Below are 276,475 nucleotides of genomic sequence, written 5' to 3'. Positions count from 1 at the left end.
ATCGAAATCTAACCTTCCACAATTGAAAGCAAGGGCCTCACCTGCTACCCTTCCATATGTAAGCGCTTTTAGTTTTCGAGAAAAATAGAAGGAGACTTATAAAGCAAATTTGACATGTCCCAAAAATCGCTGTCCTCCTTGCTCGACGACTGTAAAAAAAAACAAATTACCGTCGTCTGTTTAGATGAGCAAAGGTGAGCCGTATATCAACTATCGACTTTATTTTGCGCCGACTTACCGTCACCCTCGATATCATCCGATACATAAATTGAAGATTCGCTATACGCTTTCACCATGAAGCGGTCAACATATAATGATGGATCTTCCAACCGTCCACCTCAATTTAAGTTGACTTTCTAACAACAACAAAATAATCGCTTTTGTTTGTGCATGTATTAGATTGAGATTATTTTGGAAATTACTCTCTTCCTTGTTTCTTTGATTTTCAATCTTAGAATGGAAATCATTCTCATAGGAATGTTTTACTTTCAAAATTTTCTATGGTTAAGAATCTTTCCTTCAAGATTTAACCTCTTTTGTGACGCTTGAGTATTAGGTTTAACTGTAAGCTTAAGCCAAGGAAAAGGTAATCTAAAGCGTATATCCTTCCTTGAATTTCGTAGTAGGATGCAGATTGTTTGTTTGATTGTTTTGTCTCTATAATATACGTCATTATATTTACAGTTGTAATCTAGATTTTAAATCAAACTTTTGATACCATTTCTTGATAGGACCCCATTTGATATTTATAAAATATGTATCAAGAGACAGAGTAGATTCCCTTCATCATTGGAAATACCAGCCGATGAAAAACTAAAAATTAACTGAAGTGTCACGCAGGTCCACACTTAGCCTATCTCAATCCCAACACGCGATTTTTTTATCACTCTGTCTGGAACGGTGTCGAGGAAAAAGCCGTGGTCGTCTGGTACAGGCAAGTCCACACTCCCATTTGCCAAAACTTCTTTCCGTTGAAATCTCATCTCTTAAGATACCTTAACTTATATATTTTGGTCAATGAAAAAAAACCTGAAAAATTTAGGCAAGAAACATAATATGAACGAATGGCAGTGTAAATCAATTCTTTAAATAATCCCAGCGAGGTCAGGAGCCAAAATTTAAGGTTATCTCGCCAAACTTTTACCTATACACGCAAAATAATATTTCACGCAGACCTGGATATAAATACTTCGAGTGCATTACGAGAAATATTTTACGAGTACTGGGATTTTTCCGTAATATTTCGGTAAAATAACGGTAAAATTTTTATTATGCGATAACGTGCAGGTAAAAGTTTCGCTATTTTGCTTTGTCCAGCAACTTATCCAGTCCCCCAAAAGTCAACACGGTCATATTTTGCACGTGTCAAATATTAAATATGGGAAATTGACCAATCAAAACATTAATATTCTTTTTTGGTCTGAAATAAAATCCAAATATTTACGAAAGTTTACCAACAGACACAAAACCAGGTCTTATTCTTGGCAAATTTTCCGCTAGAATAGATCTGATTGAGTTCTTATTCTCCCAAATAAAGTGAACAGCTCAGTGTTCACTTTTAAAATTTCTGACATGGGATGTTTTGTCCAACTTGTGTAATTGCAACCCCGCGGCCTTAGAGAAACTTTTAAAACTTTTCGTGTTCTCGTACCCTTAGAATTTCCGCCCACTGGAAAATTTGACCAAAGCAAAATTTCGTCCCCGATGGGGAAAGATATCACCCCGTTGTTTTCATCCCCATTTGAAATTAAATGGAAAAAATCGATTTCCGAAACCCATCCCCACTGGATTTTTTTACCTGAGAACAATAGATGTTTTACCCCCATCAGGATTTCGATAGAAATTTTTGTTCTAATTTACTAGTATCCACCAAAAATAAAAAGCTTTCTAACTATTACCAGCATTTTGAAATCGAGGCGCCAATTGACACGACCAAAGCATCAAATTAGCACTTTAATTTGCTATAAGTTTAATAAACAACACATTTGAGACACCTGTCTCTCCAATTTTCTCTTTTCCTAATGAAGCGTCATCTAAAAATCTTATTAATTGCTTTATTGGCAATAAAATAGAGCAGTGACGTGAATATAATTTTAAACGAGGTATCAACAAATTGATTAGGTATTGATAGGAAATTGTTGATTATATTTTATGTAGATATTATCTAGTTCCTGCGAGGTTGACCCTATCCTTCCTAAGCTAACCAAAATTTACACCCATTAGACCAATTTAATTTGCTTTTTCTTTGGGTAGGATCTTTTACATGTTGTTTTTAGTAGGCAACTGAGTTACTTTGGGTTCAGCTTTGAAAATTGTTAAAAATCTAAGTACTCATATATTGATGGATTGACGGTATTTACTTAAAAACGTCGGGAGCATCCTTTGTGATTGTATTATTATAAGAAACCGGCCAAAGCAATGACTTTTTCAGGGAAAATCCGTTCATTGGGAGGATGATTGGAATTTCATTTCCATTCAGGGTCACTTTAAAAAAAAAGTCCCACGTAGGGTCCATTTTTTGAACTTCATAGGCACACCCCCGTCGGTCGGCAAGGGTAGTGCCCCCACAGGGTTTTAACCATGGACTTTACAGTTTTTAAAAAAATTTTAAATGTTCCTCTACAACATATCTTTCAACAAATTTGAATATTATTTTATAGGAGCCCAATAACTACTTACTGGTTTCAATTCTCTAGACGTGGTTTAAGTGTTTTGGAGCTCCTGGGTATTTCGTCGTTTTTCAGAATAAAAATATCATCTAAGTAATAAAAATTTCTGGCGAGAATAATGATTTTGACATTTTCACTTTTCTCCATTTCATTGGGTATTTCGATTTGGGTAGGGTTTCCTGGTTTCCCAAACTAAGTTACAGAAATCTCATGGATTTATTTGCGGAGCTTAGGGTTGTTAGGTATACTGTATTCTAGCGAAAACTCAAAGGGAGGCGAAGGGATTAGTGTCGTTGGATAAGCAACAAATGTTGCCTACATAGTTTGTATTACACAAATTGTAATTTTGAGCAATTTTTAAGTATTTATTTCATATACTATTTGACCATAAATTTCATGAAAATATCCTATGTACCAAATAATTTACAAAAATAGACAAAAACCCAAATTATTCATACCTTTTTATAAAAAATAATTATCTTTAAAAAGATTTGCAATAAATAAAAACATTAAAAATATTAACAAGGACCCTGTAATGAGAGTTGCCATTTTATTTACATGATTTTTATAAGCATTGCAAAAAAAACAAGACGACTTAAAGTCGAAAATTTCGCATAATACTTGAACATCAACGACGAAGACGCGTGAAACGTGACTCCTGCAGCATTATGCATTTTGAATGAAGCGTTACACAAAATATACACAATGTATTGTACACACAGATCATAGACCCTGTTTTTTAATGAAAAATCTCAATCCATTAAAAAAAAGATTCCTTAAAAAATGCGACTAAAGAATTCCATTCTATAAAGCGTAAACAAAATCTTTCAATTCAGAATAATTCAGAGAACTGCAATATACTTGAGAAAAATGGAAAACGAAGAAGAAAAAAGAACTTTTCATTCTTTGATGCCAGAAACCTCATTTTGTGCTTTGGATGAACTTGTGATTAAGGAGGCCCCCCCCCAGCGGCACCCCTAATCACGCCATCACGCAAAAAAATGTTCTCCATCACGCATCACGAAAATCGCTAAAATTTGTCATCACGCAAAAAATAGCGAGGAATAGCCCAAATCAGGCATACTGGAGAAGTGGGACGTGGGACGGTGGGACGTGGGACGGTGGGACGCTCAAGTGGGACGGTAGTGGGACGCTAAAGTGGGACGGTAGTGGAACGCTAAGGTGGGACGGTAGTGTGACGCTAAGGTGGGACGGTAGTGGGATGCTCAAGTGGGACGGTAGTGGGACGCTCTTTTATATGTATTTTGTCTTTTTCTTTTTATAATACAGTGAAGAGGGACAGGTCAAGTACTTATAAACAATACACAGATCGATCGAAATGTTTTTGACTTTTTTCATAGTGAATGGATTATAAAATAATAACATAATCAATTTGATCGAAGCTACAAAGACACAAAAAGCTAGTCAGTCAGATAAATCAATTTCTGGCTCCTCCTCTTGGCTCTTTTTGTGTAATTCAATTGTGTAATTTACAGAGCAATTTCAACAATTCTAACGCTCTTTTTAGCCTAGAGGCTAAATGTCTAAATCTGCGAGAACTGATTTTAAAGAGTATCATATATTCCAATCACAGGGATTTCCCCAGAGACAAGATGTTTACTTTTCGAATTCAAAATTCGAATGAAAGGAAAGCATTCGAATCGACAACAAAGGGTTACACCATCAGCATGAATAATAAAAGTATCCACATTGTTCACGTGAAAGGGAAAACCCGTGAGGTGAAACATACACGTGGCGCCCAAAAACTTCTTTCATCAAATTTTATTTCTGACTCGCACGCATATTGCTTGGTAGCTTTTCGATCAAACATCCAATTTGAATATTATTATTATTCGTTTATCATCCACTATATGATAAAAAAAATCAATATATATATTTTGGCCGAAATCCTGTGTAGGTTGAAAACTGAAGAACAGATCATGTATATGTGTTTTGTGAAAGTATTCATTTACTCATATTGAGTTCTTTTTTACTCGTACATAATTATCAGAGAAGCAAAGATACAAAAGCCTTACGAGAGAGCGTCCCACTACCGTCCCACTACAGTCACACCTGAGCGTCCCACTACCGTCCCACCTGAGCGTCCCACTACCGTCGTCCACCTTAGTCCCCCTACCGTCCCACTACCGTCCCACCGTACCTTACGTCCACTACCGTCCCACCTTAGCGTCCCACTACCGTCCCACTTTAGCGTCCCACTACCGTCCCACCTTAGCGTCCTACCTGAGCGTCCCACTCGAGCGTCCCACCTGAGCGTCCCACCGTCCCACGTCCCACTTCTCCAGTATGCCCCCAAATCACGCATCACGCCTCAAATTTTTGCCCTATCACGCATCACAACAAAATCTTGATCACGCCATCACGCCAAAAAAATCTCTAATCATGCCATCACGCAAGAAAAAAGTCCCAATCACGCCATCACGCAAACCGCTGGGGAGGGGCTCATTAAGACTTCTTTCACTTGCGCAAAGTTCATCTTTCTATAAACAGTAGAATTTATGTAAAATTGAGAAAAATGGCTAGTCAGAAAAATATTTTGTATACTTTTTTGGAAACTCCCCCCCCCCTGGACATTGTGACTTTTGATCCCCCGGACAGCAGGTCTAAACCCCCCCCCCCCACCCTGACAAGCATCAGTTGATCCCATCGAGGCAAGTTTACCCCCCCCCCCCAGCTGAAGCTCACTATGCTTAAGTAAAGCTCAATTTTGAGACTCGAATTATGCTTAACCCTATGCTTGGTAAAAAATTATGTAAGTTTAGATAGTGTACATTCTTAAGAGACCAAGTTGTGTTATTTATAAGAGATTAAACAAAATAAAATCACCAATTTTTCGGATTTTGTTTGTAATTCTCTTCTTCATTCTTCTGTTATTTTCTGAAGTTTGGGAAATTATGATTCCAAAAATTTCTTTGGCTGAGCTTCAAGGTATGCTTAGCATATATATGCTTAATTTTTCTGGAAATTTGAGCTTCAGTATGCTTGTAAACGTTATGCTTATAAAAAAATTAGTGTAGTTGAGCTCCAGCTTCTGGACTAGAAAATTGCAGGGTAAAAACTAGCCAACTTTAAGCTTTAAAGAAATAATACTCCTTGAGATTAAACTTTGACTCCTTTATAAGCATCCCATTAAACAAACCCTACCCAATCTCTTGCCGATTATCCCGCCTGTGAAAAATATATAGGGGAAAGATTCCAGAAAAGTAACAAGAATCTTAGTGCGGAAATGGGAATCTTATACAAATAATGGTACCATGATTCAAAATGAAAATCTTAATTAGCAAAAAGGTGGATCAAGATCGGTGAGTTGATTGAAGCTTGATTAGTTTGATTTATTACCTTGTTACCCATCATATTTACATTCCAACGGCTTATTAGCAGACGCCCACGCTAAAGCTTAAAGAGAGAGCCAATATCTATCATCCCATCGGGGAGGAAAAGCTGGAACTTTTACTAACCAAACTCATCAAATACCAACTGACCAATCAAACTTCATCGGATAAAAAACTGTCATCATTAACGAGGGACCGCTGTACATTGTGCGGTGGTGTACAGTGGGGCTGGATCTAAATGTCCTTTGTATGGCGGTAAAAATAGGTTAATTTGAAACCTGCTGTATTATCTGTAAACCCCACTTTACCCACCGTAAATCACCGTACAATGACAATGTACGGTAGTGTCTAGGCAGGGTCGTTTCGACTATACAAAAATGATTGCTGAATTTCAATTGACATGATTTCTAAGAAATACCATTAGATCGGGTAACTTGCATCAGTGGATGCATAGCCCTCAAATAAATGACCCGTTTGGTCATTAAAATACAAAGTTAAATCAAAACAAAAATGGTAGGCTAGAGCTGCAAGCGGAGCTGTGTAGTTCATTTGTTTTGAAATTTTGCTGCTTTGATTGGTCAGTCATTTGATGGCTCTGTGCAAGTTACCCTCCACTGATGTAAGTTACCCAACTTCACGGTACTTGCTAAAACTGACTGTTTGTCACAACTGGTTTCACTATTAACACATAACTATCTGGTGAAAAAAGGAAAAAAAGATCATACCTGTGCTGTTTGTAGTTTTGGTGAAGAAGAGAAGAGAGAGTAATGTTGTTGTTTGTTGTGGAAAATTAACTCTTTTTGTACTACTTTTACTGAGCATGATCAATTTATTGGTGCATTCACTAACTACACAAACATAAAATACTTAGGAGTAAACAAATATTAAACCTCTTTAAACACTCTACAAAAAACCAGAAAATATGATAAAAATTTATACAGCTGCAGCAAGTTTCAAAAGCATTCAAATACATGTGCAATCAAGCAGCCATTAAAAAGTTCTCACGATGAGTGTTTACAAAAACTTGGTTACACTTCTTGTACTAGCCTAGCGTATTTTATTTATTAAGAAAAGCCCTGTTTTATATCACTTTTTATCTTTGTGAGTGAGTCCACCTTTTGAATATTGGCCGTAGTACGCCCGCAGCCAAACGCCCACGCCATAATTTGCGCCCGAAAAAATGTCTCGCCAGCCAGACACACGGAAGGCTATCGTAATACTTTCGCTAAGCGAAATTAATAAAATTTAAGAATACGCTAATATAAGCATTACCCGAGTGCCGAGTCTACATTTTCCGATTTTTGCTGGGATTTCACGGATAAAATTTACCTAAAGATACAAGCATCCTTCAAGCATTTGTCAGCCTAGCAAATATCTCGATCTAAGCATCTTCGAGCCAGTTTTCGGTATTTTGTATGCTTATAGAAAAAAATGTAGTTCAGCAATGCAGAGTTTTAACTCAGATTTTAGACTTATGACCTATGAACTTAGGATTGAAAACATGTAATTAGGGTCACAATTGTAATTCTGAATTCAAAGTTCCTCCCTACGCAGGTCGCTTACCTTTAGTGCCCTCGCACATTCCCTCTCCAAGGCCTTTCCAAATATATTCTACTACCCTATGCATCTTACAAAATGATTTAAAAAAAAATATGTCAAATTTGTTAAAATGTAGATTCCATATAGGTCTGATGGCATTCAAATTGGGATTGACCTTTACATCATAGTCAAATTAGAAGTGACTGTACTGGTCACAGTCACAGAGGTGTCCGTTATGATTCGTTTGTTTTTATTTTTCATAGCGATTTCTCGGACATCTTTTTGACGTTGCCATTTGAATGGTTTTCTCATTTCCTGAAAAGATTTGAATAATGAATTTGTTTGAGAAAATATACAGTTTACTAGAATAAAGAAAAACAGGTTTTACAGATAAAGTTTCTTTTGGCTTCTTAGAATTTTTCCTACTGGCAGTTTCATGCTGTCTTGGACGAAATTCAGTGAAATCTATAGCCAATATCTTTAAACTGAATTCCTAATTCCTCACTATAGTTTCGAATGATTGAAATAAAGATCGAATTTCTTTGTTCAAGCAACAGATTTTTTCCCAAGAATAAGAAAGGAAATTGAGCAACTTTAAGTCATAATCAGGCCGTTTTTGTAAACTTAGATTGAATTTCTAATATGCCTGAAAAGGAATTTTCTCAGCAAAGCTGTGCATTGATGAAGCTGGGGGTCTTGAGATGTTCAGAGGGCAAAGCTCTCAAAAACTCTTGAATATGTAGATTATAATTAGTTATTGTTGCTAATAACCAACAAAAAAATTTCGTCAATTTCGCTAGAAAATATCTCATTTATTTTGAATTGAGTTTCAAAAACTCATAGATTGAATATTTTGGATGCTAATCAAAAATAGTGTGACATTGTAAAAAATGCTCAAAATCAACTTTTTGGAATAACTCTTCATATGTTTTGAGTCAGCCATAGAGATTTCACAGGGTAATAGACCTCAACGTGGAGATATGATTAAAAAAAAAAATTTTGTTATTTGAGTCAAAATTGTGGCTGCAGTTCAAAAATTCTAGTTTTTTTTAAAGTGTAAGCCACACGATATTGAAAAGTGATCTCTGAATGGGACCTTCTTGACTTGAAAGAAGAAAGGCTGAATTTTCCAAAAAGTGTTAAATGTACATACAGTACTTTTGCGTTGTTAAATGTACTTTTTTGTGGCTTTTTTGTCAGCCACATATTTTACTCACACTTAATGCTTTAATATATTTAAGTTGAGTAAGCCACAAAATTTGTTCTTTTTGCAACAGGTAGATAAATTATTCAGCTTAACCATGGATGTATTTTGACATGTAAGCCACATGATGGCCTCATTCTATGAGCAAAATAGTGGATGACATGAAAAATGTCACAAAACAGGGGTTAATTTTTGATTAGCATCTTTGGCTGGTATGCGGACATAAAAAAGTGCTTAGAAAAATCCCTAATAATAAATCCATACAATAATGAGGAGTTTCATACATTCTTATCTTTAAAAAATTTTCTTCTGGGCCAGATTATTCTCAACAAAAAAGTAAAGACGAAAAACAAAATTTTGTTCATTCTTGACGTTTCGATACTTCTTGTATCATGATCACAAGCAAATAGTTACAAGCAAAAAACGTGTTGATAAATCAAAATTTCAAAATCACATCTAGCAATTATAGGTCATAAACCTGATCTTTGCTTACCTCGTTATGAAACCACCACTCAAAAAGTATGAAATGGAATCCCTGAAATGGGATAAAAAATGAATTAGAACCCCATGCAGAAAGATTGAAAATAATGATGGGTGGATTACGAGTGGTAGTTTATTTGACATACAAATAATCTCCATTTAAGGCATGTCAGCGATCTTTATTTATGTATTTCAGGGTTTAATACCATAGAGAAAGAAAGAGCTGAACTATGTAGATATATAATAAGGCAAAATATGGCCAGATTTTCCAAATTTTATACCTTTAGAGTGCATTTTTTCTCATCTTTGCTCATTTCGACCCTTACAGTGCACTTTGTGAACCCTGGAAAATGACCTTTTAGGGCCGAACGAACGATAGGTCGTTTACCTTGAGTGCCCTTCCTAGGATTCTGGTATATATTCTTTGCAAGTTTAAAAAACACCCCTGTTTCACAGACCCGCTGGGACCCCAGACCCACTGGAAAATTTGGCAAAAAATTCGTCCCCGTTGGGAAAATACCCGGAGTTTTTACTTTGATTTCATCCCCATTCGAAATTCAATGTTTAAAAATTGCACTCCATACCCATCCCCACTTGATTTTTTAACCTTGGAACAATAGAATTTCTATCCCCATTGGGATTTCAATAGGAGTTTTTATCCCCACTGAGGAAAAAAGGTCCACCGGCCCTGTGAGACAGGGGTGTTAAAAATTATTTCCATACCAAGAAGAGATGAAATATGCCGTCCATCACCACAAATTGGGAGATATCCCTGTCTTTCAAGAAATGTATGTTCATCCCAAGTAATACTGTAAGTATAATGGAAAGACTGTAAATATTCCGAATTTGGTTTGCCAGTACTAGTTGTTTGACCATCTGCTGAAATCTAAAATTCACTTCCTTTAAGCTGTTGATTCGAATAATCAACATAGCAGTTCCTGCGGTAAATCCAGTAAATACGGTTCCACCCATAATAAAAAGAACAACAAATCGGATATAGAAACGATCAAACATTGTACAACTCCATTGTTTATGGTTTGTGTAGTAGCATTCAAGGATAAACAAAACAACCAAAGAAGACGGTATAATTACAACTAAGCTGAATTTTCTGGTAATAGTTCCTTGCGTACGGGCTTTCCAAGGGTTTTTAGTAGCAATGTACGCCCTCAGTAACATTGAAAAATACATAAAATGAAACATTAGTGAAAGATAAACAATTAGTATCTGAAGAGTGGCACAAATGCCAGGATTTTCAGACCTCAAATTGATAAATATCAATATACACGCTAGCAACAAAATTTGCATTGACATTAAATAGATATACAATTTTACATTCGCTTTCTACCTTGGGTGATTCATTGACTGTTTTGAAGAACTCAATTGCTCAAGATTCAAATAAAAAACAGTCAGTGTAAATAATAATGCGAAAATTGATATACCATAACAAGTATTTATAATAACAATAAGGTTTGCATCAAATTTATGATTCCCTATACTGACAATCAACAACTCCATGGCTCAAATTAGGATTCACTGGTACTATTTTCCATTGATCCATAAATGTAATCCTGCTGGTAAAATATTAATTAATCATTTCTTCATAAAAAAAACAGACATCAATGGTTTAGAGTACTAAAACTTTTCTTGACTTTTTTGATTACTGTAGTGAACATTGTATTGGCTTTACAAGGTTCATTCAGCAACTTGATTTTTTAATATTTTCTTTTTCAATACCTACAAGATATGAAAACTAAGTTAAAGATTCCAGGCTAGTTAAAGGTCAGTTCAGCAGGCGAAATGGGGTACAAGCAACAAAGTTTGGTTGATTATAATATATTCTGCCAAACGCGAACCCCCATTCAAAGTGGTTATTTCTGCAAAGAAATTAAATTTCCCCAGTTTTTTTACTGCTCTTTGAAAAATTGAGGAAAATATGTATGACTTTTTCATGTTGAGTGATCTCTAGCAGCCTGGAACTGTTTAAAAATGTAAAAAAACAAAAAACAATTCCCTGAAAATTGCTATGAATGATAAAACAGATAAGTGAGAGCAGCCTATCAAAAGTCAAAACCTTAGAGCTATGTGGGAATACACGTTTTTTTTTTTTTAAGAAACACACTTTTAAGAAACATGAGGCTCAGAATGCCCAAAAACTAAGAAACATCTAAGAAACATGCTGAGGCTGAAAATGAAAAAATGATATTTTTAATTCGTTTTTTTAAGAACCTTCCAATCAAAACATGAAAAATAGGCTGATTATGTCAAAAAGTTTAGAAACATATAAGAAACATTTAAGGCTCAAAAGGCTGATTTCTTAAGAAACATTGAGGCTGCTTGGTAATACTAGTTTCTTAAAAAAAAAAAAAACGTGTACTTTTTAACATTGAAATTTTTAAGCCCCAATTATCTATTGCTTAGATTTGTTTTCTCAACATTAGACAAAAAAGAGAATTTCTGGAAAGACAGTTGTTTAGTTTACCCCTTTTATTTTGCATGTTTAGTAATAAAAATAGATATTCTTTTCCTGATCATGATATATGTTGAATATTTAAAAACTCCAGTCAATTGCAGCATCAAAACAAAAAAATTGAATACCATACACACTTTTACTAAGTATACATCAAGTGTTATTGTTTTAATGGTGGAGTTTCTAATTATTTAACATGGCATCAGATCAAGAGTAGGAAAAGGTCTAAGCAACTCATGGGTGAGCAACATACACAATATAGCAGATTTGTCAAGTTCTTGGTCTTAAGGTTTATCATACTCGGATGTCTTGGGCTAGCGAGTACCTCACTAAAAACCAGGATTTTTCATCTTGTTTCTTAGTGAGTTCCACTTTGACGATTTTCGAAAATTAGAAGCCTTTCAAGTGTTTTGACGCAAATTCGATTTTTTCACTACTGCAGGAGCTTCGAAATTCAAAAGAGACATCAAAAAATCGAATGTTTAGAGCCCGAAAACCCGGGCTCAAAACATTCGAAAAAGTCGCAAAGTGGAATAGATGTTAATTTGCATAAAAAAACGCGGGTGACGTCTATTATAGCCTAATCTTGGGCGTACCCAGATATAAGACTGTACCGTGAGTAGTCTTAAATCCGACAGCCTTGCCTAATTCTGATGGGGTCTTTCAAAGATACAAACTAAAATAAAGACAAAACATTCGCTGTGACGCAACAAAGATACCAAAGTGTCAACTAAACTGAGATATTTGATACATTGAACCCATTAAGATTAAATCAAATAACATTTGATAACGTTTTAAACACAATAACAACAGATTCAGAATAAAAGGTAATTATTTAATTACTAATAATTATTTTTACAACTCACAATTTTTTAATTAAATCTTCACATTAATCTTGTTGGATGTTTTGTTTCAAGAGTTCTTGAAATAGTTTATCATTCAACTTGGAGAGGGAATGTTTGTAAACATAGAATTTCTTTTAATAACAGTTATTTGGGGGGGGGGTCGGAATTTGGCAGGGCTGTCAGATTTAGGAACATTCACGGTAGCCCCTCTGTTGTGATTTCACCTGCGGTTGCATGGTGGAATACTGCTCAAACAAAATTAGGCTATCAAACTGATCAAACCGCAAGCCATTGTATTGATCAAACTTGACTAGTGTTGGATGGCATGGAACACAAAATTATTTTTTTTTACCCAAACTTAAATTAAATAGACCTTTTTTCAAAGAGTCCAGCCATAAAAACAATGATAGAGCCATGCATAATTACTGTATCATGCATATTGTAATAATTATGCATGGTTTTATCATTGTTTTTCTGCTGGACTACATAATTATTCAACAGGGTGGCCTCTTTGAAAAAAGGTCTATCGTTCGATTGGTTCAACAAGTTTGATTGATCAGGTCTGGTATGTAATCTCCAGAAACAAAAAAAGTTAATAGTCGAATCTTAGGTCATAAATACGAGACATGACATAGGAAGATAGAGAAAAGGTGGACGTTTTTTTAAATCTTGGAATATTTGGGAAATTAAATGTTGAACGTCATTATAAAGAGATCCTGCGCTATCGAGAACAAATTCAAATATAAAATAAGACAAGGTTCTCAAGAAGGACTAGCTGATTCCAACTCAACTTCCCAACCAGCTTCATCAGTAACCTGTGAGTCACCAGGTCCTGGTGACCCTGCTGCAGCTGGCAGGTGACTACCCAACCTCGTCCCTGTGTATCCCAGGCTTTATTTACGTTACTGATTGACGCCAGAGAATACCCTGGTGTTGGCTGATGCGAGTTCCCCCTCTCAGAGGGGGAACTTCTCAAAACAATACGTCATAAAAAAATTTGACGTTACAAAGTTACACTGCAATGCAATGGTTAAATAGAAAAAACGACGGTTAAAGATGGCGGAAGGTCACGCAGCGAAGAAAATCAGAATCCGGTAAACAGAAACCTACGAAGGAGGTGTTACTTCTGGACTAACGGAAAGAAGATTTATTCAAAAGTATCGTGCTTCATCCAAGTCAACGCCGTATCAAAAGTAATTTGCTATTCTTCTTTGCATACAAGAAATTTTCCGTCAAGAAGAGTCGTCAAGAAGGTCAAGGTGCTAGACAGGGTCGAAAAATCCCGAAGAAAAGACTACTGCAGTCAAGGTAGCCGGAGTGTGAGGGCGAACAAGTACCTCGAAGAAAAGACGCCTGTAGTCAAGGGTGCAGAAGATCAGTTGAAATAGACTGATTGGCTCGAATATATAGCCAGAAGAAAAATCCTCTGCGCCAGGAGGTAGACGCGCCTCGCCGAACGAGTGAAGAGTCTAGATTACACCTTATTGACCTTTAAAAGCCCCACACTGCCAACGAGACCATGGCAGATGGATGCGCAAAGGATGAGTTGAGAATTTCCAACTCTCCTGAAGAAGAAAAAATTGAACTTTACACACAATCGAGTGCCAAATGTTCACCTTCAACACGATCAAGAAGGGGGAATCATTTCTTCATTTAAAACCATACAAGCAGCAGATAAGGGGAACTCTAACAAACGAGCTGAAGACCGCTATTCCTGATTCGCAATCTCACAAGAAAAGGGTTTTCAATGTCAATATTGCTCAAGAAGCTTTTCTACTAAAACGGGTCGAACAAATCATGAAATGCCCACGCACGAAAAAATCGAGAAGAATCTCCTGCATTGGTGCCAACCGCAGAAGTTACGTCAATTAAGTTGAACGAAACCTGACGTCACATACTCAATCGAACAAGAGAAGTCCCTGTCTGGGGCAAGCTGTCGAAGCAAGATCTCTGTCAAATTGTGATTCGATGTACGAAGAAATCGTGTTTTGTTTTGTACTTTCGTAAAAATCTATTCCTTGTACCATCTGGAAAAGCGGGGAAAGACTACATAGAAGAAATGACGAGACTGATCAACTTCTGGAACAATCAATCTGATGATTTCTCAGCATCATCAATGAAACTCCTGATGTGTATGCCATCAATACTCCTCCAAAAGACTCACGCACGATCCAAAGCTAGAGAACACTCAGAAACGGCTAGCTAGGAGATTGAACATCTGGAAAGAAGGAGACTTTGATAAATTGTTGAGGGAAACAAGAGAAATACAGAAACGTCTTCCCCGAGTTGACGCTTTAAAGACTAAAGACAAAAACAAGCCAATCACACTCTTCACGAAGCACATGTTAAAGGGCAACATCTCCGCGGCAATTAGAACTTTGAAGATACAGCTTCAAGTGTGTCCTGCAACCAACTGGGATGTAATAAAACACTCTTAAATCGCTTCATCCAAATGCAAACGAACACACCGACGATCGTATCATCTCGAAGAAAGAAGTAGTTCCAGTTGACCCAATCATCTTTGAGTCCATTGATGGGACAATGATTCGAGAGGCAGCCATTAAGACGAAGGGTGCTGCTGGACCACAGGGCAAATGCTGACAATGGAGACGTATCCTTGCCTCCAAGAACTATGGCAATACAGCTCTGATTTGAGGGAAGCAATGGCACGCATGCTGAAAATCTTATGCCGACAAGAAGTTGATGTTAAAAGACGATCAATTGAAGCTGTACTTGCTTGTAGATTGATACCTCTAGACAAAACAAAAAACCAGGGGTACGACCAATTGGAATTGGAGAAGTGATGAGACGTATCTTCGGCAAAGTTCTGATCAACACCATCAAGCCAGATATCCTTAAAGCAACTGGTAGTGTTTCAAGTGTGCGCTGGACAGCAGGCTGGCTGTGAAGCGGCAGTTCACGCAATCAACCAACTATTCCAAGAAGATGAGACAGACGGAGTGATACTAGTGGATGCAGCGAATGCTTTCAACAGCATTAACAGAAGATCACTGCTTCACAACATCAAAATATTGTGTCCAGCTATGGCTCAATATATTCACAACTGCTACCACCGCCCATCAAGACTTTTCCTAATGGGAGGAAAGGAGATTGCATCGCAAGAAGGTACCACACAAGGTGACCCTACAGCAATGCCAGCATATGCAATTGGATTAATGCCACTGCTTGAGATCCTCCAAGAAGATTTGCTGACACAAGGAGTTAAAAATGCTGCTATGCTGACGACCTCGCTGGTACTGGGAAGCTTCAAGCCTGAAGAAGTGGTGGGATAACGTCAATGACTTAGGACCTCTCCTAGGTTACAACCCAAAAGCTTCCAAGTCGTATTTGATAGTGAAGGAGGAGAAGCTCGAAGAAGCAAAGGTGCTATTCAAGACACAGGAATCAACATCACGGTTGATGACACAAATATCTTGGTGGTTTCATTGTCAAGAGGTGGCCAACAGGAATATGTAAAGAAATTGATAGAAAATGGCAAGCTGAGCTCCAAACACTGAGTGATATCGCAAGATCGAACCACACCTCGCTACTGTGCATTCGTTGGTGGGTATGTTAGCAGTTCACCTACTACCTACGGTGATGCCCGGAATTGAGGAAATCTGAAGCCCCTCGATGAAGTTATTGACAAACATTTCATTCCTTCAATTACTGAAAACCATCACTGCAGCACCGAAGAAAGGACTACTCTGTCACACCGGTGCGTATGGAGGCTTGCCATACCCTCTACATCTCTGGCGAAGGAAGAATTTCAAAATCCAGAGAACTTACAATGAATTCTCCCACATCATCGAACGAAACCGTGTACGAAGTTGACAACAGGCAGCAAGTCTGAGATCAGGAAACGGAAAGAAGGAACAATCATTCTCGAAATCTCCGCGAGAAATGACACGTCAGAGCTGAAAGCGAACGATCTTGCTCAAGCAAAGGGCATCCATTGTTGACCACTGTACCCCTGAATCTGAAAATTTCAACCTATCAAAAGAGAGTTCTTCGACGCAATTGCCGTCCGATACAGATGGAACATGAAGCACCTACCATCGATGTGCATGTGGCAAGTCGTTCTCTGTTGAGCATCACTTTCCTGCCTAAAGGAGGGTTCATCTACCAACGGCACAACACTTGAGGATAAATTGCTCAATGTTGATCAAGTGACACATGTGTCGCTATCGAAACCATGTTGGAGCCGATCACTGGCGAACGCTTAAACAAGGTGCGATCACGACTGACAACGCGAGAGCTGACATCAGTGTGAGGCTTTGGTTCGTGGACAACGACATTTTTGATGTAAAGTATTCAACGCTATGCTCTGATACACAGCCCAAGTCTCAAAAGCGCTTTGCGTCAAACGAACGGGAAAAAAGAGAAACTACAACGAACGAATTATCAAAGTTGATCATGGATCATTCACTCCGTTGATATTTCCATGAATGGTGAATGGGTGTAGAGCTGAGCACTTCTTTGGAGCGCTAGCTAATCTACTAGCTGATAAGACAGATTCTCACGCGTCTCAAACCAAAATTGGATCTTTTTGTCAAGAACTGCTCTATGTTATGTAATCTTTCAAGATCTTTTGGTTTGAAGTCAATATCTTTTTTCAATTTTTTTTTACAAAGCTTTTTACGAATCCTGAATCCGAATCCGAATCCTTGAATCCCAATCCTACAATCCAGCGAATCTACCTATATTCTTAGTGTTACTTAAACACATTTACTAGTACGGCAATATAATTACAAATTCTTAAAAAACAAATTAATATAATATCTACATTTTCGTAAACATTCGTTTAAACCAAACACCATGTTTTTTAATAATTTACCACTGGTAATTTGGAACATATTTTCAAGCATTATCGGAAATATATTTTGACATTCATACGGTGTATGATCTTGTACCAGCGTTAAGATTTCCGAATGGCTACAATGGAGTCTGAATATGCCATTTCACAGTCGAAATAAGTCATGGGTAATCAGGACCAATAGTAAGTTGTCATTAGCGCGCAGTGGTCATGATTACCCATTACGCTTTGCGACTGTGAAGTGGCCTATAACTCGAACACGCTCGCAGAACACAAATTTGTTCGAATTATGGAAATTTCGAGTTAACGTAGACTGGTTTAAAGAAAATTGTTAACTGAAGGGACTAGAAAACTTGTTCGAGTTAAGGAGACATTCGAGTTATGAAGACTGCAACGTATATGGTTCCACTTTTAAGGAGACATTCGAGTTATAGAGGTTCGAGTTATGAAGACTGCAATGTATATGGTTCCACTTTAGACTCAGGGTTTTATCATTCATCGTTTATATACATTTATCTACAACGGCATTAATTAAAGATGAATAGGACCCAACTAAGATAAAAACAAAACACATCTACTGCGTACACAAAATTGAAACACAAATAAAAAATTCAAAATTTATTTTGAATAATACTATATGAAAAAATAAGGCAAAATCGGTGAAAAGTAAAATTCAATATAAAAATTCTATTCAAAATAAAATAGGTGTTAAAAATGAGGCAAAATTTTAATAAAAGCTTAAAATTAATTGAATGAGTGTACAAAAAATTTCATTCACCTCCTATCAATGAAGGAAACGAACTAAAAAAGACCAAATAAAAGACTAACAATTGGTTTAACAAACATCGATCTCCACAGTTCGTCCAATAACATTTTGATAATATACTTTGACAACTCTATCACAAATTCCCAAGATAGATGAGAAGAAAACGATATTGAGAGCAATCCATAAATTCAGATATTATACGCGCCATATACATTCTCTTTGCCACCAGGAAGATTAGAGAAACGGTTTTCCCAGCACATCAAAAAAAGGTCTATAATTTGTACAACTTCAAATTCGATTCGATTAAACTTCATTCACAATAATAACCAGTCATTTTCATTTGGTAGCGCTACGGTTCCGAAAGTTTAGTCAGTATCTGATGACTCAACATTTCAACCTCATTGTGATGATTGTTTTGTAACCTTGGTGACTGGTGAGAGCGGTGATTTGATTCAGAGCTTTGAGAAGGAGAAGAATTACTGGATTTGTTAATACCAACATCCTTTGGCTTCGTTTGTTTTTGAGATGCTGTTTTTGATGTGTTCTTTTGTGTTAATATGGCATGCACTTTATCAGAATATAATTTCTTAGCATTTTCAACATGGTTTATTAGTTCTTTGTATGTGTCCTGTAAAATTAAAAAAGATGAAATAAAAAAGGTGAGCAGAACTGAAAAAGAAAGTTTATTTTTCATCTTTATTGGGGTATGCAGACTGAAAGAATTTGAAAAAATATTAGTCTGCCCACAAATGTATAGAAAAAACAAAACATTTCGAGTAAAAAATTGAACCAAAGTCTGTCAACAGTTCACATATTTTGGGAAAGTCATTATATCGACCATCGACCCAAGGTTTTTCTGAGTTTGCTTGTGGAACTTTAAAAATGAACCGACTAAATTAGCATATATGAATAACTTTCATTTACAATTTACATCTAAAAGATTTATATCTAGAAGAAAAAAAACAAGCCGATGTAGACAAAAGAACTTACTGGCTGTGGATAAGTGGATAAAGATTCAATTACCTGAGCTCCATCGTAGTTGAAAATACCAATTACACTGACTGGAGCTTTCTTCTTTAACGTTTTGCCAAGACCGTGGCGGCTCATGGCGAAAATTTTCGGGATCTCATCTTGATCACACAACAATAAAATCGAACGCAGGTAATCGTCCAAGCCACCTACAAAAAAATGAAAATAGAAATGAAGAAATTTTTCTGTTTTTTAAATACAGTGGAATCTCTTTAACTCGAACCTCTATAATACGAATTTCTCCTTAAATCGAACAATTTTTCTCGTATCTTTACTCTCGGGTACCTAATAGCCGCGGGGGGGGGGGGGGTCGGATAAGCAGGGGGGTGGAAAAAATCTCAAATTTAATAAGCGGGGGGGGGGGGTTGGAATAAAAATGTCCTGGGTGGAAATGTTTAAAGGAGGCAAACAGCAGAATTAAGACAAAAAAGGGAACTTTCAAAAACATTTTCCAAAATTAATAAGGCGGGGGGGGGGGTTGGAATAAGAATGTCCTGGGCGGGAAATTTTCGAAAAATTAATTAGCGGGGGGGGGGGGCGGCTATTAGGTACCCGAGAGTAATTAACAATACCTTATAAACCTTACTACACAACTCGAAATTTCCATAATTCGAATAAATTTGCGTCCTTTGTGCGGGTTCGAGTTATAGAGACTCAGCTGTAGTTTAATAGCTTATAGGTCCTAATAGCGACCAAACACCTTTCTAAAAAATACAAAATTGCATTCTGCTCTCTCAGAACCACTGACAAGAATTCTAGTTCTCCTTCACAGTTTCTACTTGGACTTGAATTTTATTTCATCAGAAAAATTAGATCTTTGAGATCTGTTAACCCCTCGGAATTCTCCGAAAAATTCTCCATAAAATTATATCACTTGAGTTTGTGGAGAATCTTTGAATCTTATAAAATTCTAAGACAGAACAGTCAATTTTTGAGCCTGCCTGAGATGAAAGAACCTTGAAAACCTTTGTTCTCACTGTTTTGGAGGGAAGCCTGGCTATAAGAAGTGCTGATTATCCCCATAATTCATTTTGAAGTTAATTTCGGCCTCAAGTTGAGTGGAAAATTGAACAAAGCAACAACCAACCAACCAGCAACCATTTATTTGGTATTAGACTGCATTAAACTTTTTAACTTAAAGGTTTAGAAATCCAACGACTGTATTAACCTAAGGCCATTCAAATTTTTAATTCAACTTTAAAGATCTCTCGTATAAAAACTTACTAATCAAGCTAATCAAGTTCCGAAAACACAAAAACACAAAGACAGAGATAATATTTACGGGGGTTTGAAAACACATTTCAAGCTTGTAGATAAAACCTCCCAATCTTACAACGTGGAAAAACTTTCTATACTCGCAAAGTTTTTGTATCTTTTAAAGAAGTACAAACCTTCACTGGAGATTTTCTCAAGGTTTGGAGCCACAATAACAGCCTTAATACGTCGTAACTTCGTGTGTTTCAAAACTTCTCGTAAACCAAGAACGAAACGTCTTTTTTGTCGAAACTAAAAGTAACAAAATTAAAGATAATTTGTTATGATGTAGAAAGGAGACGCGCCTCTATGCTGAAAAAGCAGAATTAACAAAGGAATTTTTCAAGATTTGTGTCCGAAAGTGGAGTAAGTTGTTCATTCTTTTGTTTAAAATGCTGTGTAAGCAAATGGCAGGAGATGTGTTAAATTCCTCGGTTCCAATGCGAATAATAGATTATTTTAATCGTGAAGATGATGATCTATTGAGTCTAGGTAATGTTCTAGTTGGTGAGTTGGGGAGTTGGGGAGTTGCTAGTTTCGAGTTTGGATGTTCGTAAAACTTTACGGCGACCGAAAATTTTCTAATTTAAACTAATGTAGCCCAAAAGTACAAATTTCAAATTAGCCAGTACCAAACATATTATTGACTTTAAGATCATGAAAATGGTAAGGTGCTGGCTAGCAAAGCCAAAATACTTAGTACTGTTATGTCATTGTCATAATGCTGACAACATGACACGTTCTTGTAAAAATATTGACAATATCTTTAAATACAATGATTGTCAAACAGATTCCCCAAAAAATATTGATCATACTGCAAGTGATGCTTATTGTATAAAAGGATAAGTTGACAGTCATCTTAGCCTCAAAAAATTCGTAGAGCTAGAAAAATAATGACACTTTCTTTTGTCATTTTATCATTGGAATTGACACTTTTTAATAAAAATTTGATCACATTATAAAATACAATGGTTCTAAAGTCACTTTAATCAAGAATTATATTTATACTCAATGTGATGCAGGAAATATAAATGGATATGAATTGGCAGTAAATATAGCTTTCCATGCTCTCAGCGCACGTGTTTAAGGCAAATAAGCATATTACAGGTGGTATATGTATTATACGTATTATATGTGTTATATATTACTCTCATATTACATTTACTTTCAAAATCGTACTTTTGATGTATGTTATTCTTTTTCGGTAGCCGGTAATTTTTTAACTCCCCAACTCGAAACTAGCAGCTCCCCAACTCGAAACTAGCAACTCCCTAACTCGCGACTAGAATAGTTTCCAAACTCTGATCTATTTGACAGAGAGAAATCAATTCGTAACAATAAATAAATGGATTACAAAGAAAAGAAAAGAAAACTATATTCCCTTCCACTTCAAGTTTGACACCAGCATAATGAGAGCCTCAACTCCCAAATTTTAAAAAGAACATCCAGAGATGAAGAAAGGTACAAACGCTCCTTATTTGAAGTAGACAAACCTTGGTGGGATTTTCATGGTATACACGATCTTGAAACCTCAAAAGTGTCGTTAACAATTGGTATGTCAGGTCATTGATTTCTTTAGTTGCCATGTGGTCACAATACCTGAATTTGAAGGAAAAAAGACTTGAATATTAGTGATGAGGAATAGAGGAAATGGTGTTTTCAAATAATAGACTTTTATGTGAAAACATCCAAATAGGGATTTATGTTAGGAACAGTAATCATGCTGATTACCCTCTTAAAATGTGCCATAGGTTATAAAAACTTGAAAAAACATCAATTTTTAGGGTAGGAACCATTTTTGGTTTCCCTACCTGGGCTTTTAGGGTCCACCGACGGCTCAAAGGGACGGCCCTAGGAGTGATTTTTTTCTTTGTCAAAAAATAGTCATGTGACCCCTCATTGGAAAGAGAATTTCATGCAGATTCCAAAAAAGGTCACAAGTAGTGGCTAAAAATGAGGTTATAAAAAGTTATGCCTGCTAAAAAATAATGATTTTGTGATTTTCCCTCTAAAAACACATGTTGAGTATATTAAGCTCTTACAATCATTTACCTATCAAAATCATTAATCTTTGATCAATACTTTCAAAACAATCATACAGAGTTGAGTAAATCAGACTTTTTGTCATAGGATAGCAGTATTTTTTCAAGAGCTCAGTAAGTATATGTATGAAGAAAATGGTACTCAATAAAAAGATGACATTCTTGAGCAAGCAAATCCAAATAACTTTAAAAAAATTTAAAACCCTCCAAAGCAGTCCAAAGAAGTCAAGGTAATTAAACTTGAATAGGCTGATAAAGTCAAACAGCAGAAAACTGAAGCCTTTACCGAAAAAGAAATGGCAAGTTTGAGTGAAGAGTCAAAAAAGTACTCTTTATTGGAGACTTTAAATTAAAGGAAAGTATCCCAGGCCCATTTACCTCAGAAGAAGAAATTAAGAAGTATGTAAAACTTGGATGATAAACTTAAGATCAAAAGGATGTATAATATGCTAAAATTACATGCATGTCTTGTCTCTCAAGCGAACATCTGCAGTCTTTAGTTTGAAAAAAGATTATCGCAACCTCTCCACGAAAGAGTATGTTGAAAACTTGAGCTCTTAACTGCACGTTGTTGCCCTTAGATAATTATTGGAGATCTTAGAAATGTTATGCATGGAACTGTGGGTAAGAAGGGGTGATAGTAAATCACTAAAACTGGAACTCAATTCTCCTTTACAAGGTCAAGGGGATGAAACAGTACAAAAAGACAAAACTTGTGATATCACCTTTTAGCACGAGGGTAATGAGACAAAATGGCATTTAGGAGTAGTAGAATTTAAAGTTCAACCATTAACAGTTTCATACATGACACAAACTGATAAAAGCAGAAACAACTGAGCATTCCCCTGAAAAAGCTGAAATAAATAAGACATCTGTCGACCAAGTAATTGCGACTAAAATGAAAGTCCAATATCTTGGAACTACGAGGATAAAATGTTTAGATTTAAAATCTAATAGCAAAGGAAGTACCCTTCAAACTCTGTAAAATATCTTTTGGATGAAATCCTTTTATGCTAAACAACATGTTTTCAGTATTAAGGGTTGAGAGGTTGACGGACTTTCTAACTTCGACTGTTCTTGATTAGAGCAATGAAATTTCTTATTTGTCAAATAGCTCCTTTATCCTTACTTAGTTTTTGAATTTTTATAATGATCCTGTAGATTCAAAATGTATAATATATACATTAAATTACCTTTCGAATGAGGGGTAACTTGATAGGTTTTTGAGAATTCTTTTTTTAGGCCACCTAGCAGTGAGATTCCGAGGTGGGCGTGGCCATAAAGGCCCGGTAGGGAAGTCAAAAAAAGTTTCTACCCAATTTGTTCTACTTTTTATGAAATTATACATGTTTTGGCACATTTTGAAGGGGTAATCAGTTTATGATTCCAAAAATCCATTTTTAACATAGATCCCTAATCCAAAACAGACCAAGTGTCTGGCATTTGTTTTGAATTTAAACAATAAAACTAGTGACAAACTCACGATCTACAATCATGGTCGAAATCTATTGAGAATTAAGCTTATTTCCTCGTTTTTCGAAATTCGGAGTTCGGGTGGGAAAGTCGATTTTGGGCCATCTCTCAAATTTAATGGGATATTTCAATTTGGCTCGGGTTTATAGACCTCCAGGCTATATTGTGAGCGTTACTGGACAATTTTTGAACTTTTGGATCCTCAGATCCTTAAGTCTCATGTTAAAACTCAGAGTTAAAACTCTACCCTTCCAACCTACTTTAGAGCACTTACAAATCGATTGTGGTTTCAAAACTTCACGGTGGATTTCCCTTTTTTTCTCAAATATTACGACCATGATTGTATGTTGGGTGGATCCGTATAAAACATTACATCATGAATATCAAGAATTCATAGGTAATTAACAAGGTTAGTTGGTAACATTTTCCAAAGCGTGCAGACTTTGAAAGCTAATAATTGAAATTAAGCGTAAGCAAAATGTTCAAATTACTCTCGAAATTTTCTGGAATGTAGCTGCTTCCAATATTCTTCAGGAAGTTTGGTAAGAGGAGCGCAACATTTGATCTCTTTCGTTTCCGTTGATTTCACTTCTATAATTGATGTCTCTGTAAGAAAAGAAATAGAAAAAAATCAACATAACATAAACTTTACATAATGTAAATTTACATGTAATACATGCATCAATCCTTTAGTCAAAAGCTGCATAAGATGAATTGGGCTCAAGATTTTTAGGTACGAATGACGTCATTGCATTGACACGTCCATAGTTTCATAGATCAAAAGCAAGATTTGAAAAAAGGACAAAGACTTGGAATATTTGACAGAACTATCAAATTTAAACTATTGTGTGATGAGTTCATACCTTTATTTGTGTTTTCTTTTTCCTCAGAAGGGCTTTTTTCACTATTTACATTGTTATTATTCCTGAAACATGAACAAAAAAGATCATTAGAATCCATCTTTCTTTTTATGGTTACTTGTGCCTTCTTATAAAAGAACGGTCCAGGCTAATTACGAGATATCACAAATTTCAAATACTTTGGGTTTTATAAGAACTGTATTTTCATCTACATTTAAAGGAAGAAATTTTGGCGGGAGCTTAATTTGGCGGATTTGGCCAAAATCTGCCAAATTAAGTTCCAGCCAAATTTAATTTTTTCTGTCATCCGCCAAATTAAATTCCCACCAAATTTTAATTGCTCTATTTATTTCCCCAAATGTGTGCTATTTCAGGCTTTAAAACAGATTTTTCCTTTTTTAATGGCGTTTTTTGGACAAAAATGTCCTTCATCCGCCAAATTAAATTCCCGCTAAATTTAATTTTCAAGTTTACCGCCAAATTAAATTCCTTCTGAAAAAACTTTTTTGACCATTTACCAAATTAAATTCCCACCAAAATTTTTTCCTTTAATATACTTAATCGTTTTGATTGATACAGGTTTTTTTGGATGACAATAGCAAAGATAGACAGACCTCCTTGGAGCCTAATATATATCATTTGTTTTTTGTAGATTTCAGATCTAACTTAGGTCATTATCAAGATATTTGATCCATCTTACACTCTTTCCTTTTCTGTTCCTTTAGATGCCTTTTCTTCTGAATGGTCCTCATCATCATCCACGTTTTTTTGTTCTTCTTCACTAGCTTCGTTTTCCTTTTGTGCTTTCAGAAGGATTTGTCGTTTACGTTCTCGCTCAGCTTGTATGATCTGTACAGAATATACAAAGGAATATGAGAAAAAAGAACTTCCAACCAACAGAATTTCACTTGCTAATATCTTTCTACTGATTGGGTATTGGATAGCTGAATTATTTTTAAGCCTAACCTTAGGGGCTGAGAAAATTTTGAAATAGTGATCTTTGATGTTATCTCAGGGTTTTCTTGTAAATTTAGCAAAATATAAAAAACAAGCTCGAAAATACCTTCTTAAGTAGTGTTGGTTTTTTACGTTTCGGAGTTTCTCGTTCTTTTCCACGCTTGACAATTGCAGTCGCACCATCCATAATAATGCCTGTGCCACCATACTATTATGTTAAAAAATATGTGTTAATCTTTATTGCCTAAAAATCCTCATACTTAGAGGCTTCTCTGTCAAAAAAGCATATGCAATATGTCTAAAAAAAACCAAAAAAAAAACCTAAGCATACAACTTTGAACTTTTTGTGCCAAACTAAATCCAAAAATTTTCAGTGCGCACCTTAAGGAAATAAATTAATGCAAGACAAAATTAAGTGGAATTTATGTTTTGTTAGTAACCCCCCAAAAATTGTTTTGAGGAAATGCGAACAGCTGAAAATTTCAAGTTTTTGGAATTCAAATTTGCATTAATTCTGCATTGATTTATACCGCATTAATTTTTTCTCGAATTAAAGGTTTTTGTCTTAAGGTAAGGTATGAAGAAAGAAATAAAAAGGAACTGATAGAAACCTTATTCCTTGTTGTCCGCTTCCCATCATGTTTATTTTTCTTGGCAAGACCAGAGACCACAGATACCACTCCTGTAGATACTGTAACCTTCTTCGGTTTAGACTTGTTTCTACTGGATTTATTACTCTTCGTTTTCGGCTATTAAAAAAAATTGTAATATTAAATTTGAAACCTGTAGAAAATTAAAAACTCAACATTGTGAGAACAGTGAAGGTAGAGAGTCTATCACCATGCTTTCCTAGCAACTCTGCCTGGAAGATCTTGGGATTCATAAACAGCCCATTGCGGTGCAAGTTTAGTAAAGCTTAGTAAAGCTCAGATTCCAGATAAACTTGGTATACATGGTGAGAACAGCCTGTTGTCACTTGTTTTATTTCTATTATTATTTCTATTACATCTTATAAAATTTTAAAGTTTAAATTAAATTAAAGTTATGCCTTTCCCAATGCCTTCTATCTTCTGAGACACAAAAAGTGCGAACAAACTGTTGATACTTGAAATACTCACTGCTGCAAGGAAAAGCTTGTCCACCATATCACTAATGTCAATTGTCATATTTTGTTTAGATTTATTCTTCGTTTTATCTTGTACTGCTGCACCATCATCATGGTTTCCCTGAACATAACAAAAGAAGTCTAAACTGATACATACACGTTTTTTTTAAGAAACACACTTTTAAGAAACATGAGGCTCAGAATGCCTAAAAACTAAGAAACAAAAAATACTTACATAACAGTTAGAAACACTTGAGAAAGTCAGAAAATCAATATAGATAGGAAAGTACCACAGATTAGTCTATTAGACTATTGTATTATCAACACGCACCCTTTAAGCTTGACAAAGTTTAGAAACATGTAAGAAACGTTTAAGGCTCAAAAGGCAGATTTCTTAAGAAACATTGAGGCTGCTTGGTAAAACTAGTTTTTTTAACCCTTTAACGACTGCTTCTTTTTATTTTTCCGTGCCTAAAATACCACGGCTTTTTGAACTGACTGTTCTTAAAATACCGAGCCTTTCTTTGGAGGCGGTTGGTAAAATACCGCGGCTTTTTTATGACCTGTGCCAAAAGGACTGAATGACGAATTAACTCGGCAAAAAGTACTTTAGGGGTTCACAACTGCGAGACGAGATAACTTGTCAATAAAAAAACATGGAATTTGGGAAAAATTCATCATTATAAGGACTTTCTATTAATATTTTTTCATTTTCTGATTGTTTGTACTTCTTTTTTCCATATATGATATTAATTTTTTGCATCTGACTACAAAAAAGAAGTACACAACTAAAAAGTTATAAGAGAAAATTACATAGAGAAAATTGTCAGGAATTATAAAAAAGACTCATATCAGCATGGTTGAAATAAACAATAACTTTTTTGCAATTTTGTTTTGGAAGCTGGACTTGCTGGAAAATTTTAATTCTTTGGTATACTTGGAACATAATGCGCATACGAGATATCTCGTCATCAGTATTTTTGGCATGGAACGCGATGACGAGTTACCTCGGCATCAGTATTTTTGGCACGGAACGCAATGACGAGTTACCTCGGCATCAGTATTTTTGGCACGGAACACGATGACGACATATCTCGTCATTGGTCGTTAAAGGGTTAAAAAACAAACAAACAAATGTGTAATTCTTTTTTATGATATAGAAAAAGAGGCGTCTCATATGCTGACAATGCTGAATTAACAAAGAGTTTCTCTAAATATATGATTGTGCGGCGCAGAAAGGGGGGGGGGAGTTGCTCTTTCTTTTGTTTAAAAGTGCTCTGTATACAAATGGTAAAAGATACATTAAATTCACATCAAAATCTTGTATGAATGTAAAAGAGAATCTCAAAATTTATCAGTAATCTCACCTTATCTTGTTGATTTTGGCTCTCCGCTATCCGTTTTTGCTTTTTCATTTTTTTCTTCTCCTTTTTCTTTGCTTTTTTCATTAAACGAATTTCTTCGGAAGTTAGCAGTTTCTTCTCTTTTTCTGGTGGCTATGAAATGAAAAGGAGGCTAATGTTTTGCCACTGAAACGATCTGCTGACTGATGTACAGTATAATAATAGCCAGTGTAGATCTAACAAAAAATTACTGGACAACCTCCAAGCAAATGTCATGCATTTCGCAGAATCATTAATGTAGATTCAAAAGTAACTGAATGACTTTCAATCAAATATCATGCATTTTGCTTAAGGGCAGAAATATTAATAATGCTATTTATGATATATCTTTTCAATCATTCTGCAGTTAGTAAACATGCATAAAAAAATTACCTTTGAAGTAACAGGTGGTCCAGCTGAGTTCTTCTTCAACATTGCACTATAAGAAACCACTGCAGGCCTATTGAAATCATTTCCCAAAGGTTTCTTAGATAGCTCTAGAGTATCTTTAGTAGTGTCTTGTTTTGGAAGATTCTTGTATTTGTCATTAGAGAAATAGTCATCAGTTATGTCATGTTTTGTTGAAACAATCTTGTCTGTAAAGTCTGTCACTTTTAAAGATGGTGAAAATACTTTCTTAGTAGTTCTTGTTAACTTTCTTTTCTCAGTTGGTGTTGTACTTGGTTTTGGTGATTCAGGTGGTTTTTCATCATCAGGACTCAACTTTGTTAGTGTACTAAACAGTTCAATCTTAGCTGGTACATCTTGCGTAAACCAATTATCCATTTCAGGGTTTTGCTTCAAACCAGCACTTTTCTTAGCTTTCAACACCAGCGATTTTCTTTTGATTTCAAGACGTGGCCGTGCTTGTCTCAAAGCAATATCATTAGAACCAACACTTCTACTTTCCGTTAAATGAGTATGTGTTAATCTTTTTGGCAAGCTTTTAGCTTTAACTGATGGATTTGTTATCACAGGATCTCCAAGTGCTCCTAATAAACTATTTGTTTTCTTTAGTTTGTTTAACTTGTTCCTCTTATCACGTTCAACATCGTAAGTCTTGGTACGGAAATCTTGACTATGTCCAGTGTTTGGAGTCAAACTTGATCGGCGATCTAGGCTTTGTGTTTTCTTTTGAGGTGCGGTTTTGACAATAGAGCTCCATGATGTTGATGGAATGTTATTCAAATCTAGAGCAAAAAAAAAAATATTATCAGTACTTAATAATAAGGTTTTTGTTTTGGGCACTTTAGAAAAACCAACTACCTTATTACACAAACATTACTAGGCAAGTATTTAATGGCCTTGAAATTTGCACAATCTGAAATTAACACAAATTTTTCTGCTTATTCAAGGAAACAGTGGCTGGTTTTAATAAAGGGGGTTTTTATTAACACAAAATTTTTCAATTCGTGTTAGTAAAATGACTAGTAATACTTGTGTAATAAGGTAGTTTTAATTGCTGGCAACTATTAATTAGAGTAACAAAGATAATAGCCTAAAGACTAAGCCATAATAATGAACTTACAAAAAAAGAGCTACCTAGCAGTAAACCATCACTAACTATTGTTGATTCTCGCAACACATAATCTATAGCAAATCTTTAAGAGTTTATTTCAAAGCCCTTCATTGATTCCTGTAAATTTCATTAATATTTTATTTTAGAGTCCTCATATATGAGCACTGAAGATCTAAGAGCAACACCAATAATGAATAAGTATGATCACCTATGGAAATTTTAAAATTCACTTACCGTCTCCTGTTGCTGATTTCTGAAACAATAGAAAATAATAAAAACAATAAAAAAACAATAGAAATACAAACAAGTTGGCAATATTAAGGTCTGATAATACCAGTACAAAATATAATAGTCTCTTTAACCTTTTAGAAAAAGATTCAAAATATTCCTAACATCATTTGAAAATCATCCTAAAAAGATCAACAACTAACCTTATTTTGAACACGCTTCTTTGATTGTGCTGATACACCAATAGAATAAGTTTGTAACAATTCTTTGTGATGGTTATCCTTATTCTCGCTGGCATAAACATTAACTGAGTCGGATTTTCGTAAACTGTCCTTTTGTTTGGATTTAGCGGGGATATGGTTGAACCAGTTTTTATCATGACGCGCACTAAAAAGGTCACTCATTTCTTTAATATCCTTAGATTGGGCCCAATTGATATCATGTCTTGGGTTGAATGATTGTTTTTCCAAAATGTTCCTTTGGTTTTGTGTTTTCTTTTCATTTCCATCATTTCTGTTAGCAATTCGATTAGAGTCCTTTTTGGAAATTTGTTTCTTGATTATATTTTTGTTTACTTCTTGGTTTCCTTCTTTTGGCTGGATGTTTTTTTCAGTATTAGGGACAAATTCAGGAACATCAACGGATAGTGAACTCTTCAATGGAGCTTTTTCTTTAGGTTTATTTTCAGATTTGGAGTCAGTCTTTGGGAAAAATGTTTGAGCACTTGCAGAAAGAGCCATGACATTATTTTATAATACCATCATAATATTCATATTTTTGTTTTTACTAAAAGTAATGAAGATATTATCAAGATTTGTACAAAACCAACAGGCTCCAACAAATATTGCAGAAGGTAAATAGAGGTAGGAAGAGGTGAGTATCTTTTATAGCATAGAGAATTTCAAGGTCATACAGGATAAAATAATGATCTTCTCGAGATTTCTAAACGAACAAAAATCCAAGCACACGGATCTGTAAAGGGTCTCTGCTGGCGACCTAATCCATTAATGATCAGGGAGATCAGATACAGCGAACGTTTTCTTTGTCAGATATCCAAGCTTATTCCCCTTTCTTATTGAGCACTCTTCTACATACAGTTGTGATAGAAAGTTCTAATGATAGGATAAAAGGAGCTCATTCTGTGGGCAAAATCCATTATTCAGCTTATACCGCCAACTGCTATAACTTGGGACGATTTGTTGAAACATGGGATTGTTGATATCTGACCTGTATTTTCATTTACTGTTAAATTGTTTTGACAACAAATTTGTTTTGATAACTCTACCAAGTTTATCAATCATACTTTCTGTCATAACATGTCACGATAACTTTCACAGAAAGCGCGCCCTTTGTAACTTTTTTGTTTTCATTCAAAATGACCGGATGGCGATTGCAGAATTAGAAAACGCCCGAATTGCCATCCCATGGTTTATCAGATAGTCCCAAGTTAGAGCAGTTGACGGTAATCCTTTTTCAATCACTGATTCAAACTTTTGTATTACAGTCCTGTCTCTAAAGAAGGGTGTCAGAATTAGACAAGGGATGTCGATATTAGACCAGCTTGTAGTACAGGACGGGTTAGAGCAAAAAAATTACCTACAATGGGAAATTAGAATTCAGTGCTGTCCTCACTTGTATGCTAAAATAAAAATAAAATTTCAGAACTTGCGTTTTCTTTAACTCTTTGGCGGTTTTAATAATTTTCCAAATTTGAAAAATATTTTACACACCTTCAGTATAAGGGGGATATCTCTTGAAAGGTTGCTAATACACCCTATAAAGTATATATTTTCTGAAAGCTGGGTAAAAAACCTTTGAGATGAAAGAAAAAAAAAATCCAAATTTTTATTTTGCTGACGTCAGCAGGGATTTCAAGTTTGAAAATAAAAAATAAATTTTTATGTAAAAATATTTTTTTTTCACAAAAATCATCATAAAATCCAAAATAACTGTTAGTTTTCTCTTAAACTTTGTACAAATGTTCTTATATACAATATAATCAAATGCTGAAAATTTTAGACCTAAGGCTTTACAAAAACTGAAAATATTGATATTTCGGTGAACGCGTAAAATGACAGAAAATGGTATAAAATTGTAATAAATCTACTATCAGTTTCATGACATGAAATTCTTCTTATGAGCCTATTTCAAGGGTGCAAAATCATGAAACTAGACATTCTAAGTATATTCAATGATGTCTTGCTAGGAATTGGCCAGTTAATATGTCCATTTTCAAATTTTAACCATGTACGGCAATAACGTGAGCTATGCTACGCCCATTCAGGGTGTCATGCGGTAACTTGAAAATCAGAAATGTCCATGAGATGAAATTGGTCAAATGACCTTTCTGTTGTAAACAAAGGCCATTGTATGTGATTTGAGCAAGTAAATCAGTGATAAATCCAAGTGCTAGTCATTTATATGGTCATGGAGACGGCTTGTGCAGCCTGGTCTTTGTCGTCACGAAATGTTGAATTATATACGAAAACTTTGAACCACACCACAAGAGCTTGGGTAGTCCAATGAGAGCCACTTTGTATGCAAATTGAGTGTTCTTTCAGAATTATACAAAAAAGATTCAGTTAGCCTTGTTGTGGCTTGAAAACTGGATTATAAGACATGTTACTAATGTCATTTCATCTGACAAAAATGTGGGCGACGTCTGACGTATACCAATTCAACCCCCATGGATATTGTGTGATAGAATGAGTTACTCTTTACAAATAATTTGAAGCCAAAACATTACACAAACTATAAAAGTTCATTCTGCATTGATTTCGACCATAGAAACCAGTTGAATCTGCTCAAATCTTCTTTAAAGTCAACCAGTGTGGCTGCTTGAAACTGAATATTTCAATGTTTTGATTTTGCAGCTTGTCAGCCTACATATTACTATTAGCACACGGGTCTATAATCGTTCAACTGAGACTTTTCCGTCACTAATAACATAAGTTCACCTGTACATATAAAAATCACGGGTTTTTATAGCCTAGAAACTCTGTTTTTCTCAATAATTTAATGGGGGGTCGTTAACGACCCCCATATCCGCCAAAGAGTTAAGAAAGTGGGACCATTGTAAGAATAACAAAATTTGGTTGTGTTGTGTTTCAACCTTCATTAGGATCTGGGAAGTTCAAACTCTAAACCCAAACCATGCTTAATATTCATTTCACCATCAATTTTAAAAGAAGAAATCATTGCATGGATCTCCAGGCTACGCTCAAAAACGTCACGCAAAAATGACAAAATACTGCCAATGACATGAGGAAAATGAAGAAAAAATAAAACATTAGATATGTTTTTTGTAATTTTCCCATCAAATCAACACTCAAAGATTTTTTTAGGGGGCTCTGCCCATAGATTTGATGCCATGCTTTGGCTGAAAAGTGTGCCAGGAAATCCTACCTAGGTCACGTGACATTACAATAGAATTTCAGCGCTTAACCCAGGCGATGTCAACCGAACTGATTTTTGTAATCGAACCATCGAATTTGAACCTGGTCGAACAGTAATCGAACTTTCCCGGAAAATCTTCAGTTTGATTAAATTTGATAAGTGATTTTGTTGTCCAAGCAGTTTTAGTTATCACTAGCACGATAGCTCTAGCTTAAACGATGCCTGACACCCATTGAATTAGCAGAAAAGAGCTGTTCATGCGCTCCGAGAATGATATTTGTGAACGAAAACCGTAAATCGAACACATCGAACATCAATCAAACTAATCAAACTTTACCAGGATATCTTGGTTTGATGACTGCTTCTTATTGCAGCCCCTTTTAGCTTTAGTTTTTTTCATTTTATTAAATATTTTTAACTAATTTTATTTTCAATATCATGATAATGTACCGTGAAGTTGGGTAACTTGAATCAGTGGAGGGAAACTTGCATAGCCATCAAATGTCTGACCAACCAAGGCAGCAAAATTTTGAAACAAATAAACTACACAGCTCTGCGCGCAGCTCTACTCTACAATTTTTGTTTTGATTTAACTCGTATTTTAATGGCCAGCAGGTCATTCATTTGAGGGATATGCATGTTAGCCTCCAGCACTGATGCAAGTTACCCAATCTCACGGTACGTTAGCGTATTATGTGATTATCGTAGTTGGTCTAATATCGACATCCCTTGTCTAATTCCGACACCCTTCTTTAGAGAAAGGAATAATATAGAAGGTTGAATCACTGATTGAAAAAGGATTATTCCTCTCTGACCACTAAGCAAAGAAAAACTATCTCAACCTTTCTATAAATTTCAGCTGATAAATAAAAAGGGTGTCGAAATTAGACAGGGTGTCTACGGATTTTTTTTTGGAATTTTCGAGGTTTTCAAGGTTTTTTTGGGGTTGTTGTAAAACATGGATTAGCTCCATGGAGTACCTAATGGAGTACCCCCTAAAATACTTGTCGGAGCGATGAATATCACAAATTTGATAATCCAGGGGGGGTCAACATTTATAATACCAACCCATAGCCCAAAAACCTGACTTTTGACCTTTTGAGCTAAGTTAACACCACCACCCCAAAATTGGTATCGATACCAACTTGAAAATCATAATTTTCAGAAAAAGAGGGGACCCACCCCCTTATTTTGGTATCGATACCAACTTGAAAATCATAATTTTCAGAAAAAAGGGGGACCCACCCCCTTAATTTGGTATCGATACCAACATGACTTTTTGAATTTGACAAAATATCATGGGACCCACCCCCTAATTTAGTACCAATACCAATCTGACAAATTTGAGTTTAAAGCTGTTTAAAGGGAACCCACACCCCCACCCACACAAACAGGGTACTAAGAGAAACTTCAAAAAAACTCATTTTTGAAAATACTCTTTCTTCAACACAACAAAAAAAATGTCATTATGCTAAAATAGAAAATGACTGAAAACTGACAATATAATAAAAACAAACCCAATGAAGCTAACAAATTTTGCTTCAGGCTTGATCAAAAATAAAACTTGAAAATATCGAAAAAGTCCAAAATAAACAAACTTCAAAGTCATTTAAACTTATTACTCATTTACAGTCATTATACTCAAAAGCTAAAACAAATCCAATTGAAACCTGTTTAGACTGATATGTACCCCGGGCTATTTTCTAGCTATAAGGACAAAAATTAGGAAAGTTTTGTTGTCATTTTGATATGGATACCAACTTTCTGAATCATATTATTTAAAAAAAGGGGTACCCACCCCCTATTTTGGTATCAATACCAACTGAGGATAACTCTTTTTTCTAAAAAAAGGGGGACCCACCCCCATCAATACCAACTTGACTTTTCAAACTTTTAAAGGAAAAAAAGACACCACTGTAAATTGGTTGTTACTCACCATTCACAATAGTTGGACATCAACCAACAGGATCACTTCTTTATTTAGTTATTCGACTAGAAGAACAATGTTAACAGATTCCGGCCGGACGAATCTTGTATTGATCGACATATTTGTGATCCAGTGTTGTACATCGTGTTGTAACATAACGTAACGAAACATAAGTGTGTGTGTCTTGAATCTGAGACCAAATCAATCTCAGAAGTGTTTCTGCATCAATAACATAATGTCAACAGAAGTTTAATGTTCAATACCAACAATATTTACACTATGTACATTTGGCGGGTCTTCTTATTGACTTGGAAGGCCAGCTTCACCAGCCAAAACCTTCATCAATAAGGAAGCAGATGCTGTAGACTTTGTTAAGCAATCTGCCAGTTGTTTTGAGGCAGAACCCATTCAATCGTAATGAGTTTTGCCTTGAATCATTTCTCGTAAACAGCAAAGGTCATCATAAGACCTTTATCTTCAACAACTGTAGATGTGTGAGCAGTGTCTCTCAATGATTTACTGTCTGTTATACAAACAGTCGGAAATGTTGATTGTTCTGAATCATAAATCTCACAGAGTAGTGCTTTAATTAATGCTGCGTGTTTCTACTGCTTCCTGTAGCGCAAGAGTCTCGGCAGCAAGTGGACTTTTCACAACACGTTTTACTTTCTTTGAAGTCCAGACAATTGGCGCAGAGTTTCCATTTTCACCTTTAATCAGGATAATGAAACCTCCTTGAGACTTAAATCCTGGAAGATTGGCATGTGATGCGTCACTATAAGCATACAACGTTGACTTTTTAACATCACCAATGTTAGGTAAGTGGATCTGAGCAGTTGAATTTTGAAGCTTGCGAAGATACTTGTTCGCTAACCGTATGTCATCTGTTGTACCATCTTTAACACGATTACTTAAATCACACGACGCAAAAGCTAAATCAGGGCGTGTTTGTTTTGACACCCATTGTATCTGTCCAATTAAAGCTTTCAGTTGTAACTTTTCCTCTGGAGTAAGATTACGTTTTGATGTATCTTTCAATTCAATAGGTTGAAGTGTCTTAATGTAGTCATTTTGATGCATTGCTACAAACTCTCCTGTCTGGTTGATGTCCAATCCTAGGTACTGGAAAGTTGAAAACGATTCTTTACTTAAATCAAATGATTTCTGTACATGTGATACAATTTTCTCATGGAACAGACGTGTTCCAGCATAGAAGAAATCGTCGACATGACAACATAAAACACCTTGAAGCTTTCCTTTGTTTCTCCAAAGGAATAACGCTTGGTCATATTTGCTTCTTGTGGCACCAGCTTTAACTAGTTCCTCAGCAGCTTTAAGATACCACGAGCGAGGGGCATCATTTAAACCGTAAACAGTACGTTTCAATTTCCAAAGTTTTGAGGTATTCGCCTCTCTTGGCGTTGAATGAAATACTTCGCGATTAATTGGACACCCTTGCAGAAAAGCAGCTTTAATGTCCATAGAGTGTATTTTTCCACGAATTGCTCACGGCAATTGTTGATACAAGACGAAGGGTTTCCTTACAGATAGTTGGGGAATCATACGAACTTCAGTATTGTTTCCTCAAAACCACGAGCGACTAACCTTGCTTTCACGGTGTTGGTGTCCTTGTCAGATTTCTCGGTAATAACCCATCTGGTCGATACTGTCTCTTGACTTCATTGTCAACCTCTTCATAGACATTGTACTCGGTCCATTTCTCTAGTTCTTTTTGTTTAGCTGCTAATACTTGAGGGTTGTTACTGGAACTGTAAAGGACTTCTTCTTCAACTGGCTGCCATTGAATATTTTCAAAATCAACGCACTTAATAACACCGACACTAAATTTTTAACATTTAACCAATGTTTATTCTTGCCATAGCTTTTCCCAGCACGATTAACAGCGATAAACTTTTCTTCCTTATTGGTATCTGGTCAATGAACAAAAATTTGTTGTCCAATACGAGGAAGCTGAATTTGTTGAGAGTTACTTTTATTTCTACGATCAGTTTTTCTTATCTCCCACCGGATGCGTCGTTTTCAACTGTTTGGATCTCTGGTATGTTTTTGTCAGGTTTAGTAAGCTTAGGTTCTGCGATCGGGTTTTTCAACTGGAATCATAACTGTTTCATTACTAACAATATCGATATCTAATAGCTCTGGAATGGGTACTTGTGGTTGTTCATCTTCATCTGGTACGATAAGTATCTCCTTTGGTAATGATCCCGACTTTTCCTTATTTGCTTTCGTCAAATGGCATGGACTTACTCGTAAAACACTTCCTCCGTGACGCAAAACAACAACTTTTCCGTCAATTCCGATAATGGTACCTGGACCATGCCAGTCCTTGTCTGAATTTCGTTTGTAATAGACTGTATCTCCATTATTAAACTCTTTGCTCGTTGTTGTTCGTGTTTGACGTGATAACGCTGTTTTGATTCTTTTACTGGATTCAGCTTGGATAAATGCCCTTCTAGCAGAGTGAAGAGCATTCAAATGTTCAGCAACAAGTTCACTTGACGTTTTCGTTCGAAGGGCTGGTAACTGAGATGTTAACGTGGACGGAAGATTTGGGTTACGGCCGAAGACTAGTTGATTAGGACTGTATCCCAAGTTGTTGGACAAAGCATTTTTCGCACTTACAGCCCAAACAAGTGCATTCTGTATGGAGCACTGAGTATCAGCAACAATTTTGTGGATCATGTTTCCTAGAGTGGCATTATGTCTCTCGACTACCCCATTTGACCATGGTGATTCAGCAGCTGTTGAAGCTATCGATACATCTAAAAGTTCTGCTACGTCACGAAGCAGTTCATTGTTAAACTCTCCTCCATTGTCAGCAAAGATTGATTGTGGTGAACCGAAAATAGCAACCCAGTGTTTCAAGATTTCGTCAACTATCACCTCCTTGTGTTTAGATTTGATGACGGACGCCGCGAGTAGCGAGTAAACAAATCGATCATATGAAAAATAATGTACTTTTTATCGTTAATTGTGATAAACTTTAAATCCATTGCAAGGCAAAACCATTAAATTCTTTGGAAAGCGATAACGATACGACAGGTCTGGCTCTGGCTTTTCGGGGTAACCGGGTACAAACATCACATTCCTCTGTAACTTGATCGATAAGTCCCAATAACTCGTCATCTTTGATTTCTGCATCTTTTACGATAGTTTTCAGTTTTGTGGAATCAACAGGATGTCCAAACTGTTTATGCAGCTTAACAGCAATAGACTTTTCTCCTCTTTCGACTTTGTGTTTAAATCATTTATTGTAAGATATCTAACTCAATTGGGTGCTTCAGGTGCGCATATTACGATTGACAAGAATCTGCTTTGGCGAAATAGGAACTACAATAATGTCCGCTTGAAGTGTGTTTGAAGTTTTATCGCTGTACCGAAAAGAGTTATCGTGTCTTTAACAAAATCAAGTTGTCCACCGGCTTCCTTTATACTATGCTTGGAAAGTAAGAGAGGTACCTCACAGTCGACTACATCTGTAAGGATATGCCCTGGTTTTCCACCGATGTTAATAGGAATGTTTACTTTCTTCAATGATTGATAAACTTGACTAGGACCGAATTGATACGACTTCTTACTTTTTGTTTCTGTTACGTCTTCGCGATTTGGTAACGAATCGAGATAGCAATTTAAACCAATTCTTTCCGCATACATTTGAAGGGCACCCTGGATCAATAACTGCACAACTTAATGTTTCTGATACCATCTGCTCAAGAAAACATAACTCGACTCCACTTTCTTGCGTAAATAACTGGATTTTCAAATGTTGTAATGATAAGTCCTTTTTATCTGCATCCGGACAGTCACGGTAGTAATGATAGATTGAACCACAAATTTTACAACGGGTAGGGTTACCATTTTCATCTGGACAGTTTCTATAACGAGTTGATGACTGTGCTTGAGGAGCGCGACTGTCCTCTTGACGGGATCCTCGATAGTTAGCTCCTCCACGTCCACGATATCGATTACCTCGAAAATTTCGTCCTCGATTAGCAGAATAATTGTTACGAGAATAATATGCTTGTTCATTTTCAACTAAAATATCTGATGTATATCTTCAGTCGTTTTATCATCAGTCGTACACGAATCGTAAATAGCTTTAATCTGCCGTTTCATATCATCATACTTCAGTTCTGCAATAGTGGCTCTGGCTACTAAATCACGTTTACTTTTTGGTAAATTAGCATTTTTCAACAATTGATAAGCTAGTACTGGCGATGGTAACTCAATCTTATAAGTTTTCAGTTTTATGATTGAGTTGTTCAAACTGATTGATATATTCTGCGATATTCATACTTGTATCTCTTTGAAACGTTTCGAATTGTTCGTATGCAGTAAACATTGCCTGATCTTTTGACACTGCATAGAGTTCTCTCAATTTGGTTATAAGCACATCTAAACCCTCTTCGACATTTAGCTGTTCTTTCGTTAATGTTGCACATGCTTGGCGAACCTTTGGGGATAAACTGAGATACAACACAGGTCCCTGTTTTGTTTTAGCTAAATCAGTTACTAACTGCCACATTTCAATTTCATGTAACCAATGTTCAAAGTCTCCATCTTCAGAGAACGGGGGCAATCCATACTTCTGCCCTATCGAAACAACACCTGCCATTTTCAACAATTTACCACTTTAGTTTATACTTTTATAACAACCAAAGTTCATAAACTTTATCACACTTTAGTAACCAACCAATAATATCTTTACTGCAAAACCACCGAATGCTGCTACCATGTAAATTGGTTGTTACTCACCATTCACAATAGTTGGACATCAACCAACAGGATCACTTCTTTATTTAGTTATTCGACTAGAAGAACAATGTTAACAACCACCACCCGGCTATGGGTCTGGTATTTGGATGTTGACCCCCCCCTGGATAATCAACCTTTTCCACCAGCTGTAAACTTCCAATTTATAGCAATCAAAAGAATTTCTCAAGTATTTGTTTGTGAAAAAATGGCTACCATCATTTCTGGCAGTAAAGCTCATATAGCGCACGCTCTCTACTTAAAAATCTTTGTTGATTCTACAATTAACAGACCAGATTTAGCTTGCAGAATAGCTCTGATATATCAAACACTTTATAATAATACATATAATAGTAATTGTATATAGTATTATGTGTTATATTATTTATGTAACACCAGTAGGGCACTAGAGCTTTCTTAAGCAATATTTTTCTTTTGTCATTTTGTCAACAGATTGACTTTTTTAAAGAAAATATTGTGACAATCATAGAATACATAGCTTATCAACCCATTTCCAAAAGGAATTTTTATCATACTCAATATGATGCAGGTAGTATGACTGGATATGAAATGGCAGTTGGGGACAGTCTGTGAGAGAGGTTACAGAGGGGTTTTAGAGCATTAAATTATTCATTGTCATTTTATTGACAAAATACTTTAGGCATACAAACTTCGCGAGCAGAAACTTTCGCGATTTTCGCGAATTTTGGCCCTTTTTGCGAAAGTAAATGTCTTTAAAAATTCTAGGAAGGGCCATTCGCGAAAGTTTATGCTCGCGAAAAATTCTTGACAAAATAAAAAATCTGTAAAACTTCAAACTTTGAATAAAATGTAACTTTTATGGCACTTTTTAGCCTGCTAAAAGACTAATTAGTCAAAGGAAAAATGTTTCAAGCCAATTTAAGAAGTATTTGTCTCTATAAGCCATTTTTTCATGTGAAAATTCTCAATCTTACGTCTTGATTCGAGAAAGTTTATGCTCGCGAAAAATATTTTTCCGTTAAATTCGCGAAAGTAAATGTCGTGAATTTCGCGATTTTTCGTCCTCGCGAAAGTTTCTGCTCGCGAAAGTTTGTACGCCTAAAGTACACTTCAATTAACAAAATAACAAGACAATCACAATAAATGGAGTCCGCCAACTTATTTCTTTCATATGAGAATTTCATACTCAATGTGATGCAGATCACATGAAAGGATTTATAAAAAGAGACCAACATGAAAGCCACATTCTTGCTACAGAGTGGTTTTAGAGCAAATACAAAATTATACAGGTCTTTATTTTCCTCTCGCGGCGATCTAAAATCTGGTCTGCAATATTTTTAGAGTACTCCAATAGGTACTCCATTGGAGTACTCCATGGAGCTACTCCATGTTTTACAACGACCCGTTTTTTTGGTAATTTTTAAGTGGTTTTTTCAAGGCTTTTTGGCTAAAATTTTAGCATTTTTCAAGGTTTTGTAAGATACTACTAGCGCAGACATCGTGAAAAACAAATATTCAAATAGGAAATAACTTTTACATCTTTTAGACATATGAGCCATACAGAGGGTGGGCAGAAAGAGTCAGTGGTCAGGCAAAAAATTAATGAATAAGAAATTCCATTCATCTTAGTTGTGCTGGAAATCTTGTAATACATTGGGAGAACCCCTACGTGGTAACCCCCTTAGGGAATACATTTGAAAATTCAGATTCTTTCCTTAGGAAATCCTATAGAAATTTCAATCCAACCTCCTTTTATGCAATGGCTTCGACTCATCATCAAAAGGCAATGTTATACAGGGGGTCGGTACTTAAATCTAGGACATCGTGATGTTTAGTCACGTTTAAAATCCTTTTAGTACCATGGGTACTAAGATACCAAAAAGGTGGTATTCGGACTAAAATTTCAGAGCTTTCTTAGTAAATTGGCACTAAAATTATTGATTTTCATGATATTTTGAATTTTTTTTCAGAAATTTTCGTGATTTTTCAGAATTTCTTACAATTTTTCAAAATAAAATTTCAATTTTCTTATTCAAAGAACATTTCCCAAGTTCAATTATTTTTGTATTCAATCAAATGTTTTTAATGTTTGCTCAATTCATAAAGCAGCATTGTTTAAAAGTAGCGATTTTTGCAAAAAATTAATATTCTGTTGCAAAAATCAGCACTGTTGAGAAAAATGGTCCCTAGAAGACAAAGTTTGTCCTAAAAAGACCAACATTTGGTGGTCTCTGTACATCTAAATGTTCCTAAAAATTTTGGAATTTCAATGGCACTAAAAGCTAAGAAGAATGTTTTTGTCTCACCACTTTTTTTACCCACTCTGTATGGCTCCTAATTTTTATGTAATAAAACGGTAACGATAATGAATGAAAAAAGCCTAGCAGTCAAAGATAATTGAGCATTTAAACTCAAAACTAATCTCAACCTATAAGAGTTAACTGGAATAACCTGGTTTCAATCGATAGAAAAAATGTAAAAGCCTACCTTAAATGAAGAAATTTTCGCGGAATTTAATTTCGCGAATTTGGGTGTAATTCACGAAATTAAATTCCGCAAAACACACCAAAATTGTTAAATCGCGAAATTAAATTCCGCGAAATTGGATTTTTTTTCTTCTTCTTTTATTTTGTTGTTTTTGACCAAGTATTACCAAAAAATATGGACACAATTGATTTTTAAGCATTATAACGTGTATTTCTTATTAAATATAAACAAATATAAATAACTCCGTGATGGTTAAAAGTTAATTTAAGTTGATAACTTCTTCTTAATCGCGAAATTAAATTCCGTGAAACTTTTCAAGAAAGCGGCTCATTCGCGAAATTAAATTCCGCGAAATTTGCCATTTTGAAACTCTGATTCGCGAAATTAAATTCCGCGAAAATTTCTTCTCGCGAAAATTTCTTCCCTTAAGGTAGTTCATTGAAAGGCTAGTAGAGAGGGATGGAGATACCTCAATTTGCAATACTAGAAAAAAACCTAGACTCAGCCACTGCCCTGTTGAAAAGATTGTATAAAAAGGATGAATAGGAACAAGTGATTGTCAAGGTTTTTAACGGTTTTTCAAGGTTTTCAAGGTTTTTCCCAGAAAATTAATTGATAGTTTTCAAGGTTGGGTGGTTCATTTTCAAGGTATTCAAGGTTTTCAAGGTCCCGTAGACACCCTGTAGGAGGGTTGTCAACATTAGACCAAGTTACGGTAATTAATAGAACTAGAACTAGAACTGTTCAATTTGGTCCAGACCCCCGCGCTCGATAGGATCGATCATGGGAACAGCTCGATGACGGATCGATATGTGATCGATGGATTACTTATCAATCCGGATAGGAGATCGATGGAAGATTCAGCCATTAAAAAGTCTTGAGTATCGATCCTTCGTTGATCCATTATCGAGCTAGTATTTCAATCGAGTATATCGATTCGTCATCGATCGTTAATCGATTCGTCATCGATCGTTAATCGATTCGTCATTGATCATTAATCTATTCGTCATCGATTCGTCATCGATCATTAATCGATTCGTCATCGATCGTTAATCGATTATGCATCGATTATAAATCGATTATGCATCGATTATAAATCGATTATGCATCGATTATAAATCGATTATGCATCGATTATAAATCGATTATGCATCTATCATGTATCGATCATGTATCGATCATACATCGAGCCCGTAAATCCTAGAATAAGCTTATTTAATTTTTCAGGCTCTAATGTTGAAAGTTTCCCCGACCTTTTCCCAGAGCTTTCTTAGCGTGTCGAAAGAAAATTTCTACATTGGGTGCCAGATAAGTACCGATAAGTAAATCCGGTTTGACGCCATTAGATCGCTATGGATCGATTAATCAATATAAAAAAACGGTCGATATTTTGATTGGATCGATAGGTGTCGATAGGTAATCGATAGCGAGAAAGATCGATTAATATTAGAGCTCGATTTTAAGAAAGAGTCGATAGGGTCGATAAGATCGATAAAAGATCGATGATAGATCGATGATAGATCGATAACTAATCATAAGCTTAAAAAAATCTTGAGTATCGATCCTCTATCGATCTCCTATCCGGATCGATAAGTAATCCATCGATCACATATCGATCCGTCATCGAGCCGTTCCGATGATCGATCCTATCGAGCGCGGGGGTCTGGTTTGGTTCAATAATCGAACAATGAAAAAAATCCGTAGTGGAAGACACGCAAGTGTCTGTGCACTCTAAAAGGAACGAAGAAGTATGATTGATAAACTTGGTGGAGTTAGTATCAAAACAAATTTGTTGTCAAAGAGATTTAAGAGTAAGTGAGAATATAAGCCAGATATCAACCAGTCCCATGTTTCGACCAATCGTCCCAAGTTAGAGCAGTTGACGGTAGCAACTATATTTCTTGTGCTATTCACTTTTTTTTGCCTGTGATGGTTTAAAGCACGACATCTAGCTATTCGGGCTTTATAAATCTGTGGCTCTGCCCCCTCTAGAACCCCATTGATTGAGCATCATCATTAACATTAATTAGCTAGGCCTAGAGATATTTGGAAATCTCAAAAACAATTTTGCAATCGCATCTACTTTGAAACAAAATAAAACAAAATTTAGAAAATAAAACAGTATATAAAATTCAACATTGACCTTACAAACCTAATGCTTAAAAAAAACAAATTGGAAAGATTTTTTGATCAAATAGTCAAAAATGGTAAAAGAATCTAAAATCTGCAAATCTCGTCCGCCATGTTGACTTCCATCTTCGATCAACAATTTTGTGGAGCAGGCATGTTTACAACTAGATTAAATTTAGCATGATTACTCTGGAATTAAATTTAGAAGAATGCAGCCGATTTTGCGAAAGTATGACGTATCTGTGAATTTTGATTGGCTCTTGAATAAATTACCCAGAATCCTTTTCCAGACCTTTCATTTTTAGCGAGGAACAGCATTTTTCTTTCACACACACGGCAGGTCAAACTGGTGAAGACTGACAAGTCAACTTTTACTAACTCTTCAGAGTCTTCATTATAAACGTCACTTTGTTCACTCACAACCGTTTAAAGTCAAAAACACTGTAAAAATGTATGACTCTTTACCATCATCATTTGGTAAAAGATATGACAGAGATGATAGAAGAGGTGGTGGTGGAAGAGGGTAAGAGTTTTGTTCTTTGCGTTTTCTTGTTTCGCTCTTGTAATTTATGCCATTCTGCTTATGTTCACAGAAATCATAGAACCTAAATTTACTTGAACCTCTAGTATTAAGCTATTTCTTTTGTGGTAGTTTTTGGATTTTACTGTAGAAATAAACAATGTCCTAAGTAGCAAAATAATTATATAAGCGAAATGTGTTGAGACAGAAAATTTATATTTCAAATGGAAATGACATCTTTTCATTGCAACTTTTATATGAAATCATCTAATACAATAGCATCGAGTGGGTTAGTACTTTTGGTTGAATTGGGTCCTAAATTGTCCCATATTGGGCCATTCCAGAATTTGTCTGTAACAGGGGGCGGACGACACAGGATTTCCGAGGGCAAAAGCTTTCATCAAAATTCAAAATTTCCAGGGCGAGAGAAGAAAATGTATAAATTTCCAAGACATTTGAATTTAAAAAGGCAAAAATAAGCAGAATTTCCAATGCATTTTGCAAAAGTACATGGATTTTTATTGGAATTTCTGAACACCACTGGAAAAGAAAAATTATTTCTGAGGCTAGAAAAAATCATTGGTTGAAATAAACTTTTTTTGATAAGACCAGTAAAATTTTGCTGAGGCTGGTCTGTTCTTATTCATTTATTTGATTTATTTATAGGGTGTAAATAAGATATTTTAGGCATTATACCCAATTTTTACTTGGATTTTGACAAAACCCAAAAGATCGAGTTTCAAGGGGGAGGGGTCTCCTGCCTAAGGTAGGGGGTCTTCATAAAATTATTATTTCTGTTTTACTTTCTTAAAGCAATCTTTAACAGTCAAGAACAAGTACAAGTAAGGATACCTTCGGCAATTCTCTCCTAACTAGGAGAGTTGTATCCTAATTTGGGGATTTAGGTATCCTAGATAGGAGAGCAGACAAGCAGACTCTTTGACCTGAATTCTTGAGGTTACTGCTTCAATCCGTGTTTGGAAAACTATGCAAACCTTTTCTTCATCAAGATTTTCGCCACTGACCAAAATTTAAAGTATTTTCTCTGGTGGGTTCCTCGAAAATTAACATCCTTAATAATCTGCTGTTAACCCTTTCCGGACGCATGATTTCACGGCTATATGACGCAAACAAAAATTTGATTTTTGACTGGCTTCACTAAAATTGCAATAGAAAGTGATTGATAAAAGATATCACGATAAGTAATACCTCGTTTTTTTCACATGTAATAGGGGTTTTGAAATACCAAAAAAAAAATTTTAAATATGGCTGACACCTGGTCACGTGACCGAAAAATCGGCAGATTTTTTTTCGGAAAGGCAAAATTTTTGACTTTGAATAAAGAAATAGAGTAAAAGGCATTTGCTTTACGCCTTGAACTTTGAATTGATTTAGGAATGAATTACTGGTCGGGTAAAAAAATTTCAAGTCAAAAGCTTTCCAAGAATCTGAGTGAAGTGATTTTTTGTCCAAATTTTTGAGCAATTTTTCCCTTACAGATTTAGCCTGAGTAAATTTACAACAAACATTGAAAATTTATAATTCTAGTTGTAAACAAGATATCGAAAAGCGGTTTTTTGCAGGTTACGGGAAATTTATCTCAAAATCATTATTCAAAGCCATGTTATTGTATTTTGGCGCGAAAACTGTTAAAATCTTTACAACTATGGGCCACCCGGTGGCCATGCGTCGTAGGAAAGGGTTAAGGCGTCATAAGAGCCTAAAATTTTGCTAACACAAGTTAAAGATTTGTTTTTCTTTTTACGGAACGCCCCTCTACGGTCCGAATTTCAAAATGGTAGCCGTAAAGAAGGAAGGGGCCTGGGTGATTTTCGCGCAAAAAAAGCGTTCGCATATGCCAGTTAGCACATTTGAGTGGTTTTGGGCTATCGTTTAGAATTCCGCCACCCAAACTCAATGCTTATTATGCTTGCTTATTATTTATTATTTATCTTGGAAGTGGTAAGATGGCGCGGATGTCTCTGGTTGGTGAAAAATACAGTTTTTTTGGTTTTTATTATCCAAATTAGGATGTTGATTGCTATATTGGATACTTTTTTGTATCCAATTTAAGATTCTCTCCTAAGTAGGAGAGAGATTGCCAAAGGTATCCTAACTTGCACTTTTTCTTGACTGTTTTAAGGGGGTAGACTGAAATATCTATAGAATTTCCTAAGGGAAGTTCTAAGTTTTCAAATGCATTTCCTAGGGTCGTGACCCCTATAGAAACAAGAATAAGCTACTTCTGACTGACATTACATGTAAAATATCATAACCTGAGTAAAAGGTGCTCCGATATATTTACACTTAAAAAATGAGTTATTGATAATAAACTATGTAGGAGCAAGTCTAGCCAAGTTTGATAAATGACGTGTCATGTGGAATTGAAGGCTAAAAATTATTAATTTGGAAGATGAATCAACATAGGAAAATTATGATATGGTTTTTTATGTCTATTTTACTAATTCAAAGTAAGTTTTTATTGGTACTGTAATAGCAACTGTCAAAATTTCATACAGGCTCTTTTCTGAAATATTTTAAGAATATGGCTAATGTCACGCTAATGTCACTTTTTCTTTATTTCAGTGGATATGGTGGTGGATACGGTGGTGGCAGAGGAGGCGGTAGAGGTGGCGGTGGTGGAGGAAAATTCAAGGATAATCAAGCAGGGGCCAGTTTGAGAAAACCAAGATGGAATATGGACAGTCTCCCCAGATTTGATAAAAACTTCTATAGAGAGCACCCAAATGTCCAAGCCCGCAGTATGGTGAGTCAGGATTTTGGTTGAGTTTTTAGGTTGAGCAGCCTAGTCTTCTCTGGTGCATAAAAACCAGTAAACCCATTACCAGCCATTATAAACATTACTTTTCTCCAATCAGCTCATTGATCTATTTGAAATTGTATTTTCTTAAGCTCCGGGTCCAAATTATACACATGTTATTTTGTTTCGGTCTTTCGTTAATCCCCTGCCATTAATTGTAAAATAGACTCCTTATCCTTTGATGGTTCTACTTTTAGGAAGCTGTAGAAGAATACCGTAAAGCAAGAGATATTACTGTCGCTGGACGTAATTGCCCTAAACCATGTCAATCATTTGAGGAAACCAATCTACCAGGTAAAATAAGCTAGTGATTGGTCATTATTCAGACCATCAACAATCATTCAAACACCCTAAGACTTCATGTTTGATTTGTTCTCTACTCTCAGGTACCTAATAAGCAGAGATTTTTCAAAAATAGGGTAGGGTGTCTTGTTTCTTTGAAAATTATGCTTGCAGGGAAAATCTGGGAAATCAAAAAGGCTTAAAACATTGAGCACCCAAGGATATTGATTATTTATTTTCAGATTATGTTGCAGAAACAATAAAGCGAATGAATTTCAACGAGCCTACACCAATCCAAGCACAAGGGTTTTCTGTTGCTCTGTCAGGTAGAGATAGTGTTGGTATTGCTCAAACTGGTAGTGGAAAAACCATTTCGGTAAGCGTTTATAAATCTTTTTTCTTTGATATTTGATTTTCATTATTGTTATAAATTTAATGTCATCATACAGTGGTAGCAACTCAATTTGTAGTTTATTTTGCCGAAACAGTGGGGAATGCCAAGTTATTTATTGACACCATCCTCTTAAGCTATCATTTTTGACTGAAAGAAATGTGGAAATATGTAAACTTTTCTTTCATTTTAACTTTGTTTTTTGTTAATAGTTCATGTTGCCTGCATGTGTGCATATTCATCACCAAGAACCACTCAGAAGTGGAGATGGCCCAATTTGTCTTGTCCTTTGTCCAACCAGAGAACTTGCTATTCAATGTCAAACAGTTGCCGGTGAATTTGGTAAATCCAGTCGTATCAGAAGTACATGCATTTATGGTGGTGCATCAAAAGGACCACAAATTCGAGATCTAGAGAGAGGATCTGAGATTGTTGTTGCTACACCAGGACGTCTTATCGATTTACTTGAGATGAGAAAGCTTACCTTGGGTCGTGTCACTTACATGGTTTTAGATGAGGCAGACAGGATGTTAGATATGGGTTTTGAACCACAAATTCGTAAAATCTTTGACCAAATTCGTCCAGACAGACAAGTTCTTATGTGGTCTGCTACATGGCCAAAAGAAGTTCGAAAACTTGCAGAGGACTTTTTGAAAGATTATGTTCAAATTAACATTGGTAATATAAACATCCATGCAAATCACAATATCTTGCAGATTGTGGATGTTTGTCAAGAATATGAAAAAGAAAACAAACTTGTCAAACTGCTTGAGGAAATAATGGGAGAAAAAGAAAACAAGACCATTATTTTTTGTGAAACCAAACGTAAAACAGATGATATTACTCGACGCCTTCGCAGAGATGGGTAAGTCACTGTTTGTCACTTAACATTTGCACATTTTGCTCTTCTGTCAGGATTCTTAATTCTCATTTTAATACTTAACATTCCAGCTTAGATTGCAGTGTTTATAGGGAATTTCCCCTTTTTTTTGATTGGGGCTAAAAATTGAATATCAAACAATTTTCTTTTAGTTGGCCTGCTATGTGTATCCATGGAGACAAATCCCAACCTGAAAGAGAATGGGTCCTAAAAGGTAAGTTGCAAAAAATAAGAACTAAGCCTAAGATAACAAATTTAGTTATTTTAAATCAAAAAATTTGAAAAATCCCTAGGAAAATAAAGAAATGTGTCCAAAATAGGGCAAAACTGCCAAAATTTATCCCCGTGAAATAGAATTTTTTGGAATTTTTTTACGACTACAAAAATTAGTTTAAATAATTAAAATCTGAAATTACTTCCCTAGCATGCATGCATGAACTTTTCCTTTAGAATATCAAAGATTTACGAATTATCAAGCTGACCTCAACAGGATGATAATAATGTCTTCTTACATCTTAGAATTCAGAAGTGGAAAGTCACCAATTCTTCTTGCTACTGATGTTGCTTCTCGTGGATTAGGTAATAAGAGGAATTCATGGCATTTGCAACACTGTTTTGACTTAAGTTGCAATTTAGTTTACATTACCAATCTCTATGTTATAATCTCTTTACTTTTAAACTATGTAGTTGTTTGTGTTGTATGGAATTATATTTTTAATAGTGATTTTTTTGGATTTTATTTATTTTTATTTTTAATAGTGATTTTAAATGCAGGTCTTTTCTTTCTTTATTAGGTGCTGTTGGTGCCACTTAACGACGACACATGACATTGAATTACCCACATACTTAAAATAATTGGAACATAAAAGGAGTTCTCAAGAGTTTTCACGCACAATTAAATTTGTAAAACAGCTGGTTCTCTCAGTCAAGATCTAGGCTCTAGCTTAAAAAAACTCAGGTAGGCACATGTATCAAAGGCAGTTTCCAGTCACTAAAAAAACTGCCAATCGAATCTTGCCTAGATTTCTTGGCATATTTCTAAAAATGTACAGAATCAGCTGGTGCGTGACAACAAAGAGCTCCTGTAATGAAAACAATGTTTCCAAACGTCTGGTTATGGTGAAATTTCAATGTTATGTTGCAATTCGTGTGTGTGGCACCGATTGATAAACTCTCTTGGATATTATGGTTTTCTACCTAAAATTTATTCAAGCTAACTTTAACCTTTCAGTACTAAATTTTTTGTTATATCCTGCTGTTTATATATATTCAGTTACACACTTCACAATTCCACACTCTAAACCTATCAGTTTTCATTTTAGCGATATAAAACTATTATATACAGTAGACTGACAAGAATTATCCTGAATTTTTCAGATATTCCAGACATCAATTTTGTTGTCAATGTGGATTACCCTAACAACGGAGAAGACTATATCCATCGTATTGGACGTACAGCTCGTGCTAATCGAACTGGTACTGCTTACACTTTCTTCACCCAAAACAATGGTAAAAATGCTGCAGAGCTTGTATCAGTCATGCAAGAAGCAAACCAAGTAGTCCCACCCAAGCTTCAGGATCTAGCTAAAGGACATTATGGTGGACGAAAGAGAGGTATGTCCATGGAAGGCCTCATTAAGAATTGAAGTCGATACAATTTCAAACTGGGATTTTGAAGATTTCTTGTTCTATTCAAACGCATGTTATAATCTGCTTTGTATTTCCGATTTGAGAAGCCATCGTATAATTCTCATCTGTCAGTTAAAGCTTTTATTGTCTTAGCATTTCGTCAAAACTTAGTCTTGAAACGATAGAAAACTCTTCTTTTCTTTCAGTGAGATACAGTTCTGAAAGTGACGATCATGGTGGCAAACGTTTCGCTGGAGGATCTCGAAGCGGAGGAGGTTCACGAAGTGGCGGCTACAGCGGTGGTGGTGGTGGCTCCCGCAGTGGAGGATACGGAGGTGGTGGCTCCTCCAGAGGATATGGTGGAAGCAGTGGAGGAAGCTCCAGAGGCGGAAGCAGCCGTGGTGGGAGCTACGGTGGCGGAAGTAGTTATCAAAATGGAGGTGGAAGTAGCGGCGGTGGCCAAAATTGGAATAACGGAGGTAAGTTTCTAAACTTAAAATTTAAAACAACGCCAAATAAACTAAGTGAACACACAAAAGCAAGTGATATTTTTACAGAGAAATAGAGCCTTGTGTTATCTAAGATGATAAGCGCAGATGTTTCCCCAACAAGTAATCAAGTGTCCCAAAATATCAAAAATAACTTTGTTCTTAGGTTTTGCCCAATTTTGAATCTTCATTTTAAAAATGGACCCGATTGAAAGAATTATTCTTTGACGTTCATCAGGTTACAATCAACAACAACCTTCTCAACCGCCACAGCAATTACAAGGTGGTAGTGGCTGCGGCGGCGGTGGTGCTGGTAACGCCGACCAATGGGCACAATATCACAAACAAATGGCAGAGTGGCAACAAAAGAACCAACAATGGCAACAGTGGCAGTCAACACAGGGTGGCTCTGGACACTAAAACTTTATACCGATAAGAGACATTTAATTTATTTAGCGTATATGTCGTTAAGGTGGTCATCACGCACTAGCAAAAAATCAAGGTTTTAAATAGAAAAGCCTTGAATATGGTCGAAGTTTACAGACCTCATTCGATTGTCTATTTTACTACTGAATATCAGCCGATTTTCCTATTGCTATTTATTAATTGAGTAAGCTTGTCTCCTCATCTTTATGCACTTCATAAACTTGTAGTATTAATAAAATCTGAATTATCATTAATTTTGACGATCGTAGCTTAGCATGTTATTATTTTTTAAACAAGAGTAAACGGATTTTATTTTACTGTATCTTCTTGTCGTGTTGCTATTTTGTGTCTTTAGTTGCAACAAGGGTTATTTGTCACGTAAATGTATATAAAAACTGATAACGGTAAAAGATACAAGTGTTTTTATTTGTTTTAAAAGATTATGTATTTATTTTTCTGTTTAGTCCATTTTATCCTTGTCCCTCGAGCTAAAAATCTTCATTGTGATGTCGACTAGCTTGACATAAAATGGCATAAAATTACTACTTCAATCCTCGATGTATGTTCATGATACAAAATGCACTCTTTTGAAATGGAAAATTTAACTTATGTTTTTCTTAACTTACAGGGCTCTGCAATGTCCCTATTACTGGAGTCTACACTCCTTTTTAATTAGTAGTAGAGACCACTATGTCGCGAAAAGGGATTTTATGATTGTTTATTGTTCCTTGAATGTAGAATATCAAAATTTGAGAGGTGAGGCCGGGTGTGATCACCCGTTGCTATGGAAACTGACGCCATTTGTTACCATGTCAACCAAAAAAAAAAAGTCAAAATTGAAAAATTTCTATTCCATTCGAAAGAGCATGAAATCTGAAAATGAAAATGCTAAGAGACTTTTTCATAATAATATTTTAATTTCACTAGATAGTTGGTATTCTTTCCAAAAACCCAAAATGTTTCAATTTTTGATACTTTTTTAAAAGAGTTTGGAATAATTGAAAAAAAGGTCAAAACTCGATACGATGTAGTCTAGCAAGCTAGACGACTAATTCAGACATAAATTAGAAATAAAGCAAAAAAGTAAATTTTAGTCGTCTAGGAACCTTTGTGCACTAACTCCAAACAAAATGAAAGTGTCAATATCGCAATTAGAATTTTTTCCCGCTCAAAAAAAATTCTTGAAAATAAAATGTGTGTGGATTTGTGTGTTAAAAATGTTTCATTTGAGTTGATTTTATTTTGAGAGTTTGTTGTTGCTTAATAAATTGTTTTCTCGCTACGCAAGTTTCTGCGTAGCTAGGCCCGGTATCTATAAGGCTGGAACACCGGATTCTTCCAATCGTTTATACAAACTAAATCCCGTATCATTATTTGTGTTTATTATTAGTATTACATGCATTATAAACGACTCCAGTCTAGATACGATGTGAAAACATATTTTTGTAAATTTGATTTCTCGGGTTGAAAAACTAGAATTTTTGGGTCGGAAATAAATTAAAAATCCATGTGGAAGAAATTATATTTTTGTGAAATTGAAAATCTTTCGATTGGAAAACTACTTTTTGGGTTGAAAATTTTTGTTTCTCCAAACAGTTTGGAAAACGTTAAAAATCCATGCGGCCTCGGTCGATCGCAGTGAGTTCGCACAGTGAAGCACATAAGGTACTTGAGTCATAGTTTCAAATGGTGCCCTGCTGAGCTGTGTGAGTGATCTAAGATCAACCACGTATCTGTGCGAACCATAACGTAACGAGAGATTGACCGAGAGCCATCGAGCCTAGGCTAGTGAGTGACTGTTCATAAAAACAAAATCCTTGTTTAAGATCTCTTTTTCCACATCTCTGCCATCCCTTTTTGGATTTTGGCTTTCTTCATCAACCTAAATTTTATTATAAATTCCAACCTGTTTAAGCCTGGATTTTTGAAAATTCCAAGTTTGTTTACTAATAAAAGTTTACTTTGGATTGTGCCTGTGGGCTTTTTTCAACCTGGATTTTTGAAAATTTCAACCTTGTTAAGTTAAATTTTGATTTTGGCTTTTTTTTAACTGAATTTTAAAAAATTCCAACGTTGTTAAATTTGGCTTTTGGCTTTTTTCAAACTGGATTTTTGAAAATTCCAAGCCACATGGAAAATGCAGAATTTCCAACCTTGGAGAATGTCCCACATTTCCAGGTTTAATTTTATCTTTTTTCCAACTAAGAAAACTTGAAATTTCCAAACTTGGAAATCGAAAATTTTTTCCTGTGTAAGTCTTACTCTCAACCAAAGCTATTCATTTAGACATTGAAAGGTCCTCTATCTAATTTGGTAGAAATAAACTTTTTCAGGTGGTTGGCCCTTGAATTTAGTGGTCTGAAAATTACGATGGCCCCTAAGGCTCACCACGGCACTTCCAGTTCTTATAAAACAAGATTCGCACAAATGCGACTAAATATTTCCCCCTTACACTTGCAGATGGACTCATTGAGTTTAAAGCCCGAAGGGCTAGAGTTCAATCTCTAACCTTTCTCAGGCAAGAAAAAGTGAAGCCTTAAAAATGCGCCGTACTTCAGTAACTTTCGAATTATTTATTATTTAAAGGTCTGATTGTAGCAGTTTAAGATTTTGAAAAAAATGAAAACTCGACCCCAGGCCCAAAAATCAAAGTTTTCAAAAAAGAAATATGGTTTGTCTCTTAGCCAATCAGATTGCTTATATTTTTCAAGTTCAGGAAAGGAAAACAAAATTGGAGTTATGGAGCCAAAAAAGGGGAACATTCGATATATGGAGGTTTTTTTATATGAGTTTATTAGGAGATTTTCATGCTGCCAACGAATTTGTTCGAGTTAAGGAGACGTTCGAGTAATAGAGCTGTTCGAGTTATGGAGACTCTACTGTATTTAAAAAAGTAAGCTCATCTCCAGGATAAGATGATAAAAACTTCGGGCATTACGATACGCTTATAAAAAAGTGTAGGCTAAAAAAATAGAAAAAAGGGCTCGGTACTGAAAGGGTTAACAGCATACACTCTTTTTTTATAAGAACAATCATGCTTAGACTGAAACAATATGTCTATTATTCTAGACAATAGAAAAAATAAGAACAAGCTTAGGCTTAACTCAAATTTCATGGTTCTTATAAAGAAAGAGCGTAACGAGGGTCATAACAAGAAAATGTCAAAGTGAGGAACGTTGCATATTATTGTAGTCATGTGTTTTAAAAATTACACTGAATGTAAACCTCAGATTAAGCACAAAATGTATATTAATATATATATGTATATAATGTATATTAAAAAATGTATAACAAAGCACACGTAAAGCTAAGTTTGTTAAAAATCAAGGAAACCAGCACAAATGGGATAGGCCAAATCAGCAGTTTTTATTGGAATCATAAAGGCAAAGGTCAAACAATTGCATTGTGACCGTTTTGTCATTTTTTTGGCAATGACTTCTTTAAGAAGAGATGCTTTATTCTATCGACCTCTTTGTCAAGAATATATGTCAACCTGAAATATCGGACAATAGTTTTTCTATCGACTTCTTTTATTTGTCGAGAATGTAAATCAATCTGCTCAAGCAGACAAGGTTTATATTTTTGCCGTGTACGAAATATCGGACAATAGTTTTTCTATCGACTTCTTTGTCGAGAGTGTAAATAATCAATCTGCTCAACAAGCAGACAAGGTTTGTTTTATCAACCTCTTTGTCGAGAATGTAAATCAATCTGCTCAAGCAGACAAGGTTTATATTTTTGCTGTGTACCACTTTAAAGATCAAGCACTGTTGTTTACTCACACTGTTGGTGATCAATGCTTCCTTTATCACCAGCACACTGTATGGCACTTTTAGGAGAAAAAAAAAAAAAAAAAATATTGCATCCAAAAATTTCAAAAATCCTTAGGAAAAAGATCCCTGAAAGTCACTTTTAAAGCTGTCTGACTGTCTGAAAAATAACCAGAGAGAAAGTTTCCAATTCCGTCGAGTTGACAACCAAAACAGTCCAGAACATGCACCACATGGTGAGTTAAATTTCCTCAATAAAAATCGCACATTGATTAATCCTGACTAAAGGTTTTACACTATAGACAAGAGTTCCGCCTCACTGCACAAATCGATCGGGAGAGGTGTGGGCGTTATTAAAGGGGCAATCCGCCACCACATAACACGGTTTGTTATTGTTTTTCTAAAACTCGATTACTTTTAGGGTGCATAGGGGAATTTCCAGTTCAGGCGGAGTGATTGAGATAAAAATATCACGTGACTTTTGACTGGAAAAAAATCAAAACAAACTTATGTGGTGGAAGGCACAAAAACTTATCTTCCTTTCTCAGAAAAAAGCTATCATTTTGTTTCAGCTGAAGGTAACCTGATAACAGCTGTTCATAATTTTCTTACGTGCACGGTAAACCTCTGAAGGCACTTGAAAATTATACATCTGAGGAAAATAGTCCTCCCGCGGAAAATTTCACAACAAGAATCTTGTTGTGCGCCAGAAAGTCAAAAACTGATACGGCGCCCTATTCATAAACACAATCACGCAACTTTGTTGTCATCCCCAGTCCTTATAGACGAACGCAGTTCTTACGATTTCGAGATTGCATTTTCGTCAGATCGTATGTTTTCACCCAGTGGGTTTGACAGATAATTCCTGCATTAAAAGCAACCAAAACACGTACCAAAACAATCACACAAGTTTCAAAAGTTTAGAAAATCCACAAAACCTCTGACCTCATGAATGTAAGAACCAAGAATTAAAGACTTTGTTTTGGAGTCACTCGGTAAACAAATCTCATATAACTTGTTCCAGAGACATTGTCCATATAAGAGAGTTTGTATTTCAAAGCAAAAATATTTCTCGTACTGCCCATTTTTCTCATCAATTCTTCAACTTGAACCAGTTTCACATCTCAATAGAATGTTAATACCATTTTGCCAATCATTTAATGTCCAAAGTTATGGGGATGTAGCGTTTTCTTCATGTCAAGCAAATGTCTCTTGAAATCTTTTAAGTTGGTTGGTTTGGTATTCGGAAGAGGTAATCCATGGATATCTTTGTAATCAATGATGAAAAACTCTTGAAATTACTGATGATTACAGTTGAAGTGTTAGCCTCACATTTCATGTAATTATTGGTCGCCAATTAGATGAAAATTGTATGTTTTTTGTTCGTCAGAAAAGAGTTATAACTTTTAAAAAGCCAAGAGTAAATTTTCGTCCATCTTGTATTTTGATCTGAATTATTCGTGTCTTGATTACTCAAAAACATGCGCGTAACATCAAGGTAAATCCGTGCGATTTTGTCTGAATAACTAAGACAAATGAAAACAAAAACAAACTTCGCAATGTGGTGGCGGATTGCCGCCCCCTTTAAGGGCGCAAAAAGGGCGTAAGTAGCCAAGGATCGGAGAAATGCCTTTTTAACTAATATTTCCCCTTATAGCGGGGAAATATTCAATTAGTGAACTAGAACTGTCTAGGGTCATGGCCCAGAAGGCTCACAAGACACTGCGCACTTCCGAGTTTTTTTGTGACGACACCGCACACTTCTAAAAATATTTTACAATAGACTTAGAGACGCAAAAGTCCCCCTCTCTCGAAAGATAGCCGTTCTGGTCAGCAAAATAGACCGAGTTGTAATAAATGAGTAGATTATAATAGCGAAGAGGCTCGGAAATCCCTGAGTTGATTTTTCTCGAGTTTAAAAACCGAGTTACGAAAAAACGATGAAAATAATAATCTATAAAATGTTTTCTGGGGTGAATATTTTTCCCCGTGATCCACGTAAACACCTTACGGTTGAACGTAAAAGCGAAAAGCAAATCAATGTTCTCAATTTATTCGTCACGATTGACTGGGGAACTTTTCGCTTGTCGGCCAACAACTCGGATAGTCGTTGATAGAAACGAATGCATTCCACGCCCATTGCACCGTTAGCCGCGAAAACGATTGGTGTGAATGTTCCATTTTCGGATTGTCGAACGCGTTCTCCGTACATACGCTTCTTCTCGTTTTCGTTCGTCTTCAAGCAGTTCTCAACTTTGGAATTGATGTGTCGCTGAGCAAAAAGGTTAAAAACCCTTACGTCAAAAAATGCTCGTTGACCATTCGTCCAAAAGTTAAGTGCGCTAATATCAAGTCTTGCTTCTCTGCTTTTGTTAGCTTGATTCGGGAGATCTTCATTACCGATGGGAAGCAAAATAGGTTCTTTTCGTACGTCGACGCAAACTTCGTTTAGCAGCTTTGCTGTGATGTCACGAATCTCGTTGTGACGCAAAGTTATGAAGCCCCCCTTCTTACACGAAAGGGCATGAGCAACATCGAATTTCGCTCCACACGGACAATGTGTCGGGATTCTATCTAGGGGCCAATCGTATCGAATACGTATAGCGTCCCAGAACTCTTGTTTTGATAGTTCGTAACCTTCGTCTTTGATCGGAAGCACCGTCAGCCAGTTTGAAACCCCCTTTTGGTTGAGAGTTTCCATCTTTCGTTTGGTCGATTCATCGGATTCGTTCAGAAGTTGTTGAAGTTTGCCTTGATCTCGTAGATCTCGTTCTTTGCGAAGCTGACTTCTGGTCTTTTGATTCTCGTCATTCGAACCCAGAATCTGATTTTGAAGAGTTGTTGTGGCGTTCATCGAGTCTTGAAAGTTGCTTTCACCTTCCTCTTCGAAGATCTTTAGTCCCAAGCCACCGAGACGTGGTGGTAAGGACAACATGATGCGTTCTTTATCATTGATGATGTGACCACCAACCAGAGCAGGAATCAGCCGATGTCTGACCACTTCGTCAACTTGCTTGATTTCTTCAGATATACCCGGGATCGTTCTCAGGAAATACGTCAGCTTGTGTTGATAGCTTGTAACGTAAGCAGCATATGCCGATTGAGGATATGTGGCGGCTATGTCAGCAAGGAGGATGATTTCATCCTTCCACTTGCTGATCTTTTCGTTGATGTAGTTTCGTTTGTTTTCGTCTGTCCCAATGACCGCGCCTAGATGACGTTCACCTTCAGTGGAGATCTGGATCTGTGTACCTGCGAATACTTCGGTTGCTTCGGCGAGCTTGGTTTCTTTTACTATCAGCCAAGATTTCGATGGTTGCGGGAAGTATCCGTATGCAGGGCCAATTTCAAGGAGATGGTCCCACCATTGTTTGAGTGACTGGATGTCTCATGCTGCGGTGATATCGTCTGCAAAACCCACCATCTCGTTGTGTTTGTCGGCAATCGCCATCAGCATGATATTCATCATGGGGGTTATTCCCAAAGCGTAGATGGCCATACCAAGAGGATCGCCTTGAGTTGTGCCTTCTCTGGATTTGAGTTCCAACCCTCCGATGACAAACAATCTTGCAGGATTGGTGTAGCAGTTGGTGGTGTATGTAGCGATCTCAGGGCAGATGTACTTGATGTTATGTAATAGCACATCTCTATTAAGATTGTTGAACGCGTTTGCTGCGTCCACCAGAATTACTGCATCTGTATTTTCGTTGGAATACATCTTCCGCATTGCGTGTATTGCAGCTTCACTTCCTGATTGACGCCCGCACATCTGCGCTTTGTTGGTTGCTTTGACGACGTCTTTGGAGAAAGCTGACATGACAACCTTCCCCATAATTCGCCTCAGGACCTCTCCGACTCCAATTGGTCGTAGGCCCGGATTTTTGTCAAGCGGGACTAGTCTTGATGCCATCAATGGTGACAATGATGTGTCGTCGACTTCTTTGATGCAAATCATCTTGATCAGCTCAGCAATCGCTTTTCTAAGATCGGAGCCAGCATCTCCATAGTCGCGAGACATTAGGATCGGTCTCCACCCATCAGCATCCATTCCAGATGGACCCGAACCACCACGTGTGATCTTCGCTGCTTCATACACCATCTTTTCGTCGATGACGTCAAATATTATGTTTTCGACCGTTGGAAGTGGACCTTGCATTAGAACGTCTTCACGCACTTCTCGTCCGATGGGATGTTTTGTCTTTAAAAGATCGATGGTGTTGGCGTTCAAAAGCAGCACACCCCCACTCATATTGTTTGTTAGAAACTTTATCGCCGAGTTCACGTTCCCCTTGCTCATCCGTTCCAAAGTTCACCTTTCTTCTTACCCAAGTCGTTGTGACTGACAGGTTTTCGTCACGCTTTTCAGACAGAAGTTCACTAAGTCTCTTATAAAAACATTTTGTCTCTCTTCCCATGCCGCCCATGGCGGTGAAAACGATTGGCGTGAATGATCCGTGTTCAATTTGTAGGATACGGGAGCCGTACGTGCGTTTCTTTTCCCTTTCGTTGACATCACATGCTTGGGAGATGCTGGAGTTCCTGAACCGTTTGGCGATTGGGTTGAAAACCCTTACGTCAAAAAATGCCTTTTGGCCAGGAATCCAAAATCCCCTAGCAGCAATATCAAGACGGGCATTGTCTTGAGTGTTGGTAGATTTCATTTCAAAGTTCTCTCCTGACAGTGGAGTCAACGCTGGCTCGACTTTCACGTCTTTGCAGACTTGCGCCAGGAGGGACGCAGTAATGTCACGAATTTGGTTGTGGCGAAGAGTGACAAAGCCACCCTTCTTGCACGTCAGCGCGTGCTCCAAGTTGAACGAAGATCCACATACACAAACGTCTGGTGTTACTTTACGTTACTGATTGGTGTTGGCTGATGCGAGTTCCCCCTCTCAGAGGGGGAACTTCTCAAAACAATACGTCATAAAATATTCTGACGTTACAAAGTTAGACTGCAATGCAACGACTTCAAAAAAGAAGAACGAATGAAATCTGACGTTTTGATGTTGAATTACGTAATCTTTCGCGTTCGAAAACCAGCCAATGCCAGGGTATTATCTAGCGCTATCATCAGTAAGAATCAAAAAGCTGATAATACGCAGGGATCGAGGTTGTTTTGTTTGTATTAATTGTAGCTCGTTTTTTTCCGTGACTTCAAAATTTCGAGTTTATCTGATGGTATCTTAACTCAAGTAATTCCTTCCTTTAAATTTTCGAGTCATTTCTCGTTTTTTAACTCGGTTTCGTTTCTTTTAAATAAATGTTCGGTTTATTTTCCTTTCTGTAGAAGAGATTCTCGGATTCTACTACTACTACTACTATACTAGCGGCGTGGAGGCAAAAAAAAACAAAGTTGATATTTACTCACTTTTTGCTTCCCCGATTTTTGCCACTGGGGAGGGGGGGATTTTGCAGACCAGAGATTTTAACATGTAGCTCTTGATATGAACAACTCTGAAATTTTAACTCATTTTGCGTAACTCGACATTCATATTAATAAAGTCTAAAGACCGAAAAAAAATTCATCGCGCGCGGGCCGCTCGCTTGGAAATTTCCCACCCTGACAAAAAGTCAGAAGTTAGCAGTGTCACTTGAGCCTTCTGGGCTCCCTAAGCAGTTCTAGTTCACAAATTTTATAAGAACTGGAAGTGCGGTAGCCTTATAGGGGACACCATACAGGAGCAGCATAGGCTAGGCGATGGTTCTAGAGAAAGGGCGGGCGGCCCAATTACGCCCGAGAAAAATCGAACGAATCGAACAATTAACACTGCAATGTACTCGCACGCTGTCACTATAGAAACCGCCCCCATTTTGATAAACATCAAAAGAGCAATATTTCCAAACCAGTGACGAGCAGTGATTACACCGTCTTCGCCTGGAAAAGAAAAGAAGACTAAAAGAAGTTTTATGGCAGGAAATTTTGTAATGTATTAAATCCATAATGAATTTCAATGATCCTCGTTTTGAGTACATTTCTGAGTATGTGCTCAAAACCTTTAAATTGAAGCCAGATAAATGGTCTAAACTTGTTGGAAATGAAGAGTACAAACAAACAGTCTCAGACTTTTTTGATAAAGCTGACAATCCACAGCTTGTGATCGTACTTAGTAATGCTGGTCAGCTTGTGCCAGAATATTCATTCCCACCTACGGGCAAAAACAAAACTATATACTTTTTAAAGAGAGAGAAAAAAGACCCGATTACCAAAGATGGATACAAAGGATCTCTCTTATTTGGAGACTTGTCAAACACTCCTCTGGACCAGCTGTCAGCTTTAGTCGAAGAGGTATATAATAACATTTTTCTTTAAATTCTGTTTTTTGAATAGAAATAGATACACAAACGCATTTTCTTACCTGACCTGGCTAGTGCTAGATAGAGCAGAGGGGGGGGGGGGGGTTGCCCAGTGCAAGAACGGCAAACTTATTTTTCACTTTTTTCACAAATACTTTTAGTTTTTAGCTACATAAATCCTTTTTGAGCTTGAAGTTGTTCTTTCAGTGTGTTATCTCCTTTTATTTGAAAGCTTCATTTTATCTGTACATTTTTCTAGTATCTAGAGCATATCTTATCACCGCGGGTAAATATATTTATCTATCTATCTATCTTCTACTTGGAATGATATAAGCCGTTGAAGTGGTGTGAGCGCTATAATTCTTTTGGAGAACGCGGCAACAGGAACCAATCTGCAAACAATTTTCTGAAAGAAAAAATTGGAGCTCCTCCAGTTTGCAGAGTGTGCGACGTTTGCTCGAGATCTTGAGTGCACAACTCGGAAAAAGTCAGTGCAGGTGCAAAATTTGAGGTTTTCAGGTGCAAGTGCAGACGTTTTTTTAATCCCAAGTACCGTAAGTTGGTCTAATGTTGACATCCCTCTTCTAATTTCGACACCCTTCTTAGAGATAGAAATAATAGGAAGGTCGGGATTACTGATAGACAGATTTTTCCTTCCCTGATGGCTAAGCAAAAAAGAATATTCCATCAGTGATTCCGACTTTCATATTATTCCTATCTCTAAAGAAGGGTGTCGGAATTAGAAGAGGGATGTTGACATTAGGCCAACTAACGGTACAGAGTTCTGCGATTTTCTATTTGCAGCTAATTTTAGCAAGTTTTTGCCTTTTTGGGCCAATTTCCGAGGTATAAGTGCACCTACGAAACTGAACTATTTTTTCGTTCCTAAAAAGGATCTTTTCTCGACACATTCTGTAATTTGTGCTGAAATTTCTCTGTAATTAAACCACTGACTTAAAAAAAACGTACTAAGACGGGAAGAAAGTACTCGCAACAAAAAAATGAACGACAAATTACAAAAAGAACGACAAATTTCACCGTCCACAACCATGACAGAGAGTGACTGTACCACCCCTACCGATTCATTCCTTTTAGTTTATTGCAGAGAATAACGACTAATACCTTAAGTGGATAAATTTTGGCGTGGATTTAATTTGGCTATTGGCCAAAATACGATTTTTGGCGGGGATTTAATTTGGCAATAGTTCAATTTCGTAAAATTTGGCGAGGATTTAATTTAGCGAATTGGAGATTTTGTCACACTGAAATGGGTGAAAATTACTCAAAAATATACGAAAAAGTTGTGATTTTTCACATAATTCTCTTTTTGTTAAATTTGGCGGGGATTTAATTTCCAAAATTCGCCAAATTTGCCAAATTTAATCCCCGCCAAAATTTATCCACTTAAGGTAGTTAAAGTTTACGCATGCGTTTTAAGAGTAAAACAATAGATGCGAAAACAGTCCTTTCTCCATGTGCTAAGGACAATTAAAACCAAACCATTCAAGATTTTTTAATGGCTCAAAAGAAGAAATTGAATTTTAAGGCACTTTTTTCGTTTTGTTTAAAAGTTTCTTTTTTCCCCTCTAATTCAATTGAAATAACCAGCCCAGCAGCAAACAAAAAATGCAGCAAACCAGGCAAAAGGTTTCAAAGTTATAAAAAAATTTCTGTCCTTTTGGAACTAATTTGACTAACCTTCCAATTTTTGACCAAATTTCTGTCAAAGTTCTCAACTTAATTTTCTGAAGAACAAAATTAGAAATTTAAATAAGGCAAAGTCAGGCAAAGTCGGAAAATGAGGAGAAAATAACTCTAATGGGTCTTGACTCTAGTCAAGTTGAATTTTTAGGCTATTAAGATGCATTTAGGACATTTAAAGGGTAAAGGTTTTCTTTGTCACCATGGTGGGTGGTGTTAACCACTGCATTGAAACTCAATTTTTCAGACCGAAACGGCGATAAGGAAAAGTGCTTGGAAAAAACCCTGACTATAGGGGGGGGGTTTCATGGTTGGCGGAGGACCGGAATCGGCCCTTTTTTCGGACGGAGTGGCGGAATTTGGCGAAAATTTAGACGGAATTACGGAAATTGGGTTCTCTGACGGAGACGGAAAATTAGACAATTTTAGTGCGGAAAAACGGAATTTAGCAAAAAAATTTGCGGAATTTCGGAATTGGTAAAAGATTTTCAAAATTTGCGGAATTTTCGACAAAAATATTGAATTTCAAAGGAATTTTCGGTGACGGAATTTTGGTTCAATTTAAGACGGTGTGACGGAAATTGGAGAAAAAATTAGCGGAATTACGGAATCGGGTACCCCCTGAAACCCCCCCCACTATATGGCTAACAAATAAAATTTTTGCTTAACAATCAAACGATTGAAGGAAAACAAGTCAAAAACATTTCAATTAAGCACCAAGATTTGCTGATCAATAAATTTGTATTATATTCGTGATGATTGGTATGTATTTGTTAACTGCCATACCATACCGAAGAGACAGTGAGAATTATATAATGACATGTGTTATTTTATACTAACATGTGTTATGTTATGTTCATCATTATAAAATTTGCACAATAGAACAAGATTGCAATTTGCTACCAGGGACACTCTAGTTAGACAGCCCACTTTTCACCCAGCCTATTCTAATTATAAATTAGAGTTGGCAAAAATGGGTTGTCTAAAGTCAATGCATTGCCTTCTTTTGAGGTCAATGCAATCAATGATTTCTTTGTTTTTTTTTTTTTAAGAAACGATTCTAACTGCCCACTTTTTGCCTCTCTCAACTATACACCTATCAAGCCTTAACAACACGATCAGGGACTGGTAACAAACATACAAGAAAAGTTCTTTTCAATGACTTTGGCCCACCTTCAGAGATTTTTTCCCCGATTTTATTCTCGGTCAACCAGGTTATAATCATATGTGTGCGTTGGGATGCGCTATAATTTCATTATGATTTCATCATAAAGCGCGTTGGCGTTATTACATCAGCCGTTTTACAACAAACAATTGGTCAAATCTTCTAAATGCTCTAAGAATTAAACGCTTTTCTTATAAGAATAGTAGTGTACTTTGGATGAGGGTCAAGTATTCTTAAGAAAGTGCCAACATTGAGGGTGAAATACTCTTAAGGTAGGTCTTGTCTGACCAAGCAATAAGATCCTTAAAATTTTTAACTATAGCATCAGAAGTCAGCCTAATGGTAGCACATTGTGCTCTTGCACTAAGTATCCCGAGTTCGAGTCAGGTTTGGATCAACTTTAAAGTTTTTTGCCAGGTTTTGATATTTTATGTTTTTTTGGGTGAAGATTCCGAAAAAAGGGGTCCGAAGTCCTGAAAAGTTGAAGAAACGGCGCTACGGGGGTTGTCGGCACCCATACAGGACTTTACCAGACCCTCTCCCCTTAATCTATTTCAGGTGTATAAAATACAGACTCAAAACTTTTTTTCTTTTTTTTGTTTATTGCAGTCTCGTTGTTTTTCTAAATGCCAGAAAAACCAAAGTCCAACCTCACAATTGGTTTGCAGATTTTCAGAATGATAAAAATCAAATCTTTTTTAGAGAATTGTAAGGTGGGCCATAAGGTAGGCCATATGGCCTGGGCCAGAGAGGTGTTTTGTTCAAACCCGTTTTGTATAAGTTTTTCAATTCCCCCACTAAGATTCTTGTCACTTTTCCAGAATTTTTTTGCTATTTTTCCCAGGCTAACCGGCATGAGATTGGAAAGGGTTTGTTTCTAAAGGTATGGAAAATCTTGTGCTTACTCATACAAAACTGCCTAACTTTCTAAAGCTTATTTTTCAACTTCACGAAGTCCTGTTTTTTTTTCGCTATTAAAGTGACAAAGGAATCTTAGTGCGGAAATGGGAAACTTATAAAAACGACGGTAGGGGAACCTATGAAAATCAGAGTAAAGAATTTGCAACAAAAACATTGGGAGCTGTTTATTAATCATTTTGGGGCTGAGCTGATGTAACAGGTTTCTTGGGATCAAATTAAAACTTTCTGAAGAAATTTATTCCTCTTAAACAGTAAGGTAAAATAGTAAACAGTAGGGAGAAGTGAGAAGAACTTCTTAAACAGTAAGGTAAAATAGTAAACAGTAGGGAGAAGTTGGAAGAACTTCCGCCTGTATCACCTAATTTTTATATATCCAGAAAGTAAATTTGCTTAGAATTGTTTTCTTATTGTGATTGTTTTTCATTTAATTCTATTTGGAATATTCCAATTCTGGTTGGAAAAGAACCATTCGATTTTTGGTTCAGACAAGTTCTCAAAAGTTGAGGGTGATATAATTTTTTCTACACACAGTAAAGATATATGGTTAACTGTGGTGCACACGTCTCTGACTAGATCCCTTTTTTGTATATCTGTGGCATCTTTTGTGAGACACAATAATATATGTGTAACTGCAGGAGAGCCGGACGTGATACTTTACGGTTTCGGACGGTAATATATTTTGCTAAAATAGATAAAGGTACAGTTCTTAAGTACAAATCAAACCTGAGAGGTGAATAATATGTCAATATAAGGCTCAATAAATCAAGATACAATATAGAGAGCTACAATATAAAAGAACAACATTAAGATAAAGGAAATACTACTTACTAAACACGTTGGTCCCATAAGCTCTAATGCAGTGAGATATATAGTAATATTCTTTATTATTCTTCTGGGCGTCTCTTCAGACTATAAGTTTTACAATTCTGGTTTTCTGTTTCGGAAAGAAGGAGAGCAAGCCTAAGGGAATACGTGTCACATAATTACGTAATAATTGACAAATAAATAGACAATACACTGACGATCAAATTAACATAAAAATATACAAAACAACTGCTATTCGGCAGTTACAATATGGTTTATCAGTTTATTTAAAAGAAGATAGGGTCTGTTTTTTTGAGAGAGGGCCTAGCTAAAAGGCCGATGTTAGTCAAAATTCTGAACCTCACAATGATTAGGTTTTAATTTTTTCAACATCTAATCCATCATGATTAATACCATTAGCAAGAGTATTTAATTTTAACACATAATAATGTTTTCGAGAAATGAAATTCAGAGAAACATGGTTTGAAGTTAGAAATTCTTTTCGGATCTATTAAGGTTAAAAGAGAATATTAAATTTGAAGTTGATTGACCTACCTGACTATTCTATCATATAAAATTGGAGAAAAACTTTACTACATTAGTGTGTTGTTTGATGGGTATTCTACATGATTGAAGTTCACCCTCCTAATCAGGCAATGATTTGTAGAATAAAATTTTCAACAACCAACCAAACACCCACCAATCGAAAAAATAAGTCTTGTGAATTTATCTAGATAAAACTAAAAAGAATTTTAGTTTAGTAACAGTTAGTAGAGTTTAAGAAGTTTAGAAACGTGAATCAATTTATAAAATAACATGAATTCCCTTCAAACGGATTTTTTGCTGTCCATTTATAACATTTATTAGAAGATTTAAAAGTAGCAATTTCCTTAATTCCACTTATTAGAAGAATTATATAAAAAAATTTTTTCCTTCAGGTACTGGTTCCACTTCTATCAAACAAGAAAAACCATCAAGCATGGCCAGCTGTTGTTTCACAGGATGTCATGAAACATGTCTATTCACTGAAAAACAATGTTTTTGTCATTTCTGGTCAAGTTAAAGGCAAAACAGTTCTACCATTACCAGTTGGCGCCGAAAATCTCAGTGAGGAGGACCGGCAAGTTCTTCATAATGTTGAATCTATCATTATTGATTGGACACACCAGATAACAAAAGTTTTAAAACAATGTTCTTCACAATTATTACAAGAAGGAAAGTCACCTGGCCCAATAGTTGAAATAGATTTTTGGAGTCAACGTGTCGAAAATTTGGAAAATATTTTTGATCAGGTAATACTTTTTTTGTTGTTGTTGTAATGTTTTTGAATATTTGAATTAATTTTTTGTAACTGAACGATTTTTAGAAGAAAGCTATTACTAAAGTTACCTAACTAATCTTTGTTTTTAAATTTTTAGTTACGTACCATCAAAGTGAGGAAGATGGCTGAACTTTTGAAAAGACACAACAGCAGTTATTATCCTGCTTTCAAAAAGATTTACAGAGAAGCAATTCATGGTACCATTTGCTTTATATCGTCGCATCAAAATAAAAAAGCTTTAAGTCCATTTTTGTTGTTTTGAGAAAATCGACTTTAAATTACTTTTCCTTTACCATAATCCTGAAAAACCATTAACATTTGAATTATTTTTGTGTTAAAAAAGCGACGATTTCTTTACCCTTTCCAATTCCATCAAAAAAACTTTTGCTGTGCATTGACATTTAGCTTTTTTATTTTTAAGACTGATCAGTCGTTCCACAACTAGTTCATGGATTTTCTTGCTTCTTTTAATAGCTCTTGATGAAGCTAGAGATATCAATGTCTACCTAAAACCAATCAGACGTCATATTGATGAAATTGAACAAGCTGATGTTCCAGAGCTCAATGGACTTTTAGCACCTTTGATGCATGCTATTGGTTTGCTTTGGGGAAATTCAAAACATTATTGTAAACCGGCTAGAATCATTGTTCTTTTACAAGAAATGGGAAATCTATTAATTGAATTAGTAAGTTTATGATATTATACTGACGTTGAATACACGTTTTCATTACAAGGACAAAAAATCTTTTGATTGAGACGCTGTAGTTCTTGTTTTTCCGTGATTTTCACTGTCAAATCTTTTACAACATATTAATTTAATGGATTAAAAGGAGCATTTCCTTAGTCATTTCTGAAATTTTGATAATTTCTTATTTTAAATACTTCAATTGAAACCCTTTTCACTTAAGCTTCGTTTCAAAAATAAATAATTATATATTATATCCTATCCTATAGTTAGCAAGAGTGTTCTCTTACTTTGTTCAGTGATCTATGTAATTCTTTTCCAAGGCTGCTTGACAAAGTTCTATGAATTCAGATTAAAAATGTAGAATCTGCGTTATAATGTAACAATTCATGATAACAGTGCTGTAGGAAGCATTTTCTTATTGGAGGGGGCTGAAGTTTAGTGACACCGCGAGGGCCAACCATGGTTTGGCCCGAGGGGGGAAATTTTGAAAATTTAAGCTCTAGATTGCTTGAAAATGCACTCAAAACAAAATGCTTTCAAGAAAAAACAAGAAAAACTTTGCATTTTGCAAAATAACCATTTTTGAAAAAATTATTGGGGGGGCATAGCCCCCCTTTGCCCCCCCAGTTGCTACGGCACTGTGATAATATGTACCACCGGAGAGTCTCCTGAGAACTTTTAAAATTTTCTACCCAATACGTCACTTAAACAATACAAAAACAGAAAAGTTGCATAATTTTGTTAAGTCATTGCAGTGGTGCATATCATGAATATCTTTTTTCCTTGATTTCTAGGCTAGAAATTATTTGGACCCTGCTGAAATTTTCAAAGGAGAATCAGAAGAATGTGTACAAAAAGTTGATGTTACTTTTAAAGCACTAATGGAGTTCAAGACACAATTCCATGAGACACGAAAACACATTGCAAATTATTTTAAAGATAAATCCAAAGTGAAGGAATGGGCATTCTCCACTGATTTAGTTTTCACTGTTTTTGATTTTTTCATGGAACGACTTGGATTAGTGAAGGTATGTTAGCTCTAGTTTAGACGGTTCACCTTTTGCCCTGCCTATTCTGATAGTAAGAGTAGGCATAAAGCGGGCAGAAAGAGGGCAGTTAAATTCTTTGCTTCAAAAAGGTTGAAAGAAGACATTGATTTGACGTCAAAAGAGGGCAATGCATTGACTTTAAACAGCCCACTTTATGCTCACCTTAATTCACAATTAGAATAGGCAGGGCCAAAAGTGGGCCGTCTAAGCTAGAGCTTAATGTTATTTTACTATAGCGAACATCTGTATAAGTCTTGATTTTTCTGTCTTGCTATGAGTGAGTTTTTCTTGCAATAAGCTTAGGGCTCTTCCAGAAACTAATCATTTATCGGAGGGAGGGGGTGGGGTGAAGGATATCATTTTGGAGCCCAGAATCATCAAATGATTTTATAATTTTCGTCCCAGGACTTATATTCACCTTTGAGCAGGATAGCACCACCAACCCCAAGGGAGGGATATCCATAAATTTTAATAAACTTTCTATCAAAAAGGGACCCTTTAGAAAAATATCCTGTAATGCTTATTATACACAAACTTTTCAACCCAAATTACTATAGGAAGTGTTCGAAACTGCTATCGAATTCAATAAGCTTGAAAAAGTGGAAATTGGTGGCATGAAAGGCAGGATTCTCAGTCATGATGTTGTCCAGATATTCACAGAATTTCAAGAATGTTTTGCTGTCTTTGCAAACAGCACTTATGACAGTCTGCATTATAAGGATACAGTAAGTCTAAATTATGTTGGAAAGTTTTTTTAAATGTTACCCTTAATGCGCTCATGGAGACCTAACTCAACTTTTGCCTGTGCTTGTTCAGGCTTGTTGAGAGTGGAAAGTACTAAGCTATGAGACCCCCAAGCGGTTTTCGTGATGACGTGATAGGGACTTTTTTGCAGCGTGATTACGTGATTTGGAAATTTTTTCTTCGTGATTGCGTGACGAGAGGTCAAAACGTGATCGTGATTTGAAAGATTTTTGAGCTGTGATACGTGGTGATTTGGAGGGATGTCCGAAAGTCCACTTTATTTTGCTGATTTGCGTGATCGTGATTGAAAACAAAAAACTGCGTGATATCGTGATTAGAGTTACCGCAGGGGGGGGGGGGGGGGGGTGCTCATGTATGCTCTTCACTGAAAAAATCTTTGTTGTAAAGTTTCTTATATCATACCTCAGTTTCAAATATTCAAATTTGCTGAAATGTTGGTAAATTCCAACTAAACTATTCACGTTTCTTTTATACTTTTTACTCGGTTTTGTGTATTGATCTAATTAAAACCCATATCTTAATTTTTTAAAGGGCTTTCTCAACGATTTCTATGCTTTCAAGAGACAAATCAGTGATCTTGACAGTCGCCTTGCAGCTATTATCAATCAATCTTTTGAAGACTGTTCAGGTGTAGAAGCTACATTCAAGGTGTGATATTGATTCTTTTAACAAACTTATTACACAACGAATCTTGAATATTGTTTTAATTTTTAACGAATCTTCATTTTCCAAGTCAAACGTCTGGAATTGGCATTTCTAGAGAAGAACATTTAAGCACAAGGCTAGAAGGGAACGCACTAACTTTTGCTCAGAGAATTATGTATTATAGCCCTGCCATTTCGTCGAGTAAACCTAAAAAGAAACTTTGTAGGAATTCGGAGGAGATTTTTTAGACTGATTTCAGTTCGTTCACCTTCACTTTAAGGTATGAAAAGAATCTTTCCAAGAATACTCTTGCAAATTTCGCCATTTTCCAGGGGGTATCGACATATTCTCAATATTTTTTTTTTACTTAAAAAGCTTCGTCCAACCCCCAATGAAACTTTCAATGAGAACATAACCATTTCAAATATCGAAAATGTTTCTCATTAATACTCTTGCAGCTTATTGATATATTTGGTAACCTTCTGGATCGACCGATGATCAATAACGATTTTGAAGGAAAATACATTGTCCTCTTAAAAATGGTCGAAGTTGAATTGGACAAAGCTAAAATTGTATTTGACCAACAAATAGCACTGGAAGCTGAACAAAAACAGCAGATGTCTTCTGGTAAAAATATGCCAGTTGTTGCTGGTAGCTTACGCTGGGCCCAACAATTGAGATTGCGTTACCAAAACCCAATAGCTTCACTCAAAATGTCTGTCAGTCAAAAGTGAGTATCATTTGAAACTATTAATTTCTCAATTAGGGCATATATCTTAAGCTGACCTTTACGTCTCGGCTTAGTTGAAATAGATATAATTTTTCAAAATTGAATGAAATATCAAGAATTTTGTTCTGTGAAGTCTATATATCTCTGAAACGAGACGATAAGCTTTTATTTGACTACTGTAAAAGAAAATGATAGATATCTTTGAAAAATGTAGTCAAGAGCAGGCAATTCTTTTGTAATTCTTTTGGTGAATCCATTTTATCCATCATTCTTGTAAATATGAATTTTAAACTCACCAAATGTAGAGAAACGGTTGCTTACTTTTAAGATTACCAAAGTCACTATCAGGTCATGTTATCTTCCCTTCATCACTCAGAAATGGTAACTGAGTGTTTTTATAGATTCGTATTGTTCATATAGTTCCACGTTCCTCTGTTAATTTTTCAGGGTACTGAATACAGCTAATGGAAAAGTTATTTTCAAGAAATACGATGAGATGAACAAACTTTTGGATAAGTAAGTACTCCCTTTTTTACAAGCAAGATATTTTTCAATAAATTAATTTAGCAATTACAGTACCCTGGGGTTACATCTTTGCTTTTTCAACGAGGGTGGGCTTAGCCTGGATATCCAAGCTCAAAATTTTAGAAAAAACAAAAATTACCTCAACATACAAAGTTCTAAAATTATAGAGCTTGGTCTCCCTAGAGAATGAAAGTGCAAACCCATGTTTCCTAGCCAACCCAGGGCAGCAAAACAGAAATTAACAAAAAGCAGTCTTACAAGATCTAAAACTATTAAAAACATCCAAAGATTACACCAAAGTCCATAAAAAAGTTTGCATGCATAATCATGACCAACCATGTTTTCTTGGAAAATGAACTTGCCTCTGCTTTCTTCTTTTTCATGTTTTCATGTAACAGAAAGCCCTATCTTCACTAGCAGCTGGAGGACTATCCTATTTTTGCTTTAGAATTGCTCAACGCCGTGTAGGTTGGCCCTTACGGTTTTAGCGAAGTGAGCGCAAGCAAGCGGACTGCATTCTCATACGAGAATGCAAATCGCTCTAGGGAGACCAGGCTGTAAACCAGAACATAAAATATCAAAAACTAGACTGTGAAATAGTTTACAGCCTGGATATCCAGGCTAGGGTGGGCTGTTAAAATTTCTTGTCACATTTCTGCGAAAACGGTAACCCTGAAATTGGAATTTGAATGTAAATTTTTTTATTATGTTTTCCACGATGTTTTAATTTTGTGTTTTTGTGACTCTACATGGGACTGGAGGAGGGGAAAAATTTACCATGTTCAGCAGCGCTTATCCACTGAGTTGAAGATTTTAGTTTCAAATAATATGTTCCTTCTTAATGCCTGTTTCATACCAGACACCTATCTTATAACAGTCCGGTGTCTCTTATTGTAATGTTGTGTTTGATTACGTGCTGAACAAACAAAAAAATGTTTTTCCACTTTCTGACCAATCTTGCTCCACATCCGTGTCAATTCAATTTGAAAAAGCTTGTAAATTAAAATTGACGAGTAAACAAACGATATCACTCTCATTTAAAAACAAAATCTTTAATTCTCAATACAATAATGTCAATTTCATGAATAGATACGAAGGCAAGATCTACAGTTCATGGACACAAGATATCTCAGATGTTTCTAGAGAGAATCTCAGCAAACCATTGATTGTTCGTGACCCTGCCAAACAGCTCATCACGGTCAACTTCGATCCTGAGGTGAATGAAATTTACTTTCTTAATGTAGTACAGAAGAGTCTCTATAACTCGAACAAAATTTTGTTCTCCGTGCGTGCTCAAGTTATGTAATGCTTGATTTTTAAAATTAGTTTTGTAGGTGTTTTGTAGGGGTCCTAAAAACTCTAGTTTAGACGGCCTTCGCCCTACCTATTCTAATTGTGGATTAAGTGCATTGCCCTCTTTTGGCGTTTAAGCTATAAACGGTCAAACTGTTCTGGCGAGTAACTGGAATACCGGAAATTCGGCCCTTTATATGGGAATGCTGATTGTTTCTCCGTTAAATACCAGAATACTGATCGATACAGGATTCTCACAAGCCCTTCATTAAGTAACGTATTTTTATTGGACTTTTCATTTTTAGCTTGTTGCCATCCTGAGAGAAGTCAAATACCTTGAAAACGCTGAAAACGAAACACTGGAGAACATCCCTGATGGCGCCACAACTGTTTTCGCCAGAAATGAAGAATTCCATAAATATTGTGCCAATCTCGATTTGGTAGTTGCTTGGTATAATAAAATTCGACAAACGTTACTCGATGTCGAGTTTCCATTAGTAGAGTCTAGGCTTCAAAATATTGATCAACATTTGGAGAGAGCTGAGAAAGAGTTGAATTGGAACAGTGAAGGTAGAGAGCGAATTCTATACTTTTTGACAAATTTATATATTTGATGTCATTTTTACTTTGTTTGTTGTGGTATCCTTTCTAATGATTAGGATAACGCTGGCTGTTATAAAACCTAGACTAAGCTATATTCTACCATCTTTGATCGGAGTTTTTTTTGGTACCCACAATAAAGTTATTGTAATGTTAAAACTTCGCCTAACGACAAACGGCGCTACATCACAAGTGTTCAAGGAAAAAGTAGATTTAGCCCTCTTCTTTTTGCAATCACATCAACATCCAGCAGTGGTACCATTCGGAGTACCACTTTCAAAAAACTCCGATCAAAGATTTTGCCTTGCCAGGGACAACAATATGAAAACTTTTTCGGATTTGGTAATTCAAAAACCCGATAGTTTAAAATGAAAAAAGAAATTGCAAACACTGACTTTTCTGTCCTCTGTCATTGTTTCAAAAGATCATCTAGCATTCACAACGTTGAAAAAGGAATGGTAGAATCTCTGAATAAGTCGATGAGTTTGATCATTTTGATAGTTTTTTGGAACGATGTTTTTATTCTCGTTTTGTTCAAAGGTATCTGGGATTACATCGAATCAACCAGAGATATGGTACACATCTTGGAAAAAGATGTTCAATCCACAAAAACGAACGTCGAATCTGTCAATGATTTTATGAGCAAATGGAGCTTGGCTGCATTGTATGATCGCAAAGACGGAAAGAAAGAGACACTACTAAACATTGAGGTGAAGTGATATTCAAACTTTTGGTTGTTTTTGAAACTGAAAATCCCTAGCCTCTACAAAACAGGTAGTATATAAGGAGCACGAATCCGTTAGAGAATGTCAACAATCTAGAAAGTCCTTGTGTTAAATACAAAGTTACAAATCTCTTGATTCAGTAGATTCAAGATACAGATTTTCTTCTAACCACGATAAAAGATTCCTTAAAAAAAGTTCGACCGACTTTAATTAATTTACCAATCACTTCAAATTGTAATTATTCCTGGCAGTGTCCTACAACTTTTGCGGAAATTGAAACCAAAAGTCGAGGATAAGCTTCAATTGCGGTAATACCGGTTGAGGTATATTATATTCTAAACGATCATCTTTCTTTCAATTTTGTCCCAGGAAAAACAAAGTACCATGAAAAAACGTTACGACATCATCACCGAAGCTGGACAAAAAATCAAATCACTTGTCGAAGAGAATCTTAAATCATTTGGAGCTGATATGTCTTCCAGTACCTGGCAAAACTACATTGAATACGTGGATGAAATGGTGGTTGAAGGTTTCTTCCAATGTATATTATGTTCCCTAAACTTCATGTTAACTAATACAGACTCTAAACTAGTTTCCAGTCCCTTATTCGAAGCTCGATTGGAACTTCAAACACCTGAGATGGTATTTGTACCGTCATTGAGTTTCAATGTCCCCGGTGGGTTGTATGATATGATGGAAGATATTTTGTCTGATTTTTACCAACAAGCAACTCTGGTCAATCGGCTGGCTGGACATTACGATTCAAATGATTACATGGTAAGCCGAACCCAATCCTGTACCTGTCAAATATTGTCAATTTCTAAAGAAGTATCGCGCACTTCTGTTGGCTACTGACGAATAATATACTTAGTTTTGCCTGTAATTGCACGAAACTGTAGCCTCGTTTAAGTTGGTTCGATTTTAATTGTTGCGTTAAATTTTTAGAAGAAAAGTAATGTAAACATTACGTTCAGTTTTTTGAGATCGCTTGAACTTTCTTGTCTCTTTATTAAGGGTCTATTGATGTTCTCTTAGACTTTCAATATCTAAAATCAATTTTCAATTTTCTTCTCCTCTAGCCTGACATGGAGGAAGTTGAAGAACTAACTGAAATGCGACAAGAAATTCTCGACCGAGTCTCCAGCGTAATGAACAAAGCTGCCGAATACAAAAATTCCTTCAATGTATACGAATACTTATGGGTAGATGATAGACAAGAATTTATGCAACAATTTTTATTATATGGTCACGTGTTAACGCCTGAAGAAATTGAACAACATGCTGAAGAGGGCGTACCTGAAAACCCGCCCACTTTAGATCAATTCAAAGAACAGGTCAGTATTTTCACCGTATTGTATTGGTTCTTTTTATCCAACTTTAATACAGTGAGCTCTGGCCAATTTTAATTGATGAAAATTCCATTTCAAAAGTTAAACGGTTAAATTAGATCCTGGGGAACTCCAGGGAAACGAAAAAAAGATTATCTTGTAACTCAATCTCCCAAGATTTTACTATTATAAGAGACTTGCTAAATGCCGTAAATTAAGCTCCCTAGAGGATCTAATCCAACCATTCAACTTTTGAAATTATTTCTCGTTTATCAATTACAGTATTAAATAAATCACCGACTAAACTTTTTCGATTTACGAGTCACGATTCTTACCACCCCAGCTTCGTTTTACTTGTGTTTTCATCTGTTGAAATAAATAAGAATCAAAGGATGTCAGCAGTGTCTGATTATTGATACCTATTTTCCGTCATTAAATATTATCGAATTTCGATAATTATAGCTTTATGTGTAAACGAGATATATCTAGATTCATATGAATAATAACTTTAGTGTAAATCAGGAAACTGTGAACAAACTCTTTTTGCTAATTTGTCGTGTTAGTATATAGGAAGAGTCTATATTTTACGTGGAGAGCTCAGTAATCTAGGACTTTTAGACAGTCTTTCGATTGTCCTTACGGGGCTCGGCTATTTATGAATTCGAACGTTGGAAGGAGCTAGGGCTCGAACTTCAAATCCCTAGTTTTAAGGCGCTGGCCCTTCGGCCACTCGGTCGTCGCTCCTTAAAATTGGAGATTTTACAATAAATGTTTTTCATTTTCTTGTAGATTGACACATACGAGAATATTTACACACAAGTTGAAGAAATTGATGCTGTTTGTGTGTTTGATGGATGGTTCCGCGTTGATGCCAAACCTTTCAAACAAGCTGTGTTGAATATCATTAAACGATGGAGTTTCATGTTCAAACAACATCTTATTGATCACGTCACTAATAGGTTAGTTTACGAAGTAATTGCAATAATCTTTATATGAACAAATGCGAATCAACGTTTTTAAGAGTCCATTTTTCTTGGGTCCACAAAACATTTTTTTTTGGAATGGACCAAAAAGAATCCCCTATTAACCTCAATCTTTTCCTTGTAAATTCATTACAAGTCCCCCAAAAAGCTGACCGCGCCACTGGTGTTGTTGGTTGTATTCTTAAAAATCAGATCTCAGACTCTTTCTAACCCTTGCTATGCAGGGGCAACGAATTGTGTCTTATGATCATACCCAGTGCTTGATATTCGTTTTCTGTTCGATACTCAATTATTTTGAAATAAAAGATAGCGTTGTTTAACTCCAGCGTCGACAGAGTAATTTTCATTTCTTCTCTTTCGCAGCTTAAACGATTTGGCGTCGTTTATCAAGACCGCTGACAGTGGCCTCACCAAGCCAGTCGAAGAAGGAGATTATGATGGCCTTGTTGACTGTATGGGTCACCTGATGGCTGTCAAAGACCGTTCTACTACCACTGATGCTATGTTTGAACCACTCAAACAATCTATTGAACTTTTGAAATCGTACAATCAAGAATTAAGTGAAGAAACACATACTCTGCTACAGGTTGGTGACCAATCAAATTTATTTGTTTCTCTTGTTATTTACTATAAGGAAAGACGGTAGTGAGCATAACTATAAGATGTAACTTAAGCCAGAGAGATTTATTTGGTTGATCATCTCAGAGTGAATTTATTCTTTGCCTTAAGAACTTTTAGCGGAACGAGCGTCTGAACGCGAACGCGACTGGAGCACCCTTTGTCTAGATCCGCATTATGTGGGACGTTAAAAATTGTATTGTATATACTTTAGTCTACACGATAAAAAATTAACCATAGTTGTCATATCACTTTTGCTAACGATAGCCGAAAGTCATGAACCGAAACAATGTAACCATATTCCTGCTTTCAATTTTATCGGGTCCAGGCCTCGGTGCGTTATCCATACTGATGAGTTCTTTTGTACCTAGTAGTTTTGTATTTGTGTTTTTTTTTGCTGAATATTGTTTGAAACTTTTTGAACCAACAAAAAATTTCACTCTTTCTCCACGTTTTTCTATAGGAATTACCAGAGAAATGGAACAACACGAAAAAGATCAGTGTGACAGTCAAGCAACATGTTGCTCCATTACAAGCTAATGAAGTTTCCATCATTCGAAGAAAATGCACCAATTTCGATGTAAGTGATTTGCTTCAGGGTACTAATTTTTTTTGAGATTCAAAATTAGCCACCACCATCCGACTACGATTGTATCCCCCACTGGCCTTTATATATCCCTGGACCAAGTTACTCAATGCCGGCCAAGAAAAATCTTTGATCGGAGTTTTTTTGAAATTGGTACCCGCGGAGAAAGCGCTATATCTTATTTCGCTTGTATACTAGTGATGTAGCACCGTTTGTCGGCAGGTAAAGTTTCAAACACTACAATGGCTTCTTTGCGGGTACCAACTTTCATAAAACTTCGATCAAATATAGTGGATATAGCTTGGTCCAGGGATAAATAAAGGTCAGTGGTATCCCCCTGTTTGCTTTAAATTTTGCTTATAATTCTTTGTAGGGAGAATGTTTCTTTTTTGCATATTCTATCCTCTGCCTGAAGATTTCTTGTAGATAAGTAAGAACTAATCTGCTACAATTCTAGACCTTAAACCGACGTAGTAGTTTCAAGCTCTGACTGAAGGACAGTGGTCTTATTTTGGCTCGGTTAACGGCGAATTTCACCGGTCCAAGATACGAAATAAATTATAATTCGCCGGTCTATATCAATACACTGACCTTACTAAGAATTCGTCGGAGTTAATTTTTATTCGTCAACCGATAAAAAACTTACTTGAAAAGAGATGAATTCTCATTAGGTTAAAAATTTTAATAATGTGGTGCCCGCCCATGATCCTAGGGGGCGAACACCACACTATTAACGAGTGGAGGACTAGGTCGGGAAGGAGATAGAGAAGGGGAGACTGAACGTATTACTATACAAGACTATTCTTACATTATAATCAAATGTAATTACTATAGTCCAGAAACACCACCAACCGATCTCAAGCTCCAAACTAGATTCCCAGATCAGGCGATCTGGGCGAGACAAAAACTCTGCAAGTTCATTCAACCGGAACGAGGGCGTTCTGGTTAAGGATAGCGTTTCTGGGCGTAGTACATAGGCTGTATAATCGCCTCTGTACAAAATCTTTTGGACACTTTTTATTTATCTTTCAATAGCTTAGGTAGGTTAAGTTAACAATGGTTTATAACGGGTAATAAACCCTCAATTCTCTTATTTTCTTTAATACTAATTTTCCGCTACCACTATTTTATTAATCACAGGTACGACAACACGAGTTCCGGGAAGAATTCCGCAAGACAGCGCCACTTCAATTCGATTCTCAAGACGTTTATTCATTGATCGATGCTGTAAGTATTTCAATTCCTTTTTTTAGTTCATAGATGCTGTCGTGTTTGTAGAATATTGAAGAATAAATCTTTGTAGATTTTTAAATCCTTTCACGTCAACGAAAATACTTTTTTCAGTTGAAGTCTGCACTCACACAAAAAGATCTAGTCATTTTTCAAAAGTCCTCTAAAATTTTACAGAAAATATGTGTAATTCAGCGGTACTTCAGTCACTGTTATTGACATAACTGGCTTAAAGAAATTTAATAAGCGTTTTTTTACAATTATAGTGGCACATCAGAATCGCTGATCTAGAACACGAAATGAAACAATTACAAGAATCCGCTGGTCTCTTCGAGGTCAACATGCCAGATTTCAAACAGTTGAAAGCATGTCGAAGAGAAGTGAAAATGTTGAAGAATCTTTGGGACATGATTCATCTCGTTTTGAGTAGCATTACTGATTGGAAAACTACTTTATGGTAAGATTGATAGAACAACAACTTTCGCATCGGGGCCATTTGGGCCATATCATAGCTCGAAGAGGGTCTTTTAAGGGTAAACACATTGTGGCATTTGAAGTTAAGTGACATCTGAAGCCAATAACTTTTAATTTTTCAAGATATATTTCGAAACTCTAAGGGTCCATCATCAGTTTTATTAATCTAAAATTGAAGTAAAAACAAGTTAAAACAGGTTACAATACTGTAAACAAGCATTAGCAAAAATTTGGAAATCTCGAAAAGGGGCTGACTCTCTTTTTAGGCATCCCCAGTTTTGAAAAATGCGGACCACACAAGGTTTCCAATACTGAGTAGTTTTTTAACTACCTATCAAATACAATATTAAAGTTGCCTTTAAAGCTTTGAAATAAATTTTGATTTAGGCAAATCTTTACTCCAGAATTTGAAAGATCCAGAAATTACACTTAAAATTCTTTTTTAAATCATTTCCCTTTTTTCATGAATAATATTTCGTTGATCTGTTTTGGACGGGTAGGTTTATTTAGAGGAGCTTTAAAATGATCTCTTTTCCCCATCATAAAGGACACAAATCGATGTCGAGGGTATGGAAATGGATTGCAAGAAATTCGTCAAAGACATTCGAGGTTTGGATAAAGAGATGCGTGCATGGGATGCTTTTGCCGGGTTGGACGGTACCGTCAAGAATATGATGACGTCACTAAGAGCTGTCGGTGAATTACAGAATCCAGCCATCCGTGAACGCCATTGGGATCAACTTATGCAGGCTACTAAGGTAAACAACTTTTTATGTATCAACCTTGCCCGATAGATTCACTTTAAGTTCTGCTAATTTTGTTTACTTTCCAATCAAAAGGTGTTGAAAACTAGGCTTTCGTATGAGATATTTTGGGTAACATCTCTTACACCCTAATACTTTGACCAGACGTCAACCAGGCATAGGTTGGCATGTACAAAGGAATCAAATCTCTGGGATTAAGGGGTGAGCTATCAGCTTGACTGGTGTATTCAGCTGTCACATTTGAGCACTAAAACTAGAAGTATCAAGAAATGAGCTTAACTGGATCCTAAAAAAAGCATATCCAGCATTTCAACGAAAGCAAGTCCAAGTTATCTTCTAGTATAGAAAATTCGATTTTTTATCTGATATAAAAAACCATTTTACCATCATCGATGTCATATTATCTCACAGGTCACATTTATCATGGACGAAGATACTAAACTGGCTGATCTTCTAGCACTCAATTTACACAACTTCGAAGACGAAGTTCGTGGTATTGTTGACAAAGCTACCAAGGAGTTGAGTATGGAGAAAGTATTGGCAGAATTGAATGGCACGTGGTCAGTAATGGAGGTCGAGTATGAACCACATTACAGAACTGGTATCTCTCTTTTGAAGACCAGTGAAGAATTGATTGAAACATTGGAAGATAATCAAGTAAGAGACCAAGTTTTATCGTCAACTCCCGACTCCACGATTTAAAAGAATTAAAATTGAAACACTGAGTAAAATTCTGCGCCCCCTTATGGTCAGCTATGAAATATCTTGTATTTCTTTAGTTGGATTAATTGGTTTCATTCCAGGATTTCTGAAAGGTTGTGTCTCCTTGGAGGGAAAAACCGACCTTGTCGACATTGGAGAGTAAAAATTTTCTGGAAAAGCCCATTAGTCAAGTAAAAGATTTAATTTTGTTGAAGCATGCATTGGGGTGAAAATATACAATAGATAGCATCCCTATATAAAGGCTTGATGACTTGCTCTGCGAGTCTCATTTTTCGGTTAAATCATCTCATTTTAGGTGCAATTGCAAAACTTGATGACTTCCAAATACATCGCTCATTTCTTGACGGAAGTTTCATCTTGGCAAAAGAAACTTTCAACTTGTGATTCTGTCATTTCTATCTGGATGGAAGTCCAAAGAGCTTGGTCACATTTAGAAAGTATTTTCATTGGTTCGGATGATATTCGAGCACAATTGCCAGAAGATTCCCAGAGATTCGATGGTGTAGATGCCGACTTCAAGGTAAATTGAACTCCTTGGAACTTATCCCAAGGCTCTAAACGTAGTTGTCTGTTTAGGACTAGCGGGCGGGCTAGCGCCGCTCTCCTGTTTATTGTGTCACTTTCAATAGAAAGCTCGAAAAAATCTATTTCCATCCACCATAAAATTATAATCAAGTTTACAAATTTATAATTTTATCAAATTTTTTACAAATTAATCTTTCAACTTTTCTAAAGGAATTGTCAAAAGACGCTGCTACAACCCCAAACGTTATCACGTGTTGTAGTAAACCAAATCTACACGAGAAGCTGGAAGACATCCAAACTAGGTAAGAATAGTTCTAACAAATAATAAGACTTTATTTATTTTATTGATTGATATGATTACAAAAAACGAACTTACCATAACGAAAATTTTTGAAAAAAAAAATTAGTTTGAAAATTTGATTACCTTAAGAGCCGAAGCTAAACTCTATCGAAATAATTATTATGGATTATTAACCGAAAAGCCGGTCGATATTTTGCAAGAGAGACCGGCTTCTGAGGTTAATAATCCATTTATAGCCCTGCAAAAATAAAGTAATAAAAGTAATTGACATTTCAATGATGTCAATTTCATAACTGGTCACTATGGAGAAATATTGACCGGCCACGTGACATTAATCATCCAATCAGTTTTCTTAAAAATGATTGACAGTTGTATTGCAGGGCTATAAATTAAATTATTAGAAACTCAGATCTATATACAGTGTGTCCTGAAAAAAAGCGGAGGAGGTTAAAGAAAATTCCCAAAAGTTTTTTTTTCACTGCAGTTTGAAATAATTGCAATATGATGTAATTTCTTTGTTCAATCAATGGAGTATTTAAATTAATGGGGTTTTGAAAAAAGAAATTTAATTATACGAATTTACTTCTGTTTTGTTTTTTACGGTAACGCTGTACTGTACAATCAATTTCTTTTTCCAGGTTAACAATGTGTGAGAAAGCATTAGCAGAATATTTGGAAACTAAACGTTTGGCATTCCCAAGATTCTATTTTGTTTCACCAGCAGATTTACTGGATATTTTATCCAAAGGAAACCAACCATTGGAGGTGAAATATTTCAATCAAGTCAATTTCAAAATTTAGATCTAGATATGAGCTAAACCATCAACGAGAGAATAGTTTGGACTAGGTAAACACGATAACTTTGATCAAGGTAAATTTGAACCCCTTCCTTTGCAGGCAGCTCGAAGCGCATAACGGCTAATAGAGTCAATAAATAATAAATTGGGGATTTTTTCTTTCATGTCTATATTTTTTTCCAGTAATGTATTTATCAGGTATTATGACATAGTTATATAACGCCATGCATGATATCTTACAGGCACTTAAATATCTTGTTTATTATAATCATTCAAAATGGTTTGTCCGTTCTTTAGTCCTCAATCTTGCCAAAAATTGCGAGATAACAATTTGACGATTTATATCCAAAATATTTTTTGAATATGCATTTTGACCAACTGATTTCTTTCGAAGTCATCTTTTTGTTATCGATCTCTATACAGTTCATAACATCACTTGGATGCATCCCAAGAAATTTTATTTTGCTCCATTGATCTCCGTTCGTGTTTCTTACGTCGAAAAGGTTTATTCTTTGGTATTCAACGTTATATACCTTTACCACGAATTCGTTAATTTTGCTGTCTCCTTCACTTTGTACATTTTTCACCAGCCAATACTCCCAAAAATCAGGCGTGTGTGTAGTTTGGACACAGAGGAAAAAGTACCTTTCTTTAACATAATAGACTTGAGCTACATTCATTAATCTTAAAATATCCGTATACCATTTCTCATAAGATTCATAAAGTCTTAAATCAGGTTCTATTCCTTCAAAAAAAGTTTCGGCACCCCATGCAAGACGTTCAAGAAGGGAAATAAAACGAGGGTACTTTGGTACCTCACTTTTTTCTTGGCAGATGGTTGTTTCTGATTCCTTTTTAACTTTATTTAGTTCGGTTTTATGCTTCAGATCCAAATTCTCCTTTTCTAATTTTGAAATCTTCTTTTGGCTCTGAGCTTCTCTATCGTCGCTCTCTTTCTCGAATTCTAGTTTCATCACCACAAATTTGTTTTTCAATGCAAGGTTTTCTTTTTCCAATTCGAAAACTTTCATTTTCCAATCGCTTTCCCCTTCCAAATTCTGTTTTTCGATTTCCAAAATTCGTTTTTCCTTTCCCAGTAATTTCTTCTCATTTTCGCTGACCCGTTTTTTCAGTGTTTGTATCTCACTTTTCAACTCTAAAATTTCAATATGGTATTCCAGCTTCAATGTTTCGATTTTTAGTTCGTAATAATCTTTCATTTTATCGACATATCGATTTGTCAAGCATTTAAATTAAATTTAGATTAAACACTGTAGGAATACTGTAGGAATACCTCGAAACAAGACAAAATATCTTTAAAATTCTAACTGCAGTCCAAAAGAAGCTTCTCTTTACAATTGCTTAAAGTAGCCAAGAAAGGTCATGTTACTGCTGACGTTCCTTTCATCATGTCTGCAAATAATAACAACGAAAACAAATACGAAAAACTTCAGCCGGGGGGCTGTGATTTGTACCTCTAAAAAGCCTAAAGAAAGTTAATCATAGACTGAAACCAGGGCTATTTAGAGTAATTCAGTTAATAATAAACAGGTGTGGGGGTGTCAGAAATTTTTTCGAAAAGTAATTACTGGGGAGAGACGTTTATTATATGAGTAGCCATTTACTCAGGGCTATTTTGCTACCTTTTGAGTCTACCCCTCGCAAAAGATAAAGAAACTGCTGTAACTGATGTAAACTTACTAAAAATCAAGAATGAAACGAGAATCCATCTTTAAATTTTAGGATTTATCGTTGATCCAAAACATTTAAGGATTGAAACTAAAGAATCGAAAAATTTTGCGTTACTATTTAAGGCTTGATGCACACCTGCAAACATTAACCAAATTATTTTAGTAAACGAATTTCATATCACAACGTATGATTGTAACTCGAGTATTTGTTATTTTTGACTATAACTAAAGTATCATCCTGGAATAAGGAAACTGATGGACTTGTAAAATTTATTCAAACATGCTTAAAAATCAATAAAATGACCGCAAACCCTGGTTTCAAAGATCCCTTACTCAAACCATATTCAACTGGCAATGATAGCTCACTCTTTTAAAACTTTCTTCAGGTTTGCAAGCATTTGGCGAAACTTTTCGACAACATGTCAACACTTGAGTTCACCAAAGATGCAGAAGGCGTTGAAACCAAGCAAGCCATTGGAATGTACAGTAAAGAGAAAGAATACGTTGCTTTCAAAGAACCATTCATGTGTACTGGTCAGGTAAGATTGACAGCACACGTTTTTCATAAGTTATGTTAAGAACAAGTTAAGAACATTTTAAGGCTTTGTAGACTCAAAAAATACCTTACTCACAAAATTGTCAAAATAAGAACACGTTATAAACATTTTTAGGCTTAAAACTCAAAAAGTTAAGAACATGTACTGTTCTTTTGATCCATCCAATAGCTTCAATTTAGTAGTAATTTTTCATTCCGGAGAACAAAAGGTGTGATGTCTAGTGTAAGCTATCTCTTTACTTGTGAATAAAAAAATTAAGGCTTTCACGGCAGTAGATATGAAAAGTGTTACGATTCGATTCTGCTTCAAAGTTTTAAAATCTCAAATTTTAGACTTTGAAAAATCTATACAAAATTACCCCTCACTTTTATTCAGGTTGAAGTGTGGTTGATGACATTATTGAGATGTATGCAAGCCACTATACGTCATGAATTGTGTGAAGCTACGGTTGCTTACGAAGAAAAGCCAAGAGATCAATGGTTGTTCGATTATCCTGCACAGGTACGAATTTTTAAAAACAATCTGAAAATAAGATTTCAAGAAAAGAATGAACAATAATTTGGAGATTCAAGCTTTTGGTCGGAAATATGATTTTGGATATTTTTTAAGAGAATTTAATACGAAACTGTGGCGACATTCCATATCGATATTAAAGAATATGGGTCTTATATACGTCCTTCTTTCACAGCAACACAGAAATTTTGATTCCATAAATAAATGCTAAGTGCTTTAAATGTTTCCTAAGGCCGGTTTCCACTTGCGCGCGCTGTAATCACACTTTTTAGCTTCAATCCTTTTTGCTTGGAAAAAAGATTACGTCATAAAAATGTAGCACGCGTTTGAAAAAAAAGTTGAACACATTTCAACTTTTTTCAACTGCTACGTCAGATCGCGCCAATAGAGTTGCTTCATTTTTCTTTTGACCAATAGCGTGGAAGCTCTGCTCGAAAAAGTGCGATTGAAGCGCGCGCAAGTGGGGAACGGCCTTTATAATGGGCTCTGATCGACATTCATATAACCTTTCAATCTCTTCTTTCCCAGGTTGCATTGTGCGGTACTCAGATGTGGTGGACAACGGAAGTCGGTATCTCATTCAATCGATTGGAAGAAGGCTATGAAAATGCTATGAAAGAATATAACAAAAAACAGGTACAATATGCCTTCTTTTTACTATACATTCTATTTGTAGTAGCCTAAGAAAAATAACACTTCCCTGGGTTTAAATTGATATATGTATCAACTAAAGTAAATGGGTAATAAAATAATAAGACGACCCTTCAGTCATGCTGGGCAATTCAAGGTTTTACCCCCATGTTGCTGGATTGTTAAGACTCAAAAGGATATTTTGGATCTTTAACAAAATCCTATTGACCCTCTGAATTTTCCAGGTTTTTGATGTACTCAACATACGAGTAAAATTTGTTTTTGTAATCTCATGGTTGATTGAAATTCGATTGACGTTTTTGCTTACGTTAATTTGTAACTCGTTGCACTCGGGAAATTTCAAAAAATTTCAAAATTGACCTCGGGAAATTTATCCCGAATTTCCCTTATAACCATGAGATTACTAGTACTAATAAGTCCGTAGTACTTAAAAGAGTATTATTTTAATTATGTGACTTATGTGACAAATTTCGTTCGTTCTTCTTTCCACAGATTCACCAACTAACGACATTGATTACTCACCTTTGTGGGGACTTAACACCTGGTGATCGCCAGAAGATTATGACCATCTGTACCATCGATGTACACGCAAGAGATGTGGTAGCCAAACTCATTTCACAGAAAGTGGATAATTCACAAGCTTTCTTATGGTTGAGTCAACTCCGTCATCGCTGGGATGATAACAAGGTATACAGTGAATTCTTCTCGACCGGAAATATATACAGTTGACTTTCGCTAAAGGGGGGTATTATTTCTTCGAATTACACAGAGATACGAATCATAAAAAGTATATTAAGAAGGATTCTCCTTGACCCGGGACTGGAAACATGATCGAATTATAGAAAATTTCGAATAATAGAAGTTCGAATAGGCAAGAAGTCATTAAAAGAAGTCATTGCGGTTGACATCAAAATAGGGCAATGCATTGACTTTAGACAGCCAACATTTTGCCCACTTTAATCCACAATTAGAATAGGCACGGCGAAAAGTTGGCCGTCTAACAGTTAATTGGTGAACTCTTCTTTTGCTCTCTTCAAGCAAGATCATTTAGTCTATTATTTCATCAAGCTGTCAACTACCTAGCCAAGATGTCACCATAATAGAATGTTTCGATGCGAAATGTGAAACAGTTTTTCAAGTGTTACCTACACTTTTTGGACCTACCCCGGTGGAGGTCCTATAAATTAACCTTTGTCCGTCTGTCCGTCCGTTAGTTACCAGCTTTTCTCATGATTGGCTCATTAGTTTTTTCTGATTTTTTGCACAATGATGCAAAATGGCAATGCCCAAAATGTGACGGAGCCCGATTTTCGAAAAAAAAATTTTGGGGGCAAATTTGGGCCAAAAAACGGCTAAAAAACGGGTTTTTTGGACTTTGTAAAAAATTGGATCATTAATTTTTTCTGATTTTTTGCACGAAAGTAGGGTACCATCATAGGTATAAGATGGCTCAAGCAGATTTTTGCAAAAAATTTGTGGCAAAAAAACGCATGTTTATCTATAAGAATCACTATTAATAAGCATACATCAATGTTCTTAGTCAAATTACTCAATTTTTTTATGAGATAGATTTTTTTCTGCTCATGAGGGCTTACTTTTGAAGAATATGTGTGTTTAGACAGGAATCTGGGTTGCTTGGGCGGGTTTTCATAGAAAAACTGCAAAATTCGATATTTTTTTATAAGACATTATCATTACTTAGGTCTTGGCTTTTCTCGAGATTTGCTCTTCATTCTTAGATTTTTAAACAAAGATGCATAACTATAAACCCTTGAATGTGACAGAACCCGATTTTCGAAAAAAAATGTTTTTGGGCAAATTTGGGCCAAAAAACGGCTAAAAAACGGTTTTTTTGGACTTTGTGAAAACTTGGGTCATTAATTTTTTCTAATTTTTTGCATAAAAGTAGGGTACCATCATAGGTAAAAGATGGCTTAAGCAGATTTTTGCAAAAAAAATTTGTTGGCTCAAAAAACGCATGTTTATCTATAAGAATCACTATTAATAAGCATACATCAATGTTCTCAGTCAAATTACTCAATTTTTTTATGAGATAGATGTTTTTTTTTCTCACGAGTGTTTAGACAGGAAATTTTGGTTGTTTGGTGTGTTTTTATAGAAAAACTGGACCTTTGTTTTTTCTGATTTTTTGTATGAAAGTAGATAAAAGATGGCTCAAGCAGACTTTTGTAAAAAATGAATTTTTCAGCTCAAAAAAAGCATCTTGATCAATAAGAATCACTATTAATAAACATACATCAATGTTCTTAGCCAAATTACTCAATTTTTTGGAGATGTTTTTTTGCTCACGAAGTCTTGAATATGAAAGAACAAGAGCATGAAATTTTGGTTTCTAAACGTTTTTTTTATAAGAAACAAACGACTAATTTTAATAGATCGTCCTTTGTGTTCTGATTGATTGTTTAATGGTCACGTCACGTAGATATCAATTATAAACGTGTTAAATGCATAATCCAGGTAGGTCCATCAAAGTATCACTTGTTTATGTATAATTTAATTTTTTTTTTGGACCTACCCCGGTGGAGGTCCTATAAATTAACCTTTGTCCGTTCGTTCGTTCGTCTGTTCGTTCGTTATTAGCTTTCCTCATGATTGGCTCGTTAGTTTTTTCTGATTTTTTGCACAAAGATGCATAACTATAAACCCTCGAATGTGACGGAGCCCGATTTGCAAAAAAAAAAATTTTTGGTCAAATTTGGGCCAAAAAACGGCGAAAAAACGGGTTTTTTGGACTTTGTGAAAAATTAGGTCGTTAATTTTTTCTGATTTTTTGCATGAAAGTAGGGTACCATCGTAGGTAAAAGATGACTTAAGCGAATTTTTGCAAAAAAATTTTGTTGGCTCAAAAAACGCATGTTTATTTATAAGAATCACTATTAATAAGCATACATCAATGTTCTTAGTCAAATTACTCAATTTTTTTATGAGATAGATGTTTTTTTTGCTCATGACGGCTTACTTTTAAAGAATATATGTGTTTAGACATGAAATTTTGGTTGCTTGGCTTGTTTTTATAGAAAAACTGGCCAAATTCGATATTTTTTTATAAGCACACTTCAATTACTTAGGTATAGCTTTTCTCGAGTGGTCTTTATTCTTTATGATTTTTTGCACAAATATGCATAACTATAAACCCTCGAATGTGACGGAGCTCGATTTTTGGGAAAACAATTTTGGGGTAAATTTCAGCTAAAAAACGGCTAAAAAAAGGGTTTTTTGGACTTGTTATTTTCTGACTTTTTGCATGAAAGTAGGTAAAAGATGGCTCAAGCAGATTTTTGTAAAAAAAGAATTTTTCAGCTCAAAAAACGCATATTTATCTATAAGAATCACTATTAATAAGCATACATCAATGTTCTTAAAATTACTGAATTTTTTGATGAGATGTTTTTTTGCTCTCGAAGTCTTGAATATGAAAGAATATTTCAAGAGCATGAAATTTTGGTTTCTAAACGTGTTTTTTTATAAGAAACAAACGACTAATTTTAATAGACCGTCACTATTTGTGTTCTGAATGATTGTTTAATGGTCACGCTTATGTAGATATCAATTATATATGTGTTAAATGCATAACCAGGTAGGTCCATAAAAGTATCACTTGTTTGGACCTACCCCGGTGGGGTAGAGGTCCTATAAATTAACCGATGTCCGTTCGTCCGTTCGTCTGTTCGTTCGTCTGTTCGTCCGTCCGTCTGCTACCAGTTTTTCTCAGGATTGGCTCATTAGTTTTTTCTGATTTTTGGCACAATGATGCAAAATGGCAATGCCTAAAATGTGACGGAGCCCGATTTTGGAGAAAAAAAATTTTTCCGGCCGAAAATGCCGGAAATATGCCGGAAAAACTGGTTTTTTGGCATTTTCTCGAGATTTTATCATTAGTTTATTCTGATTTTTTTCCCAAAGATGCGTATTAACAATGCCCAAAACATGGCCGAGTCCGATTTTTGAGAAAATTTTTTTTCCGGCCGAAAATACCGGAAATATGCCGGAAAAACTGTTTATTTGGCATTTTCTTGAGATTTTATCATTAGTTTTTTCTGATTTTTTGCTCAAAGATGCCTAATAACAATGCCCAAAACATGGTCAAGCCCGATCTTTGAGAAAAAAATTTTTCCGGCCGGAAACCGCCGTTTTTGCAGATTTTCATTGGACTTTTTCCTGATATTTCTTCGTTTTTTTTCACGCAAAATCATTATTGATATCAATGCCAACCATCAAGTATGGTTCAATTGTCAATAAAACTGATTTTTGATGCCGGGAATTTCTAAAAATCGCCGGAACAGCCGAATATCGCCGGAAAAACGGTTTTTCTTGAATTTCTCGAGCTGTACTTTATATTTTTTCATGAAATTTTGCACACTGAAGCAAAATAGCTTTTCCTCGATTTTTGCACAAAGATGTGTATCAGCAATGCCCTAAGTGTGGCCGATTCGGATTTTTGAGAATCATGTTTTTCCGGCCGAAAATGCCGGAAGTATGCCGGAAATCGCCGTTTTTGCAGATTTGAATCGGGCTTTTTCCATAAATTTCTTTGTTTTTCCACTTAAAAAAATTATTGATAACAATGCCACCATCAAGCATGATTCAATTGTCAATAAAACTTTTGCAATTTTGCAACCGGAACTTTCTATTTCTTTTTTCCCTAACCCCCCCCCCCCATCAACAATCAATGATGAAATTTAATGCATTTTTGCTAAGCGCTATATTTTCTTAATGATTGTTTTTCTCCTTATTGCTATCTAAGTTTCATCATCAGGTAGGTCCATTCAGCATGTTGCTTGTTACCCTTCAATTTTCTCAACAATCATTTTTCTATCATTTGCAGGGACACTGTTACGTCAATATTTGTGATGCTCAATTCACATACTCTTATGAATATCTCGGTAACACACCACGTCTGGTCATCACACCTCTTACTGATCGTTGCTACATCACATTGACACAATCTCTTCATTTGAACATGTCCGGGGCACCTGCTGGTCCGGCAGGAACCGGTAAAACGGAAACCACAAAGGATTTAGGTCGTGCCCTTGGTATTATGGTTTACGTCTTCAATTGTTCAGAACAGATGGATTACAAGGTAGGAAAAATTGAATCTGGTACACGTTTTTTTATAAGAACAAACTACATAAGAACATACGGCTTTGATGGCCAAAATATTAAGAATAAGTTAAGAACATTTTAAGGCTTTGCGTGCTCTAAAACAACAAATTTCTTATGAAATCACATTAGAATATGATGATGAAAATAAGCACATTTCAAGAACATTTTTAGGCTAAAAGCTCCAAAAATTAAGAACACTCGAAGGTTTCAAACCAATTGGAGTTTATTTCATCTGGTTTGCATAATGATAAATGCTTGAATTTTTTCATTGTCTTTTTTTCCTTTAGAGTTGTGGTAACATTTACAAAGGTCTTGCACAGACTGGTGCATGGGGTTGTTTTGATGAGTTCAATCGAATCTCAATCGAAGTATTATCTGTCATCGCTGTACAAGTCAAATCCATTCAAGATGCTATTCGAGATAAAAAGAAACGGTTTATTTTCCAAGGAGAAGAAATTTCGATGATTCCGACTGTCGGTATTTGGATCACCATGAATCCAGGTTATGCCGGTCGAACAGAATTACCAGAGAACTTGAAATCTCTTTTCAGGTTAAGAGATATTTTTTTACTGATATTCTTCTTCTCTAGAACATAAGCTACCCAGTCTGGTTTTCTGTAAGCCCACAAAATTACGTTTCAGAGGTTTTACTTTATTATTGATAGTCTGTCGAATGAAATATTATAACTGGCGAATTCTAAATTCTAGGCCAGCGAATTTTTAGCAATCCCAGTGAATTGATAAGCCTGAAAATGTCCTTAAGGTGGCGAGTAATAATACCGAAGTAGACCTGTTATCCTATAACGGCGTGGTCGACTCATGAGGGGTCTGACGTCAAAAAATAACATTAGAATTCATCGTCGATGAAATCTCAATACAACGACATTTTGACGCTATTCCTTGCAACACGAACCCAGACTCCTCACGCTTCATAGGTTGATAGGTTTTTTATTATTTTTATTCTTTTCCCCGCAGACCTTGTGCTATGGTTGTTCCCGAATTTGAATTGATTTGTGAAATTATGTTGGTAGCTGAAGGTTTCGTTGAAGCCAGACTTTTAGCAAGAAAGTTTATCACTCTTTACACACTATGTAAAGAATTGCTGTCGAAACAGGTAAGTTTAAAGGCCGGTCTCCACTTGCGCGCTCAATCGCACCTTTTCGAGCAAAGCTTCCACGCTATCGGTCAAAAGCAAAAATAAAGTAACTCCATCCATTGGCGTGATCTGAAGTAACGGTTGAAAAAAGTTGAAATGTGTTCAACTTTTTTTTCGAGCGCGCGCTACATTTATATGACGTAATCTTTTTTCCAAGCAAAAAGGATTGAAGCCAAAAGGTGCGATCGCAGCGCGCGCAAGTGGAGACCGGCCTTAATTGGTAACCTTATTCGATTTTATTATTACCCCTGCGATCAAAGTCAATTTCATACAATCAGATTTGTAAAGCGACTTAAAGCAACACTACATAGCTAACAATACAATGTTATAATAGACATTAGACATAAAAAACTTTTTTCAATACAGTGGAACGAACCTCTATAACTGGAATGTCTCCTTAACTTGAACAAGTTTGTTTGTCCCTTCCCTGTTAACAATGCATTACAAACCTTACTCCATAACTCGAAATTTCCATAACTCAAACAAATTTGCGTTCCCCAATTTCATACAATCAGATTTGTAAAGCGACTTAAAGCAACACTACATAGCTAACAATACAATGTTATAATAGACATTAGACATAAAAAACTTTTTTCAATACAGTGAAACTAACCTTTATAACTGGAATGTCTCCTTAACTTGAGCAAGTTTTATGGTCCCTTCAGTTAACAATGCTTTATAAACCTTACTCCATAACTCGAAATTTCCTTAACTCAAACAAATCTGTGTTCCCTGTGAGTGTTCGAGTTATGGAGACTCCACTGTAATAGCATCAAATAGTAAGTCTTGCTGATATCATCATATAACTATACCAGTCTCCTTTCCCCATTTGAAGAGAACATACACAGACCAAATTTTGTTTGAAGTGAAACTTGTTGTATTTTTACTGGTTTTATAACCCCATTTGATTCTATCTAGGACCATTACGATTGGGGTTTACGTGCTATCAAATCTGTCCTCGTCGTCGCTGGTGCTTTAAAACGTAGCGACAAAGGACGAGCTGAAGATCAAGTCCTAATGAGAGCTCTTCGTGATTTCAACATTCCCAAAATTGTGACAGATGATTTACCTGTTTTTATGGGTTTGATTGGTGACTTGTTCCCAGCTATGGATGTACCCAGGAAACGTGATTTGGACTTTGAAGGCGATATCAGGAAAGCTGTTTTGGTAAGTTTGACGATTTGATATTTTTAGTATGTATTTTTGAAACTGAAAGGTAGCATATATCTTTAACCTTAATTTTACCAGGGTCGGATAGTGTCTGATATGTATGTATCTGTGCCAGTAAAGAGTTCGTGACTTCAAAAATTTTCATGGATTTATAAAGCCCGAAGGTCAAGATGTCGTGCTTTGGCTGAAAAGTATGCCGAGGGTTAGGTAGGAAATCCTACGTAGGTCACGTGACATTACAATAGAATTTCAGTGCTTGACCAATAAGAAGCTTTGCAGGTTTTCGAAAACAATAACAGCAATATTTTTTGCAATGTTCACTTTTTTTTGTTTGGAAGAACTTAAAGCACGACATCTAGAAATCTGTGATTATTAAATCTATTTCTTAATTATATCTTTCTCAAGGCGTGATGACATTCAGTAAAATATAATGTGCAAACTAAGGGCAGTTTAAAGATCACTCATTGAAATTATTTTCAATTTACCAGGACTTGAAACTACAACCGGAGGACAGTTTTATTTTGAAAGTGGTTCAACTACAAGAACTTTTGGATGTCCGTCATTCTGTCTTTGTTATTGGTGCTGCCGGTACTGGCAAATCTCAGGTACTTTATTTTTTATTCAAGACTTGGAAGAAGTTAAGCTTACTTTCAAGAAGGAAACTGGTCGAGATCAGTTTCACATGGTTTATATATTTATATTTTCTGTAAAAGAAAAATTAAAAAAAACAACAGTCAAAAAACATGACCATGAGTGTTTAATTTCTAGTCATTACCATAAGATTCTTGCATTTAAAAAACAATTTTATTTCTCGTGAATTAGGTTATCAAAGCCTTGAACAAAACGTATGCAAACACCAAGAAGAAACCTTACTTAATGGACATGAACCCTAAAGCTGTCACCGCTGACGAACTGTTTGGTTACATTAACCCTGCAACTCGTGAATGGAAAGACGGTTTGTAATAATTCAATTTACCTTCTACTTGTTACTGGATTTGTATGGGATTCAATTCATTGGGGTCTGGGGAAGAGTTTATCGATAAGTTTGACAGTTGATTGTATCGTATGTATCGTATATCGAGCGAACGAAAGGTATACGTAATTTACTTAATGTTATAGACAGTCGATACGAGTGAGTCTGATGCAATGATTAAGATTTGAAAGTTCTTTTCGACAAGCATTCGTTTTCTTTCTATTTAGGTTTGTTTTCGGTTGCGATGAGAGATTTGGCAAACATTCAAAACAACTCACCGAAATGGATTGTTCTTGATGGTGATATTGATCCCATGTGGATTGAATCTTTGAATACTGTTATGGATGATAACAAGGTAACGTGGTCATGTTATTTTTTCGAAGGGGGGGGGGCTTATGCAACCTTTTATCAATACACCCTATTCCTTTGATTAATAAACGAAACTATACTCTCTGGCCGAGTAGAATATGCACCACTGCAATGTCTTCTAACATTACATCACGGACCCAATAGCTGATTGGTTGTAAGTGATGTAAAATCAGTCAAAACGTCACTTTAACCAATCACGGCCAGCTGTCTCGGCTATCTATGAACTGAACAGAACATTGGAAGGAGCGGGGATTCGAACCGCGAACCTCTGGTTTGAGACGCTGACGCCCTAGACCACTTGGCCATCGCTCCTTTGATTTGATAATATAATTCTGCAGTAGAACAAAATCACATAAGTTTTGATATTTGAATGATAGTTTCTAAAGGGTTTTTCAATCTCTTCTTTCCCAGGTTGCATTGTGCGGTACTCAGATGTGGTGGACAACGGAAGTCGGTATCTCATTCAATCGATTGGAAGAAGGCTATGAAAATGCTATGAAAGAATACAACAAAAAACAGGTACAATATATGCCTTCTTTTTACTATACATTCTATTTGTAGTAGCCTAAGAAAAATAACACTTCCCTTGGTTTCAATTAATATATGTATCAACTAAATGCATAATAAAATAATTAGAGGACTCTTTAGTCACTAGGCAATTCAACGTTTTGCCGCCATGTTGTCGAATCGTTAGATACCTAAGACTCCAAAAGACCTTCAGGATCTTTAACAAAATCTCATTGACCCTCTGGATATTCCAGGTTTTTGACGTACTAAACATGCGGGTGAAATTCGTTTTTGTAATAGTCCGTTGTAGTTTTGACGAAAAATGGATTATGGCATTTGATTTATAAGAATATTATAATAATTTTTATAGACTCTTATGTGACAAATTCTCTCATTCTTTCCACAGATTCATCAACTAACGACATTGATTACTCACCTTTGTGGTGACTTAACACCTGGTGATCGCCAGAAGATTATGACCATTTGTACCATCGATGTACACGCAAGAGATGTGGTAGCCAAACTCATCTCACAGAAAGTGGATAATTCACAAGCTTTCTTATGGTTGAGTCAGCTCCGTCATCGCTGGGATGATAACAAGGTACAGTGGATTCTTCTCGACCTGAAATATTTACAGTTGACTTTCGCTAACGGGGAATATTATTTGTTCGAATTACATAGAGATAGAGATTCGAAATCAAAGAAAGTATAGAAGGGTCTCGAGTGGGATGGAAAAGATCGAGTTTAGAAATTCGAATTCGAATAGTTTTTTTATTAATTTTATAGTTCACTTTTTCAAGATCGTTCTGCGCCGGTTTTCAGAAAAAGATTTTTTCGGGAGGCCTGTATCTAAAGTCGGCTTTTCGGAATTGGATTTGTTTCAAATTGGCAGTTTTTCCCCATTGCTTATAAGAAGTCAAACGTGTTTCCTTTTGGAATTAATTTTAAGGGAAGTTTAAATCGAGAACAGCTCTTTAAAGTATTTCTAGATTTTCCAGTTTCATTAATTTTTTTATGTCTTGTTTAGATCCTAAAATATTATTAGCTCTCCCTTTCAAAACCATTTTTACCCTGAAAATGCAAATTGCGTTTTAAAACAGTTTTTTACATTATCTAATGTTTTTCAATTGAAAAATATTGGCAAAAGAGATATTCGAATTTTGGTTACTTTTTGGGAACTTTTTGGCTAAAATCTTTTAATCGCCGTTTTGCAGATTTTCATTTGGCTTTTTCTTCTAACAAAAACATTTTGATCAATCCCACCATCCAGTTAACAATTTAATGCATCGCAGGGTTGTTTTTCTCCTTATTGCTATCTAAGTTTCATCATCAGGTAGGTCCTTCACATGTTGCTTGTTACCCTTCAATTTTCTCAACAATCATTTTTCTATCATTGCAGGGACACTGTTACGTAATATTTGTGATGCTCAATTCACATACTCTTATGAATATCTCGGTAACACACCACGTCTGGTCATCACACCTCTTACTGATCGTTGTTACATCACATTGACACAATCTCTTCATTTGAACATGTCCGGCGCACCGGCTGGTCCGGCAGGAACCGGTAAAACGGAAACCACAAAGGATTTAGGTCGTGCTCTTGGTATTATGGTTTACGTCTTCAATTGCTCAGAACAGATGGATTACAAGGTAGGAAAAACTGAATCACGTTTTTTTTGTAAGAACAAACTATATAAGAACATACGGCTTTGATGGCCAAAATAAATAAGTTAAGAACATTTAAGGCTTGCGTACTCTAAAACAACCAATTTCTTATGAAATCACATTAGAATATGATGATGAAAATAAGAACATTTCAAGAACATTTTTAGGCTAAAAGCTCCAAAAGTTAAGAACACCCGAAGGCAACTGTAAACCAACTAAAGTTTATTCCATCTGGTTTAAATAATGATAAATGCTTGAATTTTTCAATGTCTTTTTTTTCCTTTAGAGTTGTGGTAACATTTACAAAGGTCTTGCACAAACTGGTGCATGGGGTTGTTTTGATGAGTTCAATCGAATCTCAATCGAAGTATTATCTGTCATTGCTGTACAAGTCAAATCCATTCAAGATGCTATTCGAGATAAAAAGAAACGTTTCATTTTCCAAGGAGAAGAAATTTCGATGATTCCGACTGTCGGTATTTGGATCACCATGAATCCAGGTTATGCTGGTCGAACAGAATTGCCAGAGAACTTGAAATCTCTTTTCAGGTTAAGAGATATTTTACTGATATTCTCTTCTTTAGAACATAAGCTACCCATTTTTTCTGTAAGCCCACAAAATTACGTTTCAGAGGTTTTACTTATTATTGATAGGCTGGTGAATGAAAAATTATAACCGGTGATTCTAGATTCTAGGCCAGCGAATTTTTAGAATCCCAGTGTATTGATAAGCCTGAAAATGTCCTTAAGGTGGCTTGAGTAATAATACCGAAGTAGACCTGTGTCTCCTATTAAGGCGTGGTCGACTCATGAGGGTCTGACCTCAAAAGATAAGATTAGAATTCATCGTCGATGAAATAGCTCAGATAGCAACGACATTTTACGCTATTCCTTAAACCGAAACCAGATTTCACGCTTCATAGGTTGATAATTTTTTAATTATTTTTTTCCTTTTTCACAGACCTTGTGCTATGGTTGTTCCCGAATTTGAATTGATTTGTGAAATTATGTTGGTAGGCTGAAGGTTTCGTTGAAGCCAGACTTTTAGCAAGAAAGTTTATCACTCTTACACACACTATGTAAAGAATTGCTGTTGAAACAGTATGAGTTAATGGTAACTTTTCTACTCGAATTTTATTGCCAGGTACCCCGATCAAAGTCAATTCATACAATCAGATTTGTAAAGTGACTTAAAGCAACACCACATAGCTAACAATACAATGTTATAATAGACATTAGACATAAAAAACTTTTTTCAATACAGTGAAACGAACCTATAACTGGAATGTCTCCTTAACTTGAACAAGTTTTATGGTCCCTTCAGTTAACAATGCTTTATAAACCTTACTCCATTACTCGAAATTTCTTTAACTCGAACAAATTTGCGTTCCCCGTGAGTGTTCGAGTTATGGAGACTCCACTGTAATAACATCAAATAGTAAGTCTTGCTGATATCATCATATAACTATACCAGTCTCCTTTCCCCATTTGAAGAGAACATACACAGACCAAATTTTGTTTGAAGTTAAACTTGTTGTATTTTCTGGTTTTATAATCCCATTTGATTCTATCTAGGACCATTACGATTGGGGCTTACGTGCTATCAAATCTGTCCTCGTTGTCGCTGGTGCTTTAAAACGTAGCGACAAAGGACGAGCTGAAGATCAAGTCCTAATGAGAGCTCTTCGTGATTTCAACATTCCCAAAATTGTGACAGACGATTTGCCTGTTTTTATGGGTTTGATTGGTGACTTGTTCCCAGCTATGGATGTACCCAGGAAACGTGATTTGGACTTTGAAGGCGATATCAGGAAAGCTGTATTGGTAAGTTTGTCGATTTGATATTTTTAGTATGTATTATTGCAACTAAAAGGTAGCATATCTCTTTAACCTTCATTTTACCAGGGTCAGATAGTGTCTGATGTATGTATCTGTGCCTGTAGAGAGTTCGTGAAAATTTTTATAGATTTATAAAGCCCAAAGGTCTAGATGTCGTGCTTTGGCTGAAAAGTGTGCCGAGGTTAGGTAGGAAATCTTAGGTAGGTCACGTGGCGTTACAATAGAATTTCAGTGCTTAAACAATAAGAAGCTTTGCAGGTTTTCGAAAACAATAACAGCAATATTTTTTGCAATGTTCACTTTTTTTTGTTTGGAAGAGCATAAAGCACGACATCTAGAAATCTGTGATATTGTTTACGTCATATCACTCCTTTTAATTAGCTTGAGCTCGATCCCGGTTTATTTGGCTTTAGTATAACGGTTGATAGGTGTATTCAATATTATGAAAGTCTTATAAGATCTATTTCTTAATTATGTCTTTCTCAAGGCATTCAGTAAATTTAATGCACAAACTAAGGGCAGTTTAAATTTCTCATTAAAATAATTTTTAAATTACCAGGATTTGAAACTGCAACCAGAGGACAGTTTTATTTTGAAAGTGGTTCAACTACAAGAACTTCTGGACGTCCGTCATTCCGTTTTTGTTATTGGTGCAGCCGGTACTGGCAAATCTCAGGTACTTTGTTTTTTATTCGAGACTCGGGGAAAAGTTAAGTTTACTTTTAAGAACGAAATGGTCGAGATAAGTTTCACATGGTATATCTATTTATATTTTCTGTTAAAGTGAAATTATTAAAGACAATTATTGTACAGTCAAAAAAACATGTGAATTTTGCTACCGAGGAGTGTTTAAATTCTAGTCATTACCATAAGATTCTAGCGTTTAAAAAATAATATTTTTCATGAATTAGGTTATCAAAGCCTTGAACAAAACGTATGCAAACACCAAGAAGAAACCTTACTTAATGGACATGAACCCTAAAGCTGTCACCGCTGACGAACTGTTTGGTTACATTAACCCTGCCACTCGTGAATGGAAAGATGGTTTGTAATAATTCAATTTACCTTTGTCTATTTGATGTTTAACTTTGACTGGGGAGGGGTCTGGGGAAGATCTACCAAAAAAAGTTTGACAGTTCCATGTAACGTATTGACTTATCAGTCTCGAATTTTGAAAGTTGATTTGGTATACCGGGATATTTCGAAGGGCGAACTTAATTATTAATTTATTGGAAACAAGCGCGTCAAGCGAGTCGACACTGATCAATGATTTGCCTGCAATGGAAAAAAAACGCCATGTTAGAACGGAAAATTTCTTTTGAGGACAAGTTCATTCCGTTTTTTCTTCTACTTTAGGACTGTTTTCGGTTGCGATGAGAGATTTGGCGAACATCCAAAACAACTCACCGAAATGGATTGTTCTTGATGGTGATATTGATCCCATGTGGATTGAATCTTTGAATACTGTCATGGATGATAATAAGGTAACGTGGTCATGTTATTTTTTTCGAAGGGGGGCTTATGCATACCTTTTATCAAACACCCTGATTTCCTTTGATTACAAACAAAAAACTATACTCTCTGCCGAGTAAGAATATGCACCACTGCATGTCTTTCTACATTACAATCACGGATCCAATAGCTGATTGGTTGTAAGTGACGTAAAATCAGTCAAACGTTACTTTCAACCAATCACTGTTGGGTCCATGGAAGACATTGCAATGGTGCATATCATGAATATACTTTTGATTAACATCATCAAGTTTCCATTGATTCAATGCCATCCTCTGGTGGTATCTATCCTGCTCATTTCAGATTTGACCTATAAATGAGCTTTGATTTGATAATGTAATTTTGCATATTTTAAAAGAAAAATCACAGGAAGTTTGATGTTGACTGAAGGTTTTGCCATCACAATTAAAAATTCACTTTCTCTTTTAGGTGTTGACGTTAGCCAGTAACGAACGTATTCCACTATCACCTTCTATGAGATTGATCTTCGAGATTGGTGACTTGAAGACAGCCACACCTGCCACTGTTTCCAGGGCTGGTATCCTCTTCTTGAATTATGCTGATGTTGGATGGAGTCCGTAAGTCCTTTGCTCTCGTAGTTTTTCAGTTGTTTTAGGTTGTAGAACCCTCTTGAATCTGTAGATCTCGCCGATTTCGTCAAAGTTTTTTTTTGATAATACGCTCTTCTCTGCAAATGCATATTATTCTATTGAATGTGTCATTTTACTGTCCAAACTCTTTCTGGCAAAGGGTTATTTCCCCGTTATCTTCGTCAAAATATTTCTATGTCAGCTCTAGCTTGGACGGCCTACTTTCTGACCCTACCTATTCTAATTGTTAGAGCAAGCCAACAATTGGTACTAAGTTGGCAATTGAAATCCTTGCTCGGAAAAGATTGAAATACAAAGGTGGATCATCTAAAACAGAGCTTATTCATTTTACTTCTTCTCGAAATCTTACATTTCATAAAATGTTCTGCCCTCTTACAGATATGTCCAAAGTTGGATCGATCGCCGTGAAATCCAATCAGAAAAAGCTAATCTACAAATCCTCTTCGATAAATATATACCTATCTGCTTGGACACACTCCGCGTTCGATTTAAGAAGATAACGCCCATTGTTGATATCAGCATGATTCAAATGTTGTGTTATTTACTAGAAGTTTTATTAACACCTGAAAACACGCCCGCCGACTCTAATAAAGAGTTATATGAACTCTATTTTGTGTTCGCCGCCATTTGGGCGTTTGGTGGAAGCATGTTCCAGGATCAGGTATACCGTCTTTTATTTTATTTTCATTTTGATAAGAGATTAGTGACAATGAGCCAGATTGTTCAATTTTTACAGTCATTCGACACTAAAACTTTGCATTTTGTGTTTACAGTCACCTTATCCTTTTGTTTTGCTCGTATACAACTTTGGCATGTATAGAATATCCCGGCTCTTCTGTGATTTGTACTGGCTTATTATGGTGGGAGGGAGGTTAAGCCATATCAGAGATGATCTACCTTACCTGACAACCACTTTGTACTTCAAACTACTGAAAACATTTCCGCCGGAATTGAAAATTTCCAAATAAATCAAGAAACGAGCTAAGTTGGCCCCTTAAATGAGATTTTGGATTTAGTCTTTCGCGGATAAAGCTCCAGCTTGGTTTTGTCATTTTATGTAAGCTGTTGCATCGCAGCACCACTATCCAAATATTTGCGATTTTGGCGCATTTGATTTTTGAGCAAATTGTTAACGATGCTTCCGGACTCACTTAATTCAGAACAAGTTCAGAATAAATAAAAGAAAAAGCTATTGAAATCCGCTTTGACAATTACAATTTTGAAATTTAACTTTTTTCTGAAGTATTTCGCTAATAATTTCTTTTTTTACTTACCCAGTTGACAGATTATCGTGTTGAATTTTCAAAATGGTGGACAACCGAATTTAAGACCATCAAATTCCCATCTGCTGGAACTGTTTTTGATTATTGTATCGATGAATCTTCCAAGAAATTTGTATCGTGGTCAGAAAAAGTTCCCAAATTTCAATTTGATCCTGATATGCCATTACAGGTAATTATTGTTGATTTCACCTCCCCCTACTACTGACAAAAACTAGGGTGCTTCCGTTGAAAACATTACGTCATGATAAAAATGAATCAACGCAGACCTCTCACTAGATTGGTGATTGATTGTTGATTGGACTCTAGTTTACCAGCATTGAATGCTGCTTCATATCTGCAAATTGAGACGCGTCACCGCATTGTGTTTAGACACTTTATGTCGCCCTTGTTGACTCAGACCCATTCCCTTATTCCAGGCAGATTTTATGGGGCAAGGTTTTATCGTTTTTTGCTTACATTTTCTACTAATTCTTTTATAGAACAGGATATTCTAAAAATCTTGATTTGTGTCAATGTTTGTGCCAATTTTGACGATAACTTTTTTCCCACCCAACATAAAACGTCCTTATAATTTTAGATTTAGAAAAACTCTTGCTCTTAATCTGTGATAATTTTCTTTTTTCATCTACAGGCTGTTCTGGTGCACACTGCCGAAACCATTCGCATTCGATATTTCATGGATCTTCTCATGGAAACACGGCGTCCTATTATGCTTGTCGGAAACGCTGGATGTGGTAAAACTGTATTAGCCGGCGAGAAATTCTCATCTCTTGACCCCGACCAGAAAATTGTGACAAATGTTCCTTTCAATTATTACACGACGTCCGCTATGTTGCAACAAGTTTTAGAGAAGCCGCTCGAAAAGAAAGCGGGTCGTAACTACGGGCCTCCTGGAGCCAAGAAAATGGTTTATTTCATTGATGATATGAATATGCCAGAGGTAAGCCTGATTCTGTATTCTTTATTAAATTCTTTTACGATTCTCGTTTCTCTCTATTAGTGAGTTTATGTATCGGAGGTTATCGGAGGCGACCGTCAGTCAAGGGATTCCCTCAATTGCGGTATAATTTTCTACCGCAATTGCGGTAGGAACATCGCTTTTACACAATCCATATTGTAAGTATTGTTAATTGCAAGTACAAGAAACATTTCAAGATTCAAGCTTCGAGTAAATTCTACTTTCTAATTGAACTTTGCTATTTGATTATTTTTGAAGTCGTTTAATCCATTGAATTAAACGGTTATCCAGTTTTCAGTTTAGAAAAAAAAATTCCCTTTGAGCTTGTTTCCATTTCATATCATCATTTCTTCTCTGTCTTCCTTATCCACAGGTCGATACATACGGTACAGTACAACCTCACACTTTGATTCGTCAACACATGGATTACAGTCATTGGTACGATCGTGCAAAGATCACCTTAAAAGACATTCATAATTGTCAATATGTTGCTTGTATGAACCCCACAGCTGGTTCCTTCACCATCAATCCACGATTGCAGGTTTGCTTTCAACACAACGTTGTTTCAACGTTTATTCAATGTTCACAACGTCTATATAACGTTAGATGAACTTGAAACAACGTTTTGTTACAGCTGGCATTTAAATCCGGCTGGCATAAATTCGCCAAAACAACATCAGCCTAATCCCCCGAGATGGGGATTGATTGATGCTGCTGATACGTTTGAAAAATTTACTATCCTTAAATGGTTTTAATTCAATTGTCACATTCATAAACTTAACATTAGGTTTTTCTAGAACTTTAATACAGTAGTGTCCATAAATTGAACGGCCTTGGAAAAAAGGAAATCGTTTGACTTATAAGAGATTCAAGTTGAAGAGGAGGTTTTCAAATTATAGCGAAACTCCTCTTTTCGCCTTGATTTACGTAAAATTTAAAATTTACGAAGGTATTGTCAATATTCTTTAGGTAGTGACATATTAGTGACACATTTTTAGAAGTTGTTTTCTGTTAGAAATTAATGTTGAGTTCTTTTTATTCATGCAAGGATCTGATGATCAAGGCAGAACAAACAACAATTCATTTCTTATCACTCTTTTATTTCTCTTCCAGCGTCATTTCTGTGTGTTCGCCATCAGTTTCCCAGGAGCAGATGCATTGAAAACCATCTATTTGAACATTTTGAACGCACATATTACTTACATGGATATGGGTACCGCACTGTTGAAGATTTCTGAGCGTGTTGTCGAAGCTGCAGTCGCTTTTAACTCCAAGGTAAATAAAAGCAAGAAGTCTGTCACTCGATGTCTAAAGTACAACAATATTTCTTAACTAGCAATTGAAATAAGATTTACTCTTTATCCAGCTTCTCTTTTGTTAAGGCCAGGCAAACCGATCCAACATTTCAACCAACATGCCTTTTTTCTGATGTTGGATAAAATGTTGGATTGGTTCGCGTCAATTCAAATTTTTGGAAAAAAACGAAAATTAAAAAAAAAGAAAAAATCACCATCAAACATTTCATCCAACATTTGCGGCGAGATCAAAGAAGCTCTCTCATTGAATTGTGTAATTTTTCGTGCTGGATTGGTTTGGTGGTACTTTTTTCTCTATTTTTTTTAATTTTCATTTTTTTCCAAGTCATGTCGGGTGAAATGCTGGATCGGTTTGCCCCGGCCTTGATTTTCGCTTCATTCAACGCAAGTTTTTCCATCAAACATTTCATCCACCATTGGAAAATCGTGTTGGATGAAATGTTGGACTGGTTTGCCCTGGCCCTTACTGACATGTTTATAAATTAGTACTGACGTGACCAAAGAAGACTTATTTTTAGGTTCTTTCAAAAATATACTCTTACAATAATAGTGGCCAATCTTGTAGGACTCTTGACCTTTTAATAAGGTATGAGTTTTTTCCGGTCAAAATATTTAGGTCTTAGCCAAAGAGAATGATCCTTCTTATTGATGTCAATAAAATGGCTTTGCAAATGACAATAATGGGTTTTGTCAAGGTGCTTTTAACCGACTGGTTTTTTGATTCGTTTCTTTCTTGCTTTTTCTTTTAGATCACAAGTTCATTCTTGCCAACAGCCATCAAATTCCATTACATCTTCAACTTGAGAGATTTGTCCAACATTTTCCAGGTAAATGCTGCCTGAGAGAACCCCTTAATTTCGACTTTTGGTAGGGTGATTTCTCTAATTAAATTATTAATTATAATTGGAACCTATATTATTCAAATGCCTCCTTAACTCATTAGCCCGTCAGGTAACAAACCTCTTAAAATTTTATTAACTCAAATTTTCATAACTGGAACAAAGTTCTCGTGCATGTTTCAGTTACAGAAACTCCACTGCATTGTTTTTGTTGATAACAATCAAACTTAACTTGAAGGATGGGGCCTCCGAGAATACGGTATTAGACGAAAAAAATGCCCGGTATTGAAGGCCGAATTTCTGGTATTCCGGTATTTTGTACCATCGGAAGACCCCTCTCCCCCCCCACTTGAAGGTATTGATTAAATCGTATCCTTTTCTACAGGGTATTCTTTTCTCGAGTAAAGAATGTTCGAAAGCTCCAGTTGATTTGGTGCGTCTTTGGAATCACGAGTGCAACCGTGTTTACCGTGACAAGTTGGTTGATTCTAATGATATGGAACTGTACGATAAACTACAAACAGACTTCAACAAGAAACTTTTTGACGTGAGTATTCAGAATTTTCACACCTTTTAAAAGATTCAGAAACCAAGCCACTGCCTATCAAATTAATTCTTTAATACCTTCGACAAAATATGCTACAAAAAGTAAAAAGCTTTTTTACATCATTCAGTCTTAAACCTATCCCAAAACTACTTTTTAAAGGTGTTTGAGGAAATTTTATGACACAAGGTAAATCTTTTCCTTAATCAGTTTCTCAGAATTTTTTGCGGGATCTATTTTCCCGAACATACCTAAAGTTTGCGTCAGTTTTTTAGAATTTTTCGCGGAATTAACTTACCGAATATACCTAAATTTTTATTCCGAAAGTTTTATTTCGTGAATTTTTTCTCTTTCTCATATTTCTATTTGTCCAAAGCTCATTGGATTTGCTCACTTTCATATTTTCATATTTCACAGGATTTAGATGAAGACGCCTTAAGTCAGAAACCACTCATCTTTTCACATTTTGCTGCTGGAATTGGTGAACCTAAATACAATCCAGTACCTGGCTGGGATGAATTGTCTAAATTATTGACCGAAGCATTGGATAATTACAACGAAGTCAATGCTGTTATGAATCTGGTCCTTTTCGAAGATGCCATGTCACACATGTATGTATATTTGTATCTCTGATAGACAAATCTGTATTTTTTAGTACAGATTCGATGTAAAATCCTTATGGCTTAGAAAATAATGACTTTACTTTAATCATATAGAAGTTATTCGGTGATTTTGGCAAAAAAGCTCCGAATGATGTAACTTTAAAATTATTTCCCATTTTTGAGTGTTTTAGGATTTAGAATTTAGAAAATGGCTTCTTTATTGTCAGTGGGCTACTTTGGACTACTGCTTTTTCACAAATTGGGCTTGACTATTATTACCAAATTCAACCAGTTTAAGGTTGAAACAATCTTACCTTTCAAAAAAATTTAATAAAGTTCTTGTTCCTTTTATTGAATTTTTTTACAAATTCTTTGATAGTTGTCGAATCAATCGTATCTTGGAAGCACCTCGTGGCAACGCCCTCTTGGTTGGTGTGGGAGGCTCTGGTAAACAATCATTAGCAAGACTGGCTGCTTTCATCAGTGCTCTTGAAGTCTTCCAAATCACGCTGAGAAAAGGATACAGTATTGCTGATCTCAAGGTAAGATAAAAGAAAACAGTTATCACAGGAGAAACTGAGCCGATCAACCGGGTGTGAGAAATGTATTTCACACCTTGAAACGTGCAAGAAACTCCGCTGGTTGGGAAAATCATTCATGTTCCAAAGTGTGAAATGTACTTTTCCCATCCAGGTGATTTACGCAAATTTTCCTGTGTATTGCGTGTGATCTTACCTCGCCATCCCTCCCTGTACCCTTCTCCTCGCTTTAGTTCCAATATCAAACGTGTGTCAAAAGGCACAAAATCTTCAGAGACACTGATATTGGGCTGACGAGGATTCCCAAAGAAATAACCACAACTGCTGTCATTGATTATAGATTGCAATAGATTATTCATTGTATTCTAGACTGTAAGTCTTCCTTACTTCGTCAATAGGTCGATCTGGGAACGTTGTGTCAGAAAGCGGGTGTCAAAAACATCGGAACTGTATTCCTGTTGACAGACGCTCAAGTTCCAGAAGAACATTTCTTAGTTTTGATTAATGATTTGTTGGCTTCTGGTGAAGTGCCCGGACTTTTCCCTGATGATGAAATTGAAAATATTATTGGAGCCGTACGGAACGAATGCAAAGGTGATAGATTTACTTAACTATTTTACGGGTTGAACCCTTTGTTTGGTTATTTGTAAAACTTCGAAAGAACCTTATTTAAAGATTCCTAGATGTGATTTTTAGAATTACGTTTCCCTTGTTCCCGTTTCTCCCTTTCGTGCTGAAACAATTTTGTAAGTTTCACTTTGCCTAAAAATTAAAAGGGTTACGCGCACACGCCTTATCAAACACTCTACAACTGTATTTTGGTTAAATTTTTGTCGAACTTTACTATTTCTTTTCATTCAAAATGTTCTTCTATCTTGCCTTCAGCATCTGGTATACAAGATACACGAGAAAACTGTTGGAAGTTTTTCATCGATCGAGTACGTCGCCAACTGAAAGTCGTCCTTTGTTTCTCACCCGTTGGTAACACTCTCCGTATTAGGAGTAGGAAGTTCCCAGCCATCACAAATTGTACAGCTATCGATTGGTTTCATGAATGGCCTGAAGAAGCCTTGTTTTCTGTCTCTCGGCGTTTCTTGGAGGAGACTGAACAAGTCCTTGTAAGTGATCTTTATTTTTGTAACCAAACGTCACAGAAATGGGGCCTGAGGTTGCCTTTATTAGAAAGAAAATTTATTTCTAATGATTGCTATAGTGTAAGTCCATTCACTTTAGGTTTGTACTCTTCTTTGCCATCATGTGAAAACCATGTAAGCATATTAAAATTAACTCCTTGGAGAGTGGTTTTTACATGGCATCAAAAACAAGTGAAAATGAAAAATAGCTGGTGACACTTGAACAAAACAACCTCTTTCGTGATCATTTGGAAATTGAAATTAAAATATTTTGTCATTACTTGAGTGATTTGCATTTGTCTCTAGAAGTTTCACCATCTTAATACATTTAAATCAAGTACATTGGAGACCTTCCTTTCTCTTTTTTCAGCCGGAGCAGAAAGATTCAGTTGCCGAATTCTTAGCCCATTGTCACACTTGTGTCAATGAAATGAGTGAAAAATACTTAATGAACGAAAGAAGGTACAATTGCACCACGCCCAAGTCTTTCTTGGAACAAATCAAACTCTACCAGAATTTAGTCAAAAAGAAGAGCAAAGAGCTACATCAAAATATGGAGCGTCTTGAAAATGGTTTAACTAAATTACAAAGTACGGCTTCGCAAGTCGACGATCTGAAATCAAAATTGGCATCCCAGGAAGTTGAGTTAGCACAGAAGAACGAGGATGCTGATGCATTGATTGAGAGGGTAGGTGTCGAAACGGAAAAGGTCAGTAAAGAGAAGGAGATAGCTGACAATGAGGAACAGAAAGTCGCTGTTATTGCTAAAGAAGTCGGTAAAAAGCAAGTTGAATGTGAAACTGACTTAGCCAAAGCTGAACCAGCTTTAAAAGCTGCTGAAGAAGCTTTGAATACGTTGAACAAGAACAATTTAACAGAATTGAAATCCTTTGGTCAACCACCGGCTGCTTGTGTGAATGTCGCCGCTGCTGTCATGTGTCTGTTGGCGCCTGGTGGTAAAGTACCGAAAGACCGTAGCTGGAAAGCTGCTAAAGTGATGATGGCTAAAGTCGATCAGTTCTTAGATCAGCTTATCCATTATGATAAAGAAAACATTCCTGAACCTTGTTTGAAAGCTGTAAACCCATATCTCGCAGATCCTGATTTTAATCCTGAAATGATCCGTTCGAAATCAGGTGCCGCTGCCGGGTTATGTGCATGGGTCATCAATATTGTGACTTTCTATAACGTGTTTTGTGATGTTGAGCCTAAACGTAAAGCCCTCGCTCAAGCCAATGCCGAGTTGGCTGCCGCTGAGGAGAAATTATCAAAGATCAAAGCTAAGATTAAGGTATTTAACGTTTTTGTTTTACTTTTTTTAGCGTGTCCTGTAACCTTACTGACTTTGCTCGAATTTAGTCCGTAGCTTTCACTGAAGCAAGAACTTGGAAGATTGATTAATTGGAAAGTGACATATATATCTGCATACTAGTTTGTTTAATGCACTTATTCCTTAAAATCTTTTTAAGAACTTGAATTTAAGAGATCCTTGCTCCCGCTCTTCTTAGTACGAACTCGATACAACAATTTGAATAATTTAAATATGTATTCCGTGTCAGTGATTTAGTTAATATGCTATTGTCTGTTATATGCTAGTCCCGTAACCGTTTTCGGTCAAAAAAAGAGCACGACATCAATTTATCAATTCACAATTTTGCTTTATAGGAACTTGATGATAACTTGGCTGAACTCACTGCCTCATTCGAAGAAGCTACAAACGCCAAGCTTAGGTGCCAACAAGAAGCTGATCGAACTGCGAAAACAATCGAGTTGGCTAACCGTCTAGTTGGTGGTTTAGCGTCCGAAAATGTCCGTTGGGCTGAATCTGTAGCCTTGTTTAAAGAACAAGCTAAAACACTCCCTGGTGATGTCCTTTTGATTGCATCCTTTATTTCATACGTTGGAAGTTTCTCCAAAGCTTATCGTGAAGAATTGATGATTGAAAAATGGTTAGGATTCTTGAAACAGCAAAAGGTTGGCATTCTTAAAATTTCTGTTTGATTATTGTGCAAAACAATAGTTAATCAATAAGGGTGGGTTTTCCATGTTTTGTTTTAAGTACACGCTTCTTTTTTTATAAGAATGTTGTAAATCCATTTAATCATGAATATTCTTTTGAACTTTTTTGGGAAAATCATCCTAAAATATTCTTACAGCATTCTTAGGTTAGGATCCTAATTCAGACTAGATTTAACATTTAGTACATACGTCTCAAGCATAAAATGGCATTTTTGTGAAAGGAGTGAGCCTTACTTGGGGGTAATTGGCGATTTATAATTGAAAATGCTCTAAAAATGGCATTCTTAGCATGAGTAACAAAATTCCATGATGGTGGTATTCTTAGCATTATTCTTAATTTTTTGGCCATTTTCATCATGGACATTCATATATATTCATAGTGTATTCTTATAAAAAAGCGTGTGATTTCCGTTCGAATCCCCAGGTCTCTACGGATCTATTACACAAATATATTGTTTGCTTCCATTACGGCGGAAGTTTTCATAACTTAACATAGAATGAAAAATATCATAGATATATGATTTCTGAATCTTTCTCTAGTTTATTCCGATTTTTTTCTCTCTTTACCTTGCCTTGCGTCCTGTACGAGTAGCATCTTTTTTAATAGACTGCTCTATCAAATTATTATGAATTTCTCTTTAATTCTGAAAAAGTACTACCGATAAGTAAAAGTTATCACACGGTACCGAGTACAATATGGGATATATTTTTCGAGTTCAGAATTTTCGTCATATTTTCCGAGCCTTTACGAGAGGAAAATATAGAAAACTCTGAACGATATTGTACGAGTGAAAGTGTGATGACTGGTTTATCATCAACTTGGAAAAATATCTTCATAGTGAGTCTAAACACCTCAAATCATTGTTTACTTTGCCAGGTTCCCATCCCAATCACTGAAGGACTAGATCCCTTAACCTTACTTACCGACAATGCAATGATTGCTCAATGGAATAACGAAGATCTACCTAGTGATCGTATGTCAACAGAAAATGCTACCATTTTGTTGAATGCTGAACGATGGCCATTGATGATCGATCCGCAATTGCAGGGTATCAAATGGATCAAGACCAGAGAAGGAGCTGAACTCAAAGTTGTCAGACTCGGACAGAAAGGGTAAGAAGGGACGTTTTACAATCAGGGTTGCAACCCCACCCTACCCTACCTAGTTAAAATTGTACGCTAGTTCTATCATAACAAGACTTGAAAGAATGAATTTTTTGAAGTTTAAGTGCAATTTTAAACATTCTATCCTGACTTATCAATTCCGGTCGCACTCCTGATACTTTATATTCACCACAGTGACCTAAGCTAGTAGATGCCATATTCGTAAAACATCGTAATCATTGACGTGTCCCAACTGATTCTTATTGAGACGGCATATGTCGACGAATTTCTATCAAATGTCAGTTAAAATTTCTCAAACTGGATTTCTTAACACATGTTTTAAATTCTCTTTCAGGTATTTGGATCTGATCGAATCTGCTGTTAGTAATGGTGAATGCGTTTTAATCGAGAGTATTGGTGAAAATTTGGATCCTGTATTAGATCCTATCTTGGGAAGAAATACAATCAAAAAAGGAAGGTTGGTTCAAAATCTTATAATAGCCAAGGCATTACAAATTCTTTACCTTTAAATCCAAGAGCGAAAAGTGAGAAAGTTGTTTTGGGATTTTTTTAAAGATTCAATAAAAAATGTAAAAAGTTCTCCACTAGTTTTTAGTTTTTTTTTCACGTTAAAACTGTATTTTGCACCTAGTATCATTTTTAATTTTATTTCATGGGGGGCTTTTGCAGCTCAGTCCCATTCTCTCAATCTTTATTTTCATTTCACTTGATTGGCTAATTTCTCATTCACACATTTTCCAATTTTTATCCATAGATACATCAAACTTGGTGACAAAGAGATCGAGTACCATCCTAACTTCCGTCTTATTCTGCAAACCAAGCTTGCCAACCCTCATTACAAACCAGAGATGCAGGCTCAAACAACATTGATCAATTTCACTGTAACCAGAGAAGGTCTTGAAGATCAATTGTTGGCGAATGTTGTTGCCAAGGAACGTCCAGATTTGGAAGAAACCAAGGTAAGGGCATATTCATGATATGTGCTACTGCAATGTCTTCTGACATTACATAACGTACCCAACAGCTGATTGGTTGTAAGTGACATAATGACTGATCGTATGCCAGTTACAACCAATCAGCCGTTGCATCCGTGATGTAATGTCAAAAGACATTGCAATGGTGCATATCGTGAATTGTTTGTTGTTGGTCCACTCAAGGAATTGTATATCTATAAAATAATGTATTTGTAAAATGTAGAGTTTTATGTGCTAACAACAATTTTTCCCTTCCCTTCACGCTACAAGTTAGATTCTCGCGTGGGTTTATTCTCTCAAGAGTGCTCATTTATGTCGATATCAAAGACTGCAGACTGGCGAAATCAGGCCACTACATCAAATTATAACATTTGTACGGATTATTAATGATCCACTAAATTTACTTTTTTTATTATCTGCTTTATTTCAGGCCGCATTAACACAACAACAAAATCAATTCACCATCACTCTTAAACAATTGGAAGATTCTTTATTGGCACGTCTTTCAGCCGCTGGTGGAAATTTCCTCGGTGACTATGAACTGGTTGAGAATCTAGAAACGACCAAAAGAACTGCAGCTGAAATTGAAGTGAAATCTAAAGAAGCTAAAGTAACTGAAGTTGCGATTAACGAAGCTCGTGAGATGTATCGACCAGCTGCCGCCAGAGCCTCTCTGCTTTATTTCATTTTGAATGATTTGAATAAGATCAACTTGATCTATCAATTCTCTTTAAAGGTATGTACGTTGCTTTGCTAAATTTGTTTCAAGTCAACTTTTCGTATCCAAAAGTGACTAGTAAAGTCTCGATAATTTCTTTATTTCTTTTGATTATATATTTTTATTCCGACCAAAGTGTCTGATTGCTTGTAAGATATATTATCTTTCTATTCGTGAAAAGGAAAAGCCAATAGCTAGCCAAATGTTTTTTAAACAATAATATATTCACCGTTGGTAATCATTGTTCAAACAAATGTGGCAGGGTAGATCAGTCGGTAAAGAGCATTCGTCCTGTAATCCAAAGGTTTTTGGTTCGATCCCCGGTCAGCGCCATGCCAACGCAACAATAAGTAGCTTAGATCGGGCTATCTGATCTAGGTCGTAAGTAACTGGAAGCTGAGAGTAGGTGTGGCGCTCCACTTAAGCATTCCTTTACCCAGGTCTAGCAGGATCAGAAAAGGGGATGGACTCCCACCCTCTCTAATTCCCGGCTCCACTGACAGCCACCAGATGAATATTCTTGACATGCGTAAGTCAAGGTGACGTCATTTTTTACTGGAAGCACCCGAAAAAAGCTAGATTTAAAGATTTTGACCACCGTGCTTCTTTTTTTAGTATCAGAGAAGGGTGTCAAATCCAAGCTTTTTTCGGGTGTTTCCGTTAGGAAAGTAACATACGAATATCAAGAACACATATCTTCTTAACAAATCCCTTCACTTCTTTACACAGGCGTTCAGTGTTGTCTTCGAGAAAGCTATCGAGAAAGCAGACGCATCTGATGAAGTAAAGCAACGTGTCTTGAACTTGATTGATTGCATCACTTTCAGTGTTTTCATCTATACAACACGTGGTCTCTTTGAGAAAGACAAAATCATCTTCATGGCTCAAACCACATTCCAAATCCTTTTAATGAAGAAAGAAATTGATCCTAAAGAATTAGATTTCTTGCTTCGTTTCCCGGCTGTCATGAATGTTTCAAGTCCCGTTGATTTCTTGTCAAACCTCTCTTGGGGTGGTGTCAAGGTAAGTCGAAAAGGGACTTTTAAGTAAAGTTTCACAAAGTAACTTTTGAACTTGTACAAGCCTTTATTATTCCCCTGATTACACCTACTAACCGTTGCACCAAAATATTGTAATAAAGGACTGGGTTCAAATTAACCAGGCTTGTATAACGTCAAATTTATCCATAATGGTATTTGGTGAAAAAATGAGTTGTTTTACTTCGTATATATTTCTTACCATGTTCTTACAAAGCCATCGCATTAGCGGGAATCCAGAACAGTGTCTTTTCCTTATTTTCTTTATTTTTATAAACTTTTACAGCGTAGTGGTTAAACCTTTGTGACCCAATATCCATTTTTAAATATCAACTATCCCCATCTTTAGGCACTGAGTAACATGGAGGAGTTCCGTAACTTAGATCGTGACATTGAAGGATCTGCCAAACGATGGAAGAAATTTATCGAAAGCGAATGTCCAGAGAAAGAAAAATTCCCTCAAGAATGGAAGAATAAAACATCGCTTCAAAAGTTATGCATGTTGCGTGCTTTCAGACCAGATCGTATGATCTACGCTATCAAGTGAGTATATTTTTCTTTTGAACGGTTCAAGCTACAATAGAAAGGGGGTCAAGATAAGACTGTTAAAAGGTAGGTGGTTTATCTTTTTCTTGGTTCTCAGTCTGGGACGTCATTCTTGTAAGTTGCCAACAAAGTACATCATATTATAGAATAAGTAGACCCTAGCAAAGGCTTCTCAGGACACAGTCATAATTTCGCAAGTAACTTTTTGTACATACCTTCCTTACATCTTTGATGGACGTTCCTAAAAAGTTCTAAAGAATCTTTTATCTAATCGGTGAAGAAAGCATTTTCTGGTTTCAATACCCTACTTTTCAATGATATTATTAGTTGTCTGATATTTCCATAGCCTTAACTATCCACCCAACAACGCCATTTCTCTATAGCGATGCCGAAAAAAAACCTGAGTGAGTTTATTTATTTGCATGTTTGTGGACAGCGGAATTGGCTGAAGAGATTTGGGGAAAAAACCCACAGTTCTGACCCGCAAAATCGATGACGCTAAAAGTGCTTGTTTACCTTAAAAAATCATATGCAAATTGTCTCCATTGCAGAAAACACACAAAAACATACATAAACTCGCTATTCTAATATTTCTGCCGCTACCTTAGGGTTGATTTATCCGTCCCATTTTCTCTCATAGGAATTACGTCGAAGAACAACTTGGCACAAAATACGTTGAAGGTCGATCCATTGAGTTTGCTGTATCATTCGAAGAAAGTGGCCCTGCAACGCCCATCTTCTTTATCCTATCCCCTGGTGTTGACCCCTTGAAAGACGTTGAAGCTCTCGGCAAGAAATTAGGTTTCGCCACAGATAACAAGAACTTGCACAGTGTTTCTCTTGGTCAAGGTCAAGAAATCGTTGCTGAACGCGCATTAGATTTGGCCTCTAAAGAAGGACATTGGGTTGTGTTACAGGTATATAAGCTTGGGGCCTCAAATTAGCCGATTTTTTTCACCATCTCGTAAAGATAAAGCTTCTTAGATAATCTAAACATGGTAAACAATAGCCCTTGACTGCATAAGCATAATTATGGTATACTATCAGGGGTGGTCAAAGTAAGTTTTTGCCAGAATTCTAAGCGCCCCAGGCCTGGCCCGGAAATTGGAGTTGTTTATACAAAATGTGTAAGTATCCGGCTGATGAAAGTGGTGTTGTACATTGTACCTCTTTGGTTCTTAGAAATTAGAAATCAAAGGAAAGTCCATATTGTCCTTGACAAATCAAAAGGACTGATCACTAAATTAGTGTTTGAGAAAGCTAAGAGTTTTTCTGTTCAGCTTACCTTTAATTTGAGAATGGTCCTTTTTACATAGTGAAAAGGGTGCTATCTACATGAACCACGGTCAATCTCCAAATTTATGCTCAGATAAACATAAAAATTCTTAGCTTTCTCAGGCATTAATCTTGAGATTGACCCTTTTGATTTGTCAATAGTGATATGATTTCAAACAATGTTGAAAATTTTCAAACCGAACTTACATAGCCAACCCGTGGGCGAAATTTAACGTTTATCTAGTGTCAATAAAACCAGCACCGAACGACCAGGATAGTCCTTTTCATAAACTATTTAGAGTGCAACTCCTGCCTCGTTCGAAACCATTACCAAAGTGATCAAACCCCTTGAGTCTTCAAGTGTTACTTTTATAAATAGAGTAAACTTTTTATAAAATCCTCTGGTAACCAATTACCATAGCAATATTTTGAAAACGAGGTAAGCGTTGTTCGTACTGTAATTTATGAAAAGGTCTATTGCCGATATCTTTGTATAGATTCCTAAAATTTTAGTAAATGCAGCTCATTTCTCACTCACTTTCTAGAACATTCATTTGGTAAAGAAATGGTTACCAACACTTGAGAAGAAGATGGAAGCTTACAGTACTGGTAGTCATGAAGATTACCGATTATTCATGTCTGCTGAACCTTCACCTACTCGTGAAGGTCACATCATTCCTCAAGGTAAGAGTGTCTCCGTAAATGATTCTCCATTAACTTTGTTCGTATTTTAATTGTAAATTCGCTATGGTTATTCGAATCGCAGTTTTTAACTTTAGGTGTTCCATGACTTTCAGAGATCGGTACATCCTTAGAATGACAGCTTTTGTTAAGAATTAAGTATGCTTTTTTGGTAGTTTTATTAGATAAGTTATCTACCGAGAAAAGAATTTGAGGAAACATAGATCAGACTATTTCACAGATCGTCACTTCCAAAGAGGCCTGATCATAACAAACTTAAGGTAGTTGACACTAACTTGTGGTTCTTGATTCTAGGTATTTTGGAGGTGTCCATCAAAATCACCAATGAACCTCCCACTGGAATGATGGCAAATGTTCATAAAGCTTTGGATAACTTCAATCAAGTGAGTATCTTCTTTAGGTTTTTTCATCATAAGGTAATCGCAGTATTGATTTTTTTTACCGTGAGTGGATTAATTTTTACGTGGCGTTTTTTTCACGTTTTTTTAAATTCGCTTAAAATTCAGCCTCTTTTTCATTATTTTCTTTCATCATTTCTCCCCTATATCGACATAAGGAATAGCGCTATCCTCTTATTACCTGGGCTGCTAATCAATATCTACACGTTTTTTTTTTTTATAAGAACAAACTATATAAGAACATAAGGCTTCGAGGCCCAAAAATTTAAGAACATTCTAAGAACATTCTAAGGCTTTGGAGACTTAAAAACATGCATTTTCTTAAGAAATTACATCAAAATGCTCAAAAATGCTGAAAATAAGAACATTTTAAGAACATTTTTAGGCTTCAAATCCAAAAAAACTAAGAACATCCGAAGGCTTCGAAAATTTTTGACGTTCTTATAAAAAAAAAAACGTGTAGTTATTTTCAGAGCTTCGTGCAACTATTAAATTAAATTGAATTGGAACTCAGCCAAAATTTACTGGTTCTTATACAAAAGCTCAGTAGCTTGGTTGCTGCACATGCGACTATGGTTCGATTCCCACTCGCAGTAGTTCACTTGACAAGTGAAGGCTCCTTCAACCTGACTCAGCTCATAATAAGAGGGGAATTAGATCAGCCAAAATTTACTGGTTCTTATACAAAGCTTCTCTATTTCTAGGAAACACTTGAGATGTGTGCCAGAGAGAATGAGTTCAAGAGCATCTTGTTTTCGTTGTGTTATTTCCATGCTGTGGTTGCTGAACGAAGAAAGTTCGGACCTCAAGGTTGGAATCGATCATATCCATTCAACACTGGTGATTTAACCATCAGTGTTTATGTTTTGTACAATTATTTGGAAGCCAACTCAAAGGTATGATATTTTCCGATTTTAAACTGAAATCCAGTCAAAACTTATTCTTTTTCGACCGCCAATTGTCCGTTTTACAACCCTAAAACTGTCCAATATCTTTTTTTCGCACCTAAAGACAATAGAAAAAAGTGTAAAAGGATTGGATCGAGTTTAGGGTGGTAAATTAAATAATAAAGTGGCACGCGCCTGACCGTGCGACTACGGTCGAAAAGGTGTATAAAAAATCACAATCATATTTTCCTCTAGGTACCATGGGAAGATTTGCGTTACTTGTTCGGTGAAATTATGTACGGAGGTCATATTACAGATGATTGGGATAGAAGACTCTGCCGAACGTATCTTCAAGAATACATGAAGCCAGAGATGGTAAGATAAGATAACTTTAATGCAGATTATACCCCATGTGGTGCCAACACGGCTAATGCAGTCAAATCTTAGCTAATAACTTCTAAATTGAATACTGAAAGTAGATCTTTTAATGCCCCCTAGTGTTTAACGGCGGTATATAATAATTTACATTTAATGAGTCATTAACACAAATTATTTTATCTAGGGTGAATTCTTTGTACTCATTTTGTTGACAAGTCGATTTCTTTCTCAGAGTTATATTATCAAGCTCAATTACCTTTATTGTTGGTCTGAGTCCTAACGTTGCAGCTATGAGAACAACAACAAATATTTAGTAAAATTAACTATGGAAATTTCTAAGTGTTTTAGTTACGAGGCTCCATTATTTACCTACTATTGTATGTACTATTTCCCTTGTAAAATCTTAGTTTTTTCATAATTTTCCTTTATAGCTTGATGGTGAGCTCTATCTAGCCCCTGGATTCTTATTACCTCCAAACAATGATTACGCAGGCTATCATATGTACCTGGACGAAAATTTACCACCCGAAAGTCCGAATCTTTACGGCTTGCATCCGAATGCTGAAATCGGTTTCCTAACTGCAACATCTGACAACTTGTTCAGAACATTGTTGGAATTGCAACCACGCGACTCGGGCGGCAGTGGAGGCGGTGGCCAAACACGTGAAGAAAAAGTGAAACAGGTACTTAAACTATATGCTCACAATAGTAGGCAGGGTGGTGAAATGTCTTAGTCGGTTAAGATGTTAAAGAGATGCCGTCATTTTTGCATAAGATTCCACTGCCACTTTTCTAGCAGAAGAAGACCTGGACTCTGGAGTTAAAAATGTCCAATTTCATGCCGTTTATCCCGGGGAAAATAGCGGAAAATCAGGGAAAAGTCAGTAGAGTTTTAATGCGAAACGACGGTATATCAGCTGAAATACTCACTTTATTTTTTCCTTGAAATCTTTTATTTACCCTTCATTTTGCTTCTCGTATCCTGGTCCTTTTAAAGTTAGTAGCTTTGGGCCTAACCAAGCCTAACCAACATAATATCAATTTTTATAAATCAAGTTGCTTTAGCAAGTATCGATGTCATTTTCGGTACCCATTATCCATAAAACAACAGGAGAACTTTAGGTTAAAAAATCATGTGGAAAATGTTCGTGTCTTTGAACCCTGCATATGATCCTGGCGCAAGTATTTCTTTATCTAAAGTGTATATCCTGTGTTTATGCAACTTTATCATAAATTTTAAAGGTTCTGGATGAAATCTTAGAGAAGTTACCAGAAGAATTTAACATGGTGGAATTGATGACTAAAGCTGAAGATCGAACACCGTACACCGTGGTTGCACTACAAGAAGCAGATCGTATGAATGGCCTCACTAACGAAATGAAAGTCTCACTGAAAGAACTAGATCTCGGTCTAAAGGTAGGTTTTAAAAAGATTCTTCTCCAGGGTTTTGATATCATATTACAGATGAATCTCTTTGACTGGAACCTCTATATGTCTCCTTAAATCGAACAAGTTTGTTGGTCCCTTCCCTGTTAACAATGCATTACAAACCTTACTCCATAACTCGAAATTTCCTCTGCTTCAACAAGTTTGTTCCCCGTGTGACTTCGAGTTATGGAGACTCAACTGTATATCCTTAGTGCACAACCAAGAAAAACAGTGCTTAATACTTTGTATTTCTCCAGGGTTTTGTGCATATGCATTTTTGAGTTGTTTAATACAAATTCAAACCATGATGGCTCTCAAAATTTAAGTTAGTCTTTTTTGTTTAGTGACGAGTTTTGATTTAGTTTTCCAATCATCAGTTCAAACCTGTCATATTGTTTTTGAAACACTCTTTGCATACACGTTTTTTATATAAGAACAAACTATAAGAATGCTTTGATGGCCAAAATATTAAGAACAAGTTTAGAACATTTTAAGGGGTCTGCGAACTTGCGGACTTTTTAAGAAATGCACAAAAATACTTTTAAAATGGTGAAACTAAAAAAAAAGGCTTTGAGCTCAAAAAGCTGTTAAGAACATCAAAAAATTTCAAAAATTATGGATGCTCTCATTAAAAAACATTTCTGTAATCAACATTTATTTTATTTTAGGGTGAGCTGACCATTACCAACGCTATGGAAGAATTATCCAATGCATTGTTCATGGATGAGGTCCCTGAATCTTGGAATAAGAAAGCGTACCCATCACTACAAGGTCTTGCTGCATGGTTTGTTGATCTCCTGTTACGTATCAAGGAGTTGGAGCAATGGACAACAGATTTCCATCTTCCGAACGTTGTTTGGTTAGCCGGCTTATTTAATCCGCAATCATTCATCACCGCCGTTATGCAGTCGATGGCACGTAAAAACGAATGGCCGCTTGATCGTATGACGTTAAACGTTGACGTTACGAAAAAGAACAAAGATGATTTCAACGCACCGCCCCGTGAAGGTGCTTACGTGCACGGTTGTTTCATGGAAGGTGCACGTTGGGATACGCAAACTGGTATGATCGCGGAATCACGTCTTAAAGAATTGACGCCGTCTATGCCTGTTATATTCATTCGTGCCATTCCCGTTGATAAACAAGATTTACGTAACTCGTACGAGTGTCCCGTATACAAGACAAGGCAACGTGGACCAACATACGTTTGGAATTTCAACCTCAAAACTAAGGAGAACCCGGCGCGTTGGGTTTTAGCCGGTGTAGCTTTGCTGCTCAGCTCTTAAAAGAGAACTTTTTAAAACACTGCTCCCTTGCTATTTTTCCTTACAGAATGACATCACTAATTTTTGTTTTGTTGTAAAATGATTATCGCTATAAGACGTAACATGTTTGGACAGATTTTTTGTCATCTTAGTAAATACTCAGCCACTCTTATCTTTGAAAGCGTATAACATTACGTATTTTGAACTTATGAGGAGTCTCTTAGTATGTCTAGAAAATAGGGACACATTTTGAAAAAAAACTTTAAAAACTATTTTTTTCAGAATTAGGTTGTCAAGCTTCTTGACAGATCTTTAGAAAAATCTTCCGTTTTTTAAACTTAGTAGATAAATTATATTTGTAAATAAAATATTCCAATATAAATAGATTTCATTTTTTGAGAAGAACTTTTCCTAATCACTAAAATTTTCAAAAATTTACTAATTTAAATTGAACAAATTATTGATGTAAATATTTCTTGTTTATATACAGCGTTTGGTAATGACATTCTAATAATATATTCAATTTTCATAAAAAAAACTCTTGTATACACGTGTCACTGCGCTCCATATCCCTATTTCACTTACGATATATATTTCAATTTGTTTAAAAGTACTGCCAGTTTCACGTTTCACGCCTAATCGTTTACTCTTACTCTTTTTCACTTACTGTATTTTTATGCCCCCCCCCCCAGCGGTTTGCATGAATGGGTGAATGGGCATTTTCGGTTGCGTGAATGCATGAAAATTGAAAAACCCTTTTTTCCACTGATTGTGTGCAGTGTTCCCGATTTTCCAATGTTTCCCCGATTTTCCCCGAAAATTTTCCGATTTTCTGAAAAATTGGGTTATTGCGTGAGACTCGAGGAAAATTTGCGTCAATGTGTGAATTTCGAAAAAAAATTGAGGGTCCGCTGGGGGCCTCTTTTATTTATCTTGTCATTTTGAGGGACAGAAATCATGGTTTGTTATTGCATAGTTTGCACCCCCTCCCCTTGAAAAAAAGGGGGGGGGGTTAAGAATTTTAGTGGATTTAAAAGAAGGGGACTTGTGAAAATCTTAAATAAAAGGAGTGACGCAAAAGTCCCCCCATTCTAAAATTTCTCAAATATATGAAGATTTTGAATGAAAATGAATTAAAACGATTTTTTAATGTCTGTTTTTTGTTGTCTTTATTGTCAGCACTATCAATGATCAAAGCGAAATAAGGGAATGCGAACGAGTTTGCAATTGTGTCTGAAATTATATTATAATTTATTTGTTGCAATCTATTGACATCAATCATGATTTCAAAGCGTATGTTTCACTAAGTTCAATGCTGTTCGGGGCATTCAAACCGTCAGCTAAATGCTCGTCTTAATTAGAGAAAAAGAATACCACCACACCATGGTGTTATCTGAAGCTGGATATATCTCGCAACATTACCAGAAAGGAGAGGTGACGCCTTAGTTCAGCCCACTTTACTTGCTTTTTAGTCCAATAAGGTACACCTTTCATGGCTTTCATGCTCCAATGTCTACTGTAAGTGCACCCCTTCATATCCCTTTCATCCAGGAAAGGACTCAAAATTTGGTAGGTCGGCAAAAGCAAATAAGCGAGGGGTAAATCACTTGAAAAAAGGTGTACGATACTTTTTGACTTTTCATTTGACTTTTCATTTGACTTTATTTTGACGTTTTTTGACTTTTTGCAAAGGTGTACGATAATTTTTCGAGTGATTTACCCCTCGCAAAAAAGCGACATCACCTTGGTTCCTTTAATGACGTCACATCAGATCCGACTTTACTCTAGTTTTCCCGGTATTTCCACTCTTAACATCACGCCCACTATCCCGCCATAATGCGCCCTATTTGACAATGGAGCATCTGAGTCTTGCTGTCTCAGTTGAAATTTATCCTTATATTTTTGATATGCCGTTTGATAGGCGAGTCAATGCTGTCTATTTTACAGACGTCTTTTTTTCTGGAACGTTGACTGTTCATTTGAATTTCGTATTGGTCTGTGTTTTACAACGCTCTTTTGTGAGGCGGAGTCTTCCTTCATTCCGCTTCCACCAATTTCGCTTGCCAAGCGCTGGGGATGGTTGGGTTGTCTGCCTCTAGAAAATGTCTTTAGCAACCTCCTCAAAAATGTTATGTATTTTATGTATCTTTCTTCCCTGGTACGTAATGGGTATGTAGTTCTCCTATTTTTCTTTTATCTACACATGTAGTTTTGTCAAAAAATCTGTTTACAGATTCTTTGTAGAAGTTCTGCCTGATAGCTGTCAAATTAATTGATCACATTTTTAATTGTATTGAAGTGAGAGTTGACTTTTCCAAGAGGAATATATTTTTCAACACCTTTCCTTCTCAAGTTTGAGTTTTTTCCACAATTTTCACTTTCAATTTTCACGCCGTTCATTAACTCAAATCAAATGACTTTGGAGGCAGGCTCGGTTGAAATGGTGGCCGAATTGCCGTCCCATGTTTTTTGCCAGATAGTCCCAAGTTAGAGCAGTTGACGATATGTGGAATTTCCAAGGGTTCAAATAAAAAATTGAGCGGAATTTCCAAAGCACTTTGAAAAATAAACTGGATTTCGAAGTGCTTTTTTTATCTGAAAATTCCTGTCGTCCACCCCCGGCCCTATATCAATTTTTTTCTGGAAGAGCCCATTCTTCAAAACTATGAAATGCACTCACAGACATAGATTTTTCGGATGAACAATAGACCTTTTCGCCTTTCCATCATCCGCCATCTTGAATTGTATGCAAAAATACATGAACGAAAAAGCTGTGGTTGGACTTTTGGAAAATATGCAAAACATATGCAAGTTTACACCAGCCAGGGCCTCCTTGGTCTTTTATAACATTAGTTCTGATAGAATAATAACATACCTGATCAACACAACCAAACCTTCTGTCTTGCGTTTACTCCTTCCTTCCCAACAACTTTCGTTTTTGGTAGGGTGGACAGGCCAAAATTTTCCCCTCAATTTTTAGAAACCAAACTAATTTTATTTGAAAGTCCTTACCTTTGTGAGAAAAATGAGGGGTCATTTATTAGAATTGGTTAAGTATTCCCGAAGTTATTCCATTTTCAAAACACAAAAAAATCACCTTTTCAAAGAATCGCCTCCTTACACCACGCCAGCAAGAAATAATTTTCAGAAGCACCAAAATCGCGCAAAAATGGCGGATGAAATCTAGTCTTCCGTGTGGCGGGGTGTGGGGAGTTTTGCTGGTGCGGTCTGAAAATCAGCCAGATGACTGTTAAACTTTAGCTAATCGCTAATGAGCTGGAAAGGATAACTAAAAACAAATTTCACCACTAGAATGCTGAAATCCTCAGCTTTCAGATGGTGTATGCTGCTTAAATGAAAAAATCCGCAATCTTGTTAAAAAATTGCAATTTCTTCTTATTTTTCGAAATTCCAGACGGCCTGTAGATTTTCAAGTAAAGCACTTTGTGATAGATTGTAGCCTAATCTTACCCTGGGTTTACTAAAAAAACTACGATTGAAAAGATAAACCAGCTCAATAGCAACAGCCATTTGTTTCAATGTGGGTCGAGAATTTTCCGGTGCCGTGGTCAGCGCTAAATCGCGTTTTCACCTTGACGTCGAAAAACGTGAATATCTTTGGAAAGAAAATAGATACCTGGATACCAGTTTTTATTACTTGTTTCCCTGATAATTCCTGATTGATTTAAAAAAAGAATCAACAGATTTGGATGATTTAAAGGTAAGTACTAATGGTAATGCATTGAAGTTCATTTTTGTAAATTCTTCCTCGTTCCGCGCAAAAAATCCCGACGAGTGCGCACCCTATTTTTGGTTATGTAGGTTAAGATCCACAAGTAATGAACCTCTTATAGCTTTATTTGAATAAATCTGTTTAAAAACCTTCTGTCAGGTTTCATTCCGTAAGTTTTTTATCCACGTGGTGAACCGATAATTAAAAATTGGAACCTTCCGGTGGGCGCGTATCGCCATCGCGAAATATTTTTCGTGAAAATTTACCGGATTCTAACGCTAATATAATCTAGAAAGAAATCAAAAATTAAATTTGAGTCTTTTTTGCTCGTATTTCTAAATTTTACGATAAAAAGATTTATATCCAAATTATTTTCTTTAACGGGCGTTGAATCGATATTTTGTCAACATCCATTTCATTGGATAAATACCACTAAAATATACAAGATAATTGAACATAAATTTATCGCCCGCGAGCACGACTTAGCTAAGTGCACCTCTCGTATTCATTATCTAGGAATTGAAGCGGGCAAAGATTACCGCACGGACTGATGGCGGACAAAGGTTATTTGAAGATATTTTCAGTTATAATCCAAGGTAGAACTAACTAAACATAGAAAGGGGGTATTTTTTAGTGTTTTATACGATGGTCGGTACTTTTTTTGAATTCTATGTTTAGATTTTTTTACCCAGCCCCGTTGCTATGTAAGCGTCCTGTTGCTAAGACCTTTGCTTGAAATAGAAAGTGAAACCAAAGTAATTTAGCACACACTGCCGTTCACGTTATATTGATAAAGTGAAAGGAGGTCCTGACTGGTTAACACAAAGATTAAAAAGACAACTAAGCATCTTATAAAGAAATATTATCATAGTTTGCAGAGGGGTATGAACCCCCCTAGGTTTATTTTCAACACCCCCCCCCTAATACCCACCCCCCCTTTGTAATGAAATTTATCCCCCCCTTTTTTTTTACAGAAATCCGTTCGAAGGAACTCGCTTTCACTACCAGCAAATATCAACAAGAAGAGTAGAATTGTATAGTCCGCCATTTAAAAACAACTGGGACAATTTGTATTTGATAGAAAATGACCAAATTTCCAAACCCCCTTTTTTTTTGTCCCCCCCATACTTCCCATCCCCCCGATTGGTTTTGGCAATCTCGGGTCCCCCCTACAAAGGCCCGCCAAAAAGTTGGCATCCCCCCCTATTAAAAAGGGGGGTGCAAACTATGATTATACAAGTCTATTTTCTTCTTATCTGCCGAGAGTGCTTGATAAATATTATAATCATTAGAACAATAAAAGATGGTATTTCTTAATCCAAAAAGAAATATTTACAGAACAAAAGTGTATTCGTAACAAAGAAGGGGATATTGTATATGATGATGCTTCAAAGTTAGAGGCCTGGAAACAACATTATGATGGTCTCCTGAACTCTGAATTTGCCTGGGATGAATCTGCTCTTCCAAACGCAGATCCCATCATGGGTCGCTCAATTGAGATAACTGAGGCAATGGTACTCAAAGCCATTAATCGGATGAAATCTGGCAAATCCGCTGGGCCAAGTGGCATAGTTTCTGAGATGCTTAAGGTCTCGCGCGATAGTGTTGTCCCGAAACTCACAACCCTTATAAATTTGATTATTCGCGAAGGTAAGGTACCTGATGAATGGAACGAATCGTACATCATTAGTTTGTATAAGGGAAAAGGTGACTCCCTTGATTGTGGTAATTATCGCGGTCTCAAGTTGTTAGAAGTACTGCAGAAGGTACTGGAGCGCATCTTGGAAAGTCAGGTCAGAGAGCAAATCTTAATTGACTCCATGCAGTTTGGTTTTATGCCTGGTCGTGGAACAACAGATGCCATATTCATCTTACGACAACTTCAAGAAAAATATCTTGGAAAAAAGAAGGACATATTTTTTGCCTTTGTTGACCTTGAAAAAGCCTTCGACCGTATAACACGGAAAGTGCTGTGGTGGGCCATGCGAACTCTTGGTGTTTCTGAATGGATTGTAAAAACGGTTCAGGCTATGTACAATTCTCCAAGATCTCGTGTTCGCATCAATGGTAAATACAGCGACGAGTTTGACGTAAACGTTGGTGTGCATCAAGGCTCAGTCCTGAGTCCTTTGCTTTTTATAATTGTCATGGAAGCTCTCTCTCGGTCATTTCGTACCGGTTGTCCTTGGGAATTACTATACGCAGATGATTTGGTTATTATTGCAGAATCTAAAGAGGAGCTTTTGTTCAAGCTAACCCAGTGGAAACAGGCCATTGAGTCAAAGGGTTTACGTGTGAACACTCGGAAGACCAAAGTAATGCATTGCAAACATGGTCTGAGGGTAAGGCAAAAGACAAGTAAAATGGCCTTGTGGTGTCTGCTACAAAGAAGTAGGGAGCAACTCTATTTTATGCCGCCAATGTAAAAACTACATTCATAAACGATGCTCGGGCATAAAAATTTTAACTATGTTTGTCCTGCTTGTCTAAATCCTTCTGTTGTACCTCCCTCCCCTGTGTTTTCTATAGACGGTTCAGATCTTGAGGTAGTACCCACATTCTGTTACCTAGGTGATATGATTGGGGACAATGGAGGCTGTTTTGATGCAATTACCTCAAGGGTGAAGTCTGCGTGGAATAAATTTAGACAGTTGTTGCCAATTTTGACTAATAAGAGCATCCCATTGCAATGTCGTGGTCGTGTCTTTACTTCGGCTGTAAGGGGTGTTTTGCTTCATGGAAGCCCGACCTGGGCAGTCACGGTTGATGACTGTAGCAGGCTTGTTCGAAATGACAACGCGATGGTTCGTTGGATCTGTTCAACTCGTCTGGCTGATAGGATTTCGATGACCCAGCTTAGAGAAAGACTTGGTATTCCATGTATTGAAGACTTAGTTTCCCAAGGTAGACTTCGTTGGTTCGGTCATGTGCAGCGTATGCACGACGACTGTTGGCAAAAAAAGATGCTCACTCATGTAGTGCAAGGGAAATATGTTGGCAGACCAAAAAAGAGATGGTCGGACAATATCAATGCGGACATGAAGTCCCTCAATGTCAACATCGACCTGACAAACGATCGCATTGCATGGCGTACGGCCATCAAGAGACGAAGGCGTCCAACCCCAGCTGCTGGGAACAACGGACGTTAAACAGTGCAGTAAGTAAGTAAGTAAATATATTATTTACAGACTTTTAGAAATTTGTTCTTAAAGACATAGCATGTTCTGTTTTCATGCCATTAGAAAATAAATTCCACGAAGACGGAGTACACACATCAAACTTTCAAAACACTCAAACTGAAAACAGTAATTATGGCATCACACATTCTTTCCTGTGCAAGAAAATATTTAAACCCCCGTTTTGATACAAGGTCAAGCCCAACACGTCAGTAAAAGCTGCTGTAAATCAGGGTGTTCAGCTCAATGTCCTAATTTGAACATTTGGCGGGTCTATTCCCAGGAGAATAATTTACTATCAGCCAAATAAGAATTATTTTTGTACCTTCGCTGGTGATTTTTCAGCTTGTGTTTATGTCTAATGTTATGGTTTTTTGAAGTGCTTGTTCTAAGAGATGAGCTAATATAATTATTTTTAGTTTTCAAGAGAAACAAATTTAGTCCTTTAGTACACTTGTTGTTCTGTAAATATTTCTTTTTGGATTAAGAATTTCCATCTTTTATTGCTCTTATGATTATAATATTTATTTATAAGATGCTTTGTTTCTTTTTTATCTTTGTGTAAACTTGCATATGTTTTGCATACTTTCATTCGTTTCATGTTTTTTATCCACATGGTGAATCGGTTTCCCCGATTTCCCCGATAATTGAAAATTGGAACTTTCCTGTGGGCGCAATTGGGTGTACCGCCATCTCAAAATGTTTTTCGTGAAAATTACTGTATTATAACGCTAATATAATCTAGATAGGAAACAAATATTAAATTTGACTCTCTTATGCTCATATTTTTAAATTTCACAACAAAAAGAACTATTTGCAAATCATTTTCTTTAACACGCATTGAATCAATATTGACATATTCAATGGTGTTATAATCAATGCCGTGCATATTTTGTCAACATCCTTTTCATTGCATAAATACCACTAAAATATACAAGATAAGTAATCATAAATTTATTGCCCGCAAGCACGACCGAGATAAGCACACCTTTCTTATTCATTATCTATGAATTGAAGTGGACAAAGATTATCGCACGGACTGACAGTGAATGAAGGTTTTATTTTTACCCTATAATTTTTGCCTGAGACCGTCATATTTGTACAAAAAACACACCAAAGTGTCTGAAGAACAATTCTCATCCATGTTATTTTGATTCCCCTACCCCTTAACTTTACAAAAATGTATAAACCAGCCGAGGCTGGAAGGTCAGCCAATAGAGCTTACTGTAGCTAGATAGCTTTAATAAGTGGGTTAACAGATGTAAGAGATGCACTGAAACAGAGTAGAATAAATATGTTGAATAATGCACAAAAAGTGAAACATTTGATAACTTGATTTAAAATTATGTAAAACAAACCTGAGAGCTCCTCCAACCTCCCCCCCACGAGAAGCTCAAAGTATACTTCTCTTTAGCATTGTCCATATAGTAGGTACGCAAAGATTTTCCAAATATTTGACACCCCCTCCCCCCTTGTACGCAGAGAACAATAGAAATGACTTTGTTTAAACAATAGATGTACGCTTTTGCTGAACCCCCTCTCCCCCCTTCACTGTGTACATACTATATGGATGGCCCCTCCAGTCTGGGTAAATAAATTTTGTAGTTTAGTAACCGTCAAGTTACACAACATGCACACAACCATCTTGAAGACTTTGCTGATCGCAAATGATAATCGAAAGCAAAACTTAAAATTCATACTAGCGAGGAGCCCATTTTCCCCCGTTTTGTTTGAACTCGCTTTTGATTGGTCTATGAATTTGGGCGATTGATTTACCGCCTTGGCGGAATAAACACACAACCATAATAAATAAATTCAACAGGGAAGCGGTGTAGCAATTAATTACAACTGGGAGTCCGCTCTTCTGTGCCAAGCACTGGCAGTGTTTTTTAAACTTTAAAACAATGTTAAATGAAGACCAGATTGATCTGTTTGTAATGGCTGTGCAAGTTGTGACGAGAGTGTGCATGTTGTGTAACTTGACGGCAGCCCGCTTTCCGCAAGTCTGATAAGAGATATCTATAACTGTTATCGCCATTCATTCCATTCCATCATTCAGTCGAAATGTGCGCCAAGGTTAGAAAAGGTTAGAAAAACACAATCTACGTCCGGAACTGTGTGAAAAATAGTTTTGATCAATTTCAACAAGAACTGTATATATTAATATTAATATAAATGATCCAATTCCAAGACCATTTGTCAGATTTTGCAAGTCCAATAATAGGAGATGTGATGTCATCATTTGGTTCCCGTCATCTGATTACGGTCAGCAGGTAGAGCTGGAGAGTCGAAAGCTTTTCCGCTGCTTTGGCTGGATTTCCACCGTCGACCTCTGCACGCTCTGTGTTTGAAAGTTTTCAAATCGAAGTAGAGAGCCGCATTCTAATGGAGTAAAACCGAAAACAACAGTTTATCCACGTTTCTCAATTTTAAAGTAGAAATACGGGAACCAACGTTTTTTTGCGATCGCCTTATCACAAAACACGTCCTTGAAGTCCAAAAAGCACAATTGCATCCAGTCTTATATCAAATTTATACAGTAGCTGACTTTTGTAGACTTTATCAAATCCCAATAACATTATAACACAATCAATTCCCCTAGAGGCAAACAAGAAAAATATGTTTTTATTGCAAAAACTATTAAAAAGCAGCAATAAAAAGTATATATCAGAAAATTCAACATAAACAAAAACTTGAGCAAACGGCTTTTAACCTTCAAAGGATGTAGAAAAAGAATCCCTTAGATGAAAATCATGTGTTTGATTTGCCGAGTTAAAAAAATAAATAACAGAAATTGAAGCTTGCAACAGATTTACACTGGAAATACTTTGGTACAACACTGACTTATCACATCTGGCTATCGCTTGAGCCGCCATCTTGAAACTACATTATGATCTGTAAAAACAACGCACGCTAAAAGTACCCAAAAAGTTAACCCGATCGGAAGAAAGTTTAGAAATCAAAGTGAGATCGGAAAATCGGATTTTTTTTTTGCCGTCTTATGATGGAAGAACCGAATTTTACCTATTTGAATGCTCAGCTTAGGCTGACCAATAACAAGTGCTTTGACTAAAAAAGTCGTATGATTTTATAAATTCCCCCCTACTATCAGTTCTTGTTTGGTATTCATGAGACTACTATGGAATTTAATTGTTGATAAATTTTGCTTTACACGCCTCCTTTCCATATCATAAAGAAAAGTAAAGATATTTTTAGGTTCTTTAGAGTCTAAATCTGAAGGTGTAAGAATATTTGATATTTGTTGTAGATTCTTGGGAGTTGTGTCTATCAATAGGTTTCTTTTATCTAAATTTTCCATCCAATTTTCAAACAAGAAACAAAAATATATACACAAAAATGGCTGAACAGGATCCTGTCCCTATTGCTAACGAAGAGCCAGAAGAAACTCCCGGATACAAAGCACCAGCACAGAAATCACTCAATGAAATCCAAAACTTAGATGCTGATGATGAATCACTTGTCAAATATAAACAAACTCTTTTGGCTGGTGTAGACCCTAATGCAGGTAATGAATGAATTTTCAGGGTTGTAAATACATTTTATGCTAATGTTTTTTCAAAAATTCTCTATGCATATTGAAGCCTCTCTCTATACTCTCTTATAATTATATACTGATTAGGTATATAGATGATATGACAAAGTAAAATGATGATTTTTGGAATGGTCGAATCTTCCAATATAGAAAAACTGTATAATTATGAAAATATTAGTCTTTTTTTAAATTTCGTTTTTTTATTTTGTTTGGTACTTTTAACACTTCCTAAGTTCCTCGAGGTCAGTATTCTGATCATCACCATTTATATATTATTGCATATGATGTAATATGATTGACAGAAAACAGAGTGTCGTGAAAAATGGAAGAAGATAGCAATATTTTTGTGTGTTATTGGGTACATGTCATCAAAAGGAAGGGAGAAACACAAAAATTCTACTTTTGTATTTGTTTTGATTTTTTTTCTTTCTTTTCCTGGACGTCTTGTACGGATAACAGAACATTCTTTATCAAGGAATTTTACCTTACCTTAGCACCTAAGGATGACCCTCGACGTGTTGTTGTGCAAAGTATGAGTTTCATCTCAGGAGATGTCAAAAAGACTTTGGATTTGACCGGTATGTTACTATCTATTAGAATCTTGATTGTATCATATTGATATGCTCAATTATCTTATCGATAATTTCATTCCAACTCATCTTACAAAACAACAGCTTTTTCATGGTTTCTGCCTACTTTTTCAGTCTCCACCTTAACGAAAACTCCCTCCTTAAATCGAACAAAAATTACCAGTACAGGGGTAGAGGTTAGAGTGCCCCTCCGCCTTAAAGAAAAAAACAGTCTCCTTTGATTTTTTTTAATCCCCTTCAGCAAACAATTTTTTACAATAGAGAGAGAGGATGCAGATTGTGAGCACGAAAGCAGGAAAAAAGATAATATTAGATAAAGAAAATTATTATCAATAAGATCAGAGCCAGAACATTTGCAATTCAATCAATAATTTTCAAATTTTCCCCCTTTTTTCTTGTTTTGATAGATTCTTGCAGCCCTTGATAACCCCCCTTATTTTGAAAAAATACAGTATTGTCAAATATTGTTCGTCAATATATTGTGTAGTCTAAGTAACCCTTTAATCAAATGATCAAATGTAACGGGTTAATAATATGGATTATTAACCGAAAACCAGCCTTGTTCGCTTGTATTGGACCCCTTTTGCTCGTTCCAATACGTCGCGAACTTGGTCGATATTTTGCAAGAGAGACAGGCTTCCGAGGTTAATAATCCATTTATAGCCCTGCAAAAATAAAGTAATAAAAGTAATTAACAAGTGTATTCTATTGTTTTACATCGTAAAAATTGACATTTTAATGATGTCAATTTCATAACTGGTCACTATGGGGAAATATTGACCGGCCACGTGACATTAATCATCCAATCAGATCCAATCAGTTTTCTTAAAAATGATTGACAGTTGTATTGCAGGGCTATAAAAGAAATTTACGATTTTGAATTTACCACCGTTGAGCTAAAATTATGTATATTTGCGAATAAAGTTTTTATTTTAGTGTTCCTGTTTCATATCAGGCACATATTTCATATTAGGACAGTGTCTGCCTATTGTTATATTGTGCTGGTATAAGCAAAAAAATGTTTACACTCTACCTGGCAGTGCTTGGGATTAGAACACAGTCTATTGCGGTGCACCAGGCAGGGTGTTAGGAAAATATGGTGATAGACTCTCTACCTTCACTCGTATATCACTCTCTCAATCCGGCTGATAATTGAAGTATCAATTGACGTCAAATGAGCTTAGTAAAGTTCAAATTGCAGATGTAGAACAATAAACTTGGTACACAAAAAAATGTTTTTCTTTTCCTTTTTCTGACCAATCTTGCACTGCATACGTGTCAATCCAATGTGAAATAGCTTGTAAATTAAAATTGATGAGTACAGTAAGCAAACGATATCACTCTTATTTGAAACTAAACCTTCAAAGAAAAGGTTTGGATTTGTAGAGACAATAGACCTTGTCGGAGTTGTGGATTTTTCTAAAAAAACGATGCATTGTGGGATTGTTTCGAGTGTATTACAATAGAATTCCCTCGAGGAATTCCTAAGAGATTTCTATTGTAATACACTTGAAACAATCCCACAATGCATCACTTTTTTAGAAAAATCAAAAACTCTGATAAGGTCTATTGCTTACAAAAATAGAACGTCTTTTTCCATGATGCGGGAAGCTATGTAACTTTAGTCAACTGGAAAATCTCCATAAAGATTCCTCTATTGTGTTTAAAAATTGTTGCTGTCTATGCTTTTTTAATCAATTATAGGTGATATTAGCAAACTAGCAGAATCAAGCATGGTTGTTAAAGAAGGAGTAGAATTCAAAATTGAAATCATTTTCAAGGTACAGCATATAAAATTTTGTAGATGTTTCTATGCCTTATTACTAAAATTCGTAATATATGTTGTAGCTGGTTATAGTAATAATATGGTTATTTGGGTGAATTGATAGCCCCAAGGTTAAAAAGATGAGAGCGATAATTTTTAACATACAGTGGAACCTCCAATTAGCAGACACCATCGGGGGATCGGATTAGGTGTCCGCCTTTTGGAGGGTTTTGATTTTCAGTACTAGGGGGACGCAAACATGAAATTATGGTTTTAGGCATTTCCCTAAAGACATATGAACATGAAAAGACTGGAGAAAGGTTATTTAAAAACACAACAAACTACTTTATTTCAATCGTTCAAGAAAAGTCTAAAAATACTAAAAATAAGAAAGTCAACTTCAGGGTTGGGAAAGAGCTTGCACAGGAAAGCAAGTCAACTGTGTAAAGGAAAAACTTGTATTTGTAAACAAGATTTGGAGAAAAAAAACAAAAATGTCTATGTTTTCCTTGGTGTCCGCTAATTGGAGGGAAAAAAACAGGTTTTTGAGCATTCCGTGCAAAAATGTTTGTCCGCTAAATGAAGGTGTCCGCTAATTGAGTGTCTGCCTTTTGGAGACTTTTTTTTTAAGGATTTGACTAGGAAACGGCCAGGGAAAATATTTTGTCCGCTAATCAGAGGTGTCCGCCTTTTAGAGTGTCCGCTAATTGGAGGTTCTACTGTATATGTATAAATTAGAGATTTTATTTACTTGTGTGTGTAGTGTACATTTTTCATATCTCAGGAGTTTATTTAACCTATATCAAAGAATGGTACCACTAAGGCGAATGCATTTCCCATTTCAACGTCTCTGATTGAAACCTAAATTCTGTAATTTTTAGGTTCAACACGAGATTATCTCTGGACTGAGATATCATCATGCTGTCCAACGTAAGGGAATATCTGTCGACAAACAATCCTTCATGGTGGGAAGTTACGGACCAAAAGCCGAATCCTATCAATATTTAACGCCCAGTGACGAAGCACCTAAGGGGATGTTAGCACGTGGTAAATACAAGGTCAAAAGTAAATTTATTGATGATGATAAAAATGTACATTTATCTTGGGAATGGGGAATGGACATTAAAAAGGATTGGGAATAGACATTGAAATGAAAGAGTATTTTTTAGAACTTTAAAGAAAAAATTGAAAACCAAATTCACCACTATGTAATGTTTTGGAGAAGGTTTTCACATAGACATAGACATTGAAATTGAAATCCTTCAACCACCGTTATTGGTCAAAATGTCATTATTGTTTAAGATTCAAATCACACACGAAAACTTGGTAGCTTATTAATTTATTACAATACATTTTTATAGTATAATTGAAATTTTCATTTCTTAAACCTCATCATTTTGTAGCTTATTTTGCATTGTGGATTTTTTGTATACCACACAGCTTTATTCTGTTTTGTTTTTTATAGATTTTATCATCTCCATTTTAAAATGCTATCTGAATTTTGCTGCGATTTTTTTTCAAACTTTTGTTTTGTTATTAATTTTCATTAATTTCTAAAACTTGTAGAAACCAAACCTTTTTCTCCATTTTAAAATAGAAATTTAAAACACTTTCTTAAATCAATTTGTTGTTTTTATCGTGTTTGATGACAATTTAAAGAGACTCTTCAGTGATAAGAATACTTTATGCGCACAAAATTTGGAAATCTATAAAACCTCGACAGCGTAATAAATATCAAATTTTCGGTATATAACGCCTTTTTAAAGTCGAAGAGCAACCGTCTTTAGCGGATTTGAGGAATATTTTTCACTTTTAGGGCAACTTTTATTCGACAATTCTCATTTTTACCCAACGATTCGCGAAAGTTTATGCTCTATTCTAATATGTTTTGAAAATATTGGAAATCTTCTCGGTACAGAAAAAATGTTTTGTAATAATAAAAATCGCTATGAAATCGAAAATTAAAGGAAATTGATGATTGATTTAAGGAAAGAAAGTACATATTGAAGACGATGAAATGAAAATAAATTTAAGCAATCAATTTTTCATTAGCTCGTTTTAACCTCTCAGTTTGGAAGCAAATTCTCGAGAAAAGAAATTCAATATTGATAGATAAACTTGTTTATAAACATTTTCAAAAATGCTGTCTTAAAGCGTTACTTTTCGTCGATAACGGATTAATAAAAATTATCACTCAACACCTACTGTGCCATGGATTAGAGAGCTTTTAGCAAAAATAAAACCAAATGAAATACTGTAAACACACTGCGTAAAGCTTGTTTTGAAATCTCTATTCTTGCTTTTTCACTATTTTTTTTGTATCATTCGATCGAATTTAGTAGTACCTAATGTCTGGAAAAATAGAACAGGCTTTCTTCAAAAAAAATTTAAATCATTTTATCTTAGTGGGTTGAAGAGAAGAATCAACTTATGGAATTCATTCAGGGCATATGGAATTCATTCAGGGCATTTAAGTAGGTATATAGAAAGTGAAGTAAGAGAATTTTTCTTTGGGTGTCTTCGACTCGAGGGGGGGGTTTCATGGTTGGCGGAGGAGCGGAATCGGCCCTTTTTTCGGACGGAGTGGCGGAATTTGGTGAAAATTAAGACGGAATTACGGAAATTGGGTTCTCTGACGGAGACGGAAAATTAGACAATTTTAGTGCGGAAAAACGGAATTTAGCAAAAAAAATTGCGGAAAAACGGAATTTAGCAAAAAAATTTGCGGAATTTCGGAATTTTCGACAAAAATATTGAATTTCAAAGGAAATGACGGTGACGGAAATTTGGTTCAATTTAAGACGGTTTGACGGAAATTGGGGAAATAATTGACGGAATTGCGGAATCGGGTACCCCCTGAAACCCCCCCCACTCGACTTCGAAGAAACTGAGAAACGGACAACTCCAGGTGTCAGGGAGGGATAAAATGCTCTCGGAAAGGCGGAGAGGGGGGAGGCGGTTTTTCCCAGTTTTTTCTTTACGTGAAAGGGGCGCCGTAATGATTATTTCGTCTATGGCACCTCGTCTAATAATCACTGTGGGTGCCATTTCATGTTTTCGAATTTTCAATGTGGGTCAAGATCATCTCTTCAAAATGGAGGGCATGGAGTCAGAAATTTCTAGATAAATTCTTCTTTTACATAAATTTGCTGTGGATCAAAAATGTGATTTGGCTCAATATGTAAGATATATCAATTACAAATTTTGTTAGTTTTTTTCAGCTTTACTCTTGCTTCTTTTTTCTATACCTGGTGGCTGTATTTTTTTTAAAATCATGACATACTGCCAGTTAGTCACACTAGGAAATCTAGCTTTCAGAAAAAACAACATCAGTCATCTACAGGATGTATTTGCACAACAAGGATGAGAGTTAACTTAATCAAGTAAGTTCGCAAGACAATTAATTAAAACTTGAAAGTTTGAAACAAAATAAAACGTGCATCAGCCAAAATCAACCAACCATCAAAATTTGTCATTCAATTCCCGAGACAGCGCTTCGATTTTTAAGGCCTGGTTTATACGCTAAAGTAAAAATAATTCCGCATATGTAAATGGGTCATTATTTGAGGTCCGGCAAAATTTCCGGGAAACCGCCTATCCGGTGGTGCGCGGATCTAGGTGGGTTCCGCCTCCCCCGTAGATCTTTTTCTTGGTTGGGAAGTTGATCTTCAAATTAGTTTTCAAGGTTGGCTTGGCTCAAATTTTTTCATGTATGGCTCAAATTTTAGGCAATTTCTCAAAGTTTTTGAAAATGTTAATTTCATTAAAAAGCGCCGGGTTATTTTTTCATGAATCCCTTTAGAAGTTTTGCGTCGCATTTTTTTGCTTGAGAGTCAAGTAAACAATATAGCGCTTTCGCAGCATTAATCTTTGATACGCATTTTGGCGGGACGCTAGTGTGACTAACTGACTGCTGGCACTGAACTTTCTTTTTTCCTGTTTGTATCCATCATACTTTTTGATTTTGATGTGGTCTGGGGTCCAAAGAACTCAATGAATCTTCACTTCAGACTTCAAGAGTACTTAAAGTTCTATTATCAGTGAGGCTGGAACTTCGATTTTGAGGATTACGATTTTACCAGCTTTTTAGCAATTTTTGCCTCGCTAACCCAAATCTTGCAAAGTTTTTCAGCGTTCCGAAAAAAAACGCATAGCAGAATTTTTTTCATCTTCACAGGATTGATTCTCAACAACAAAATACATCTTTTGGTCTTTGGGTTTGTTTCTGACGTTTTTTCTTCAAAGAATATCGATCACTTTCCTTTTCCCCTTGAGCGCGCGAGAAAAAAAAACAAAGATGAATAAATTTTATTAATAGTCTTACTAAGTGAGTTTATGTAGAGCAATTTTAGGTTCATGATAAGGCGGCAATCACAAATATCTTCATTTCGCGTCCTCATTGGGTCTAAAAAGTGAGTCTGTCGGTCGGACGACCCTGGACACCGCCGTACATTGTACGGTGTTGTACGGTGGGTGTACGGTGGGTACGGTGGGGTGTACGGTGGATTTCGAGTTAACCTATTTCACCACCGTACCAAAAACATTTTAACTTGATTTCGGTTTCAGAAAGCATGCAAATTTTTAGATATTCAACCGTGGTCGGACTTACTGAAAAACTTCTAAGTCGGAAAAACTTTCTTTGGTACATTAAGTTTGACCACGAAACTTGTTTTTCGCGATCGCATTCCCACCGTACTATTGTACGGTGGGAAATTTAATGTACGGTGGGGAAATGTACGGTGTTTTCAAAGTTAACCTTTAATTCCCACCGGACATTTAAATCAAACCCCACCGTACAACACCGTACAATGTACGGCGGTGTCCAGGGTCGTTCAGTCGGTCGGACGTAAAATTTTTTCGGGTTTTCTTTTTCTCGTCTGACCTCCATCATCTATTCTTGAAGGAAACTGTCATCAGCCAGCCAGCAGCCAAAACAACCGCGTGTTATGGGTGGTTTCAAATTATGACCTTTGAACACTGTGACATCTGACCCAAAATGGCGCATGTAATGATAACGCAAATGCTCTAGAAATCGCTCGCAAAAAATCGGCATTAATAAAATCTTTGAACGAAGGAAACGTCATTGACAGAAAAAGTCCGACAAATTTACCGACTCACTGACTCAAGTCTACTCAATTTTCAAGGGTCGGTCGGGCGACGCGAAACGAAGATATTTGTGATTGCCGCCTAAGTGGCTGTTTTTCTATTTTCGTTATCTTTATTTATATACTAGGAATTGTAAAATGTTATATTTTCTTATTGTTTTACCAAAATAATGGGTTTGAAATGTCATTTGCTTAGCTTTAATTAAAAAAATATTTACATTCCCCAAATTGTACAAAGTCCACAATATGTGCTAGTGATTAAGTGTTTGTAAAGGTTTGGGTGTAACTGTCTAGACTAACCAATGTGAACTTTTTAGTTACTGTAGAAAATCATGTAAAGAAATTAAACAAAGAAATTAATAAAGAAATTTGGAATGAAGCTCAAAAGAAAAACGAATGAGTAGCTTAGAAGAAATCAAACAATCAACTTTTATTGATGAAATTGAATTACGATTCTTGAATAATAATGATATTGCAGACCTGAAAAGGTTATGCAAGGAATGGTTCCCACTCAGGTAAAAATTATTCCTTAAAAATTTCTGAAATAACTATATTTCTTATTTTCTTTCTGCTAAATGCCATCCTGGGTATAAAGAATGAAGTAGATCAATAAAAAAGCTTGGGTATCCAGCCATCTGTATTTCAGTACTAAATGGTCCTATATAAAGTAAGTAAGTCTCCGACCGCAGTCGGAGGTGACCCGAAGGCTCATCTTTCGTCCTATATAATAGGTAAATCTATCTAGACATATCTACATTTCACAGCAATGTAAAAGTTGTAAATGTGCATCTTTACATCATCAGTTTATATTGGGTTGTCATTTATTTGTTGTATTAGAATAACATTTTTATTGTTATTGATAAAGGTACCCTGATGTTTGGTATCAACAAGTGACAAATAACCCACGTTTTTTCTCACTGGCGGCAACTTATAATGGGGAAACTGTTGGTGTGCTCATTGCTGAAATCAGAGACCGAAACCAATGCAACAAGGAGGTTCACTTTGTCACAATATATTTGTCTTAGCAATTCTTTCAAATAGATTTCTATGTTATCTTTTTGTCTTTTAAAAGGACAATAATACGGACTGACAGGTCTGAAAATAATGGTCTTATACTAATTATTCCTTTGTTGAAAAAAAAACAAAAGCTAAATGTCCATTGACTTTTAGTCAATTTATAAACCTATTGGAATTGATCTATTAAGTTTAGCAAACAGTTTGTTTGAAGACTAAAATGATTGCATTTTAATTAACCCTTCTACATTACCATTTGATGCTATAGGTTAGTGATGTGCTTGTCTTTTTGTACCCCTGGTATCCTTCAGATACAACAAGAAAAAGTATAAAATGATCGCATTTTTATTTAAACCTTCTACATTACTATTTCATGCTTTAGGATAGCGATATGCTTAGCTATTGGTACCCCTGGTATCCTTCAGATACAAAAGTAGCGTACATCCTGATTGTTGGTGCTGCAAAAGAATACAGGAGAAAGGGTGTTGGTATGAATACATTCTTATTGCAATTCGCAGCTCCTGAAAAACTAAGGAATTTTTTAAAAAGATACACCCATTGAAGATACTCTTTATTTTGTGCTTTTCGCTTTGTCCTCCCTTTTCTTTGTTTTTCTAACGAAATAATGGACGTATTTGGTTTTGGTTTCATTGTATATGTTGATATTAGTAATATGGTCTTTCTGGTTTAAGGCGGGTACAATGACATCCAACATTATTGTCAAATATTTGGCTGAAGAAAGGCTTGAAAAAAAGTGTGCAAAATTCATACAGTTGTGTCATTTTTGAAAAAAGTCAAATATTTTAATGTAAAATGATAAACGCAATTTCACCCAAAAAACATGAAAGTGACATCAATATCATTAAGATTTTGGATGAAAGCTTTAACCACCTACTCTCAGCTCCCACTAACTTATCGCCTAGATCAGATTACCCAATCTTTAGCTAATTATTCACTGAGTTGGTTGTGGCCAGGATCGAACCCACAACCCTTGGATTGTAAGATGAATGCCCTACCAACTGAGCTACCAGGCCACTTGATTTCATCCCCATTGACTTAAGAAAAAAACCCAAAATTACAAATTTTTGAATTCATCCATCTATGAAAATTTCTATTAAATTCTATTGAAAAATTGCTATATAACGTGTTGATTGAATCCTATTCATCCTCAATATTCTGTTTTAGCATCGCATCTGCTGGAGGCTTTCTTACTGAAGGTTCAATCACCAGAAAACTACAATTGTAAATGTGTTTATCTCCACGTGCTTGCATCTAACCTGGATGCCTTACTCTTTTACGAGAGACAGCATTTTAAGAGACATAAACACTTACCACTATACTATACCATCAATAATGTAAAGATGGATGGATACTGTTACGTGTTGTATGTGAATGATGGTCAGCCACCTTTCTCTTTAGTGTATCCTTTTCACTTCACTTTCTCAAAAAGAGCCCAATTTGGAATTAACGATTGACCTTTTCTTAGGATTGGAATTAGGAAAGCCTCATTACAAAACATCATTTCAAAACATCTTTCATTAAACTTCCCTTACTGTTCCAATTCAAATGTTTTCATTAGTTAAAAGATTCAAAAAAACTTTATTGAGCATTTTCATCTTAAAACTTTGCAAAGTGTGTGAATATACAAAATTATACAAGTTTAATTGTCTGGAATGAAAAATTTACTCTCTACGTTGTGAATAGTATAGCATTTCTTTAATGTTCTTGTTCATCTAGGCTTGTCATTTTTTACCTGCTCTGGTAAGGTGTCCATTTATAATGCATCGGGGTATGTCCTCATCGTTTACACCTCAATACCATATTCCTACAAGCTTTCAGACAAACTTGTACCTAATCTTTTGATACTTGAGAAGTAGAGTGCCTTTTGAATACTCTGTATAAGATGAATGGCGAATTTCAGCAATTATTTTCCTTTACGAAAAATTATTTAAACAGTGAATTTGTGGAAGAAACAGTAGATTATTTAGCTGTACTCTCAGTATGTCGATTCTCAAGGTACATGTTCCGACAACTGTGGTCATTACCAAGAAAATTCATTGTTCATCGTGCAGCAAATACTACCAAAATGGTGTCTACATTATAAAGGGTATTTGAATAATGAAGCTCTTGCAATTCAAATTTTGCTCATGAAAGACAGCAAGGCGGTTCACATTATAGTTATGATTTTTTTACTTGAAAAGTTTTGCCTAACCATTGGTAAAATATGAAAAATAGCACTATGGAAAGTTTTTATAATGATATGGTGTGCGATATTTTGAACAACGAAATATGGTACTGATAAATGAGAACAGAATAATGATTGTTGGTATCCATTTCAAGCGTAAAGTGAAAAAAATAAAATCGCATTATCTTCCCTTCACATATTATACTTAAATCCAATACTTCAATGACAAATCATACACAGCCAGAGGTATTAATATAAAGCAGTCTAACCATTATTATGTCATTAAGATGATTGAAAAATGTGTACACAAATGCTAGCTTAACAAATATAACATAAATGGTTACAGAAAATTCACAACATTGTGTTGTGGAGGATCAAGATTAAAGAATCACTCACTGTTTTGAAAAAAGTGATGTAAAAGTTCGTTGATTAATGATATTCTAAGATTTAGCTGATATATTAAAATGTCCTAGACAAAAATTTTAATTTTTACTCAAGTTAGTTTTATATCAATTAATGGAGATGCTTGAATATACGGTACGATTTCGATATCTGCCTTTAGGAATTGTGCTGTTCTCCTTGCAATTTCCAATATTTTATTTTTAGCCCTTTAAACATTTTCAACTCTACTGAAATTTATCCCTTAATCTCATGGTATTGATTGAAATTGGGCGGATACTCAATTTCCAGAACACATCTAGATCCATTCTTGCTTTACACTTACTACGAAGAAAATTTCTTACCCCCTCCCCTTTTGGAGGTATCATCGTCCAATTTAAGAAGTTTGAGATCGAGCTGTGTATGTAGGGGGGGGGTTTGTAGGGGCTCGAAATACCGTTTTCCCTTCAAAATTTTTGTTGAATCCCAGAATCCCGAAAATTAAAAAAAAAAATAACACTGTCAACTAGGTTTGTAGAGGTTAAAATACCGGCATATTGACAAAAAATAAGGCTAAATACCGTCACCGTCTGATTTTAAAATAGCGTTTTCCCGTCTCTCTTTTCGTCAAACCGTACTAGGGCCAATCCCGTCTCACCATAAAAGTACAAACCCCCCATGAAATTTCTCTAGTAGTTTCTTCTAGACCACCGTTTATATAATAGTATGTATATAATAATATCCTTTGTAAGTTTTTATAAATATTATATTAGAATTAGATATTTGTTTAATTTTTTTACCTTTCTAGAGATCTAAAAAGAATACCATTTTGTTTTTTAACAAACATTTTTATGAAACGTTTGATTTTTAGAAAATTTATTGTTAATTTCAGGGTATCTCTTCCAATTAAATGATGATTATGTATTCTTGATTTATTAAAATGAACCTTGATTCATGTCATACTTGTATCTTCATAAAAGTTCTTTCGTACAAGTTCTGTTAGCTCACTGTCTATACAGTACAATGTAAGAAAACTTATCCTAGAACTTCAAAATACGTAACCAATGCTGAGGACATTTTCAAGAATATAAAGAGGTTAAAATATCCAGGAGTCATCCATCCAACAATTTAGTCTCTGAATAATTGGTTCTATACAATATTTTTTTCCCGGGGGGAGGGCAAAAGGTGGAAAATTTTGGAAAATTTGACTATATTTTGCCTGAAAATGGTCAAAATCTTCAAGAAAATGCACTGCAAGGGTCGATTTTTCATCCAAATTTTCCAAAATTTTCAATGCACTGAAAGGGTCCAATTTCAAAGGCCTATTTTTGGGCCGCACGTATGGTCGTTCTGAATCGAGTGCCCCCCCCCGGGTTTTTCCCAACTGATTGCAATTGATCGAAATATTAATCTCAAAAGTGATTCATTTTATTTTAGAAACAAAACAAAGATGGTTACCTAAACATAAGCAAAAAATATTCAAATAAGAAAATACTAAGAACTTTATTCAATATGATTTTATCCCTGGCTGTTCGTTCAATTTGGAGAGCTAATACTTTTGTACCGTTGAGATGCTGTTGCCATGGTAGCCAGCGTGTTGCTAAGTACAGTAGTGTCCAGTCTTCACCACGTGTTGGCATTGTTGGGAGTGGCCCGGCTGGCTTTTATACTGCACAATATATCTTGAAGGTATTTTTTTTTTCTTTGCCCAGACTTTATTTCTCTTCACGCATTTTCGTAGCTCTAATAAATATTTTAACTATATTAGTTAAGAACTTAAAAAATGACACGAGGTTTTATTTACTTATGGATTCTATGAGAGTGCAGAATGCAGGGGGAGGTCAGTGTACTAGATGGCGGCATGTATGTGTACTACAAGGTATTTTTCAAAACTTGACACCCACCCACCCCTGAAGTACACCATACTACATGGAAAAATCCCAAAACCACCCCATACCCCCTATTTACTACCGGGCACAACCTAGAAAAATCCGGAAAATAAAGAAACTTTTTTCCGAAAATCGGAAAATCGGGTAAACATTTTTCCAAAAATCGGGAAATCGGGAAAAAAAATTTTCGGAAAATCGGGAAATGGGAAAACTTTTTTCCAAAAATCGGAAAAACAGGAAAATTTTTCTCAAAAATCCAAAATGCGTGAGAAATCAAACTTTTCAAAAATTACGCGAGACCATGTGGAAATGCATGAGTCTCACACCCAATGCGTGAGAGTTGGCACCAACGTTGAATGTTTGAATTCAAATGTTCGAATGTTTACATTGACTCGATTAAACCTTCATTTCAGTGGGATCTGGTAGGATTTCAATTCATTTCAAGAATTTTGGAAGAATGATCTTGGACAAACTTGGCTTGATCAATTTATAATAGAACAACTTTACATTTCTATTTTAGCAGATAATTTCTGAACCTTTTTGTTTTCACACTTTTAACATCGATTTTGGACCCAACACCCCTATTTTGGTACACAGGTAGTAAAAATCAAATTCGATTTTGGACCTAACACCCCAATTATAGTACACAGGTAGTACATGACAATTTTTTTTCTCAAACACCCACCTACCCCAGGATACATGCCACCCTCTGGTACACTGACCCCCCCCTTGCAGAATGTGCAATTTCATGATTCTCAACAGTCAGGGAATGCATGAAAAGCTTTTTCATATGAACAATGAAAGAGTTTTCAATCAACTTACAAAAATTTGGAAGTTATTGAAACTGGGTAATACTGTATAGAAAGATACACGTTTTTTTATAAGAGCAAACTATATAAGAACATAAGGCTTTGTGGACTCAAAAACAACTGTTTTCTTAGGAAAATGGGTAGAAATGGTCATAAAATGGTGGAAAAAAGAACATTTTAAGAACATATTTAGGTTTGAAACCCAAAAAGTTAAGAACATCCCAAGGCTGCAAAAATTTTGGATGTTCTTATAAAGAAAAACGCGTAGAGTCAGTATTTTAAGTGGATTGACCAGTGATCTATGACTTTTAGACAGTATTTTGAATTTTTTTACGGAGTTCACGGCTTGGCCTGAACATGTGGAAGGAGAGGGAATTTGAATGGGAGGCCACTGGGACCGGGACGGTTTTCAGTTCAAAAATTTTGTTATTCTTTTCTTTAGCACCACCCGACAGCTCAAGTTGATATTTTCGAGAAATTACCAGTCCCTTTTGGGTTGGTGAGATATGGTGTGGCCCCTGACCATCCAGAAGTCAAGGTACTGTTGTTCTCTTGTTTATTATATTCATGACGTAATGTTTTCTACTAAAACATCTCGGTTTTTGTCAGTAGTGGTATAAGTCTAAAATAAAGAAAAATGTTTGAGATTTGCCACTACTAGCAAACCACTGAAGTGTTTCAGTAGAAAAACAATACGTCATGAATATCATAAATTGCCGTTGACAAATCAAAAGGTCTAATGTCAAAATTATTGCTTGAGAAAACTAAGAATTTTTATGTTTGTCTGAGCATAAATTTTTAGATTGACCTTGTTTCATGTAGATGGGACCCTCCTCACTATGCAAAAAGGGCCAATCTCAAATTTAAGGCTAGCTAGACAGAAAAACTCTTAGTTTTCTCAGACACTAATTTTGTGATTCGCCCTTTTGATTTATCAACGTCGAAATCCGTTCTTGTGCACTTGTATGTTCTTAGAATTTCAAATTTCTTTTCAAATTAGCAAATACTGTTGCAGGTTTAGAACGTATTAAATGACTTTGATAACTTCATTCTAATGGGTATAGCTGGAAATGCGGACTCGTTTTCAAGTCCATCAAATTGTTTTATTACAGAATATAAGGAGCAGAGTTAAAAGAGGATATCTTTGCCACAAAAAGCCGGGCACAATACAATTTTAAAAGCACTTGAAAACTTTAGCCTAAAAATTTTAGCCAAAAGAAAAAAGAAAACCCGAGGCAAAGCTTAGACTAGAGGATTTCGCAATCTTGAAATTTTTCACGTTCGTTTTCAAAAATTATATGAAAACACCAAATCAATAATGTATATTCTAAATGATGAATATTGCCCTTATGTATTACAATGAAGTGAATACAGTCGCTCTCATATTGTTTTCTGACCAGCCACTAGAACCGTTGGGTATTCACTTCATTTCTAAATTCCAATCAAAGTTTATAAAACGATAATAAATACACAAAAAACCCTTAAACTTTGAAAACCATCGATCACTTTGTCATAGTTTTTTGTTTGTTTTTCGCCAAAAAGGCACTGGATCTAGTGGTATGGATTTGCTACCATCTCAATCAAAGCTCAAAAATGGAGTCAACCAAACTACACCCGGTCAATTATCAGCGCCATCCAGTCTATCAAAAAACTATAAGTGGCCCCTGGACTAGGCAAAGCCGAGCTTAATCGATTTGCCTCTTTTTTCACACAGAACGCTACCAACACGTTTGAAGAAGTGGCGCAAAACGAAAGGTTTCGATTCTTCGGGAATGTCAACATTGGTCAAGATTTGAAAGCTGTTGATCTTCAAAGCGCTTATAATGCTGTCGTTTTTGTGAGTATTTTATATTGAATAGTTCTTTTTTGTTACTAAATTTGTTTGAAATGTTTGCTCTTTCAGCAAATTAAATATATTTTGTCATATGTATATAAAATACATCGAACATAGTAGGCGTGTTGTGATGTTGTAGACAATAGAATGAGACCGCAAATGCAAGTGCCTCTTTAACGTCCGATACATACGGATTCGTTAAGATGTATGGGCGATTGCCCTACATAAACTGATCCCAAAGGGGATTGAGAATCTTACGACAAAAAATATGTTAATCAGAATATCTTAGGGAAAAGGGTTTAACAGAAGATTCCATTGAAAATATTTTTTTGAAATATTTCGACAATGTATCTTTATTATATTTGACGGAAAATTCGATTTAAAATATTTGATGTAAATTCACTTGAAATTAATTTGACAGTAAAACGAGGTAACATTTGACTAAACAAATGAAGGAAGAATTTAATGTAAATTTCTATGGAAAATATTTGATGTCAAATTTCTATGGAAAAAATATTTGATGTCAAATTTAGAGAAAAAAATGAAAAATGTTTTTGAAAATTTGATCGAAAAATATTTGATGTAAAATCCCATTGAAAAACGTTACTGTAAAATTCGATGGGAAATTAATTAAGTAAATTTTAATATGAAAAAGTTTCGTGTAAAATTTTGAGTGAAAAATAGCTTGATGTAAGATTCGATGAAAAAATATTTGATGTCACCATTTGAATTGAATGAAAACTGTTTGATGTCAAATTTTGAGTGAAAAATGTTTTAAATTTCGATGGAAAATATTTAAAAGATTGATGGAAAAATCTTTGAAAAATCTTTGATGTTTAAAATTCGATGAAAAACTGTCAAATTTTGAGTGAAAAATGTTGATGTAAAATTTTAAGTGAAAATCTTTGATGTAAAATTTTGATTGAAAACTAGGAATATGTATGATGTAATATGACGTTACCTCTTGCTTTATCCAATATTAAATAATTCTTTTGAATAAAAATATAAAAACAAAAATCGATGTGATTTTCAATAGCCATATCGGTTAGACGCAACCAATATGGACACTAGCATATCCTCATACCAAGATTAACTTCAATGACTGCAATTTAACTGAAACATCCTTTCATTAGGTGTTTATTTTGAATAAAATCAAGTAAACAAAGAACAAGATAAATTACAGTGAAATGGCCATATCGGTTAGACGCAACCAATATGGACACTAGCATATCCTCAAGCCCAGATTGACTTCAATGACTGCAATTTAACTGCAACATCCTTCCAATAGGTTTTTCTTTTGCATAAAATCAAGTAAACAAAGAACAAGATAAATTACAGTGAAATGGCCATATCGGTTAGACGCAACCAATATGGACACTAGCATATCCTCAAGCCCAGATTGACTTCAATGACTGCAATTTAACCGAAACATCCTTCCAATAGGTGTTTCTTTTGCCTGAAATCAAGTAAACAAAGAACTAGATAAATTACATTGAAATGCCCATACAAGCTGCTCCAAAAATTTGCTTTTTATAGGGTGTTGGTCTCTTTGACTTGTGTTCTGGGTCAACAACCTTCCCAAAATAGGTTTAAGGGTATATACAGGTAACTTTGGAAGAGCAGAACCAGACCAGACTTAGTGTAAGGCAAATTAATTCCTTGCCGTATCAGTCACAAGAAACATCGGAACTTTCCGTTAGCAAGAAACACTTATTCGATTAGAATCTTACTCCACTTGAAATATGAAAATCAATTTAGAGAGCTTCAACTAATTCAGCTGTCATTTCATTTTCAGGCATATGGTGCAGACGATGACAAAAGATTGCACATCGAAGGAGAGGTATTTTAAAAGCATTCATTATTTTTTTGATAAATGTTTTTCCCTATTTCTGCCAAATTGTCGAGAGTCAATCTCCAAATCAACAAAAACCTATGATATTATGTAGGCACAAATTTCTTGATATGACTTTTTAGCTTAGGCATCGATGCCTATCGATCTTAAGTAGACAGAGATTGTAACTAAAATATATGACGTTTAACTTCAAAGATATCAAAAACCATGCATACAGATGCATTTTCCGTACTTTGTATGATGTCATCTTAATATCTTCATACTTCAGGATGGAAAAGGAGTGATTGCAGCTAGGTCGTTTGTTGGTTGGTATAATGGTTTACCGGCACATGCTGAGGTAAGTTATTTTCTTGCATTTTGAAATGCATTTTATTAAGAAATGGGGTGTTTTAGAGTCCGCAAAGCCTTAAGATGTTCTTAACTTGTTCTCAATATTTTGGCCATCGAAGCCTTATATTCTTATACATTTTGTTCTATAAAAAACGTGTAATTGTTTTTTTTTTTCATTTACAAGTTTTCATGCCATGAATAATTTAAATTTATTCATCGATTGTGCTTACAGAATATAATCTGAAATTCTTACGTGACATGGGTGTATAATACAGAACAACAAAAGTCAATTAAGTTTGCTTTGCCTTGATGATTAGTTCATAAGAATCTTGCATTTTTGAAATACATTCTTTACTTTGATATAATATAAGTAAAGGCCGGTCTCCACTTTCGCGCGACATGAGCGAAAACTTTTTGACGTTTTTGTAAGGTCATTGGTCGGTTGAAAAATGAAGCTATTCCATTGGTCGAAATTGACGTAAGGGATGAAAAAAGTAGAACTTTCTTCAACTTTGTTTTTGTTCGCGCGAAACTTTTTTATGACGTAATCTTTTCTTCAGGCAAGAAAGTTTAAGAAAAAAACTGTCGCCCATTTCGCGCGAAAGCGGAGACCGGCCTTAAGTATTCAAGTAAGTTGTCGAAGGCGACCAGAAGGCTCCCTTTAATTTATTATTAAACTATCTACCCGATGGTAGGGGAGGGCGATCCTCCGTCCCCTGGATTTTCTACACTTACCCTTGATCCATGTCTTTAGTTGTTTAGCATCAAGCAGAGGCAACAAGTACCATTTTAGGAATCTTTGGTATGACCCGGCGGGGGGGGGTCGAACCCTCAACCTTGCCCAACGTAGCTGAATGCTCTCCCTTCATGCTACGACCGCTTGTGATATATTACCGCTTAATACAATATATTTTAGTTCGGTATCCATCCATTTATTATAAATCAAACTTGTCTCTTAATGTAGCTATCACCAAATTTGGATTGCGAGACAGCGGTAGTCGTTGGACATGGTAACGTTGCTCTTGACGTTGCACGAATTTTGTTGGCTCCTTTGGCCCTTCTCGAGGTATGTTTTTTTACTGTTTTGAACAGTGTTAAAAGATCGTCCGTATCACACGGGTTTCCGTCTCAACGAAGTATAGAAAGAGGCTTCTCCCTCTCAAAATTCTACATAATACACGGGTTGCAAAATTATATCAGTGCAGTCAAAGCATGTGATTGCTTAAAAAAGGTTCACGTGATTTTATTCCCATGTTGCTTGCTTTACAACTTACAGTTAAATACTTTATTAGTGTCAATAAATTCGAACCAATCAGAAACAAATGTTATGTAACAAGCACATTTCGCATAAAAGCGTGATTTGTCTTCAGACTTTAAATTTACAACCTGTGTATTGACCAAAATTTTAAGGCCATGTGCTATTTTCTGTGAAAAATACATTTTCCGTCACAGACGAAAAACCTGTAATTTTTTGACAGAAATAATACCCTAATTTGAAACAATGCTACTACCATCAAACACAAGGTCATTGGACCTATAAGCGTCATCCTATCTCGAGAAGTAATCTCACGAGGTCCATTCAATAATTTTTCGAGGGTAAATTCCTCCTCTAAACATTTAATTATGCTGTATTAAAGGTTTTATTTTTACATAAGTTGCCCCGTTTCATATCAGGCACGTGTTTCATATCAGGATAGTGTCTGCCTATTGTTATATTGTGCTGATATAAGCAAAAAAAAATTTCTTTTCTTTTTCTGATCAATTTTGCTCCACATCCGTGTCAATTCAATATCAAAAGGCTTCTAAATTAAAAATTGAAGAGTAAGCAAACGATATCACTCATAGTGTCCTCCCCCCTGGATTCGGGGGGGGGGAATGGGTTTTGAGGTCAAAAGGACGTATAGGGGGGAAAGAATTTTTTTTGAAGCCAGGGTGGGGAAAAACGAGGGGGGGGATGGAAAATTTTCATTCTAGGCATGGGGGGGGGAACTCACCAAAATCAATTCAAAATTGAAAAACATCTGGTTTTATGAGATGATATAGCATAATGCTTAGTTTTATTAATATTATGGTTTAAAAACAACCATCCTTTCCATTTATTCTTGAATTAGAACTACCTTAGGGAAAACAATAAGCGTTAAGTTCATCAAATTACAGCTTTTTAATTTTATGCTTGAGGGGGGGGACAGAAAAATTTTTGGAGGCAGGGTGGCGAAAAATGAGGGGGGGGGAAGGGAAAATTTTCATTCTAGGCATGGGGGGGGGAAGAGACCCTGAAGGACACTATGGACTCTTATACTCCTTTTGGACCATAGCCGCCAATTGCCGCGCGGGCATTTTTCTGCCCGCTTTATCCCACTAAAACTGTCCCAGTCCTTTTTTCCACCTATAGACATTAGAAAAAGGTGTCAAAAAAGGATTGGATCGAGTTTAGGGGGATAATTAAATAATTAAGTGGCTTGCGCCTGACCGCGCGACTAAGGTCGAAAAGGTGTATTTAAAAACAAAACCTTTAAACAATATATAGCTTGAGAAGCAAGTGCCCTACCGATAAAGTGGTGGCAAAGTTCATAAAGTTTACGCACATTGGGCCATTCCATTTTATATCCATAAAACAAACAAAAAATCCCAAAGAACAGTTTTAGGGGGTAATCGGAGAACGATTTCCAGGGGTATATAGGACTATTTTTTTCATTTTTCCAGGGGGTAAAAGGCTATTCTAAAATTTCCAGGGGATAAAAGACTGATTTTAGTTCGTCCAGCTTCACTTTTAAAGTTTGGGAAGAATTTTTTCAAGGGTTCTTTTGTGTATCTTGCCAGTTTCCAAGGGGTATCGACACATTTCTAAAAGAATCTTTTTTTGGCTTGAAAAGATTCGTCTCTCCCCCTGTATGGAAATTTAATGGAACAGCCCATTATGTACCCTTTATGTTGATTTTCTCATACCAGCACACTGATATCTGTCATCACGCAATCGAAGCATTACAAAACAGTCGTGTCAAACGTGTCATATTACTAGGACGTCGTGGTCCACTGGAAGTCTCGTTCACTATCAAAGAATTGAGAGAAATGATTAGGTTGGACGGTACGAAGCCTGTTCTGAGAGCAGAAGATTTTGTTGATATTCGACCGAAAGTACCAGGTATTAACCCATCTGGCACACAACATTGTTTCAACGTCTATTTAACGTTTATATGGACGTTGTGAACGTTAGATAAACGTTGAAACAACGTTATGTGCCAGCTGGGAAGCTGTTATTTTGTATGCCTTGCACATTTTTTGTTCTTTTTATTAGAAGACAAATAGGTGTAAGACTTAAGTCGCTAATAATGCGAATAAATCAGTAGTATTGGTGTTATATGATATACCATAATTGTTACGAGATAACATCAGTTTGTAGAAACTATATTTTTTTTCCTCTAATAATTTTTTGGAACTTTCTATAATTTTTCATTCGTTGTTTGTTAGTTGGATTTATTAACCACCTTCATAAAGTTTTTCTCAAAAAATAAATACGGAGGTATACTCTCTCTGATTCAATTTCAAAGAGACCTAAAATTATAATTCAGCTCTAGTTTAGACGGCCCACTTTTTGCCCTGCCTATTTTAATTGTGAATTAAAGAGGGCATAAAGTGGGCTGTCTAAAGTGATGCATAGCCCTCTTTTGACGTCAATGCAATGTCTTCAATCAAACCTTGTCAAGCAAAGATTTTAGTTGCCAACTTTGTGCCCTCTTTCTGCCTACTCAAACAATTAGAATATGCAGGGCAGAAAGTCGGCTGTCTAAACTAGAGCTGAATTTACAAAGACGGAGGGATCGAATATTTTATTTCGAATTACAGAAAGATTCGAATAGAAGAATAGAAGTGTTGACTGCAGGAACAAAATTCACTATCATCATCATATCTTTTTTCATTAGAAATCGTGAGACAAAGGAGGAGGCTGATTGATTTAATGTGCAAGACTGCATTGTAAGTTGAACTGAGCCTGATTTTCATTCTATAACAAAATTCTCACTAAAGTCTGTCAAGATATAATTGGCAGTGGAAACAAGAATGCCTGTAACTTTTGATAGTTAAATATAATTATGGAAATTATTTTTGCTTGTTTTAGAGAATCAAAAGCGCTATATTTGAATGTATTTTTGTTTGAAAAATTCGCGATTTTTAGTGGTTAAATTTGCGATTGTAAAAATTGAGCTTTTTTCTACTTATGCTATAACGTTCGTTTTTACATCAGTGGTACTTCAACCTTAGGTTAAGAAGTTTGTAAATTTTCAAGGCAAACAAAAAAGTCCTTCGGAAGATATGGGACCCGAAATACCCCTTGGTAGCACTTTTCTGTGAAATATCAAATCTCCAACTTATTACTAAAAACGGGGGTTATGTTATCTTTTTTGAACAGTGCAATTAAAAGTTGGAAAATGTTAAGGATTGGTGCATTGGTATTATTGGTATCATTGATTATTTCGAAACGAAGTGAAATCACAGTATAATTGTTTTTATTGAAAAGATAAGCATGAATTTATATTGCCTTTGTTATTTTTAAGTCATTAAAGAACTTTGCTAATTCCCAAAACACTAAACATAGCTATGAGGTCATTAAAAGTATCGTAAAATGTGTTATGATCGAAAAACTGTTTTATCAATCATGTCACTACCCCCGTTTTTAGTAATAACTTGGAGATTTGATATTTCACAGAAAGGTGCTACCAAGGGGTATTTCGGGTCCCATATCTTCCGAAGGACTTTTCTGTTTGCCTTGAAATCTGACAAACTTCTTAACCTAAGGTTGAAGTACCACTGATGTAAAAATGAACGTTCTAGCATAAGTAGAAAAAAAGCTCAATTTTTACAATCGCAAATTTAACGACTAAAAATCGCGAATTTTTCAAACAAAAATACATTCAAATATAGCGCTTTTGATTCACTAAAACAAGCAAAAAAAATTTCCATAATTATATTTAACTATCAAAAGTTACAGGCATTCTTGTTTCCACTGCCAATTATATCTGGACAGACTTTAATTTATTTCGTTGTTAATTTTTACAGTACAGTACAGTACAGTAAAAAAAGCAGAAATTCCTAATTGTTAAGTTTTACGGCTATACATTTTAGGACGACCTAAAAGCTCCTTTTTGATTAACTCTTTGCACAAAAGGAGGCAACTCATTTTTTTCCACCTACTTTCGATCGTCCGTATCTAATTCTACTGGTTATTTTGTAAAGGATAGATGTAAAGGATCGTTTTGGATGTTATAGATAAAGCCATGAAACATATCGAGATTCTAGAGGGTTGTTCCAAAAAATTTCCATACAGGGGGGTGACGAACCTTTCCAAGTCAAGACAAATTTCTTGGAAATGTGAGAATACCCCCTGGAAAATTGCAAAATTTGCAAAAAACCCTGGAGAAAATTCATGTCTTTAAAAGTGAGGGTGGACGAACTAATATCAGTCGTTTATCCCCTTGGAAGTTTAAGAATAGCTTTTTACCCCCTGGAAAAATGAAAAAAACTTCCTTAGATCTCCTGGGAATTCTTCTCGGATTACCCCCTGGAAAAGTTCGTCTACCCCCCTGCCCGCCCAGTATGGTTATAAAGTTGCAAATGCGTGAGATATAACATAATGTAGCATGTCAAATTGTCTGCAATTACTCTGCAATTCTGGTATTACCTCGACGGCCGACGGGGACGTGCCGCTGGAGTTTGAAAAGTGGACCCTGTCAAATAACAGGAATTTTTCCTTGCATAGCAACTGCTTGGGAAAAACATTAGAGTAGCCTTAAGTTAAGGGATTATTTACACGTAAATTTCTGAGCATTTTCATTTTTTCTAGAGATGAACCTTCGCCCAAAGATAGCGCTCGCTTCGATGCAGCATTAAAGGAATGGCACTTAGAGTTTCTGAGCAGTCCGCAAGAAATTTTACTAGATGATTCAAACAATGTCAAAGGAATTCGTATACAAAAGAATGAATTAATCGAGGTATATCAAATTTTCTGCAATCATCACTGGGTAGATATCTGTGTTCTATCGTAAAGTCAACTCTCTGTATCTCGAACCTCTATTATTCGAATCTTTCTGTAATTCGAGCTAAAACATTGATCCCCTCAGCTGAAAGGTAGTGTAAAATGCTCTCTGTAATTCGAATCTTTCTATAATTCGAAGAAATTTCTTGGGTCCTTGAAGAACGAGTTAGAAAAAGTCAACTGTATTTAAATCTGGTTACGGAAAAAACTTTTGAGAATTTCGGCTGGTTTTTTAGCTTATTTCTATCCCAAACATAAACATAAACGATTATCAATTTGTCGAGGAAAAAGCTGTGGTCGTCTGGTACAGCCAAGCTGGTCTTAAGCCTGAAAGCATTTTTCAGCTTTAATATACACTTGATGTCGCATTTTAGCGTGGAAGATACATGGCAGTGAAATTGTTCTCCTGGACTGTGTTATCTGGCGTCACTCAAAGCTGTCAGAATGCAAAGTTCAGTCAATATTACATTACGGTCAACTCTCTCTAATTCAAACCGCTCTATTATTCGAATCCTCCTATAATTGGAACTAAAATATTGTTCCCCCTTAGCTGAAAAGTAGTATAACATATTCTCTGTAGTTCGAATGTTTCGGTCCCTTGAGAATCAAATTGAGAGAGTTAAGTGTACATACATTAATGGTGTCGTCGTCATATTCTTCTTTTTTGACCACAGGACGAAGATGGTAGCACAGTTGCCAAGGCGACAGACCAAACAGTTGATATTGAATGTGGAATGGTGAGAAAGGCTTTTTGTTCTAGAAGATCAAGTACTCTGATAAGAAATTTCTGATATCTATGACATCTGATGCGTCCCTGCGGAAACCTTGAGACCATAGAGTACCAACAACTCCGAATGCATACTTAAATGTGGTTAATTGGGTCTTTCAAATTACTGTTATAAAAACGCTAAGCGTTGAAGTTTTTCTACAGTATTAAGCTTTTCCACATTTTTTCTAGGTCTTGAGAAGTATTGGTTATAAGAGTATCCCTCTTCAAGAAGGGGTTCCGTTCGACAACAAAATGGGTGTGATCCCTAATATCAATGGTCGTGTGGTCCAACAAGCTGGATCAAAAGAACTCGTCAAAGGTAATTTTCATCCTTACCAAGGATGATACGTTCTTGAGAGCATTTTACTGAGAATATTATGGAAATCCGTTTCATACGGAAGAACCTTTATTGCTGCTTCTTTGTAGCCTTTCCAGAAGTAAAATTCTTGAAAAGAGACAGCGAAGGGGAAGCAGTAAGCTCTGGTTTGGACGACCCACTTTTCGCCCTGCCTCTTTTGACGTCAATGCAATGTCTTCTTTCAATCTTTTACAAGAAAAGCTTTTAACTGCCAACTTTGTGCCCGCTTTCTGCATACTCTAACAATACCTGCGACGGAGACGGTAAGGTTCTAATTTGACTAGATCCTGAACAACTGAGGACGATGGTAAATCAGCACTTTTACCGTCCTCGATTTTGCAGGGCAGAACTGTGGGTTATTCCAAATCGCTCCAGTCACTCTACCGTCCTCAAAGTGCAAATACATAAACTCGCTAATTAGAATAGACAGGGCAGAGAGTCGGCCGTCTAAAGTAGAGCTTACAGCTTCCCCTTCGATGTCTCCTTTCGAGAAGTTTACTTCTGGAAAGGCTACAAAGAAGCAACAATAAATTTTCTTCCGTATCAAACAGATTTCCGTAATATTCTCTATCTATATTGGGCTTTTCCAGAAAAAAACCGTTTTTTCCCCTGTTGAGGAGGTCCATCCCTCTGTGGCTGGAAATGCTGTAACCCCTGGAATTCCAGGCAATTTCAGGTTTAAACCCCTCTGGAATTCTGAATTCTAGCAGGATTTAAAAAGCTATGGAATTCCAGTTATTATTGACAGATTTTTGTATCTCCCTATGGAATTCCACCACACATCAAACCTTACCCCCTTGGAACGGAAATGGACCTCCTCAACAGGGGTATACGGTTTTTTTTCTGGAAAAGCCCATTAGGGGGCATACCTAAGGATCCGTGAGATCTTTTCTAGAATACCATTGTATGAATTTCGTTCGATAGTTAAATGAAATTGACATCTTTTCAATAAAACACATCGAAACATAAAATCGAACTGGAAAGCGGGAAATTATTAAGTTACATGCGGTTTTGTTGAGGTTTGCGATTCAAACTACTGAACACATGTATAATTTTTTTTATGAGCCAGACTGGTAGAACAGCAAAGACAAAAACGATATAAAAATTAGTCTACAGCATAATAGTTCAATGATTCTTTTTTTTTCTTTATTTCCAGGTCTCTATTGTAGCGGTTGGGTGAAACACGGTCCAGTTGGTGTTATCGTTACTACCATGAACGAAGCGTTTGCCACAGCGGAAACCATCGTTAAGGATTTGAACGCGGGTGCAGTGAACCAGGAAACAAATATCTCAGATGTCGGTGAATTGTTAAGAGGAAGAGGTATGTCACCAATTAGTAGCTAATTGATATAATTATTGAGTTAATTAGTTGCATTGGAGTAATATTGGTGTTATCAATAAAATCCTTTCAGGATTACTTAGCCATAACGTTTGAAGTATAATCACGAAAGGCTAGAGTTAGACGATGCTATCGTCCGTTAGTGGGATAGTAAACGCGCGAAATATAATGCGCATTGTTTCAGCCGTCACGGTGGTTTACGGGAAAAAATAGAGGCACCGCAGTAGAGTCTTACTACTTACTCCGTTTTCAAATTTATCCCACCTCCTAAGCTATTCCATTTCCAGTGATCTTGTGTAGAGTATATTAAAAAGTTTTCTTTCTTCTGCTACATATAAGGTCCGCGTTGTTTTTTATACAAGGTTAGACTTGCCGACTAGTCAGCCGACCCTAGATTTAAGAGGTGGTCTGTCACTCGGAACAAATTTTTCTTTCAACGATTTCTTAAAGTTCTGTTTACATTTATAGGTAATTCTGAAATGTAAAAAGCAGAGCTAAAAGGGAATTCGCGATTCTTAAGCTTAAGATAGAGCGAGACAGGAACAATAATAGGGCTTTTGATACACCTTTTCGACCGTAGTCGCGCGGTCAGGCGCGTGCCACTTAATTATCTAATTATCCCCCTAAACTTGATCCAATCCTTTTTTGACACATTTTTCTATTTTCTATAGGTGCGAAAAAGGACTGGGACGGTTTTAGTGGGATAAAGTGGACAAAAAAATGCCCGCGCTGCAATTGCCGGCTACGGTCGAAAAGGTGTATTTGAGGAAAAAACATTCTGCTTCGAAATGACAATGAATTTTATTGGGTCGGCACATTTCGAGATAGTGTCAGTCGGGTGACGGCAAACCAATATTTTTTTAAGTTCAGCGCGAACGCTAGATGGAAAGTAACATTCACCAGCTAATATATCAAGTGGCAGACCCATCTTTTATTTATATAGAAACAATGCGGACCTTATACGTAACAAAAAAAAAACATCCTGTCGTTCAAAATGCAGCTCAAATGTTAAAGGTTTTGTTTTTAAAAAATAAGAGTGATATCCCATCAATTTTGATTAACAAGCTTTTTCACGTTGGATTGACACGGATGTGGAGCAAGATTTGTCAGAAAGTGGAAAAGAAAAACATTTTTTTGCTTATATCAGCACAATATAACAATAGGCAGACACTGTCCTGATATGAAATATGTGTCTGATATGAAACGGGAACACTTATGTAAAAATCCTGTTTCAATTTTGCTTTGCTTTGGAAAGGTTGACAAATTGTCTTTTACTTTTTGCAGGAGTGAATTTCATCACTCAAAATAACATTTTTATAGATTTTTTATTGCTTTTATTGGACCTACCCCGGTGGAGGTCCTATAAATTAACCTCTGTCCGTCCGTCCGTCCGTCCGTCCGTCCGTCCGTCCGTCCGTCCGTCCGTCCGTTCGTCCGTCCGTCCGTCCGTCCGTCCGTTCGTTCGTTCGTTCGTTCGTTCGTTCGTTCGTTCGTTCGTTCGTTCGTTCGTTCGTTCGTTCGTTCGTTCGTCGTTCGTTCGTTCGTTCGTTCGTTCGTTCGTTCGTTCGTTCGTTCGTTCGTTCGTTCGTTACCAATTTTTCTCGAGATTGGCTCATTAGTTTTTTCTGATTTTTTGCACAAAGATGTGTGTGCTGTGATGCTCCAATGTGACGGAGCCCGATTTTCGAAAAAAAAAATTTTTGGGCAAATTTGGGCCAAAAAACGGCTAAAAAATGGGTTTTTTGGACTTTGTGAAAAATTAGATCATTAATTTTTTCTGATTTTTTTGCATGAAAGTAGGGTACCATCATAGGTAAAAGATGGCTCAAGCAGATTTTCGCCAAAAAATTTTGTTGGCTCAAAAAACGTATGTTTATCTATAAGAATCCCTATTAATAAGCATACATCAATGTTCTTAGTCAAATTACTAATTTTTTTTATGTGATATATGTTTTTTTGCTCATGAGGGCTTACTTTTGAAGAATATGTGTGTTTAGACAGGAAATCTTGGTTGTTTGGCGTGTTTTTATGGAAAAACTGGCCAAATTCGATATTTTTTTATAAGCACATTATCAATTACTTAGGTATTAGCTTTTCTCTAGATTGGCTCTTTCATTCTTTATGATTTTTTGCACAAAGATGCATAACTATAAAACCTCGAATGTGACGGAGCCCGATTTTCGAAAAAAAAATTTTTTGGGCAAATTTAGGCCAAAAAACGGCTAAAAAACGGGTTTTTTGGACTTGTGAAAAATTGGAATATTAATTTTTTTAAATCTTTTGCATGAAAGTAGGGTACCATCATAAGTAAAAGGTGGCTCAAGCAGGATTTTGCAAAAAAAATTTGTTGGCTCAAAAAAACGCATGTTTATCTATAAGAATCACTATTAATAAGCATACATCAATGTTCTTAGTCAAATTACTAATTTTTTTTATGAGATATATGTTTTTTTGCTCATGAGGGCTTACTTTTGAAGAATATGTGTGTTTAGACAGGAAATCTTGGTTGTTTGGCGTGTTATTATGGAAAAACTGGCCAAATTCGATATTTTTTTATAAGCACATTATCAATTACTTAGGTATTAGCTTTTCTCGAGATTGGCTCTTTCATTCTTTATGATTTTTTGCACAAAGATGCATAACCATAAACCCTCGAATGTGACGGAGCGCGATTTTTGAAAAAAAATTTTGGGGGTAAATTTCAGCTAAAAAACGGCTTTTTTGCATGAAAGTAGGTAAAAGATGGCTCAAGCAGATTTTTATAAAAAAAGAATTTTTCAGCTCAAAAAACGCATCTTTATCTATAAGAATCACTATTAATAAGCATACATTAATGTTCTTAGTCAAATTACTCAATTTTTTGACGAGATGGATGTTTTTTTTTGCTCACAAAGTCTTGAATATGAAAGAGTATTTCAAGAGCATGAAATCTTGGTTTCTAAAAGTTTTTTTTATAAGAAACAAACGACTAATTTTAATAGAACGTCAATATTCGTGTTCTGAATGATTGTTTAATGGTCACGTCACGTAGATATCAATTATAAATGTGTTAAATGCGCAACCAGGTAGGTCCATAAAAGTATCACTTGTTACCCCTTGTCTAAACAGCTTTTAATTATCTAATAAACCAGCCGAGGCTGGAAGGTCAGCCAATAGAGCTTAGCTAGTTAGCTTTAATAAGTGGGTTAACAGATGTAAGAGATGTACTGAAACAGAGTAGACTAAAAATGTTGAATAATGTACAAAATGTGAAACATTTGATAACTTGATTTAAAATTATTTAAAACAAGCCTGAGAGCTCCTCCAACCCCCCCCCCACGAGAAGATCAAAGTATACTTCTCTTTAGCATTGTAGCACTGTTTCTACGACATCGAACAATTAAGCTATAGTTCATTACTGTAAAATAAAAGAGAAACATAGTGTAATTAAAACTTTTTGTTAATTTCATTCCAGTCAGTTATGATACATTTTTTCTGTTGGATGTAGACAATATCCATATCTGACCAAAGTGTTATACTAGAAATAAATAAGAAAATTGCCAAAACGTCAGAACCAAAATAAAGATATCCATCAAATATACATAGAAACTGTACTTTTTGTTTTACTTGATAAAACTCCAATAACACTTTAAACTAACAAGCTACAAACTTTAAGTCACAAAGCGCAAAATCCAGAAAAACACAATTTGCATCAAAATCTTTGCAAAACGTAGTTCATATTTATAACATTTCAACAGGAACTATATTTTGGTAGACTTGGTCAAATTACAGAAACCATTTGTCAGTTGTCTGCAAGGCCAATGAGGTACATAAAAACTGACTGCTATTCAGGCAAAGCCAAAATTTGGCAAGGTCAGAAAAACATAATTTACATCCAGTCTTCGTAAATAAATTTTGTAGTTTAGTACCGTCAAGTTACACAACATGCACACAACCATCGTGAAGACTTTGCTGGTCGCAAATGATAATCGAAAGCAAAACTTAAAATTTATAACTATGCAGGGAAGCTCATTTTTCCCCCATTTTGCTTTAAACTCCCTTTTGATTGGTCTATGAATTTGGGCGATCGCTTTACCGCCTTGGCGGAATAAATACACGACCATAATAAATAAATTCAACAGGGCAGCGGAGTAGCAATTAATTTCAACTGGGAGTCATCTCTTCTGTGCCAAGCACTGGCAGTGTTTTTTAAACTTTAAAACAATGTTAAATCAAGACTAGATGGATCTGTTTGTTATGACTGTGCAAGTTGTGACGAGAGTGTGCATGTTGTGTAACTTGACGGTATAATTCATTAAATTCTAGAAACCATTTTTCATAACTTTCTGCAGTCCGCTTTCTGCAAGTCTGATAAGAGATATGTATAAACTGTTATCGCCATTCATTCCATTCCATCATTTAGTCAAAACGTGCGCCACTAGGTTAGAAAAGGTTAGAAAAACACAATCTGCGTCCGGAACTGCGTGAAAAATAGTTAGATCAATTTCAACAAGAACTGTATACATTAATATTAATATAATTGATCAAATTTCAAAGACCATTTGTCATAATTTTGCAAGTCCAATAGTAGGAGATATGATGTCATCATTTGGTTCCCGTCATCTGACCGACCCTGATTTACGGTCAGCAGGTAGAGTTGCGGAGAGTCGGAAAGCTTTTCCACTGTCAACCTCTGCACGCTCTGTGTTTACAAGTTTTCAAATCGAAGTAGCGAACCTCATGCTAATGGAGAGTAAACCGAAAACCAGTTTATCCACGGTTTCTCAATTTCTTAATTCGGATCAGTCCACACGGATTCCCTTTCAACAAGATGTAGCTGCTTCTAAGAAAAATATTTTTGACCGACCGACCGAATGACCCCCACTTTTTAAAGTAGAAATGACGGGAACCAAACAATTTTTTGCGTCCAAACCAAGTCCAAAAAAGCACGATTGCATCCAGGCTTTATCAAATTTAGACAGTAGCTGTACTTTTGTAAACTTTATCAAATTCCAATAACATTATAACACCATCAATCCCACCTAGAGGCAAAGAAGAAAAATATGTTTTTATTGCAAAAACTAATAAAAAGCAGCAATAAAAAGTATCAGAAAATTCAACATAAACAAAAACTTGAGCAAACGGCTTTAAACCTTCAAAAGATGTAGAAAAAGAATCCCCTTGATGAAAATCATGTGCTCGATTTGCCGAGTTAAAAAAATAAATGACAGAAATTGAAGCTTGCAACAGGTTTACACTGGAAATACTTTGGTACAACACTGACTTATCACATCTGACTTATCGCTTGAGCCGCCATCTTGAAACACCACATTATGATCTGTAAAAACAACGCACGCTAAAAGTAACCAAAAAGTTAACCCGATCGGAAGAAAGTTTAGAAATCAAAGTGGGATCGATCGGGAAATCGGTTTTTTTTTTTGCCGTCTTATGATGATGCTGATGATGGAAGAAAATTTTACCTATTTGAATGCTCAGCTTAGGCTGACCAATTATCTCATTTTACTAGAATTTTTTTAACTTTTACACGCAGATTTTTTTTCACATACAGATCATTTCTCTTGTACATTTGAAATTTGAACAAGTGCAGAAGTACGAAACTTTAAGTTATGTACTGAAAGAATGTTATTGAAAGAAAACTTTTACTTTTTGTAGGAGTGAATTTCGTATCGTATGAAGATTATCAAAAGATTGATATGGAAGAAATCTGGCGAGGTAAACAATCTTCAAAACCGAGAGAAAAAATTGTCGACACGAGTGAAATGTTAGATTTTGCTTCACACGATGGAAAAAGCTAGTATCTGCTTATAATATTTTTAGAAAATTTCAATGAGTTTCAATTCCTTCTGGCCACAATGATAAAGGCTCAATATTTACATTCTTAGATGCTTTTGAGAGTTTACATGACCGATACTGTCAACTCTCTCTAATTCGAACCTTTCTGTAATTCGAGCAAAAGTATGAGTCACATCAGCTGGAGAGTTGTGGAAATTACTCTGTATAAATTACTCTCTGTAATTCTGGAGCTTTGGAGACTTTTGTAAAAAATTTCCCTTACAAAAGATTATCCAAAATTATTTTAGAATTTTTTTTTACATTAATGTTTCAGAATTTATTGTTATCCTGTGCGTGAATTTTACATTATAAATACTTCATTATTTTCATAGGAAATTTATAGAGAAGAAAGAGTTATTACAAGTTCAGACAAAAAAAGTTCTTGTCAAGTTCATTGTGTGGCAATTTTCCAAGGTATGTTAATTAGTATTCTCATTAGATTTTAGAATTTTAGTTTTGTTGCCACAATTAACGTCATAATATTTGGGGAAGAGGGAAACTCCCACGAAATCTCATAGTCACAAACAATTTGGAACGATTTGGGTTTTTGCTCTGAGTTTTAACGCTAGACTTGGGAGGACATTAGGATCTCAGGATCCAAAAGTTCAAAAATGGTCCAATAAGGCTCAGAGTATAGCTCGGAAGTCTATAAATCCCTCCCAAATTGAAATATTCGATTGCATTTAACAAATATCCCAAAAGCGACTTTCTGGTCCGAATTCCAAATTTCTTAAAACGAGGGAATAATCAAAATTCTCAATATATTTTGACGTAGATATTGTAGAACTGGAACGAATCATGGGTCTTTTGAAATTTTTCTATATGTTCACTATTTATGGTAGTTTGAAGTTTCATTATTTTTTTTAGTTAATTGAGATATGTATAGTTTTTATATTTTCTACAGATATATTCCAGGCCCGGGGGGGGGGGTACTAAGGTTGGTGAATGAGGGGTATGTGCGGACGGGACCTCCGAAAACCGACCCTTAGAGAGACCAAATTTTAGTGAAAAAGTGACCCTTAGAGAGACTTTTTCGAAAAATTTTCTCTGATTTTCAAAAATTTCCTACCCTTAGTGAGACTTTTTTGTAATTTTTTCTCTCAAAATCAAAATTTTTTTCTAAAAATCGTGATTTTTCCCACCCTTGGAGAGACTACTTTGAAATTTCCTGATTTTTGTAACCCTTAGAGAGACTTTGAAAGGTGAAAAACCCGACCCTTACCGTCCGCACATACCCAGCACCTATTTTTGCCTAAGTACCCCCCCCCCCCCGGGATTCCAGGGTCCGTAGTATACTATACTAGTAAAGCCAAACATTTTCTAGCCAAATTATCATCCTTTCAGGAGTATCAGCTACCGTAAAGCTTTAAGAATTTTGAGATATTTTTGAAAAATTTAAAAGGCTTGTGTTTTTAGAACAAATTGATGGTAAAAATTATCAGGCTTGAAAGGAAAAAGTACGTTTGTAGAACCGTAGCACAGCAATTAAGAATTGTATTTCAAAAAGATGAATTTTAAATATATAGAACTTAAATAATTAAATAATACTAGCCGGTACCCGGCGTCGCACGCCGGTTAAGCTGTAGCTGAACGCACTAAAAGTCCTTTGGATGTTGAAGCTGGCTTAAAAAAACGATCAAATGAACAAAAAGATATCTTCAAAGTTTGAATCTAACCCTCCCCAGGAGATCTTTTTCTCGCTTTGCTCGCATCCCGCTCGCATTAAATACGCCGTTCAGTTTTCGACAATTTGAGAAAATGTCATGGTAAAGAGGAGTGAAATGTAAAAATGACAATTCTTTAGGAAAAAGCGGGGAAGCCACAAAGAATAGTGCAACTTTGTTTTTATCCCCGTTTTTATCAGATTTGAAAAGATAAATAAGTCAATTCTAAATTACTTTTTTTAAACCCTTGTCATAACTTTTCGAATTTAAACATGTAATAAAATGACGTACATAGTTTTTAACAGTATCAACCACTTGAATGTTTTTATACGAAGGAAGAGATGGACTTATTTCTTCTCTTGCTTTTTATCGCCCTTTGAATGCTGTTATTGTTCGAACGGACAAACTTTTTAATTTTTATGTTTTGGTTTACATTTGAAATGTTCTTTTCTATAATAAAAACTTGTTTTGTTTTGAAAAGAATTCGAATGTCATTAATAAATACGATCGTTAAATACATTCGAAAACATTTCAAACAAAAGAAAAGAGAAAAACAGGATCAGGCAAAGCTGGGCAGAAATTAAAATTACTAAATGTAGATGGGCCTTAAATTTCAAAACAAAGGCTGAATAAAGTCTAAACCAGGCTCTATCCGATCTGTCAATCAAAACAAATAGAGAACAAAACATTGCTTGTGAAATCGAAAGTGACACACAGACAGAAAACAGAAAACAGAAAACAAAATGACATACGCGTTATACTAATAATATATAGAAGAAAAATTGAAAAAAAATATCCCCACAAAAGATTAATTCAAATCGTGTCAGAAAAAGGTCAAGTCCGTGTTAGTCCCGCTGCTGAGATAAAAAAAAGTGGCTAGAAAACGATTTTCGTGATACATCTCTTAGATCTAACTTTTTTTGGTGGAAACTCGCGAATTAGTATGTGTAGATTACAAAATCGAAAAGTTTCCGCGATTTTCTAGTGCAAGTGTCGAGAAAATCGACTTAAAAGTTGACTTTTATCGAGTTAATCGATTTTAATCGATTTTCATGAACTTAACATTTTCTAGGTCATGAGTTTTCACTTTTATGATGCATTTTGCTTGTAAATACTAAAAGCCATCAAAATATTACACTAATAATTAATTCAAGCGATGAAAATGTAGGAAAAACGGCTAAAATCGATAAAATCATCGATAAAACATCGAATGTCAACTGAAAAACTCCGAATGAGTCTGTAGACTTCAAAAATTGTCTGATTTGGCTGAAATTTTGCACACTTGGCCCTTGGGGGAATGTCTGCAGATCTAAGTTTTCATTCTTTGAAAATTTTGATTTTTGGGGTCTGGGGACGAGTTTTTCGTCAAAACGAGGCTTGAACTTAGGGGCGGCCTGCAGACCTCAAAAAATGGTCAGATTTTGCTGAAACGTTGCACACTTGGCCCTTGGGTGAATATCTACAGATATAATTTGTCATTTTTTGAAAGTTTTGATTTTTGGGGTCTGGGGACGAGCTCTTCGTCAAAACGAGGCTGAAACTTTAGGGCACACTGTAGACTTAAAAAATGGTCTGATTTGACTGAAATTTCGCATATTTGTTGCGTTAGTGAATATCTGCAAATCTAAACATCCAGTTTTTTAAAAATATTTATATTTGTGGTCCGGAGACGAGTTTCTTGTGAAAGCGAGGCTTTGCGTGGGCGGGCAGCCTGTAGACTGGACAGGATTAAATGGATGAAATTTTGCAAACTTTTCCATACTGATTTTCCTATTTTGAAATTGTTTTGAAAGACCAGAAACATGTTTTCCGTCGACGACACTTAATCGATGGGAAAATTTTTACGTTAGCTCCAAAGAAGATAAAAATTACTTTGCTGGATCATCTTCAGTTAGCGAAATTTGTAGACGAATGAACAAACAAACTTTGACACGTGGAACAAACACTTAAAAATATCTTTTCAAGATCTTTATGTGGAGTTATGATATGAGCGTATAGTGATCGTGTCACTGCCAGGACTATGTCTAGAATCAGCCGGCGAAGCAATTTTTTAGAAATATGTGTTCTTATTTCCCTCCTAGAGGGAGCTTTTTATGGTCTTCAAGTTTTTTTATTCAAATGATGTGTTCTAATTTCTAAGAAACCTGTAGCTATGTCTCTCAAAATTTATCATTATTCCATGGAGGATGTGTTCTGAAATTAAGGATGTCTAAATGTCTAATTATTTCCTTGAAAGATGTGTTCTGAATCTTTCTTTAGCTTTCTTTAGCTTTCTTGGGTTACCAGGCAACAAGAACACACCAATTTTTCATAATTTTTCGATACCCCTGTCTCATTACATCTCAGAACACATCAAGTTTTCTAGCTCCTACATGTGTTCAGAACACCTCCTAAAAAAGATCGTCTCGTCAGCTGCTTTTGACTGTCGCATATATTACTAATCTATAGTCTGAGTAGGTTTAAACACCGTAGGATTTGTAGATGAGAACAAACGAGCACTCGTTTTAGACCAATATCGCATTTAATCTTGTATATTTTTTCTTGATAGTGGTTGAAGCCTAGTTTTTTATTATGGATTATATTGATATACCTATCTCGTATTGCAATATGAGGGGACCTGGTTCTTTGAGTAAAATAGATCTCAATTGCTTTCTTCACTCTTGAGGTCGAATCAAGGTTGATAAACGTCTTTAAACATTTCTTCATTTTTTATCAGCTCGATAAGACGTCGTAATTAATCCAGGAATATTGAAAAAGGGAGAAAGAATCACCAGAAAACAAAACTGATTTTGTAGATAATGTTTATAATAAATAGCAAGCCTTTAGTTATTACCTCACTTTGTCTCCTTTATTATTCTACACGGGACCAACGTTCGGTATTCTCTATCCAGGAAAAATTCCTAGAGTAATCAGTGCACTACTTTTAATAGCAGCCTAATAAAACCTCCCGTTTCCTGTTCTTCCCCTCAATGAAAGACTGGTTCTAGGTCAGAGATCTCTGCCACTGAATCAAGGGATGGGGAAGTTGATGTTCAAATTATCGACCCTTTTTACGCCGGCTCTTATTGGCGTTATTTTAGAGCTCGTGGACTAACGGACCGGCGTTAAAAAGGCCGACGTAAAAAGCTCAGGCAAATTAAGGCCCGTCCAGATTTTTCGAATTTAGCTTAATTTTTTATCACCGTTTCCACTTGTCATAGCATATCACTTCATACATCGAAAGAAGCGTATTGGAGTGTAGATCATTGGAATAGCTGTGTCATGATTAATTTTTTCACCCAAAAAAATATATCAGGCAAAAACCAAAAAATGCTGACGTCAGCAAAACTTATTTTTTGAATAACTCCAGTTTGGCTTATGGTAAAAACATGAAATTTGGACAAAAGTTGCGCACCATTGAAAGGACCAATTTGAGAAAAAATATTTTTGAAATTTTGCTGACGTCAGCACTTTATTGCAAAATTTTGTATTTTGCTGATTTCTGCTGACGTCAGCAAAATTAAAAAAAAAAATTATGCGAAAATGTTCCTATGGCATTTTGATGAAAAATTCTGTCATAATTTTCTGTTTTGAAGCCTAAATTAGACTGCAGTTTTTGCAGGTTTTGGTGTTATTTGCAGCCCTTATTGGCGTAGGCCCAAAAATGGGCAGTGGCGTAAAAAGGACCGATGAGGTAATATGAATTGTCACTGCACTGAATAAAACGAGATATAAATCTTTCATGAGAGAGATGTACATCCCTGTGTCACGATCTGGTGGGACCACCCTACTCATTGAAAATAGCTGCCGTAAAATCGTCCCCGCTAAGAAAGATATGCTGAAATTACAATGAAGTAGTTCATGAGATTTATCTCCAGAAGGAAAAACTAAACTTTTGGGGCTGAATATCCATCTCTACTTTTAAAGTAGAAACAGTAGGATTTTGCATTATATTTCGCCACTTTAAAAATCTTTACCCAGTTATTGAGACAGAGGTGCAATTTTCGATAGATTTTTAATCATCGGGATTGATATGTCATCTCAACAATGGACTTCGTTGCTCGTGATGAGTGCAGGAAATGGTTGTCAAGATCAAGAATTTTCTTCAAGGCAGTAGCATGTTTATTTATTTCTTCAAAACAAAGCTAGGATGCGCGACATTCTAAATAACTGCGGCAGCTAAAGCTTAAGGAATTTAGCAAAAGAGAAAAATAAGATTTTCCCTTGAATTTTTAGAATACCTGCCGTACGACTTCTATACCTTTTACTTTATTTACTTTATTCGATCATGATGAAGTTTCAGTCAAATAAAAGAGAATTTCATCAAAAAAAGTGAAGACCATAAAAACATCGCAATCAATATCTTTGAATTTGAAGAAAAGAAGTTGCATCTGCCCTTTAAAAATTGCAAATTTTTCTTTTAGGACGCTTGCTTCCAGGCCTTTTGTGCCAGAGTTTATGTAATATAAAATGTAAACTGTTGCCCCAAAACATTCAGCCAAGGGAACAAGTCTGCTTCAAAATACTGTCACGCTGCCCCCAAATTTTCAACCTCGTTTTTACGAGAAACTCGTCCCAAACTCGTCCCAAGGCCCCAAAAATACAAATTTTCAAAAAAAGAAAAATTGGATCTGCAGATATTCACCCAAGGGCCAAGTGTGCAAAATTTTAGACAAATCCAACCATTTTTTAAGTCTACAGTGTGCCTTAAAGTTTCAGCCTCGTTTTGACGAAGAACTCGTCCCCAGACCCCAAAAATCCAAACTTTCAAAAAATGACAAATTACATCTGTAGATATTGACCCAAGGGCCAAGTGTGCAAAATTTCAGCAATTCTGACCATTGTTGAGGTCTGCAGGCCGCCCCTAAGTTTCAGCCTCGTTTTGACGAAAAACTCGTCCCCAGACCCCAAAAATCAAAATTTAAAAAAAATGAAAACTTAGATATACAGATATTCTCCCAAGGGCCAAGTGTGCAAAATCTCAGCCAAATCAGACAATTTTTGAAGTCTACAGACTCATTCGGAGTTTTTCAGTTGACATTCGATGTTTTATCGATGATTTTATCGATTTTAGCCGTTTTTCCTACATTTTCATCGCTTGAATTAATTGTTAGTGTAATATTTTGATGGCTTTTAGTATTTAAAAGCAAAATGCATCATAAAAGTGAAAACTCATGACTTAGAAACTGTTAAGTTCATGAAAATCGATTAAAATCGATTAACTCGATAAAAGTCAACTTTTAAGTCGATTTTCTCGACACTTGCACTAGAAAATCGCGGAAACTTTTCGATTTTGTAATCTACACATACTAATTCGCGAGTTTCCACCAAAAAAAGTTAGATCTAAGAGATGTATCACGAAACGAAACAATTTTCGACCTCAGCAGCGGGACTATGTTAAATTTTCAATTTCTACGTGGATAGGTTAAGCTAGAATTTCTGTTTTTTAGTAGTTTTCCTTGAATCTGAGGCCATATTTCAAGCTGTTGTGTTGAAACCTTATTGTTTGTTCGCCTTCTACCTCGTTCAAATATGTTTTTTTTTTTTGAGGAGTTTGGTAGATAAAAGTAAAATCTTTATATAACCTTTCCAGTGCGAAACATTTTTTGAAAAATGTGAGAATTTTCAACTCTTTTTGAAATCCAAAATTTCCAAGTTGGTGTAAAAGTTTGTAACATGAGAGTACGAGAGTGATTAGGGTATCATTGCATTGGGCTCTTCCAGAAAAAATCCATTCATGGGGGGTGGAGGATATATTATTTTTTTCATGAATTACCCCTGGACATTTTGATTTTTAATCCCCTGGACACGGGCTATACCCCTGGACAAACATCAAATCAACCCCGTGGACACAAAAAATTATCCCTGGACATTGGAATTTACCCCCTGGACATTGCGATTTTTTGGTATTTTTTCAATACCCCTGGACAATTCATCCTCCACCCCCCATGAACGGATTTTTTCTGGAAGAGCCCATTAGAAAGGTATTTCATTAACTATTTAAAAAGCATTCTGTTTATACCCTTTAAAATCAAGTGGTCAGGAGTTAGCGCTTTAAGTACGGGACTCGGTACATGGGTTAATTTTGACTTTTCACTTTTCACTAGGGTTTGGAGGATTAAATCTCTTTTGTCACCAGGAGATTTGGTTCATAGTAGCTAAATATCTCCTACCTCCATAATTAAAAAAGAAAGAATATTACAAAGATCGCTAATTAATATAAAAATGATCGGCAAACTGCATAAAGAACAGTGACTCTAGTATCTACTTTGCCCAGCTGGCACACAACGTTGTTTCAACGTTCATCTAACGTTATATGGACATTGTGAACATCGGAAAAACGTTGAAACGACGTTGTGTGCCGGCTGGGTTGATTTGATTTCACAAAACGGTCTTACATCCTAAGAGGCCATTGGCACGAGACCAAAAGTATTCAAGGTTTATTTCTTTTCTCTGCTTTACAAGCTTAGGAAGAATATAATCATAATCTAAATATTTCAAAATTTCATGCGTGACAGTTTTAATAGTATAGTAGTGGTTTCTCCACCCTCTAACAAATACAATTTCATATTGATTAGCCTTGAGCTAAGTACACATTGGGCTTTTCCAGAAAAAAACCGTATACCCCCTGTACAAAAAACTGTCAAAAATAACTGGAATTCCATGGGGGTAGCCTTTTAAATCCTACTAAATTCAGAATTCCAGAGGGGTTTAAACCTGAAATTGCCTGGAATTCCAGGGGGTTACAGCATTTCAAGCCACAAAATGATGGACCTCCTCAACAGGGGGTATACGGTTTTTTTCTGGAAAAGCCCATTGTACTATTATTATACATCAAATTTAAAGAAAAGAAACATATTTCTTATATAGTAGCTTCTAGCTAGTGGTTTCTCCACCCCTTCAACAAATACTTCATTTCTTCCTTACAACGATAAGGTTTGTGGTACACCGTAACACGTTGCCTTCCTGAAGAAACACATATGGATTTTCTCCTGGTCCAAATTCATTTTTATGTAGATGGTATGCTTTACAGTATTCGTTCTCTTGATTCAAAAGCGTACAATAGTCTTCTACAATGTCATAATGATTTGGAATTATCACAAGGATACCTTCGTTTGTTCGCTTCCTTGCTTCTTTCACTGCTTCCTCAAACAGATCCACAAAAATAGGTTCACAACCAGCTGGGAAATTACCAAGTGGAATTGCGATACCTTCTTTGTATGCATAATTGTTCTTCTCCGCTACTGATTTAGTAGCTTTTGCAATTTGTTGAGAATTCCTGAAATTCTGTTTGAGATTAACTACGGAAAACTTTGTCCACCATTTTTCGTGATTTCCTTTCTTTAAAGACTCAGTTGATGGGACGATCCATAAGTAGTCAACGAGTGGCATAACCTGCTCTATGCGTTTCTTGGTAATTCGTAACCAGACGTCACATTCATCAACAAATACTGCTTTGATATCACGTAATTTGATCTTTTCAATGAGCTGAGTGAACGCTTTAGAACCCTATAAAATAAAAAAAATGGGCTGCTGTCAATGGTAATTAAAAAAGGCAATTAATTTGACTTCCATATCACCTCTTCATCGGCCCTTAATTAACGCCGACTAGACCCTTTTACGCCGTCTCTTGTAATCCGTCACTGACAAATGTTAAGCTTACGCCGATTATAGCCGTGAATAACGCCAACAAGGACCGACGCAAGAAAGGCCTTGTTTATTTTATGTTGGAGTAATAGACAAAAGTGGTCGTTGAATAAATCTATAGGTACTACACTTGTTAAGATACTGAAAGGCGTTGTGACCGCTATAGAAGATCTTAGGTCTACACGTTTTTTTTTAGAACATCCAAAAATAACTTTTTCAGTTTTAAGCCTAAAAATGTTCTTAACATGTTCTTATTTTCACCATTTTTTCACCATTTTTACCCATTTTCCTAAGAAATCGGGTGATTTTGAGTCCATAAAGCCTTAAAATGTTCTTAACTTGTTCTTAACATTTTAACCGTCGAAGCCTTATGTTCTTATATAGTTTGTTCTTATTAAAAAAACGTGTATTAATTTTGTATTTGATAAATCACTCATCCGAAAATCATAATCTTCGACAAATATTCCAAGATTTTCTTCGAGATCAACCTTCAATCGATGGAATAGAAGGTACTTTGTTTCACCTCTCATAGATTCGACACCACTAACAACATACATAACCTTTCCATCATATTCAGTTTGTTTGTTCAATTGCATGGCCTTCTGGGTAAGTAAGATACTTTTACCCCCACCAAATGGCCCATGAATCATCACTTTCTTGTAGCGTAGATCATCGTTGTTCATTATTGCCATCTGTTGGTTGGAGTGGAACAAAATGTTGTGGCTGGTTGACACATTTTCGATAGCGTTGCTGGTGTATTCAACCCAAGTTGAGCTTGTAATTGGAGGTTGATCTTTTTTCGAAACGTGAATGGCAAAGATTAGCATTTTCAGGAGATCTTTAGTTTCCTCCAAAGGACTTGGTATGTGCGTTGTCTGGACTGTCTGGAATTTGTTTAAGATACTGGTCAACCAGGGTTTGATTTCAGTTTTCATGGTGATAAAATGCTGGCTGTTGACTGTGAAGTTGTCATTTTCAACGCCGACAACCGGAAAATATGTCCAACCAGATTTTAATTGGTCTCCTAGTCTCTCCTCAAAGATTTGATGACTCGATTTCAACTGCTTAAAGACTTTCTCATCGACTATTGTCCTTTTCAGCTCAACGGAGATAACGAGTTTCCTTTGCCAAGCGATGATTATGAAATCAGTTTCTTTATGCATTTTCTTTCTCAAGTTTGTCAAGAATGTAAGCGATGAAAGAACAACTGTATCCTGGAGAATGTCATCTTTTAATGGTAAAAGTTGGTCATAAAACCAATGTTCAAGTTTTTCACCAATTTTAGATAATTCCAATCTGAAAAGCCATTGGATGTTTGAATCTTGGCTCGGCTTATCCTCAATCATTTGCTGAACTTGTTTCCTGAGGTTATTGACCAAACAATTTTGCTGGAGAAGTGTTTTCAAAGGCGACGGAAAAGGTAGCACTGCCAGCTGGCACAAAACGTTGTTTCAACGTTTATTTAACGTTCACAACGTCCATATAACGTTAGATGAACGTTTAAACAACGTTGTGTGCCAGCTGGGCTGCGATACTACAGTTGAGAAAAATTCCCAACTCCGATGTTGTTGATGGTAGGTTTACTTGGTCAGTTTTCAGTTCTAGAATAACCACATACATAATTTGAAGGTTTAAGATCCATCGGTCAAAAGCCTTCTTATCAATACAATCAGCACCATTTTGCGTAATAATAAAACTTTCCAACTCCTTTGTCAGCCAATACGTTGGTGAATGTTGTTTCAAATTAACCAAAAGCCTTTCAATATCTTTGTCAATGTTATATTCTAGTAAAGCAGCCGAAGATTGTTTGTATTGGTTTGAAACAAATATTGGTGGTATAAAAACGCTTGTATGTTCATTTTGAACGAAAAGTGAACTATCACCATATTCCCTTTCGAGAATGAAGTCGGCTGCAACGATTGGATTCGCTGTACAATGTGTGTTGCCCAGATTGAACTGTTTTGCTTGTCTTTCTGACGTGGCTTGACTGTTATTGAGAATCTGCGGATACAATGATTTGTTTGGAGTACATTTGGTCGGATCGATTGGTTGTGCTTTCAAAGCCAATACATTAGCAGTAATATTAGCTAAATTTTCTTTATAAGCGATACCGGCCATTTTTTGTTTCTTTACTCTGCTAGTCTCTCTAATACACTACACACATATAAAAACAAGGAGATTCATTTTCTTAAAACAACAAGTTTGCTTACTCTGTTATTTTTAATTCCCACTATTTTCATATAAGAATATCAACGTAAGACTAAACTAAACATTAAAGATGTTCTTAAAAGAAACTTATAAACCTGAAGCGATGTGAAGAAGCTAAGAACATGCATATTTTCGATAACCTGAAACATTAGGATAAGGATAAAAATTTCTGGCTGAACATTCAAAAATCTAACAATATTAGAGGGCTTCTTGGATGAGATTTTAGTGTCCCTATTAAAAAAATAGTCACAAGCTGTTGATATCGATTAATTGCGATTTTGAATTTCATTGTTTATCTCACGTCATAATGTGCAATGCACTTAAGATTTAAGTAATTTGATGTGGTTTGAATTTTCTTTCTCGTGATACTACTTTTATGCAGTGGAGTCTCCATAACTCGAACCTCTATAACTCGAATTTCTCCTTAACTCGAGCAACAAGTTTTCTAGTCCCTTCCATTAACGATGCCTTATAAACAGTGGCGTTGTGGGAAAATTTTTCTGGAGGGGCCAAAGTCAATTTTTTTTAAATGGCTAGAGTGAAAAGAAAGTTAAAGAAAGAAGGTGTAATGCGAGCGAAAAATTGATGTTATATGATTTCAATATTGTTGTCAGCATATTGGTTTTGGGGCGCAGTTAGATTTTCAAAAAAAACTTGTAAATTAGCTAGATTGCATAGAAGTTACCAATTAACTGTATTGCTAGCGAAGCGAGCGGAAAAAATTCCAATTATTTTAGAATTATCTCAGTAAAATTGGTCCTGGGCGCAATTTAAGGCGCATAAAGTATGATTTTTAAGATCGGGGCGTTTAAAAAAGTTCTCTTTTGGCGCCCCTTGCTCTTCGGCGCCCCTTCAAAAAAGCTCCGCTGTGCCACAACGCCACTGCTTATAAACCTTACTCCATAACTTGAAGTTTTTTTATTGAACAATTTGTGTTCCTCGTGAATATTCGAGTTACAGAGACGCCATTGCCGGGGCGATTGTACAAGGTTTTATGATTTGGTTAGCCCTTGTTATATTCTTATTTTGTATCTGCCGAACGTTTTAGGCCTAAAGGACTGACAGACTTAGATTTCGCTAAATAGCTCCTCCTGTAGATACCTATCATACAAAACAAGATTTCTGATAAATGGCATTTTTCAATTCTAAAATTCAAAGGCTAAAAGGGTAAACCTTATCCGGTCTGTAAAATACACGTATTGAACAGTTGGCAAAAATTTTCCCTATTGCTCGATCAGAATTAGAGCACAAAGTTTAGGCAAAACATCTACAAGTGATAATAGATCTAGTCTGTACACACACCCAATATCTACAGCGCTAATTTCAAAACAAATTTATTGCTGTAAAGGTTGTCGTTGTCTTTTCTGATTTGAGATTTTTCAAACCGACCGCTGCAATGGAGTGCTGTTGAAAAAGGGGAGACGACTATTCAAGTCCAACAAAGGAAGCAGTTTTTTCTGTTAACCAAATACAAAATGACTGTATTCTTATCAAATTCTGTGAAACTCACCCTAGAGGGTATTCTTAGGGTATTCTTACGATTTGGCCAATTTTCACCCTGATATTCTTATAGAAGATATTCTTATAAAAAAAGCGTGTAGTATAATAGACCCCACTTTGATGACTATAAGTCCAGTTAAGTAGTGCCGTGATTATCACAGCTCGAATAAGTATCCCTGAAAACATAAGTCTCTGCTACCCAGGGTAGTTAAGTAGAGTCTATCACCAGCTTCAAATTTTTTACTTTCGTTTTCAAAAATTACACAAAAACAGTCCTAATGTTCTTTTAAATAAAATAAAATGGTTCTGATAAAAGAAAGAGTGTGGGCAATTTGTGGAAATGGAGCCACTGCCCCCAAGAGCCATTTTTTAATCAAAAAAGTTAATTTAGGTTTCTTTACCTAAAATGAAAAAAAAAATTCTAAAGTCTATTCACGATAAGTGTGCACTCTTTTTTCTTTTACCTATAACTTTTGAAGGAATTCTTCAATCTTTATAAATTTGGTATTGTTGGAGAGATATTTGTGAGTGGAACAATTTGAAATAAAAAAGTCTTTAAAAAAATTCTAAAAACGAAGATGAAAATAAAGAAGAAAAAAATGAAGATCTTATAGAAAAGTACTATAACTTTCATTTTCACTGGAGAGATTTTTTGATCTTAGGAGGTCGTCACTGGGAAGAAATTTCACTGAAATATTTATTCAATATAAAGTTATGATACAAAGTTAATAAGTGATTGACCCCAAAAAACAGCAGAAAACAGCAGAAAACAGGGTTTTTAGACGTCAATCAGCTTATAACTTTGTTTGATATCTTTTGATTGAATGATTATTTTTCAGAAATTTCTTCACAGTGATGACGTTCGATGATCAAGAATTCACTTCAGTGAAAATGATAGTTATAGCACTTTTCTATAAGATCTTCATTTTTTTCTTCTTCATTTTCATCTTCATTTTTAGAATTTTTTAAAAAACTTTTTGATTTTAAATTGTTCCACTCACAAATATCTCTCCAACGATACCAAATTTATGAAGATTGAAGAATTCTTACAAAAGTTATAGGTAAAAGAAAAAAGAGTGCACACTTATCGTGAATAGACTTTAATGCCCCCTCCCTAATGCTGCTGAATCGGCAAGAACTAATTATTCAAATTTAATTTAATTCAACCTTGTCCTATAAGGACACAATGGAAATCAAATGAACTTTCGTTTCCATTTATAATGTTTGGCTTTACCTGTCCTCTTGCCTGCAATTAAAATTAATTCGCTATTTCAGAAATGTCATATTTAGTTTGCACAGCAAGAATTATATTTCAAGAGATAAATGTAAGATACAATATAGAACATAATTAATTAGATAAATAAGAAAAATTGGAAAAAAAAATATTCCCTCAAAAGATTGATTCAAATCGTGTCCGAAAAGGTTAAGTCCATTTAATTTTGTGTTCAGCTGAAATTTCTGTTTTTTAGTAGTGTCCCTTGAATCGGAGGCCGTATTTTAAGCTCTTGTGTTGTCCATAAGAGCCATATTTCCAGCTTCGTGGACCATAATGGTAGGAGCTTTTGCTGTGATAGCTTTTTGCTGGGTAGTGATAGAAGGTTGGATCTTGGCTCTCTTCGCTGTCGTAAGATTGCTTGTGGGTAAATGGCCGATATTTCAAGCTCTTGTGTTGTCCATAAGAGCCATATTTCCAGCTTCGTGGACCATAATGGTAGGAGCTTTTGCTGTGATAGCTTTTTGCTGGGTAGTGATAGAAGGTGGGATCTTGGCTCTCTTCGCTGTCGTAAGATTGCTTGTGGGTAAATGGCCGATATTTCAAGCTCTTGTGTTGTCCATAAGAGCCATATTTCCAGCTTCGTGGACCATAATGGTAGGAGCTTTTGCTGTGATAGCTTTTTGCTGGGTAGTGATGGTGGGATCTTGGCTCTCTTCGCTGTCGTAAGATTGCTTGTGGGTAAATGGCCGATATTTCAAGCTCTTGTGTTGTCCATAAGAGCCATATTTCCAGCTTCGTGGACCATAATGGTAGGAGCTTTTGCTGTGATAGCTTTTTGCTGGGTAGTGATAAAAGGTGGGATCTTGGCTCTCTTCGCTGTCGTAAGATTGCTTGTGGGTAAATGGCCGATATTTCAAGCTCTTGTGTTGTCCATAAGAGCCATATTTCCAGCTTCGTGGACCATAATGGTAGGAGCTTTTGCTGTGATAGCTTTTTGCTGGGTAGTGATAGAAGATTGGATCTTGGCTCTCTTCGCTGTCGTAAGATTGCTTGTGGGTAAATGGCCGATATCTCAAGCTCTTGTGTTGTCCATAAGAGCCATGTTTCCAGCTTCTAATTGGCCCGTAGTTGTAAGAGTTTTTCCAACTTTTTCCTTGGTAATTTTTGGTTAGGTATCGTTGGAAGGTTGGGTCTTTGATGTCTGAAAAAGAAATACAAAAAATTGAAAAAAAGTAATGTTCACACAAAAATGCAATGCAAACAATCCAAATTTTCTTGTGGTCAGCAGATTCAAATCAAGCCCCTTTGAGCCCTACATGAGATCAAAAGTAAAAGTCAAACACCAAGTTATGCCTCAAATTTAACGATTGGAAGAAAAATATTTGGAATTCTTCTTGATAAAAAAGGTCTTGGTGATACGGTGAAGAGGAAGATAACAAAGACATAAAAGAGGCCCAACTATGGAACTTTTGAGTTATGAAGGTTGATTTATTGGTTCACATTGTTAACTGAAGGGACCAGAAAACTTGTTGGAGACTCTACCCTATTAATCTTTGCTACCACAGCTCACTGCTTGACGAATTTCATCATTTTTAAAAGATTGTTTAAATTATTGTTTCACCTTTTTCTTCATCTTCTTCTTCATCTTGTTGTTGTTCTTCATCCGAGACATCATTGACTTCTGTTTGTTCGTCCTCTACTTCGTTCACTGCTTCGTCCAATGATTCAACTTCTTTCGTATCGGACAATGTTCTTTTTGCTGAAGGTGCGGCTGAAAGAAAGAGAAAAGAAGTTTAATAGCAATTTTTGTTCACTTTCCTTAAAAATCGGAAAGCCGGAAAGTCCGGAAAGCCTAAATGTTCTTAACTTGTTCTCAATATTTTGGCCATCGAAGCCTTATATTCCTTATATTCTTATATAGTTTGCTCTTATACGTGTAGTAGTTGTCTACTGGTTATAAAAAAGACAACGCTAAATCAGCTCTTGAGACTTACCATTGATAGCCAGAGCTAAGAAAGTGATCAAAAGCAAAGCTTTCCAAATCTTCATCTTCTTTTCTCCCTTTCTTCTTTTTTACTTCTTTTCCTTTTTGGAGAGTGTTTAAGAATGATGATTTTTCACTTCATTTTTGCCCCTTTTATACCGTTTCGCCACAGGGAAGGAGAAATTGGTCCAATTACTTTGCGGAATTTTAATATTTCATATTTGCGTGATTTTAATTTACTTCAAAAACTGTTTCCAGAGTGCTAAAAAAGCATAACTAACGCTGAGTAATATCACTTCCTGGTTTACTGTATTTTGCCTTAGGTCAAGCTTGAATCTTAGGCAGGCATCATTGATCATACTTTTTTCTTAGGACTCGTGATATATTCTTTAGCTCCCATCTCCGCCCTGGAGTTCTCCTGAATGCGAAAAGTGCTACACGTTTTTTTTATAAGGAACACGTTTATAAGGAACTTGAGGCTGAACATGGTCCAAAAAATAAGGAATTGTTAAGGAACTGCTCAGGCTGAGGATAAGAAAAAAAGTTTTAAGGAATCCAATTTTTGCGAATCTAAACTTAGCAGCTATGTAAATAAGGAACTCGATAAGGAACTTTGAGGCTGAAATTCTCTGTAAAAATAAGGAACTCCAGGCTCAGAGCAAAGTTAAGGTTCCTTATAAAAAAAAAACGTGTATAGCGTATCATGTATGGAGCAAATTTATACACAAAGTAAAATCCTCATAATACTTTGCTTTAGAGGGTTTTTTTAAATAAGAGTGATGATTGTTTGCTTACTTATCAATTTTGATTTACAAGCTTTTCACATTGGATTGACACGGATGTGGAGCAAGATTGGTCAGAAAAAGGAAAAGAAAAACATTTTTTTGCTTATATCAGCATAAATAGGCAGACACTGTCCTGATATGAATTATGTGTCCAAATGAGAAATTCAAGTGAGTAAATGAAAAGTTTAGGCTGAAACAGACAACAGGGGGTCTCACAGCCCTGGTGGAACTTTTTCCTCAATGGGTATAAAAATTACCCAATGGGGATAGAAACTCTATTGTTCCAAGAGTAAAAATTCCGGTTAAAATGGTTATGGAGTGCAATTTTTAAACATTGAATTCCGAGTGGGGAAAAAATCAAAGTCAATATTCCAGTGGAGCTGAAATTTCAGGGTATAAGTTGGACATTGTTTTTGAAAGAAAGGCATGTAAGAGGTGTACGAGTAGCCGTTACATCCCAGCTGGTACAGAACGTTGTTTCAACGTTTATCTAACGTTATATGGACGTTGTGAATGTTAGAAAAACGTTGAAACAACGTTGTGTGCCGGCTGGGATATTATATATAACAAGTATCGCTGTTTTCATTTGTTCCAAATCATTTTTGTAAATGTCTATCCTTACATACAGCATAGAAATATTAAAACCGCAAAATATTGATATTGTATCAGCAGAACTTTTGATAAATTAGTCATAGGTAGGTATTTCCTCATTAGAAAATACTTACAAAATTGATATAAGATTTGACCTTTTTGTTAAGCTATGACCTTTTGTTTTCAAATAAAAATATCACTTAGGAGTGTAGTTTAAAGGCTGCTTCAAAACTATGCTAGTCGTCCGTATATTTCACTTACTTAAAACAAAAAAAGGTTTTGAAAGGAAAATAAGGACCAAAACTTTTTTTTCAGAAGGTTAAAGCCAATTTTCAAATTCAAAAATTAAAGTAATTTGTTTACTATAAGGTATACTACTTCTCAAAACATAAAATACCGTTGACAAATCTATAAATAAATGTATTTTTCACTATTCCTTTTCCCCGTACATTGTTTTTTTAGACTCCGGTACAGATACTGTCAATGCAATGGACGTTAAGAATTGCACAATACGTCAATAGTGTCACTGAAAGTCCCAACTTTTTGAGAATTGACCCACACTTTCAAGATTTTCTTCTACTCGTCCAGCCATTGGGTCAGCTGCCTCTTTCTCTGGCTTTGGTTTCTCTCCTGATGGATTTGGTTTGGACGCGGCTTTTTTTTCAGGCACTTTGCTGGCATATTTGTCAAGCCATAATTTGGCAATGTCAGCTCTGGTCAAACTTTTGATGAAGAAATTGATTGGTACACCGGTCTTGGCTTCCTTGGCTTGGGTGACGTAATCTTCCAATCCAGACATCAGCGAGTTGACATTCAGCACGCTATCCTTGCCTTCATCAATCTTGCTTAATGATGCCATTGTGTTTTTGATCTCGTTGCCACGCAACTCGGTGACTTCTTTTCCTTTGCGAGCCTTGTCTGCAGCACTGCTCACTGTTTCATTGGCTTTGTTGGTTTGAGTATTGAGAGTTGCCAGTTTCTCCATGGTCTGAGCTGGATCAAAGTCAGCAAACGCTTTGACACCAAGTTCCACTTTATTACTGGTGATGGTAGGGATACAACCTTCACAAACCAAGCTGACATGTGAAGACACCATCTGGCTACTCAAAAGAGCTTTCAGATCATTAGAGAAGCTGGAGTCTACACCAAACCCACCAGAGTAGCTGGCAAAGAAGGCTCCAATATCGAAATTGGCAGACATGGATTGAGCAGTGGACAACATGCGTTGGGTATCCTCGTTAGATTCAGTTTTCTTGGTGTGAACCATACCAACGAAACAAGATCCATAAGTAGCACCTGACACCAAATGAAGTTTGTCAGATTCACCAGTTTCTTTGGCCAGCTTTTTCATTTCTTCTTCTGTCAGCATACTTATCTTATTTGAGAACGTATCGTTCCAAGCATGGACTGCCTTGTCTGCATCTATTACGAATGGAGCAAATATGGCAGCATTAGCGTGAGTACAGGTTGCTGTGACGACCAAAGTACCACTGATTTCATGTAGCTCTCTTTGTTTGGTCATTTGATGTTGAACAGCGGCAGAGACTTTCCCACCAATGGTGTCACCTAAGAATTTGGTTTCTCCACTGACGAATGACTTCATTGCAGCCATGGAGGCTTCACTTTGTTGCGATTCTTGACTGAATGTGAAGTATTGGGAATTCAACTTGATTGTGTTCGAGCTGATTGGTAAATCCTTCTTCAACCTGCATGAAAAGAAAAGCAAGGACAAGCTCAATGTCAAGAAAAATGTACGTCATTGTTATAAGAACATCAAAAATCTTTCAAGACTAAAAAAGTTCTTAAAATGACCTTATTTTTTTGGTCATCGAAGACTTGTTTGTTCCTATATAAAAACGTGTACCAAAAGATTAAAACTTACTTTAGGCTTATCTTAGGACGAAAGCGCTAGAACCTAACCGTATTCTTTCGTGATAGCTCCAAGGCTTTAACAAAAGCTTTCCTGGCAATTATAGTTGTTATTGATGGTAATACCATAGTATAAGAAAGCCGCGGCTGGAATGATGACGCTATTGTTCTTGTCGTTAATGGATGTTCTATCTGTGTCTCCGTGATTTATAAGAACTAAGTCGAAGCTAACAAAATCCTTAACCTTAAAAGTGTTCATAATATTCAATTGAAGAACAATTACTTTTCAAGTCTCAAATTTTTCTCACTGTCCTCTCTTATCACCTTATTTGAAGTATATTTTTGTAAATTCCAAATAAATTTAGGACCAAATAACACACATTTTATTAAAAGAACTAATTTTCAAATGTTAAACTTTGAATGCTTGCTGTCACCTTAATACTGTTGTTTTTTAAATGAAATTTTCACAGAATGCAGCTTGAATATTTATTTACTAATACCAGTAAGATTTTTTCAAAATAATCTGGAAGGCATTTCGAGGCACTCAATTTTCTTAAAGCACTGACATTCTGACGTTCTAGTACTTTTAAATCAAGAGTCTTTTCTTTTACTTTGATTATGAATGCGTGAATTATCAAGAGATTTGCGTTTATGAGCAAAATTACGTCTAACGAGGGAGTTTGTTAAAAGTCAAATTAAATTGACAATGGAAGTTGTCACTGCACCATAAAAAAATTCGTTCTTACGACATAGATAGAACAACAGAAATTCAGCTGTACTCATTCCAGCCGCGGCTTTCTTATACTATGGTAATACTAATCAGTTAAAACAGGTGTACCAAAATTTGATTGTTGCAGATTCGTAAAGTAAAAAACTGAAGTTTGTACCCTAATAATTTAAATTATTAAATCTGAATTTTGGCTAAATAAAAGAGAATGACGTTTCGTAAAAAAATATTGAAGTGAAAATTCATTCAACTAAGGTAAACCTACAATGATTTGTTGTAATCCATGGGTGATTCGACGTGATCTGCAATGGTGGCAATCTTAGCTTTATGTGTTTGAATCTTTGGTAAGTTTCCCATTTGAACCAAAGCGTATTCCTTCATAACTTTCTTAATCTCTTGATCCATCGCTTTGGAGGCATCTTTCAGCTCAGCTTCACTAAGGTCAACTTTCATGGCTTTGACTTCTTGGATGATCATATCTAAACTGCTTTTACCAGCCAGAAGACCATTTAGTTGATCTTGTTTTGTGTCAATTTCCATTTGCAATTTACCAATTGCTTCGAGTTCCTTCGTTATAAAAAGGAAAAAACTGATTTTGAAATTTTCATTTTACGTTCTTAAAATCTCACGTATCAATATTGAGAAACTAAGAAGCTCCCACTAGGAAAAAGAATTTAGTAAAATAATCAAAGTCTTCGTTAAAAACCTTCTTTCAGCTATCATCTTCAGAGTGAAGAGTGGGTGGAGTGAGTGAGTGAGGAGTGGAGTGAGCGGAGTGAGTCATCTGCAAGGGTTTTTCCCCATTTTTTCTTGGCTACCGAATCTTTTTTTATTAAAACAATTTCGTAAGAACGAGAATCAAGATATCAAAAAATTGAAAATTAAGAACAACTTAATACAGTTGATGCCATGAATTGAATGAATGAATTTCGAGACAATCAGAGGAAAAACAATTTAAACAGCGTAGTAAGCCTGCAAGTACCTCAATTTTTCTAAAAAAATACGAACAGGATAAAAACAGCTTGTGGTTCTAAATGCTGAAAATGAGAGCAGCCAACACTCTACAAAAATTTACTGGTTATTTCAAAACAGCAACAGCAACACTCCTGGTTTTTATTGAATGCTGTAAATAGCTAGCACTTTTTAGAGAACAATGTACCTTGAATTTCAATGGATTGACAACATTTCCAAGGGTGATGGTTGGATCAAATGGAATTATACTGGCAGCCATCTTGAACTAATAAATTTCAGGTCTAGAAATAAAATTTATAGAATTTATAGTTGCAATTTCGAAAATCCCGACTAAAACTGTAACGGCAATCAAAAGAAAAATTTACTTCTTACCGAGACTTTACTACTTTTCAATCTAATAAACCGGGTAGCACCAACCTTGACGGCCGACGGGAACGTACAACGGCAGTTTCAAAAAATAAAGCCTCAAATGTAATTATTTATCAATATTTGAACACACGAAATTTGACCCTGATAGATTATGTAGTCAAAAAACTCAAATTAAATATAATCTAAAATTATTTCTAATTCCAACCCTGAAAGTGGTTTTTTATTTAGTAATTTCACGGTCCCGTCAGATATTTTCTGAAAAATGAACATGGTCAGAGGCAAGCCGTTATTTTACCTCAGCTGAAAACACTTTTTTTATAAGAACAAACTATATAAGAACATAAGGCTTCGATGGTCAAAATATTAAGAACAAGCTAAGAGCATTGTAAGGCTTTGTGGACCACCCTAAAACACCTAATTTTTTGAAAATGGACAAAAAACCGTAAAAATAGTGAAAATACAAACAAACGTTAAGAACATATTTAGGCATAAAACTCAACAAATTAAGAAGTTAAGAACATTGAATACACGTCCATTTATAAGAACAAACTATATGAGAACATAAGGCTTCGATGGCCAAAATTTTAAGAACAAGTTAAGAACATTTTGATTTGGTTGGTCGTTAAGATGTAATAAAAGAATCTTATTACTTTTTATAAAGAACGCGTCATCTCTATCACTTTAAATGAACAATTAGTGAAGTATTTTGTAAAAACTCCAGCTCATCCCAACATTTTAAGGCATTGCTGACTCTAAAACATCCAATTTGTTAGAGAATGGCATAAAAATACTCACAAAATGGTGAAATTAAGAACATTTTTAGGCTCAAAACTCAAAAAGTTAAGAACATCCGAAGGCTTAAAATTTTTTGGATGTTCTTATATAAAAAAAACGTGTACTCTTATGAAAAACTTGCTCTTTCTTTCTGTTTCAGAATTCCATAACAGTGAACATGGTGAACATTTTCATCAGTTACAATATTTTGCTTGATGGTGGCGGCCAATTTATAGGTGTCCCAAATGTTGTTTTGATCATTTTTAATACTCGTTCCTAAGATATTGTTCATTGCGTTTTACACTTATCGAAATTTGTGTGAAAAACATAGCACACCTTTCTTGGAAAGTTTGATATTGATACCATGTGTTGATTAATTATACATTTTCTATCTTCATTTTCAATTTTTTTTTATTTTGATAAACATTCCACTCTACCCATATTATACTAAAATGTCACTGTTTCCCGGGGGGGGGGGTACTAGGGTTGGCGGATAAGGTCGCAGTGGGGTGGTGGGAAAATTTCTCTGGGGTGACCAAGGCAAACATGGCGCACTTTTTAAAGATTTTGGAAGGTGAAAAACCCGACCCTTACCGTTTGCACATACCCAACACCCATTTAACTAAGTATCCCCCCCGGGCACTGTTGCTAAAGAGTGTGTCGCTAAGCTCAGAAGTACAAAAATGTAAAACGTAAAATTAAATCGGTAATCATTCTCAGCACGCGCAGTATCCTTTAAAAAGTGATATTAATTAAGTAAAATGGTATTGTCACGGGCGGGCCGCTACGGCTCAATAAGTAACTCCCGACAATTATCCTCAACAGCAATATTTATATTTGTCCCCGGATTAGTTCAGGATCCCAAGCTATTATTGGAAGAGAACCGGTTAGGTATTATAGAATTCAAAGCACGAGTAGTAGCAAGGTTTGTGTTTGATGCATCAATTCTTCAATAAAATAAATAACCATAAAATCTACGTAGTAAAGTCTCTGTAATTAAATCAGTCCATAGTCCGTGTCTGCCATTTAACATTTACCCTCCGCAGTTGGCTCTGCGGAGACTCTGCTTCATTTTGTCTCAGTCCAGCCATTTAACATTTACCCTCCGCAGTTGGCTCTGCGGAGACTCTGCTTCATTTCGTCAGTACCATTTAACATTTACCCTCCGCAGTTGGCTCTGCGGAGACTCTGCTTCATTTCGTCAGTACCATTTAACATTTACCCTCCGCAGTTGGCTCTGCGGAGACTCTGCTTCATTTAATTCGTCACGCTTTATAAGCGTCAGTTTACATGTATACTTGGGTGTCAAACAATAAATCTCCCCAAACAGGGAGAACCCACCTCGATCAGAGGCAGTTTGAAAGACCCCGTTCGTTTGTCTGTTTTCGTATTTCGTTTGAAAATGCACAATATGTGCATAGTGGCTTTCCACAGTTCATCACGTGACAGTATCCATGGCGAGCTTGCATGTCGGATTGAAATATGTCTAATTAGACAAATGAGAAGTTAAATGAAATTCAACAAGGTTTAGTCGAAGGCTTAGAGTCGAATCTCATTGAGTTTAAAACACGAAGGGCTAGAGTAGAATCTCTAACCTTTCCCAGGCAAGAAAAGGTGAAGCGACTTATTTCCCATCCAGAACGCCGCAACCATGACGACGGATTGTATCTAGCGGTTTCTTTGTTTTTGAGGACTACATTTTTTGAAATCTAGCGATAGATTTTATTTTCAATCCGGGCGTCCTGGATGGGAAATAAACTACTTATTTCCTACATCAATTGCGTAGCCCGCTTGGTTTTCATTTAAATGCTGGATTGGAAGTAACATTTACCACCAGAATTCGAAAACCGCAAAACGCGAAATCAAAGAAAGTGTTAGATTCAATCCGTCATGCAAATTTTTTTCCCATTGGGTTTCCACTACGGAATGGGAAAATTCCCTACAGCCAAAGCACTGTTAAGAAAACTGTGAAATTTTTATTGTGTTTCAGGATTATACCTAGAGCTATTAATTTGTTGGGTCAGATTTGACAACGTATTTTTGGGTTTACCTAAAGAATCTTAAAAGACAGTTATCATTTTCAATAGCAGGCAAAAGAGCAAATGTTAACAAAGGCACTTGTCAAGGATATGTTGAAAATTTAGTGGTGACAAATTTTTTACCTAAAAATCACAATTTTTTTTACCTAAAAAATCTTAAAAGACAGTTATCATTTTCAATATCAGGCAAAAGAGCAAACGTTAAAAAAGGCACTTGTCAAGGATATGTTGAAAATTTATAGTTGGCAGTTTTTTTACCTAAAAATCACAATTTTTTTTACCTAAAAAATCTTAAAAGACAGTTATCATTTTCAATATCAGGCAAAAGAGCAAACGTTAAAAAAGGCACTTGTCAAGGATATGTTGAAAATTTATAGTTGGCAGTTTTTTTACCTAAAAATCACAATTTTTTTTACCTAAAAAATCTTAAAAGACAGTTATCATTTTCAATATAAGGCAAAAGAGCAAACGTTAACAAAGGCACTTGTCAAGGATATGTTGAAAATTTATAGTTGGCAGTTTTTTTACCTAAAAATAACAAATTTTTTACCTAAAAAATCTTAAAAGACAGTTATCATTTTCAATATAAGGCAAAAGAGCAAACGTTAACAAAGGCACTTGTCAAGGATATGTTGAAAATTTATAGTTGGCAGTTTTTTTACCTAAAAATAACAAATCTTTTACCTAAAAAATCTTAAAAGACAGTTATCATTTTCAATAGCAGGCAAAAGAGCAAATGTTAACAAAGGCACTTGTCAAAGATATGTCGAAAATTTATAGTTGACAAATTTTTTACCTAAAAATCACAAATTTTTTACCTTAAAAACTCTTAAAAGACAGTTATGAATATCATAGACAAAAGTTCAAGCGTTAACAAACACGAATTATGTCTAAAAGCTCTTTGCACGGATATGTTGAAAATTTAGACTTGACTAGGAAAGTTTTGACTGAGTTTGCGAATAATAGCGAGGTTAAGCAAGAAGCTATCTATTACGTACGGAATCTATTACGTGAGTTTTTCGCAGGCTAGCGCCCAAATCTCAAGGCTAACTCTGTCCCGTGAAATTTAACCTGTACGTCATAGTTTGGGGAGTGGATCTATTGCGCGAAATTCTCCAATCTCACGTAATAGATATCGATTAGGATATAAGCATGATCCAGGGAAATTTACCTTACGGAGATTGGGCTGAATCGTTTAGGATCAAAAATCACCCGAAAAAAATGTAAACAGAAAAGAAACTTTGGTAGATTTTTTTGACTTCTGACAAGTTTGAGCTGACAGAAGAAAGTTTTTGAATCTCATCTGTGGAAACTATGATGCATACAAACAAAGTGAAAGAATTTATTGCTCAAAAGAAGGTCAAGATGTAAGTGTAATTAAATAACCTTTGCTGACATTTTTATCAAACCAAAACAAACAGAAAGTTTCTTTCTGGATCTTTTTGTCTGTTTGTTTTTCGTCTGTTTTTTATCTTGCTTTTTTTATGCTCTCAAAGTCCAAATACATCCAAAATAACCTTTACAATGAACAGCATGTAACCATATTTCTTTTTCATGTTTTTTAGTGTTTCTGTGGTGCCACCATCAAGTGCGAAGAAGCCAAAGTTATAATGTCACCCACCCAAAGCAACAAACACCAAAAAGACTGCTCTGCCAAGCTCAAATAAATTTACCCTTCCACCCGAAGCATAACAGAAGAAATCTTTATTTATTGTTCCAATTTCAACTGCTACAACTAAGCAACGAGATTCAATTTCTGCTCTCCATCATATCAACCATATATTGTACGTACAAATCAGCCTGAGTAAGAACCTGATGTCACACAACCGCTGAACTTCAAACCGTTCTCAAAAATTATATAAAGCTCTATCTTCTGGCTGGACAACCGCTACTGCTTTAAGTTCTCAATCCTTTACTGAAAAATTTTTATTGACTGGTCATCCTTCAACTTCTTCGACATTATGTTATAACGTTCCAGCAGAAAGTTTAGTTTGATTCTAAAGAGACATCTCCCTTCCTAAAAAGGTGATATTGATATCTTGGAATGCAAAGAAGTAGAAGAAGGAACACCTGCCAGATATGAAACTCGAGACCTGGTTTGCACACTTTATTATAAGAGTGTTTTTATTGGTAATGCTAATGGTGAAGCATTCATATAGAAATGCAGCTAAATAAGGATGACAGACTGTACATTATGCTCTTACAGATTATTTTTCTTTATAAATAAAGCAGTAATTTATGATTGGTACCTATGTAAACTAGGAATGAAATTATGAAATTATATATCTTTATTGCAATGTTAAGAATTCATTGAAATGATAAGTTATAGACACATATTTTTTGTTTATAAAAATGTTGAATAAAAATAGTAAAAGTAATACAGAGAAAACTCTGACTATGCTTGTCTTGTTTTAATTTTTGTGAAAACATTTGTCTTGGGAAAAAACTTAGTAGATTAAGATTGAAAGTAAGGGGATTTTATAGACCAACCACCAACAAGAAAGCTGGAAAAGAAAGAAAGAAAAATAAAATTTTATAAGTTGGGGCCGAAAGTGAGATACGGAAAAATAAACATTACGTCATACGTCATAGATCGCCTTTTTGCTTAACCACTTTTTTTTCTATGCCGTGAAGATTTAGGAATCAGGCTAAAACGCCTGGGATCCAGTCTAAAAACTCACGTAATAGATTCCGTACGTAATAGATAGCTTCTTGCTTAACCTCGCTAATTTATCTCAACGAACACAGCAAGCTAAATGCAAAGTTTCTTATCTATGCGGTTTTTTTCGGTTAAAATATTTTCTTTTGTACAGATTTTAATCGATTAAAACATACTAACCACATAAAACTGATAAGTGAATATTTTGATCTATTAGTCATAGTTCCTCAGAGATGAGCAACAAAGTACAAAATGGCGAAAAATAAGAACATGTTAATAACATTTTAAGGCTTAAAACTCAAAAAGTTAAGAACCAAAGATCCAACAGCTCCAAATGTGAATAATCGATGAATTTTGAATGAATGTTAAATGATCTGACCTGTATTATCCTTAATATCTCGTGAACTAGCCATCGAAACCCTAGTAGGGGGGAATTTGTAAAATCAAAGCACTTGCTATAAATGTTTGGAAATCTAAGGGGTAGGGGAATCAAAATAACTTGGGTGCCAATTTTTTTCGGACACTTTGGTGTGATTTTCGGACAAATATGACGGTCTCAGGCAAAGTCGTAGGGTCAAAATTTAATGCAAATTTTAGCTTGAGAAACAAGAAACCTGTTGTATATTCCCGGGGGGGGGGGGGTACTAGGGTTGACGAATGAGGGGTATGTGCGGACCGACCCTTAGAGAGACTGAATTTTGCTGAAAAGGTGACCCTTAGAGAGACTTTTTTAATTTTTTTTTTTCGATTTCTGAAAAAAGTCATACCCTTAGAGAGACTTTGTTACAATTTTTTCTCTGGAAATCAAAAAATTTCCTAAAAATCCTGAATTTTCCGACCCTTAGAGAGACTTTGAAAGGTGAAAAAACCGACCCTTACCGTCCGCACATACCCGTCATCCATTTTCGCCTGAGTACCCCCGCCGGGTGTATATTCTTTGAAAGCTGTAAAAATATTAAGATTATGTAGGTGATTTCAGTACCTAACTCGAGATATTGAGCTTCAAAAAGCGCAAAAACTGGACAAAACAGCTGCTTCTGCCTGAAAACACTGTTTGAATGATATAGAAAGGTGCCCAGTAGTAAAACTTTAAATCAATTCGCTAGAGGACAGAATCAAGTAAAGCAGGGCCAATTTTGGAGGTTCTTGGTTCACTTATTGACCAAAAATGGTCAAAAAACGGTCAAAATCTTAAAAAAGTGGATTTTTGTCAAATTTTTGGCGGGAAAGCTCACTTTTGATTTTTTTTGCTTGACCATGAATCCCAATCCAATTCCTATGAGTTAGACCAAAAATTACGGTTTCTAACTGGGCATTACAGAAGAGCTTCGCCTCCTATATAGCCCATATCTAGTATACTCGTCATTGGTACTTAAAGGGTTAATAAAATGTTTTAACTGCCTCCCTTCCCGGGTGAGGCACTTAGGCAAAAATGGGTATGGGGATGTGCTGCTGGTCAGGGTTCCTTTTATAGCTTTAAAGGTATTTGAAAGGGTCCCTAATTTACTAATTTTCAGGATGTGTATCTGATAGGGTCGACTTTTGGTTATTTTGGACAATTTTCAGGGCGGAAATTAGAAAACATTTCGGTCGTTTTTTGCCACTACAGGGTGAAAGTGGGAAATTTTTGTTGTTGAGTTTTTGTTCTGACAGGGTCTCAAATTTACCAAACCTTCATATCTGACAAGGCCCACTTTCACTGCACCGCCACCTCCCCGTCTGCAATTAAGATCAGTAACCTTACTACCTTCCTTTTACTAAAGTAAAGATGTTTATATATTGGGTTAATAATCTTTTTTGTTTCAAATTTCCATCACATTATTCACAAATAAACTTGTCCAGACGGCACACAACGTCAAAATAACGTCCATGTGACATTCATAACGTCCAAATAACGTTATTTGAACGTTAAAACAACGTTGTGTGTCAACTGGGTAGTTTCTACTCAGGTTCTATGCACTAGACCTCCCAGTTATCACACCAATGATACCTTAATTTAATTAATTTATTCCGCAAGTTTAAAGATCAATGATATACTGTACACGTTTTTTATAATAACATTTTAAGACTTTGCCCACTAAAAATACCGTGAATAGCACAGGTCAAAATCATATATTGACGCTGTGCCGACGAATCGAGATTCTATTCAGCGCGCAATCAACGAAGACAAAAGTAACCACGACGACCATCCAAGATCTCGGATGAGGTTCAAAGTTGATATTTTTATTCCCGTCGTTGAAAACACAACTTACAAAAAGTCATCAATGCTTTGTAAAAAGAGTCAGTGATAGAGAATCATAACATAAAGTCTGCCTATTATTTTGATTCAATTAAAGTGACATTTCCATAATTAAGAGTTTAGTAATTACAGTTATACATTTGGGGATCACAGGCACGACGGAAGCTTTTTATATCTGGTACGGCGAATGAGGAAATTTAAGCAATTTTGTAGCGATTTTACCGACGAAGAGGAAAACTTCGGGTATTTTTGTGAAAATCTGGTACGGCGGCCGCCGTACCTGCCGTACCCGTTGCGTCGTGCCTGGATCATATAAAAGATTTCTTTCGAAATAAACTCATTTCAATTACATTTGGAGGTTTCTAGGGAATTCGTAAATAGTAAACTGCATACTGATACAGTCTGCTAGACATTAATTGCCACCGCAGGAAGCCTAAAGCTTCCGAGGATGGCATTCATAGCTTCACGCATAAGGAAGTTGGGCAAACATCTCATAATTTTGCGCGCGTGTTTCAGTATTTTAGTTCCGGTTAAATAGTGTACCGGTAACATTCTTAGCTTGACTGTATTTCTATTGTTTTATCATCATTAAAAACACCTTTCCGGATTTGTTTTGATCTGATTACCCATTTTCAAAGCTCTATATGTTATTTTTTATTACCTCAGGGAGTCGAATTAAGGGAAATTCCTTTTTTTGTTGGGAAATTCCCTATTTAAACCACAAGTAGTTATTAACCGCTCTTGAGCAACGCAAATTAGAAATTTTTATCCTTTCAAAAACTTGTCGTTTGACTATTACAGTAAAATGGCTGTTTAGTAAAGTAGCGTTTAGTATGATATAAACAAACCATTATTTTGGTAATAAAAGAGGAGATGACAAAAAAACAGATATAAATAACTTTATTTTATCTCTGTAAAAAGATATGCATGAGATGGACACAAATTGCTAATATTTGTAGACTAAATTTAGCTTCAGATGAGATGCCATTCTAACAGAAGTAAGTAACATTTCTTTCCAAATTCAACAACTTATTTGATCGTTCTTTTGCGGTGGCACTTTAATGAAAATTATGGCTAGTATGGTAATATTTGCTCTTCATCTTTGATTTTTTGTACATAGATTGACACATGTGCGATAAAATTTCTATTATTTGTCTTCAGGGTTAATATATTTTTTGATACTCAGGGTACGCTAAAAAGCTTTCTAAAAAACGCGATTTCATAGGAAAAGGGACACAAATTCTCATAAAATGGTGAAAAAAGATGATAAGAACATTTTTAGGCTTAAAACTCAAAGATCAAGGAACATCTGAAGGCTTTAAAAATTTTGGATGTTCTTATAAAAAAACGTGTAGTCTATATTAATGCTTTACGAAGTAAATTTGTGGTGACTAAAATTTGCGATTTCAGAAAATTGATATCGATATTTGTGAGACAAATGTGGTCATAGAACTTTTTATATTCAGAAATGAAAAGCATGAGATTTTATAATTGATAAAATCTGCTTGTGCTTGGGTCGTGACGAATAATAAGAACATCCAAAATTTTTTAATCCTCTGGATGTTCTTAACTTTTTGAGTTTCATTCAAACCTAAAAACGTTTTGAAATTTTCTTTAATTTCACCATTAATGTAATATTTTTGTACAATTTGGTGTTTTAGAGTCTTTAAAGCCTTAAGATGTTTTCCGCTTGTTCTTGATACCTTGTCCATCAAAGCTTTATGTTCTTATAGTCTGCTTCTTTGAAAAACGTGTAAAGTAAAGCCTATGTATGAAATTAAGTCTCCTCCATTTAAAAGGATAATATCTTGTAATGAGGAGTTAGCACTGGGAATGTTACGTTTAGTTGCCAATTCCATGATGGCGTTATTCTTACTGTATTCTTAATTCTTTTGCCAATTTCATCATGAATATTCTTATAAAGCATGTTCTTATAAAAAACGTATGTGCTAACTACCGTCAGTGTATGAATACTACTTAAATTCCACAGTATATGCTAACAGACCAATGAAATCCAATCAAAAATTGTGGATAGTCAACAGACAGACTGAAGAAAATTTTTCTAATTTTAGCCGTTATCGCAAACATTAGATTTTAGAAACTGACAATAATAAAAATATACGAGATGAAGTTTTTACAAGCTCTTATTTGATTTGGTTGGGGGGGGGGTACTTAGGCAAATGGAGGGTACGGTATGTGCCGCCCTTAAGGGTACCTCTTTTGGACTTTGGAAGTCTCGCTAAGGGTTGGAAATATCAGAAAATCCAAATTTCAGTCCGACTAAGGGTCGGAAAGTAGGAAATTTTCAACTTTTTGCCCTCTGAAAGATCGAAATTCGGTCAAAATTGGTCAAATTTGTCCTGCTAAGGGTCGTAAAATTCCTAAAATTTTCCTTTGTTTTCTACTTTTTAGTCCCAGTAAGGGTCCAAAGTTCCAAAGTCGGGCGGCACCCCCCCTGTCAGCTCGCAACCCTAGTACCCCCCCCCCCCGGGTTGGTCGTTAACCAGTAATAAAACAAATTTGTTAATTTTTCTAAAGAACGCGTGATTTTCATTACCTCAAATGACCAATTATTAAAGTATCTTATAAAAACTCCATCTCATCTGAAATATTAGAGGTCAATCTGCAGACTGTCTACAATTCATGTGGTCGTAAATATCAGATCTAAGTAGCTGATAATAAGTAACTATTTTGGAAAGTTACACACCTCGGGACCTCCCCTTGACATTTGAAAAGCATTACATTCTATCTATGAAGGTGAAACTTTTTTGGATAATTAAATAATCTTGAGTATCCGATAAGGAGAAACTCTCGCTAATTTTCAACCAAGTTTTGAAATTTTTCTACCCGGAGCATCTTTTTGAATTCGTTTTCTTGAGGGATGTACTACTAATCTGGAGTTTTTATAAGATACTTCACTAATTGGTCATTAAAAGTAATAGAGATGACGCGTTCTTCAGTTCAGAAAAAGTAACAAAATTGTTTTATTACAGATTAACGACCAACCAAGAGAGAGCTTGTAAAAACTCCATATCGTCCCTTTCTTGAGTACTGATTTGCAGAATTAATACTGAATTTGACCAAAATTGTAAGTTAGGAGCCAGAGAAAAAACGGGCATCGCCACAAATACATCTAAGATTCATTTCAAACCCTGAAAACATATAGAACAAATATTTGTAAAGCATTGTGTCATCGATGTTCTAATTGATTAAAAAATCTTAGATCACATTCCTTCAAATCTTGCATCCATCCGGTTAAAATTATCTTTCCAACGAGGTATTTTTGATTTAACTGCGACCAGTGCGCCAATGGGCCTTTTAAACGCAACTGGTCGAAAAGATTTGACTTTATCGGGGCCTATGCTCGTAATTATCAATTGAAGAGTTTAGACTGAAAATCGAATTACCGGACTTACTATTGTGCGCATGCGTAAGAAAAAAACACATGGACTAGATAATCCTTCGAGTGGAGTTGTGATGAAGTTTTTACAAGATGCTCACATAATTGGTTATTCAAAACAATAGAGATGACGCGTTCTTTAGAAAAATATAATAAAAGTTTTTGTTTGAATAGTTAACGACCAATCCTAGTCAAAAGATAATGAATAAGTCATAAACGTCTGCACTCCTTCATAAATTTTGCAGGATATCTCGCTACGCCTATGGCCCATCCCGCGACAAACTGTGCAACTTTCTTTTCAATAAGAATTGTTATGAAGCTGACTCTTGTAGTCATTCAAAAATTGTTTCTACTATTGTTGGTTTTTTTGTTAAATTTACAGGGTGTCCCTAATTAAAGTATCGAGTCGAAACACAACTATGAGTAGAAAGTTTTATGTGCGTGCTCACAAAATTGTATTTTAAGCTCTCCCTCTTTTTTCTTTGTCATTACGATTAATTTATACGTTGTAACTACCTTTTGTAATAAGCCTGTGTGATGGAGAACGTTCTTATATTTTAGCGATACTTTAATTAGGGACACCCTGGATATCTCAATCAACAAAAGAGTGTGCTTTTTACAATAAAATATTTGAATAGTGCAGTGAAATAGCAAAAAATTATGCATTATAACATTGTTCGAATACAAAAAAGTTTCTAGATCTTATCAAACTCTTTTGAAGAGATTTCAGCAATTTTTTTTATAAAACGTGTAAAAACGATACGTGAGAGTCATTCTTCGCCTGCTGCTTTTGGCATTTGGTCAGCTCTGCTCAACGAAGATCTTGTCTTGGTTTGTCGCTCAATTTATTAAAAATGGCTGCTAGCATCATCCCATTTGATCCAACCATCACCCTTGGAAATGTTGTCAATCCACTCAAATTCAAGGTACATTGTTCTCTAAAAAATGATAGCTATTTATAGCTCCCAATAAAACCGTTTGAATGTTGATATTACTAATTTTGGGCCCTAACTTTATGTTTTGAAATAACCAGTAAATTTTTGTAGAGGGTTGACTGTGTTCACTTTCAGCACTTAGAGCCACAAGCTGTTCCTATCCTATAATGTCTTTGGTTTTTTGACTAATTTTTCCCAAGGTTGTCTAAAAGATTCATTCATTAAAGGCATTGAAATTGTTCTTGATTTTTTTAATTATTTTATAGACTATCTTGATTCTCATTCTTACGACATTGTCGTAATAAAAAAGAGTCGGTGGCCGAGAAAAAATGGGGATAGACCCTTGAAGATGAAAGCTGAAAGAAGGTTTTTACCGAAGGCTTTGGCTGATTTTACTAAATCTAAGTCTAAGACTTTCCTAGTGGGAACTTTTGGTTTCTCGATAATGGATAGCCTATACTAGATGTCAACCGCGTTTTTTTACGCAATTAACGAAATTGAGAACACTGATTTGCTTTTCACTTTTACGTTCTACCGTAAGGTGTTTACGTGGATCACGGGGGAAAATATTCACCCCAGAAAACATTTTATAGATTATGATTTTACTTTTCAGTTTATTGTCGTTCTGGTCTTTTCAGGTTTTTTTTTTGTATGTGTGTGTGGCCCACTTTTCGGGTTTTTTTTTTTGTCTCAGCTGGCTAGTGTCTCTTTAGTGCATCTTTTTGGGTTCTATTTTCATTTTTGATATAGTGCAATATATTAACGCCTATTCCACTTTGCAACTTTTTCGAATGTTTTGAGCCCGGGTTTTCGGGCTCTAAACTTTCGATTTTTTGACGTCACTTTTAAATTTCGAAGCTCCTGCAGAGCGAAAAAATCGAATTTACGTCAAAGCACTTGAAAGGCTTCTATTTTTCGAAAATCGTCAAAGTGGAACTCGCTAAGAAACGAGATGAAAAATCCCGGTTTTTAGTGAGGTACTCGCTAGATAATGAAAAATTTTACTGAAAATGACGCAAAACTTCAAAATCAATTCTTTCTTATCATTAAGGAACTCGAAGCAATTGGTAAATTGCAAATGGAAATTGACACAAAACAAGATCAACTGAATGGTCTTCTGGCTGGTAAAAGCAGTTTAGATATGATCATCCAAGAAGTCAAAGCCATGAAAGTTGACCTTAGTGAAGCTGAGCTGAAAGATGCCTCCAAAGCAATGGATCAAGACATTAAGAAAGTTATGAAGGAATACGCTTTGGTTCAAATGGGAAACTTGCCAAAGATTCAACAACATAAAGCTAAGATTGCCACCATTGCAGATCACGTCGAATCACCCATGGATTACAACAAATCATTGTAGGTTTATTTTAGTTGAATAAATTTTTCACTCGAAGGTTTTATTTTTACATAAGTGTTCCTGTTTCATATCAGACACATATTTCATATCAGAAAAGTGTCTCCCTATTTTTATATTGTGCTGAATAAACAAAAAGGGCTCTGACCACAGTGAATTTTTAATATTTGCCATCTGTAAAAATTTATACCAAAATCTACTTTTTGACTATAGTCGGAGCCCTTAACTGATTAATATTACCACCAATAATAACTATAATTGCCAGGGTTGCTTTTGTTAAGGCCTGCGGGAAAACATGGTTTTTAAGCTATCAAAAAAGAATACGGTCTTTCAGCTTTCAGTCCTAAGATAAGGCTATTTTAATATTTTAGTATTCTTTGCCTTTTGCCTTCATAATTTCTAAACCCTCAAGGTGAATGCCTTACCAAACGTGCGGTACTTAAGGGTATTTTTTCAAGGTTCAGCTAGTGCACCATAAGGGTATGTTTTTACCTGCTCCTGAACCGTAAGGGTAGCAAATTACCTTGTTCTTATGAAAGTTTTCAAATAAAGGAATTCTTCCTTCGAAAGGAAGGAAATTCTTGATATGCGTAAGTCATTTTTATAACGGAAAAACCCTAAAAAAGCCGGAGTTTGATCCTTCTCTGTTACTAAAAACACAGAGATCAAAATCCGGGTTTTTTCGGGTCCTTCCGTTAAAAAATATGACGTCATCTTGACTTACGCATATCAAGAATTCAAACTAAATTCATAAATTATTTAATAGCCATTATTTTTGGGCCAAACGTAAGGTTGTTTTCAGAATAACCCCCCCCCCCCCGGGTTTCTAAACCAAATATAATGATTTACACGTTTCTTATATAATAACAAACAAAATGAAAACATAAGTCTTCAATGGCCAAAATAATAAAATCATTTTAAAAACTTTTTTAGGCTGACAAGATTTTTGATGTTCTTATAACAATAACGTACATTTTTCTTGACATTGACTTTGAACTTCTCCTTGCTTTTCTTTTCGTGCAGGTTGAAGAAGGATTTACCCATCAGCTCGAACACAATCAAGTTGAATTCCCAATACTTCACATTCAGTCAAGAATCGCAACAAAGTGAGGCCTCCATGGCTGCATTGAAGTCATTCGTCAGTGGGGAAACCAAATTCTTAGGTGACACCGTTGGTGGGAAAGTCTCTGCCGCTGTTCAACATCAAATGACCAAACAAAAGGAGTTACATGAAATCAGTGGTACTTTGGTCGTCACAGCAACCTGTACTCACGCTAATGCTGCCATATTTGCTCCATTTGTAATCGATGCGGACAAATCAATCCATGCTTGGAACGATACGTTCTCAAATAAGATCAGTATGCTGACAGAAGAAGAAATGAAAAAGATGGCCAAAGAAACTGGTGAATCTGACAAACTTCATTTGGTGTCAGGTGCAACTTATGGATCTTGTTTCGTTGGTATGGTTCACACCAAGAAATCCGAATCTACCGAGGATACCCAACGCATGTTGTCCACTGCTCAATCCATGTCTGCCAATTTCGATATTGGAGCCTTCTTTGCCAGCTACTCTGGTGGGTTTGGTGTAGACTCCAGCTTCTCTAATGATCTGAAATCTCTTTTGAGTAGCCAGATGGTGTCTTCACATGTCAGCTTGGTTTGTGAAGGTTGCATCCCTACCATCACCAGTAATAAAGTGGAACTTGGTGTCAAAGCGTTTGCTGACTTTGATCCAGCTCAGACCATGGAGAAACTGGCAACTCTCAATACTCAAACCAACAAAGCCAATGAAACAGTGAGCAGTGCTGCAGACAAGGCTCGCAAAGGAAAAGAAGTCACCGAGTTGCGTGGCAACGAGATCAAAAACACAATGGCATCATTAAGCAAGATTGATGAAGGCAAGGATAGCGTGCTGAATGTCAACTCGCTGATGTCTGGATTGGAAGATTACGTCACCCAAGCCAAGGAAGCCAAGACTGGTGTGCCAATCAATTTCTTCATCAAAAGTTTGACCAGAGCTGACATTGCCAAATTATGGCTTGACAAATATGCCAGTAAAGTGCCTGAAAAAAAAGCCGGATCAAAGCCCAACCCATCAGGGGGGAACAAGGGAGAGGCACCAAAGGAAGAGGCAGCTAACCCATAGTAAAGTTTAGAACCACCATTCAATAAAAAGGACAAAGGATTATTGTTTTAGAAGAGTCGTCTTTATTTTCTGTTTCAATTTTCTGTATTTATTTAATTATTAAGAATTATTTATTGTACCGTTGTACAAAATAGCCTAATTTTTCAATTAGGATTTTAATGTTTTTGTTATGGTTTATTTCTTGTGCTTAGTTTTAAATTACTGAAACTTCATTTTTTTCTTTCTGAAACATTTAAATCTAAAACATCAATTTAAGTCAATTTGTAGCCTTGTTTAGTTTACAATGTGTCCAGAGCCCGGGGGGGGGTACTAGGGTTGCGAGCTGACGGGGGGGGTGCCGCCCGACTTTCGAATTTTGGACCCTTACCGGGACTAAAAAGAAGAAAACAAAGGAAAATTTTGGGAATTTTACGATCCTTAGCGGGACTAATTTGACCAATTTTGACCAAATTTTGATCTTTCAGGGGGTAAAAAGTTGAAATTTTCCTATTTTTCCGACCCTTACTGGGACTGAAATTTGATTTTCTGATTTTTCCGACCCTTAGCGGGATTTTGGAAGTCCAAAAAAGAAGGGCGGCACATACCGTACCCTCCATTTGCCTAAGTACCCCCCCCCTGGGGTCCAGAGAAGCAGAATCGATTATATGCCTTATTTTCTTAAGGCTAAAAATTTGCTCTTATTCTTTTTTGGCGCGACCCAATTTTTGTAGACTTTCTCAAATCTCGCCAAGATTGGCGGATAAGTGCATGTAATGGCCTCGGGAATTCTCGATTTAGCTCAAATTTAGTATAGAAGATGTAAACTTTTTCACCACTTCAGGCCCGGCTGAACAACCGTAAATGTAGAGAGGCTAAAGGCTCAAAATGAGATAGAATTCGCCAGGAATCAGATTGTAAAAAGTCTATTTTGCTCAAAAGTGGGGAGGCTCCACCGGGTCTTTTCACTTTGACATGTGTGGCGTACGAGATCTTGAAAACTTTTGGACATTTTTCATTTTTGGTGTATTTCTGCGACATTCATCCAATTGGCAAAAAAAACGACTCGTATAATATGGTTTTTAATCCTTTTTTCTTGATTAAAACATTTTAGTCATAATGTTTTTTATCATTTCTTTTCCTTTGAAGTCGCTCTGATTTAGATCATCATACCTTAAAAAATAAAATAAATCGATTATGATGAAAAAACTACAAATGCAACAACAAGATTTTATACACATGTATCCCTGCCCTGGTCCAAAAAAATAGCTCCATTTTCTACAACAAGTAATTACCTAAGTAGGACTGCATAGGAGTGGTTTCATTCTTAAGAGTTTTCGGAGCATTTGTGACTTCAGTTCGATCACTGGTACGTCTGGTACCTTCAGACTTCTCATGAATTTTATTGCCCTCTCTAAACTTTGAATAAAACAATCTTTCCACTTAAATTCACCACCTTTAGCTACACAAGGTAGGTACAATCCCGGACAAAAGGTTGTAGACTTTTCAAAATTGTAAGAATTCTCTAAAATGGCCAGAATTCCCCCTCCCAATGTTGTAATAATCTTGCTGTGATCGTCACACGTCATCACCACAACTTACGCACCGCCAAAACAACATTGAAGAGAGGGGATCTTTCTTAAATTCCGGGATTGTAGATGTATAAGATTAATTGTTTTTCTCTCGTTCTGCCAAAATATTCAATAACATTGAACTTTACCTGATGGGGGTATTTTTGTACATTTTCTTGCACATTCAATTTGAAGTCGCCCACAGTCCGTGCGGCCGCTTACAATGCATTTGTAATTATCGATGATGCACTATAAGGAAAGTCAGGAAATAGAAATTACGCTACCATTTATGGCATAAACCAATCAACCTACTACATATTTTGGCACAACCTCGTTCCCTATGTATATGTCAGTTTTTTTATGCTTACTGATAGCAACAGATAATATTTTCTAGTGTCTATCATCATTAACGCAAGCCTTAGATAAACGTACACGAGGATGAGTTTGATCCTTACGCGTTGCCTACTCCCAGATTTCAGTATTCGAATTCGAGCTAGTAAAACTCAATTTTAAATAAAGGTCATAATGAAACGTAAACTTTGTAATTGATGGCCCGGATATATTAGCTTTTGACTTTAAAAGCAGAAACGTACCTCTCCCGCCCGCCAACGACTCGTACTGGCTTTCGAGATTATGTTGGTGACAATTTTTTTTTTTTTAATGATAGTTGCTCACAACGTCTATCAGTACAATCAAAAAGCGGTGCAGGTGCCTCTCAAGAGCAGCCACCGGCTAGGAAGTATAAAATATCTGTTCTTGAGGTCCCTTTCTCCTGGAAAAAACTATCTGTTCTGATTCCCGGACAATTCCCCCCTGGTGAATTCCCTCCCGGAAAATTCCCACCTGGTGAACTAAAAAATCATGTAATTTGAAATAAGTGATTTTACTATTTATCTTATAAAAATCTGTGTAGACTACTATCATGTAAAAATCTTTCAGTTCTTTTCTCAGAATAAAAAAAATGGGCGTTGTGATTCTTAAAACTTGTAGACTATCATGTAAAAATCCTTGACCCTAAAATTGGAGGTTTGTTTCGATTGAAAGTTTTAAATTAGTCTCTCTAAGGTTCGGAAAATTTAGAATTTTTAGGAAATTTTTTGATTTCCAGAGAAAAAATTGTAATAAAGTCTCTCTAAGGGTCAACTTTTCAGCAAAAATCAGTCTCTCTAAGGGTCGGTTTTCGGAGGTCCCGTCTGCACATAGCTCCTCTCATTCGTCAACCCTAGTACCCTCCCCCCTGGGGTTACAGTCCATGATTTCGAAATTTAAAACACATATGAAAATATATGGGTGGGAATTCACCAGGGGGGAATTCACCGGGTGGGAATTTTTCGGGGGGAATTCACTAGGGGGGACTTACTGGGGGGAATTAACCGGGGGGGATTCACCCGGGGGGAATTGTCCGGACACCAGATGTTCTATATCCTGGGCTCTCCTGGATTATATCATCTGTTCTGGGAAAAAATGGGACTCCTGGAAAATGTATATCTGTTCTAAAGAAATATTATGCTCTTGGAAAAATATAACAGCTATATTCTCTAAGAAAGTTAAAATGCTCCTAGAAAATGAAACATTTTAAGAAAATTATGAAGCTCCCTGGAAAAAAAAACTGGCATCTGGTTGCGTGTTTTTCACAATTTAGCTCCTGGAGCTTTTGAACAGATTGTCTGTTGGAAAATTGTTTGTGTTTTTCCTTAAAATGTGCTCCTGGATTTTAAGAACAGATGTCTTTAAGGCGACCCCTGGATTTTACCTGGGTGTTTTGAGGAAAGTTTCTCCTAGATTTATCCATAAAATTTACTCTCCTGGAAAAAAAGAACAGATATTTCAAAAAAATTTGCCGACGGCTGCTCTGTGTACCAGCTGCCTCTGTGTACCAGGTTGAGTGTTTTGCACTGCTTTCAAGTATTGTGAGATAAATGGACGACAGACCTTTCTAAAACAATCATCTCTTTTGTTCTTTAACTCATCTTGTTCTTGACCTATAAAGAGAACGAAAAAGACTTGATGAATTTCGGAGACAGGATATTTGCCACTGACAACGGAGGCTCGAAAATGTGATACCTAGGTCTGCTAATTTACTGTAGATACCTAGTCGGCCCTTTTTCAGAAGCAGCCAACGAGCCCATTTCCCCGAAATATATGTTTCCCTTTTCCAGGAGAGAGGATTTTTTTTGAAAAAATGGGGAAACAGATCTGATTTTCTAGAAAAGACTTTTTCCTTAAAACAATCAATATGAAAGGTCAATATTTCTGGGAGATGATATAATAAACTGGGATACAGATATCTACAATCATGGTCGAAATAGAATGAGAATTCCGGTTATTTTAACGTTTTTCAAGATTTAAAGTTCTGGCGAGAAAGTCGATTTCGGGCTATCTCTTTAACTTAATCGAATATTTCAATTTGGGAGGGGTTGGCAGACTTCCAGGCTATATTCTGAGCCTTATTGGACTATTTTTGAACTTTTGGATCCTGAGATCCGAAGGTCCTAAGTCTTATGTCAAGTGTTAAAACTCAGAGTTAAAACTCTACCCTTCAAACCTACTTTAGAGCACTTACAAATCAATTGTGGTTTCAAAACTTCCCGGTGGATTTCCCTTTTTTCTCAAATATTACGACCATGATTGTATTCCCAAAAAGAGCAGCCGCCGGCAGAATTTTTTGAAATATCTGTTCTTTTTTTCCAGGAGAGTAAATTTTATAGATAAATCCAGGAGAGACTTTCCTCAAAACACCCAGGTAAAATCCAGGGGTCGCCTTAAAGACATCTGTTCTTAAAATCCAGGAGCACATTTTAAAGAAAAACACATACAATTTTCCAGCGAACAACCTGTTCAAAAAATCCAGGAGTAAAGTTGTGAAAAACACAACCAGATGCTAGATTTTTTTCCAGGCGGGAGCTTTATGATTTTCTTAAAAGGTCTCATTTTTTAGAAGCATTTTAACTTTCTTAAAGGAATAGCTGTTATATTTTTCCAGGAGCATAATATTTCTAGAGAACAGATATACATTCTCGGGCAAATTAAGGCATGTCCAAATTTACATAAATTTTTTATCACCGTTTCCACTTGTCATAGCATATCACTTCATACATCGAAAGAAGCGTATTGGAGCGAGTGTAGATCACTGGAAAAGCTGTGCCATAATTAAATTTTTCACCCAAAAAAAGATATTAGGCAAAAACCAAAAAATGCTGACGTCAGCAAAACTTGTTTTTTGAATAACTCCAGTTTGGCTTATGGTATAAACATGAAATTTAGACAAAAGTTGCATATCAATAATAGGAACATTTTTGCATAATTTTTTTTCTTCAAATTTTGCTGACAACAGCAGAAATCAGCAAAATGCTGAAAAATTTGTCGTTCTTTTTGTCGTTTTTTATGAAATTTATCGTTCTTTTTGTCTATTTTTAGTAATGCAGGAATTGTAAGGTAGAGCCTCTCTTGACCAGTCAGGAACTATTGCATATTAGGCTATGTTCGCCGATTCTGGCCTAACTTGGATACGATGGCTTAATTAAGCCAGAAATTGTAGCCTAATTAGGCTGGAAGGAACAAAATTCCAATTTTTGACTTGGATTTCAAAATCCACGTCAATATTTAGCTTAAAATGTCAAATTCTTATTTATTTGAATGAGTTCCGAATGTTTTTTGGGTAAAATTTGAGCGGGCTGAGAAAATATTCAGTTTTTAAATTATGCTGTTTCAGCAAAATTATGTTTACATATATACAGCAGTACAGTCGAAATTATTTCAAGATTAATGTAAACAAACGTAATCCGAACTTTGCTTTAGAAACATGTTTTATTTATCTATTTTTTATCTTCATAATAAACTTGTTTTGTACACTTTTAGATTTTATGAACAAGCTTGTCAGCTATAATATATAAAAAAACGTAAAAAAGACCTTCCTCAATTTAAATATTTAATCAATCTATCAAGTGTAACTTTAATATCTTAATAACATATCTTTAAGACCAGCAAAACCAAAAAACTATACTTTTAAAGCCCACGATAACAACAATATATGAGGCCCCCCCCCAGCGGTTGGCGCACCCTCGCGAGCCAGGGCCGATAAACGATTCTGCGACTTAAAGAGGCCAGTACCGTATAATTGGAGGAATCGTTTAGGGCCCTGGTACTTTAGAAGAGAAAATATCAAGAATCTTGATATTTTTCGACCTTTGGACTCTGGCAGCTTGAGTGTGGGCAATATGTTGCGAAGACAAGTACAGCCGAGCTGCGAGCACACTTACTAAAATAATTTATATCAAAATGCTGTAAATAGTTTTTCTCAGTATGACCATTTGGCATGGGAAAAGAAAATAATGTTGATTTGGACATTTGGAAGGGAAATGCAAGACAGTGTTTGTTGTTTGGAATAGAGAATGGCTTTCCTCCGTTTTTTAATGGTTTTTTACTGGCTCAAAATAAATTAGTAGCCTTGCAATAAGTCTCAACTTCCAATTACTGTTTTCTAAATTTGGCTCTCTGATATGGATATTTTTTGTGGTGAAGTTTTAGGGTTGGTGCAGAAAACTGCTGTGAACTGGTCTTAAACAGTTAAAGCTATAAATTAACTGGCTTTAAACACACTCAGCAAATCTAAAGAAATTTCAACCTTGAAATTATTGCTTTCTTTCTCACTTTTAGATTATGTGAAAAATAAATAAAACATTTTCAACAGCTCTAATGCTTTGATGCTGCTGATTCTGCTGATGCTGCTCATCCAAAAAGTAGCCGATAGAATTTTTATATCCAGCCTCAAGAACGTAAACTCCAATTGTCCACCCATATCATGTCACCACAGCTGGGAAAAACGAACGACAGTGACAGTAGCAGTAGGATGAATTCAATCAGATTTTTGTACAACAACATTTTGTTTTTGTGTGTAAAAACATGAAAAGTATCATGTCCTCAACATCATCATTGCATCTTGCTTTTGTGACTAATTGGCTGATTGGAGTAAGCATGAGCTATAAAAACTCTGAGAGATTGCACTATTTGTTAGCCCTGGTTTTCCAGGATGCTAAATAACTAAATGCATTGCTCAGTCATCAGTGTCAGTTGAAGTTAATTTTAAACATTTGGCCACTGTTATGATGTTTAACTGGTTTAAACAATAAGAAAGAAAAGATTGATGGACACTTTATGGACTGTGCAACAATTAAGAGTGAAAATGCTTGATGTTTGTTACTTTCACTTCACTGCTGCTGAAAAACAATTATTTAACGAAAAGGGACAATTGGAGATAAAATGGTGAAATCAGCAAGAGGCAAAAATTGCGAAAAAATAAGAATTTGGGGAATACAATTACTTTGGAGAGAACTCATTTTGGCAAGGAGCTAAATAAAATAGAATTTTTTATAAATGTGGTTTTGAAGAGAAATGCAATTTTTAATTTTGGCAAAAACTAATTTGGGCAAATAGCACAGTTTATAAAGTGGTTCTTTTATGCTAAAAAATTAGTGTTTTAAATAGAACTTCGGGGTTACTTAGGGGCCGTCCACATATTACGTACGCACTAAAATGTCAAAAATTGAGTATATATATACCCCTCCCCCTATAGGCAAGCAGATGCAAATAGCTATATCCCCTGGTGAGTACGTACTTTTTTCATTCACACCCCTCCCTGGCTGAAAAAAAAATCAAATTCAAAAGGCTTGGGTTTTCCCCTTTTTCTATGAGAGAGAGAAACAGCTGATATTTTGTAAGGAACAAGCGAATAATAATTCTCTTTTTATTCTCTTTCAATCAATTTTACAAGCAAAAAAAGGGCTGTGAATTTTTTTTTCTGCATACTTACTTTTTCTTTCGACCCCTCCCCTTCCCCTTCCCCTCTGTACGCAAGCATATGCTTTTGAGAAGACACCCCCTCTCCCCCTTCGTGCGTACATACTATGTAGACGGCCCCTTAGGAAAATCACTGGAAATTTTAATTCTGGCAAGAACTTATTAGGGGCCCTTATTATGGTGAGGCAGGGTGAGGAAGCAATTCTTTCAATTTTGGAGATAGCTAATTTTGGTGAATTTTGTTCTGTTACTATATCATCATTCATTAAGAATTTATTTATTTATTTAGAACACATTGAATTATGTAAAATACCCATTCGAAATTTTATGAAAATTTTAATGCTAGCTATGAATCATTGTATAGAGTTTGGAATTAAATTCTAATTAATAAGAGTTTTCTGACTAGTAAAATGAATTTGATATTCTTGTGTGAATCTTTATACGTGCCATTTTAAAGATTTTTCTTGTGAATCTTTAAACGATTTTCAACTCAGGGTTTTGATAATAAAAACATGGTGTAATAAGTTTTTTAGAGATTTGGCAGATGATCAAAAGAAATCTGCAGGAATACATTTTACATGAAACTTTAATAAACTTGGAACATTTCGTTTTATTCAATTAACAAAAAAAGTTAGAAATATTTACTGGTCCTATGGAAAATGTTCATGGGAAAGGCTTGAAAATAATATTAGATTTTGTTGAATTTCAATATTAAAAAGAGGTCTTGGTCTATTGTAATCAAGGACTACCTTAAAGGAATAAATTATGACGGAAATAAAATTTGACGGATTTACCAGGAATCTGCCAAATTAAGTTTCCACCAAAGTTTCTTTTTTCCGCCATACGTCAAATTAAATTCCCGCCATACGTCAAATTAAATTCCCGCCAAATTTAATTTATCTCGTGTATTCTCCAATTGTGCTATTTCAGGCCTTAAAAACAGGTTTTTGCTTATTTGGTAAAAATTTTTGGCCAAAAATTTCCTTCAACCGCCAAATTAAATTCTCGCCTAATTTCTTTTTTCTAGCAATCCGGCAAATTAAATTCCTCTGAAAAAACTTTTTCAACCACCCGCCAAAATTTCTTCCTTCAAGGTATTATTATCAATTTTGTCAAGTCTCGAGAACAGTGAAGGTAAAGTACAAATTACAAATTTTATTTTTTCCTTTAATGGTTCCTAATTTTTGATTGAAAAAAGTTCCAAAAATTAATCTTGTTTTATCAGTCCTTTCAGTATCAAAGTATCAGATGCTTTAAAATGAAACAGCTTTGCTCCAAAGAAAATGTGACATTTACAAAAAAAAAGCAGAGATATGTATTTTTTGTAGTAAATTTCTCAATCATTTTGTATCAAAATAACAGAACTTGAACTGAAAAGACATATATAATCTTAAAGTTCTATTCTGGAATTTTGACCAAAATGTAGTTGATTGCTATCTTTTGAAACAATGTCCAGAAATATTCATCTATAAAATAATAAAATTTGACACTTAATACAGCTTATGAAAAAAAATCCGTCAATGTTACTTTAGATGACTGTACTCCTATTTGATTTTATCCTCAAAATAGGTTAAAAACTGAAGACTCTATGGAAAACTTTCCAAAAATTTTGTTATGTAGCAAATCAGAACATGATGACGACATTGAAACATAATCTTTAGGTCAGAATAAATTCAACTGAAATCCAAAAAAGTCTAACATGTCATAATTGATAATCTAGATGACAGATTTGATATATGTTTGCATAAATTGTATCCCGATAAAAAAACTACTTCCAGCTTCAACATTTTTTGGCAAATTTAGTCCAATATACACACTGTACCATACCAATTTGTATACTTTTTGACATTTACGGTCAATATAAATAAATTTTCAGTCTGGTAATAGGATATGTTTAAAGAAACAGATTTATTTCTTTTTCAATACTTGAAGTTTCTTGCTTTTACACATTCATCAGTTGATTAGAATTGTTCACATATTGCCAAGCTTTAATTGTATAAACCATAACCAGAACATTTTTGCTGTGAGTTTGTATTGTACGTAATCTCAAGTTTTTCTGAAAAAGCTTCTTCACCGATCAGTTCATTTTGACTACCAGTCAAGCAATCACTGGAGATGTATGCTTTTTTCTTTTTCATACTCCTGATGCCCATTTGGTCATGGACAAGATAGATGTCAAAATGTATAAACATCAGTCAGTCATTCATCACGAGTGATCAGATTATAAAGAAACATGCAAGATTGCTGTTGGAAATCAGTTCAAGCAAAACAATTATATGTGGACAGCAGAGGGTCTTTTCGAGTGAATCTTTAAACTATTTTCCATAGTCCTTTTGTCTTTCTGTAAAAAATCGTTTTACAAGCAGTTCCAGTTCGCTCAGTGCAGGGATAGACTGCTTATCAAGGTCTCGTAGTATCTTTCTCTGCCAATCAAGTTTCATTTAAATGACATTTTTCAATTTTGTCAATTGATTGGTTTGCCAAGAGTTTTTCATACTTCAACTTCTTCATGTTGAGAATCTGTCTTTGACTTTTAAATTTACTATTTACATCAGCCATTATTTAGCTTGTTTTGATTTTTTCAAATTCTCGGAATTTGTAAAATGGCGGGATTATGCTAATCGACATACGTTTCGCGTACATGCCTAAAAGTACTTTCGTTTTTAAAGTGCACCAGGGCTTATATCCCCCGTCAACGCGTCCATCAGAATCATCAATAGCGTAAGGGGGTTAGATAAGCCATGGGGTCGAGGGTGCGGTTGGCGTGATGGCGTGATGGAGGGTTTTTCGCGGCGTGATGGCGTGAAATTTTGAAAAAAACGGCGTGATGGCGTGAAAATGAAGTGCTGGCGTGATAGTGAAATCGAGTTTTTTTAGGCGTGATGGCGTGAAATTTGCAGTTCGGGTGATCGTGAAAATTATATTTACTACTTGAATCGTAATTCTATGACCATTTTAGCCAATTTAGAAGGTTTAAAATTCAAAATTTTCTTGGTCGGCCCCAACTATTAGATCTCATTTTAGAATATAAAAGAAAGTTTTATTCATCTGCCATTTATCCTTATAACTTCCAATTGTCTTTAGCAGTTGCTAGCTAATCTTCAAAATAAAGTCGAATGCTATGAGAGGGTAGAAAATTTCTACCGTCGGTGTAAACCATGGTTGCGCTTCCTCCGTAACTAACATTTTCCTCTCTTTCTTAAATGCTTATTCTTAGATGTATCAAAGACACCAGGTTCTTTATTTCAGGAAAAGATATATTTGTAGCAAAGCCTTAAACAGAAAGAAGCAACAGGTTTATTATGAGGTGTAACTTTGAGCAGATTGGCATCAAAGGAATCCTGTGATGTTTAAGCCATATTTTGGAAAAAAGATTAAATGAGAGCGATTGTAGCCATACTAAATTGAAAATTTCTCCCGTCGGCGCAAACAATGGTTGCGCCTCCTCGTTCCCCTTTTGAAAACTATTCACGCTAATTCACAATTAATGCCCATGGGTCCCGTCAATGGGGGGACCAGGGGGCCTGACCCCTCATGTTTTTACCAAAGCTACTTTTTAAAGATTTCCATTATTTTTACATGAATTATTTTTCAAATTGAATTGAAATGGGTCCAAAAATAGCACTTTGAACCCTTCAAAATTCAAAAATATTCTCCGTTGCCCAACCATAGTGGGCTTTGTCAATTTACTCAAATATACCTCAGCCCTCAAGCTGGGGCCCTTTCATGTGACTCACCAGTTGTCAAACTATTTTTGATATGCATAAGTCAAAATTGCGTCACTTTTTCTATCGGAAACACCCGAAAAAACTGGAATTTGACCCCTGTGTTTTACTAGAAATAGAAAAACAGAGGTCAAATTCCTTGCAGATTTTTTAGGTGTTTCCGATAGCAAAAATGATATAATCGTGCCTTACGCGTATGAGAATGCCGAAAAACTGATTGGCGACCAAGCACATACCTATTTGTGGGCAAAAATTAAGTTTATATAACGGGATTTTATCCATACCAATGGATATATAGCGTGGTATAAAGCTGCATTTATCCAGAGAAAATGAGCGTGAAAACTAATTTTCTAGGCGTAATGGCGTGAAATTGAGAAAAATTGGCGTGATCGTGAAAATCAAAATTTTCAGGCGTGATGGCGTGAAATCGAAAAGAAATTGGCGTGATGGCGTGAATTTTGGGTCCGCTGGGGGGGCCTCATATATTATGATACTAAGTTTTTTTCATTTTTCAGACAAAAAATGGCGCGCTGCATGTAGAACTTAAATCATGGCCAAATTAAGCTAAATCTTAATAAGATAATCATATCTTTTCACTCCGCTCTAAAAAGAGAAAAGTTTTTCGCTTTAAAAACTCTTCTTAGTACAAGTAACAAGTCCATGTAGTAAGATTGACGCGGATTTTACTTGTTCTCAAGATATTTAGGTTTGAATATTTCATATATCCAAATTAAGCCATTAATATCCTAACTAGGATATAAATCCTAGCCTAATTAGGCGAACATCCTAGTTTGGCCATCATAGCCTAATTTGCAATAGTTCCTGACTGTTGACTTGAGCTTATTTGTTTACCCAAAATGGTAGCACAAGCTGTGAAACATGTGGCCGGAGACATACTCAAGAATCCAGAAGGAAAGAGAAATGTCAAAATGTCATTAAAGAGACTATTAGATGTTTGATTGCAACCGACATGCTGGACACCTGTTTAGCAGATACGTCTTTTAGTAGGGGGAAATTTGTTAGATTTTTTTAGGTTGTTCGACTTTTTTAGTCAAAGCACTTGTTATGTTTTATATTATACATTTTTCCAGGCGTAGTTAATCGATATAATCGATAATCTTGAGAAATCGATAAATAATCGATAAGTAATCGATGGATTAGATATCGATTAACCGATAGAATCGACAGGTTGTATGTAGTCAATATGTGATCGATAAGTAATCGATAGCTTGGAAATAATCGATTGCTGATCGATACTCAAGATTTTTTGAAGGTCTGATTACCTAGGTATCGATTCTATCGGTTAATCGATACCATAACTTGGTCTAATGTCGACATCTCTCCTCTATATCCGACACCCTTTTTATTAGCTGAAATTGATAGAAAGGTTGAAACTGTTTTTCTTTGCTTGGTGGTCAGAGAGGAATAATCCTTTTTCAATCAGTGATTCAAGCTTTTATATTATTCCTGTCTCTAAAGAAGGGTGTCGGAATTAGACGAGGGATGTCGATATTAGACCAACATCCGGTATCTAATCCATCGATTACTAAAATCGATTATTTATCGATTACTTAAGATTATTGATTATATCGATTAACTACACCTGGATTTTTGGAAAGCTAAGGGGTACTGTGAAGTCAGGTAACTTGCATCAGTGGAGGCAAACATGCATAGCCCTCAAACAAATGACCAATCTGGTCATTAAAATACAAACTTAAATCAAAACAAAAACGGTAGAGTAGAGCTGCGAGCAGAGCTGCGTAGTTCATTTGTTTTGAAATTTTGCTGCTTTGAGTGGTCAGTCATTTGATGGCTATGCATGTTTGCCTCCACTGATGCAAGTTACCCAACATCATGGTAGCTAGGAGAATCAAAATAACATAGGTGCCATTTTTTCGGACACTTTCAGTACAGTCAAGTATTAATATTTGAGGTATTACGAAAATTGCTATTTTTGCCGTAATAGCTTTCGTTTTTAACATAAGGTCTTATCCAGTTAGTCACACTAGCGTCCCGCCAAAATAGGTATCAAAGATTAATGCTTCGAAAGCGCTATATCATTTACTTGACTCTCAAGCAAAAAAATGCGCCGCAAAACTGTTAAAGGGATTCATGAAAAAATAACCTGGCGCTTTTTAATGAAATCAACATTTTCAAAAACTTTGAGAAATTTTCATCTATACAAGGGACAAGGTTACTAAAAAGGCAATATATAGATACTTAGTTTAGAAGTCGTCATAAAACAGAGGTATATAACAGGGTACTGTAGAGAAACTACTGTGCACTTCCACCTTGAGCCCTGTTGAAGCGTTGCAAAAAAACAACAGTAAAGTTGTAGAATATGGCAGTGCTGTAGAAGGCGCCGCGGCACCAGAACAGGAACACAGTGTATAACCGATTAAATTTTTTAAACGTTTTTAAGCATTCCCTTGTCGTTTGGACCAAAGCAGCAGAATGTCCATTGAATTCTGACAGGGATTCGTGTATAAAACATCAAATTTGGTCAACTTGCTCCAAAATTACAAAATAATTGAATATTTTCAAAAAATTAATTTTTTGCCCAGCCACCTGATGACGTCATCTGGCAGGGGGCCAGGTGACAAAATTTGGTGTTACTGTTTTTAAAAAAATTAAGTTTTAGACCCTCTTAGGATTATCTATGTCAAATTTCATGCTTTTAGTGAATTCAGGTGAAAGTAATGAATATCTCATTTATTCAAAAATACCTCCAGGGCAATCTTCCAACTGATGTCCTATCAACACTTAATTTTGATGAAATTGATCACAAAACTGGCACCAGGGGCAAAGCTATTAAACTACTAAAAAACTTTCAACGGTCAAAACCACAAATTTTGGACTTAACTCTTTCTCTCGTCTTTCGTCAAAACAATGGAATGAGTTACTAATAAATCATCCTGACACTGATTTTCACAACCTTGATACTGATGAACTAAAATCTTTAGCTAAAAATTCTATTTAGACAAATACAAAGCTGAAGAGGAATAATCTTTGTGTGTGTGTGTGTTTCTGTTCGAATGTGTGTGCGTGAACTTAGTGTGTTTTCCCAGGGTGGGAGGGGGTGGGTGGTGTAACAAGAAGAACTTTTCAAATAAAACTACTCAAAGAAATTGTCATAAATTAAAAGTAGAAATATTTCTTATATTCATTATTTTGTTGTTACTATTAATATTATGATAATCGTTTATTCATTTTTTTTCTTTAGTTCTGTAAAAAAAATTCAGTTTCTTCTAGGTTTCCCATTGTATTAGAGAAATCTATTTTTTTTGTAAGGGGCATCCTGCTGCATTGCAGCGAAAATATATTCAATTCAATTCAATTTTTCACTATCTGAAGTATTTTTGTGCTAACAGACCTCGCTAATATAATTTTAGTTCTCGCCTTCTCATACATGCTTTTTTTAAGAATATCTTCTATATAAGAATATCTTCTATAAGAATATCAGGGTGAAAATTGGCCAAATCGTAAGAATACCTTAAGAATACCCTCTAGGGTGAATTTCACTGAATTCGATAAGAATACAGTCATTTTGTATTTGGTTAACCAGTCAGAAAAAGTTTCCTATTTATGAAATTATTTCCTAAATAGGAAATTCTATGCGAAATTTTGAGGTTGAAAATTTCTTATTTTGGAAATTTGACCTCTGAAATATTTCCTATATAGGAAATTTTGTAGTTTTTTGCAAAAACGAGCTGATTGGCTAATTTCCGACTGATTTTGTCTAGATATTCAGAATCATTGCAAAATTTTGAAGAAATTAGCGTGAATTTTGTGATTTTCGCAAATTTTGGCCCTTTTTGCGAAAGTAAATGTCTTCAAAAATTCTAGGAAGGGCTATTCGCGAAAGCTTATGCTCGCAAAAAATTCTTGAAAAAACAGAAAATCTGTAAAACTTCAAACTTTGAATAAAATGTAACTTTTATGGCACTTTTTAGACTGCTAAAAGACTAATAGGTCAAAGGACAAATGTTTCAAACCAATCCAAGGAGTATTTGTCCCTCTAAGCCATTTTTTCATGTAAAAATTCTCAGTTTTATGTCTTGATTCGCAAAAGTTTATGCTCGCGAAAAATATTTTATAGTTAAATTCGCGAAAGTAAATGTCGTGAATTTCGCGATTTTTTGTGACGCAAAAGTTTCTGCTCGGTCTATTTTTTTTCAGCTACAGCTATTGTTTCACCCAATTTATTGCTTCCAACCTTCTTGGTGCAACATAGCTCACATAAAATAGCAGTTCAGTTTTTTAAAGAAGTATTTGGTTGAGGAGCGGGACATTTGATTTAAAAAGTCAACTGATTACGTAGCCCAAAATTAGGCCTTCATTTTTCACACTTTACACCCTCAGGTTGCATACCTTTTAATGTTCAAAACCAAAAAAAACTGAAACTGTTTCACTAAACTGCAAATGGTTTGGGTTACATTGCTAATTCGATTTCTAGGATCTTGCCTGAAGTCACAGCAACGAATTTCAAAATGGTAGCCCAGCGGAAGAAAACATTAAAGCTTAGGGCTTATTCATGCGTGCGCTTAGTGAACCAGCGTAAACAAGGTGTAGTGCTTGGTTAGAATAATGGTTTAGTGCTTGGTTAGAATAATGGTTTAGCAAAACAAAAACTCAAATCGTACAGTTTGTTTGCTAAACCCTCGGTTTAGCGAACGAAGAAAACACAGAAAAAAGACTGTTGCTTTTGATCGTCTGTTTAGGTAAACTTTTAAATGAATCAATCAATGCGTTCACTGAACCCTCTGTTTCACTTTTTTGGGTTTTTGGCTAAATGATATGCACCCTTAGAGTGCACTTCGGCTCAAGATACTGTCAACTGCTCCAACTTGGGACTATCTTACGCAACATGGGATGGCCATTCCACCACCATTTCACCGAACCTCAAAAGTCATTAGATTTGACAGTTAGTCACACTAGGAAATTAAGCTTTCAGAAAAAACAACATCAGTCATCTACAGGATACATTTCAACAACAAGGATGAGAGTTACTTGAATCAAGTTCGCAAGACAATATTAATTAAAACTTGAAAGTTGGAAACAAAATTAAACGTGCAGCAGCCAAAATCAACCAACCAAAATCAGATCTTTTTCTTGGGAAGTTGATCTTCAAATTAGTTTTCAAGGTTGGCTTGGCTCAAATTTTTTCATCTATGGCTCAAATTTTAGGCAATTTCTCAAAGTTTTTGAAAATGTTAATTTCATTAAAAAGCGCCGGGTTATTTTTTCATGAATCCCCTTACTCTCGGGTACCTAATAGCCGGGGGGGTTGGAATAAGCGGGGGGGTTGGAAAAAATCTCAAAACTTAATAAACGGGGGGGTTGGAATAAAAATGTCCTGGGTGGAAAATTTTTGAAAAGGAGGCTAATACAGCTGAATTAGGACAAAAAAGGGAACTTTCAAAAATATTTTCCCAAAAATTAATAAGCGGGCGGGTTGGAATAAGAATGTCCTGCAATCTCCCTTGAAATATATTGAGATTTTAGTGTATTTTAACGTTTTTCAGAATTTAAAGTTCGGGCGAGAATTGCTATTTTAGCAATTCCACTTTCTTCCATTGAATATTTCGATTTTAGGGGGGTTTGGTGGCTTCTAGGCTATATTCCAAGCCTCATTCGAGCAAATTTGAGCTTTTAAATCCTGAGATCCTAAGTGCCTAAGTCTTAAGTCTCATGTTAAAACTCAGAGTTAAAACTCTACTTTCCAACTGTAGTTTAAGGCGCTTAAAAATCAATTGTGGTGTTCAAAATTACACCGGGAATTCCCCTTTGTCTCAAATATTTCTTGAAGGATTGTGGGTGGAAAATTTTCGAAAAATTAATTAGCGGGGGGGGGACGGCTATTAAGTACCCGAGAGTAGAAGTTTTGCGGCGCATTTCTTTGCTTGAGAGTCAAGTAAACGATATAGCGCTTTCGCATCATTAATCTTTGATACGCATTTTGGCGGGACGCTAGTGTGACTAACTGTTTGAGTTTAATGAACCGCGTATTAAAAAATACACGATTTCCCTTTCGATTTTACAGTAAGTGAAAATACAGACCAGATATCAACAAGTCCCATGTTGCGTACACTCGTCCCAAGTTGGAGCAGTTGACGGTAAAGATCAAATAAATTTTTATGCCTTAATAGTAAATCTTTTCTTTTCCAATTATTTAAAGGTATATAAATAGTAAAAAGATGGATTTTGATTTGTTACCAAACGAATTGTTACGAACTGTCATTTCGTATCTGGATATCAAGAGTGCCAAACAAATGTCACTCGTATCAAAGAGAATGTACTCATTTGCCCTTCAAAGAATATGGTTGAAACCAAGATATTCATGGCCAGCAAAAGAAATTGATTTTCTTGAGAAAATATCACAGTTTCCAATAAGTGAGCTGCATACCGGCGACTTTGATTGTACTTGGTTTGAACTCATCACTTTAGTTCCAAGATTAAAACTTTTACATGTAACTGCCCCTAAACAACTTAGCCAATATAGAATTAAAACTCCAAAAATGTCACGTCTGCGCTTATTGAAAGTGCCCACCATTGTTTATACCAAGGCTTTGGAGTTGAGTGAACAAGAACATTTCAGCCAGCTGTCAGAGATAATAGAATTGATTGATGTTAAGGAATTGATTATCGATCGCTCATGTCCTGTGTACGACGATGGGAAATCAAGTATAAGGTTTTCTTTTCCAAATTTTGAAATGCTTGTTGGAAAAGTTAGGATATCAGAAATCTGGATGGATTGTCTTGAAATAAATGATCAAAATGCTGAAGAATTTATAATACTTCTAGCTACGATAAAGAATTGCCGGCTAATTTTTCCGCACCCCAGCTCAATTGCTTACCACAAATATACAGTCAGAGATTTAGAATTAATGGTAAAGTTTGATTTGAAGATAACAACTATCAACAGTAGGTCTTTAAGAACTGAAGGTAAAGTCTCTAAACTTCTTGAATTTGCAAAGGTGATGAAGAAAATGAAATATCTTGAGGAGTTCAAATGTGACGATTTTGATCAAGATACCGGCGTTTATGCACCATTGGAATTGCTGACAGACCTCCCAATTAAGTTTTTAATTTCCTGGAATTTCGAATTTCATGAAGGGGGAATAGAAGATATTGCAAAAACACTCTCTCGTATGAAACATTTGACAGAATTTTACCTCCAACAGAATTACCATGTTTTCTTGCTTTCACCAGAAGAGCTCGCATTGTTTAAGGATGTACCCATTACTTGTCTTGAACTATGTGTACTTGATTTGAAAAGAGACAATATTGATAAATTTCAAAATGTAATGAAAGAAATGAAGATCAAATTTATTGAATGGGGAGATTATAAAGGTCCTGAAGACTTTGATTTTGAAATAACAGTTAAACCTTTTGGACTTGGTGGCATTTACAAAACAATTTCGATTTTTTGATAACTATAACTTTGTCATGTAATAAATAGAAATTTATGAATCAAATCATCTTTTATGAGAGTCCATAGACTAAGCTTTTGTTAAATATGTAATTAGAAAAAGGATTAATTTGCTTGTGAATTTCCAGGGAAACTAGGTTCTGTTTAGAACAAAATAAGGGGCTCTTCTTTTGAAAGCTAAAAGTATTTCCAAAAATCCATAAACAGGGGTCCTAATAAGGTATCAGGGTTGGAAAAAATAAAAAACTTTAACAAGTTGGGGGAGTCCGGGGATAGTAGGTTTGCGAAATCTCGGGGGTAGTAGGTTTGCGAAATCTCGGGGTTACTAAATTTGGGAAATGACAGAAGGTTTTTGAAAAAAGGACATTTTAAGTTCTAAAACTGAGAAAAGCAAAATTTTGTGAATTTTGGGACCCTTGGGAAGATCCAGAAAAGGCACCCTTAAGGGCGGCACATACTCGTACCTTCATTTGCCTAAGTACTCCCATCCCCCACCCCTGGCAGAAAAATTTTTATATAAAGTAAAACCCCCAAAACTCATTATCTAAACTGGGCTTTTAGAATAAACGAAATGAGATTACAATTTTCTGTTCAATTAATATATTGAACGATTCCCAAGATAATTGAATAGGGTTTTAAGCACTAAGTTTTAAGTCATACAATTTGGCATAACCTTTGAGGATTTTATTTTGATATAAAAATTTGTTCGCATTTTTTGGGACACTGTATATTGAAACATAGAATGTAAACTAATTAAAAAACTACAAAGCGATTGACGTAAAATCACATTGATCTACCTCATTACATGTTTTTTCTTTTATAAACATAACGTTTATAAGCATATGCAGGCTCAGTTTTTACCTAAACAATGGCTCTATTGTTTGAGAACAATAAAATACTAAGCATAATGCGAGCTTGACATAGGCACAGACACTTGCTTATAAAAAAAAACACGAATTGAAAAATTTTGCGTTAATAAAAACCCCCTAATTAAAACCAGCCGTTGTTTCCTTGAAAAAGTAGAAAAATACGTGTTAATTTCAGATCGTGCAAATTTCAAGGCCGTTGAATACTTGCCTAGTAATATTTGTGTAATAAGGTATGTTCTTTTATCACCTTCATCAGTTGCTTCCCTGCCTTTTTGTGACGTTGTTGCTTTTTCAAACTTGCTATGAAATTTGCTAAAAAGAAGAGATGTCTCATAAAAGCTTCAGTAATTTCGGCAAGGATATTAATATCAAAATATTGTCAAAATATGACAATTTCACTAAATTTAATTCTGCCAGACCTTACCTTGTACTTTTATTGTATATCCTTTTAGAGAGACTCGAATTTGCAAAAGAAATCAGCATAATGCTAAGTATAGTTCAAAGCCTGGAAAATTCATCGTTCAAATAATGGAGTGTTTACATGCATTTCTCCTTTGTATGAATATTCTCATAGATTTGAAAGAAAAAAATCACCCAAGATTGAAAATTTTCGTGAGAATATGACCAAGCATAATTTTAGGCTTAAAATCCAATTTTGCATTATGAGCCCTAGCCTTATTTTCCCATATGCTTATAAAGCAAAAAGAGTGTACATGTTTAAAAAAAAAGCAAGTTTCTACCCCTATATCAGGCTTGCGTTGTGCTTAGCAATCATTGTTCATAAGCAATAGAGCTATTAAGGGTTGTTTAGGTACCATAAACTGAGTCTACGTATGCTTATAAAAGTTATGCTTAAGAAAAAAACCTTGTACTTTTCTGTTGTTTCATTTAGGAGATATGAAAAAATATTAAATAGTAAAAAGATGGATTTTGATTTGTTACCAAACGAATTGTTACGAACTGTCATTTCGTATCTGGATATCAAGAGTGCCAAACAAATGTCACTCGTATCAAAGAGAATGTACTCGTTTGCTCTTCAAAGAATATGGTTGAAACCAAGATATTCAAAGCCAAAAGATATTGATTTTCTACAGAAGTTATCAAAATTCCCAATTAGAGAGTTACGTACTCGAGATTTTGAATGTTCTTGGATGGAGATTCTTTATTTGGTACCACAGCTCAAACTTTTAAACATCGAATTACCCATGGATAAATACAGGGAAGCTGAAATTCCATTGCAATCACGTCTTCGATTTTTGAGACTACCTGTTATAGTTCATACAAGTGCATTCGAATTGACTGAGCAGGACCACTTTGATCAATTGTTGAAAATTGTTGAAACAATCAATGTTAAAGAAATGGTTATAGACAGCCCTAGTTACAACTTGACAACCCTTTGGTCTTATGACCAACTCAAAATGTTTTTTGGAAAGGTGCATATCAGTAAAATATCAGTTGGTTGTCTTTCAATTACAAAAGAAAATGCAAAAGATTTCTTTCGGATGCTATCAGTCATCGATTGTTGGATAACTTTATCCCAACCTTCTGAACCTTGTCAATATAAATTCACTGTTGATGATGTAAAACTAATGGAAAAATTGAATTTGAAAATTATTTATATTGAAAGTAGATATTTAAAAACAGATGAGGAAATTTCCAAACTTTTAGAATTTGCTGAAGTGATGAGGAAAATGAAACATCTTAAAGAGTTTTATTTTAGCCCTGAAGAGTTTGATAGAAATGATCAAGTGTTTGCTCCAATGGAATTACTAACAGACCTGCCAATCAAATATTTATACTCATCAAATTTTGAGTTTGAGAAAAGACACTTTAGAGATATTGTTAACACACTTTCACGAATAAAATCCTTGATTGGCTTCGGAATCTACAACGATCTAGACGATGATAAATTGACACCTGACGAACTTGAGCTGTTTAAGGATATACCAATAAACAATCTAGATGTAGATTCTTTAGACTTGAGAAAAGACAATGTTGATGATTTTCAAAATATTATGAAAGGGATGAAAATTACAGATATTGAGATGCCCTACTGTGGCTATGATGATAGTTTATATGATATTAAGCTAGAAATTAAAAATGTTGGCCCAGGTGGAATATATAGAACTATTTGACATCTTTTTAATAATATTTACGAGACCCCGATTTGCATGATCAAAACTTTCTTGCCATGATTAAGGCTTTTTTCTTGTATGTTGGTGTGCTTGAAATTTTCCAAAATAGTTTTTATACTTTGTCTGTATCAATGATATCTTTCACCAACAAGGTTTCATCTATTAAATTTTACCTTTCTTTTTCTATAAGGACATAATTATCCTAGGACTGGAGTATGAATTTCGGACTCAGCACCCAAAATCAAATTGTCCACATAAAAAACCCTTTCTCACAGACCCGGTAGGATTTTATAGCAAGCGGGGGTAAAAAATAACGGACTGAAACTCAATAGAGATTCCCTTTTTTTTATTGCTGGGGATCTGAATTCTATTATTGACTTTTACAGGATTTCTGTAAAATTTGCCAAAATATCGCCCCGCGTTGAAATTACTCCCTGTTTATACGGATTATCTGCGTAAAAAAATATCGCTTACCTGTCACTGTGCTTGTTAACAGCAATATAACTATGATGGAAAAGTTGACTTTCAAAAAGGTTTTCATCTTCCGCGCCTTGATTCTATTTTCCAGCTAGTTTGAACTTGACACGGTTTGTCGATTGGATGTAAAATAAATTTTTTGATACACATGGTACTAGCTTACCATTTTTATTGTTATTTACAAAATATGATAACAAACCATTGGGTTAGCTTTCATAATATTTTAACACCTGTTTTTAAACGGGGTTACAATATATATTTGAGGAAAAAATGATTTTCGCGAGCATAAACTTTCGCGAATCGTTGAATAAAAATATGATTTTTCGAATGAAAATTGCCTTAAAAGTGAAAAATATTCCTTAAATCCGATAAGGACGGTTGCTCTTCGACTTTAAAAAGGCATTAAAAATAAAAATATACCGAAAGTTTGATATTTATTACGATTTGGTGGGTTTATATATTTTCATTTTTTTTGAGAATTTCTCGCGAGCATAAACTTTCGCGAATCGCCCTGTCAAGATTTTTCAAAGACATTTACTTTGGCGAAAAGGGCTAAAATTAACGCAAATCGTGAAAGTTTGTACGCCTAAAGTCGAAGGTCCCTGCAAACTATAATTTTTATGACGTAAGCAAATTTACCGACTGGATAAAGGGAGCGCTCTAAACGTCTACAAGCAATTTTTTTCTGTGAAACTTTGAAGTGTTTAAGAAAACATTTTTTTTGAATTCTGTGACCAGTTTGACCGTGGATGTAGTAATTAGAGAGGAAGAAATAAGGTTTTGGTTATGTCGTGCAAAAAACTTTGTCCGCTAATTGGTACCGTAAGTATCACAACTCGAACAAATATCGACAATATTTTCTCTTTGAAAACTTGGCCCCTGATACTCAGGGTAGAAATTGAACTATCCGCCTTTTGGAAGATTTTTTATGAGGATTTGACTAGGAAATGGTCGGGGAAAATAGAATTGTCCGCTAACCAGAGGTGTCTGTCTTTTAGAGTATCGGTTAATTGAAGGTTTTACTGTATACCCAAAAATCTCCGTGCTCACTTCACTTGCGTCATTTTTAAAAAGAGTTTTTGTTTTAAAAGTTGGCGCCAAAATACCAACTTTACATAAAGTTTAAACCAATGAAATAAGATTTTTTGATAGTGTTTTTTGACATACTTTATTATAACGTTAAAGACGTAGACATACCAAGGATCTTATCGTTAACCCCCTCTTTAGTGTGCCCAGCGTGACCGCAAGGTTATGCCACCATCCTTTCGTCGTGCCTTTCGATGTGGATTTTAGATGATTAGAAAAATAACAGCATACCTTAGTAGCTGTAACCAGCAAATCTGCTCCACATATTGGATTCAAGCTTCATGGATAATCAGGAGAGAAGTATACGACGTTTCGGGGCCTAACTCTCTACGCTTGTTTCCGCACACCGGCCCCCTCACTGATGTGAGGTCCATTCCACCTGGATCTGCTGGTCAGTTTATTTCTAATCAAGTTCCATTCAAGCCAATGGCTCGCCTTCTCGACGGTCTCTTCAATCTTTCTCATCTCTGCTTGTTTGATTCCGATGAAGTGGAGGAGGTCTCTAAGTCTATTTCCAATAAACCTGCGACATCCATCTTCGATCAAGAAGTGTTTTGCCATCCAACCGTTTTCTTCACATTCTGTCAAAAGGTTCGCATATCGTTCATCTTTTCTGATCTGCGCCGCGTCAATGTTGTCCTCGTGTGGAACCGTCAGCTCGATCAAGTAGACGATTGTTTTTTCTTCTGACCATATCACAATGTCTAGTCTTAATGCTGTTGGAATAGGGAAGAAGCGTTCACGTCCTGGTAAGTCTGCAGCAATTTGCCATTTGCCTCTCCAAGTTGCGTCATCCATCAGTTTCTGCGGTTACTTTATAAAGTCCTTCTGGTTTGACCTGATGAATGCGATAGTCGACTTGATGGCCAGTTTCCGTGGTCTCTCTCCTTAATTGATCTTGCCCATCTGCCTGGAAAAGACATCAAATAAGGTCTTCAGGACCTCATTATGTCTCCAGTTATAGCGTTCGAGTGCAAGGGGGCAATTTGAGAGGATGTGTTGAAGGGTTCCAACTCTCCTGCAACGACAATTGTCGTCGTTCCCAACTTTCCATCTTACGAGATTCCTCGGGGATGGTAACACGTATTAGGTAGATCGGAGGAGGAAGCTAAGACGGGATATACTCCATTGCCATATATCCTACCATCCCATTCTCTCTACGACAAGCTCTTGCCATTTCAGCATTTAGCCCTGTTGTGCGCATTGGACTAGGTGGGTTTCCCTGCTTTCTACCTCTCTTTGTTTAACCACCTTGCTTGCAGCTTTGCGGCGCTCCCATTCTAGTGTGGTCGTGTTACAAAAATACAGGCTGTTTGTAGGAAAAGAATAAGATCCAGCTGAAACTTTCTCCAGACCTTCTCTATAGGATGGTTATGCCTCAGGAAAAATTCCCCTAAAATCCCACTGGTGGAACATCCTTTTTTTGGGACATTTCTTTTTTCCCCAGGCAAAATCCTAAGGGCGAAATTTTTTGAAAATTTCAAACTCATTTTTAGACATTATCAAGTATACCATTCGAAAGCTCTCGAAAAGTTATATAGAAGACTTTTAAACGGGTATAGCCGATTCCCTTACCTAACTCGAGATATTTCATGCGCAAGTTCCACTTTTCGCCACATTTTGGTTATTTTGGTCTAAAATTGACCATATATAGCATCTTCTGCGTGAATTATCTTGACTTAGGTAATGAAATCGGCTATACCCGTTTAAAAGTCTTCTATACAGTTTTTCGAGAGCTTTCGAATGGTATACTTGATAATGTCTGAAAATGAGTTTGAAATTTTCAAAAAATTTTGCCCTTAGGGTTTTGCCTGGGGAAAAAAGAAATGTCCCAAAAAAAGGATGTTCCACCAGTGGGACTTTAGGGGAATTTTTCCTGAGGCATAACCATCCTATAGAGAAGGTCTGGAGAAAGTTTCAGCTGGATCTTATTTTTTTCCATTAAATTATGCTAGACAACCCCACTATTCATTCATTGTACTAAAGGGTTTAAAGGGGTTACTTTTAATTTTGGCGGGAACTAATTTTGGCGAATGACAGCGTAAATCTGTTCTATTTTGCCTTATTTTGAGCAATTTTGATGAATTTCAGGGTTATTTAGGCAAGGAAACAAAAAATTTAATTTTGGCAGGAACTTATTTTGGCGAGTGCGCAAAATATTTAATTTTGGCGGGAACTAAATTTGGCGAATTTCGTCTAAATTTGCCAAATTCGCCAAAATTAGTTCCCGCCAAAATAAGTTCCCTTAAGGTATATCTCAATGCTTAGGAGATTAATCATCCACTTCGTCCTCTGTCTTCCGCTTCTTGGCTGTTCTTGCAGTTGGATGATCGATACTAATCTCTGGATCATTGGATTCTCTGAGCATAAGGGACTGTTCTAACTTTTCCAGTTTTATAAACTTCAGTGATTGCAGTGAAAAGGTAGTGACCCCTCTTTCCGATACAAAGCCGAACTACTGATTACTTTTGGTAGACCAAGCCACTTTCGAATAAACACGCTGCATTTTGCTCCATTATCTCCACTCTACTCAGCGCCACTTCGTATATTAGGAGGGGCCAAGCCACTCTTGGATACAAACCATTGTAAGCACCATTTCTTATTATTCCTGGGTAGCTTTGAACCATCAATGGCTTTCAAGCCATCTTCCAACTTCTCCTGAATTTTAACTCCTCTACTCTTCGCTGAGCGTTCCTCCCAAGGCTTTTAACCGGTTGCTCCTTGACTGTCGGCATTTACTCACCCAGCCACTTCAAACTTTATTTGTATCTGGTGACCTTTAGCAAATATCAAGCTTCTAGATTTTTTGGCTTTGAACTTCATCCTTGACCATGTTATCAAGGTGTCAAGACGTACCAGCACTGACTGCATAACTTCTCGCTTTCTTGTTAGGAGTGTGATGTCGTCCATGAATGCCTTTTTTGGTGCTCTTACCTCCGTGACTTCCCAGTAAAATTGACTGATCTCAGAAGCATTTCCATGACAGCAATGAACCAAATTACCGAGATTGTGCAACCAGCTGCTATACCAATTTCTAGTCGATGCCACTCCGTAGTGAATGTCTCTGTGCTGAAACGCATTTTGAACGTACCATAATATCGTTTCATTATTTCCTTGATTTTAGCTGGAATGTGGAAGTTTGTTGGTTTGCTTGGGTATCTCAAGCCTTCTATAAGCGGGTGATCGTCATCGCGTTTTGGTGTCACTGTATATCATCCTGGTATGGTTATCAAGTTCTTCTTACGAACATGCCAATTTGCCGCTTTCTTGCCTTAGTGAATAATTTCTTAGCAAAATCATAAGAAACTTTGAGAAATTGTCCTCGTTACTTCTTGCTTTCACGTCTTCTTTCAATCCTCCGTATGTTCCTCTGTGTCTGACGGCGACTTTTTCAAATCCTCGTATAACATTGTGAGGCCCTCTCTCTCTGTCGGTTCAGCTGCGATCCATCGTTTCCGTAGGTCTTTCTTTTCCTTCCTCAGCTTTTGCATTTTTTGGTCTCTTCTGCTTGCGAATGTTTTTATATCTGTCTTCTTGGCTGCGACGCCAAACATTTCTTTTCCTGACTGGTAAATGTGATTTGCCATTGCGACTAGCTTTTCTTTTGTTGAACCGGTGACATTCTTCATCTTTTTCCAAACCATAATTTCTAATTTTGGATAGCCTTCTTGGTCATTTGCTTTTGGAAAATGATTTTTAGCGAGGGGTAAATCACTTCGAAAAAAGCGTACGAAATGATTTTTGATTTTTGATTTTTTTGTGATTTTTTGATTTTTTGATTTTTTCTGTGATTTTTTGATTTTTTTGTGATTTTTTTGTGATTTTTTGATTTTTTGTGATTTTTTTGATTGTTCCTTTGTTTCGATTTTCTGTATTTTTTTTTTTTTTTTGATTTTTTTTTTTTTTTTTTTTGTGTTTTTTTTGTGCTGTCTTTTTTTCTTTTTGCTTTTTTTTTTTTCTGTGCTTTTGTGCTTCCTTTTTTTTTTTTGTGATTTTTGCTTTTTTTTTTTGTGTCCCTTTTTTTTGCTTTTTGTGAGGCCCTTTTGTGACACGTTTAGTTTCTGTTTCTTTTTTTGCATTTTTGTTGTGCTGTACTTTGTTTTTTTCTATTTTTCCGTTTTTTTCCCTTTCCCGTGCCGCGTTTTTGGTTTTTTTTTTTTTTTTTTTTTTTTTTTTGTTCTTTTTTTTTTTTTTTTATTTTTGTTTTTTATTTTTTTTTTTTTCATTTTTCTGGGCTTTCGATTTTTTGCTAGCCTTTCGTTTTAAAATACCTTTGGCAGTTACCTGCACCCACACTGTTTCTGTTTCTTCATACACACTTTTCCCGGATGAATTTTCAAGCCTTTCGATGAGCCAAATCTCCTTTGGCAGATGACACACAAATGATCAATCGTTGTCCCGTTTCCATTTCAAGTTTGTTCGCCCTAATTTCATTTGGTGATTGATTCTCCACTCCCCCTCTCGGTCAATCGTGGGGCTGTCGTTCAATTTAGTTGTAGATACATATGATTTCGGTACAAGGGTTGTAAGCCCATAGTCACGATCGGTCTCTCCCTGGTGTTTTTAGAAAATTCCTTCCTATTTTTCTATCATCGAATTAAATCAGCTATTTTGCCACGCACCAGTCTTTTAAGTGGAAATTCGAATACGACGTCCATAGTATTTCCCATTGTCAGCTCGTCTTTCCGCGCTTGTCCTCTTGTCTACTTCAAGATGTCATCCTGTCTTTCCAGAAAGTCAGCAGCGAATGCCACGGTTTGCATTAGAAAAAGAACAGCATACCTTAGTAGCTGTAACCAGCAAATCTGCTCCACATATTGGATTCAGGCTTCATGGATCATCAGTAGAGAAGTGTACGACGTTTCGGGGCCTAACTCTCTACGCTTGTTTCTGCACACCCCGCCCCCTCACTGATGTGAGGTCCATTCAACCAGGTGTCGTCGCTCCTCTTGAGCCATACCCAATGGCTTGCCTTCTCGACAGTCTCTTCAATCTTTCTCATCACCTTTCTCATCTCTGACCAAATTTATGTTATTCAATAAACAAAATGAAAAATTAATTTATTTAAAATCACTTTCAAGATATCAATCAAAAACGCCGCAAAGTTGAATAGAGACGTTAATTGCGTAGAAAAAATTGCGGGTGACGTCTAGTATAGGCCAGTGGCGTTGTGGCAGGGGGGGGGCCCCCCCAGCGGAGCTTTTTTGAAGGGGCGTCGAAGAGCAAGGGGCGCCAAAAGAGAACTTTTTTAAACGCCCCAATCTTAAAAATCATACTTTATGCGCTTTAAATTGCGCCCAGGACCAATTTTACTGAGATAATTTTAAAATACTTAGAATTTTTTTTTGCTCGCTTCGCTCGCAATACAGTTAATTGGTAACTTCTATGCAATCCAGCTAATTTACAAGGTTTTTTTTAACAATATAGCATTATTAAATGAAAATCTAACTGCGCCCCAAAAGCAATATGATGCTGCCAACAACATTGAAATCATATAACATCAATTTTTCGCTCGCTTCGCTCGCATTATACCTTCTCTTTCTTTAACTTTCTTTTCACTCTAGCAAGTGTCAAATCTGTCTACTTTTATTTAGTTATTTAGGGTATCTTGGCAGTCGATTTTCAAAAATTTTTTAGTCGGTGGGGACACCACTTTGGAAAATTGGGGGGGGGGGTGCCATTTAAAAAAAATTGACTTTGGCCCCTCCAGCAAAATTTTCCCACAACGCCACTGATAGGCTAGGACATGTGTGACACAATTCAGATCACAAATGTATAAGAATTATGGTCGGAACCGACAACAGCAAAATTTTTAAGCGGGTGCGCATGCGCATTTCTTTTCTTGGTATTTTAATTTCGGTGTATTCCGTAAAGGATGTTGGGAGTTTATAAACCCACAATGCAACGCTCCGGACTACAAGAACGGTTCAAAACAGAGCGAAACGAAACGAACGAAAAACCAGAAAAATCATTGTAAATTTTGTGGATGAGTTTTTGACTTTGACCCAGAGCATTTATTCTCACTGAATACTTCGTTATCAGGTAGCTAGTTAAATGGATGATAGAGACAGCAAGCAGGATGATTATTTCGATGCTTTGGCATTATTCAATCCACTAGAGCGTGAATGTATTCAAAATATAGAAAGTGAGGAAAATTTGATGGAAAGACTACAGGATCAGAAAGAAGCTGCCATTGAGCGGCTATGGTACACATTTCAAAGTGCTGCATCGTCACTTGCACAGCTACATAAAGGCAAGAAGAAAACATATTGTTTATATTTTTTGAGTGAATTTCAGCTTTCTGAAAGAATGAATGGATTTGGAACCCTCTGTGATGCCTACACTGCCCGTACTGCCCGTATTATGTTTGTACGGGCTGTATGGGCGAGTCAACTTTATTTACAACCCGTACGTCCCATACATTTGTACAGGCTGAATGGGCAAGTCAACCTAATTTACATCAAACCCTGTATTTTCAAATATAAAATAAATTGACTACTATGCAGAATAGCCAAGCTTTTTAAAAATCCAAAGATATGAATTGCATAGCTTAATTACCAAAAAATAGTGCTTTGGGACACTGGGATTTTCTGGAATGGCCCACTGCGATTTTCAGAGTAATGTTTAAAAATCAGGGAAATCCTTAATTAATGTTTGTAACACTGTAAGTGCTGTTCAGTTTCCTTAACTTTAAGGGACCCCATTTTCTGGCTCAATAAAACCTTTATCAGTCAGTTGTTTAAGAGAAAAACTGCAATTATTGCTCTTTTCGGAAATTATTGCCGAAAACGGCAATTTTTTAACAATGAAATGCTGAATCAGCAGAAAAATAAAAAAGTAAACAAAATGCCTTTTTTGCAAATAAAAATTGACTTTATTATTGAACACGTGGTATTTGACACCCTTGCGATAAGTAGGCCCACTGTGCCTCATTTAGTTTTGTTTTCAACTGGTCTTTGTTGGCAGTGTATTGAGCAACGAAAAATTGAAAAATCACTTTTAAAAATCCGAAAAACCTTTTTCTCAGTGCAATTTTACTATTTTCAAACACCACTGACATCTTTGCCCTTTAAAAAGGACAACACATTTTGCTGATTCAGCATTTCATCGTTGAAAAAATTGCCTTTTTATGGCAATAATTGCAGAAAAGAGCAATAATTGCAGTTTATATCTTAAACACCCGACTGTTTATGTGTACAATTTGAACGCAAAAAAAATTTACAATCAAGGTTGCTTAAAATTGGAAAATTTGGGAAATGTTTGATTTTAGATCCCTCAAAATCTCGCCATATCCCATGCAAGATACCTCAAAATCGGAAACAGAATAATTCTTGATTAGGAAGGAGTAGTTAGTTTTATTGCTCTGTATCGGATAAAGAAAAAATACTATCTTTAAAGATCTTTAATTTTTCTTCACAAGCAAAATTGGATATTATTTCAATCCAATTAAAGATCGCTGTGGGATCAGAAACTGTCAAAAACCAGCTTTTTCCAATTTTCATTTAGTTACAGGAACGAACACACCTTCAAATTTCCCAGAAAAAAATGTGTGCTCCACCGTTACGTATATAAAAATGTGTTTGGGGGTAAACCAAACTGTAAATCATCTGTAATGCTTGGTCTCTGGAGGTAAACAAATAGCTGTTTTTGCCTGTGTTCCCTTAGGGGAGCTGTTTTTTAGCCAATTAAAAACCCCCTGAAATTTTAAAATGTTCTTTCTATACATGATATTATACCACCCTGAAAATTGAAAAAAAACTCTTTCCCTAACCTCTTGCAGGCAAAAATGTGTTCAAATTACCTCCCAATAAATTTTATACGCAACGATGGAGTGCACGGTCTTCCAGGTCATTTTGGAGAAGCTTGAATTATGGGAAAGGTGTATTATATTTTTTATATTTGTATTGATGATTTTGCGTGAAATCTTGCCAACTTGATTTTGGGTAAATTTTGGGGATTTCATACCGTAAAATGAAAACATTTTACCAGTGGCACCAGCTGTTCCAATATAAGATTTCTGGATAACAATTTTATAGAAACTTATATTCAATTCAAAATTCTCTCAAATTCCTACTATTCGTCTAAATGTTTGATTTAATTTCTTTTGAAAAAGTAATTAAAATTAGGAAGAGAAGTCCATCAGAAGAGTGTTCAATGATCAGGACCAGAGGGTCTTGTAATAAAATAACAGAATTCAAACTTCAAAACAAGACTTTTCACTGTTTTTTTATTTTTCAAACAGTCAAAAAAGTGAATTTTGTCAACTTTTTTAATGTTTAGTTGATGATTTTCTATAAAGGTAAAACTGATAGTCTTGAAATTCAGATTTCTCATAGAATGTACAATATTTTATCGAGAAATTTCTGTTCTCAATTGAAAATATCCGTATGCATATGAGTAACTAGAAACCTTTGTATAAGACCATGTTCACACGTTACTGTTCCGTTTCGTTCCAGTATGTTTTTCGTTACGGATCAAGTGTGTTCATATTGTTTTCGGAACATCCCGAGCAAGAAAACAGAGCAGTTCTGTTTGGATGAAAAAAGCGGAGCGAAACCGTTTCAATCTGTTTTGCTTTTTAACGTCTTCTTTTTTGACGTTTCGAATTTCGGAACGGAACGGAACGGAACGGAACCGTAACGTCTGAACATGGTCTAAGTTCCTAGCTCACCTGAGCTTGCTCCACTGTAGAAGGTTTGGGACAACGCAATTTTTCGCGTTGGTGCGATGCAACATGCTCTATCTCGCCAACACAAGAAAAAAGTGTGTGTCTGTTAGCTGATGATCAGAAGATTTGAATTCAAATGAATGATGAGACTACCCAAAACGGATGAGGGGGGGGGTCAACGATTCAGACGACAGTATTTGTAACATATGAAGTGATGTTCAAACTGAAAATGAGAATATATGACAAATAAATATTTGAATTGAACAATGAATTGAACAAAAATGTATCCAATGTCCCAAGGTTTCTTTTTTTGTTTCATGGGACAAAAAGTGAGAGAAATACCCAGAAGACACGCTGATTTCGTCCATGGGACAAAAATGAGATTTCACTTTTATTTCTAGAAAGAAAAATAGGGTTGAGACACAAGAAAACGTTTCAGGTTGGTGGGATGGAGCATGTTGCATTGCACCAATGCGAAAAAAACTTCTTGTGTCCCCATGCCTTAATGGCTGTATTTATAAGACTTTAGGAAGTATACTGAGCAAGTCTGCTTCAATCAATCACTTTGAATGACAGAGGGAAAGTTCAGTTGGTTCAGTAAATTTCTTAAAGATCTCCAACTGGGTGTTTCCCCCAAATCTCCATATGTTTGTCTCCTTGATTTCCTCGTTTTGCTACATGTTGTTTTGAACAAAACAGTAATTTTGTATTTAACCTGATTTAACAATAAAAGATGTAAAGTCTCTGTAAAGCTCTTGAATATATTTTTCCATTTTATTTTTCAGAACGTGCAACATGTGACTGCTGTGAGCGATGTTTATACAGAAAAAATAATCATGATCGGTGGTTACCATTTCAAGGGGCTGCAAATAAAGTCACACATCTTTTCAAAGGTGGGTTAACGTTATCGTAGCTCATTTTCATAGCCCATAGTCCTCGTTACTAAGCGTTAATTAAAATTATTTTATTGCTCTTAAACATTTTATTTATTTATTCATATTTCATTTTTTTAAACAAAAAAAATGTACGGATAAACAGGGGTTATGGGTCCTAGGACCTTTTAGTATGAAATATATAGATGATAGATTTATAGGGTTCATTTCTATGATAGGACAGAATGATAGTCTCTTTTTGCTGTTAAAATTCCAATTGTCAACTTGTCAAATGGATTCTGCAATTCTTTTATTTCGATTGGCTATCTGTTGAAGTGTCTTCCCAGATATTCTCTTTCCTTAAAAATAGGAGGTACATTCAGTTATTCAGATGTCGATTAAAATTCCCTATAAATTAATTATTTTTGTCAGGGTCTAGCCATACTTTCGATAATTTTGTATAAGTGAAATCCGATGCTTAGTTGTTTTTAATAGCAGAAATATTAATGTTTATAAACTGAAATATCTGACATCATTACAAAATCATCTGATTAATGGTTTGTCTCTCTATTTCTGTAATTGCTTGGCAACAAAATTATTTTTCAACCAAGTAATTTTCTAAAGCACCAAATACCTTTTTTGTCCATAATGGGCCTGTTTATTTAATTAATTAAAAATAATGAGTGTGTAATACATTATACATGCACACAGGAAATGTCATCTTGATTTTATTATGAGAATAGTATAGCTCCACTTCTTGTACGTAATTACTCATCAAGCTACTACACAAAATGTCATCCTATCTTCTTATTAGTGATAATAAAGTTTGGATACATTTTTTTATGGTCATTATAATGTTATTCACTTTTTCTAGACCACTTTTTAGACATAATTTTCGGGCTTTAAATCTTATCAAATAAAAATTCGCCCTAATTCTCTAGCTGATGTTTGAAATTTGTTGATATTCTCGACATATTGTCTTATTTTTATGCATTATTTTTTGACAAAATGGCTTGAAACTTAAACTTTTTGTGGTATTTGAATTTGAAAATTGGATTAGTTTAGTTTTGGATTAAGTTTGGATAAATTCAAAATGAGTTTTTAGTTTGAAACTCCCCAAATCTGATACATGCCAAAATAATTCTACTCAAAGTATTTCTAATCTTAATATCCCAAAAAGAGCAAAATGCGGTTTAAGGCAGAGATTCCCCAAATTTATTACAATATTCCTAAAGGCATGCCCTCTCGATGATGCCTTTTTGTACATTCAGTTTCTTGTATCTTCTTCAGACATTCTCCTTTTAATTTCAGATGGAAGTGATGCACTGAGAGCTGGAATTGAACTCGGTTATCACGCAGGAATACAACGGAGAAATAAAGAAATTACAAATTGGACTAAAAAGAAGCGGAAACATGTTCGCAGAGAAGACATTTTGTTACATTTATCTGGGCGGTCGCCACCACGGAAGCGCGAGTCACGAACCGGTAATGGTATATCGCTTTCCCCGAAACCAATGGATAGTGAATTATTGAACTTTGGTGAAAATAAAGACTTTGATTTTGCCTCTTTCGTTGAAGGGCGTAACCCATTTGCGCCCCAAGAAGGAGGTCGTAAACGCCACAGTGATATCAACATGCTTGATTCACCTCACAAGCGAGGACGGTTTACTTAGGATGTGTTTACTTAGGTCAATGATGCCCCAGAGTTACATCCTTCAAATGCTGTCGGTTCTTGTCACCCTGACACCTTTTGAGAATTTACAGTGTTTTTGACATTGAATTATACATTTTCGAGAGGTTTGAATGCTAACAAAATCAACTAAATTCTATATTTTATCCATGTGTCGGGAAGTTACGATTCATTTCGAACAATTTTGAAAGATGTGCTTATTTCAAATTATGTGCCATGAAATTAAGCTCAAAAGGGTGGGAATTTCAAAAGTAATGACAAGTAAACCTTGACTTTTTTAGTGTAGATTAAACCGTAGGGACGTGTTTACAGTCGTGGATACGTCATTGTAAAATGGTTTTGATTGCTGGATGGATGATAGCGAGAATGATTTAAAGACGTTATAATGAGAGGTTTGATCTGTACCTTTTTGAAAATGTTATTGGTGTAAAATGAAGAAAATCATGATGAGAAATTGGCCATACTGTAAACAGTAGAACTGTGTTTTTGATGATTTGAAATTCTATATATAAAGTATTCCTACTTGAATTTTTTTCGGACGATAGAATAATTTGTGTGAATATTTTTTCAAGACAATTTTTTCATGTTTATGTTTTTTAGTTATTATCGTAAGAAATGTACTCTAAAAACCAATTTGAACTCGATAATTCATGTCAATCCGTTTCTTTGATCATTTTTTTTTCAGATTGTTGTCCTCATTTTCAAACAGATTTCATTGCTATAAATTTACATATTCACAGTGATAATTGTGTTGTTTACACCTCATGAGACATTTTGAATTTCAAGTACTTTTGTTTTAAAATTAATGTTTGCCTTTTGGGAATTTGAATTGGTTTAAATGTATGATTTTATAGCAATGAAATCTGTTTGAAAACGAGGACAACAATAAATTTATGCATCTCGAGAAGAGTGTATTAAGCAATACTGTACTTTTTAAGGCGATTCCTTTGAAGATTCCTTATTCATGATATGCCTGGATATGCACAACTGGAGAGTCTTCTGAAATTTTCTACCCAACAAAAACAGAAAAGTTGCATAATTTCGTGAAGTCATTGCAGTGGTGCATATCATGAATTTCATCCTACCAAAATTGTTTCTATAATTTCGCAAAATAGTAAACGTCGTAAATTTCACGACGTTAGATGGACAAGCGATCTGTAATTTGTACAGGAATTTCTATGGGGGGCGTACGGTCTGGCGGTATTCGGGATAAGGCCTAATTTAGGGCCGGGAAGCGGTAAAAACGATAAAAAGTGTTCGGGAAACGTATTTTGCAAGAGCCACGGTGACGGTAAAACACCTGATTTTTCATCCGGGATGAGGTAATTCTTATAAAAAACAACGGTATTTCGGTAAAAGCCATACGTAGACGGTGTACATAATAAAAATTTCGGACTATAAAAAAGCTTGTCACAGGAGTCAGCAAAGGTGAAAAAACGCGAAAAACACCCAAAAAAATTAGGATCTTACATTTCATAAAAAACCTTATTTGAAACGTTGTTCCTATGAAAATGTTTTGTTCGCGGAGAAACTAGGCTACGTCATATCTCCTTTGCTCCACTTGAGCTTGAGTTTGTTTTGTGAAGTTTTACGTTCGGAGCGCAGGAGATATGACCGTAGCCTAGGATAAACCAGACAAAGATTCGAATTTTTGATTGTTTTTTTTTTCGAATTCGATCAGCTTGTCCTATCTGTCACCTCGAAACTTTGGGGTAGGCTGGAAGTCTACAAAAATGGTCGAATTGTCGGCTGAAATTTTGCACGCTTGTTCTTGTTCCTTGGGCGAATCCCTGGGGTGTTTCTTTTATTCAATGATTTATCATAGCCGAAAAAAAATCCAAAAATTAACAAATGGATGGGGGTTTATCCCGGGTTTATTTGGCACCTAGGAGTAAGGAAAAAAAACGAAAAGTGGGTTTTAATAGAAAGAAAACTGAAATGAAAGACCAGAACGACAAAAGACTGAAAAGATTAAAAATTTAGAAATTTAAAAAATAAGGACCTCTAGCTCTAGTCTTCATTCCATGGAAAGCCTGCGAACGGCTCGCTAAAACAATCCAGGGATGGGACCCGTTAGGCCATGACTTTTACCTTTAAGTGCCAGTGATCAGTTCTTCGAAAGTCACTTTCGTTTTCGCATAAACATAAGTTCGTGAGCTGTTATAAATGAGAGACGCCTTTGAGTCGAGAGCCGTTTAAAAATGTTGTAAAACTTTTCAGGCAATTTCTCTTCTTAATAAAAGGACGTCCCTTGATGGGAAGACGTACGCTAACCTAATAATTATGCTCAACTGACAAAATCATGCGTCCTTGAAAAATCACACTCCATCAAGTAGGAATTCCCATCAAGTAAAACAGTAAAAGGGAAACTCAGCATATCCTGTCCTTTTGCGGTAAGTTTGAGATTTTAAATATCACCATTACTATTGTACGTTTCAACCAAACCAGACCCCCGCGCTCGATAGGATCGATCATCGGAGCGGCTCGATGACGGATCGATATGTGATCGATGGATTACTTATCGATCCGGATAGGAGATCGATGGAAGATTCAGCCATTAAAAAGTCTTGAGTATCGATCCTTCGTTGATCCATTATCGAGCTATTATTTCAATCGAGTATATCGATTCGTCATCGATCGTTAATCGATTCGTCATCGATCGTTAATCGATTCGTCATTGATCGTTAATCGATTCGTAATCGATTATGCGATAAGATCGATAAAAGATCGATGATAGATCGATAACTAATCATAAGCTTAAAAAAATCTTGAGTATCGATCCTCTATCGATCTCCTATCCGGATCGATAAGTAATCCATCGATCACATATCGATCCGTCATCGAGCCGTTCCGATGATCGATCCTATCGAGCGCGGGGGTCTGGACCAAATCAGGTTTCATGTTTGCCATCATTAATTGGGCTATTCCACTTTTAAATCACACCACCAGCAGACGGACAGGTCTAAACTTAAACTCCTATATCAGGATAGCATAGGATTAAAAACTAGGCTAGTCTTACCTCTTTTATCTTTTCCTTTACAACAATACAATGCTGACAAGTTGACACAACACAATTGTGTACAGGTACATTGACAAGAAATCCCTGAGAGAAGTTTATATGGAAATCTGCAACAAAAACGAAAGTGGTCTCTTTACTGATTCTCGCTGATTGCTTCGCAGCGCTCCTTCGCAGCTGCTGTTTATCAAATTTCCGCCAATGAGGCTGCAGCATTTCAAACGGCCCTTCTTTTTGGCACCCGTGGCCTATCTACATAGGATCCACCCCCCCCCCAGAGATTTGGGGGTACCTAAAAAAAGTGTCAAAAAAGTCACAGGTACCTGGAAGTATTCTTAAATTTAGAGGGGGTACCTGATATGTTTGGGGGTACCTGCATTTTAATTAGTGGGGGCGGGGGCTGTTGTTTTTGTATGAAGTCATCACCCTTGAATTCCTTGAAACCCTTTTGAAACACCCTTGAAAAGTCAATATTATTTTGGGGACCCTTGAAATGCTAGATTTATACCCTTGAAACCCTTGAAATGCTAAATTGTTGTAAAAGTTGGAATAAGTTGGAAAACGTAAAATACAAACCTCCAAAATGTGATCCTTATCTCTGCTCCTGTCTTTCTCTTTTCTGAGTTTCTGAGACTTAGTTTCTCATTTCTGACTGAGTTTTCATACTACCTGTCAATCATTTGTCCATCAATTTCGACCAGTCTGATTTTCGCACCGAGTGGGATTCGAACCACCATCAAAGAAAGACCTTCAGAATCGAAAGCCAGCGCTCTATCCCTTGAGCCATCGCAATTCATAACATTTTATACCAAACTGGCAAAAGACGGGGGTAATGTTATTATAATATGGGTAATTAAGTACCCCTTTTTTAAACCTGACTGAAATTTGAGCCGTTACTAGCAACCCTGCAGGGCCCAAGGTGCCGAGTATGCACCCGGCACAGTGACAAGCCGTTACTAGCAACCCTGCCGCCAAAAAAGCCGATCACATTTTGGAGGTTTGTATCTTATGTTTTCCTTTTCAGTTATGACATAAAATTTTAAGTTATTTTACAAACACACCTTTTTCCTACTATATCATTAGAAAAGACAATTTTCTAGGTGTATTTAACGTATATAAGAAATATTTGTTTTGTAATTTGGTACCCCTCTCAGAATCCAACGATGTGTAAAGATCTATTGGTTGTAATATTTTTTCTTTACACTAGCTTGGCTAAAAGATTTGTTACTCCTCAAACCCCCAAAAAAATCCAGCTTGTAAAAATTGACGTTAACTCACAAAGATGATTGTATTGAAATATTTTTCCAATGATAAAAAAAAAAAGGATTGAAGATTGAAAGGTAGAGATTGAATTATCGGACAAGTTTAATTCAAATTAGCAGCAACAATTTTGGCTGTATAGAAAAAGAGTCAAAACAAAACAAAATGTTTGAAAAATTCCTATTTTTTAACAGAGGCACAGACAAATGTGATCAAATTGATGAAAATCTAGTTAATAATAATAAATACAATCCTTTGGAAACCAAAGTGTGAAGGGAAATGTTTAAAGTGAAAACTGAAGCAAAGCATTTCAAATCCTTACCTTTCACAATCAAATTATAACATGGAAAGTAATTTTAGAACTTTCTCTTTACATCTTTTCCAAGTGTTTGCAAAAAAAGAATTATAAAATCACAAACAAGGTTGAGTTTTATTTTTTCTTTTGAAAAGTTGATGTGTTCTTTTTATAAGCCACCCACAAACTGACGCAAATTCTTTTTGTTTTCATGAAACAATGCAAATGTTTTTCGAATGTGTGACACAATTTGATTGGCAGAGATTCAAACATGCGCGAAAAACACTGCAACACCTTTGTAGCTTTATGATAAAGTGTCACCTTTTTTTAAATTTGGAAAATAGAAAAGTTGTATTGCTAGTTTGATCAAAAGATTATTAGTATTCTATATTGCATTTTTTTGCAAACTTGTAAAATATTCATTTTGACCTTTGGTGAAATCGAAATAGTGGGATGATTTGAAGATCTTTAGGTTACCTATCAGTATTACCTCAGAAGGAAGGTCTTCAAGAACTTTGTTAACAGCTTGATGGTCACTATTTTCTAGCTAACAAGATGGAAGAAAATATACACACCCAAGTATTGAATAGTTTCACAGGAGATGAAGTGGTTACAAACATCATTGATTCAACTGTCAAACACTCTTCTAATGTTATCGCACTTGAAGCTGACCTCGAAAAATTTAAAGGTGATATTTTTACTTTAGTGTTTTTGTGGATGTCTTAAGTTTAACTGTTTTGTTTTTAAATAAGAGTGATAGCGTTTGCCTACTCATCAATTTCAATTCACAAGCTTTTTCACATTGAATTGACACGGCTGTGGAGCAAGATTGGTCAGAAAGAGGAAAAGAAAAACATTTTGATACTTATATCACCATAATATAACAATAGGGAGACACTGTCCTGATATGAAATATGTGTCTGATATGAAACGAGAAAAATAAAACCTTTAACTGTTTTCCAACTGTTCTTCTGTTCTTTTGCCTGGTACTAATTCTTATGGAGATTAGCATTAAGAATCACATCTGCCGATTATAAAATCTTTTTTCAATAGCTTAAGACCTCTACCACAACCAGTGGTACCAGACAATTTGATAAAATAAAGGATGAAACACAATCTTTCTAATCTTGAGATTGAAATATTCGTTTACATCGAATGTTTACGTTTCTTTATTTTGAACTTCAAGGTTAGAAATGTTTATTTATGGAGAGTGTTTCATCCTTTATTATACCAAAATTAAGTATTAGTTTACAAAAACCTTTCATCTCAAATGGAACTATAATTTATAGGCTTAAATTCAGACGATTCCCAGTATCAGATAACCCATAGCCATAAAAAAATCAAAATGCACTGAAAGTCCATTTTCTTTACATTTTTAGTTTGTTTGAATGAGTATCAAGAACAACCACATCTTCTGGACCCCTTTCTTGGTGAGTTTCCCTCTTTTCCTATCGTATAAAATAGTTTATAAATGCATAATTTGCTAACTTCTATTACCTATAAAATGTATTTCAGCTGTCAACAAATTACACTGAAAAAGAGTTAAGGTGTACAAATCTTTATATAGATCGCTTTCCTCGTTTTTGGTAATGATGCCAGATGATGTTATAGTTTTGTCAATTTAAAAACTTCGTCTTTCAGAGGGATATGTCTCAAGATTGTTGAGCATTGTTAAAGACAAAGAAACACCAAAATCTGCTTTTCATCAGTCTTTTAAATACCTTTATTTCATTTCCAAGGTATAATCTTCAAATTCCATGTTGAACCTTTTCGTATTATAGACCTTTTCTTAAGGATTTAAAGTGTAAACACATTGACAGAAAATATTTAGTTTTACTTTTACTAGACTATGCATAACATGTTATTGTTTTAATGTTTGATTAATTTAAATTATTCAACATGTTGTCTTATTGAAAAAAAATTCTATTGTCAAAGTTTGTTTGGAAATATTTGTTTTGAATATGGATAAGAATATTTGACTGATCTTTGTTTAGTAACTGGGTGTTATATTTTGAAAGATTGCTAGATGGACTCCATTTATGACTCTTAGGTACGAGGTTACAAATCAGTGATGCGATTATTTTCACATGAGGTTGCAGACCTGGAGGTCATTATGAAAATGTTATCTGACCAGTCTATAACTGACTTTGAGGTAACAAGGTTATGTGTTTAAATTCTTTACCAATTAACTACTTTTGTTAATTGTGAATAATGTTTTTTCTCTGTTTTATCCTTTTTTGTGTGAAAAGGAAATTTCTTTGTTTTTTTCGTTTTTCGGGCTTTTTTACACATGATCTTTAATCCACTTTCCAAGTTTAATCTTTTGGAACTTCCAGCATCAAAACAATAACATTGTATTATTTTTATCTTAGTCATGGGAGACGCGGTACATTCTACTTCTTTGGTTAGCTATTGTATGTATGATACCTTTTGATATGTCTCGATTGGATGGAAAGATAAAAGATGAGAATCAGCTGATTGTGAACAGGGTCATCAACACTGCTAAAGTATGACTTGTTGTTTTTTATTTTGATATTGAAAGAGAAAGAAGATCTCTTATATCATTTATTGCCTTACTCTCTGGTACCTAACAGCTGTCCCCCCCGCTAATTAATTTTTCGAAAATGTTTTTGAAAGTTCCCTCTTTAGTCCCAATTCTGCTGTATTAGCCTCCTTTTCACCCAGGACATTTTTATTTCAACCCCCCCCCCCGCTTATTAAAGTTTTGAGATTTTTTCCGACCCCCTGGCTATTAGGTACCCGAGAGTAAGTATCACTGTTATAATTCAAGGCTTAAATTATACATATGAAAATGCTTAGTGATTTTAACTGTTTTATAACATACTCACAATTTTCTTTTACTTTCTTTAATTTTTAAGGCTTTTCTTGGTGTCTCAGACAAGTCAAGAGATGCTGCTGCATATTTGTTATCCAGGTAAATGATTGTCATACTTTATATACCTTACAACTTTTGATTAACTTTTGAATTATTTATAATTCATAGCCTCATTTTGAAGCAAGACTTTTTTTGCTAGGGTAATTTTAAGAATAGAGTGTTGAATATGGAAAAAGGAAATAACAATAAAAAATTGAAAATTTTGATTTTTAGTTTTCTTTTTTAACTCAACCATAGATTTTTAACAAGACCAGACTTGAAAGGATCAAAGATTGGAGATTTCATTAATTGGTCATTGGAATGTTTGAAGTTTTCAAATGGTTTGCAATTCATTATGATTTTGCTTATATGTTGAGGCCCAGCCCATAGGGTCTAACCCCCCCCCCAGAAATTTGGGGGTACCTAAAAAAAGGGTTAAAAAGCCTGGTACCTGGAAGTATTTTTAAATTTAGAGTGTACCTGATATGTTTGAGGGTACCTGCATTTTCACTAGTGGGGGCAGGGCTGTTGTTTTGGTATGAAGTATTCTCCTTGACTAACCCATTTTTCCAAATTTGAACCGAACCATTTCATTCAGAAGACTTCATAAAAAGGAGGTAACTCAAAGTTGTGGGGCTACTTAGTATTCTAAAAGTTTTGGAATACCAAAATGATTGGGGGTACCTGAACCCTGGAGGACCCTATGCCAGGCTTTGTAGACACTTTCTTTTAACTTTAACTTCAGGAACAAAGGCTGAGTACTGAGCACTGTTTATTTTCTGTCTGTGACAAAAAAGCCAAAATAATAGAGCCGTATCATCCTATGAAATAACTTTGTTAAATTTTTGTTCGATTCAAATGATAAAGAACAGTATTGTATAAATTTTTACTCAAAAAACGAAACTTGACTTTTCTTCTTTTAGTTACTACCATGACTGGAGTGAATGCTATCACTGGAGCACTGACCACCCTTGTGAGTACAATGTCTTTCTTTGTATAATGTCTTTCCCTCTGTTTTCTTTTTTGTCTCTTTATAATTCGGTATCAGTTATATGGTTTTATATTTGTTTGGAAACCTTTTGCTAGGCTGACAGCAAGTAAAACCGTGCTGCAAAACAAACTCCACTCAAATTTTGATTAAAATATTTACTTTAATTGAGTGAATAGTTTCAGGGCACAGAGACAAGGATGTCCTTTCTGTCAACTCTCTTGTGATACTGCAGTATATACTTTAATTCATATAATTTTTGTTCTAGGCTTTGATTTTCAAGCATGGAAGAAGAGATGAGTTACTTGATTTTGGTAGGCCTTTTCATGTCATGTTTTAGTAGTAGTATTGGTTTGAATTAAAAAACTATAAGACAAACAAACGTGTAACAAACAATTCGTAACAACCAAGTGATCATTATTTACTCAAAACAAACCTCTAAAGAGTTTGGACCACAGTACTGCTCTATCAATCGACTATTTTTATTTCATTTGTGCTCTCCAGCATTCATTTACAAATTGGCAAATAATTATTACGCTCAGTCTTGAATCAGTACCTTTTCATACTCACAATAATTTATTTTCTGTTGGAACAGCACTATTAGGATAAAATGTACCTTTTTATTCATAATGGTTTATTTTTCTTTGGAACAGCACCATTAGTACTGGACACCATAGAGGAGTGTAAAATCAATGAAGTACAAAATACCCTTGTCCGTAAGATATCAATCAAAGTTGTACAGGTATCTATTCAGGTTTTTTTACATTATTGCTTTGAGTTTTGTTTTTTGGTATTGTTTGGGAGTGCTTATTACTATGGAAATTCTGGTCCCTTTGGTATTGAAAAAGTCCAAATCATTAGCCAACATTCACCACAATATTACCTAAATACAGTATTTCGAAAATTGTGTTCTCTTTTTGACTTAATAAACTCGATCTATTCAAAATGCACTTTGAAACAATAAAAACATCATTTTTTAATTCTTATCACAACTGTAACTCATTTCATGTTCTATTTTATCTTTTCAGAGAGTTGGTCTTATATTTCTAAAGCCAAGAGTTACTTCATGGAGGTAATTGAAACATTCTTCATTCGTCTTTTTCTCCAATTTTTGACAACAAATGTTTGAGACTTTCAATGGGTTACAAGCCTGACTTAGTTGAAGTTGGGTAAGGAATGAGAGAGCTCTAAGACGGCCATTTTTGGTAAGCAGAACCAGCGATGTGGGATTAACCAAATGCTCGGTTAAGGCGCCTAAATCAACGCTCATAAGACCCCCAAACAGTGTTAGTTGATCTAGACAGAGGGTCAGAACTGGCTCAGAAGTGTGTAACAACCCACCTGTCTAATCAACTAGCCGTGAAAATGGATACTCAAGCATGATGTCTATGCTGTGTCGTTTTCTTTTTCAAGAACGTCCAAAACCTTTTAAAGCCTTTGGATTTTATAAACTTTCTGAGTTTTAATCGTAAAATGCTCTTACAATGTTTACTATTTATTGAGTGTTTTTGTTCATTTCCCTAAAGAATAGGGTGTTTCAAAGTTGGCAAAGCCTTAAAATGTTCTTACTGGTTCTCAAGTTTTGTTTTAATATAGGTTGTTCTTATAAAAAACACTGTTTGTGCATTGTTTGTATTAGTTGATTATTGTCATTGTTGTTTAACTCCATGTTACATATTGCCTGAAATTTCTTACTATATTCAACATTTTGCGTAAAACTTTGTCATTTAGATACTCTCGAGGAACTCGTTCACTGACAGAAAATTTGACAGCATCTGCTACTAACAAAGAATCTAACAAGCAAGACCTTATTAATGTTAGTTTGATTTTCCTTTTTCATCATTCTAAGTACACTGTGCAGGGCTAAAAATAATGATGGGACATCGGACATCGTGCGACCCGAAATTGCTTCTTGTTGGACCTAAAAATCATAATCTTTAAGCTATTAGCAACCCTGGGTTTTTACTTGGACATTTTGTCACTTTTGAAGGATCCAAAGGAAGTTTGTTGGAGACAAACAGTAAAAATATGGAGTTTTAGCAATTATAAGCAATAAATTGCATTTATTTAAGATATTTGTGATCATTTTTATTATTGTGTTTCACTTAGAATACGGATGAGTCAAACCAAGACCCAGAATCTGAGGTATTAAAAGCTTTCCGATTTATCAAAAAATAATTTTAAAACTTCAATTGTAGTGTACTCTCGGGTTCAAAGTAAGCAGGGCTGGAAAAGATAGGGAGCAACAATTATCTTTTCCTTAAACATTCCAAGACGAATGTCATTTGTTGAAAACCTATAAGAAATATTGTGCTGTGGGGAGCTTATTGTAAGAATATCTGAGTAGAGAATACAGAGTTCTATGACCTTTCATCAGAACCTTTTATATCCTTCTTTTCAGGATTTTGATATCCCAGAGGAGGTTGAAACTGTTATAGGTACCTATTTATTTGATGTTACTACTACTTGGATTCATTTCAGGATTAAGCTCTTCTTCAGCTTATCTAGTAACCAGATCTGGAGCTCAGATATCTGAGCTCCAGATGACATGAAACGCTAAAGAAAACTTGGTAAAGATCTGTAATGATCGAAATATCGTTTGAATCGTTTGTTTTATGTTTTGATTTTTTTTTATCCACACAATCTTGGATTTTTATGTTTGATTTACATAAAACACTAGATATAGAGCTAATCTGTCCCTAACTGAAAAAAAGTAATGTACCATATTTGCTGAGTAGACCACAGTTCGGCCTTGCCAATATGATCAATCAATATCAATATCTCTCCTCGCTTCTCACCATGTCAGTTATTTGCTTTGATCAAACAAATTACCGATACCGAATTGTGGTCTACTGCTGTGGGCTACTCATCAACAAAGATGGTACATTACGTTTGCTTAAATTGATGTGTTTTGAGAAAGACAAAGTAGCTCTTTCCAGTGTTTTATATAAGATATATATGATCTGGAGTCCCTAAAGATTTTTTAATTAAAGAATCTTCGTACGATTGGATTTTCTCTTGCCTAAGTTTTCAAAATAGCCAACTCCCCTGTACTTCTTTTTTTCAGGAATTCTATTGGTGGCCTTGGAAGATACGGATACAATTGTCCGTTGGTCTGCTGCTAAGGGGTAAATATGAAATCCAGTTATAAACGCTAAACGCTTTTTGGCTAAATTTACTGTTTTTTTTATTTGAGAAGAAATAGAAATCCTATGAAGGGGAGGGGGAGTTTTATTTGCAACAAAGATTATCAAGATTTTCATTGGGCTTTTCCAGAAATAGTCTGTTGAGGATATCGGATATCAAGGGGGTTAACGATTTTTGTTCAAAAGTGGATATCAGGGGGTTGAATATCTACAAGGGGGCGGCTATCCAGGGGGTTAAGTGTCTTTTCAAGTAAAAAATACGATATCCAGGGGTAAGCATCTTTATAAGAGAGGATTTCCAGGGGTTTGAGTGTAGTGACCCAAAATCACTGAAGAATGGTGAATGGTACTGGGACAAAAGTCAGTAAATAGGAAACAGTCATATCACATGTAAATACATCTCTTCTGCAGCATCATGATGAGAATAGAGTGACAGAACTACTCAATTTCCCATGCTCTTATTGGGAATCACAGATATCTGTAAAGCCCGAAGGGCTAGATAGGCAACTTTAAGCTTTCTCCAGCAAAAAAAAGTGAAGCGAAAATTTGACTTTTTAAATTTCGTGCCGATGGATAGGATCTAGCATTTTAATTGTTTTCGGAGCGCGAGATCAAAAAAAGTAGGCGGCAAACGCTTTTTCACATCTCTCAAACCGGTGAAATTGCATATTTTAGTCACGTGACTTTGGTAGGAAATCCTTCCAAACCTAGGCTTCACTTTTCGATAAAAGCCGCAAATCTAGCCCTTCGGGCTTTACAGATCTGTGTTGGGAATCTGGGATTTAGGGTCAAACTCAGGCCCAGTCCCTCAAAACATAGGTAAACAAGGCAAAAGAGACAAAATGACATAGGGCAAAACACAGAAGGGAATGATGACTCTGACTCCGTGACCCAAACTCTGTTCTGCAAAATACACTTATGAGTCATCGTTATGGGGAAAGTGAAAGTGAAAGTAAATGATAACAAGATGGTAGCCTAGCTATGCACAAAAAAGAAATATCACCAGGATCATATAAAATATGGTTCCCACATGAGCATATTTTTAAGAGTGGATATTCAGGGGTTTTTACTAATAAAGAAGGATATCCAGGGGGTTCGATACTTCGAAAAATCAACATCCTCAACAGTGGGGGTAAATTTTCTTTTCTGGAAAAGCCCATTTGGTGAAATTTGAAAGAGAATGAAGATAATTACTTCTTTTTCCGTGCTAATTAAAATAGCTTTAATGGAAGTTGTTAGCCCTTGTATAATCAAATGATGACTTATGAAAAATTTAAAATACATTATTTCCAATCAGGATTGGGCGAATCACAGGACGTTTACCTCTTGAATTAGCTGATGAAGTTGTGGAAGCTATGCATTCTTGTTTCTTGTAAGTAGAACTAGTTTTCTTCCAGACACTGAATGCAGAGGAAAAGGTTTTGTATGGAAATTGTGGCTTGTTAGTCTCAAGCGGTTCCAGAGCCTCAGCTAAAAAGACAAGTCTAACCTCTTACTTCTATGTAAGTGATTCTTATCAGAGACACTGGCAGATTTAAGACAATAGAGCAAGTACGTCGGCAAGATACGAAGGAGTACAACGCTCGTTAAAAGACAATGGAATTACAATTACAAATGTCTTCTTCTGATAAGTTCGACTTGGTCTAAAACCACCTACAAGAGCGGCTTGAAATAAGGAATGAACGAACCTCAAGAGTAAATCAAAGAATCTTGCTTTCGTTTGAGTAAATCAAAGAATCTTGCTTTCGTTTGATTTAATAGGTCGCAAAAAAATAGCTTCGTTGTTTTCCTAATCATTTAACTGTTTTCTCCATTTTTCATCATTAGTTACCGAGAGCAAGATTGTGCGTGGCATGGTGGTTGTTTAGCCCTGGCTGAACTTGGACGAAGAGGATTATTGTTGCCAAAACATTTGCCTGAAGGTTTGTTTTAAGCTTTGGGCATTCCCTTTTAACAGAGGATATTTTAAAATTAAAATCTTGATCAGTTTTGTATAGGCCATTTCACAGTCGAAATGGATCATGGGTAATCAGGACTGATTGTGCCCCGATAACGGTTTCCCGTTGGTTAGACGCTAAAATCTTCAAAATTTCTCAAAAATTTAAACCAATAATAAGTCGTCATTAGCGCGGAGTGGTCCTGATTACCCATTTCGCTTTGCGACTGTGAATTAGCCTTAATAAGATAATTTGAGTTTTTAAAAGCTTTTCAAAACTTTTAGCACACTTGAACTCGTCCAATACACCACCTGTTTCCTTCGTTTATTGTGCTTGTAGGATTTATGAAGGTTTCTTTCGTGGTACTATTTAGGAAAGGAAAAGCAACAAGATGCAATATTAAATTCAATAAGAGAATAAAATAAAACTTATTAAAACGCAAACCAAAAATATCAAATTCTATACAAATAATATCCAATAAACCTCGAAATATTTAATGTTAAGAATTTCACCAAAATTAAAACCTTACAAAACACCATAAATCTTTACTCTATACCCTTTTCTTGATTCATTTACGTCTTACTTTGATCTCGGAATATTGTAAACGATAGTTATCTTTCCATGCAAAACCTTTTTGAGGAGCGTAGCGCTTGAAATTATCGTAAACTCCGTTCAAAGTACTGTCTGCACACGATTCATACCACCACGGACCCTGGCGATCATAAGCACAATTGCCACCACCCCAGGTATCATTTTCCCGATCCGAGGTGGTCCATTTCATTCCATTGTGAACAGCCATTGCATCTCCAAGGTTGCCAGAATATCCAGTGATATGCAGTTGATAGGCATTCGATTCTCCATCGACGTGAAAACTCGAATATTTGGCGTAATGACGATAGTTGAAGTCCTTTCGTTGCAATTCGAATCTGACTTCAGAGCCGGTCAAAACAGCTTGTGCGGTAAGGAGATGTAGATTGTCGTTACCCAACCAATGCTCATGTTGGAACTGTCCGAAGCCTTGTTTGTACGTCAACCAGTTGCTGAAGAAGTTGATTGATCCGTCAACACGTCTCTGAATTAACGTCCAACCACCTTGATAATTAAGAATAAGGGAGAGAACTAATCGTTATAAGGATATAATCACTGACCTTTATATATCCCTGGACCAAGCTATATCCGCCATCTTTGATCGGAGTTTTTTTGGAATTGGTACCCGAGAAGAAGCAATTGCTATGTTAGAAATCTCACGGCGCTATCATCAAAAGTATTCGAGGAAAAGTAGATCTAGCGCTCTTGATGCATTTTCACTGCTATTGAGTAGTGCCGCCATTAGGGTACCAATTTTAAGAAAACTCCGATCAAAATTTTTGGTTGGCCGGGATTGAGTAACTTGGTTCAGGGATATATAATGGTCAGTGGATATAATGCGCTTTGGGAATTTTGGACAGAATGACTCAGAAAATTATTTACCGAGTATAATTTCAACTCTCTAAATCCTGCCTTGTAAATTTAACACCTTAGCCATTTTAGCAGAAAGTGCACCCAATTAGCTTTATGGAATCCTTAAAAAGGTCAAAAATTACTAAGATCTGCAAAAAACCTTGCATCTCATTGTCTCTATCCACGGTCTAAACACCACGTTAATAAAAACATGAAAAAAAGTCAATCTGAAAAGAAAAAAATCAAAATTCGCAAAGAAGATTCACAAACCTCCGTCCGTCTTTTGATCACAATACACCGTAACAACCATTCCATATGTATTCAAACTGATTCGATACAGTCCATTGGTTCGTTCACCGTGTGTGTAATGTTCCTTACAATCTCTTCTCGTTGGCTTTGTGTGTAATGTTCCTTACAATCTCTTCTCGTTGGCTTTGCTCGACAATCACAAAAATATTTTTCCGGGATGTTGAAATCTTCGACGCAGTAACATGATCCGCATACGCTTTGTTTGGTTGTGCAGTACCCGTTCAGTGTTTCATCTTTGGTTCTCAAGGACTGCACTTCTTGGGATGTTTGGGTTAACTTTTGGTTCAGTGTTTGACTGGTTTGAGCTAGATTCTGAGTCAGCGTTTTGTCGGTCTGTGCGAGCTTCTGATTCAATGTTTGACTGGTTTGGGACAGTTTCTGGTTCAATGCTACCTCCGTCTGGGTTAACCTCTGACTCAGTGTTTTGTTCGCTTTGAAAAGCCTCTGTTTCAACACTTGATTAGAATGAGTTAATGTGTTGTTTAATTCCAAATGATCTCTTGTCAAATTTTGATTCAGCTCTTGTTTAATTGTTGCCAATTGTTGCGTTAACTTCTGGTTAGATTCGGCCAGTCTTTGGTTGGTTTGAGTCAGCTTCTGGTTTGTGTCTGTCTGAAGCTTTATCAGAGTGTTAATGCCACACAGGAACTGACATTAGGGATTGTACTCGTCAATAAACATATATTGTACGGCTAAAACAAAATAGCACAAAAACTAAGTTACAACTTTATTCTTAACAAAATTCACAAGTTCTAAGGTCTGTATTAACTAAACATACAAGACATGCAAAAGCCTCTGTACAAAGGTACAATAATACAGTGTAGACAAGCATACAATACAACAAGAGATGAATACAAGAGAACATGTAACATAGAAAGACACTTACTAAGGACACAGTGAAAAAGGCTAGGAAGCCATCTAGGTCAACCAGCACACCACTAGACAAACATATACACAAAGTGACAAGTGAATCCACAATACTTTTATACATAACAGTACATTCACAAGATGATAGACAATTAGTATGCATGAGTTAACATATAACAATACAATAATACAATAACATAACATGACATCACTATGACAACATTGACACACCTCCAAAACATGACAATTGAAAAAGCTACCATTTTGACAACATGACACATCACAACAAAAACGTGTAATTTACAGACCAACATTTAACATTGATAATTAACAGAACAAAGTCAAAATATATAAATAAATGTTACTAAATGTATTAGACTTAATAAATAATGGCTTAGATACTGAAAAGACACACAAAAGACACTGCAAACCAAAAAGGACTGGAAACAAGGGAAACACTGACCAAACAGAAAAACACAGAAAAAAACTGAAAAAACCTAAAAATGGGGAAAAAACCCCAAACATCCTGAAGAGAACCATAAAACAGACACTGTGTGCCTCAGCCGCTACATGGCTCCCCTCAAGATGTGCCTGATCCTCAAAACATCTTGAAAAATCCTACAATAAATAATTTTTTTTTTTAAATAAATTTTCTATTACTAACAAGCAAAAAATGTTTTTGGTTTGAATAAATCTTCCTATTACTAACAAGCAAATTGTTTTCAAACTAATTTTTGAATATATTAAAATATTTCATCCTTTGTTTGGCTCCTTGGTGGGGAATTCAATTCCATAACCGAAAATCAGTTCAATTTTTGGAATCACTTTCCAATATTAAAACAAGTTTATTAACAGGCCGAGTATATTTAGATTGGCCTTGTTTAATTTCAACAGTTCTGACGACTCCATCATCACTATGTCGAACCGTATCGACTAAAGCCATTTTCCATTCATTTCGCTTAGCGTCGTCTTTTAACGAGAACTATATCTCCAGCTTGTAGATTACGTTTAGTGTCGTTCCATTTGTGACGTATTTGAAGGTGTTGTACATACTCCTTTCTCCACCGTGACCAGAACTCGTTACAAATATGCTGAACTCGCCTCCATCGCCTTCTTGAATACAGGTCTGCTTTCTCGAAACGTCCTGGTGGTGGCATGACAATGCTAGATTTCATTGTCAATAGATGATTTGGTGTTAAAGGTGTTGGGCTCTCTACATCACTGAGGCATTCAACAGTTAATGGTCTTGAATTCAAGACAGCCTCTATTTCAACTAATAATGTTCGAAAGGATTCATCATTTAACGAATGACCATGAGTGGTCAATAATGAATCTAAGATTGCACGTGTAGAGCGTATTAGTCTTTCCCATACGCCTCCAAAGTTGCTTGCGTATGGTGGATTGAACTTCCAGGAAACAAAGTCTGCATTTTTTTCCATCAGATAAATCTTGATTGCTTGATCGTCCAATTCATTGATCGCTTTGACGAGTTCGTTTCGAGCTCCAACAAAATTTGAGCCGTTGTCACATCTGACCAGTCGTACTGGTCCTCTTCTTGCAATGAAACGTCGTAGACACATGATGAACGAATCAGTGTCCATAGAATTAACACTCTCTAGATGGCAAGCTCGTGAATTTAGGCACGTGTAGATAATACCATAACGTTTGAGCTCGCTTCGTCGTTCTTTGATGAGGAAAGGACCAAAAAGGTCCAGTCCGACGTAGGTGAATGGTGGTGCATCTTGTAACCGATCTTCGGGTAGATCAGCCATCTTTGGTGATTGAGACTTCCCACGTAACTTACGACAAGTTACACATTGATGAAGAACGTGACGAACAAGGGAATTACCGTTGATACACCAGAATCCCTTTTCTCTCAGTCTACACAACGTTGCGTTGCGCCCTCCGTGTTGCATCTCTTCATGAACTTTTTGGATGACACTCTTTGTTGTTGTTGATCGTCTGGGTAGCACGATGGGATGCTTCTCTTCATATGGGATGTTGGTTGCATTGTTGATACGTCCACCAACTCGAAGGATATCTTCTCCATCGACGAATGGTGCCAATTGATATATCGGGCTCGTTTTCTTCAGTGGTTCCTTCTTCTTCAATTGGTTGATGTCGTCAGGGAAGGCCTTCTGTTGAACTAATCTGATGATAGCCTTCTCTGCTTTCTGTTTGACTTCAACTTCTGACTTTTGCCTGTTTGACTTTCGAAGTCGAATCATTCTGTATATGATACGTACCATCTTTGGCCACGAGTTAGTGCGGCTTTCGAGAACATCGATCAATTCTGGTTGAACTTTGGACGTTTGAACCTTGGACGTTTGAACCTTGTACGTTTGCACCTTGACCTTCTTTACTTCTTTGTCGTCATTTGTCAACTTCAGTACGTTAGGTTGCTTTGGCCATTGTGCTTTGCTCTGATAGAGGAAATCGGGTCCCCTAAACCAATGTCTAATCTTTTCGGTTGCTGTCAGGTTCAAACCTTTCGACGAATGATCGGCTGGGTTTTGTTTGCTTGGGACGTAATGCCATTGGTCAAGTTGAGTCTTCTCACGAACAAATTGAGATCTATTTGCGACAAATACGTGGAATCGTCTGGTATCATTTGAGATGTAACTCAATACAACTTGAGCGTCGGTCCAGAAATACTCGTCATTGATTGTGGTATCAAGCTCTCTCTTAAGGAACAATGAAACTTTGACGGATACAACAGCCGCTGATAGTTCCAAGCGAGGTATTGTAGGTCTTTTCAATGGCGCGACTCTTGATTTTGATAACACCAGTTGGCAATGAATACTCCCTTTGTCGTTCAAGTACCTGATGTAAGATACCTGTCCATAACCTTCCTCCGCCCCATCCGAAAAGTGATGAAGGGATATGTTGACGATGGTACCAAAATCTTTTGGCTTCAAGCATCTATGGATCTCGAACTGCTCGATGGACTTCAATTGTAATTTCCATTGTTCGAATCGTTTCAATTGCTGCTCAGTGAGTGGTTCATCCCAACCGTGTTTGTTGGCACAAATTTCTTGTAAAATCTTCTTTCCTTCTAACAGAAAGGGTGAAATCAAGCCCAACGGATCGTACATTGAGCTGACGGTCGACAAGACTCCTCGTCGTGTTGATGGTTTCTCTTTGAATTGAACTTTGTAGGTGAACACATCACGTTCTGGGCACCACTGCATGCCCAGGGCTCGTTCGTTGGGTATTGTGTCGGTTGTCATATCAAGGTCCTTCAGAGACTTCGATCTTTCTTCTGGTGGTATTGATTCGATAACTGAACGACTATTCGAATGAAACTTAGTGAGACGAAAACCACCTTCTTTGCACATCAGTCGTGTGTTGTTTACTGTTGAGATGGCTGAGTCTTCTTCCGGAAAAGACTTTAGCATGTCGTCTACATAGAAGTTACGATCCCTTTCATGCTTGGACCTGACTTTGTATGCAGTACGATTCCATCGGTCTTGTAGGTACGTTGGCAGTTTGCTTTGAAGAAGTTGTAACAATTCTGGGCTGTTCTCACTAGCTCGACCGATACTTGCCATGGATGATTGGTATTTAAGCAAGAACGTCTCAAATCTATTCAACGAAGTAGCATCACTTGGCTTCACTCTTGGCCATTCTGCTAGTTGCTTTCTATAATCAGCTGCTATCTTGAAAGGACTTCCAAATTTCCTCTCAAGTAATTCTTTTGCTTTCGAATAGCAAATGTTGTCTGCCAAGTAGATACAAGACTTCACAAGCTCCTTTACGTCTCCTTTGGTGTACTTGACTAACAATGTCAAACGTTCTCTGTTATTCAAAATGTTCTCCTCTACAACTTGTGTGAAGGTAGCAATGAAGTATGGGTAGTCAGTTGAACTTCCTGAAAACACCTCTAACTCGATGGAGGGTGCTTTTGTTCTTCTCAACAAGGTCAGAATTTCTGATGCTGTACTGTGGTTGACTTGCTCAACTGGTTCTTTCTTGACGTGATACTCTGGCCCACTTTTGTCTGGCTCAGCCTTTGCATTTTCATGATCTTCCAGGTACTTGGAAACATAGTCGTACTTTTGAACTTTTTCAATCTCTGCTAGATCATCATCGAGACATGGCTGATCCTCATCTTCCAATACCTTCAGTGCAGCTTTAGTCTTTTCAACTTCAAATTTCAACTTGAGATTCTCTGCCTGCTCGTACATTTTCTTGATTGAAATCTCCTCCTCTTCAAGCTCCTTTTGCTTTTGCTTGTACTGCTCTTGTTGTAGTTACAACAATGTAAAGGTCGGCCACTGCCCAAAGGACCTTTGTATTCAAACTGGTGAAAAGAGAATCGACTCCATTGAAATATCGTTACACTTTATTATATTCCAATAGGTGAAAAACTTTGATTTCACCCGTATGCTCTCTGAGCACAGCTCACACAAAACTACTCTTACAAATTGTCTTATTTATACAAAATTCTACAAGTTTTTACATACAATAAAAGGATCAATTCACAAATGACTTATAAAATAAATAACAAATTAATTACTGCTCAGCGGCAGTAACACTCCCCACCGTCAAGAGTCCAAACTCTTGACTAAAAAGCAAATTAAAAACCATTAAAACATTTGACCAGCAAACAAAGTTCAAAAATCTTTTTGAAATCCTCTCATCATAGCCAGAGACAAATTAGGTGCATCTGTGTTCAACAGCGAACAACACTCTAGTTCCTGTAACATCATGCACTGTAATTTAGCGCAACTCCAAAGCAACACATAGCTTTCCAGAAGAAACGAAGACCCAACTCGAGCCCTCCCTGGCACTGATCGGTATAGATTTATCTGACGTGCACACTTGCAACTCGAATGATTCAACATACCATTCCGCCATGCAATAAGATTGTCCAACTTCTTTTATCAATGTTCAAATGTAGTAGCGACTTCTGATGTGGGTTAAACGTTTGAATTCGAGATCCGTTTTATTGAGTTTCAGCATTTATGTTTGTAAAAGAGAGTCTTTCCATGCCCAGAAATCAGCATACTAAAAATGAATAGTTTTTCACTGTAAAGGTCGGCCACTGCCCAAAGGACCTTTGTATTCAAACTGGTGAAAAGAGAATCGACTCCATTGAAATATCGTTACACTTTATTATATTCCAATAGGTGAAAAACTTTGATTTCACCCGTATGCTCTCTGAGCACAGCTCACACAAAACTACTCTTACAAATTGTCTTATTTATACAAAATTCTACAAGTTTTTACATACAATAAAAGGATCAATTCACAAATGACTTATAAAATAAATAACAAATTAATTACTGCTCAGCGGCAGTAACACAGAGCCTTGATTTGAAGCTTTACGATCTTGATGTCGTGAGCAGCATCGGAATTCACCAGTATTGGCAAAATTGCCAGCACTATCAGCATCAAGGATGACCACTGCATCTTTGCTTATTGATAAAGTGTCATAGATTGAACACTTTAATATCAATTTTTGGACTATATTTTATGATTCACGACTATAAGTGGGTCCCCCTATTGCCTATTTTTATTGTTTGAATGAATGTAACAGCTTTTTGTGTTTTTTGAAAACCATATCCGGGGGTATGAAGGAATATAAAATTATCCGGCGTGAAAAATAAAAATAAAATCGATTAAAATTTGATGTGGGAGTGTCATGTTAAAGTGTTTTAACAAATGTACAAACAAAAAATATAGCAAGTTTGCATTGCGCTGGAAGTAGAATGTCGAATGGTCGTTAAGTTATTTGTAAATAATGATAAAACTGTTGAAAGCCTTTCTCAGCAGTATTTATATTCTATATCACAGTATTCTTCGTGTCAATTCTTTGAGTACGAGTAACGACCTAAAATATCTTTGTGCTCCCCTGTTTCTAGGCTAGCCGTATTCCCTCTGATATGTTTCGATATAGGGGATGGTGATCGTGTATAAAATTCCCGTCCAAGAGTTATCCTTAAATTTGAGGTAACCTGTTTCAATTCTATTAAAAAGGTTTAGAAATCCAATGATTGTAACAGCCTCTAGCCATTCAAATTTTTAATTTAACTGAAATGAAATTTAAAGATCTCATATATAACTTACTATTCAAGCTAAACAAGTTTCTAAAACTAAAAAACACAAAGACGGGGGTAACTTTCGGACGGAAATTTCATACACGATGCGCATCCATTATATCAAAACATATAAGAGGGGATGTGTGCTGTTCACCCTGTTTCATGTGAATAGTACTTAATGAGGTATAACCCCCCATCTATGCATTTTCCAACCTAGAAAAATCTGTTCGAAAAATGTTTTTCGTGCTTTTTAATCCTTGAAAACACTTTTGATTGACCAGCACTCAAGTATGATACTAAAAGGGCTAAGGGTTCACAAGTTAAAAAGGGGCTTTTCCAGAAAAAAAATTGAATATGGGGGGTGGAGGGTATAACATTTTTTGGAAATTTACTACCGGACATTGTGAATTTTAACCCCCCGAACAGGAGGTCTAGCCCCCTGGACAGAAGGTGTAACTCCCTGGACAAGCATTAGTTGACCCCTTGGACATTCAAAATTACCCTTAGACAGAGCAAGTTTACCCCCCGGACAAGGTAAATTTTTTACCACCCCCGGACACTATATCCTCCCCCCCCCCCCCCCCATGTACGAACATTTTCTGGAAGAGCCCAAGTAGTCGGTAATACTTAATGTAGAGAATTTCTGATCATTTATATGTTTTTTTATTTATAGTTGTACCCATCATCTTACAAGCATTGTTGTACGACGAACGACGTGGCTCTTACAGTGTTGGTAGGTCCTTCGTTTCGGCCTAATCTCTTCCGTCTAAGCAAAAATGCTGAATTTTAATCCCTTTTAAGCCAATGAGTAAATAAAGTCAGCATGTATTGATAATAACAATTCTAAGGAGTTAAAAGCCTGAAAATTACAAAAAGTAAGAACCATACTTAACCTCATTCAAAATTTACTGGCTCTTATAAAAAGCGTGTACAGAATCTTAAAGTGCAATTGGAATTCTTTACACGGTGATCTTTTTCTCTAATGTTCAAAGTGTTACTCGATGATTCAGAGTTGGGTCAAATGAAGGAATTACACAGGCTTAAAAATCTCAAAGTTCCATCAAGGCTTCAATTGCCATATACTGTCTTATTTGCTCTAGTTTAGACGGCTCACTTTTTGCTCTGCCTATTCTAATTGTGAATTAAAGTGGGCATAAAGTGGGCTGTCTAAAGTCAATGCATAGCCCTCTTTTGACGTCAATGCAATGACTTCTTTCAATCTTTTCCAAGCAAAGATTTTAACTACCAGCTTTGTGCCCTCGTTCTGCCTACTTTGTGCCCTCGTTCTGCCTACTCAACAATTAGAATATGCAGGGCAGAAAGTCGACTGTCTAAACTAGAGCTTACTCTTTTTTAGGTTCTCACGTTCGCGATTCAGCGTGTTATGTTTGTTGGTCCTTCGCAAGGGCTTATCATCCCAATCAAATCAAACCTTTCGTACAAAAAATTGCTAAGTATGTAACATTTTGTTCTTTTGTGAGCTTCCTTTGCAGTCCTGGTTGTTGTTACTACTGACTAAGTTCTGGCTATCTTCCACCGAAACGTTCGCTTGGTCTTCAACAATACCTTGCTCAACAATATACAAGTGCTCTAACAATTAATAACAGGGAAAATTTTGACATACAGTGGAATCTCTATAACTCGAATTTGACAATTTTTCTACTCCCTTCAGTTTCCAATGCCTTATAAACCTTACTTCATAACTCGAACAAATTTGTGTTCCCCGTGCGTGTTCGAGTTATAGAGACTCAACTGTAGTTTAATTTTGATAAAAGTCAATTCTCTATTGCGAATATGGTGATCTGACCTGGTTGTTTAGCCGAAAATTTCAAAACCTCATTGCCTATTGCTTGAAAACGAAAAAACGAAAGCGAAAGTGGCTGGGTCTCGATGCATCTACTATCAGGGCAGAAACTTTCGCGGGCAGAAACTTTCGCAATTTTCGCGACTTTTGCTCTTTTTCGCGAAAGTTTCTGCCAAGTAAGAAATTCCCGAAGGTTTTTCCGCTTTTTTGCTATTTTATACTCAATTTTCAGTATTTGTGCTTTTTTATCGCTTTTTTGCCTGCAAAATGAAATTTATATCGGCTGAATTCGTTCCAAAAGTAAAATTCGCGAAAGTTAAATTCGCGATTTTGAAACCTCGTGAAAGTTTCTGCCCGCGAAAATTTCTACTCTTAAAAAAGTAGTACTTATTCATGCACGGTATAATTTCAATGAATTTCTTTTTTTTCTCTTTTTCTACAGTGCTTTGTTGACAGTGACGGTTTTTGATCGTGAAGTTAATTGCAGGCGTGCCGCATCTGTAAGGATCTTTTGTTTTGGATCTGTTTGAATTTAACTACTCGTCACTTTGTGCAATTTTTCGAAATAAATATCCCCCATTTTATAATTACCCCCTCCTCAATCAATTTTATGAAATTTTCTTCACAAAAGTACCGAAACCTTCAGATTCTTAAGGGTTGGGGAAAGTTACCCAAAAATCACTAAATGATTGTATTTTCCATCCAGGGGGGTGTCATCAAAATCCTTTGGTAGGGTTTTTTTTTAGAAAATTGGAAAATACCTAAGTAAGGTTCAAATTCATATTTATATTTTTTTCTTCAATTTTAATTTAGGCTGCGTTTCAAGAGAATGTTGGGAGACAGGTACTTTCTTTCATTTTTATTTCCCATAGTTATTCTTTTACGAGCTGACCAAATGTATAGCAATTGTTGTACATAGCTTATAAAACTATGATTATTTTATTCATCTAATAAATGAAAAACTATAGGTTAAAATTCTGAGGTAGAAATGGGTCTTGGTACTTTATAACTATCATTAAATTATTTGATTTTTTAATCTCGACGATTATTGAAGCCTAATGTTCTTATATAGTTTGTTCGTATGTAGCTGGCATGCTTCGTTATAGGTCATCAATAACTAGTCTGACTAGAAATTGTTCGAGAGCGTGATCTCACTGTAGTATTTGAAGTTGCTGATCTTGCCAAGGTTGATTTTCGTTTCTGCTGGTTCCTGTTTCCGATATCTTTGAAGAAATACAAAACAGAGTTGACAGCGCTGTTTGAAAGCAAGAGGACGTTTGGCAAGAAGAATGTCTTGTGTTTGGATGATAAGCTTAGCACAGCGTACGGTAATGTGAACGCGATGAAACATACTGGTATGAGAATACTGAGAGCGCTGACTCTTCTCCTGATTATTTGTTGTTGAGCTCTTTGAACGAAATAAATAATGACAGAATAAAGAATGATGAGACAACCGGCTGCCGTGATTATGCAGTATGCTAAGATGTTCTCTTTCTTGTTGATGGCGTTAAGTATATGTGGAGGAGGGGGCGGTGGGTGGTTTCCAGGGCGTGGTGGATGACCATTTGGCGGAGGGTGACCTTTTGGTGGTTTGTGACTTTTTGATCCGCACATATTTCTTGTATGAGGCGTTGTATTCAAAGGGTGCTCATTCTTTGTTTTGTTTCTGGGTTTTTGCGTTATTGAGGAATTCCTTTCTACAAACATGGTAGGGTACTCTAAGTCAGTTTTGTTCGTTGGATCATTTCTTTGCGTTTTGTTAAAAGTGGTAAAAGATGAATTTCTTTGCTGGTCTGTTGTATTCAAAGGTTGCTCATTTTTTTGCGTTTCGTTTCTGAAGTTTTGCGTCATTGAGGAATTCCTGTCTTCAACCATGGTAGGGTCAGTTTTGTTCGTTGGGTCTATTCTTTGCCACGTTTTGTTAAAAGTGTTAAAATGTGGTGTTTTAACTTGGGTCGTAGAGGAGTCTTGGTCATGGTTTTTGATTCTAGGAGGTGGTTTTGGCCTTTTTCCTGGTGGCATAACAGTTTCGATGTTCGTAGTGTCGTCAAAATTATCGTAAATTTTAAATACGCCCAACCCACCAAATGACATGAGCCAAATCACAAAAATTGCCCAGTAAATTTTCTTCTTTGAGATGATAGTTTTGCTTTGAAGAGGTTTTGCAACGGCAAACAATCGGTCTGTACCAATGAGTAGAAGGTGGAAGATTGATGCCAGCATGAAAAATAAACGGACATTGAAAATAAGGAAGAAATCCGCTGACAGCCACTCAAAAATACGAATCAGTTGAAACGAACTGTTCAAAATTCCGTAGAGAAGATCAGCCACTGATAGACTCATAAGAACAAGTTCGAAACGCGTCTTTTTCCTTTGGCGTTTTAAAAGTGTAATTTCGACAGCATTTACTATAATAATTACGATCGAGATGCCTAGCTCAATACTTTTGAGTCGGATCGTTTCTGGAGTATTTGATGAAGACTTCTCGGCTTTTTCCTCACAAATTGACATGGTGATGGCAGTGAAATTGTTATTCTCATCCAACAGTTGAAGCAGAATTTATCTTGTTTTTGACGAAACTTAGTGTCGGTGGTCTCCTTTAATACGAGTTTTTCTCTATTGTTTGGTGTTAACAAAAGGACGTGCTAATCTAATACATTGTATTTCTCCAGATAAGCGTATGTGTGAGGGTAATGGACATGATTTTCCAGGGGGTTTAAAAAATGCTGCGACTGTTCAAGGAGATGCTACATAAATAGGCTGTGTCATAGATGACCACCTTTTATTTACTGGATGAATGACATTACTGAGGTTGGGGAAACTTTTGAAATAATATCCTACACTCCCCCCCCATTTCAATTTACTGAAACAGTACAATGTTAATACAAACATCGAGTTTTTTTTTTGTATTATTGGTTCCCCCTCCCCCTAGATTAGTGTTGAGTACCACCATCAGCTTGTTTCAATTGCAAACCAAAGTGCTTTCAAAATGTTGTCGATGAAAAGACTTTAGGGTGTTAATAAAATATTCCCTCTTTATGATATTTGCTATAATGGTTGTTTTTCATTTTTCATCTTTTCAGTTTTCTTCTTAAATAGAATCAAAAAGAGCCCTAAACATAATTAGCTTTTTCTGGAAGGGCAATTTGAAAACAAAAGTTTCTCCGAAACAATAATTAGTGACGTGCGAGAAGAAAAATATTGGGTCAACTTAAGTTACATAAATGAAAGTCAAAGACTCAGATATGGTTTCTGATTAATGAATCAAGCTGGCACGTGATGTCGTAAAAACGTACATCTGTCGTCCATAATATCTCCTTGTCATAATGTTAGATGAATTCCGTTCCTACCAGCTTAACTTATAGGTTATAACAAAAAATTAACATTATATATAAGAATTTTCGCTGAATCAGCAAAAACGGCAAATTCGATCATTTTTTGAAAATAAAGGAGAAAAATAACTTTAAAGCTTAATATTTTCAGTTTCAGTTAAGCTGTTTTTCTAAAATTTTAACAGCATATTCCATACAATAAATGGAACTATTTTCAAAAGAAATCTGTTTTCAGAAACTTAATTAAGAAGTCGTTAAATCAAAATTGTCATTTTGAAAATTTCTAAATCTTCAGTTTGGACTTTGCATCATCTAAAATCTTTTATATCTATTTTATAAAAATCGTAAATTTTACATCCATCGGGTTGTAAATTTAAGGGAAAATACAAATATGTTCATAGTTTCTCCCCCTATTACCACTTGGCTTAATAATTTGATTTTAACTACACCTACGTTTTGGGGGCCCCAAACCTGCGTTCAACCACCAGGGGTATACTGTAAAAATTTTATCAAACAAATTTTGTCAATATTTTGTATTCATATCTCAAAAAGATCTCAAGTAATCGCTAAAATTGAAAACCTAAATTTTTGGGGCCATTAGAAAAAAAACTACCTATCTTTAAACGATTGAAAAATATTGTTGAGATTAAAAATTTTGAAAAAGAACTTTTGGGAAATTAAGTTAGAGTTTTGCATGCAGCAAAAATTTTTGTAAAACCTTTTTTCGTCTAGATTTGAGAGAAATTTTAGATTTGATCGACGTTTTTGGGGCCATATACTGTATAGCCTAACTGTAGATTAGAGCTTTTAATCTGAGTTTCTAAATTCAAATCTTTCTTTCAAATTATCGTAAGATAATTCTGGGCAGATTGTCGATCCTCTTTTTAAACTCTATCTGTAAAAGCATCTTCCTATTGAATTAAAAGTCTCGAGTTAATTTTACTATTTTAATCAAAAAGTTGAATCGTAAAAACTGTAAAACGGACGCATTAAAACTGGTAGTGAAATAAACGTTAAGTACTTTATTTAAGCTCACTAATAATAGCCTACCTTAAGAGTGGCTTTTAAAATTATCATAATCTAAGTGAAAATGTTGATTTTTTTTAAACATAAATTAATGGTAACGAACGGTGCTCTGCAGTATTTTCCATGATAGGGATATCCCCTTTTTCGATTTGAGCAGAAAAGATGAGAAGCTTTCCCCCCTTGCTATAATCATTGCCAATGTCTTTTGATTCTGAGACTGTTATTCTCCCTGTGATTGTTTGGATGGAAACTCTCTACATCTGAGCTATTTTGTAATATCTTCATTGAACTTCGGGGCTATTTTTCCAATATACCCTTTGAACGATGCTGTTACCACAATCGGCGCCAGAATATTTGGCACAAAAGGGAATTCCCTCAAAACCTTAATGTTGTAATGTTTAAAACCGCAAGTGATTTTTTTAAGTACAGTTGGAAAGTAGAGTTTTAACTCTGAATTTTAACATTAGAGTTAAGATAAACGAGCTTGGGATTTTTAAGTATCTAAAAGCTCAAAAATGTTCCAATAAGGCTGAGAATATAGCTTGGAAGCCACTTAAACCATCCTAAATCGAAAAAATCCAATGAAACAAAGTGCAAGTACTGAAACTGCAATTCTCACCCGAGCTTTAAATTCTGAAAAACGTTAAAATACCCAAAATTGCCAATATATTTCGGCGCTGATTGTAGTACAATTAGCTTGATATCATCATGGCGAAAAAGTAACCTGTTAACAATGTAATAATTTATTCTGTCTTTATAAAAACTACAAAATTACATGGACATTTTATATTTTTCTTCGTAAGAAAACACATTTAACATATTCTTTGTTATCGAGGTATCTATCTATATTTATCTGATATTTCGATAAATTTCGATATCTGATATTTCGCTAAAGCTCTAAAGGATAGGGCTAATTTTCCATCGAAGAAGATTGAGTCGGGTTCAGGTATCCTTGCGTGTACACCTGAAAAATATTTCGGTTGGACCCGCTGCAAAAACCTTGACGTGGTCTTGCAAAGTTCCGTTATCTAAACCTTCTAAATGGTGAGAATTTCTACATCAGGGTGCCAGATGAGTGAAATATCGACTCTATCTTAAGGCTGGTCTCCTCTTTCGCGGGAAATCGGTTTTTTCTTAATCTTTTTGCCTGAAGAAAATATTACGTCATAAAAAAGTTTCGCACGAACAAAGTCGACCGTTATGTCAATTTTGACCAATGGAATTGCTTCATTTTTCAACCGACCAATGACCTTACAAAAAGGTCAAAAGGTTTTCGCTCATTTCGCGCGAAAGTGGAGACCGGCCTTTAAGTTGACGGTCTCTCACAATTTGTTTGAATGTTCTTATATTTATTCCTCTCCAGGGTATGTTTGCGCACGGCATCGACATTCTCACCAAAGCTGATTATTTTGCTGTCGGCAATCGTCACCATTGCTTCACTCAACTCAGGTAAAACAACCCGTAAATCTGTCCTTTCAGTAATAGCGAGTTTATCCCGGAGGGGGGGGCACTCAAGGTAAATGACCTACTGTACGTGCGGCCCTTAATGGTCCTTTTTTCAAGCTTCTCAAAGTGCACTTGGGTCGAAATGAGCAAGGATGAGAAAATTGCACTCTAAGGTTGTAAAATTTAGAAAATCTGACCACATTTTGCCTGAAATTGATCAGAAACTTTCAAGAAAATGCACCGTAGGGGTCAAAATTTACTCCAATTTTGCGAAATTTTCTCTGCACTGTAAGAGTCCGATTTCAAAGGCCTAATTTTGGGCGGCACGTACGGTCGTTTTTGAATCGAGTGCCCCCCTCAGCGAATTTATGTAGTCGGGAGAAATCGAAGAAGACGGTACAAAGCAAAGTTGACATGTCACTAAAATTGCCGTTCACTTTGCTCGACGACGGTAAAAAAACAAAAACACCGTCGTCTGTTTAGGTGAGCAAAGGCGATATGGAGCCGTACATCAACTATCGACTTTGTTTTGTATCATTTCACTGACCGTCGCCCTTGATATCCTCTGATACATAAACTTGCTAATATGAGGAGAAACCACAGATACACTAAACTTGAAAAAGAGAGGTTGAAATATCGTTTGTTGGTTACACATTATATTGCTTTTTGGCTTCTTATTACTGGGTGACAGATAATTCACCGGATATGTTTATTTTTCGCGTTTCAGTGTCTTTATCGGTGGATTTGAAGAATACACACAAACTCTAGTAGATCATCTATCTATCATCAAAGTCAGTCATTGGGACAGGTTAGTAACTCTCACAGGAAAAATTGTGTGTGTACTTTTCAACCAATAAGATTTCATTATTATTTTGAAGGGTAAAGAATTTTGTGTTCTAAAAACAAACAGTTTATCTTTAGTGTGTGTTCAACCAATTCCAACATCATGAAGGGGTGAAGAACACACTTAACGTTTCCATGCATGTTTTTTTTCTATTTCCAGCTATTTTAAATGATATCCACATTTTCTCGAAGGGATGAGTTCATCACTGAAGCGTTTTCTATAATGGCGCAGTCTAGGGTTTATTTTGAACTTGGCTAAAATTATTTCGTACAGATAACGTCAACTCTCCATAACTCGGACCTTTTTCACCTCTTATTGATCAGAAGGATAGCTGTACCTCCGAGATAAACAGCCTAAAATGTATGTTAGCTCCTCGTTCTCTTGATAGTGCAATTCGAGAATTGACGTCTCACGGGCTGTTTCATCTAACCAAGACCGACCCCACTTACATCGAAGAAAAAGGTTAGTTGTTCGCGAAAAACTTCGTTTTCAGTATTTGTTTTTTTCTACAAACATGAATGATTGATTAGGGGATGTTTTCATACGAGAATCCGTCCTCAAGTGGAAAATCAATAACCTGAAAGTTTCTAATGGCGTTCCGAAAAGAGCTTCAAAACCTGCTAACACTTCAATGACTATTTCTTATCCAAGTCAGAACGCTTCTCATAACTGATTAACGATACATGACGTAGTCTTCAAAACGCAAACAGTCGTTTGTAATACTTTTGGAACTCGTAGGCATTCAAAGCAGTATTTTCTGTGTTTTTTAGTGTTACCACGACTATTGGAGCATACGCTATCAACAGATGTTTGCGCCAAACACGGTGGATTATTGGCTTTGGGTGAAGTTCTTCATTCACTACACATTGTACATTGTCAAGAAAAACAAGAGGGATATAAAATTGGCCACCAAACGATAGAACGTGAGTGAATAATTTTCGAATTGGTCAAGAAAGTCAAATGGCATTTATGAAATTTTGACCATCTTTCTTTAAGCAAGTAAACTGAGAGTGTTCTTCGCTGATAATGTCTGTCTCTTAATATAAGAATTACAGTTTTACAAGAGCGATGACCCAGTGGTCAGAGTGCCAGTAGCTGAAACCAGATGATCCCCGCTCCTTCCAATGTTCCGTTCAGTTCAGAAATAGCCGAGCCGGCTGACCGTTGAACCCGTTAAAACAATCGAAAGACTATCTAAAAATCCTAGATTATTGGGCTTTCTAGATAAAGTATCAACTCTAATATCGACAGTGATATAATATAATACTCTAAAGGCAGCCAGTGCAAGGTACGATTAATTAACTGTTCCTTTACTGCTTAGACATCAAGAAATTGTTAGTAGACATGGAGAAAGGAAAAGAACTTCGTGGATACGGTGGTGAGATGTTACGGAAAGGTTGTTGTAAGTTGATCGAGAAAATGGCGTTGTCTAACATCTCTGTTGATGAAAGTGAAGTTTTGGATGCTTGTTGGCGGATTATCACAACCACCATACCGCATACTGAGCTCCCTGTTCAGGTATTTCACTGAAATATGTACTCAAGTGTTGTGTACTTTTGTGTCAAAGTTTGCCATGTCTTTATTGGATTAAAACTAGAATTAAATAAACGGGAATGAGAGAGGGGGGGGGTCTGAATTTTTTTCGTAAATTGATAACCGGGGGAATTGTTTATTCGGGATATTTTTTTTACCCCTATAAAACTCAACATATGCCTCGTTCTAAAATGGTTGCCAAGACATTTAATAATAATTTTCTTTTTATAAGAAAAAAAGTGCCTAAAGATGGGGTTTTTTAGACTTTTTGCACGTGAAATCCCTTTTCATTAGTTTTCTGATTTTTTGCATAAAGACAAAATGTGTTGTTCAAAATTGGGCTCCATAGATATTTTTTTACTTTTTAACCATAAAACGGTCATTGATATCATTCAGGGTTTTTTTATATCCAGTAGTGTCTATTCCACTTTGCGATTTGTTCGAATGTTTGCTTCAGAACACTTGACAAAGGCTTCTTTTTTTCGGAGTGAAAAATGCCGGTTTTTTATGAGGTACTCGCTGTGTATTATATTACTTTTTAGGGTTATGCATTGGAAGCACTACCATCATTTTGTCAGCAGTATGTTCATGGTTCTTCATATTTCGACCAAGGTAAATGAGCACCTCTTCTATCGCATATTCCGTTGTCGGAACCACCAACGGGCAATTCTCAAGTCTAACAAATCTCATATTCATGATATCACTATTGCAATGTCTTCAACGGACCAAACAGCTGATTGGTTGCAAGTCGCGTATTGACTGATTATATCTATTTTATTTTTACTGATTTTTACAACCAATCAGCTATTGGGTCTATGATGTAATGTCAGAAGACATTGCAGTGACGCATATCATGAATTGTCAAAACTGGGAATTTTGTTAGTTCTTTTCAAATCGTCTTCAAATTCGTTCATTCTGTAACTTCCCATCAGGTTCCAAATTCTCGTCGACCGAGAAATTTGCTTTGTTGCTTTCGGATTATTAGTCTTATATATGAGTGGGCTCAAAAAACAGGGCGACAGTGGTGGCTTATTATTAACCCTTTTTTCCAAACGAATAGTAATCCCTCTCCCTCTGTTTTTCTTTAGACAAGCTGCTGAACGAACTACTGATACAGCTCAAATCTAATCTGAAATTCAATAGGTAAGAATCTGGTCTTCAAGTTAAACTTCAAAGGACATTTTTCACTGGCGGATTTAAGAGTTTATGTATCGGAGGATATCGAGGGCGACGGTGAGTGAAATGATACAAAACAAAGTCGATAGTTGATGTACGGCTCTATATCGCCTTTGCTTACCTAAACAGACGATGGTATTTGGGTGTTTTTACCGTCGTCGAGCAAAGTGGACGGTGATTTTGGAGACATGTCAATTTTGCTTTATACCGTCCCCCTCGATCTATCTCGAATAGAAAAACTTGCTAATAGAGCAAGTACGTCGGAAACATGCGAAGAAGTGCAACGTTCGTTAAAAGACAATGAAATTACAATTACAAATCTCTTCTTCTGATAAGTTCGACGTGGTATAAAACCGCCTTTGTTATTGTTAATTGAATTTCGATGATCCATGGTTTTGAGATTCTTATTTATTAAACACCTCTTCGGATCCTCAGGAATTCTTTGCATTCTCTGATTAAAACCTCGATCTTGAAATGTTTCGCTTCTTTTAGGATGGGATTCGCAAAAGCTATAGGAACATTACCGACTTTCATGTTGAAAACTATGTTAAAAGAGGTAAATTTTTCTTAATTTGGGTTAGAGAGCAGTTTCTCACGAAAACGGAACCTTCATGCGAGGTTATGATGATGTACTGCATTGGAAAGTATTAAGAGATTGTTGTTTTAGCGTTTCTCAAAATTAAATTCACGCACTATTTGAAGTATGTTTCGGTGTAAGAAACGACGTAAGGTGATTGTAGACAATTAGCCTATCCAGGAAAATGATATCTGTCATATAGTACTTGTTTTTATCTAAAGGTATTACAAGGTTTGATGGAGTGTGCTTTGGTGGAGAACGTGGATAGTGTAGACGCTGGTCCGTTTGCTGAATCACGACGCGAAGCTGTCCACTCAATGTTAAAGTAAGGTATTTCATTACACCCCTGTCTCAGTGCCCCGGTGGAGCTTTTTCGTTCAGTGGGGATGAAAATTTCTATCGAAATACCAATGGGGATAGAAAATTCATTGTTTCCAGCTCAAAAATTCCAAAGGGAATGGTTTTGGAGTCAAATTTTTCTCATTGAATTTCCAATGGGGATAAAATCATTGAACAATTTCCCAGTGGGGTTGAAATTGTAGGGTATTTTTTGCATAGGGGTGATTTTTTGGCCTATTTTGCCACAGGGGCGGGGGTCCACCGGGTCTGTGACACAGGGGTGTTTCATTTGAATTTGATTTTAAGGACATGTTCAAACTAAAGAAAATGCAACTTTGACCCTAACCCGCACCACGCGAGCACAAATTTGACGTAATTCTTTTATTGATTCTGCTTTGTCAGCATAAAAGGCCGCCTTCCTATGTCATAAACAGTCAAGAATTAGTCTTTACTAGCCAAACTAGGATATTCGCCTAATTAGGCCAGAATTTGTATCATACTTTAAGGGCAGAAAGTTTCGCGAAGTTAAAAAGTCGCGAAATTTAGCGAATTTAAGTTTCGCGAATTATGGTTTTAACCGAAATTTCACAGATATAACTTTCGCGAATTCGTATGAAATTTACCATTTTTGGTAACAAAAACTCATAAAACACGCAAAAATTTAGCAAACAGTGCAAAACTGAGTAGGAAAAACTAAAAAAAACTTTTTTCAGGTTTAATTTCTTACCTGGCAGAAACTTTCGCGAAAAAGGATCAAAATCGCGAAAAACGCGAAAGTTTCTGCCCGCGAAAGTAGTTAAGATATCAATGGCTTAATTTGGATATATGAAATATTCATATAACATGGACCTGCATGGACTTGTTACTTGGACCAAAGAAATATAAAAGTAGAGGCTTGGACTAAGAAGAGTATTTTAAGCAAAATAGTTTTTTCTTTTTATGGCGAAGTGAAAAGATAGTGAAAAGATGTTTTTTGTCTGAAAAATGAACAAACAACTCTTGCTTCTTTTCTTTTCTTGTGGGTTTTCGTTTCAAAGCGTGATAAGAAAGATTTTATCTTCTCATCTAGGATTCTCAATTCTTAATAAGTTACATAAATTCCAAACAATAATAAGTTACATAAATTCCAAACAATAAATTGAAGCAGTTATTTAAGGGGTTTGCTTCTTTAATGTTTCCAAGTGGTCTTAATCACAATAAATCTTTTAATGCAGTTTTATTCCTTTTTTGAATTGTGGTTCCTTTTTCCTTGCCCGTCCAATTGAAAATTTGAGATCTACATCTTGATGTTTCTGAGTTGCTTCTTTGTTGAGGTCTTCTTATCTTCCAACTGCACCTCTGATGGATCCGAATCTTTATAAAATTCAATTGTAAAGTTTCTTCCAAGTTTCGTGAAAAGAGCAAAAGCAGCTGGGTTTCTTTTTCTTGACTTTAACTTCTTCTGTTTCTCTGATTTCTGTTTCTCTAGCGTCTGTCATCTTGAAATAATTTCGATTGCTGACACAGCATAAGATTTAGCTTTTCTGTGATACTACGCATTTGCAGTACTAAAAACTGAATATTTTCTTAGCCCGCTCAAATTTTATCCCAAAAACATATTTATGAACTTATTTGAATAAATAAGAATTTGACATTTTTAGCTTAATTTTGACACGGATTTTAAAATCTTAGTCAAAAATTGAAACTCTGCTCCTACCAGTCTAATTACGCTACAATTTCTGGCTTGATTAGACCATCGTACCCAAGTTAGGATAGAATCGGCGTACATAGCCTAATTTGCAATAGTTCTTGACTGATAAAGATACAACCATAGTCATAGGAAAAATGACTATGGTACAACTGATAAATATTTTTCAATGATTTACCCCAAACATGATCCCTCATGATTTAACTGTTAGCCGTTTTTAGTAAAAAATGGAGATTTGATATTTCACAGAAAAGTGCTAGCAAGGAGTATTTCGGGTCTTGCGAAGGACTTTTCCGTTCGCCTTGAAATTTGACAACCTTTTTAACCTAAGGTTGAACTACCACTGGTGTAAAAATAAATGTTGTAGCATAAGTAGAAAAAAAGCTCAATTTTTGCAATCGGAAATTTAACCGCCAAAAATCGCGAAGTTTTCAGCCAAAAATAAATTCAAATATAGCGCTTTTTTAAAACAAGCAAAAAAAATTTTCGCAATTATATTTGACTATCAAAAGTTACAGGCACTCTTGTTTCCACTGCCAATTATATCTGGGTAGACTTTAAATCATTTTTCAAAATCAGAGTCCTTCGAGCTGCCATGACAGTTGTCCTTTGTGGACAAAGCCTGTACATCGATTGTTTTCTGAAACAATAGAAAAACAATACTTCACTCTCCACCGCTTCATTCGATGTTTATCCAGACTCTATAATAAATCCATGGTTTTTTCAAACCTCAATAACTTTTGATAGAATTTGAATTAAGTAGCGATTTTGTGCTCGTTTAAAAGACAAACAGGAGTGGGATATTGTCATAAAGAAACAAGAAGCACACAGGGCGTAAAGGCCCATATAGCGAGCACCTCACCAAAAACCGGGACTTTTCATCACTTTCATGATTTTCGAAAAATAGAAGCCTTTCAAGTGCTTTGACGCAAGTTCGATTTTTTCACTACTGCAAGAGCTTTAAAAGTGTAAAGCGACGTCAAAAACTCGAATCGTTTGGATTTTTTTTAGATTTATTTGTTTTTCTGTAGAGATTATTATTATCACGGCATTGATTATGCCGTGTGAACTAATTATGCCGCGTGAATTGATTATGACGCGTGAATTGATTATGCCGTGTGAACTGATTATGCCGTTTGAACTGATTATGCCGTTTGAACTGATTATGCCGTTTGAACTGATTATGTCGTTTGAACTGATTATGCCGTGTGAACTAATTATGCCGCGTGAATTGATTATGACGCGTGAATTGATTATGCCGTGTGAACTGATTATGCCGTTTGAACTAATTATGCCGTTTGAATTGATTATGCCGTGTGAACTGATTATACCGGGCCAATTTATAAAAGCTGTTTTAGTAAAAACATTGATGGGGTAAATGAGAAATATTGAAGAAAAAAAATTTGTCCATAAAATACTGAAACTCACTTTAATTGGAACTTATAATATGGAAATAAATGTTGTGACCAGCTTCGTGTCAATAGATAACCCAGACTAAAACATAAAAATATTGAAAAAGTAAACACCGACCAACTTCCTTTCTTTGGCAGGATTAAGGCTATATAAGTTTCATGCCATCCAGGATGGCAATCTTCAGTGAAATCTGTGGGCAGACTCGGATACAGAGGGAGGCTATAACCAATGGAGGAGAGTGCACTTTATTATCGTATTACCTTATATGGAAACCAATTACTCTCCATGAATAAGATAGCCTACCTCCTGTATCCGACCCTGGTGGGGGTACTTACATGAATGAGTTGAAATATTTTGAGTCGTTATTTGTCAGTAAATAATGATGTCTTCCAAAGGATATAAACATCCAACCTATATAGTAAAAACGAGCAATCAAAAAACTTGGGTATTGTCATACGTAGTATCAGGGATAAGGTTTACCCTTCAATCTAATTAGATAAGGCCGCATATTAATCATTATATAGACAGTTGTGATTAGTAGAACGGGAAATCGTTTAGTAGCCTACAGACTATGCTTTTTCGAAAACAACAAAATTCTGGCCACTGTATAACGGAGATAAAAGCCTGTGAACTATGACGAGTTTTAAACTAAACGAATTCCGCCTTGTAACTGATTACACACACAATGACATCGGCCAGCATGCTAGTATAAACCCAGATCTTGCTAAAGCGGCCTAGCCTTGGTAAAGTTGACAATTTAGGATGGTTCCATTTCAGATTTTCCAGAAAATGTTCGGGTGGAGGATGTATTGTCCGGGGGTAGCGAATGATCATCAAAATTTGCCTTGTCCGGTGTAATTTGGGTTGTCCGGGGGTCAACGGATGCTTTTCCAGGGAGTAAAACCCGTTTGGGGGCCAAAAGTCCCTTTGTCCGGGGGGTAAATCACTGAAAATTCCACTCCATTCCCCATATAAAAATTTTTTCTACTTACCTAACGCTACGTTTTCTCCTTCATAATGATATCAGGGTGATCCAGACTACAGGAGTGGACGACAAATCACAACTGTCTGACGTATTGGATTGTTTGTTTCAATGTACAGATGATTATACTATAGACAGTCGTGGTGATGTAGGCGCTTGGTGAGTTTTTCATTGTCTGTTTCTTTTCTTTTTTGTTTATTCATGAATGAAATGTTGTCCCAGAACAAATATTGCATCGACGTTATATTATAATGACTTGAACTTGACAAAGAAATGTCGTTTCAAAAAATTCAACTTTTGTTTCATCTTACAGTTACACTTGTATTAAAAAGGTGTTTGCTTAATACATTTTAGTTAGTTTTCCTATTAACTAATGCTCGGTCATTTAGTGAATCAGTTAATTCATCCAATCATTCATAAAAAAAGATAATTTTAAAGGCTTGGTGACACAAGAAGTTTTTTTTGCGTTAGTGCAATGCAACATGCTCCATTCCACCAACAAAAGAAAAAAGTGCGTCTCCCATAGTTTCTTTTTTTGTTTCATGGGATAAAAAGTGAGGGAAATACCCAAAAGACACACTGATTTTGTCCTAAAATTCTCTACACGTTGAACTTTGGTTTTCTCGCACGTATTGAAACCACGTTCATAGGGTCCTCCAGGGTTCAGGTATCCCCAAAAGGTTTAGGTACCCCAATCATTTTGGTACCCCCTAAATTTAAGAATACTTCCAAGTACCTGGCTTTTTTAGCACTTTTTTTAGGTACCTCCAAATTACTGGGGGGGATGGACCCTATGGACGTTGATCTTGTATGACTTATCCCTTTGAGAGTGGTCTTCATATTGTAACAAAAATATTGTTCACTTATTAACGTAAACAAACTTCAGTATGGTATTCTTTCTCTCTTTTTTAGGGTTCGAGAACAAGCAATGAGCTCTATTGTTCAAATTGTTTGTCACTTTAATAAAACACACGACGAATATTTCAAAATGCATAATACGTAAGACCTTCCATCATACCTTATTAATTATACCTCATTATCTAATATAATATGACCTCAAAAGATACACCTCCCCTCCCCAAGGCATTGTTGACTGAAGGGACCGTTCGAGTTATAGAGGCTCGAGTTAAAAAGACTCCGCTGTAGTTCGAATTAGCGAGAGTTCGCTGTATAGCAAGCCCGGGGGGGAGGGGTGCTTTTGACCCTCGGACCCTTACCGGGACTAAAAAGGAGAAAACAAAGGAAAATTTTGTGAATTTGAATTTTACGACCCTTACCGGGACAAATTTGACCAATTTTGACCAAATTTCGATCTTTCTGGGGGGGGGGGGAAGTAGTTTAGGTATAAACTTATTTCTTTTTTTATGATTTTTGTTGGCGAAAACGGTTTTTTTTCGCCAACAAAAATCATAAAAAAAGAAATAAGTTTATACCTAAACTAGGGGAAAAGTTGAAATTTCCCATTTTTCCGACCCTTAGCGGGACTTCAAAAAAGTCCAAAATCCAAAAAAGGTACCATTAAGGGCGGCACATACCGTACCCTCCATTTGCCTAAGTACCCCCCCCCCCTCCCCGGAATAGCAAGTTACTTTCTAAATCACGCTACTGGTGATCTTATGAGACGGCGTAAGTCAATTAATGTTTTGTTTTGTTTTTCAATCTTTCAGTCATGTAAAAATCTTGAAAGTTGTCTTTCAACAGTTATGTGAGAAGATCGATCGAGTAAGAGTCAAAGCTGGTCAACTTTTATACCAACTGTTATATTTCAAGTAAGTGTCCAAATTTTTCTTTTCAAGGCTCACAACTATTACTTAAGGTACTATCGGCCCTTTTTACGCCAGCAACTAATGACCTTTTTTTCTCGCTGGCGTAATAAAAACCGTAATAAATTGAATTAGGGCCGAGCTAATAATGGAAAGAAATCGAGCTTTGGTGTATTAAAGGCTGACGTAAAAGGGGCTGGTGCAAAATTAGGGCCGACAAAGTTAAACTCTTTCACTTTACCCACCTCTTACCCCTCTCCTTGTGCTTTTCTTCAACATTTCGATTTTCAAGACCCTTTCTAGCAGATCTATCATCAAGTCGAAATCTGGTCGAGTAGCCAAAGGAGAGGCTCCACCGAAATGTGCGCTCGCTTTTTGATGTGAAAGAGACAAAGCTGAACTCTTTCACTTTACCCACTTCTTACCCCTCTCCTTGTGCTCTTCTTCAACATTTCGATTTTCAAGACCCTTTCTAGCAGATCTATCATCAAGTCGAAATCTGGTCGAGTAGCTCCGCCTCTCACTTCACGACTTGCGGTATTCACAACCAAAATAATTGATTATTAATCAACTCTGTCACCGATCCTAATCTGCTATTGATTTCTTGTTTTTCCATTTTTTTTTACCGATAACATCTTTTTCTTCTACAAGAAGTTATATAATAATATATGTGTTATGAATAAAAATGAATATGATATTTTGTTTTTCTTTGAATTTTCTACTGATAAAGTATA

At 35.8% G+C, this 276,475-nt stretch overlaps 14 protein-coding genes and 2 long non-coding RNA genes across 19 annotated transcripts in view; 10 read left to right on the top strand and 6 right to left on the bottom strand.

Annotated features, from left to right (window-relative positions):
• Positions 1–7,685: 7,685 nt before the first annotated feature.
• Positions 7,686–10,975, bottom strand: LOC136804678 (uncharacterized). Its single transcript, XR_010846290.1, has 3 exons — positions 9,969–10,975; positions 9,259–9,300; positions 7,686–7,876 (listed from the first exon to the last, which is right to left on the bottom strand). It is a non-coding gene; the product is annotated as an uncharacterized lncRNA (long non-coding RNA).
• A 6,289-nt stretch (positions 10,976–17,264) lies between these two features.
• On the bottom strand, positions 17,265–30,774 carry LOC136804677 (selenocysteine insertion sequence-binding protein 2-like). The gene is made up of 14 exons (XM_067061286.1): positions 30,192–30,774; positions 29,995–30,013; positions 28,635–29,431; positions 28,227–28,355; positions 26,873–26,980; positions 26,366–26,503; positions 25,861–25,962; positions 25,498–25,646; positions 24,801–24,862; positions 24,429–24,543; positions 21,916–22,021; positions 20,560–20,674; positions 19,163–19,317; positions 17,265–18,767 (listed from the first exon to the last, which is right to left on the bottom strand). Exons 1-14 carry the CDS (start codon positions 30,726–30,728, stop codon positions 18,489–18,491), a joined length of 2,811 nt encoding a protein of 936 aa, XP_066917387.1. The 5' UTR covers positions 30,729–30,774; the 3' UTR covers positions 17,265–18,488.
• Positions 30,775–44,980: 14,206 nt separating this feature from the next.
• On the top strand, positions 44,981–52,558 carry LOC136804691 (uncharacterized). 2 transcript variants are annotated; one of them, XM_067061301.1, is made up of 10 exons: positions 44,981–45,206; positions 47,790–47,970; positions 48,222–48,318; positions 48,549–48,682; positions 48,910–49,562; positions 49,730–49,791; positions 50,097–50,156; positions 50,955–51,191; positions 51,413–51,685; positions 51,933–52,558. In XM_067061301.1, exons 1-10 carry the CDS (start codon positions 45,133–45,135, stop codon positions 52,112–52,114), a joined length of 1,953 nt encoding a protein of 650 aa, XP_066917402.1. In that variant the 5' UTR covers positions 44,981–45,132; the 3' UTR covers positions 52,115–52,558. The 2 variants fall into 2 exon arrangements, with proteins under 2 accessions (XP_066917402.1, XP_066917403.1); XM_067061302.1 differs by having other exon boundaries at positions 51,861–52,558.
• Positions 52,559–61,712: 9,154 nt separating this feature from the next.
• On the top strand, positions 61,713–122,242 carry LOC136804656 (dynein beta chain, ciliary-like). Its single transcript, XM_067061260.1, has 63 exons — positions 61,713–62,176; positions 67,714–68,067; positions 68,194–68,293; positions 68,571–68,782; positions 69,580–69,813; positions 70,392–70,559; positions 71,131–71,247; positions 71,703–71,974; positions 72,422–72,490; positions 73,589–73,715; positions 74,098–74,362; positions 74,933–75,102; positions 75,487–75,894; positions 76,197–76,451; positions 77,235–77,404; positions 77,792–78,014; positions 78,510–78,626; positions 79,773–79,859; positions 80,129–80,319; positions 80,884–81,094; positions 81,512–81,757; positions 82,119–82,343; positions 82,559–82,650; positions 83,288–83,414; positions 85,524–85,676; positions 86,070–86,195; positions 86,736–86,843; positions 87,351–87,545; positions 91,705–91,959; positions 92,270–92,532; positions 92,957–93,095; positions 94,056–94,304; positions 94,796–94,912; positions 95,130–95,262; positions 95,508–95,635; positions 101,605–101,753; positions 102,165–102,447; positions 103,065–103,238; positions 103,701–104,009; positions 104,401–104,568; positions 105,141–105,302; positions 106,093–106,170; positions 106,568–106,729; positions 107,144–107,337; positions 107,708–107,870; positions 108,266–108,461; positions 108,753–108,985; positions 109,371–110,291; positions 110,666–110,974; positions 111,897–112,132; positions 112,479–112,601; positions 112,899–113,103; positions 113,549–113,854; positions 114,566–114,859; positions 115,223–115,416; positions 116,060–116,336; positions 117,240–117,378; positions 117,691–117,779; positions 118,499–118,690; positions 118,937–119,056; positions 119,491–119,742; positions 120,302–120,475; positions 121,156–122,242. Exons 1-63 carry the CDS (start codon positions 61,832–61,834, stop codon positions 121,771–121,773), a joined length of 13,371 nt encoding a protein of 4,456 aa, XP_066917361.1. The 5' UTR covers positions 61,713–61,831; the 3' UTR covers positions 121,774–122,242.
• LOC136804734 (dynein beta chain, ciliary-like) lies at positions 96,055–100,715 on the top strand (the record flags this gene model as incomplete). Its single annotated transcript, XM_067061338.1, is given in 11 exon segments — positions 96,055–96,168; positions 96,563–96,757; positions 97,556–97,565; positions 97,568–97,809; positions 98,111–98,373; positions 98,786–98,840; positions 98,842–98,889; positions 98,891–98,938; positions 99,400–99,648; positions 100,223–100,339; positions 100,575–100,715. Coding segments are annotated over 11 exon segments (1,482 nt in total), but the record flags the coding sequence as incomplete, so codon positions are not given.
• Positions 122,243–131,967: 9,725 nt separating the features above from the next.
• On the top strand, positions 131,968–136,188 carry LOC136804655 (rho GDP-dissociation inhibitor 1-like). The gene is made up of 4 exons (XM_067061259.1): positions 131,968–132,187; positions 132,709–132,792; positions 134,509–134,585; positions 135,451–136,188. The coding sequence occupies exons 1-4, from the start codon at positions 132,019–132,021 to the stop codon at positions 135,709–135,711; spliced, it is 591 nt and encodes a 196-aa protein (XP_066917360.1). The 5' UTR covers positions 131,968–132,018; the 3' UTR covers positions 135,712–136,188.
• Positions 136,189–139,989: 3,801 nt separating this feature from the next.
• Positions 139,990–143,037, top strand: LOC136804676 (N-alpha-acetyltransferase 60-like). The gene is made up of 5 exons (XM_067061285.1): positions 139,990–140,189; positions 140,540–140,669; positions 141,071–141,176; positions 141,874–142,108; positions 142,645–143,037. The coding sequence occupies exons 1-5, from the start codon at positions 140,071–140,073 to the stop codon at positions 142,790–142,792; spliced, it is 738 nt and encodes a 245-aa protein (XP_066917386.1). The 5' UTR covers positions 139,990–140,070; the 3' UTR covers positions 142,793–143,037.
• A 1,653-nt stretch (positions 143,038–144,690) lies between these two features.
• On the top strand, positions 144,691–164,814 carry LOC136804671 (NADPH:adrenodoxin oxidoreductase, mitochondrial-like). 2 transcript variants are annotated; one of them, XM_067061280.1, is made up of 14 exons: positions 144,691–144,940; positions 146,392–146,487; positions 147,664–147,786; positions 149,579–149,623; positions 149,904–149,972; positions 150,930–151,031; positions 152,915–153,107; positions 153,886–153,937; positions 155,802–155,949; positions 156,668–156,730; positions 156,952–157,081; positions 158,277–158,441; positions 164,112–164,171; positions 164,624–164,814. In XM_067061280.1, the coding sequence occupies exons 1-14, from the start codon at positions 144,764–144,766 to the stop codon at positions 164,632–164,634; spliced, it is 1,434 nt and encodes a 477-aa protein (XP_066917381.1). In that variant the 5' UTR covers positions 144,691–144,763; the 3' UTR covers positions 164,635–164,814. The 2 variants fall into 2 exon arrangements, with proteins under 2 accessions (XP_066917381.1, XP_066917380.1); XM_067061279.1 differs by lacking the exon at positions 164,624–164,814 and having other exon boundaries at positions 164,112–164,607.
• Positions 164,815–172,222: 7,408 nt separating this feature from the next.
• LOC136804673 (uncharacterized) lies at positions 172,223–175,728 on the bottom strand. Its single transcript, XM_067061282.1, has 2 exons — positions 174,105–175,728; positions 172,223–173,443 (listed from the first exon to the last, which is right to left on the bottom strand). Exons 1-2 carry the CDS (start codon positions 174,925–174,927, stop codon positions 173,436–173,438), a joined length of 831 nt encoding a protein of 276 aa, XP_066917383.1. The 5' UTR covers positions 174,928–175,728; the 3' UTR covers positions 172,223–173,435.
• A 6,576-nt stretch (positions 175,729–182,304) lies between these two features.
• Positions 182,305–185,716, bottom strand: LOC136804654 (uncharacterized). Its single transcript, XM_067061258.1, has 3 exons — positions 185,621–185,716; positions 184,727–185,028; positions 182,305–183,571 (listed from the first exon to the last, which is right to left on the bottom strand). The coding sequence occupies exons 1-3, from the start codon at positions 185,690–185,692 to the stop codon at positions 182,389–182,391; spliced, it is 1,557 nt and encodes a 518-aa protein (XP_066917359.1). The 5' UTR covers positions 185,693–185,716; the 3' UTR covers positions 182,305–182,388.
• A 3,863-nt stretch (positions 185,717–189,579) lies between these two features.
• On the top strand, positions 189,580–191,004 carry LOC136804675 (uncharacterized). The gene is made up of 2 exons (XR_010846289.1): positions 189,580–189,982; positions 190,181–191,004. It is a non-coding gene; the product is annotated as an uncharacterized lncRNA (long non-coding RNA).
• Positions 191,005–197,676: 6,672 nt separating this feature from the next.
• Positions 197,677–201,595, top strand: LOC136804672 (uncharacterized). Its single transcript, XM_067061281.1, has 3 exons — positions 197,677–197,839; positions 198,900–199,201; positions 200,223–201,595. Exons 1-3 carry the CDS (start codon positions 197,768–197,770, stop codon positions 201,343–201,345), a joined length of 1,497 nt encoding a protein of 498 aa, XP_066917382.1. The 5' UTR covers positions 197,677–197,767; the 3' UTR covers positions 201,346–201,595.
• A 23,144-nt stretch (positions 201,596–224,739) lies between these two features.
• On the bottom strand, positions 224,740–225,210 carry LOC136804736 (uncharacterized). The gene has a single exon (XM_067061340.1). The coding sequence runs from the start codon at positions 225,208–225,210 to the stop codon at positions 224,740–224,742; it is 471 nt and encodes a 156-aa protein (XP_066917441.1).
• A 5,085-nt stretch (positions 225,211–230,295) lies between these two features.
• LOC136804674 (HUWE1-associated protein modifying stress responses-like) lies at positions 230,296–236,275 on the top strand. The gene is made up of 3 exons (XM_067061283.1): positions 230,296–230,665; positions 233,866–233,973; positions 235,264–236,275. Exons 1-3 carry the CDS (start codon positions 230,467–230,469, stop codon positions 235,623–235,625), a joined length of 669 nt encoding a protein of 222 aa, XP_066917384.1. The 5' UTR covers positions 230,296–230,466; the 3' UTR covers positions 235,626–236,275.
• Positions 236,276–237,944: 1,669 nt separating this feature from the next.
• The window catches only part of LOC136804668 (tubulin-specific chaperone D-like), a 57,879-nt gene continuing 19,348 nt past the window's right edge, over positions 237,945–276,475 (top strand). The window contains exons 1-34 of one of the 2 annotated variants that reach the window (XM_067061274.1): positions 237,945–238,035; positions 240,761–240,901; positions 241,593–241,643; positions 241,855–241,952; positions 242,264–242,365; positions 242,586–242,720; positions 243,093–243,148; positions 243,347–243,429; positions 244,012–244,061; positions 244,345–244,390; positions 244,730–244,818; positions 245,105–245,148; positions 245,808–245,892; positions 246,186–246,221; positions 246,478–246,514; positions 247,144–247,204; positions 248,520–248,594; positions 249,050–249,144; positions 258,493–258,552; positions 259,177–259,273; positions 260,066–260,123; positions 260,437–260,466; positions 265,345–265,430; positions 266,155–266,235; positions 266,660–266,733; positions 267,042–267,194; positions 267,593–267,789; positions 268,347–268,416; positions 268,893–268,947; positions 269,473–269,536; positions 269,779–269,882; positions 274,024–274,137; positions 274,891–274,977; positions 275,646–275,747. In XM_067061274.1, the coding sequence (XP_066917375.1) occupies positions 240,769–240,901; positions 241,593–241,643; positions 241,855–241,952; positions 242,264–242,365; positions 242,586–242,720; positions 243,093–243,148; positions 243,347–243,429; positions 244,012–244,061; positions 244,345–244,390; positions 244,730–244,818; positions 245,105–245,148; positions 245,808–245,892; positions 246,186–246,221; positions 246,478–246,514; positions 247,144–247,204; positions 248,520–248,594; positions 249,050–249,144; positions 258,493–258,552; positions 259,177–259,273; positions 260,066–260,123; positions 260,437–260,466; positions 265,345–265,430; positions 266,155–266,235; positions 266,660–266,733; positions 267,042–267,194; positions 267,593–267,789; positions 268,347–268,416; positions 268,893–268,947; positions 269,473–269,536; positions 269,779–269,882; positions 274,024–274,137; positions 274,891–274,977; positions 275,646–275,747 (2,708 nt within the window). In that variant the 5' untranslated portion in view covers positions 237,945–238,035; positions 240,761–240,768. Of the gene's footprint in view, positions 238,036–239,927; positions 239,999–240,760; positions 240,902–241,592; positions 241,644–241,854; positions 241,953–242,263; positions 242,366–242,585; positions 242,721–243,092; positions 243,149–243,346; positions 243,430–244,011; positions 244,062–244,344; positions 244,391–244,729; positions 244,819–245,104; positions 245,149–245,807; positions 245,893–246,185; positions 246,222–246,477; positions 246,515–247,143; positions 247,205–248,519; positions 248,595–249,049; positions 249,145–258,492; positions 258,553–259,176; positions 259,274–260,065; positions 260,124–260,436; positions 260,467–265,344; positions 265,431–266,154; positions 266,236–266,659; positions 266,734–267,041; positions 267,195–267,592; positions 267,790–268,346; positions 268,417–268,892; positions 268,948–269,472; positions 269,537–269,778; positions 269,883–274,023; positions 274,138–274,890; positions 274,978–275,645; positions 275,748–276,475 lie in introns of those variants that run through there. The other variant, XM_067061275.1, reaches the window with a different exon arrangement.
• LOC136804670 (ficolin-2-like) lies at positions 249,642–250,982 on the bottom strand. Its single transcript, XM_067061278.1, has 2 exons — positions 250,870–250,982; positions 249,642–250,251 (listed from the first exon to the last, which is right to left on the bottom strand). Exons 1-2 carry the CDS (start codon positions 250,907–250,909, stop codon positions 249,728–249,730), a joined length of 564 nt encoding a protein of 187 aa, XP_066917379.1. The 5' UTR covers positions 250,910–250,982; the 3' UTR covers positions 249,642–249,727.

Source organism: Clytia hemisphaerica, unplaced genomic scaffold (genome assembly GCF_902728285.1).
Source record: "Clytia hemisphaerica strain Z4C2 unplaced genomic scaffold, Clytia hemisphaerica genome assembly, whole genome shotgun sequence".
Classification (NCBI taxonomy): domain Eukaryota; kingdom Metazoa; phylum Cnidaria; class Hydrozoa; order Leptothecata; family Clytiidae; genus Clytia; species Clytia hemisphaerica.
This window is presented reverse-complemented; position numbering and strand designations above follow the sequence as displayed.

What these genes read in the sequence shown, in the direction of transcription:
- LOC136804655 (XM_067061259.1), top strand. Translation starts at nt 132,019, where the DNA reads ATGGCTGAACAGGATCCTGTCCCTATTGCTAACGAAGAGCCAGAAGAA. An exon ending in TGGTGTAGACCCTAATGCAG is followed by an intron (nt 132,188 to 132,708) that starts GTAATGAATGAA and finishes ACCTTACCTTAG; the next exon opens with CACCTAAGGATGACCCTCGA. An exon ending in AAAGACTTTGGATTTGACCG is followed by an intron (nt 132,793 to 134,508) that starts GTATGTTACTAT and finishes AATCAATTATAG; the next exon opens with GTGATATTAGCAAACTAGCA.
- LOC136804656 (XM_067061260.1), top strand. Translation starts at nt 61,832, where the DNA reads ATGAATTTCAATGATCCTCGTTTTGAGTACATTTCTGAGTATGTGCTC. An exon ending in ATTGATCACGTCACTAATAG is followed by an intron (nt 77,405 to 77,791) that starts GTTAGTTTACGA and finishes TCTCTTTCGCAG; the next exon opens with CTTAAACGATTTGGCGTCGT. An exon ending in TCAACAAGAAACTTTTTGAC is followed by an intron (nt 106,730 to 107,143) that starts GTGAGTATTCAG and finishes CATATTTCACAG; the next exon opens with GATTTAGATGAAGACGCCTT.
- LOC136804676 (XM_067061285.1), top strand. Translation starts at nt 140,071, where the DNA reads ATGAGTAGCTTAGAAGAAATCAAACAATCAACTTTTATTGATGAAATT. An exon ending in ATACAGGAGAAAGGGTGTTG is followed by an intron (nt 141,177 to 141,873) that starts GTATGAATACAT and finishes ATTCTGTTTTAG; the next exon opens with CATCGCATCTGCTGGAGGCT. An exon ending in CAGCCACCTTTCTCTTTAGT is followed by an intron (nt 142,109 to 142,644) that starts GTATCCTTTTCA and finishes TTATTTAAACAG; the next exon opens with TGAATTTGTGGAAGAAACAG.
- LOC136804736 (XM_067061340.1), bottom strand. Translation starts at nt 225,210, where the DNA reads ATGGATGACGCAACTTGGAGAGGCAAATGGCAAATTGCTGCAGACTTA.
- LOC136804674 (XM_067061283.1), top strand. Translation starts at nt 230,467, where the DNA reads ATGGATGATAGAGACAGCAAGCAGGATGATTATTTCGATGCTTTGGCA. An exon ending in ACTTGCACAGCTACATAAAG is followed by an intron (nt 230,666 to 233,865) that starts GCAAGAAGAAAA and finishes TTTATTTTTCAG; the next exon opens with AACGTGCAACATGTGACTGC. An exon ending in AGTCACACATCTTTTCAAAG is followed by an intron (nt 233,974 to 235,263) that starts GTGGGTTAACGT and finishes TTTTAATTTCAG; the next exon opens with ATGGAAGTGATGCACTGAGA.
- LOC136804677 (XM_067061286.1), bottom strand. Translation starts at nt 30,728, where the DNA reads ATGGCTCTTTCTGCAAGTGCTCAAACATTTTTCCCAAAGACTGACTCC. An exon ending in GGAACAGAAAAGGAAAGAGT is followed by an intron (nt 24,863 to 25,497) that starts GTAAGATGGATC and finishes TTCATGTTTCAG; the next exon opens with GAATAATAACAATGTAAATA. An exon ending in AAAAGAAAACACAAATAAAG is followed by an intron (nt 24,544 to 24,800) that starts GTATGAACTCAT and finishes CTTTTCTTACAG; the next exon opens with AGACATCAATTATAGAAGTG.
- LOC136804691 (XM_067061301.1), top strand. Translation starts at nt 45,133, where the DNA reads ATGTATGACTCTTTACCATCATCATTTGGTAAAAGATATGACAGAGAT. An exon ending in AAGAGAATGGGTCCTAAAAG is followed by an intron (nt 49,792 to 50,096) that starts GTAAGTTGCAAA and finishes CTTACATCTTAG; the next exon opens with AATTCAGAAGTGGAAAGTCA. An exon ending in TGTTGCTTCTCGTGGATTAG is followed by an intron (nt 50,157 to 50,954) that starts GTAATAAGAGGA and finishes TGAATTTTTCAG; the next exon opens with ATATTCCAGACATCAATTTT.
- LOC136804654 (XM_067061258.1), bottom strand. Translation starts at nt 185,692, where the DNA reads ATGGCTGCCAGTATAATTCCATTTGATCCAACCATCACCCTTGGAAAT. An exon ending in TCAATCCATTGAAATTCAAG is followed by an intron (nt 185,029 to 185,620) that starts GTACATTGTTCT and finishes TTTATAACGAAG; the next exon opens with GAACTCGAAGCAATTGGTAA. An exon ending in ATGGATTACAACAAATCATT is followed by an intron (nt 183,572 to 184,726) that starts GTAGGTTTACCT and finishes CTTTTCATGCAG; the next exon opens with GTTGAAGAAGGATTTACCAA.
- LOC136804672 (XM_067061281.1), top strand. Translation starts at nt 197,768, where the DNA reads ATGGCTGCTAGCATCATCCCATTTGATCCAACCATCACCCTTGGAAAT. An exon ending in TCAATCCACTCAAATTCAAG is followed by an intron (nt 197,840 to 198,899) that starts GTACATTGTTCT and finishes CTTATCATTAAG; the next exon opens with GAACTCGAAGCAATTGGTAA. An exon ending in ATGGATTACAACAAATCATT is followed by an intron (nt 199,202 to 200,222) that starts GTAGGTTTATTT and finishes CTTTTCGTGCAG; the next exon opens with GTTGAAGAAGGATTTACCCA.
- LOC136804670 (XM_067061278.1), bottom strand. Translation starts at nt 250,909, where the DNA reads ATGGTTGTTACGGTGTATTGTGATCAAAAGACGGACGGAG. An exon ending in TGATCAAAAGACGGACGGAG is followed by an intron (nt 250,252 to 250,869) that starts GTTTGTGAATCT and finishes TTAATTATCAAG; the next exon opens with GTGGTTGGACGTTAATTCAG.
- LOC136804673 (XM_067061282.1), bottom strand. Translation starts at nt 174,927, where the DNA reads ATGATTGAGGATAAGCCGAGCCAAGATTCAAACATCCAATGGCTTTTC.
- LOC136804671 (XM_067061279.1), top strand. Translation starts at nt 144,764, where the DNA reads ATGATTTTATCCCTGGCTGTTCGTTCAATTTGGAGAGCTAATACTTTT. An exon ending in GTTTACCGGCACATGCTGAG is followed by an intron (nt 149,973 to 150,929) that starts GTAAGTTATTTT and finishes CTCTTAATGTAG; the next exon opens with CTATCACCAAATTTGGATTG. An exon ending in CTCCTTTGGCCCTTCTCGAG is followed by an intron (nt 151,032 to 152,914) that starts GTATGTTTTTTT and finishes TTCTCATACCAG; the next exon opens with CACACTGATATCTGTCATCA.